We start from the raw sequence: 284874 nt of genomic DNA on the forward strand, positions 1-284874 counted from the left end.
ACGATTGCAAAAATTGAGAAGTCATATTTTATACGATGATTTCTTTTGTCTGACAAATACATTTGGGTGGCTGAAACACACCTGGGATTTCATTTTGATGCAGCTTTGTGGCCACCAGAGTGAGTCATGACGTTGTGTCTTTATCTCTCTCTCTCACACACGCGCGCACACGCACACGCACACACACAGGCACAGGTGTGTCCACATCAGGTGTCCGGATGTCTTTTAGCTGTTCAAAGATCAAAGTTCAGTGAGCAAAGAAAACCCTTGCTGTCACCGCAGACCAGAAAAAAAAAAGGAAAATAAACATTTCTCCTTAACTTGGACCTCGGAAACAAATCAGACTTGTGTTGAGGTCGTGAGTCTCCATCCACCTCTACTCATGGATTGTACCTGACTGGGCTTCGGGGAGGACAAACAAGATTGACCACAGACTGACTGGCAACCATCTTGGAGAGACAGACGGGTGTGTTTGACTGTCATGTGTTAAGCCAGTTTGATATGTATAAATAGATCAGTTCTGATTTATCCTCTCAAATTCTTCTTCTTCTACTGAAATTGTTGAAGCTTTTTAATTTATGCTGTGGAACAAGTCACACCTCTCTTGATCCTGCTCTGGATTCATGCGTGTGCCGCAATACGGTGTACCTGAAGAGGACACTGTAAAAGTCTTTTTCTTTTTCAACCATTATCCAATAATTCTTCAGAATTTCAATGACAGCTGAAAATGATTGAAATATATTCTGAGGCAGAAAAAGGTTTTTGGAAACCCCATACATTCTACTATGTAATAATGGCAGGACTACTAAATGTTATAAATCTATCTTTTGTTCAGTTTTTCAACATGTGTTGACTTTGATATTGACATATTTCAATTTAGTTCCGCTAGTTGTTCTTAAAGAATGTGTCATTTTTAAATTATCTTTTCTCTGCTAGTTGTTTTTGTTTTTCTTTTGCTGGTTTGGTGGTTAGCATGCTCTGCTGATGCTGAGGTTTTGTTGGCTCCCCTCCCGGCAGGTCTGTGTTGTCACCTGAGAGCAGCACCAACATCTGGACAGAATGGAGCCTGGGGTTGGACGTCTGCCTCTTCAGGTTGTGGGGGAAAACGAGGCCCTGCAGCAGTTCTTCAGTGGTAAATCAAACTTCCTCTCAGTATGTGAAATGGTATAGCGGTGTGGTATGGCGGATGGTATACTTTAAAATAAAGCAGTGTGCTGATCAAATATTTATTGCTTTGAATCAGAATATTAGGGACCTATTACAATTTTCCCCTAAACACCAGTAATCTTTTTGATCATTTCATTGACAATTTTTAGACGATATTTTAGGGGATGTTCTGTTTAGATTGTGTTTCTAAATAGATGCACTCATCCATAAGTGTCTTTTCTATCATGTGTAATCTGGTTTCCATTACTTAACCTCAGTGAACACACAGAAAATAACCAAAATACTGTTGGAAGGACAAAGACTCAACAACACTGCATTCATAGAATTCAAGCCTAAAACTGAATCCTTAAATCCAGTGGATGGCTGATGGAGATGTGTTGTAACAAGTGATTCATCGTCATCCAAGAATCGATAAAAAGAGTCAAGATAAAGTGAAAATTGGTGACAAGTCCATTATGATGATAACAACCACATTTGACAGTGATGTTGCTTGACAGTATTGCAGTACGTAATCCAGTAGTTTCAACTGAGCAATAAAGGCTTAAGCCTTTGTGAAACTCTTGATCAAGTGGCCAGCAAAGCATGCAGTCATGGTGGTATGTGCTTTGGTGGTTTAGGTGTTGGTTTATGATCAGGTAAAAGTCAGTGAAGTTTATGACTCCACTTACTGATTAAACCTGGATCTTACTGTTCACAAATGTTTCGGCATGGTCTTATTGATGGCACTGTGTCCAGTACACCATGACCACAGTTTTGGTTCTTGCTGTTCTGGGTTTGGACCGCTGTGTTCCACTGCTCTTATATCATATATATTGCTTGTTTCACAAACAATTGAGGGCACATTTGTAGCTCTATTGAGTTGTGTTGTGCTTGCAGGTCAGGATGTGAGTGGGGTGCTGGACAGTTCGGTTGCCGTGGATACCAGCATCCTGGAGCAATACCTCAGCACTGACATGGACCCTAATAACTTGTAAGAGTTGTCCTCAAAATGCAATTAATGAACAGTTGTGTTGAGAAACCTGGACATGTTGACCTAGTTAACTATCTGGGTACGTGTTTCACTTGCGTAATAACGTGGTTGTATCTGGGGCAGAAAGTGGAGCCAAAGTGCAGAGTTATATTTTCTTTCAAAATGAGCTTGTTGAACGGCCGACCACTTTTCTTACAGATATCCATATGTCAGATTCATGATGTGTTAAAAACATCGGAGTGATTAGTGACCCTGATATTTGTAGTAGAGATACAATAATGTCCAGCAACCTTTTTAAGTGCATTTACATTTGGACTGTTTTCGTTGCAGATCTCTGTTTAACTGTGTTCAAAACCTCCCCAGCATGCTGCCTGACTCGCCTCCTGACTCCTGCTCAGAGGCCTGTTCACCTGCGCAGATTCCCGGTATCAAATATTCAGCCGTTCAATTGAATTAGGAAGCAACACACTCATCAGAGAGTAAAACTTTCCTTGTACCTTATCAGATCTACAACAGGAGCACCGCTACTGGCTCGGCCAGAGGTCTCTTCAGGAACAGTACCCAAGACAGCCAGCTCCTTCGTCCTCATGTCGCTTCAGGGATCAAGGCTCCACTTACGTCCACCCTGACCTGCTCCCTCACAATCCACACCACGCCCTGGACAACACTGGCATCAAGTCTGGGACTTCGCCTTCCCCACCTGCCTGCATCCCTCAACACGGTCATCACTCATCTGAACACTTATTTTACCCAAATCCCAACCACTGCTATCAGACCTACACCCCACCCACACCCCCCTCTCCAACCAAACCTTCCTCCAACAGCTACTCTGTACCCTGCACAAGTCAAGGTCAGTGTTCGGGAGTAGGATCACAGACAGCTCAACCTCAGAGCACCACACAGCAAACATGGTAAGATAAACTCAATGGTGAACACAATGTAGCTCAGGGCTGTTTTGACATTCAATTTATACTGTGAGTCGCCAAACCTTTACAACCCTATTGCGCTACTGTCCTCAGATTCTTCTTTGGCAAAGTTGAATCCACTAGAAATGCATGTTAGATATTCTTCAACAAATATATTGAGAAAATGAACTATGAAAAACATCAACAATCTCGGATCAGTCAATACCGTGCTACAGAAACAAACATTTATACGTCAATAATAAAGGATTTGTTTTCAGCTCTTCAGAGAGCAATAAGAGAAGAAGAACTGAATCAGAAAACACTTCGGCAACAGTCCACTGTGAGGGTGATAGCAACGATCCTTCCTGCGCCCTGGGATCATTCCAAATGCTGAGCTGGGAACAGTACAGACCAGAACAGTGGAGTTGTCTGTTAGACAGCTGCTACCAGACTCTGTAAGAACAGCATCCACATGCTTTTGTGTCCCTGGAGGCCCAGCGGGTGCTATCAGGTTTTGTTCTTCTCCCTCTCCAGATCAACTCCTGCTTATCATGTTGAGACAGACAAAGGTTTCAACTACTCGCCTTTTGATGAGTCTTTTATCTGCCAAAAGAAGAACCACTTCCAGGTCACAGTTCATATTGGAGTTGTGGCAGAGGCGCCGTACATCCGCACACCTAGAGGACCTCAAGCTGTGGACCATTTCCTCATAAAAGTTTTTGGAGTTAAGGTCATTATTTTTCGCCAGCACAACTAAATTATTTTATTTATACGTCTTTGGAGTGTACTATTTCAAGTTCATCTTTAATGTTCGCCTCTGCCTCTGCCACAGCGTGAAGCTCCCAGTTACCAGGTGACTATTGAGCAGTCTCAACCTGACCGCAGCAAGAAGCCTTTTCATCCAGTCAGGTAGGAATCTTTTCCATTCTAATCCATTGGATGAGGGGGGCGGAGCTTACAAGCTCATCCCGTCACAAGAGTGGTGGAATTCCTGTGGAATTCGGCTATAATAGAGACAAAAGTATACTGTACAAGGCACTGATTCACAGTAGAAACCCAAGGTTGTCAGCAATGGCAGCTGGTCAATAGGGGTCTCTGGGGCTGCATACCTCTTATTTTTAAAAGGAACAACGTGTGTTTTTAGATTCACTTTTATTAATCATGAATGTATTGTGTAAGTGAGTGTTCAGACTGCATTAAAGCATGTCACCATCCTCCTCATTACATGCTGCTTGTGGAAAAAAGTGAGCTTTTCAGTTCAACAGCCTCATTTGAACCTAAAAGTCTCGGTGTGTGTAACTTTATGACACATCAAAGATTTTAGACCGCCAGCTGGAGTGATACTTTTTAACCTTCCGAGGTAAAGTTCACACTGTCATGCTTATGTCATGGAATTGTTAAAAATAAAGCCATTTTAATAGTTGAAGATGATAATGTAAGTCTGGTTTAAACTCAGAGTCAGTCTGCCCGGGGGTAAAATAACCAAGGTAACGCTCGGCCGCCTGCACTTCAGCGAAACAACTGCCAACAACATGAGGAAGAAAGGCAAGCCCAACCCGGACCAGAGGTGTGTGTGAGTTGTTTGAAGTGAGTTTTAAAAAATGCATGTGGTGCTGAATTTATATGTCCTTCTTAAGATATTTCCAGATGGTGGTGGCTCTGTATGCATCAGTGAAAGAAGAATGTTTTCTTCTGACTGCGCTGATGTCTGAGAAAATCATTGTCAGGGTATGAACGTATCAATACAGCAACATCAGAATTAGTGGTCCTGTGTTTTGTCTCATTTATGAATGTGGCTCCAATGATCACGGCAAATGAATAACCACATTGACTGAGATTCCATGTTGTGCTTTTCAGGCTTCAAACCCGGGTCAGTTTGAGATAGATGGGGATCCCTTATGGCAGCGTGGAGCACAGCAAGACACTCTGGTCTGTCAAGGTAGAGTCGGCATCAACACCGACAGTCCTGATGAGGCCCTTGTCGTGTGTGGAAATGCCAAAGTGATGGGCACCGTAATGCAGCCGTCAGACAGCAGAGCCAAGGAGAACATACATGAGGTGAGGTGTTTGTTATTTCAAGCTTGGTTTAAATACCACCTTTCATTCAAAGGTGTAGCTTATTGTGCTTCTTATGATAAAATGAACATTAGAAAATGTCAAAGAAAAAAAACATTTCAAACACAAACACACAGAAACCAGCCTTATATTCGTGGTCATGCATGGATTTGAGAGGACATGGGGTTGTACCCCTCGGAGGAAGCAAAGATGGATGGTGTCACCTATTCACCTGAGACACATTGTGACAAACATTATTCAAAGACACTACCTCAAAAAGAAGGAGGTCACTCCGGCTGCTGGAACTGTGCTGGAAGTTGGCTGGAACTGTGCTGGAACTGTGTTGTGAGTTGGCTGGAACTGTGCTGGAAGTTGGCTGGAACTGTGCTGGAACTGTGTTGTGAGTTGGCTGGAACTGTGCTGGGAGGGGAACTATTGAACTGCTAAACACACCAGGACTAGATTTCAGTCCAAATGCTCAACAGATGATTAAGTGGAAATACGCAACATGTGGGGAAAAAATGACATCTTTCTGAATATATGCACAAACATTTTGTTGTTGTTATTTTAGGTGGACTCTGAGCAGCAGCTGAAGCGAATCAACCAAATGAGACTTGTTGAATTTGATTACCGACCAGAGTTTGCCTCCACAATGGGCATAGATCACAGCCACCAGACAGGTACAGAAAGAGTCAGCTGTGTGATTTTCAAGAACTTTGGATGTATAGTAATTCACCTGTAGGTCAAATGTTTAGTGAAATTAAACGCTGTTGTTTCCTTGTAATTTTAAGTACCATCTGCAGATAAATAAACAAACGAAATAGGATAAATTTAAAATAGAACAATGGGTTTGCCATTACACCTGGCATCACAAGAGTGCTGTAGTACCCTGCTGTAGTTACAGAATAACTCTAATAATTCCTTCATTCCCATTTACTGCCCCCTAATGTGCTTATGTAGGAATACTGGCCCAGGAAGTGAAGGAGCTGTTGCCGTCAGCAGTAAAAGAAGTGGGGGATGTCACCTGTGCTGATGGAGAGACGATCCCTAACTTCCTCATGGTCGATAAGGTGCACGCTTCATCATGTCATGTTTATAAACTATCTATCATTTCATTTGGTCTGCTTCATCATGATATTTTGGTTCTAATATCACATTTTATGATGTGGTGTGGATGGAATTGGTGCAATGAAAGATGTTCCCTGTGAAAGAAGATTCATATGTGTTAATCTCTGACAGTCTCAGCCCTAATTTTTGCAGAAAATAAAAGAATTCATGTGGAACCACTCTCATTCAATACTTTCTCTTGCAGGATCAGATTTTCATGGAGAATGTCGGAGCGGTGCAGCAGCTTACCAAACTGACAGACAACCTTGAGACGCGAATAAAAGAGCTGGAGGGTTGGAACCGACGACTGGCGAAGCTCAAGAGCATGAGTGGCAGCCTGCGCTCTACTGGGTAATCACCGCCACACATTTGTGTCTCGAATGAGTGGAAGGATTGAGATAAATAAAAACGTATTTGCTCAAGTCTTTTGCAGTCAGATGTCCTTCAAGAAGTGAATAACTGAATGTAACACTGCAGAGACAGCAAGGGTGAGGGAGAAGTTTTAATCTGGCAGTTGAAATACACTGAAGGACTCAAACATGGATTCTCAGTTCAGGAGATGGACTGAGAGTTTATGCAACTGGACGCTAGATTTTGTGTCTGTGAAGCAATCACTCATCGGAAGAAAGAGATTTTCATCAGTGGCCTCTGTGATTGTGAGGTGATTAGTTTTGTTGCTGTTGTAAACTGTGCCCTAGTTTGCATTTAAAATATCTACATTAGAGCCTCGTGTTAACTGCAGGTGGGGTGAGGAACTGGCTTTACAATGAAAAGCTCACTAGATATATTCCAGTGTATTGAAAAGCCAGTAAACAGGTTCAGCAAACACAGCTCATTAATTATATAAAAGCAATGAATGTGTGTGACAAAGCGGTTCAAAGGTCAAGGACAGTCAAGCCACTGAAGGCTACTGTTTGATTTATTGGATTGTGAAACTCAGTATTTCACTCTGCTGCAGTAGTTTGCTTTTTATTTCACTTAGCATTAAAATGGTACATTTTTTTCTCTCTTCCAGGTAAAAAAAACAGAAATTAAAATGTTATGATCAAGTGACATACATTTTCTTTTTGGTCCTAGGAAATTCAGGAAACAAAGCTGTACATCTGTAGCTCCAAGTCCTGACCCCGGTAAGCCAGGGAAGGAACAGAAGGAAGGCTGGAGTCACAAGTACCATGACTGCATGCAGCACAAGGTCTTTAAGGCCAGCGTCTTCACCCTGTTAGCTACCATGGCCTTCTGGTGAGCGACGAAGCCACGTGCAGTCGTGAAAGACATAGTTATAGTTTTGTCCTTCATGTCGATTTCGTGCAGCGTCATCTCCATCACCACGCTCTACCTGGTGACACTGAAGGAGGACAACTCAGTCACCTTCCCTGGCTACAGGTGATGTTCTTGAGCGGGCGATGAATTTTTACTCTGCACTTTGAGTTGCAACGTTTCACAAGTAGGTTACAAACAATAGTCTCAATCATGTTAGAGCAGTGTCACTGGTCTAGTGCCATCACGGTGGTCCGTTATCAATGAACTCATTGTCAACAACCTTCCCTATATTGATGGTTCTGTTCTTGTGAGCTAGTGATGACTCTTTATAACATATATCTTATTAATGGTGCCAATGTTACTGAGATGCATTTGTCTTTGCTGCTTTTCTTCAGTAACTGCACTGTGGCTCCGATGTTGCCCACAGATTCACAGACAGGTACTGTAAAGCTCGCAGCTCAATACTCTGCTTAACAATAGTAAATCATTTAAAATATGATATCTTTTTATAGCCTCACCAACAACGCCTTCAGGGCCTTGGCCCCCTGATGTGGACTTCTGTGACCTGCTCTACTGCCAGCAGGTGTACTGTTGTCCGTCGCCAGAGAGCAGCACAGGCTCCAACATCAGCACCACATATTCACCAGAGGAAATTCCCCCAGAAGGTTAGATCCTCGAGTTGTTGCAGTATGTTTATGTCCTTCTTGTTTTTATTTTGGATCTCTCCCTTCAGGGCCTGGAAATGACATATTCTTCGAGAAGCTCAAAAAGTCCCAGGACTGTAAGTTCAGAGTGCAGAATGTCACTGTGTGAGCGAAGCACTGATGGACACTTGTGTTGCGTGTCAGGGAGGAACACAACTATCCACACCATCATGATTAAAGAGAGTCAGCAGGTGATTGACAGCAAGTACTGCGTGAGGGATGAATGCAGGTGAGAGGCGTGTATTACATGATGCTGCATGAGAGAAACCGTAGCCCCAATGTGAACATGCTTTGTATCTTGTGATTTTCTTCCAGTGCATGCACTTTGGTAACATCTTTGTTTACCTCTTTCAGACCAGGAAGATTTATCTTCCGAGTTCCCATCAGCCAGTTTGTGCCGGAAAACATGAAAGTCACCCTGCTGATGAAGTATGAAGGAATGAATGAATGATGATGGAGTCTCATTTTTTTATTAAATGAAGAAGTCTAGTCCTGTTGGTCATTGTTTGACATTGTAAATGCCGAATTATTGTGAGCATGAAAAGTGACATTATGAATGAAGCTTATTGACTTGCCTTGTTGTCTGTGTTGTAGCTCAACAGAGGTGTTGGTCGTCCATCTTTGTAGTTTTGTGGAGTCGGAGGTTTGTTCTTCACTTTTGGATATAAACACTGTCAATGGGATCAGATATCCAGGAAACACACAGGTATGATGATGCATTTCTATTTAAGTTTTTTTTGTTTGTTTTTTTTAATAAATCACATTTATTTATTCATTTGGTAAATAAAAAAGAAGTACACCCTGGTGGACTGTAAAGCCAATGAGGGGCAATATAGAAGAAGGCAGTTTGTTTGTATTGAAGAATGTCTGTTTTGTTCGCCACCTCAGTGACTGCGGGAGTCAATAACGCAGAACAAGTGGTGGATGAATAATGAACGAGTGTCATCGAGATGACAACATGCTAATCACAGTTGGGCTGCCAGTGAGGCCGTCAATCACCATGTCAGCCGAAGCCAAAATACCAGATGCACAGCGTCCACAACTGACTCAAACGTCTTTAGTTTGGACTCTAAATGTTGCGACTTTGAATTGAATTCTGAAATAAGTGAATTTGTTCATAGTAAACACTTGGAGCAACAAGGTTTTTTGCACAATATGGAATTGATTCACTCAGTGTCTATTTATTTCTTGAATATTAAACACACCAGTGAAACACTTTTTTGATCATATGTGGTCTGACTAATCCTGAAAGTTTATTTGTTTGTAATAGAATATGAACTAACGTGTTGTTGGTGTGTATGTTTGCAGGGTGAGCATGAATGGCCCCTCCACGTTGCTCGACTTTACCGGAGCTCTTATCATTTTCGTGCCACTGTTGCTGTAAGTAAAGCATCATTTTTGAATTTATTCTGAATCATTTTATTTCACCTTGCAATATTTTTTAGGAGTTTGTTTAAATTTTCCGTTTTTTTTGTGCGCCTGTTTGACCTATTCTCATTCTCATGCCACGACAGGGCTTGGCAGACTGCAGTACCGATCATCACTTTGGGGGGGCGCTCTTCACAGACTACCACTTCCACTTCTACAGACGCTGCAATGACTGAGATAAAAACTTGAACCATGCAACTGCTGTTTTTAAACCAGTTTTGAACCATCATTTTGGTTTCGAAAGGGAGACCATCCAGCCAAGTAGTAGGACGTCTTTCATGTCACATTTGAACATTTAAATTTTTGTAATGAAATCTATGTTTCCCACCTTTTGTTTGTGGATTGTTGTTTTGTTCTCGATGCACTTGTATGTAAGAGATTTTAATTGAAGACTGGTGTCTGCTAAGTATGAATAAAGCTGACTTTTTATCCAAACATTTCAAAGTAAATCTTGCTCATTTGTTGTAATAGATTCTGTGTATCATGACTGCTGTGCAAACCCTGTCAAAACCAAACATTCACTGTGATCTACATAATAGTGAGTGGTTGTGTCCCCCAGTGCACTCTGCTTGGCACCTGGCTACACTGCTCCCTGACCGGCTGGGAAAAGCAGTTGGAAATAAATACAGTGTTCATGGTACGTCAAACACATTCTTTTATTTGAAGAAAGTGAGTTTCCTGGAGCGTCTGCAGGGAAGACACACAGTCACACCAACTGATGACTAATTCAGGTGGAGGAGGGCCACACACAAAACTAATTAGGTGTCGGACTGACGGGTCAGCGGCAGAAGCTAAAGTTGCAGGAGAGAAGCGCTCGCAGGACGGAAGGGTCAAGATGGACACCTCGCTCATGGTGAGTCTATGCATCACATTTGTAGCATCTGCTCAGAATACGGCAAAAGAAATGTCCTGAGGGGCCACATTACATATTACTGTACTGAGGGGCCGACAAAGCGACAGAAGAAAAAGTATTCTAAAACAAAGAAAATGGGAAAAAAGTGACATTTCTCTGTAATTTTATGTGCTTAAACAATAATATATTGTTTCATGTTATATAAAGATTCTCAGGATAAATCATAGACGCACATTTTTAACTTTACTTAAAGTATGTTATTTTACTGTAACTATAAAAATGGGGTAGGATAACAGATAAAATGGGAAGATAAAATAGTATTTTTATTATTGAAATAGTCGTAATTAAAAGAATAATAATAATATATAACGTGCCCTGGACCGCACTGTGCAGATCATCTGATTTTTATGAGGACAAGTGGAGCTTCTTCTTTGTAAAGAAGCTTGTCAGCACGAGTGCAACATGACAAACATGAGTCACCCATGGTGTCCCCTGTCCGTCTGGAGACGGATGGACAAATGTTTCCTGTCACCACGGAAACTCGTGTCAGGGGTGAAACTGTCTCTCCTCTCCTTCTCAACTTCTGTCTCTGCTGAGAATGTGTAATTAAGTGACACCTGATCACGGTGTGTGTCTTCTGCAGAGCATGATGGGAGCCCGCCATCTTTCTCTGATTAAGGAAGAGAGCGACAGCAGAGAACACAGGTGAGAAGGTTCACAGCAAGTGACCAATAATTATGTTGCAGGAAGCTGTAATTATGATGAGCTAGAAATAAAACTCATTTAGATGTGGTTTGTTGGTCGACAGAATAATCCCTTTCAATGAGGTGAAGCTATGATGCCCTGGCCGTAGACAACTGAAGGAAAGAATGCAACAGATTTTTACATAAATGACTTATGTGTGTTCTGTCTGCAAGAGAAGTGAGTGGGGTTTGTTTTTCCAAGGTAGAGTTCAAGTGAGTCTGTAACACTACTGCATGTGTTCAGTGTTTGAGATTGATACTCTCCACTGAAGCCTGATCTTAACTGAAGGATAGTGGTTACACTGATCAGATTCAGTTCAGAATTTTAATTTGCAACAATATCTGTGTCTTAAAAAATACAAATGATAAAGAAAACAGACATTTGCTCAAAATATTTAAAATATATAGAAATATTAAAGATACTCAATTATAACTGCAGCGTGGTAAATACAATGTTTAATAGGGAAATATACAATTAAAGAGAATATCGGTTCATCTGTTTATTTATATACAACACATTAAGTGTCATTGAGAGCAGCGAACAGTTGGAACTCCTCCATGGCCAAATGACAAAAATAAATCAATTCATAAAAGAAAATAAATGTTAATCGAAAAATAAGTGGATAAAACAATGATGATAAAAGTTGTGGTGGTGAAAAATGAACTGTTTTCCTCTTTTCCCCCAGCACTTGCTTCCTCCCGCCAATCGTCCCAAATCAAAGTGTGGGCTCCAAAAATCCTGCGAGCAGACAGGATGAGCACAGAGAAGTGAGGACACGACCAACATCCCTGGACCGTCCAGATCAGCAGAGGATCGTGGATGAAAACAGAAGCCTGCTGGAGGAGGTAGATGTTCCTGCAAAGAATCATCCAACGATCCAAAACTTTCTGCAAACGTTTCGGCATCAATTTTTTTAATCTAACCCAGAAACATGACTAATAATGACTTGCAAATCGAAAGAGTTTTGTCAATTCGTTTTTTGTGACCAGCTCGGATGTATTGAAGCTGAGCTCAGAGAGTCTCTGCGTCTGGACATGGAACGGCGACAGGAAGACGAGTTTCTATGGAGACAAGAGAACAAACTCCTCTGGCAGGATCTCCGCTACTTGACCCTGAGTCAACGGGTGGCTAAGTAAGTAACACTATTAGAACAATGGAAAGACTAGACGTGCTTTGATTGTAGATTAAATAAGTATTCATCGATCGATGGAGCACTGACTGTCATGTTGACCCCCTGCAGACCCTGGGTCAGCAGCTACTTCAAGATGTTCCCCATGCATATCTACTGTCTACCTGTACAGCCGGCCAATCACAGAAGACAAAGGCGGGGCCTGAAGAAAAAGCAAGGATGAAAGGGCCAAACTAACATTTCAGCGGCTCTCGGCTTGGCCTCAACATAGGAGAAGAACAGAGTAAAACTGATGTCAGAGGATGCCGGTCACCTGCCTACCTGAAACTCCAGAGACCATGCTTCCCCAAATAATATTGCAATACATGAAACACTGTTTTGTTGCATCACTGAGGGCACTTTCATTGTGCTTCAAGTCATTTGTCATTCGATGCGGAAATAGTGTACAAAACCACTGTGAAATTTCCTGCATGGTAACACTTGGCTTTCATTCAAATTCTTGGCGGCATCGATAATAAATCAATGAATTATACAACGTCTCCTTCCACCCTTGAACGTGAACGTATTTCCAAAACGACTATTTCCGTGATCTCTTTGAAGAGGCTTTGCGTCCTTTACGTATTACGTCACCGCCGTGGTCCAGCCCTTCTACGTTGAGTGCCCAGCACCACAGACATCATGGTGAGTTTCATGCCTCTTATTCCAGTTTGTTTTGTGTCCTAGCAATGTCGCATCCTTATGAATTCGTTCTTCGTTGTGTGTAGACCATATGGATTCATGTAAACAGTTAATAGGCTATTGTTAGTCGTGTATTCAAAGCGGCGTTAGCATGCGATGCTACCCGGCGACCACATGGGCATTGTGAATGCTTTAGCTGCTCCGCCAACTACGTGGGGTTTCCTCTCGGTGGTGCCATGTATTAGTTAGCGGCGTTTTCAGTCGACTGCTAACACCATGGTAGAGTTGTCTCATTGGTAAGTGGTCAAACGTTGTATAACATTGTCTGTAGTGGCAGTAGTTAGCATGCTAGTGTAGCTTGTCTTTGTTGCTGTCAATGCACCCATGTCCATATATAGGCGATCGAAACCTTCATTTTTAATAACAAACACGTGTTTTCTTTTGAGACGGCAAGAAATTACACTGCCATGTTGTTTTTAAACGGGCGCGTTTATGGTTATTGATGTCTCGGTGATTGCTGTGTAATAGTTCCTAAAGCTTCTAGCGGTTTCCAGGATGACTGCCGGTGCGTTTATGGTTCCTCGGAATAAATGGTTGCGTCCACGCCTACGTCAAGAACCCTTGATGGGCTATATATATATATATATATATATATATATATATCTTTTTCTTCTTTATATTACCAATCCTTGATTGGTAATGGCTGAGCTGAATCCAATGATTTTTCACTCCTTAAATGCTTAAACGATGCAATGACATGTGTGATAACTGACTATAATATGTGGTTCCATATTTTGCTAGTATATATGTTATAATATATTTCACCTGCAATTGTCTTTTTTATTCTAACAAAGGCGCTTTAAACAAAATCTGTTTAATTTACCCATCCAAAATAATTAACCTGAGTTCCATTGTGATTAAAATGTATTTTATAATGGATATGAAAATGCAGGTGTGTGCTCTCACTGATTTATTTATTTCTTGCTAAATTGTGTGTCAATGTCTTGTCACCTCAGGCGTCCTTATCAATGGCCCCCGTCAACATCTTCAAACATGGAGCTGATGAAGAGAAAGCAGAAACTGCTCGATTGGTGGGTTTCTTCATTTGGTTTTATCCTGTGTAATCGCCCATCTCTTGAGCCCACAATGATCTCTGCTCGTGTCTTTCTCAAGTCGTCCTTTGTGGGAGCCATTGCCATTGGGGATTTGGTAAAAAGCACTCTGGGACCAAAGGGAATGGTAAGTAGCTTTATTCTTACCACGATCATCTTTTTCTATTAAGTGGCTTGTTGACTGTTTCACTGAGTTAGAGCTTTATGTTTCATTATGATGCAATGTTGGACATTAAAACAAATGTTTTAGGAAAATAATTGTAAAAAACATTTAACAACGTTGATGATGTTCAGCTCTGATAAATATGTTTTTGCGTCCCCTGTTGTTCACTGTGGTATAGTAAATGTCTGTTTTGTTTGCAGGATAAGATTCTGCTTAGTGGAGGAAAAGGTGCAACCGTCACAGTAACTAATGATGGCGCAACCATCCTGAAGGCCATTGGTGTCGATAACCCTGCCGCCAAGGTTCTGGTTGGTAAGTTAAAAATGTTTTAATTAAAATAGCATCCGATTTTTTTTATTTTATTTATTTTTTATTTTATTTTATTTTTTTTAAATGTGAACTGTGTTTCTTTTCAGACATGTCAAAGGTTCAAGATGATGAAGTTGGAGACGGAACTACATCTGTGACTGTTTTGGCTGCTGAGTTGCTCCGGGTAAGTTGAGTCTTCTTCGTTTGTGAAGGATCATAATAGCTGTTGAAATGTATTGATTTTCCTTTTGGACAACTGCTTGAGGGCTGTTTCTCCCCTCTTCCTTCTGGCACGAGGTTGCGGCTTTTTCCCCTGCACCGTCAGACTGTTGAATTCTTGAACAGCCCTTGTTGTTTGTGGGTTATTTATTAACTAGTTATTTCTATTATTATTAATGTTAATTTTTATTCCTTTTTTACGTTTATCAGATTTTTTGTTTTATTTATTAGATATTTTGTTTATTATTATTATTATTATTATTGCATATTGTTCCAAAGCACTTTCGTAGTTGGTGAGATCAACACTGACCTTAGCAGTAAAGCTGATTCTGAAGTTGAGCCTTATATTTGGTCCTGAAATCAACATGTGATCTGAATCTTGACTATGCTATTTTAACAAGACATTTTTCAACATTACCCCTTATATAATTCTGCTTTATTCTGTCATGACAGGAGGCAGAGCTTCTCATTGCTAAGAAAATCCATCCTCAGACCATCATCTCTGGCTGGAGGAAGGCCACACAGGTGGCCAGAGAGGCTCTGAAGGAAGTGGCTGTTGACCACAGGTGATTGTTCCCCATATGTTAAGTGGTTTTATAGGATCAAATATACTTAAATACATTTTTTGTTTTCATACTGATGCCCTCTTAAGACAAGCTGTTTGTATCTTGTAGCAATGATGACGCTCGGTTCCAAGAAGATCTGCTGAACATCTCTCGTACGACGCTGTCCTCTAAACTCCTGACTCACCATAAAGACCATTTCGCCAAGCTGGCTGTCAATGCGGTCCTGAGGCTCAAGGGTTCTGGAAACCTGGAGGCCATCCATGTCATTAAGAAGCTGGGCGGCAGTCTCACAGACTCCTACCTGGATGAAGGTTGGATCATGTGACCTCACCTGCTCCTTCAGTGTTGTATTGCTTCAATGTAATGCATGACTGATTTTATTTAGGTTTCCTGCTGGACAAGAAGATTGGCGTCAACCAACCAAAAAGGCTGGAGAATGCTAACATCCTGATTGCTAACACCGGCATGGACACAGACAAGATCAAGGTGGGAGTGAGAGCTGCTCATCTACCAGCCCAGACGATAGTGGAACACCACATTTGGCCTGCAACATGCGCTCACTGTTGGGACGGATTTCTGTATTAAGTTGGATGGTTTCCCTGACAGATCTTTGGCTCGAGGGTTCGTGTTGACTCCACTGCTAAGGTTGCAGAGATTGAACTGGCCGAGAAAGAGAAGATGAAGGAGAAGGTTGATCGAATCCTCAAACACGGAATTAACTGCTTCATCAACAGGTACAGACATTTGGTCCCATCAGTTATGGCGACTGGTCTATGTAGTCATAAGGAGGTCATGAAGTAGACACTGAACAACACAGTCTCCTGTGTAGAACGGATTATATACGATTATTGCTTATGGTTCTTCTGTGAATTCTTTCTCCACACAGACAGTTGATCTACAACTATCCAGAGCAGTTGTTTGCACAGGCAGGAGTCATGGCAATTGAGCACGCTGACTTTGCTGGAGTTGAACGTCTTGCGCTGGTCACAGGTACTGAACAACGTTGTCCCTATAGACCTGTGCAGTTTTTTTGCGTTTTTCTCTATGTATCTTTAAATAAGGACTTAAACTGCCCGTGGTGATCTGCAACAGAGATCCACGAGATTGGCAATAATAATTCTGAACTTTAGAGTTAAAAATTCTTTGGCTTCAGGTGGTGAGATCACATCTACCTTTGACCATCCTGAGATGGTGAAGCTCGGCCACTGCAAGCTCATTGAAGAGGTGATGATCGGCGAGGACATGCTGATCCACTTCTCTGGAGTGGAAATGGGTATGACGTGATACACTTGCTTCTACCGTACTTGCATCAAGGGTCCTGATGATCATTCTCTCCCCACTGACGCTTCCAGGTGAGGCTTGCACCATTGTACTGAGAGGAGCCACTCAGCAGATCCTGGATGAGGCTGAGCGCTCGCTGCACGACGCTCTCTGTGTGCTGGCTCAGACGGTGAAGGAGCCACGGACAGTCTTCGGAGGAGGTAAAGCTTTGCTGAGGGAAAGACCTGTGGAACATAAACAACCACGTGTCTGAGAAGTTTTGTCCCTCTCATAAAGGATGCTCTGAGATGCTAATGGCAAAGGTGGTGAGCGATTTGGCCAGCAGGACCCCAGGAAAGGAAGCTGTTGCTATGGACTCATTTGCCAAAGCTCTGAGAATGGTAAACAAACATCCACAAACTCTAATGTGCCTTCGCTCAGATTGGAATTGTTGAAAGCATGAGAGGATTGTTTCTGTTTCTTTCCGTGCCCGATTCCTTTTACAGGCCAATGAAAAGATTCAGGCGCACTATTGTTCTTTTTGAGATGGGTCTGGTTTTGGTAATGGCTTTTTACCTTAGGGGCCAGCATGAGAAGTTGGATTACCCACTAAGAGTACAATCTTTTATCTGGCTGGGAAATATCTAGTGATTCTGCTGTCAGTGGGGAAGGGAACCGTCACAGCTTGCTGCGTGTCAGCTCAAGAGAGTTTCTGTTTTACTGACTTGGCTTGGTGTCGTGTCTGTTCCTAGATTCCAACCATCATTGCTGACAACGCTGGCTACGACAGCGCCCAACTGGTGGCCCAACTGAGAGCCGCTCACCAGGAGAACAAGAACACTTTTGGCCTGAGTGAGTTGTTGTTCAGGAAACCGACATTATTCAGAAGTTCATATTGCTGCAGTCAGTGTGAGCAGATGTGCGACGGGCATTTATTTATTTCTTCTCTCCAGACATGACTGAAGGCACTGTGGGCGACATGGCTGAGCTGGGGATCACGGAGTCCTTCCAGGTGAAGCGTCAGGTTCTGCTGAGTGCATCTGAGGCAGCTGAGATGATCCTGAGAGTCGACAACATCATCAAAGCTGCACCTAGGTCAGTTCATCACGTGGCTTTTTCATCTGGCTCCTTGACCACACAGTGCCTACTAAGGTGGAGCAGTGAAAATCCTATCGAAGCTTCCTGAGGTTTTGTGCTTGTGTTTGCAGGAAGAGGGTTCCTGACCATCACCCCTGCTAAAGTGAGACAGGCGTGAGGAAGATGACCATGGGAGGGACTTTGGCTATTTATCACACCAGTGTAGATCCACTCAAGAAACGCTCCATCCTTTTCTTTCCAGTTAAACCACCACCGTGAGTCCTGGTGCAGCCCGAATGGTTGGCTAACAGCCAGACATCTTCTGTGGCAAAGCTAGCGCAAAGTAACATGAACGCGGAAAGTGTGTTTTTGTTTGTTATCATTAGCGGAGATTGCTACGTTAGCTGTAGGCTGGATAACATGCGTCACCATTGGGCAGAGCTATTTCACTGTTTGTTTTTGGTTACTGAAATAAATGAACCTGTTCCGATCAGTGCTGGCTGTGTGGCTCTGTTTTCATTATCTGGTGGCTTTATTTTCACTTAGTCGTGGATTCACCTGTGATCACAAAGTACCAGACGAGTTAGATTATGAGTTAGATAGTAAATATTATTGCATAAATAATGAGTCAGTTTGTGAATTATGAAATAATCTGCAGCGTGAAGCAAAGAAAAACTGTTACCATGTTTTCTCTTGTATACATTAAACAGGATGTTTTACTCCAGATAAAAAAAATGAAATCATTTTAATGTGCTGTTTAACATGCATATCATTTTTCAGTAAGTAATCAATGAATATAAATTCATTACACTGAACTTGTTTTCACCCTACTCCAATTATTGCCGCATTTTAGAGTTAAATTCAAGCCTTTGCAATGATTGGGGTCAATGTAGCTGCAAGACCAGACTGCTAAACATTTTATCACAGTTTTCTAGACATACACTGGAGGAGGGACTGGATTTTAAAAAAAGTCACCTAAATAATAAGAGGTTTTATAATCAAATTGAAGTTGACTCTGAGCATGGAATCATCAGAGTGAACGTGCTCTTGAGATGAGTGAGGTGCACAGAACTGCATTTGTTCTAAACCCATCATTTCCATCCAGCAGTGTTATCTCTTGTGAAATCACATTGTATAATGTGATGCAAAAATCTTTCCTGCGAAAGAAAGTTTATATGCTTCTGTTTAATCTATGTTATTAGCATTAATTCATTTTATTCTGAAAGAAAAACTGTAAAAGTTCTTTGAATTACATTTTTTTATGTGGCATGAAGCTGAAAAGATGTCAAGCATGCACAGAGGAGTAGAATAATCCTCAACCTCTTAAAAGCTGTTCACTTACACGATGGGAAACAAACCCATCCTCTACCTTTGTTCACATTCACATGTGATTCAGTTTGATCCAATCAGGACAAAAGTGGGGCTTCATAAGGCCCTTGACTTCTGCCAGCCTGACCAGCAGCATGAAGTCACTCGTCCTGCTTCTCCTGTGGGCATGGAGCAGCTCTGCACTGCTCAGGTAGGACGACACACTCAATACATTTCACTTCACTTTAGTGGGAAAGCTGTCAGGAATGTATTCTATATTCTGTTAACTTGCATGCACTTGAAAAGAGCGTGTCGCTTTCCAGGGTTCCTCTCAGGAGGGGACCCTCCATCCGCTCTCGACTGCGGGCTGATGGACTGCTTGAAGAATTCCTGAAGGAACACCGACCTGACACTTTCAAAAAGCGGTACTCACAGTGCTTCCCGCCAGGGACTCCATCTCTGAGAATAGGTCAGACAAGCGAGAAGATTTACAACTTCATGGATGTGAGTCGGCAATGTCCAACAGCTTCTTCTGTTTTTCATGGTTCAAAGAAAAATCTCATATTTTTAACTGCGAAAACCAAAGCAAATTCACATTTATTTAGAGGATATTTGTCACATCTGTCAGGCCCAGTATTATGGCGAGATCAGCCTGGGGACACCAGCACAGAACTTCTCGGTGGTGTTTGACACTGGGTCATCGGACCTCTGGGTGCCTTCATCCTACTGTGTCACGCAGGCCTGCGGTAACAGCACACACATCTATCTATCTTTACTCTATCTATCTATCTATCTATCTGTATACTTTTAACTGCTCAAATGAGAGTGGTATTTATAGTTCTTGATCTGTGTATCAGTATTTACTGAGTCAGAGCAGCTCGACCCTGACTTGATAAGAAGTGTGTTTGTGTTTGTGTGCCTGTGTGCAGCGTTGCACAGGAGGTTCAGGGCGTTCGCGTCCACTTCATTTCGGCACGATGGTCGGATTTTTGGGATCCACTATGGCTCAGGACACCTGCTGGGAGTGATGGGCAGAGACATTCTCAAGGTTGTTTACACAGTTGTCACAAGTTTTGTGAAGCTGAAGTGAAAACCAAGCCTGGACGTAAATCGGTCAGTTAATATTTAAACTAACCAGTAATTTATGGAGTGGAGGGTCAAAGAACCACCACTCGGGGACAGCAGAAAGCACCTGCCTCAGACGGAAGCATTCTTGAGTGTGTAATAAAAATATTGACATGTCACCCCTCTTCACTTTTGGCATGCTCTTTGTTTGCGCCACATTGTCTCATGTGCGCTCCATTGTCTTTGGTTTAATTCTAATCAATTTCTACCAGGTGGGTGGATTGACTGCCCTAAATCAGGAATTTGGGGAGTCAGTGTATGAACCAGGCGCTGCATTCGTGATGGCGAGGTTCGACGGGGTTCTGGGACTGGGGTACCCTGCTCTGGCTGAGATCCTGGGAAACCCTGTATTTGACAACATGGTCGCTCAGAAGGCGGTGGAGAAATCTGTCTTCTCCTTCTACCTCAGCAGGTGAGTCAGTTCAGGTCACACTCTCACTGCGGTTTTACCTGTCTCTCTGTGAGCTGAATGACTCGGGAAGCCATGAACGGCTCTGAGTGAAAATGCTGAACGTGGGACAACAGGCCGATGGTTACGTTTGGTGTTCTGGGTCACCATCTGTAGACTGTGGTCTCACCTGCGCTGAAGCGTGAGCTCGACTGTCTAGCCTGGCTTCTACTGGGTTGTAAAGCCATGCAGCAACATTACTGCAACCTGCTGTCCCTCATTTGAAGTTGACTTTTAATGACATCAGTGATACTTGAAATTATAAACATATATCTAGTTATATCCTTAGAATAAATGTAGGACTGTAACGTAAAACACAGACACAGGACAGAGTGAGCAGCCTGGCACAACATATTCACCAAGCCAAATTTGTGTGTTGAAAAAAACCTGTAAATATGAAAACAATTCGGTGTTAAATTTCAAGAGCGCAATGTTGCAAAAACAGCCTGTTCTATCATTTTAATAAGGCTAGTAGGATGCTGTCATCCCAAAGAAAGTCTGTTATTGCCTAAAAAGACCATAGCTGGGTTATTGTTGTCACATTGTCGCGAGTGATTTAGGATTAGGGAACATGAGCACCCTGGGTACGACTAACTTCAAGAGTAATTTTGTTTTGACTCACACTTTTTTTTTAGTCTGAAATATTGTGCTTACAGACACAAGCAGACAGTAGACAGTGTAGACAGTAGAGAGGTTTCTGGGGTAAACAACATGCGTAGCAGGGCTAAAATGTTCCTTGTGCCTACTGCTTGGATTCATTTTCTGTGAGTGATGTCACTGAGTAAACTGTTGCAAGCCAAACATAGAATCCCATTGTTTTGAATTGCAAAAACTGGCATCCGAGGATGCTGCAGGGTTTTTAAAGAAATGTTCTTTGCAGTGCAGATGGCTTCCTTCAACATTATGTCATTTACCAAAACTGAGCTCTGGCGTATGGTGGATGAATCAATGACCAGGACCGCCATCGCTGGAGCAGATATTGAAGTCTGACGCCAAGCCAACTCCAGCTTTGTTTCTATAATGAAAATCTTGCAGGAAGTCAATCGATGGAACTCCAGAGGGAGAGCTCCTGCTGGGTGGAACAGATGAAGCTTTGTACACCGGACCAGTCAACTGGATCCCAGTCACTACCAAAGCTTACTGGCAGATCAAGTTGGACAGGTGCGTGGAATCGGTTTTCCTCTAAATTCTTTCTTGATAGAGGCATTTCAGAGGTGCCTGCTGTTCAGCCTGGATGCTGCTCCAGTAAGAAGCAATTTTTTGAAGGTGTTTAATTTCAGTGTGGCCGTGCAGGGAGTGAATTCGTTCTGTCCCCACACCTGCCAGGCCATTGTTGATACTGGGACCTCCCTCATCACGGGGCCAACCAACGACATCCTCGTGCTTCAGCAACTGATCGGAGCAACACCAACCAACATCGGCGAGGTAAAAATGCCACTGGTTCTCTTGGAATTAAGGGCATGTATGTACTCAAATATCCAGCGTAAGTTTCGTTTTTGACTGATCCGCTGACATCATTCGGATTTTTGTGCCAGTATCTGATTGACTGCGCCAGGTTGTCCAGTCTGCCTCACGTGACATTTGTCCTGGGACATGTTGAGTACACGTTGACGGCGAAACAGTACGTCAGAAAGGTGCGTACCTAGACAAAAAGGGAATCTTTTCTTTTCTTGAAATTACCTTTTGGCTTCTCTCTCAGGAGATGCTGGGCGACAGGGAGTTGTGTTTCAGTGGCTTCCAGGCCGTGGACATCATCTCCCCCGATGGCCCGCTGTGGATTCTGGGTGACATATTCTTGACAGAGTACTACAGCATCTTCGACAGGGGACGGAACCAGATAGGTTTTGCTGATGCTGTACACCCAGTAACTCATCATTAACTACAGGATGGCCAATAAATATATGCACCGTTACCCGTCAACACGATTGCTATTTGTACTCACTGCAGAAAAACAAATAAATAAAGGACGCTTCATATATCTCAGACTAATGTGGACTTTGATTTAATAGCAGAGAAGAAACAGCTATATTAAATGTATGTATTTACAAATTATGTTTTTGGTAATGCTCCTAGTAAAAGTGACACAATTTGACCATAAACTTCAAGTAAAAACCAACCTTTCTGATCGCATGCACATTCTTTGTGGAGTTTCCTCAGGTTTCCTCCCACAGTCCAAGTGATGACTGAATATATGACGCACTATACAGCCACTGAAGAGTCTGTCACTCTGGGTAGTCGACACAGGCACAAGATAATAAATAAATGTGGCAATGAATTCTTCTTGTCACTCTGAATCCATAGTGTGTGTCTGACTTATCAAGAAGACGTTCAATGATCAGTGTCCTAGTTTGCCTTTATTGAGCTGTAATAACACAGGATCGTCTTTGGTGTACATGTTTTTTTTTTGTTTTCTTTTTTCAAATCCTGCTCTGTTTTGCACTCAGACGAATTCAATTAAAAGGTGAAACTTTATTTCTGCTTCCAGTTTCCAATTCTTTAAGAATTCATGTCAGAGCTCTGTGATGCTTCGCTGTCTTCAATCCCCTCAGTGCCCTGGAAGTCCTGCTCATAGCTGAAGCCCGGCAGTTGAAGAGCATCAGTAGTCACATCACAGTCCCGAATTTGGAATCGAGCCAGACCTCGTCTTCGCTTTCCCAAACCTTTGGGGCTCGGCAGGCTGCGGACCGACGTTTTGGAGGACTGGCGGTGCACCTGAAAGGAGAACTGGCGACGCCTATGCCGGATTCTGGGCCGGCTGAGGTTCGTCCATCGAAACTCTTTAGGACCCAGCTGGGTCGGCGAGGTGCATACAGATGGGCTGACAGAGAAAGAAACAATTAGATCACTTACACCTGACAACTTCTGTGTTCTTCCCTTGTTAGGAAATGTGAAGACCAATCTGGGATGAAGTGCCTTCCTCATGACCTCAACAGGCATCCAGGAAAACCCAGCGCAATTTTGATCTCCAGATTCCAGGGGGTTCTCCCCATGATTTATGATCAGATGTTGTCATTTCTAAGACACTCAGTGAGGCCTTGTTTGTAATCCAACTACAAAACCACAAAAACAACCCTGAACATCTTGCTAAATGGTGAGGTACCTTTTGAGAACATTCAATTCTCCCATCATTGTGGTCCCATTGGGTCTCTGATGGCCCTCAGGTTCAGGTAACACAGCCAAATGCAACAGTACAAAATGATCGCTAGGGATCGCTACTAAACTGTCAGTTACCTGCTGTTGTCCAAAACAGGGGTCTTCTCAGCTGGCAACAGATCAACACCATTGCTGTTTTGGGGTTGTTCTGCCACTTCAGTAGAATCCTGATTGTTGCCGGTATTCTTAGTCACAGGTGGGATGACTACGAGGACCGGGAAGTCGGTGAAGTGGTCCGGCGATGAAGGGGTGCTGGTCACTTCCCTTAGAGTGGTGAGGGACTCCACGAAAGGTGGAGTCGTGATCACAGATGTGGGTGGAACAGTGACCTCTGACTTTCTACATGGAACAGAGTAGAACAATTGACCATGAGTGTCTTCTTGAGAAGCTCTACCAAAGATAGGAGGGGTCAAACTCAAGGAAGTTCTGTGGAGGACAATCCTTTCACAGAAAATCTCAACAAGAGGTGATATTTGTGTGTCAAAATGCCACCATCAGCGATAACACAGGAGACATTTCGTCTGCATCGGCTTCTGCATTCGTTCTTTCTTTGTTAACACTAGCCTTGAAAGTAGTACTAAAAACTATCCTTCAAGATGATCTTCATGTGTCACCATATGATCATCAATATTGAGTTCAGTCTAAAGATTTGTGGCCCACATAAATCATCTAGGAGGGCCGGATTTGGGCCCCGGGTGTTGAGTTTGACACCCGATCAAGTGCTTCTGGATTTCCAATCGTCCTGAGTGTATTCTGCACCTGGACTCAGGGAAGAAGCTGCCTGCTGCATCGCTGCTGTGCCGCTTTAAAATGTGGCGTTTGAGTGGAAGGTCGGGTGGATCCTGCACGCTTAGAAGTCTCCGGACTCGTCCCAGAACCTTGAGATATGATATAAACAGAAGCGTGCTGTTCAGAATTCTGATGACCAACATCAGCAGTCTTGTAATGGCCACCAGTGTGTGTGCTGGCCACTTTAATCACTGACCGCTGTGAACATAAAGCCTGAGACAGATGCAGTTGAAAGAAATATCACATTACCGATTCTTGTCTGTGAGTAAAAGCAGGCTCTTGTTGACGCTGAGGAGCTTCGCTGTCATCAAACTGCAGGATGTTGGAGAGTCTGCAGAAGCAGAAAATTGAGTTAAGACTCAAGTTGAAAACAGCCCCACCCGTCTAATGGCGATGGTGAAGATAAGCTGTCCCTTGTGATGGAGCAGACACGCGCAGCAGTGTGCTCAGTGCAGGAGTGGTACCCCATATCTGTGGTGGAGCCAAGAAAGGACGGGATGCAGTAGTCTGCCGCCGCCAGCGTGTACGGTGGACGCGCCTCGCTGTCATTCCAGTACATGTCTTTGGTCAAGAGGGGCAGGCTCATGTGCATCTCATCCACAGCCAGGAGAGAAACCTAGCAAAGGTAATGATACCACAGGTGAAGGAAGATAAATGAAAACGCTGAAACTGTGTTTCATTTCAAAATTGAATTTGATGCCTGATGTGATTCGTCGAGGGGAGGGGAAATTGTATTGTTTGGAGGGTGTTTGATGGTGGCAGAGAACGGAAACCGTGAGTTGGAAAACTAATTGTGAGCTGTTTGTTTTTCTGTTTTTGGAAAGCGGTTGTTTTTGTGGAACTTTTCCCTGTACATTTTGTAAGCAGCCTCTTTGCTGCATTTCTTCCACTTTTTGTAAATAGCCACAGAGATCAGTGCACTTTTGGGAGAAGACCACAATACATCATTTTTTTGTGTGTGGACAAGAACCCCTTGACAATCTTATTCTTATCTCAGCGACTACACTGCGTAGCCTGAGAATGATGGAAGTCATCAAGCCCATTCCTGACTGCATCACACTCCGTCATCTAGTATATAAAATCAGATCATATTGCTTTTCAAATGATTATTTCTATCCTTATGAGATGATCTCAATCTGTGCTTATGTTGTATGTCCCATTCCCTGAGGATTAGAGCATGTGCATGATATTGGATATATATGCACCTGTAGACCCAAACTACAAGCACATGTGACTATTTTGTAGGTGTTGAGTAAAAGTAGTAAACTACCTTCCTATCAGGGATAAACGTGGTTCACTCCGAGTGCTGTTAGCTGCAACTAGTTTTCCATGCTACACTTGCAAAGCGGTAGAAATTTACGACCATAAAATAAATGGAGGCCAATGATATTGGGTGCGAACACGGTGAAAATAAGCGGCTTGGCTGAGGTCAATGTACTGTTGAGTGCTTTTCGAGTTCTGCTTCCATCCGTCACTAAGGAACGCCATCTCATCACTGGCAACAGTAAAGCATGTATTATACTACGTGATTAAAACATTGGTACTGATTTCATTAAAAGCTTCCGAGCAACAAGCAGCTGCTGACCTGAAGGTTCCTGTCAATGATCCAGTTTGCTTCGAAGTCGTCATCATCTTCTCCAAATGGGTTGATCAGCTGTTCTGCTACCTAGCGACCAGAAGAAAAGATCTCAGAGAAGTCGCAGTCTTGAAAACAACGTGCCGCACCTTGAGCCAGCCGGAGTAGAAGAAGAACTGAAGCAGAGTGAAAACTGGCACGTAAATGTCAAGGTCATGGCCTTGGTGACCCCGAGCAGGGTCCAGGAACTGCCGACCGATGAGACAAGCGAAGAAGAAAGTGTAGACGGCTAAAGTGACCACCTGCAGACAGACTGGCGGTAAAGCCCTTCGCTGTGTGGGAGATGAGGAGGCTGATCCGGTTAAGCTAACAAGGAAACCCGATTAAAAGGAGCTGACCTGAGTGTAGACCAGAGGGATGCCCACCCAGTCGTAACCGAAAAGGGTGGCACACCAGGTCCGGAACAAATTCATCTCCTGAAAAATAGAATAAAATACAGTCAATGTTAGCATGACAGAACAGTGATCCTGAATTTGATAGGTTTACATTCAGGATATTCTGCAAAGTGATGTTGTCCTCGATCCGTCCTTCCTGCCGAGCCTTAGATGCCAGATTTGAGAACCAGACGACCGGGATCCAGTATTTCAGGTGAGGGGAGCTGATTTCCTCAAACACCTTCCTCTCCTCTGGGGTCATGAAGCCTGGATTGGGTAATGAAATGAGAACAACAATGTATAATGGAACCGTGACGACGCACAGAGGCGAGGATGATCCTGATATCTTTCCTCATAACTTCAATCTAATAAATGCAGCAGAGTTTGATGTACATCTCATCATGTTGTACGGCTTCGGTGTAAGTGACTAATAATGTTACAGCTCCAGCCTGCTTTGATTGTTCTGCGATAAGTCTTTGTTCAGTAAATTTCAAAAAGACTGAAAGTCAGACAGATTTTCGATCAGAGATCCAAACAGCAGCAGCTCACCTGCTTCCACTACATGGTCCATCGTCGGGAAACGTTTACACACTGCAGTGCTGACCGAGCGGAATATGAGCAGCGAGGTCAGGTTGACATATCGTACAAGTGTTCGTCGTAGAAGCCGACCGTATTCGTCTTTGCCATGAACGCAACTGGGGGAGCAAACATACATAGTCATGTGCGCCCCAGGTCCGTCATATTTTCGATGTAAACATTGCATCCATTTTGTACAGCATGAAGGGTCAGACAAAAATCAAACCTACAAATTCCACCACTGTGGAGGCGTTAGGCTGACCAGATAAAATAGTATTTGAGGACGAGTTGAAGAAACATTCACTGAGCGCTCAAATGAAATTGATTATTTAATGTCATTTAGTCAATATGAGCCATTTAATCCTTACATATTCAGAAATATTCATCAGAATATTGAGTCTTATGTGAGGCAAGTCTTTTGTCCTTCTGAGGCCACCATAGTTTTCTGCTACTGGAGGCACAAAGAGGAGTTCACTTCATTACATAATATGTAACTGTAGAGTATGTAGCTTGATTTTATGGATTAGACTCTTCAATAAACATGATTTAAATAACTATTATTTTATTAGTTTCTTTTTATGGTTATGAAAATGTGATGATAAAATAGTGGGCAAAACTTTAGTTGATGAAAATGAACCGAAAAAGTGGTTGGGCCACTTGGAATACGAACAAGTAACAGCAGTTTGTAGTTAAGAAATTCTGCTATTTTATGTATTTGAAGTCTCCCCACCACTGACCACAGTACAGAAACAATTACATTATATGCTGATCATTGCAATACAAAAGTACAACCCTACTAAGTTAGTAGGATGTCTAAAAACAGATTTGTGAGTAATAATAAAAATAGTTTCATTATAAACGTAGCAAAACAGAAGAAACCAAAATATATAAATGAATTAAACAAACGTGTGAAAAACAGTAATTGTGCCATCACGTATCTGTATAGACACAAAACAAGGCTTCAGGTCAAATTCAGCTCTGTGTCATCTCTATATATCCAGAGACACTTCCTCTTGATGGGGATGAAATAAGTGATCTATATGTGCAACGCTGAAGCTAAACAGTGTGAAACAGTGGACCAGTCTGCGAGAGTTCAGATGTACCTGGATATGAGGAACATGAGTCTGTCGGTCCAGGGCAGGTTGACAAACTGATTCCACCATCGATTCACCACCAGAGTCACATAAAATCCTTCGGTGGGAGGAAGTAAAGAATTTGTCAGAGTGTGTCAAGTGTGTGTTTCTTACACAGCAGAGGGCGAATGGAACTCACAGAACCCGCCGTGTGAAACCGCCCTGAGAGCAAATCTAACCAGCACACTCCAGAGATGCTTCCCATCTTCTCCTGAATTCCCAGTCCTCCAGGTCCTGGTGTCTATAACCATTAAATACGTAAGGTGGACTTGACTCTTGCAAGTGTGTCACCTTTTCCCTGCGAGGCTCTGTCTGCCGTATATTTTCAGCGGTGCTGTTGGAACCTGTTGGCAGGTGATTGGTTCTGATCCAGGTAGACATGATGAGAGGTGAGTGACGCACACGTCCATCTGGTGTTAAAGAGAATCTAACAATGGAGCGACAACCCATATAGTTTAACCTTCACACTCCTCCTTTCTTTTCCAGAGAGCAAAAGCTCCGTTTTCACTTCCTCTGACCCATTTGGCTAATTATCACAAATTGTTTCCTTTTAGAGTGGAATTCTGACGGGAAAATAGTGAGCCCAGATGTGACAAAGAGAGCCAGATGAACGGTCATGTCAGGGGTCTTGATGCTGGCTGATGGCTGTATATTGTCCTCTGTTGACGTATGCGACTCAACACATCACTCAGCACTTGTCCTGCTTTTAGCTCTTTAATGATCTCCATCCATTAGCAGCCAGCGACAGTCAAACAGCCGCCAGACTGAATCTCTGCTCCCTCCCCACTTTTCATCCGCTCTTCTGGCATGATGTGGCATTTTTATGTGTTTTTCTTACTTAGTTTCACCTGCTGCTGACTTACAAACCCACCTCCCAGAGGACTGTGACTGTGGCGCTTATCGGTTTTCAAATGAGTCTGACAGAAGCAGATGATTCAGCTATATCTCTGCAACATGTTGACACAGATATCACCAGTGTAAACAATCAGTATAAACACCAACACAGCAGATTTGGGCGCCTGGTGGCAGCTGATATGAATTTAGTGCTCCCCTCTTGCTACAGATATCGTCTCACCAGTCCATTCAGTTCTCTTTTCCTTTCTTGTCAACTGTTTATTTTCACAAAATGTCTTTGTTTTAGATTAATTTATAGTTTATTGAAACATACAGTTATTTTTCACTGTGCTACTTTGTATTATATCACATTTTGATGTTTTGCTTCATCATCTGTAAGTTCACTTCAAGGACTGATCACATTTTCTTGTCCGCAAACCATTTTTTTTCCCGTCTGTTAACAGAATAAAAACTGATTTCATTTTGTTCAGGAAATAAAGAACAGATGCATTTTAGTGTTCTGCATCACCATTTGGCCATCTGGATCCAGCGGTCTTTTGAAGGATTGTTCAACATTTCTGGTTGTTACAGGTTTGGTCGGATGAAAGCTCCGTAAACTAAATAATACTAAACAATAGAGTAAAGTAGAACACTCCTTGCGTCGTGTTCTTGTGTCGGTTTCCTCCTAACATAGCTTGACAAGGAACTGAGAAGACAGCAGATGACGATGCCATTCATGTGTCGTCATCTTCTGTAAACTCTGATTGATTCTGTAAAACAACTACCATGTGGCTGTGGTGCCAAAGAAGAAAACTGCCGACTGAAGTACTTGCAGGAGCAGCTTTCGGAGTAGCGCGATATCAACGTGAGAAGCACATAATGGTAGGAAATGAGTTGCTCTGCAGAAGCCTTTCTCTGAGTGCTTATGGTCATTAAGGGTTCCATCACCATCGTTTTGTGGAGTTCCTTTTCCGATTTATTTATCTACTTTTGTTTGGTGTGCTTTAAATGCAACAGCTGGTCTTTGTAAGCGATGATCTTGCAATCACTTGACTTGACTTGAAGTCAAACTATTCCTCCGGTTGGTCCGGAAGCACCAGACTTACCAAGAACAAAGGTGACAGGGATCTGTTCGGCATACTTGTCGCAGTACATGGAGAGTTTCTCAAACAGTCTCTTCTGTTCATCGGAGAGAGCGACTCTACAAGACAAGAGCAGAATAACCACTGAGTTGTGCTCACTTTCTTTCCTGCTGACACATGTAAGACTGAAGGACTCGACCTCTGACAATTCCACCGAGCTCCACTACATGCTCTACTGCCTGACACTCATATACACATCTGATATCCCCTGAAATAGTTCATTGGTGACGCTGTCTCCTGCTGTCCATTGTGACCATCTTGCAGATCAATGTCAAAAGTATGTGCATTACCTGTACACAAGGCTCAGGATGGTGTAGAGTCCAGCGAACACAGCAAACTCTCGATACAGCAACTTGTAGATGCTTCCTCTCCAGCGCAGCAGTAGCCGGTGGAAACTGAAGAAGCTGGCGTTTGCCACTTTACTGGAGTAAGTGACTGTCATCCTGAAAGTCTGTGATCTGCACAACAGACAACTGATCATTTCACCGCCTCGGAACATCAGGACAACTCATTGCAATGATCATTTACTCACAATTGTTTCTTTCATCAGCCGTCATCGGACTTCTCCATCTTCCTCCCTGCCTGTTTATGCCAAACAGACCACTGCCCTCTGGCTTGATCCTCCGCCCTTTCACACACACGCTCACACACACACACCATACTATATCGATGAGGCACTGAGCTCAACCTAACGATTCAGTATTCTCCCTCACCGTGTGTGTGTGCGCGTGTGTGAGATGTAAAAGTAGAAACTCTCTCATTGACCCCATGATGTCATAAAAAAACTGGCACCCACACAGAAATATTTGAATATGAACTCAGGTCAAATAAAGATAGAGGTTCAATGAGAGCAGCAGGTGACATGTTTTCCAGATGGGTCACGATGGCCAAATAAACCTGGGTCAAAAATATTCATGCTGGGGTCAATTTAACCTAGAAATGAAAAAGTACTGACCTGGTTCTGAATGGTTATTAGTTTATTCTAATAAATGCAGCATCGGATCATCTCTATGGAACTAAATCATATTTCATGACAATTACTATAGTTACCCAATTTGTTCTGGGTCTACCTGAGGTGTGGCATATACCGTACTTGATATTAAAGAAAATATCCATCCCATACTAAACCATATCACATGAATGGCAACAACAGTCTTTATTTCACTGTCACAGTCTCTAAACAAACCAAACACGCCTCTTTAGAGTTTAATAATGCTCCCGAGTGCTCAGAATTGAAACCGCTGTGAAGTAGAATATATTCTAAAACCTTTAAGATACCTGTAGCAGCACATACGGTGCAATAAATTATTCATATTCAGCATGACAAAAATTATCATTATACATTAGTGTGGGTCAACATGCAATGTATGTCATAGGAAATATAATTTATTTGAGCTAAGGCAGAAAATACATTTTTAATCATAAAACTATTAACGTTTCGGTATTTTACAAACTGAAATCTGTATTATTTTAATGTTATTTAGTGTTATACCATGTCTGATCTGCAAATAAAGAACAGAGTGAAGCGCTTGTTTTGGTTCTGGAAAATATCTCAGAGTGAAGCACTTGTTGATTGTCTACGACAGCATGGCGATGTTGTGACGCTTGTACGCGCTCTGGCTGCTGCTCTGAGATCAGTTTGTCATCTGCTCGCTCGCCATGCTTCAGCGTCCGTGGCTGCTCTCAGGTCTGCTTTGTGTGTCCTGCGCTTTCCCGGTAAAATCAAGCGTTGACATCAGGCGCCAGAGAAGCTCACGACACAGACAGGTGACACCGTTCCATTTCTAGTTTTAAGGGTCGTTTTTGCGTTGTGTCTACTCGGGGCTGGAAGGTGATGCAGGTAGCGGGCTAGCTAGCTGCACGGCTAAGCCGCTGCTAGGACATCATATAGGGCAGTTTGCACACAGCTCAACGCCTCCAGAACTTCTAAACCTTCCCGGTGTCCAACTAGAACTATATATATATGGATATATATACTGTATACCCAAAGTGTACAGGCGACGTCAGCACTTAAATACGTTGGTATCTCAGTGTGACGCTCAAAGTTACTCAATTATTGTTTACTCAGTGTCATTCTTGTTCAAAGTAAATACTTTTAAATACGGAGGAAAATGTGAATAATATTTTTTCCCCCCGTGTACTATTGTTTGATACAGTCCAGTACACCAGGCGTCTCTTTGTCCCGCACATGCTCAGTAGAGTCATGCCATCGAACGTTGAGATAAAAGCCCAAGTAGCGGACCCGGTCCAATTTGCCAAGACAGCAGCGCAACTGAGCCAGTCCGAGGGCACCATCATCCAGCAGCACGACACCTTCTTCAACTGCAGTAAAGGGCGGCTGAAGCTCAGAGACTTCATGGTGCGGAACCCCCACACTCGCATTGCACATGAACTCTTTGTGTCTTTATAATTCTATGTTCTTCGAATGCTCAGAATGGCTCTGGTCAGCTGATCTTCTACGAACGACCGGACACCGATGGGCCCAAACTTTCCCGCTACTCCATCAGCCCCACCAGCGACCCTCCGAGTCTTCACGTATGAAACTGACCATAGCGAGTCCTGTCCGTTAAAGTTGCTCATAGTGTTTTCACGTGCCCAGACTGTACTCTCTGATGCCCTCGGGGTCAAAGGTGAGGTGAAGAAACAGCGTCGGCTCTTCCTGATCGGTCAAACCAGGGTGCACCTGGACACGGTGGAGGGTCTAGGAACCTACATGGAGCTGGAGGTGAGAGCGCCATAACTGGGGTGGCTCAGTACCACTTTTGCCCATCCATGCTGCAGCCTTGAGCATCGGTCAATACCCTTACAATACTACACACACACTGAAGGTGTGTACAACTGCTTTGGCTTTATTAAAACCTACCTTTTAATGGCAGGAATATTGAAATACTAAAAAAAAACTATGTGAGGCTTGTTTGGCTTGCCATCATAATTCACGATGGCATTACGGCATATTATGCCAAGTGATATTTGGAATATTCAAGCTTAATTTTGAGTCATTTTGGCCTACATTAGACTCAGTCCCATTCTGATCACCATCCTTGATAATAACAAACACTTCAGATGCAGTTTTGGGTCTGTATTGTCTTATCCTTGTATTTGACATAGAGAGGAGCTCGTACACCATGAGTGTATTTTTAGCTGCAAAGGTTTTATCCATCCATTCACTTTGATCTATAAAATTAAGCAATTTTATATTACATTATATTTTATCACCCATCCCTACTATCTGGGAAAGGTCCCAGATAGTAGGGATGGGTGATAACAATTCTGCGTTTTGATAAACACGCAGCTCATTTGCTGCATTGGACTTGCACACGTGAACATGACGTAGTTTTACTACTAGCTTATTTTGAATACAAGGAACCTTTGATAATGACGCTGGTCGACTCTGAGTCTCTGGATCCGTGTTTATTTTATCAGATGGAGTGGTCCTCATAGGTTTCCTGATTTGGTCGTCTGCCTTGGTTCATATCGTATCACATGCAGAGTCTCCCGTGGCGCTGGTGCCTCGGCGAAACACTTGTGAAAATAGTTGGATATTGGACGGACATCTGCTCCGGTATTGACAGTGGGGTCCTCTTCTCCATCCCCGATTAGGGTTCACGGATCACACACTCTCTCAGGGAGCACAAATGTTACGACCCGGCATCAGTTAGGGACCATCAACAAATTCTAAAGCGGTAAAAGTATTAGTGAAATCTTCAATAAAGCAATGGAAAACAACCATTATAGGTGAGAGAATTGTGCTAAGACAAAGGACAGTTTGTGTAATAATTTGAAGAATAGAATATGTGTAAATGATCATTTATTCACCTTCCAAGTAACATCCGATTTAGGACCTGCTCAACTTACCTCCACCCGTACTTACGACTACGGCCAGCAGATTTATTTTTAGTTTTAGTTTTTATTCAATGTCTGGCACGGAGTAGCCTGGCAACGCATACAACATTTATGGCAGCCAGCCTGCATCACGTACGACAGTTGAGGATGTAAACAGCTTGGTGCATATAATAGTATTCAATAGAAAAAAATGCTTAAAAAAGCAACAGATTGACATTGTGTATCCTATACAGTACCTTTAACCCTCGCGTCGGCTATTTTGAATGGCATTCGACTTGCGTCCAATCTGACTTACAACCGGTTGGTCGGAACCGATCCCAGTCATAAGACGGATGTTACTTGTATTTCTAATATTTCTTCAATAGCATCTTGGAAATGTGTCCAGACGGGTTAAAGTCAACTGTTAAGAGACATGAGATACAGCAGACAGATGGCTCAATTTGAGCCCTAAATAAAGCTGGCAGAGCAGTCTGTCAGACACCAGCCAGTTCTACCAGAGACGTGAAACATTGAATTTCTCATCTCTGGACTTAGTTAACTATTACATTTAAACAAAAACAAATAATGACGTTGGAGACAAACTCCACTAATAAGTTTCATCATAAAACAGTTCCAAGAGAGACTGTAGTGTCCAAACATGGAATAGAATGAAAATGTATTTATCTTGATAATTATCGTTATCGCAATAACTTTTTTTTGTCCATGTCGCCCATCCCTAGCAGATAGTTATGCTTAGAAACTAGTCTTAGTCCGAGGAGAAACACATTTGCCATAAATTCTGGACTATAGAGCGCAGTGGAGTATTCGCCGCACCACAAAATTTAAGACGGAAAATAGGTCTTGTTCACACATAGGAAGGACAGTGGTGCCTAAAAATACACAAGTATCACTGATAAACTACTTTGGAAAACGGGCTCCAGCATCGAGAGTGACTCGTGAAACAAACTCGGCAATGTTCAGGACTGAATCATGAACTCCTCACATCTTTTATTTACATTTAAGCACTCAAAATACACTGTTTTTACCTGCGTGTCCCAAGTTCCAACATCACAATTGGTCGGAGATCGGCTCTGTTGGCGGAGCTGCGAACACACAGGTGCATTTTGAGCGCTTTAAGGTCAATGAAATGCCTGTGATTTTATGGGTTTCATGTTCCGAGGCTCAATATTTTGACAATATGACGCTCTTTAGCCAGTAAAAAGCCATATATTAGCCATGTCGTAGTATAAGCCGCAGGGTTCAGACTGCGAGAAAAAAATTGCGACTTTTAGTCCAGAAATTATGGTATATTGTTCTGGTTGGAAATACGTATCGTGTTTAAACAAAAGAAAAAAAAGAAAATAAGATAATATATTCATCACCTGACTCATTCTTAGATCACAGTGTTTTAAGATTAAATAAATTCTGCACAGATTAAAATAATTAATAATAAATAATTACAAAAAAACAAGAGAATCATATTTCACTGCAAAACAAATAACCCAAGTATCTGTGTATTGTGTAAGGTTAAGGATCATATTTCCACTGTTCACTTCAGACTGCACCGACAGATTTTTCTCAGCGGGTCGACTTCTCTCCGCTTCAGTCTTTAATAGAAGCAAACACCTTTGAGTTGGTGAGTTGAGACCTGCTGGTAGCGGCTAGTGGCTGATAACAAAACAACCTGGGGTCTCCCCAGCAGTGTGGCAGCATAAGGCCTTCCTACGCTGGGATTTCAACTGTTTTTCTCAACATGTAGTGAAGTGTAAGTCACGATGTCAGAGCCCCCCTACTGCCTGTCAAGCAGGCCTTTTACGGTTGACATTACAGTGGGCCATTGAAGAGGCACAACCCACTCTTTATTGATATTTCTCACAACCTTACTAGATATTCATGTCACTGCGCATCATGCTAGAAAAGCAGCTGCAAGGCTTTGTGTGTGTTTCAGGTGGTGATGCGTCCAGACCAGAGCGTGGAGGAGGGACAGCAGGTGAGAGAGAGCCCCTCCTGGAGGACCTCAGCAAGTGTTATCTGTGCTCTCATGGTTTTGTGTGCAGGTTGCAGAGCAGCTGATGGAGCAGCTGGGGGTGTCTCAGGAAAGTCTGGTGACGGGGGCTTACGTGGACCTGCTACTGAACGGCCACACCAACGTGTGAAACATACTTACTGTAGTTATAAGAGTCTTAGCTTTTGCTTCCCTAGGTAGCTTGATTGTCAATCTGTCAACAGATGTCGGAGAAGCAGCAACGTTTGAAGGTTTTTGGAAATAAATATAGTTTGAATAAGCATCAGATTCATATTTGTGTTTCTTCAAACAGGTGACAATGTTTGTTTTCTTCATCTTGAGGAACCGGGTTGGTATTGACATGTAGAACCGCGATAATCTTTGCGCATGAGTGTCAACATTATGAGGCACCCCATTTAAGACACGATTCACACTGCGTGGACAGAAATAACACTGCAGTAGTGACTAGTGTCGTCTTCTCGTAGACGACTTCACAGAAAATAAGATGATTATTGGAGGCTCATTTGATCCTGAAGCGTCTCTGTGGTTCACCATTCACCCCACCTTATAACACAAGAGCTTTCTTTGTGACCAAAAACACGTCCCCTTTTCCCATCTTTCACTGAATTCCCATTCCTCTGAATCAATTGTTTGGTTTTTGGAAGATTCCAGATTTGTTGTTGACATTTATGATTGCTTCTTACGGTAAAGCTTGAACACCATAATCTTCATTGAACACCTACATAGGTATTGGCTTTACAACACTTTTGGAAAGTGTTTTGTGGGCCACATTAAATTAGTTGGTGTGCTGGATTTGGCCCGACAGGCACAGTGTGACACGTGCCTGAATCAGAAAAGAGCTCGAACATGACTAAGTTGAAATTTAAAAATATTATGAGTGAATTGAGAGGTGACAATAAAACGTCAGGGGAGAACAGCCGCTCAAGTCCGGACATCCATTCGACACACCACATTCACACTGCAAGTAGGTTATAATTCCCCATAGGTGGGCGGTCACCATGGTAACGACGCAGTCAGAAGACGTTTATGCTGAAATTAAAATGCAAATCACCAAATTCTGAATTGTCCACTACAAAACGATGTATTTGCAGTTAGCGTAACAGTTAAATTCAATGATAAACTTAAAAAATAGAGTTGAACTAAAGCAATATTTGACTGTAAAGGGGGACGTCAGAATTGAACTTTGAACTTTGTAGGGAACAAAATGTTTCGTAAAGAAGTCGCCCATTTTGATGTGATGCACCATGTTTGTCTACTGTAAAAACACATCCTCGAGAGATGTGAGGTGCATATCAAACAGACCTGGAATTCACCACTCTGTGAGCTCAAATGTTACTCAACACCAAACCGTCACCACAATAGTCTGTCGCTGACGGATATGTGTAATCGACTGATAAGTGTTTAATAATGCAGAAAATTGCCGCTTTTACAGCCGTTAATTAGCAGAGCGGCTCTTGCGTCAATTATTATTCCACACTTGACATATTTTGCAGTGCGGCGGTTTGAATTTACATTCATGTCAAAAGAGCCGCTCATCATTTTTGAAAATCTTTGGTCCCTTGTCAGAGTTTTGGTTATGAAGCTGCGGCTATCGCCGTACTACTTTTAATGCAATAACCTTGTGTTTGAACATCAAGTTATCAGTTATGTTCATGAGCAGTCGTAGCAAAGTGCACTCGGAGTGATGGAGCACAACATCCGGTAAGTGATGGTTTGTAGTTGTGGTTCAGCTGTTTGATCCAAAGCAAAGGAGTGTATAAATATTTCCCATCATGCAGCAGGTTGAACGAGCCCTCCACCTCCCTTCCTGGTATTGCAACGTCGCCATGGATACGGGGCCGCTCCTCCACACCCACGCTGCGTACCCCTTCTCTCTCTCCCCGTGGATGTGAGTGACTGAGGCAGCGAGATATCGGGAGGTGTGTTTTCTAACCCACGCATTAGAGTGGGAGAGAAGGCACGCACGCACGCACACACACACACAGCAGCCGAGTGTGTCATGCCTGAAGTGAGTGGGCTGAAGCGGCCAGCCTTCCACTCATCCTGCCTCTCCTACTCTCGCTCCCTCTCCTCGTCTACAGGAACACCTCCTCTTCGTCCTTTTCTTCCCATCTTCACCCTCTCTCCTTCTTTTCTCTTCTTTTCCTCCATCCCTCTCGTCTCTTCATTACCTCCTCTTCTCACTTCCTTAAGATGGAGAACGAGTCGGAGATCTTCTGGGTGAGTCGCTGCCTTCCAGCCTGCATGTGTGTTGATGTTTGTGTGTGTGTGTGTGTGTGCTTGAAAGTGTTTGACAGTCTTCCCTGCATGCTACTTTAAAGCTCTTCTGTGCATCTCCCACCTCATCGTCCTCATCGCTTTGGTGTGTCTTCATCGCCTTTTGCTTCTCTCCATCCAACTTCCTTTACTTCTTTGCATTTTTTGTTCCCTCAACACTCTTTTCCAACTCATTCTTTGCAGTTTTAGTCTATTTCCAACCTGTGTCCACCTCCAGTCCTGACTTTTTTCCATGCATTTCAACAGCTCCCCTGTCACCCAACTCTTTTTTTTTTCTTCTCCACTGCTCCTCCTGGTTCTTCTTCGTCTTACCTCCTCATTTGGCTGCTGCCTCTGCTCCCCCAGCATCCCTTCATCCAGTGCGTGCGAGTGTGTTACGTAACTGGAGCAGCGAGTGTGTAGGCCGTCGTCTCAGACCGTCTATCTGAAGAGATGATCTGCTCACTCTTAAAAAAAAGTCCCCCTCTTCAAACAGGAAGTAGATCTTTTACCTGCTTTTGGCTCAATTCCGGTTGCCGTGGCAACACACCGAAGCCATGCTTTCAGTGAGTTCGCCTGGAAAACATCATTTCTCTGTAATGAACCGTCTTCAGTCTCAAATGAAGTGAGTTTGGAAAATGAATTTTCTCTTTTTTCGCTCGTAGCCCTCTGAGGATGCAGCTGGCAGCAGTGGAAGGAGTGATGAGTGTGAAAGTTGACAAGGGAAAGTGTCAGTGTTGAGAATACAGTGTGCATTATCAGCTCCTGCCATCCGTTACCATGGCGATGGCCGAGCGAGCGACGTGTCCAGGACACACTCATATTCATAGATAACGACACAAAAAAACTAATTGCTGGACACAAGAGACCTGCGGCTGCTGTGCTCTGAACAATGATCTTCACTTTTGATGGTTGTTTTGCTGCAGTCGCTGGTGCTCGCTCTCAGGGGGTTTAACAGCTGTGTCTGTGACTCGCTCCTGTCGCTGCTGAGGGGCTTGACTACTAGTACTGTGAAACAAAAACCTGTCCAAGGAGTTGAGTTTTGAAAGTCAAGTCAAGAGTTCTTACTGTATTATTGCTTTCTCATGAAAGTGGCAGCTCTGAACTCAATGCTAGAAGTGCAGTGATATATACAGTATATATATATATATATATATAGTTATATATATATATAATATATATATATAATATATATAACAATGATTCTGTGTATTTTTTGTTCTTTTAAGTATTTTATCTCAAATGACTTCTTTTATTCCAAGATATCATTTGCAGTTACATGCATACTAATGTCAATTCATATCACAGAGTGTCTTGAAGTCTCTTTCACGTCACTAGGTTAACAAGGCAAAGATTGGCCTAAGGCGTGTTTGGTGAGGATGGTTGACTTAAATCAATATCTGTCTTCCCCGCTGCGTCGCCGGAGGACTAAGTGTAATCTGTATGTTACTATTGTGCGAGCGTGCGTTATCAGTGTCGTCCAGCCTCTCAGCTTTTTCCTGCCAAATTTCCTCGCCACCACCGACAGGAAAAAGGAAGTGTGAGTCACGGGAAGTAGTTTTAATCTTTGTCAAGTGTTTTGTCAAGCGTCTCCGTGGAAACAAACTGGTTACCCACATAGACCAGCTGGCTAACATGCTGCATTCACCACTCACCACCTTCCCGCTGCTCGTCAGTTTGATGCTGGCAGATCACCAGCATCAGTCACAGGTTATTTGGACGCCGAATTCTAATAGCTTTGTTTGCAGATTATGACTAAACTCTGTCAAGATGTTCGTTTGTATTCCGGTGACAAACAAAGGTCTGTCAGCGACGGTTCTATTTGCACGACCACAGGAACAAAAAGAAAAAAGCGACACCAAAAGTGGGCCACTTTTGACTTAATATCAACGCTGTGATGAGCAGCCGCCGATGAAACGTGCTTTGTAATTTCATAGCTCATACTCTTTATGATTTAAGGCACTGTTTAAGTTCTTCATCCATTCAAGGTGTGCTTGTAGCAGTCCGACCGAGGATGCCTCAGCTTTCCTCCTCTCAGACACCACTTTTAGGAGGATGATGATGGCATGTCCCGGGTACATTTTTTGGCTCCTCCTCCAGTCAGGAGGAGTCCAGGAGGCTCTTTGACTGGGTGACCAAACCACTTGGATTGACTTTTCACTAAACACAGGTACACATTTTCTATCGTGAGAGGACTATGGCAAAACCGTGGCATCCTGGGAGGACAACTTGATTCAGACCTTTGTGTCCATCATCTTGTTTTTTTGGTCACCACCAAAGTTCAGGTCAAGATCACCCAGTATTTGCAACGTACAGTACATGGATGCTGAACCCACAGATCCTAATCCCAATTAAGTTTGTAACTTTGCCTGCGATATGCACATCAAAAACACTGTGTACTGATCGAGTCAGTCTTGCTCCGTCACTGATGAGTCAGATGGACCCAGGTAAAGACTTGTTGGGGAGACACTCACTTTGGGTATGAGCAGAAAAAAATGTGTACACAGATGAAATGAAGCATGGCATCATCATGACTTAACCTCACCACCTCTTAATGCATGAGCTCCCATCTCACCCGCGAGCGTCACCATGGGAACTTGGAGGTGCTGATCCTCATCTCTGCCATATTGAGCTCTGATGTGAGGCTGATGCTTGAAGAGATCAAAGTCACTGCTCCTGTAAATCTTGTCCATGACATCAGTGACAACTTATTATGAGTAACACTTACTACCACTTCACTGCGCTAGTGAACCCCTGTCTCATCATCCTTGGCGTGTCTGAACTACTACTTAAAGGTCACAGATTCAATATCAGTTTAAGACGCAGGTACAAATCGGTAATGTCTGCCGTAGGAGCGTCTTCACATCCTGTCTCCCCTCACACCGTGTCCTCAAAGCTTTGCGGTTACTCTTGAGGAACCTCATCCAATCGCTGGGAAGTGCACTTCAGTTTGCTCTTGTGTTTTTCTTCAACAGTGTTAAGATACGAAATGCCATAAATCCTTAAGTGTGCTGCTATTTTTAATCCCCCTCATGAGATCACGTTGATACAGCAGCCTCATATTGTGTAACGGCGTGAAAGTGCTGAAATGGCCTCCACAAACTGACCCAGTTGTGATTCAAAACTGCAAGGCAGCAAAGCCGGGCAGACCCCAGACACCTTCCTCTGGTCTGGTGTTTTTGTTTTGCTCGCCCGCTGCCTCCATCACGCCCCGGCCTCCCTCTGCTTTTTACCTCTAACTCACCTCCTCCCCCGTCTTCCTCCCACTCTTCCACCCCCCTTTTCCTCTCTTCCTACAGGATGGGCAGGGCAGCTCGCAGAAGACAATCTGAAACTCAGCAGCAGGCCTCAAATCTAGCCTAAAGTAGACCGCTCAATCGACTCAGGATTTAAAAACCTCACATCTTCAGGAGTCTCAGGCTGGACCCCAATCTGCACTTGACCACCGCTGGACCAGGAACACGCGCGGGACCGGCCCGGACAGACGAGAAGACATCTGTCAAGGCTGTCGGAAAAGTTGGATGGGACTGCTGCCGATAGGTGAGTCTGACTCACTACCTCACCCGCCTGAAGCTGAATTCAAATGGTGGCCCTGGCTTGTGCTTCTAAGGTCCCTCCTAACTTATCTGCGTCAGTAAGCCCACTCAGATTCAGGCCTGACCTTCTGCACCTACGTCAATTTTGTCCCTCAGTGATCTCACAAACCAAGAAGAAGCAGAAACCATGGCTACACAACTGTGCTCACTATATATGCTGCTGTAATGAAGGTACAATAAACCTAAAAGGTACTGTCTAATCATCCCAGTCCAAGGTTGCTAGCTGAGTACCTCCTAGTTCAGGGGTGACCAACCAGTCAGGGGCTAAGAGCCACATTGTTTTACTGAGTTGCTGAAAAGAGCCACATCCTACAACTATGTTAGGTTGTAACGCTCAACCTGAACAGCTGGTCATGTGACTTAGCGGCAGTATAGTGGTTAAAGCACATCCCTGTGTGTTACAGGTTCACGTCTCTTGTGCATGTATTTGTAAAATTCATACGTTTCACTGTGATCCTCCTCGAAATATCAAGTGGTGTAGATAGACATGTGTGCGCCATTTTTATATATACACACTGTATGTATATATATATACACTATTCATATATATATATATTTACCAATTCACCAATAACGTGTGTGAGCAATGCTGCAGACTGGAGCGTCTCATCCTCACTCCACTGGATTAAACAGACTTCAACAGTGAATAATAGGTGGAGCACATGCCATACGTTTAGCTTAGGGAATGACATAGTGAAACGTGGAACTAAGTCATGTGTTGTTCATGTTGTCCAAATCTTAGGACCGCGACTCACATCGGCATTGAACGTGCTCCTAACTGAAACTGGGGAAAGAAACTGTAAAGGCCTGTGCTAGCACATCACATTGAGCGGTGGAAAGTGTGCCAGCCTCTTTGGTTGGGTTGGTACACTGCGCTCTCAAACCTGTTCAGTGTTCGAATGGGTCGGTGAGCTCTTAAAACTACTTTTCTCAGACAAGCCAGATAGTTTTATAAAACTGTAGCATGGAAATTAGTCTCAAATGACTGTGCTTTCCTTTCTCTTTCTCCTTCCAAGGTTTACGTGTGGTTTGGTGTTGTTGGCGTGATGCATTTTCTGTAAAAGAAGGCTGAGTCTGAACTTGGGTTGAGATACGTGGGGTAGGTGGGGAGGAGGTGGGTTGTGAGTTCCCGGATCATTCGTGAGCTTGTGTAGATCAACCTCAGGACATCTCATTGTCCTGCAGCTGTTTGAGTTGACTGTAGCTTTAACCAAAGACACTTTCTTTTCCTTCTTCCTAGTGACACAGTCTTTCTGCGTTAAACCACTGAAACAACATTCCACCATAGTTATCTTGACCTGCAGCTGTCGTCCTGTCACTAGCATTGAGAATCTGGCATGACTGAGTCGCTGGCAAGGTTTGTCTACTTCACTGGTTTCGATAAGCAGTATCTTTTATCTGGTGCGTGAAAAAATGTTAGTCCTCACAGTGTGAAGAGAGAGATCACTGTGGAGGACAGTTTAGCTGACTAAACAGATGATGAGGTGGCCTGTCAGCAGAAAAGTTCGCAGGACTTGTCTCTTGTTTTAGGGAAAAAAGAGGGGCTGGGGAGGTCGACAGGTGGTGGTGTGTAATCACCTTCCTCGTGTAGGTGGAATCACTCTGAAACAGCAGGCAAATCCAGTTTTAGTGTCTAGCTAGACTTGTATTTTTGCTGGATGCCTTGCCTTAAGTGTAGCTATAACTTGATAGCCAGGGCCGAGGAGAGACAGAGAAACTTTCTCACCAGGAAGAAACATCTTTCCTCAGCCTCTCACACCCTGCTCTGTCAGTGTACTTAAGGACAAAGTGGAGCTGGTTGCATCTTCTTCCCGAGCTCTGGGGATGAACTCCTTTTCATATCTCAGTCTGGCAGACGTGCTAATGTTTACTCTTCACAACATAGAAATGCTTGAATCAGTAATGCTTCTCAGCCTCCTCTGGAACTTATGGACCAGAACCCAAATGATCACTGCTGAGGGCTGCCAGTGAAAAAAATGAAAAATATCTTCTTCTTTCTTTTGGCTGTTGAGAATGTTATTTGAAAAGAGTACCTACTGAAGTTTGACTCTCAGTTTGGAACAATTTATGTTACACCGCGTGTAAATAAAGGTAGAGTGAACCACTATGAAGTTTTCACTATTTCTTTTTCATGACATGGGTAAAATATGGATTATATTTGTTGAAGAGCTCAGTAAGGATCCGCAAATGAACACAATATTTCTTTTAAAATATGGTGAAAATTGAATTGGGTTGGACAGGGGGGTTTAAATCATATGACATTTTCCATGATTTAATTTCTAGGTTTTGTTTTTTTTTTTATATTCAAATTTTTGTATCAAAGCATAGAAGACACGGTGATCCTCAAATTATTATTTTTATTATTATTTTATTATTATTATTATTGTCATTTCTGCATCAAATATCTTTATCTACGTGCACATAAATGCACATAAATGTCGACAGTAAAACTGGGTCTGACAGAGGTAGTGAGTGGAGTTTGGATGAGGATAAGATGCCGCTTATGTAACGACAATGTCCAAAAACAGAGTGGTGATATAATAACTTCAGGAGGTGCAAATGAAAGAGAGATCGCTCACTTTCCGAATGAAAAGCGCTGGAGTATCTGGAGCACAGAGACTAATTGACTGAAGCAAATCTGGGATCCTCATTAAAGTTTCATTTGAGAAGTGCCACGGAATTGAGAATTTAGTGCGAGGATGTCGCTGGTCGCGTGGAGTCGGTTATGAGGCCGCGCAACATTCATGACCCAGCGAGAGTGACAAGTCAGGAGGCGAACTTCTTCCTGCATAATTCAGACAGACTGGATGTTCCATTACCGTGAGAGGAGCCGCGGACTGTCGCCAGCTGACAATGATCACAGTCTCGCCGCCGCCGCCGTCCTTGTGATCAGATCAGAAAGAAAATCAGCTCAGATATCCAAAAATGCAAATGTGGAGCAGGAAGAGCGAGCGCGATGACAGCAGGAACAAAAGTATGAGGGAGGAATGTCTTCAGTCTGAATCAGTAGCGAGAGAAGAACATGTCATTATTTACTGACACGGACTCGCAGGACAAAGACGGAAGAGCCAGCTTTAAAACAAGTCTGTTCGAGGACTGTGGCGCAGATGAAAGCACAATGCTCACCATTGCTATCAATGAATGAATCACTGACAATAAATTAAGACGCAACTATGTTTAAGCAATGATAGACGGTGAGCGGAACACAAAGGAGGGTGCTGTGACAGGCCTGAGGAACAATGAAAGCATCATAGCCGGGCTGGAATATAACAAGTTTTCAGACGGTTTTCACCGTCGTAGGCGGTTTACCAATTACTATTCTCAATGATGTGTGTCTGCTGAGGTTTGGACCAAGGCCCCTGAGTTGGTGATGAAGCAGCACTAGCCAAAGCTCACGCAGGTGAGTGAGGGAATGAAGAATGAGTGGCGGCTTCATCTGTCGATACTGCGCTGATCAGTTATTTTAAAAAAACAATTACAGTCGTGCTCTTTAATTCCTGTAAACTGAATTTGAGAATTATTTATTAAGTTATTGAGCCATATCTTTTCATACTATAAAGCAATACAAAAATAAAATATAAAATTTAGATGAAAATTGTACATAAAACAAGTCATATATCGACTTTTCACAAACTGTTGAAACTGAGCAGGAAATGTTTTGGGCTATAAGAGTATTACTAATGACAATACTGCATCCTTCACAATAAACCTGTGAGGAACTGTGCTGTAACTCCATGGCTCTGAAGGGGATACACAAGCTCAAACCAACTCTTCAATATCCTCAGTACAGGTAACTCCATTGCCTTTTTACCAGATAATAGTCAGAGTTGGATCGGTTATTCTGCCCCTTTTGTAAGGGAGAAATACCCTTGAATGGGCGCCAACCCGATCCGTACCAAGCCAGACCGCTGAGTGGTCCCCGGGCCGCATCTTGTCTGGTGAGAGAGCGAACCATGTAAACATGATTTCTACATTATGGAAGACGGCGTGTCTTCGCAGGACAAAACATGGAAATGTTCAAACCCATGACCCTGAGTTATTTTGGTAGGAAGTGTGCGACCCAGGCGGACAAAAGCTCAACACAAGACAATGATGTATATGATCACAGGGTTCAAACCGGACGCTGAACATTCCAGATCGCCAGATGACCTCGTCTCAGGGGTATTAAGACACCACAAGTGGAAATATGTCCTCCGTTTTCTCTACACTCCTTCAATGTACATCTAAAATGATCACTTAGAAGCACAGCTTTTTTAGAACCAAATCATTCCACTCATTTTCAGTGGCATGAGTAAAGGCTTTGTGTTCAGCAGCGGAGATATTTGCCTGCTGACAGCGAGAGTAGTGTTGGCAGACAGTTTAAAGAGGAGTTTGAAGAGATGATGTGAGAAACGGAGAAAGAAAGAAGCTCAATCTGCGACTTGTCATTTTATCAGAGGGGAATTCTGCCCAGGGTTCCGGTAGACAACAGGTGCTCTTGGCAAACACGCTTCCAGATTCTCTGAGATTTGTGGCTTTATCATTGAGAGAAATGAAAACATTACAAAACGATACCTTAGGTACTATTTCAAATGCCTCCAGTGCCAGCCTGAGTAAGGAAGAGGCCATGCCCCAATGTGAGGTGGCCCTGGGGCAGATCCAGGACAGGCAGGTTTTTCAGGGAGAAGGAAGTTCAAGCCTCTTAAGTCAAGGGAAGACGAATAAACGCAACATGTATATGAGTCTGCCTCACAGGGAAATGATGATCACAGTTTAATCTCCCTCACTTAGCTACTAACAATGAATGCCTTGCTGGCGGCAGGTCATTCAGAAAATGACATGGAGGTCTGGTTAACACTGGTCTGGTCGGTCGTCAGCTCAGCTGTCAGACTCTGTTTGTGGCTTTAGGACCTGATGACCAGTGATGCCAGTAATCGTTATTTTGTATATCACAGCCTTTTTCAGTAACGCGTGAATATTTCAAACAAAGTAATCAAATGAAAGTTACTTATCTAAGTCACCGGGCGTTACTATTGTTGCCATTGTCGGGAAGCAAAATATTACCATTCGCTTTCTACAACTGCGTCTTTGGGCATGGCGTCATGTGCGGGACACGGCAGACACGTTTTCAACACGCGGGCAGCTCACGTGTCAAGCTGCCGGCTACACGGCAGTAAATAACAGGCGTGAGGAGAGAGCTGCATGTTACCTTGAGTAACTTGAGAGTCTGCTATAGATGACAGTATTAACCCTGCAGGGTCCATCTATGCACAGAAATCACCGGTTAAAGAGAGCGAAATAAAGTCGCCTCGCAAATGTGTCGAATGTGCGGACTCAAAAAAACAGTACCAGTGTACCAGTTTTTTAAAATCCTGATGATCGATACATTTTTATAGATTTTTTTTTTTAGTGCAGGAAGAAACGGTACTGATGTGATGAACTGATATACTACATTTTATTATACAAATGGCAATATATCACTTTGTTTTGTTTTCATACTTGTTGCTCTTTGTATGTGGTTTTCGCTTCAATGGGTCAGAATGTGTCAAAGCAAAACATCGATTGAACATTCATATAACTGAGATTGTGCTAAAAAAATTGACCCCAAACATAGAAAAACACTGGACCCCGAAGAACTCCCACCTCAAAATTGACATATTGCAATGAGAGCTGCAGTTGGCTGCCAAATGCAACTTGATAAGTAACTTGTAATCTAACCCAGTTACTTTTGAATTGAAGTAATCAGTAAAGTAACTACGTTACTTTTTGAGGGAGTAATAAGTAATCAGTAGTCAGATTACTTTTTCAAAGTAACTGTGGCAACACTGCGGATGACACATTCAAGTCCAAGACCACAGTCACATTGACTCTTCAAATAAACAAGTGATGTCCCGTGATTTGCAAACATTTTCAAGTTACATTTCTTCATAAGTTGTAGTAAAATCCAAGCTAAAATGGAGCCGTTGCCACAGCGATGCTATCTTGCTAGAAGGACCGTTAGCTAACCGCAGTTCACTTCACAAAAAGAAAAGACCAGACTGCAATCGAGGTTGTTATATACATGCACAGCACTTCTCCAGACTGGTGGAAGGATTCAAACACGCAAAAACACCTTTCAGTGCGGGAGTTTAGCAGATGAAGCGAGAACGTTCCTTCACTTGAACTTGACACCACTCAGCAGTTTCAGATCAACTATACACTAAACGTACTAAAATTCAATAGAATGTGCCAGGTTTTTGTCTCCATCCTCCCCTCAACACATCAAAAAAAAATTCTAGCAGCCTTCAGGGACAACGAGTGATAAACCTGAGAAATATTGCGCAGGGAACAATCTGTCCCTGAATCTCAAAAAGACAAGGCTTTTCCTTACAGATTGTCATGGTATTTGTCTATTCAGTACCTGACCACCAGCAGCTCAAAAAGACGTGGACGATATGCAAAACCTGGAGGAGAGGAGAAGTTAAGAGCGAGCACCTGTGTGTCGTCGATCCAGTGAACGCGTCTGGGGTTATTTCATTTGTCACAGCTCTTCGCCTCCACATCATGTACCTGAAATACTTTAATGCACACCTACCAATTTAACCCTGACACTCGTGTGTAACCATCTCTCTGAGTGCTCTGCTGGTTTTTGTTGTCGCCACACTTTTGGACAACAATAGAGGTTGTTGTGCGGAGCTCACCCCGTGGAGCGTCGCAGTACCTGCACGTGCTTTGACTCACCGCCTTTGTTTTAGTGTTTAAGCTGAAGAGCGGCAGAAGTTATGATGCACACATTTGAACTGTGTCACACAGTTCACTTGAAAGCAGGTCGTACCTTTCATGGTACCCAGTCGCTCCTGTGTTCATTCTACAGAACTGCTGCCTGGTCGGTGGGGTCCATCTTCTAGGCTCTCAAAAAGGTTTCACCTGTTTCAATGCTAATGTGAATGTAGTCCCTATAGTCCACTGTTCAGTCACATTTAGTGCCTAAAGTACTTATTTCAACAAATATTCAATATTAATTTCATTGTTAAAATTTCCCCCTCAGACAATACTTTGTTTTTTCAGTGTAATTTCTGAGGTCATTTCTAGTATCAAATCAAGGATAGTTTTATGGCCTGAATTTATTTATTAACGTTATTTCTTTTTTAATAAATGCAAATGGTGGGTTTTCTGTGTGTTTTGAAGCCAAAAAAACATCAGAAAACTTCACGTTTTATTGTCTCCATTTTAGAATTTACTGCTCATTCCAGTTGAGGTAGAATTGTGCACGGGTGAATGAGCTCTTGGCTGTCAAGTGTGCAATCGGTTGAAACCCCAAAAAGTTCATCCAACCTTCCTACCTGACAGTGTTTAGTAATGAGTAACTATGAAATACTTGACACATGACAGATCAGTGTTATTTCTGATCAGGATGTAAACATGACACTGGGTCCTACGGAAAGTCTTCTTTAACTCCGATAGCAGTGAAACAGTAGTACAGACAGTGAAGGTCATTATTATTCAGACTTCCAGTGTGTTTAAATTTTTGTGTCTGAAAATAGCCACTCTAAAAATATTTTACAGTGAAAACTTGTTTTGATGCGTTGAAATGATCTTTTTTTATTTTCTTTTTTTTTTTTAATGATTGCTACAAATCCTCAAAGATCTCAAATCCTATTTAGGCGCAGTCACAAATGGTTCGAAAATAACTGTATGTCCTTTGTTTTGGCATTTTAAATCATTATTGTGGCAATTGCCCCCAAACACACCCAACTGTGTTTCTGTGCATGTTGCGTGGGTCACAGCTGATGCAACATAAAAAACTTTTTTGTGGTTGTAGTTCATGAGCAGTGTCGGACCTGCAGTGAAAACTTGCTGGGGGCACTGCAGGCAGCTCACGGGCCCAGCCTGAGCTCCCAGCTCCTGCGAGCTGTTGGATTGTAGTGAGAGGAGACGATGATGAAAAGGAGGCGGCTGCGATCAGCGGCAACCTGTAATAACGCTGTGTTGGTTTTCTCCTGAAAAGAACAAACAAATGAGGTTCGTCTAAGCGGCTGAGAATATTAAACCAAACCCCCAGCAAATGGTTCCGCTGTGTCATGTTGTGAAGTCACCAGTGCCAGCATGAGTCAGTCCTGTCAGTGACATGCAGCAGTCATGTAAAAACACAACCTTTTCCTTCAGACTCGAAATGCATTCAATCCTTGAATAAGAAACACTTGAAGAAAATGCAGGGACTTGATTCACGGATGAAAGCAGCAGGTGTTTTTGGAAAAATGTTAGAGCCTAATTACCCAAAACGGCGAGGGACCTTTGAACATTAAAATCCACTTAAAATCTGCTGCTGCACTCACAGACATAACGATGGCTGTCATTACCGATTCGCAACTTGTAGACTTGTCATGTTCTGTCCACTGTAATGAGCTCACCAGGCCAAAACTCACTCGGGTTTAGAGTTTACATCCAGCACATATTCCTTACACCCAGGGCTTCTGCCACATGTTCACCGTCACAGCAGTGCACCACGGCGAGAATGAGCGCCACCACGTGCTCAGAAAAGTGGTCTCTTTTTAAAGATGAATGCTCACGTGATCAAACATTAAGAGGAAGCAGAAACATCAAAGCAGAGGGATAACACATGACACATCATGGAGGTGGACTTGAACATGATCACGACATCCTGAAAAACACCTCATAATGACCGTTGCTCATGGCAGTCACTCATTCCAGCCGGACATATGAGGAGACAGACTGTTTGGATTGGAGGCAGATTTACTTCTCATGATCTCCGATTCAGAAAATGACAAAACATTCTCCTCTGTTTCTCTGTCGTCTCCTATCGCTTCTTGACTGGCTGTGTTCCGTTGTTTTTTTGAAACTCATTTCACATTTTCCAAAAATCTTGGAAGAAACTCTGCACATAGATACATGGATGATGATGTCATGGGTTGAACCCAGCGACGACAGTATTGTTGTTCATAAATGGAAAGCTAAAGTGACGGCAGTCTGATTCTACCTGTTCCATTACCAGATGGAGAGTTCTCTCCTCTACCAAGTCTCTGACAATGACTGAGCTACCACATTTCACGTTCTGGTCGATGCCACTCACCCACCGAAGGAAACTACAGTAATTTCCTGAGAAAATAGAGAGCACCGCTGCGCAAGAGAAGGAAAATAGAACTTGTTCATACATAAGCCGCAGCGGTCTATAAGCTGTGGGTGCAGTGGTGCTGTCTTCGCCGTAGGAAAGGTGAGTGGTGCAGCCGGCTTAAAAGAGCTTTTCAAAAGTAGTTTTGAAAATGGGCTTCGGACTGACTCATGAAACAAACTGTGCAATGTTCTGACCTTGAAACTCCTTGCATCTTTTATTAACATTAAAGCCATCCAAATGCGCTGTTTTCGCCCGCGTGCGCAAAGTTCCGACACCACAGCCGGTCTCAGCAGCTGCTTCTCAACTCCAGACCTCCAAGAGATCAACTCTGTTGCCAGAGCTGCGGACACGAGGGCGAAAACAGCGCATTTTGAGCACTCTATGGGTCAATAAAAAGCCTCTGAGTTTCATTGCCTCCGATTTAATCTGATTTCAGCCTGTAAATATCCACATATTAGCCACGCAGTTACGGTAATTTTAGTCTGCAAATCAGACTTCTTGTCCTTTATGACCCAGAGTTCGTAGCCAAGCAAAGTTAGCATGGGAGTCCTTTGTGAAATTGTTGCCTTGGCAACCCAGCACACGATGCTAATGGTGTGTGTGTTTGTGTGTGGCTTGATTTTAAGTTGTCAGTAGAATGTTCCTTGCAGCAGTTCAACTCGTTCTCTGGCTTTCAGTTCTGCCACATGCCGTCATTAAAACTCCCGATTCACAGTCACAATGTTCTCATTATCCCTTCCTCTTGGTCTAATTCTAGCAGCGCAAGGGTTCAGGTGTTTCACAGTGGAAAACACTTGGCAACATCTTCAGTCAAACCTGTGGAGATCCACTTGAATGTTAAGTTTCCCCACTCCCAGGTGTTAGAAGTGTCGCAGCTCGCGCCGACAGAGATCGGTAATCGACTGATCGCGCCTCCCAGTTCATCATGGACGTCCCAGATGTGTCAGAGGACTTGACAGTGGAAGAGTCAGCAGGTAGGATGGCTGCTTCAGATGGGGGGACGGCGAGAATTGCCTGACCGCGTCGCCATGGCAACAACCAGCATGTAGATCAGGGGGGCTTTTTTTAAACACCAAAAGTGACACAGAGAGGTTAGCACAGGATTCCCTGCTATAGCAGTTTCTATGACGACGCACCACTCGGCTTCCTCCCCCCTCGCCCAGTTATCTCCTCGGATGGAGCGGAAACAGCGCTTTGATTTTGACTTCCACTCATTCACTCATTGACAATCAGAGGACAGCACAGACGTAGGAGGATGTAGGAGGAGCCCACAAATTTGCTTCTTCAACTTGTTGCTGCACTTTCGGCGAGGGCCCATCCATCGCCGGCCATTGCTACATAAAAGCAGCCACGCTCTTATAAGTTGCCAGGATCCCCTCTCTGTCACTGACAAACCCAGAATTGAAAAAGTCAGAGTTGGACCTGATCCACAGTTGGGGTGACTGTTGTCCGTAAAATGCCTCTGGTGTGTTTCAGATGCCATGCTAAGGTCCCCACATTGGTGGACAAAGCCATTACACTGAAGTCATAAATCTACATGTGATAATGGTTCTCAACACCAGCAAAGAAATACACAGAGAGGTTCCTTTCAGTTATTAGGGCCCTGGTCCGTAGCACCAGCCCATTCAGTTCTTCTTAGCCTCAAAGGCACTTTTTGTTCCATGTTATACGGATGAAAGGCGTTATCTACAAGAAGATCGAAGGGTTAGTGCCGTGAAACGATTCTCACTTTTAGGATGAGACTTTTATGCCATGACATGCTCCCGTAGGGAGACCTTCTGTTGGTCCCTGCCTTCAAGTTCTGCGTACTAGTGTATTGACAGCCAGGCAGAGGGAGAGGAGGGTGGCCAGTCTCTTCAACCCTGCCTAGATAGTTACACCCAAAGTCAAAGCTGCACGTCAACCATGACGGTTCCGTGACTCTCAGAGATTTCAGCATTGTTCATTGTCCGCCCGCAAGTCATCCACCTACATGTAAACCTGTCATCCTCCCTGGACACGCACATGTCTGTCGTATTAAAGGACGAGTGCTTCCAGAAATACAGGAACAAATGTATCAACCACTTTTATTGCAGTCATTTATTTCAGAAGATTGTGGTTGGATGATAATGATATCACTTAGCAACACTTAAAACGACTTAACATTTCTATAAAAAAAAGTAATTGTCTTATTTAATGTCTTCAATTTAGGGAGTGACAGCTCACCAGCTGTGATGATCCATTGGTGAAACGACTAACTTGCTTGCCATTTTTGTATCAACTCGAATTTCAAGGGCACTAGTCAGTGACCAAAGTGATGAAGCTTTACTTTATTTTAACCAGAACATTGAACTTGATGAGCTTTTGTGAGCCTTAAAGGAGCATCTTTCAATGGATCCTATTGTGTTTTGTTTTCAATTCAGTTATCAAATCTCACACACTGTAACACATTACATTTTGCAACAAACGACATGTCTTAGACTGAAGAAGCAGTAAGAACTAGAAAGGACGATAAACATGACTCCTTTCAAGTCTCAACAGATCAAAAACATATAACGCATTAACCGTCTGCAAAGAATGAATGTAAGTGACGCTACACCCTCATTTTTATTTCACCTAGATAAACGCGGCGCCTGTGGAGCAGGGCTGACTTTTCTGCTCATCTATTAGATTAGAATAAAGGCCATATAATATAGTCTAATAGATTGGTAGAAAAATCAACCCTGCTCCACAGGCGCCGCGTTTATCTAAATATTTATTTTTTATTTTATTTTACTGTTGTACAAAACTAAACTAAAGCATCATTTTGACTACAGTTCCCACAAAAGCATGTTATCACACTGGAAAATACATACATACATAAGTACATTGTCAGTTAACCAGTCCAGTACAGGGTTGCGAGAGGTGCTGGGGCATATCCCAGTGCAACACTGGAAAATTCTGTCTGACCAATCACTGGAAAGACTGCAGCGTGAGGAGACCCTGGAGCAGTGAGACGCAGCAGGAGAAGAGTTAGTTCTTGTTTTGAATGTTGGAAACAGCGAGTGCTCTCTTAAATGACCTTGTAGAGGAGGACGCACCCTATTTTGACATGTCAATGGAGCGAGAGGGGAAGGAGGGGAATGACGACGATGGAGATCCTTCTTTTGTACTCGTTGCAAGGTACGATGATGTTTTTCCTTGTTAATAAATCTTTATCTCCAATATGTTTATATAAATCTACATACCACTATAAATATATCCAATTCATTGCAAGATAAATCAGAAGTATAGAACTTGGTAAACTACAATGGTGTTATAATTACTGTTGTTATTATTGTTATGAAGTTACCGTACTTGTGTTTTTTTCATGTTCTTGTCCCGTGCTGACTGGACTCCCTGATGCCCAGCAGGAGAGAAGGCAGAGGAGTCCAACAGCAGATCCAGGCACCTGGATGCTGACGTTTAAGTGGCCTCATGTATATACTATTGCATTTGATTGGGTTTATATATATATATATATATATATATATATATATATATATATATATATAGTTTATAACTTTTTCACAAGGTTTTCACAGAAACAAAGGCAAAAACATCAAAGACAAAAAGAGTAAATTGTTATTGTCTTGATGGTTGCAATAATCAGAATATCAGAATCAGAAAAACTAAGTACAATGTTTTACAAAAAAGTACAAATGCCAGGCTTACGATTACTAGTCTTTGTAAATACTTGTTTCTATTGATATTCATTCTAGTTTTATTGTTGAATGTTCATTACAACAAGTTGTATTAAAGTTTTAAAATGTCAAAACAGTTTGTTGAGACAGTTTGTTGTCATTTCTATTTTAAAAAATGTTACATTTTGAACAATGCATTGGTGATTTTTGTGTATCTTTTAGTTTAAACATGGTGGGGAAGGTGTGCCAACAAAAGGTACTAAAGTGAAGCATGCACAACACTAAAAGGACTTGGACCTGGAAGGGTTAAAGGCCGCTTAAACAAGCCTGTTTGTTGATTAAAAAATAATAATAATAAATAATAAATCTAATGTCATGTCATCTTAGCACATCAAGTTCAAAACCATATGACGTCACACAAGCTCCCGACTGAGACTCTGAGTAGAGGAGCCCTGTCACTGTTGATGTGTTGGAATGTTCTGCAAAGTTAATGCATGCTCTCATTTTTGTCATGAGCATAGAGTTTTGTGGGCACCACCACAATTTTATTCATCTAAGAGGAGTCTGTCTGCATGTCCCTCTTCTTCACAGCCAATGACACACTTTTTCATCTTTCAGGACACGAGCTAGCCACGGTTAACAGGACGATCTGTGCGGTTACTGGTACTGGTGCGTCAGGGATCCTATAATCTGTTGCAGGTTATGTGAAAGGGATTTGTTATTGTTTTTAACACTTCATTTCTGGGAAAGTATTGTTCTTTCAACTTTAGCATATATTAAGGTGATGTATGCTAAAACTATAAATAACGCGTAATGCATGGAAAAGTTTTCTCGGGCCCCTTTAAAGGCGGTTTGGGTTTCTCTGGAGTATGAAACATCTCTCCTTCGCTTCTCTCAAATACATCTATCAGATCAATAAAAAAAAAACTGGTGACCATAATGAGTCAGATATATCTAGAGGGCGCAGGAAAAAATGAGGTATATAAGGATCAACACTCAAAAGGACCAAAATTGCCAAGAGAAATTCATAACAGTCGAGAATAACCAGAATATGTAAATATGTGAAAATATTAAATAGATCACAGCGCATTTTCAGTGCCTCATGTTCGATGTTATGCCATTTTTTTTTCTTAACTACTGTAAAAGAGATTCCATCGTAGCGTAGAGAAGCAGTCAGGAATTTGAGTGGTAACTTCAAGACCTTCTGTGTGTGAGGAAAGAACTCATCTGAATAAACAGGAGTGATAAGCTGTTGAAACCGCCATCTGAACTGAAAAATAACTGAGATTCCCAACGTGCCCAGATCTTGCTCCAGGTTGCAAACAGGATATGATGCAACATCCCGAGGCCATTATTAGCAGCGGAGAAGGTGGAAGTCTGGTGAAGGCAATGGTGGCTTGATGGAGTGAATCCAGCAATCATGTGTTAAAAACCTAAAGCAAGGTTTTGCTATGATTCATCTGTGCTGACTCTGAAATGGAACGTGGCCATCGTTACCCTTTATTCTCGCACCTGGATGTGAAAATACAAAATGTCCGCTGTAGGGAAAGGCACAAGTGGGCGGCTGATTCATGTCAGCTCTGGAATAGTCCCAAAGTTCTGAATCTTTTCATTACAATACACACCAAATACGCCACTTCGTATCAACAACTTTAGCATTTGCAAGCTCAGTATTCATTCAGGTGCAATATCAGTGACGTAGAGATTGTTCACTACTCAGTGTGAAGCCTTTAGTAACACATGTCAGACATTCTTTTTGGGGACATGATGGACTCCCAGTAACTGGTCCAGCTCCAGTCCCACATTCACCCATGGTCACCAGCTCTCCCTATGAGCTGGAGCACAGTCATCAGGGAGAGACTCAGAGAATGTGCTCCTCAGCTTTGGGTGAAGCTTGTTGGGTGTGTGCCTACAGGACCTGCTTCCTTGTTGCTGGTGTGGTAGGGAGATGGTGGTCAAGTCAAGAGGCTGCTGATGAGTCAAGCAGGGTGAGACAGTAGATCCGATGTCATGGCGTTCGGACGTCACTGAATGAGCTTTGCGTCTGTGGCATGGCAGACATGTGGACCTGCACCTTTAATTTCGAGGTCACTGTCCTTTGTAAGAAAAGTCGGGGCAAGAATCAGAGCAGAGGTGCTGAGTTTGTTTGCATCTCTGCCAAATGTCAAAACATCTTCTGATCAGCATTCATTACTCCGTCGGCAGCCATCTGCAGCTGTTTGTCATCTCATAACCGCGCCGACATCCACCTGGGAAGGTCCAGGTGTGATGCACAGGAGTAATGCAGCGCTGACACTGATGTGAAAATCCTGGGATCTAATGTCTCCCCTGGGCCCACCGGCATGGAGAAGGAATAGGATGGAACAAAGACAAAAACTTTAACAGACTTTGTTATCTTGCATCGTTTTTCTCCCATGTTCTTTACACTTGATTTTGATTTCTTTCTATTATAAAGGGTTACACTGGGAAGGGTTTTGTGTTGGATCAGTGCACAGGATGTTTGATATAGATGTTTCATACTTTTAGGCCCGGTTTTATGGTCACAATGTATCATGAAAGTCCAGAATTATAGACTTGCTTTTCATGTATGCATTTTCTTTTCCTCCATTTCTATAACATGTATTTTTTTGTGTGTGTGTTTACCTTATTTTGCAGGTTTTAAAAGTCCTGAATATATGATCTAATATGTAAATTGCGCCATTTAATGTATTAGTCATGCAAATTGAAAATTGGAGGAACAAATTTTAAATCTGATATATATTACCAGTTTTCTGTATTATTGTTTATCATTATTGTGGAGATTCTTTTCAGTCCTTCTTCTCTTTTTATTTCCTGGAATACAACCTTATATTTTCCTCCTAATGTTATTTGGAGTCATTATTTCACTGGTGGCTGACAAAAGGTTGATTTGACCCATTTGAAGCTCTAAATCTTTGTTTTGCTTTTGTGTGTGTGTGTGTTTACAGCCACATGCCTCTGAGTCCGGCTGCTGACACCAAACATGATCGCCCACGGCAACAGGCGGTTACTAACGGCAACCCGACAGGTTCTGCTGTTGCCAGGGACGACGACCCGGACGACTCTCCCTCTGGAAACAGCATCGTCGTCCGAATCGGAATCCCTGACCTGCAGCAGACGGTAACACACACCGGCTCACGCGTGCTCTCACACACTCACTGAATGTATATATATGTGTGTGTATGTCTGCTTCAGAAGTGTTTGCGGTTGGACCCAGAGTTACCGGTCTGGACCAGCAAACAGAGGGTTCTGGTGACGCTCACTCAGTCTCTGTCAGATGTGTTGAACTACGGTCTCTTCCAGCCGGCGTTCAACGGCCGAGCTGGAAAGTTTCTGGACGAGGAGCGGCTGCTGAAGGAGTATCCCCTCCCCCCTATCACTCCCATCCCATACCTGGAGGTACCCATCTCCAGACTAGTCGCAGAAGCGCTCCTGTAGATAAGACGAGTGAAGGTGTTGGGCCAGCGGAAAAACACAGCACTGACTCTCGTGTTTTCCTGCAGTTTCGTTACAAGAGGAGAGTTTACACGCAGAGTTATGTGGACGACAAACAGCTGGCCAAGCTGCACACCAAGGTCAGTCTCCCTTGTGGCCTCACAAAAACAGGTTCAGCTGTGATGCCTTCTTTAAATAAATGTACTGTATCTGACAAAAGAAAAGAATATTTAAGTCACTGCTGCTGCTACTATGAGCACCACAACAGCAATTCCAACTACATCTTCCAACTTTAGCTTCCCCCAAAACTACCATTTACTCCTGCTACTGTGTTCCGGTGAGTGAGTAGGATGTTGAGCCTTTAGGACAGAGGTGGGCATTAGATTTGCTGAGGGGCCTGGTTATATATTGTGACCGTTGAGAAGAGTCGTCAAACCCAAGAAAGGAGGGTAAGAGAAAATTCAAAATAAAAATCAAGTGATGACATCATGTGTGATTATGAAATTACACTTTAAAAATGCACAGAAAATGTTGGTTTGTTGTGTTTTATTTAATTTAAACCGCATTCCATTTAAAGATTCTCATTGTCTCTCATACATCTCAACATCTACTTCCCATTCTGATGTATTTGAAGGGAGAAGAAATACTCCTGAAATAGTCAACGGAAAAGAGGAACAATTAAGTTATGTTTCAGTTGCATCATAATGAACAAAAAACAACAAGACAAAAATGTCAGAGAAAATGTCAGTTTTATAGTTTTACTCTGACGACATAAATACAGTGAAAAGGCCGCATTTGGCCCCCAGGCCGTACTTTGCCGTGGTCTCCTTTAGGAGTAATTGTCAGTTGGTGAGTGACGCTATGGTTTGGCAGAGGTGCTTATGTTCACATTCATGTTGTTTTGTTTTTGTTTTCCCTCATCATATCAAGGTTTTTTAACTAATAACTGTATATTCTGGAACAACGTCTGCAGGCCAACCTGAAGCGCTTCATGGAGCATGTCCACCAGAAGAATGTGGAGAAGGTGTCCAAGTGGTTGGAGAAAGGCCTGGACCCAAACTTCCATGACTCTGACAGCGGGGGTGAGAGCTTACCGCCGACCTTCTTTCAGTGGAATATAGGCTGTTTTTACAGGACAAACTTAAGTTTGTCTGATTTTTGCTCAAAAAAACCAAAAGCATCAAGCCAGGAGAGAGTACGAATGAATCATCTGCAGAGACATGATAAATGTTCGTCTATGAAGACTGTGTTGGTCTTTTGTCGTGTCTACCTCTACAGAGTGTCCCCTCACGCTGGCCGTCCAGTTAGAAGAAAGCTGTGATCTGATTAAAGTTCTGCGCAGTGGCGGTGCTCACCTGGACTTCCGCACCAGAGATGGGATCACGGCACTGCACCGGGCCGTCCTCTGTAGGAACAGCTCATCGCTCACTGTGAGAGTCCCACTTCTCTTGCACAACAGTTGCTCACAGCAGAAAGTTGGTCTCACTGTGTCCGCAGTAGCTCCAGCCAAGCTGACCTGGCTAGTCGGAGCACTGGTCGCTGGCCGCGATATTTGATGGGATACGCTTGATGTTACGATGGTTCTGGTTTCGTTCTAGACCCTGCTGGACCTCGGAGCATCACCTGACTATAAGGACAGCCGAGGTCTAACCCCCCTCTATCACTCTGCCATGGTAGGTGGCGCCCCCTACTGCTGCGAGCTGCTCTTACAGGATCACGCCACCATAGGTATGCAGGATGAATGTCGCTGTTCTCACAGGATGTGCGTGTGTGTGTGGGTGTTTTAGCTTATCGATCCCTGGGAGGACCTGTTTTGGGAAAACACCTCCTTGTGGGGTCCTTTCGCCAGAAAGATTAAGCCTCTATTTGAAGATGAAGACTTCAAAATAAGTGGTTCATTAAGTTGGGTCCTGGTTAAGGTTAGCCATTTGTTTTAGATGGTTAGTTTAGGGTTGGAGGCTGGGGAAAGGGTTATGGCAATGAGAGGTCCCCACAAAGAGCCTGTGCACATGTGTGTGTGGGTGCATGTTGTTGATGACATAAAATCTAAAAAAAAAACAGTGTGATTACTTCTTCATTGAATTATTGTTGGGCAAAAACAAGACTGTGAGAATTCTTGTTGTCATGGTTGCAGGAATGACTGATGAGAATGGGTGGCACGAAATACACCAGGTGACACACACACACACACACACACAGGCACAATAAAATATGCGTTCACTTCGGTTTCACAGAGAGTTCCACACCAGCACAGTCACAGTCGTGCATGCAAAACTGGCTATTACATGTTGTCACCCACACAACATACTGTACATGGTTCAATCTCACAACTGCACTGGCCGTACACAAACACAGACACACACCCTTTATACACAAAACTTAAAACACTGTTAAACTCACACAAGAAGGCAATTGCAATCGTACAGAAATACCATCAAACACCGACAGACACGACATGCACACAGTAAAAGATAAACTCATACACAAATACACAATTCCTCACAGTGACAACTCAATCGCAAAACACACAGACACACAAACACTATTACACAAATGTCAACATGATAACACAAAGTGTCCAGTGGCCACACACGCACCATTTCCGAGCAATAACAGGCTCTTGATGATGTATCGATGTGTGTGTGTGTACGCCTGTGTGTGTGATTTCAGGCATGTCGCTATGGCAACGTGCAGCACTTGGAGCACCTGCTGTTCTACGGGGCTGACATGGGGGCCCTGAATGCATCAGGCAACACTGCCCTGCATCTGTGCGCTCTCTACAACCAGGTAGTGCTCGCAAGTCACCTCAGGCTGGCTGTGTGCATGCGCTAGAAAACACTAACTGGGAGCTTCTGTGAGTCCTGCAGGACAGCTGTGCGCGAGTGCTGCTCTTCAGAGGAGCTAACAAGGACATCAAGAACTACAACAACCAGACAGCCTTCCAGGTGAACTGCACCTTTGACAAAGACACACACTCAGCAGACACTGAACATCAGGAAGGACCTGACAGATGCACAAACACACTGTTCCGCAACCTCATACTCGCTGACCTATGTGATGAGCTCATTCATCCCTTAGACATTTGGAGTAGAGCTGCTGCTTCATCACACAGTGGTGAGTCAAAACGGGGAATCCCACTGGGGTTCTACCAGCAGTAGGGCTGTCAACAGAACAGAAGGTTAACTGCACTGAAGCAGACTTGCTGGTGTTGATAAAATCTTGCTTTAAGTTGCATTTAGAACAGTTAAACAAGTGTGAATAACTTGCGAATGATCATAAGATAACACTGCTTTGCCATGAAACAAGATTAAAAAATAGATATTGACAGCCCAAATGAGAAGACGTTCCCTTCTCTGAGGCGAGCAGTTGCTCCACTCCAAGTCTTTGGGTGTCACTGACCTCTTAACACCGGCTATGGAGTCACCTTTTTGCCTTTGAGCACAGCTGTGTCCTCATCCCAGCAAACTCACTTCCACTCTCTCAGACTCCCGTCTTTGAAAACCAGAAGCTGAAAAAACAACAAGATGCACTCACTCACGCTTTCATTCATTAGGTGGCGATCATCGCCGGGAACTTTGACCTTGCAGAAATCATAAAGATCCACAAGACCTCCGATGTTGGTGAGTTGATTCTTTCGTCTCGACTCTTTCTTTCAGTCACATAATGGCGATCTAAAAACACAGCCTGCTTGTGGGCACTAATTCGGAATGTGCGTGTGTGTCCAAGTAGTTCCCTTCAGAGAAGCACCGTCCTACACCAAGCGTCGCCGCATGGGTTTGATCCGATCCTCGCCAGGAAACGGCCTGGCCTCGCCCCGTTCTCTGATCCGGTCGATCAGCGACAACACTCTGGACAGCCCCGCCTCCTCACCTGGACCCTCCCTGCAGAGCCTGGAGGCCCACCTTGATACACACACACACTCCCTTCGCAGACACACGCGGCGACTCAGGTATACACACCACAGAATGCTTCTTATCGAAACACTTGTTGATCAAATGGTCGGTCTTCAGCCCGGGTGGTCATGTAGAGACCAGCCCCCCGCCCTCCCCTCCCCACACCCCACAGATGAGGAAGAGGAGGCTGTATAGTGCAGTGCCAGGTCGAACCTTCATCGCCACCCGGTCGCACGTCCCTCAAGGGGCAGGAGAAATCCAGCTTCACCGTGGAGAGCGAGTGAAAGGTTGGAATTTGTTTAGCATTACTGTCCAGCAGGGTGGCGCTCTTACCACTGTACCTATATATTGCATTTTTGTTAGTGAAATAAATAGTTATTTTCCCCTTCCAAATACAACAACATTCTGCTCTGTTACGGTGCCGTGACCTTGTGTTTGTATCCGCAGTTTTGTCCATCGGTGAAGGAGGATTCTGGGAGGGAACTGTGAAAGGGAGGACTGGCTGGTTTCCTGCTGACTGTGTGGAAGAAGTCCAGATGAGACAGTATGACCCGAGAACCGGTAAAGAGTGACAGGAAACCAAACTGTTTGTTTGACACAGCAAACGCAGTTAACTTACTCAACTGTTCCAAGAGGTCAGCACTGACATGTGAACTGTGTTGTTGGTTCAGAGACGAGGGAGGACCGCACCAAGAGACTGTTCAGACATTACACTGTTGGATCTTACGACAACTACACCTCATACAGGTAAAACACTCACATCACATCCTGCTGACTGAAGAGCGATAACAAAGATATTTTGTACCCTGAACTTCCAGAGAGCCGCCAAACACCGTAGTTGAGGACTATATTAATGGCTGAAGCCCTGAGCCAACTAGCGTGACATTATAATAATGACATTATTTCTATTTCACTCTCCATAATCCTCCATGATGTTTATTTATAGTTATTATTCATGTGAAAGAGTGGGAGGGGCTGCGGTGCAGGGCAGGAAATGATGGCTCAAACAAATAAATTTGGGTGGGACTGACAAGAAAGTAACTTTATTTCCTCGAGAATTTAAGAATAAAAAAATGTATTGATGCTTCAAGGACAGAAACCAGAGGAGACGACAACACAGACCACAAAGATGCTTAGCCTCAGCAATTGCTTGAAAGACTAAAATGGAGGTCAGACTTCCCTGTTAAAGAGTCTAATAAATATGAGGATTGTTTGACCCACTGCTTGGACTGTCTTGAGAGAGGTGAGGGAGTATGAGATGCGGCCCACTGAATGAAGAGCGGTTCCATTGCTGCTTCTGCGTCTAGAAAAATCTGCTTCGTTCAAAAACGCTCACTAGGAAAAGTCAATTTTCTCTGCCTCTCTCCGATGTTTTAAATAATTGACTGCGTGTGTTGTGTTCAGTGACTATGTGATCGAGGAGAAGACGGCTGTGCTGCAGAAGAGAGAGAGCGAGGGATTCGGCTTCGTCCTCAGAGGAGCTAAAGGTAGAAATGGGAAAGCGGACGATGGAAGAGTGGTGGGTGTTTGGAGGTGTTGGATGGAGAAAATACGCAGTTTAACAGAAGCCAAAAGCTCAGATGAAGCCTCCATTCCTCACAGTCTTTTTACATCATCTTGCGCTTTCGTAACACAGAGGTGCAGAATGAGGTCTAGAATTGAGGATAAATCATTAACCGCCATTTGTACTCGCTTTAGTAGTCAGCCTCCGGCTGGTCAGGTGAATTTATTTCAGCCATTCTAACCATTCTAAAATCCTAGCTGAGACACCAATCGAGGAGTTTGCGCCTACACCAGCATTTCCCGCTCTTCAGTACCTGGAGTCTGTTGACCAGGGGGGAGTGGCCTGGAGGGCGGGGCTTCGGACAGGAGACTTCCTCATAGAGGTAGTGCTTACTTGAGACACACTGGTTAGGTGTGTACGCTTCTCACGTTTTCGCTTCTCCAGGTGAACGGCACTGACGTTGTGAAGGTGGGGCACCGACAGGTGGTCTCTCTCATCCGTCAGGGAGGAAGTCGCCTGCTAATGAAAGTAGTTTCCGTCTCTCGGAAGTCTGACGCAAACTTGATCAGGAAGAAAGGTGACGTTCTGTTTTTGGTTCACAAATGAAGTTTGACTCTGACTCGGCTCTGACTGGTCGCAGCTCCGCCCCCTCCCAAGAGAGCTCCCAGCACCTCGCTGACCCTCCGATCCAAGTCCATGACCGCGGACTTAGAGGACATTGGTAAAACACACGCTGACACAAACACACACCTCAAATAGACTAAGTGCTGACCTTTCCTCTGTCTGCAGCCAGGAGGAGGCGCTATGGTGAGTCACATGACCATGGTGGTGTTGTGGTCGTCATGTGCACTGGTTTTAGCTTGTGCCAGCCGTGGAAATCGATCAGATTTCCGGTCACAGTATGAAAATGAAGCCAGAAATCACTGCCGACCGACAGGGAGATGCTCTGTCCCTGCACTTTGAGCAGTCACTTTGCCTCCTGTTAACTGTTCTGTCCTGACACTGTCACGTTGAGGCCCTACTTTTTAAATCCTAAACAACAGCATAACAATCCACAAATGTGATACCATACAGGACTCAGCCACAAGGAGGCAGATGCGTTGGCTTTGTTTTTCATAAAAAGCAACATTAAAGCATTAATGTTGCGACACGGAACTGTTGAAATGTGAGGCCATCTGTTTCTGTTTAACTCTAAATCTGCATTTAGAGTAGATTTACAGAACAAAATAAAACAGCCATTCAGTTCACCTTTCAAGTTCTTGTTATACCACAGGCTTGTTGTGGTTCTGTAGCGTGGGATATTTCACTAGCTCAAAGGATATGATAAGGTATTACTATGATGATTTTCCACCTTAAAATTGGCTGTCATGTAAAATAAGGTACAGGAGAAGACGCCAGTAGTTGATTCGACTAGATGAGATTGCCTTTGTTTTTTGCACAATGATGATGAGTTATATAGTTATTAGACACTAGATATTAATCTAAGGAAGCCAGGTTGCCCGTCATCTGCAGTGGTGAATGTGCAAGGGGGAGCCTTAAAGGGGGCATATGATGCTTCCCATGTTTCATAGGTGATAGCAGTGTTATCGAGATGAAAGTGAGATAACGCATCTCTTAATGCACCTGTTGATGTCGTGTGACATTCGAAATTCTCTCGCAGCCACACACTGGAGTATTGCAACACCTGCTGGTGCCTTTCAGGTCTAGAATCCTCTTCCACATTGCTGATAATAGAAAGGTTGGATTTAAGGTATACAAGCAGATGGTCTGCAGATCATTTGGTTGGAAAGCATTTTCCACCGTTTTCCATAATTTGAAATTTATGAAACATCAAATTATATTTTTTGGTCTTTAGACGGTGCTTTAATTGTAAATAAAAGATTGAGAACATAAAGCACGGAAATGAATTCTAATCTGGGAGACATTCTCAATTAAAACAAATGTTACAGGTTTTGGCTTTTCTAATTTGATATAGACTCTCAGGTTTGAACAGAACACTTACAGAAACTGGTATGTGCCAGGTGCTGGCAAATGTCGGCCTCCCTTCGTGTGACGATGGTAAAAATAAACAGTGAGAAAATGGCATGAATCATTTGTTGGATATAGTATGTGTTGCATGATTCACAATTGTGCCTTCCTCCTTTTGTGGTACATTAGCTGTTCTATACATTTCCTTTGATATTCTAGAGCTAAAAGGAAGCGTTTCAGACAATGTTCGGTTTCATTTCAGAAAAATTAGATGAAATGCTGGCAGGGCACACGCACGAGGTCATTCTACGCTCCAGACCACCAGATGACTTCAGAGCCGCGACTGTGAAGCAACGTCCAACAAGCCGGAGGATCACACAGGCGGAGATCAATGTGAGACTTCAGATGCTGAGCTTGGCGGAACTGTTTGTGCTTTACATTTGGAAATGTTGAACAGCTGAGCACAGCAGGGAAGCTAGAGACCTGGTTGGACGGTGTGAATATCCGGCTCCTCTCCCTGCAACATCCAAATCTAAGCAGTTTGAAGTCGAATGATTCTCTAACTCAACCTATTCACTCAATTGTTGGCAATAAAAAGTGAATTAGCTTCCAGGTACTGGACGTGTTCATACTAAAACAATTTTGTGTCTGTCAATGTAGTCCCTGTTTGAGCGCCAAGGTCTGGTGCCTCCCACAGCTCCAGAGAAAAGCACCATGGCTTTACCCAGAGGAATGTCTAGAACCAAAAGCTTTGGTAAGAGATGGCAGCTGATTCATTTCACTTGGATTTGAGCGTTGTTTTGACAGCTTGATCTCTGTGAAGGCACACCAGAAGACGACAGGATAACTGCTCTGATCAATGAAAGTCGCTTTCCAAGGAGCTCATCCCTCACAGACAGCTTCATACCACCGCCCCCTCAGACTGCCCCGCCACCTCCGCCATCCGCCTCCTCCACATCTTCCCACTTTCTTCTTGACTCTGGACCTCCTCCCTCATTTCTGCCTCCACCTCCTCCAGCTAGAGGGGAGGGGCTCACACGTTCCAGCTTCAAACCAGGGGCGGAGCCTAGGCTACAGGAGCTCTCAGATTCCCCTGCCAGAAGTCATGCCCATGCTGAGCGGCAGAGGAAGGCAAGGTCCATGATAATCTTACAGGACACGCCACCTCTACAGCCAGAGGCACATGCTGCTGCCTCGCACACGCATCACACTTCCACACTCACACTGCACACTGCCACACACACCGCCACACACACATCAACACTGACTCTTCACAACACCAACTCCCCACTTGGTCACTCACCTGTATCCCGTCGGAGAGGACGGGCAATCGAAAATCCATATGCTAACGTGGGCCAACAGTTGCCACCTACCAAACCTCAGAGGAGAAAGTCACCACTACTAAAACAACTTCCTGTGGAAGAGCAGGGTAAGTATTTAGCACATTTTGCTCTCTTGGAACTAAATTAGCCTTGCAGCTGCATATTTTTGCTTCTAGGACTTGGGATCAAAGACCATGATGGAAAGCAGGACGGTGGATTGGGCAGTCCAAGTCGGGCTGAGCTATACCAGCAACAGGTACTATCGGAGCGGGCGCGTGTTCAGGGCCGTCGGTCTTCCCTTTTCCTGTCAGTGGAAGGGGCTGGGTCTGAAAACCAGGTCCCGCCCCTTCTCACTCAAAGCCACTCTATGGATGACCTTGGGGAGCTTCCACCGCCTGCGCCAGTACTGTCCCCATCGCCAACACCTCACACCTTCCTGCATCCTTTGACAGGAAAACCTCTCGGTCAGTATTGTCTCCTATCCATTTATTCTATCCAAATTCCATTTAAGATCTGTTGATGTCAGTGATAAAATGACTATTTGTAAAACATTACATAGTAGTAGCTATCTGGGATTATATTTTTCACAGCATCTGTGGATGCCTAAAGATGTATCATCAAAACATGTGGCCTAATGTTAATATTGGGAATTAAAAATGTATTTTTGTTACGCTAATAACATGCCTACTTTGTCTTGTTCTGGAGCAGTGTCAGCAAAGTTCATCTAGTTACGACTGAATGTTTTCTTTTTTTGTGAATTTCCTCCTTAGATCCTTCATCTCCACTCGCCCTGGCTCTTGCTGCAAGAGAACGAGCCCTCACCGCTCGAACTCCAAGTCCTGAACCGAGATCTAAACACGCCTCGGCGTCAACCACCCCTATCCCAACACCTGCTGCTAGCCCGGAAGGCAGACACAAGCGCACCCCTATCTCCACCCCTCAGAGTAGCCCAGAACCACGGTCCAAACGTACCACCCCCCAAACCAGCCCAGAGCAAAGAACCAAACGCACCACTCCTCAGACTAGCCCAGAGTTGAGACACAAGCGCATAACCCCGCCTCTGTTTCCTGACGGACAGGTGGAGCGCCCAGAGACAGAGGGTGGAGTGACGTCACCTGCCGCTCCGTCCCCTGAGCGTTGGAGGCCCGTGCCCCTGGCAGCACTGGGCAACGAGAGTCATTCTGCTCTCATTGACAGACGCAGAAGCCTCACAGTAGGTAGCTCGGAGGAGGAAGGCGGAGCTTACACAGTCACTCTTCCCCCAGCATTGTTGTCGTCCAGCGACGAGGAAACAAGGGAGGAGTTGCGCAGAATTGGTCTTGTGACTCCCCCACCAGCATTCGCTAGTTCTCCCGCCCATCCTCCGCCATCCTCCCTTACCTTGTTGCCACGGCGTGTAGGAGAAGGCGGCGGCGATAGTGGTCCTGACTCATTAGGTCGACGAGGAGATGAGGAAGAAGGAGCTGAGGAACGGCTCCATGATAGCTCCCCTTCCCCTAGTTCGCTGCCCCCCTCCATTACACTTGCTTCCCCTCCGGCCCCAACTTCCCCTTCCTCTCCTCCCGCTGTACATCCAGGCCAGTCGTCTTCCTCCACCTCTCCATCAGGCTTCAAACCCCGCCTTCGATCACCAATCGGAAGAGGACGCACAGCTCTTAGAGACCCACTGCTGAAGCAATCCTCCGACAGCGAGCTCTTACCGTCCGCTGCATCCGCCTCCTCGCCGACTTCCCCTCTCTCTACTTCCCCCACGGGCAGTGGACGGCAGCCACGCTATCTCTTTCAAAGGCGATCCAAGCTTTGGGGCGGCGGTGATGACCGTGGGGATGAGCGGAGGGGTTTCAGCCCAGAAGATGCAAGTAGTCGTCCAGCTGCACTGGGAGGTCAAAGTTCAGGATCTGCTGTTGATCTGACCAATCGATCTGCATCAGCATTGGAGCTCAGCGGAAGGGCAGGTTCTGGGCTGGATCTAGCAAACAGGCTGCAGTTACTGAACAAAGACAGTCACTCTTTGGGAGAAGAACCAAGCCCCCTAGACCCAGGGCGGAGGTCTCCAGTAGGAGGAGCCAGGTATGTTGGGAGCGCACTTGCTGAGCCAGCGTGTGTGGCACTAGTGTGTGTGTAAGTGTGGTAATAGAATCTGTCTGTATTGTTCCAGATGTGTGGAGAGTGGCGAGAGTAAATCGTAGGTTTTAACCTCTGGTAATCATCTCTTGTGACTTCTGGAAGAAGTTTGTTAGCTAACCACAAACTAATACCCTTCATCCGCTCTACAACTAACAGACTAAATAAGCGAAGCAATGATTTCAGAGCTACAGAGGTTGGACAAAATAATGGAAACACCTTAAAGCTTTTTTAGCTTTAAGGTGTTTCCATTATTTTGTCCAACCCCTGTATTTCTGCCTCAGCGTCAAGCCAATAGTCTAAAATGAGTTTGATATGCAGAATATCATAATAGCTGTCACATAGCAAAAACAATGACAGTTTAACTTTTATTCTTTCAACTTATAGCCATGGGAAAAGAATAATGACTGAATGCAGAAGGAATACGTACAGCGGTGGTCAAAAGTTAACATACACTTGTAAAGAACATAATGTCATGACTGAGTTGAGTTTGCAGCTATTTCTACAACTCTGATTTTTCTCTGATATAGATCCTTATTTGTCACAAAGAAAAAGATTCATGAAGGCCTCTTAACTGCTTGTGAGTGATCATGAGTGACTACAGCTGGTGACTTCTGTGAGGCCATTTAAAAAGGGCTCATTGGATAAAAAAAAGAGCTCAGCACAGATCTGAAAAAGAGAATCACTGACTTGAACAAGTCAGGAAAGTCACTTGGAGCCATTTCAAAGCAGCTGCAGCTTCCAAGAGCAACAGTGCAAACAACTGTTTGTAAGTATCAAGTGCATGGTACTGTTTTGTCACTGCCACGATCAGGAAGAAAACGCAAGCTGTCACCTGCTGCTGAGAGAAAACTGGTCAGGAGGGTGAAGAGTCAACCCAGGAGCACCAAAAAGCAGATCTGCCAAAACTTAGAAGCTGCTGGAACACAGGTGTCAGTGTCCACAGTCAAGCGTGTTTTGCATCTCCATGGACTGAGAGGCTGCCGTGCAAGAAGGAAGCGGCACCTTAAGGCTCGACTAAAGTTTGCTGCTGATCACATGGACAAAGGCCTTCTGGAGGAAAGTTCTGTGCTCAGATGAAAGAAAAATTTAGCTGTTTGGCCACAATGCCCAGCAATATGTTTGAAGGAGAACCCCAAGAACACCATGCCTAGCATCAAGCATGGTGGTGGTAGTATTATGCTGTGGGCCTGTTTTGCTGCCAATGGAACTGGTGCTTTACAGAGAGTCAAAGGGACAATGAAGAAGGAGGATTACCTTCAAATTCTTCAAGAAAACCTAAAGTCATCAGCCCGAAGGTTGGGACTTGGGCGCAGTTGGGTGTTCCAACAGGACAATGAACCCAAACACACATCAAAAGTGGTAATGGAATGGCTAAATCAGGCTAGAATGAAGGTTAGGCCTTCCCAAAGTCCTGACTTAAACCCCATTGAGAACATGTGGACAATGCTGAAGAAACAAGTCCATGTCAGAAAGCCAACAAATCTAACTGAACTGCACCAATTCTGTCAAGAGGAGTGGTCAAAGATTCAACCAGAAACTTGCCAGAAGCTTGTGGATGGCTACCAAAAGCCCCCAATTGAAGTGAAAATGGCCAAGGGACATGTAACCAAATATTAGCATTGCTGTATGTACATTTTTTGACCCAGCTGATTTGGTCACATTTTCTGTTTACCCATAATAAAGTCATAAAAGAACCAAACTTCATGAATGTTTTTTGTGACAAATAAGGATCTGTTCCATTCACTATATCAGAGAAAAATCAGAGTTGTAGAAATAACTGGAACCTCAAGACAGCCATGACATTATGTTCTTTACAAGTGTATGTTAACTTTTGACCACCACTGTATTTTGGGAAAATTTTTACACTTTTGCACTTTTTTATTTACACTTTCCGAGTCATTAGGTCACACTGGGAACGCTTATTTTTATTTTCCTGAACAATATTCCAGGAGAGAAGATAAAATGGGGATGACTTTGATGAACAAACTACGCATGAGATAGGTGTTAATAACCTGAGCATGTTTGTTTTATTACTCAATATTTTCTAACTATATGCAAATGCAAAGTTCCAACTCCAACTCTCCCCGATGATTTGTCTGTGTTCCAGGTTGTTCTCCAGTCTCGGTGAGCTGCACACAATCTCCCAGCGAGGTTACGGTGCCAGCTACACCGTACGACCAGGGAGCCGCTATCCTGTCACTCGCCGAAGCCCCTCGCCTTCCCCTTCCCCCTCAGATAGATCGATGGGCCTTCCCTCGCCCTCTGCTCCCTGCTCTGAAAGGCCAGATCTGAGCTCCGGTCGAGGCCTGACCATCCTAAAGTCGTCCAGTCTCAGTCTCCCCTCGGAACCAAAAGAAGTTAGGTTTGTGATGCGAAGTGCCAGCGCACGAACAAGGTCTCGCTCCCCCTCGCCATCGCCCCACGCCTCTCCGTGCCCCTCTCCTGTGCTCAGTGGGCCTCTGCTTGCCCTCCGGCCATGGAGACAACGTCCTCTTAACCTGTGGAATAAGTATGATGTTGGCGATTGGCTGGAGAGTGTGGGTCTTGCTGAACATCGCCAGCGCTTCCAGGAACATGAGATTGAGGGATCCCATCTCCCCGCCCTGACCAAGGAGGACTACGTGGAACTGGGGGTCACCAGACTCGGACACCGGATCAACATCGAACGAGCACTTAGACAACTACTGGATGGTTCCACTTGACCTCTTCCTTCTGACACCCAGAACTGTGACCTCATTACACCTGACCTCGGGTCAGACTCTAGGCCATCTCTCATCGAGTAGGAAATCTAAATGGTGACAAAATGCTTTAGACTTCACAAAAATGAACCAGCGATTGAAATAATCTCTCTCATATCAGCTCTTTGATAGATTTTTGTTGCTATCTGTTTCGTGTACAAATCAGTTTTGATCATCATTCATTTTGTGGACCAGACTTAGGACCAACAATAATGCAGGGTTCCATAGTTAAGCTCACTGACTCTATTTCCGGCCGTAGGTCTTCATAATAACTTTGAATTTAACAAAAACATCCAACAATTACTATGTCGAAAAAAGTGAAAGCGTTGGTTATTCTACTGAAAACAGCTTCAATCCTGCAAATATGTCCAGCAGTGTGGTCGTATGGATGCAGCAGGGAAATACTCACGTGTGGCAGTGCAAACTCAACTCTGCTGAAAAAGGCGAGGTCCCTAATATCAAAGCAATTCCAAGTAAAAGCAATGAAATAAGTTGCAGTCCGTTGTTTTTATTAAAATAGGGTTAAAACAGTGGGCCTGTCGGGTGATGAATATTGGAGAAGGAAGTCTCAGGTAGACAGAAAGGAGCGTATGACAACCAGTGAGGTTCTAGGATGAGGATGTGAAGACGATTAAAAGGTTTGAAAATCCAAATTGCTGACCTCTAAAAATATTGGCGATGACCGAGAAGCCCCAAAAGATCAAGAGTAGCTAGAATTGGCCCAAAGCTGAGCCATATGGACAAAATTTTAAAGTCCACTGTGTAACAATTTCAGTTGTTTAAAGTCCAAATCTGTGTTAACCGTTCACAAGCGCATCCTTTTTTATCAATATTTACCACCACCATCAATTCCTAGTTGCCTAATATTGGCTTGAAATCTTACTGTTTTCTAAACACGAACAAGGGAAGATGCTTTGCGCCATCTTGAAATATGATGGCCGGTAAAGGGACATGAAATTGCGTGGCCTTTCGCCAAGGTTATGTGTTAGTACCTAACACTTGAAGGCTACCGTCGCTGTTATATACCTACTTGGAACTGCGTGACGCAAGAGAGCAATACGCAGTCTCAACACTAGATGGGAGACCTTCTTACACAGTGGACCTTTAATATCTCTATATTCAGTCCAGATATCTCAATATCAATACAATACAATATGACTTTGGGTCCAGTGAAAGTATATTTCAGTAGAAGCATATTTTTCCAGGATTTTTTCAGGATGCAGTAAGTCATTGGCTGGCTCCAGTTGAGGACCAAGGGCCACCAGTTCACAACATGTAACCTTCAGTTCAGCTGAACCTTGTCAAGAGATTAGCCACAGATCTCTGGCCATATCGTACACATAGCTTATTCATTCACTATCACAGCGTAAGACTTTTTGAGTTGATGCATCCGAGGAAAATTATGATGAGTGAAGAGTAAAATTCCCTGCTGCTACTGTGAGGCATCGGGACGACAATCCGGAATCTACGACAACGGCATTGGGGTAGTTGTTTGCATTAATAGTTTATACGACTAAACAGGGTCTTTGTTGCTGCTAGCTAAACAAAGGGCTATTCAACGATAAGCACAAACCTCTCATCAGTCGCTGCACATTCAGTATTTCAGCCTGCTGGAGCCTGCAGAGGTCCTAAAATGATAATGACAAGCTCTACAGAGACTGACATAGTATTTAATCCAAGCATAAAATACTCCATCCATGAGAGAAAGATACAGTGTGTACACATGCAAAATGATCTGACGTTGCCTCGATTGGTTTTTGCCCGTGTCTACTTTTTTGAAAAACGGAATATTGTGATTGCGAATGAAAGGATTTTCAGGATTTCAAAGCGACTGTGTCAGAAATTGCTTTAAAATGTATAAAAGCACAAACCACAGCGAAATGCAAAAAAAAAAAAGAAATGGCTGTTCCATAATGTGCCACCAACACTTTTTGTACGTTCACAAAAATATATATATTTACAGTAAAATAGCAAATGATACAACGATTTAGGCCGTTATGATCCTCATTGTGCTGCTAGTTTGCTCATCATCATCTCCGCTGTGGACGACCAAAAACGTAACTTGCTTGATGAAAGAGCTGATATGATGAAAAGAGATTGTTTGGTCCTCCGCTGGGCCACGAGCAATGGGAGTCTGTCTCAAATAAGAAAACGTGACGACAGCTACGGGATTCCTCTCCGTCCTTTTGGGGAAGTCATTCTGCCTGAGCTATTATTTTCCTTCAATCCTCATGTAAACTTTGTGTTCATTTTCAGTTCTTTCCTTTCTTGAGCTCATTTATGAATAAGTAATAATGACGTGCTGGTGATGACTTAAAGTTTGTGACCGTTTGGAAAATGACTCTGAGTTCTTTATGATTTGACAATGAGTTGAATTCAAAGTCGTTTCGATGACGCCCTGGAGTTCATGATGATTTGTCAATGAGTGTGATGTCGTGCTGATGTGCCGTGCGTTTCTCAGAGACTGTAAACCTCTCCGGTTTCTAACCGGCGTATTGAGGGCTTACTGTACATGGTGCTATATTTGAAGCCATCTGTACAGACAACACCTTTCTCCTTTCATTGACTCATCTTCCTCCCCTCTTTTCTATCCAAGCCCCTTAATTCTTAATGGATCAGGCCATTACCAAAACGCCATATTTGGACAAGCAACCTGCCATATTGAGGTTGTAATCAGAGCCATCTATCTGTTGAGGGTCCTTCTGGCCATGTTGCCTAAAATCTTGCCATTTATTTTCCACTTATACAACAAGGATAACCGGCCCGACTTGCCAGCTCACGCACTTTAAACTCCGCACAAGCTTTTTACTAACAGTCACAGAATCAAGATTGTAGAACGCCATCTTGAATGTATCCGAAAAGACATGTCTACACCTCCAACTAATATTTTTATGTGTGAAATGCGGTTGAGCGAACCATTCCAGTTAGTGCTTTAGCAACGCAAGGAGAAAGGCTTCAGTGCCACATAAGCAGTTGTTTGCATTGTACTGGATATGCTTGGATTTAGGTGGAAGATATGTGCAAGTGACATATACAAAAAAAAGAGGGAAAAAGTATTTATTTTTAAGAACATGACTTTTTTGACGGTAGATTTGATGAAACCACATGATTTGTAATGGTTACATCTTATATTTTGGCAGCCAGGCCACTGCCTTTGTGTGTGCACTGACGTGTTTAATACAGGTTAATACAAATGTGTAAAACGAGTCTGAAAAAATACAGATCAATGAAAAACAGTGGAACCACTTTTACCACTTGGTTATATATATATGAGCAAAACTACATCTAGATATCACTATTATAATTCATATCCCGAGACAATAAAATAACTTTTCACTGACATCTCTGACTTGAGTGTGGCATCACACACACAGTTGCCACAAGCCTCTGAGAAGATCTTCATCAACCGAACATTTGAAGTTCATCCAGTTTAGGATGGGTGTAGTGTGCATTAAGGTTCAAAAATAGACTGAAAATAAGTCATATGTCTTGGATGGAAGGACCAGACTTGGTCAGGCCACCAATTGTGAGAGTGATTTGGGGGACACACCACAGGGAAGGGCCTTTATCAGCAGAAGGTAGTTGTCATGGCCAAAAAAACCTGGATGCGTTCACCTATATAATACCGGATCCCTCTTCAAATGACCTCCACAAGGTCAGTGTTTTCTATAGCTATGTGGCCACACTTGAGGACTTTTGACTTTCATCCTGTTTCATATTTGTCAAGCATGCAATACTGAACATCATAAATGGGATTTTGGACAACACCGATTTCTCAAATGGGTTCTGGACTTTGGAAACGCAAAGTCTTGAGAACAGCCATGGCTTCGATGAATCAGGAGCACACGTGAGAGCGTGAGTGCAGGTGAATTAGCGAGTAATGAAGATAGAAAATAACGTACTCCCAGTGGTCCTGTTCTTGACAATACCAACTGAAAACAGGTGGGGCGACCCGGCTACCTTTGCTGTCCTACAACTACTTTTTAGTAATTAGATTCACTTGTTTTATAGCACTGGTTGCCATGTGATAAAGTGGATGTTCCCACAGAATTCAACTCAAATTGATATACATTCATAACACTTACATGCAGCAGCCTGACGGAGCTCCATGCCACCTTTGCTCCACACAGAACTTGTTTCAATATAAGCAGCTGGGAGACGTGTGCTGCACAGCTGGGCAATTTCTTTTTTTTTTTTTTTTTTAATGGACACCATTTTACATTGTGCTGCTGTTGTGCTGCTCAGTGGAACAAATGGGCGTCATGTTGACAAGTGACAATGCGGGGCTAACAATAAGGTAGTCATCCATTTCCAGGCAGTTCAAAATAGCCAAGACTTAATTTCCGATCACGATTCCAAATCATCCTAAGTCATCCTGATGACAACACCAGGGGGTTGCTACGCAAAGCACATCTTGGGTTACCATGCCAACCATTCAGCTTCCACTTACTGAGTCACCCAAGAATTAGCTTCTTTCAACTTCCTGGCTTCCTCTTTTTACACTCTATAGCTCCTTTAGAGTGAGTGGTGTGCGAGTGTGTGGTGTACTTTCCCGTCTTTTTTTCTAAAACCTTAAGAGCACACGTTGACAACCTGAGAGCTCTGCCGTGCAACAGATTGTAACCTTTATAATAAACTGTCATTTATTACAAACTTGACCCAAGCTGTCTGTGTTGTTCTTTCAGTGTGTTACTGGCAGGAGACTTTTGACCTCGGCTGTGCAATGTTGGGGTTAATGACTGACAACAGGCCTCTCATCAGAGGGTCAATACAAACAACTCGCCTTGGCAGTGAACTTGGTCACATGCGTCAGCCTCTGTGCTGAACTCACAATTTATCATTGTCAAGACAACGAAAGGTCCAAAGAAGAGAGAACTGACAGTGTTGAGGAAGTCGACATGTTCTACCCGCTGATGCTTTAATATGCAGGAATGGATTGTCAGTATTCCGAGCACGTCAAACTCTCTCCAGATAATTCTTCAATGCCGATGTTCCACAAATGTCTATATTAAAATGTCAGGCAAATGGCCAGGAAACAACCAAATTCTGCCGGAGAATTCTCCACATTACCTCTGAGGAATGAGTAATATGCACAAGGCAAGAACTCCACAAAAATTGAGTTGCACAACATTTACACGTATTTTCTGCATCAAACTTTTTTTCATTCTAACAAACTAGTAGTCAAAAAGATGCTATTAAGTACTTAATAATGATTAATAAGCGGCTAACATGTGGCTAAGGCTAATATCAGTCAGTAGTTTATATGTAGGTTCCCTTAACTGAGGTGTGACTGAGGAGAAAAATAAAATTAAAATTGTGTGAGTCATAACGGGGTGGAGGTGCAGTCAGACTTGAAATGAGAGACTTTCCGTTCCTGGTTTGGTGGTTTGATAGTCTTGGGTTCATGATGACGAATGGGGGAGGAATGCATTGGCGATCAGGATATGTACCTATGACAAATGATGAAGATGAAAATGCCTTTTAGAGGTGGTGTTTAACAATGAGGCAAAGCTCTCCATTAACCAGTCCATCCACATTTGTACCTTTGTACCTTTTAATAAATGGGCAATTGCCATACTTGCTTTGCCATACAGGAAACTATCCATCAGATAGTTACAGAATTAGGCAAAGATTTGCAATACATACAGAAAAGAAAATTGTACCAGGATACTGCTCAAGCACGAGTGCATTTAGTGTTAATTCTGGTAGGGTGGGTAGGTAAGGTAAGTTAGGGTCACAGGGGCAGCAGGCTGTGGTGCCGACTCTCATCATCATACAGGTCAACACGCCATTTGTGCGCTGCCCTTCAGCTATTGTATCGATACATTTTGTGCAATAAGTTGAATTAGCTAAGAGCAAAACCCATCAACTTTAAAAGACGGGTAGCTTAAGACGAAGACGCACAATAAAAAAAGTTTTTTTCTTTTTTTTTTTTTTTTACCACGGTTGTAAATGTGAGACATTTTATGGTGATACACAATTGAATATGCAATAAAATGGCAGTCTTTTGCAGTAAGCTGCAAATATGTGAGGCAGCAGCCTTGTGAGGAGCACATGGGGTGATAGAACTTGACAAAGGAAATGTAGAGTTCATTCCAGGCTTCAGGCGAGCTCAACAGGTTTTACTTTAACTGTGAGGATCAGAGTTGTCTCCTCCTCCTGCTCTCATGAACCTTCCATGTTTGAACAGGAGGATATTTCACCATTAGCAGGATCGACAGCTCATTGGCAAGACGGGAAACACCTCATTAGGTAAGTTGCCACCGTTCTCTGACACTTGATGATGAATTTCATAAAGTAGGAATCATCATGAAGTGCAATGTAAGGTTATAAATGTTATTTCAATAGGTTCTTTATGAGCTGTTATAGTTTACAAACAAACACGACCATTATTATGTAGCTGTTGCTTGATGTCACAGAGAGAGTGCTACCAATTTCCATAAGGGGAAGCAAAATGTTTGACAGTAATGAGAGAAATTATTTCCACCTTTTTCCAAGAGGATTAAGACTTTAATGTTGCACATTAGATTTGGGAGTACACAGAAATCGTTTAATAAACAAATGATTTCCTATAATAAGTATGACAGTGTATTGTATTTCATTCTAACAAACTACTGAGTAGTCAAGCTTAACAAGATGCTGATAAGTACTTAATAATGATTAATAAGCGGCTAACATGTGGCTAAGGCTAATATCAGTAAGTAGTTTTTATATGGTTATGTAGGTTCCCTTAACTGAGGTGTGACTGAGGAAAAAATACATATATAAGGAAAACGCTTTGGAATCAGGACAGGAAACACGCTAAAAATGAAAATGAAAATGAAAATGAAAATTGTGTGAGTCATAATGGGTGGAGGGGCAGTCACTTGTGATCAGGATATGTACCGATGACAAATGATGAAGATGAAAATGCCTTTTCGAGGTGGTGTTTAACAATGAGGCAAAGCTCTCCATTAACCAGTCCATCCACATTTGTACCTTGACCAACCTCGCTGGCACAAGCAGCTAGCCATGCCTCACTTAAAGAAGGGCCAGGACACAGTGACCTGGCAACACTTCTGCATACCACCCCACGACACAGAGACTGTGGGGAGAAGGAAGTCTCTACTAATTTACTGAGACTGCTTCAGCCACCACCCATCCATTTATGAGTGGATGGACTTGTTGGTACAGGCTGTAGGTCTGCAGCTGTTGCATCTAAAGCCAGTAAGCACCACCTGACTCTCGTCAATTAATATAAGAAGATAATCGTTTTCAGCTAGCCATGACATCAATACCAGATCTGATAAGGAAGAAGCGCGACGGGGAGGAGCTGAGCAATGAGGAGATCAAAACTTTCATTCAAGCCGTTTCCACCAAAAACATCCAGGGATGTCAGACAGGTGAGTACGAGACTCTTTTCTTTCAAGGTTGTACTTCTGACTCTTGTCTGCGTCAGGTGCCATGTTGATGGCTATTTGGCAAAAGGGAATGGTGGACTCCGAAATCCAAAGCCTCACCAAAGAGATGATGTTATCTGGGGAAGTCATGTCTTGGCCAGAAGACTGGATTGTGGTGGATAAACACTCGACTGGTGGTGTTGGTGACAAAGTCAGCTTGGTGCTGGCGCCAGCACTTGCCGCCTGTGGCTGTAAGGTACACGCATCGCAACTGTAGACAAAACATCTCTCAGCATCCTTCTTTCTTGAAATCATCAACCATGAGGAACAATCCAACCCTTCAGTCAAACGTCACTGACAATCTCCAAGCGATGACATCAATCGTGTGCTTGGCAGGTGCCCATGATCAGTGGCCGTGGCCTGGCACATACTGGAGGAACTCTGGACAAACTGGAATCAATACCTGGATACAGCATCCAGCAGTCAGCTCAGCAGGTAGAACCTGAACACAGCAGTGAAAGACTAAGACAAGAGGCTAAAGCACACGTGCTTCCTACAGGTCCGTGACATTCTCAGTACTGTGGGCTGCTGCATCATCGGGCAGACAGAGACCCTGGTTCCAGCAGACAGAGTTCTGTACGCCCTGAGGGATGCCACCAGTACTGTGGACAGTTTGCCACTCATAGCGGGTACTGACACCACAAATGGATAGTTGCATGTCCTTTCATAGATATGCACCAGTTTTTATATGTCAAATTTGGTTTCAAGACTAATGTTTGCAATTGACATGTTTTTTAGGATCGATTATCTCCAAAAAAGGGGCGGAGTCTCTCTCAGCGCTTGTCCTGGACGTTAAGTTTGGACGAGCCGCTCTCTACAAAGACATAGACAGCGCCAGAGAACTGGCACAGAAGTTGGTAAGTGATTTTTGTTTTGAAATGATGGATAAGGAGGCAGTTCTGACAGTTGATCCCAGGCTTTTACGGCTGGTGAATGGGCTTAGAATTAAGACGCATTCTGCAACTCTTTCACGATTTGCTGACGAGAAAGACCACCTTTGCAGACCTAAATGACATCAACTTTCATACTTGGTTCATATGAGCCAGTCCTACTTCCTCTGCAGGGTGCCGTTATGATAAGTATTTCTGATCTCTGCTTGGAATAGCAAACAAGCCTCTGGAGCTGGAGCTCTGTGTAAACATACGCCCAGAGGCATCTGCAACTTAAAATATCTGCCAGCAACCAAACTGCCCAAATTCTGTTGCAGGTGACAACAGGAAACGCACTCGGCATACGCACCGCAGCGGCCCTCACCACGATGGACGCAACTATTGGTCGATGCGTTGGAAACAGCGTGGAGGTGATCGAATCTCTGGAGACTCTCAAAGGGAGGGGACCAGAGGACTTGCTGCAGCTGGTCAAGCGCCTCGGTACAGTTGTCATGCAAACACATTAAGATATTGACAGAATGATAGCAAAAAGGATGTTGGGGCCAACTTATATTGCAAACAGCGTGAGGATTGTTTTGGATCAAAGTCACGATTGAGCGATCATGGTTTGCTTAACAGTGTTGAATCCGATTAGGAGTCTGTGATCAAGCTCATCAGCTTGTGTTTCAGATTGTTGAACAAAAAAATGCATCACATGCCGTCACTTCAAAGCCACTGATTCATAAAAGGGCCGCAGTTCCAACCAGACATTAGTTAACCCATCGGGTGTCAGCTTAAAGAAGCAGCACCGAAGTCTTCAGATTGGTGAAAAAGATCGACACCGGCCCTTCGTGGACCAGCTTGAGAGATGAGAGAGATGAGATTTCTGCTGCCTCTACAGGTGGCGTGTTGCTAAAGATGACCCAAGTGGCCACTGACCAATCCGACGGTGAGAGGCGGATTCTTGAAGCAGTTGCTAATGGAACAGCTCTGACCAAATTCCAGCAGATGATGGAGGCGCAAGGTGTGGCCACTAAGACAGCTCAGTTGCTTTGCTCTGCCAACACCAACTATTACAACATCTTCAGAAAAGCCAGGCATCAGCAGGAACTAACAACAACCGAGAGCGGTGAGCGGTGACTCAGAAATGGAGATTTTATTGTGCTTCTAATTATTCATGTTTTACCTTCCGGCAGGGATTGTTGTGGACTTCGATGGGATGGTTTTAGCTGAGGTTCTTCACAGACTGGGTGCCGGTCGATCACGTGCTGGGCAGGCTATTAATCACAGTGTGGGGGCAGAGCTACTGGTATCATTGGGTCAAGAGGTCACCAGAGGTGAGAGACTGGAACACCACACACAATGTTTTTTTTTAACTACATACCTAGTAGAATAGACTGGGAGAGATTATTAGTACATTTGTACATCATCTCATGACTACCTAACATCCTCCCACTACCGTTTTCTTTATATATCTGGCTTCAACATGCATTCAAGTTCACATTTGTTGTTAATATCTGCTATAGCGCAAGGTCTACCTTTGCACTTCAGCTAATAGAGTAGTTGCCCAGTCATTCATGGGGCATCATCAGCAACAATATCACAACGTCAACTTGGTTACATCAGAAGCCATGCAGGGAGACACTCATTTTATTCTCGCATCCTCAGGTGCTCCCTGGTTGCGTCTGCATTATGATGAAGATCCAACACCAGACCAGATTAATCGATTGCAGAACGCTCTCACGGTGGTGGGATCACAGGGATTTCAGCAAGAGTCTTTGGTGAAAGAATTGCTGCTTCCCAAATGAATGCCTGTAACCATGAATCACTTTATCAATACTTGTAAGAAAAGTATAACCAGGTCAAATAAATAAGTCCACCAAGGTTTGCAGTTTTAAGTTTGTTGAGTGCATCATTACTAGGACTTGTACGGAGGCTGTACTGAGGAAGTTGCTTTCCTTGCTTGAACGAGGATTTACTGAACTGTAACTACGCCCTCTGTTGGGTCAATGGGCAAATATGTCACTCACAACTTGACCTCCTACCACACCAACACATGAATACTTCACATGAATCACTTGTAGCACAGCGGCACGGTAAGTTTGGAATTTAAATTTAAAAAGAACATTTAAGTGAAAAGGAGTCTTCAAATTAGATCATTAAAAACCTTTATTAACTATCAGAAATAAACAAAAAAAGATTTAAAAAGTTTCTCAACGAACAAGAACTTTATTTATAAAAATACAAACAAAATGAATGTGGTTCTGTGCAAGCTGAATTAGCACAAAAACATTTACAAATGTGGCTGTCTGCTGCGTTTGCCATTGAAATAACCATCCGGCGGTGGGTAGTCGCAGACATCAGTGGACAACAGAATTGAGTGGCTCGGCTCTGATGTTCCCTAAATCTAGTGTGGAGTCCGTTTCCTCATCAATCTCTCCAATGACAGCGCTGAAACAACAACAAAGGCTTACACTTAATCACAAATAGAAGAAAAACAGTACTAAAAGTACAAGTATTAAAATATAAATATTAACTACTCACATCATTTCAAACAAAATTATAAACGTTTCCATTTTTATCCAAAGATTGCTACAGGTAAACACATAGCTCATAGACTTGAGCCCCTTGCCCTAATCCTGTTGGAAGCTTTAAATGATTCTGCATCGGACGTCAGAACATGAACACGACAACAGACAATAACAAAACTTAAACTTCAATAACATAATGCGGCTTTAAATAACTCAAGGTTACTCACACGTTGTCTCCCCTGACGATGTAGAGTCCGAGCACCACCTGCTCCACCCCCTGACTGGAGCTAAACACTCGCTCGTGGCTTTCATCCAGGATCAGGTTGATGGTCTGATCAAAGCCCTTCAGAGTTCCCTGTGTCCCCACACGTGTGCATGCGCAGAGGGATGAGATTATATTTTTAATAAACATGTGGCATTTTGTTTCTGTCTTCTTAGTTTATGTCCTTTGTCAATGTCTGCTTTCAAACTGGTGAACCTTTATAGTTCATTGAACCTTTTTTAAGGAACCATTTTGTTCTTAGAACTGTCCTCCCTTCAGAGTACATTGGTGAGGTCACAGCCACTTTGCAGAACCACAGAGACACTCAACAAATGTATGATTACGACTACCGGTAAGCGTGGAGGCAGCAGTGCTTCGGTTCTCTGCATTACACGAATCCCTCTCCAAAACCTCTGAAGAACGCATGAGTTAAAATCCTGGTTAAATAATTACACGTCACACAGTGCTGTGTGTGTGTGACAAAAAAAAATCAAACCACATTTTCAATTAAAATAGTAAATTTTAAAGCAGCACTTAACATTGTACAAGAGCCAGCGTATCTGCAACAATGAATCAAGCCTGGCGCACCGCCACAGCTTAACTGAGAGCCACGACACCATCAGAAAAAATCTCTTTTTAAAGATTAAATCTCATGTGATCAAATGCAATAAAACAAAGTGGAAGCATTGAAACAAACTGATAAATCATAGTTCATCATGGAAGTGGAATTGAACCTGAGGGTATTCAGTGTGTTTTTCATGGGAAAAGAAACATCATAATGACTGAAGTCTGTTGCTCACGGAACTCAAGTCGCACATTCCGGCCGAATATACGAAGAGGTGGAATGCTGCTGATTGGTGGGAGATTTACTTCTCATGATTAAAAAGTAGGGTTTTTATTTTCACCAATTCCGTAAATGTCAAAACTTTCCCCTGATCCATTGTCTCTCGTTCTGTGTTACAGTCTGAATAAATGGTGGAGTGGGCTACTCCGCCACTGAAAGGCGGAAACCCTTGTGTGTAAACTAACACTAAAGTCCTACATACTCTCTCCATGCTGCTTTGTTTTGGTGTCAGCTTTCACACACTGCGTACACACATACTGTGTGATGATAGTTTCAATAGGAGCTTTCGAAAAGGAACAAAATAGGTTCTTGGTTTGGTTCATGCTGTGCGAAAGCATACTGGAATCATTGAGTCCACTAAACTGTTTCACCAGTTCCTACAGCTCTTATTAATCCCAGCCAGTCCTATTGCTTCAAGATTCACATGACACTTTGACACAAAATTGGCTTATTCCCAATTGTTTCAATGACCATGTTATGGATGTGCTTCGTAAACACAACTATATATATATATATATATATATATATATATATAAATTCCAAAATGTAATAGTTTAAAAACAGATAAAACACTCACCACAATCATCCTGCCATCTGATGTGACGATGGCCACAGTTCCTGAGACAAAAGAGTTAAGGAAACACGTAACTTTTGTTTGTATGAAGACTTTTTGTTTGTTTGTTTTACTTTTTGGCATTGGCATTACAAAAAACCACACTCACTGCTTTTTGCATATGCAACTATTGATCATTAGACGACAAGCAACACTATATAATTTTTGTAAACAATTTCTGCACACAACTCGTCATTCATTGAAGATAGGCGTAGCATATATTATCCAAACAGTATACGAAATATAGCTTACATATGAGCTATATTTATCCCACATCATTTATGTTCAGTAAGATAATTGGACGAAATTCGATATAAGAGACTGCTAGCAACATGCTAAATGGTTAGCATCCATTCATTGAACATTCAGGTTAGCGCTCGTGTTCGCAAGGAAGGATACGGTTAATGTAGCTTTCCAAGGCGGTGGACATGTTTCCTCAAATTCTTCTTCTCCAGTGGTAGCTATTGGTTTCAATGAAAGGAACTTAACAAGCAAATGTGAATAACTCGACGGTAACAAAACACACGCCGGACAGAGATGAACGTAGACAGAAGCAATCGACTGTCGAGCAGGCAGCGCTCGCCTTGTGGTGACGTCAATGTCGCGCGTCATAACCTGGAAAAACAAGTGTTTGAGTCCAAATAATTCATAAAATGTATTTTATGAACAATTTTGCGCGTGCAAAACCGTAGTAGGGACAAACATAATCCATCTTTTCGTTTATTCACTCAATACAGCATGGTATTCAGTAGTCGCCCCTCAATATGTAGAACTCTTTTTCTACTAACTAAAAAACATTGACAAATAGAAAACCATTATTAATCTATTAAAAAGGCCAATAAAAAAATAACTGCAGCATGAAGGTACTCCCTCAATTTTGAACATATGTCGATGTAGGGTGAGAATAAGACCAAAATCCCAAAGCTTCAGGATAAACAAATCTGAAAAAAAGTTAACTTAAAGTTCTTCTTTATTATTTTCTGTAATTTGCGTTGTTTAACAATACTGATGTTAGCAACACCTTTATTTTGAAGCATACCTATTGTTAATTGTTGCATTTTTTAATGTCAAATTCTAAAAAGGTATTGTATGGAATTTCCTGTAAGATACACCTTTAATAACTGTGAGCTTAACCAATCCATGCTATAGTGAGCGTGACTGTGTCCTCCAAACAATGCTGGCCATGAACCATTGCTCACCAGATGAAGAGTCATGTATGAGCTAGTGACAGCGTGACGGTCCATCATCAACCTGTGATTCGGAGTGACAGCCATCGCTTCTACTTCACCAGCAGCCAGTTCTAGCGGGAGAGGTCCTTCACTAGCAACGCAGCACGAAAAGTCAGTGAACAAATGACACATGAGCCTCAGCAGGTCATTGACTTTATTGATACTCAGTAGTCGTTGATACAAAGAGGGTGGAGGAGGGAAGTAGAGGACAAACACCAGGAACGTCATGCTACCAAAGTATTAAATTTGTACAAAAATACTTTACAACATCCCTGTTCCTTAAAGAAAAATACAGTTTGGTTGGTGGAGCTACATGGAAACTAATCTGACCCACTATTTCAAATGGCAGTGCAATGCATGTGTGTGTGTGTGTGTCTCTGTGTGTTTGTCCTCCCATACTTGGACCTCATACCATGTAGCAAAAAACCAGTGTGTGCGTGGGCTGAGGTGAATCAGTGCAAATCCCTGCAATGTAACACACACAAGCACGCACAGGCGCACACACATGCAGATAACAGAAACACAGTGTGTGTGTATGGCTTTGTCTCGCTCATTCAGCCCCCCAGCTGCCACTTTTTTAAGCTTCATGGCTCAAGAATAAACTGCTCTTCTCTTGTATAACTTCAAATATCACACTACAAATCCAAGCTGTGTTGTAGGTGTGGTTTGTGCAGATTTGATTCACGTTCCGTCCAACCATTTGTGACTTCACTCATTTAGGTCAATTGTTTTTTTGCAGGTTTTGAGCAAACGTTACACACAATGTGCTTTTGGGATGACACAAATCTTTACCATATGAATTCATCATTCATTATCTGCATAAGAGCAAGATTTCAAACCACAATTAGTGAAGCAACCGTGAAGCGGTGAGCTTTACATTTTGCTTTACTTCCCAAATTAAAAACAGTTATGTATTGTCAAGGCCAAATCGATTCAAAAGTGATCAGAAATATTGCACAAAATTGACAAAGCTAGCATTAGACATTTGTGCCAAATAGCCAATAGTTAGCCAAGTTTCGTAGTCATATACTAGCAATGTGCCAGAACTGCGCTCAAAAATTCACAGTTCAAGACAGCAGTTTTTATTATGAGTGCGTTTTTGTGCAGTAGTTTGTTCCATTATTGCCACAATGAATTCATAGTCAATTGTGCTCACACGTAGTAAATGCAATAGGCGGTAATCTACTGTTGCCTCGCAAGCACGAGGGTGGTTTTCACCATAAGCCTCACCCAGCTCTTCTGGCAGAACACTGAGGTGTTCAGAACATCTCCAAACCACCTCAACTGATTTTCGCAATGTCAAGGAACAGCTGTTTCTCATTGATCGGGAGCCTCGACACTTCATTTCTAAATAATCTTAATAATGAAATGCTCATCGCTGACAAAAGTGAGCAAAACAGAATTTAAAGGGAAGAATCTCCTTTAAAAAAATGTAAGAAGCACATAAACGCACCATAATAAGTCAGTAACAGCCAATCACAGCTTCCATTTCAGAACTATTCTCAGAGCAGACTTGTTATTGTTTTGTTCACTGTCAAAAAAGTCAGTTTTAAGATTGGGGTGATCGCAGGAGTTGACGTCACTGCATGACACACAAAAACACACGCAGGCACGCACTTGTTTTTTTTTTTGTGTTTGTAACATCATGTCTTTCAAGGTTATGAAGTGAATGTTTCCAGGGTGTCATGTGAACAGCAACAAACTGAGCCATTTTCAAAATCTATTTTACAACTTTTTAGGCTCAGTCAACTTGAAACAAACAGAGAAACTGACAACAGTCAATCAAAAACACCAATCATTTAGCATAATAGAGCACTGTGGAGGGGTGTGGAGGGGCTTGGGGGCAGGGCATGCTTGGTTGCTTCCTCTTGGCAGATTGGTTGGTTCGTGCGAAGGGACCAACCATTTGCAGAGGAAAAGATAGTTTTCTAATCCGCTCCGATTGGGTCCAGCCAATCATCAGAATTGCTCAGAGTCTCTTCTTGTTGAAAGGAGTAGATTTGCGGGACAAGCCAAGACAAGAACGTACAGTGAGTGGGTTTTACTGGCCAAACACACACGCGCGCACACACACACGCACACACTCACACACACACAGTGTGGCCAGTCGAACAGGTGTAAACAGTAGAAAAAAAGAATCTTATTGAACTGCTCAGTGTTTCATCATCATCATCATCATCACTCCTCTTTGTGCAGCTCCATCATGGCACAACTAAACGATAAACCCTTTGAGGGATGCTCCGATCATATCAATATCAATATAAACGACACATACTTACTGCTATTAAATAAAAACAGTCAAGGAAAAGTCCTCACAGTGTTATTTGTTTTGTTGTTTTTTTGTTCCGCTGCCAACGTCTTCATGGCCACACAAACTTTACCCGTACCCATGAAAAGAGCTTGACAACTCCTACTGAGCAACCCCATAACAAAAGATTCTGATGTATAAAATCATTAAATATTCACTAAAGGTTGACACATATGTGTTTTTCTTTTTATGTGTAACTTGTATGATTATGTAAATAGTCTTTCCTCAAATATAAAGCTTTCAGAAATGACACGACAAACCATCATAGAGGGGAATAATTTAAAGTACGAAGGCCTGTATTTATCAAATCACAGCGTATGTTGATCTAAACTACGATAAAAAAAAAAAAAAAAAAACAGAACAGGAAACAAACAATAAAAGCAGCAGGGCAAATTGAAACTACAACACTTAGCAATAGTCTTGGATTCAGTCCTGGACTCAACGATACTGGATGATAATAGAGTGAATAGGAGGCCTCTTGTGATGTGTATTGCTTCACCGAAAACATACAAAACATAGATCATCAAGTGCAGCCTGTCTAGATAAAATGCCCTTAAGATGTAGAACAATAAAAGCACTTCATAATGTTACAGACCAAGGCGGCTAACAACAAAAAAATGTTTTAAAATCATTATAACCTCCAGATCAGACAGCATTCCCACACTGCCCTGTTGAAGCAACAGAATCATCTTAGAATTTAGAAGAACTAACATGAATATCCCACAATAATATTGCCTTTCAGATCTTAGGGGTCCCTGTCCTTAGCCTATGCACGCCCCACTCTTATATCTGTCTCAGTCACGTTCTAGTTTTCCCGCTCTTTCGCACCTGGACCATCAGCGCATTAGGCCTCAGTGAATATTTGATAAAGCAACTCTGGCCCAACTCAAACACAACCTGAATAATCACAAAGCAATTCCTTTCTGTGAATAAAACACCAACCTTGCAGTACATAGCATACCATCGACTATACCATTAGCTTGATAAATACAGGCCTTGATCAACGAGATGTTAGGAACTTTTTCATAAATAATCCTCGTTCTCTAACCATATCAACAACATATTTACACTCGCAATCATTTCCGCCGCAGCGTTTTCATCTGCATCTAATTCTAGACTTAAAATTCACTTTCTATACAGGAGAAGGGGAATCTGCGTGGATTCCAGATGGAACAAATAGAACCCACTGGGTGCGGTTTCTTTTTCTTCGGGAGGCTGTAGGTACTAGAGGAGACATATGAAAACAGTATTGGCAATAAACACTCTGATCGGAGCATCCCCTGTCTCCATGGCAACCTGTCTGTCCAGCTGTGGACTGAAGCTCCATTGTACTTTGTGCTGCAGTGGTCAATGTCTTGGTTCTTCAAGGACTTCAAATCAGAACAACATGTCAGACCACAAGGAGGTGCTTTTTAGAAGTAACGTGATCAGTACCACCAACGGTTAGACTACGGGTTCTGGCCCAATGAACATCAATCGATAACAATGGACTTGATTTCTGTCGTTCAAGCAGCTTTAGGTCTGAGCATAGAACCAATAGCAGCACTACTTGAGCCAGTAACCATTAATCTGGACCGGTAAACCCACCAGTGCTCAGGCTGGACCAGTAACCCCGCAGGATCTAGATGGCATCGTTCTTGTTGCAGGGATACCAGATGATCCAGTGTGCATGGTCTCAGGAGGGTCTGTCATGTGCTTTCGGGCTGCGTCAGCAGTTCATGGGTCAAAGGTCAGCGGACAAGGGTGAAAGTTTGTCCACTGGAGGCGTGTAGCACCATGGGACTGTCACCAGTTGGGTAGAAACCAGTTTACGCTCATCCTTGACCCCCTGGATGAGCCTGGTTAGAATATACTGGCTTTGCCGTGGCTTTGTCTGCTATAAGGAACTGTTGTTAACTTGTGCCATGCCGATACTAATGCCGAGCCCGTCTCCCGGTTTGCTCCACTTGATGGGGCAGACGTCACCCCCCTGCTCCATAGAGAGCTCCGATGGTCCTGACTCACTGCTGACTGGCTGAGATGAGTGGTTAGTGCTGTTGGTTTCGTCCATGTGATTGACAAGCACGTTGGCCGAGGAGGAGGGGTTCCGACTGATGACCAGCTCCAACCGGTTTGAAGAGTCTGCAATCAGGGGAACCACCAGGCAGCAGTCAAAGTCTCGTGTCCGAACGTGGTTAATCTGAAATGGAAAACAGGCACGTTGAACGCCGGTCAAGTATTTTATGTACTGAAATACTGGACCTAAGGAAACAAACATTTTGTTATTAATGAATTGACCCAAATAAAACAGATTATTCAATTAAAAAATGATCTTGTGACGGGAACATATTTCAGTGTGCCACACTATACACTGTGATGTCATGGCCAAAACATCCATGATGAAGGAGACTGCTACGAGCCACATCCCTACGACTAGTGTTAAATAATGTGCTGAAGCAACATTATATTCAAATTAATGTACAAACTAGAGAGACCAAAGGTTGAGATATATTAATGGGACACATAAAAAAACAATACACTCAATTAAACGTGTAACTTGTATCATAGAGCACTCGAGTCCAAGATTCTACGTATTTTCCACTAGCCTGCAGAATTCTGTCGAAGGCTTGAAGGCCACCACGCTCTGCTGGGCCTCCCAGTCGAATGTTGTTGACGTAAACTCCTCGGTCCAGCATTCCATCCGACACACTGAATCCAAAATCCTCCACATCAGTGGCCTTCTCCAGAGTCAGCTACATAAAGAAAACATATAAGTTCACCACTGACACTGGAGGAACTGAGATGAATTTAATTGTGATGAGATGAGCAACTGCTGTGCACGTGTGAGGTTGATTTAAAAGTTTCTGGGCCACATAAGAGAGTGACAAAGAGCCTTAAGCTTTGAAGGTGCATTTCATGAGGTCACGAGAAACGTTGCTGTGGTCTGTATTTACCTTGTGAAGTTCCACAGGATTCTGGTTCAGGATTTCATTGACCTCCTGCCTCATCTTCCTCATAGCAAAGGCTCTGCGCTGCGGGTCAGAGGGCAGCGTGTTGGACCGGGCCGTCACCTGGGGAGGAGGACTGTGTGAACTCAACAGCCGTACGACCTCAAACCAGGTACCGGCATTCAGTGATGACAGACGGATCACCTGAGGTCTGGAACTGCTACGTTCCTGGAAACTGGCCTGGCGTCCCAGGGTGCTGCGCAGAGGGGTGGGGTCGTGATTCAGGCTGAGGCTGGAGCCTGACATGATGGTTGCCTGGAAGCAGAACATCGTAACACAATCATTAATGTAATCCAAACCGACGCTGGTCCGATAGCTCAATGAAAACCTTAAACATCCTTGGACGCCATCACACCGTGCTAGGCTCTTACCAAGGAGCTCTGCTGATATAATCCACCACGACCCAGGAGAATCAGTCACCCTAACTAATGATGCGCCTGTTTTTAATGAAGACGCATGTCATGAACAGCGTGGTCTCACCACTAATTGTCTCTCCACTGTCGTTTCATCCAAATGATCTTATGTTGCCTCATTAGTGCATTTAGTCCTCCTTGTTGTCAGAACAACAGAAGGCTATTGTCGCAGTGTTTTTGAATGACAAGTGTGTTGCAAATTCATATTGCAAATGACGTTGAAATATAAGCATAGTTTTTGTTTCAGTCATCTGTTGATTCTGTTAACCATGTCTTCAACCCCATCCTTAAGAGCAGACACCTAACCTATGTTTGCAAAACCCTGCATCGCTCTGGCCCTTTGAGAAAGAGTTGAAGACATTCGAACATGGCCTTTGCTTGACTGACAAGAACTCTAGTTTGCTCAAACTTCCGACTGCATACATTATTAAGAAGAAAATGCATAAATAACAATAACAGAGGATTTGCCACACTCCAGGCCACTTTCCAGCCAGTCAGAATTATGAAGACTACAGACACATGCATGACTCCACCACCACACATCAGGCCTTGCACAAACATTGCCAACATGCCTCCTTTAATCTGCCATGCCTGATGCTACATGGCTCAGGCAAACCATTTGGTTTAAGAAGCTGCATCTTCCATATCTTTTTGTTTTTATAAGGCAAGGCACAAGACTCTCCTAAAACAGAAACGGTTCGTATCAGGGAAGATACCATTGGGAGGACCTGTGTCTCCTCTTCAGACTCCTGGAAGAGATGGAGCCATGTCTCACATCAAGAACTTGAAACAATCGCAACACATTCAGGACGGCAACAAAGCTTGGAATTAATCGATTGACTGTTCATAAAAACAAGAATCCAGCATCTAATGGGAGTCAAAAGGAAGTGAATGACCAAAAAAATCCTCCTTTGACTGAAGAGAAAACAATAAGAACACTCAGTCTACTACATTGTCACTTGTAAAATTCATCAAAGCAATAACATCATTCAGTAGTTGCCCCAGTAATAATTCAGAGTTCTACGTTTGCAGTTACCGACAGGATCCTTCTGCCGACCATTTTTACATCCACAATGTTACAACACAATTCTTCTGTGCAAAGATAAGGTGATCACTGACATCATAGTGAGTGGCTGCAGTAGAAACAGATCACTCTTCTTCCAGTTCCACCAATTTGCAGTAATACCAAGGATCAGCAATAACACATTAGATGCAGCAGAGAGCATGGGGAACTCCATGCTGATGTGACACATCAACTATGAACACAAGTGAAATATTCTAAAACAGACATTTCATAACATGGTGTATGTGATGCAGCTATGAGCAGAGGGCTGAATGGCTGAACAGAAATTGGACGGACTCATTTGAAGTTCAAATGCTGCACTAAATCTGTTCACTGATTTTTTTATTTCATATTTTATCCAAGCATTGTCAGTACTACACTCTGGACCAACTATCCCTGCAAGAAATGACATTAATGATTCCAAACAGCTGTTTATCATTATTATTATTATTATTATTATTATCATTATTATCTGTGCAGCAGCACAGCAATTTTTCACTCCAAATGATACATCGATGCCGAAACCATATGGGAAACCATACTAGGGTCCCTTTAACCTGTAATGCCTGTTTTCAACAGTGTTACTTGTGTCTTTTAGCAGTCCCCCTCACCTCTAGCTCTCTGAGGATCCCACTCTGGCCACAGGTCTCCAGGTCTTCTAGCGCCTGAGACCAGAAGTTCTCCTCTTGGTCTGGTTCAGTCCCATCATGACCAACAGTGAACCTGGAAGAAGGGTCACAGGTCAGTCAGAGTGAAGACAGGGATTCACAGAGGAGAGGCTAGTGCTTGACGACAAACAAGGGGAGCCAGATGTGCACCAATAACATGCACACAGGTGTCTATGTTGCTGGGGTCACATGTGAGGTTGTCTGTTGGAGGTCATTGGGTGAGAGAGGTTTTTTTTCCGGTTAGATGGGGACTGAACGTATCAACATGATACCTGCTGTCTGTGATAAGACCGCTGGGCAGATTGCAGGCTCTGCAGGTGGAGAAGTTACTGTTGTTAGCTCAGAGCTCGTTCAGCGGTCCCAGAACGTCATGAGGCTCAAGCTGGATTTTGTAAAGGGATGTTCAGTGTTCAGGTTAAGTGTACGCTCACCCTCCAAGTGTTGCATGGTCCCAGTCGTCGTTGTTCAGGCCCAAATCTGAAAGCGGGTTAACTCTCTGGCGAACGGAGGACGACGAGTGGTTGTTGCTTTTGGTATTGCGCCACTCGTGGAAGCTGTAGGGTGACGACTGAAATGTAGGCGCTAGACACACACAGAACAAATAATCATTGTGATTGGTGACTTTTTGAAACCATAAATGACCTCACATTTTTGTCACAAAAAAGCTTGATGTGTTCACACCTGGACTAGTGAAGGTGCTATCAATGTTGGATCCATCCCAGGACTCCACAGCACTATCGACGGAGGGCAGAGTACTAAAAAGCCTCTGACTGGATGGTGGCGCGACCACGATGACAGGCTCATCCTCCCCATCCTGATGCTCCTGGCTAAGTCCTAGTCCCAGTCCGGTGCCGATGACACAAGACTTTGGACTTGACACTGCAGAAAGAGGACGACCACATCAACGTGAAATCAGTCTGTCTTAGTCCACATGTTGGCGGAGAGGAAAAGTATGACTTGAATATTTCAGATTCTAGAAGCTCCCTACTCACACTCGCCCTGCTTCTTGATCTTCAGAGTCACAGTCTCTCCGGCCTGCTGCAGCAGACTGATGGCTTCACTCAGAGGTTTCCCCTTTAGACTGCTGCTGTTAATGGCCAGGATGCGATCGCCGACGTGGATGGCTCCAGTCCTGCACCACATGCAAAACATTTCCCCCAAAAAAGTCAACAACTCTGTGTGTAAACACATGAGAGATAAGTGCAAAAATGTTTGACTAAATTCTATACTTATCACATATTTTTGGATTCTGTAACATCCTTGACCAACTGAGACTAAATATCGAACACAAGGAATTGTGTTTCACAAGTGATGATGCAATCAGGAGAAATACAGTTGTGAGGACAATCCAACTGACTAGTTATTGAAACAATATTCACACATCTGTCTTCACATGAAAAGTTCGATGTAAATAATATAATATATAATCATGTAAAATTCTATAGTAATTATTGTAGATAATAATAGGGAAAATGAAACCAGAGCACTACAGTGGTTCAGAATCGAAAAGGGAAATTAAATATAACATTCACAAATAAAGGGGAGTAGTTGGTTCTAGTACTCATTTCAAGCAGCAGAGGGCGACCATCGTCAGGTTTTTCAAACGGCACCCCGTTTAAACAGGCGTTCATATTCATTAGTTAGTTTTCTTTCCCTTTTGTTTGTAACTCAACCTACAGATTGATCAAAAGAGCAATATCCACTGTCACTCATCACATGAAGGAGTCATCCGGTCACTTCAGAATAACTGTTTTGAGTTGTAAACCAAGCATTCACCTGGAGCTCTTCAAGTGCAGCTGCAAAGATGATTTAAAGGCTGACATTAACAACGCACCTCTCTGCCAGGCCTCCTTTGCTCAGTGAGGAGATAATGATGGGATCAAAGGGTTCCTCTGTGCCGGAGATGGTGATTCCCAGCGGGCCGCCATAGCGCTGCAGCTCTACTGTGTAAATGATGCTTCCAGAAACTTCCTGCTCGTCTGAAACATCCAACATTCACAATATTTCATTACTTAAGCCAGCATCCAAAGTCATGGAGGAGTGAAGTAAGGAGGCTGGACAAAAGCACCTGGTCAAATGGCACATTTTTAACACTGTAATGAGCATTGGAGATGATTCCTGATAATTCCTGATGTGTTTTTGAGGCAAAATGAAAGCACTTGGCAGCCATGTTTGGCCTCCCGGCTCGATTTTGAAATGAGATTGAAATTACTACTTAATTGGAATGAAAACATGTTCCATCAATACACCAAGTGCACGCAATCTGAAAACAGCAGACATGTCATTTAGTGTTCCAGAGCAAATGTAATGGATTATTTAACCCCTAAACGGTGACGCATTAGATTCATACTAATCAGGGATAACAGCCAGCAAAGCTAATATTGACTTGTTGCAGAGAGCGTGATGGATTAAAGGTATTACACTGTTAATTCTTCTTATTATGGATATTGTTCATTCAATTTGATAAATTATGAGGCTGATGCACAAGAGGAGAAGTTGGGAATTCATGTTTTCACTATGAATGCACCTTGTCTGGGTGATCAAATCATGTTTCATCAGATATAGCCACTTTAACGTACCAAAGCATATATAAGCTATTATGTATTTACAAAGTTAGTGGTCATGTGATATAATGGAGCGTGCAAACCTAACGGCATGAACAATAACAGCAGTGGCGCATCAAGTTTATGAAGACGTAACTAAAATAAATGATGAGTTGGTGCCACTACTTAAACTTCCAAGAATATAATCTAGCAAGAAGCACTTTCATTAAATGGTCCGGTACCTGAATTGTCTTCATCTTTGCGGATCTTCAGTTTCACAAGTTCCTCACACTGCTGGAGGATCTGGACGGCCTCCTCCATGGAGCAGTTCTCCACTCGGATATTGTCGATGGCCAGCAGCTTGTCTCCCAGCTCTAGCGTCCCCGTCCTGACAGGGTGTACACAACGTTTCGCAAATGAAATACTGTAAGAACCAGATGAGACCCACAGACTGCCTCCTATTTCTGCTTCATGCGGAAGAACTGTGACCTACAAACACACATCCGCACACGCAGTAGGGCTAATTAACTGCCACGCAGCTGAGTTTGGTCACAGCTGGATGTTTTCTGCGCGCACACTTCAGGGTGTTGGTGGTGTTTAGGACATACAAATGAGTTGTGTACCTAGAAATTCAGTTGATATTAAATTTTGCATGGAACTGAAAAAGCCTTTTACAGATTCTCTCAAATTGACTTGAGCCACTTGAGTCACAAAAAAAGCAAGCCATTAAGAAAAACACACCTCCCGGCAATGACGGCATCACTCTAGTAAAAAACAAACAGTATTAATGCTCAAGTGTGTCTGATAAAGGTAATTTGAGTTTTAACATTTTCCTACACCTACAGCAATGGATGCAGTTATAAAGTACTCACACGTTGTACCACACGTACCTGTGAGCGACACTGCCTTTCTTGATGTCAGAGATGATCAGAGGATCGCCTGGTTTCCTGTTGGACGGAGCTGCACAAACAGACCGTAAATAATTCAACCTCTGGATGTAGATGTCATTCAGGGGGATCCAAACTGAAAATCACTCACAGCTGATGGTGATTCCCAATTCTACACCGGGTTTCTTTGGAAGCTTCACATGGAAGGTTCCAGAAGATGGAATAACAGACTCTGAAAGCACAAAAACAATTATACTCTGTTCAACTAACCGTCACAAACATTTAAAGACTTCACATGGCAGGACACAATAATTACGTGAAGTAAGGATAGGAAAAAACTGGGGCACAGTTTTTCACGCTAATTTATTAATTTGTGCTCAAAACAAATTTCAGTGTCGCACTTGATAAATAAATTAGCAATCTGTTGACAGAAGGGATTAGACTTGGCGAGGAAAAACTGTTTGTTATGTTTGACATTGCCATGTTAATTTTTCCAGTTACTCCAGCAGGTCTTTTCTGAATAAGCTCAACTTGTGGAACCTGTCTTGCTGCAAAAGTGGAATGACTTAGGACATTATTCATATCCATCCAATAAGCTAGTAGTACTGCTAATGGTGGTCATACACACAACTGATGTTCCTTTTAGACCACATCATTCTTTCACGGGTAGCATTCAACTTTCACTGTTTTTATTTGTTGTCTTCAAACATTGGTCAACGTAAGTAGTGAAATCCACACTGATTGCTTATTTTTGCTGGAATTATTGTGCGTGATGATCCAAATATAAAGAAGAAATGTGAAATAAAAGAATTACTAGCAAATTCTAACCTGACAACACATCACACTGAGCCAAAGATGCCCTCCTCATATACATTACAGTACCTATATACAGAAGCAGTGCAGAGCGCTAATGTCCACTCCCTGCTGATCTAAGATGATAGAATGAGTCAGCAAGTACATATTTTTGTTTTATTCAGTTCAGATGTGGGCGTTTATAGATGCTGACTCTGTGTCATTGACAGAGAGTTGAACAAAGAGCTTCTGTGTGATGCTGGCCGAGATGCAGGGAGGAGCAGGCGTGAGTGTTTTCTAAAAGATAAACTGAAATAAATTTGTGCGCGCGTGTGTGTGTGTGTGTATGTATGTGTGTACCTGCCACGTCGAACTCAATCTCCAGCGTGAGCTGAGCTGTGATGGAGGAGTCTCTGAGCAGCTGATTGGTTTCCTCCAGTGTGGAGTCTTCTGTAGGAACTCCATTTATGGATAAAATCCTGTCACCGATCTGCAGGATACCACATCTAAACATGCACAAAAGCACACATACACAGAACGTTTAAAGAACAATACTTGGAATTACTTTTAAAACACAAACTGGCACACTAAATTTAAGAAAATGTTTAGGTTAAAATCTGTGATAACATTTCAACAGGCATTGACAGAGCTACAAAGGTTGATACTTCAATTTTGAACAGTTATGGCAGCAATAACGGCAGTAAAGCTACGACAGTCACACAGCTGAGAAGGGAATTTCTAAAAGCTACATCACAGTAGCAACAAGCGTGTTATGTCTCTTGACTAGTGGAATAAGTTTCTGGTGTTGGCTGCATTCATCCAGCACAGGGCTGTCAAACTCAATCATCTTTTAAGCTAACCGTTCAGTAATGTGAAGTCCCAAACTGACAATGTTATAAAGACACATTTCAATACATCAGAATAAACAAATGTAACAGACTCACGTGTAATTAAACATCTTTTAAGTGTTGTGATTGGGTGCCTGGGCTACAAGGTGTGATACACTACCAACATTGTTGTTACATTGTAATCTACCATCAAAATCAGAAACAGTCGATTACTGAAGTAGACATAAGGGGCAATCATTCCACAATTAATACGTGGCTAAACATGCTTTTCTTTTTTGAACCGTCATCTCTCCAGTCCGCTCAGTGTCAAATGTAAATGCACAGACACAATTGAGTTTTCATGACGATACTTTGCAAGTCTGACTGATATCATCGGCCTGATGTCAGCATAATTAAACATGTGCACAGGTCATTCTTGTTTTTCTCAAATAATGAAAAACCCAACAGGCAGACAAAGCAATGGCAGCAACTGTGTGTTTTCATTGTTTCACCTCAATATCAGGACTCTGGTAATGTCCTCTTTTTTACACACATGAATCTCAGGTTTCATTCTTCTTCTCTTTTTACCCGGAATATCTATCTCTAACACCCTTAATCCAACATATGGTCACATATGAAGTTCACATGATCAATTGATATAATACATTAACATAATGAAATGTTGACATTTGAACATTCCATCACCATGAATCTATTTGCACGGCATTGTCCTCTCTTTCTTTCACCTTGTCAGCCCTTTTTGTCCTCTCAGCGCTTTTCGCCTCCTGTCTATAAACTTTGTACACCCACCCCATCCTGCCCACGATGAATGTTTAGTCAATATTTGTACATACTATAAATAATGCTGGTCCAGATTTCTAACTATAAATTCTCTGACATCTAGATTTAAGTTTAGATTTTTCAGTTATTGAACATTGTGGGCATATTTCTATCCAAGAGACAAGACAGACAACATTGTGCATGTAGAGGAGTATATTATACACTACATACACTAACAATAACAGTTAAAATGACAAAGGTGGGTTATTGTGTCATGTCATCCATTGCTAGAGGTGAGATTTTACATTAATAATTTCTGAAGACAAAAGCAGTAAAAAATGGCTACAATAAAAGTGGCTTTTCATAGGGGTGTGTTACGACATTCGTCAACATTGTTTTAAATTACAACTGCAACTGTTCAGAGACATAAACAGACCTTTAGAGCTGTAGACAAACATCATCATATAGTTACTTTGTGACAGCCCTGGTTTATTGCGGCACCAATAGTTTGGTTTTATCGTGTGTCAGCGTGAAGCGTTGAATGATAATTGAGACAGACAGTTTTCTTTTATACATCAAAGGTTGCAAGACAATCCCTTTCATGTTTTTTTAATAAGATGAGCGTGACCCAAAATAATCCTGAACTTATCTACATTTTCAATCGTTCTCAGATAGCACTTATAATGGGATAGATTCTGTGGTGTGGTTGCTTCTGAGAATGTTGTCGCAAATTTTGACGAGACATTTACGTTGTTAAGGGGCTTTTTTCTTTTTTTTGAGGCAGCCTCCGCCACAAACCAGATTGTCATTTTGATACAAACTTTTCAGAGTGAGTGCTCACCTCTCTGCTGGGCTGTCAGGGTCAATGTAGGCGATTAGTGGAGGTGAAGACAAAGTTTCTGTGGCAAAGACACCACCCTGCAGCTGCAGGCCAAACCCCATGATGCCGTCGCCTAGCAACATCACTTCAGTGGTTTCCGTGTGAACGACCTGACCCGCGAGGCCTACAGTGCTTGACGCCAGAGACACTGATGGAGAATGACAAAGTGTCGTCAAGTTACCACTAAAAAATAAATAACACTAGTAGTTTATGGTTGGGTTCACACCCCACTCACAGGAGCTCTTGAAGTCCTTCTTTTTGCCCTTCCTCCTCATCAGGGTTCCCCGAGGACTTGTGGGGTACATGTTCCTGGGCACAGTGTTCATGTTCAAGGAGGAAAGACTATAGGCTGACATGGAGCCAGGCGAGAAGGAGTGGCTGAGCGCTGTACGAAGAGGCAGACAGTGATTATCTTGACCTTAAGTTATCACACCACAAGTTAAGGGGGGAGAGAGAGAGGTGGACATACGAGGGTTGGTTGCATGACGGTTGTGCGACCTGGCACCTGATTGGTCAGGGTGGTACGTGTTGTAGTGGTAAGGGGGGAGGATGGGGGTGGAGCCGCTGGTCTCCCAGGGAAGGGGACGGGGACTACGCTGCACCTTGACTGCACACAGACAGGGAAGGGTATTCAGGTAAAGACAGAAGGATGGGTCAAGTGAAAAGATCACGTGAAATCTTTTCATACACTGGTGCACCATGACATTCCCTCGTGAAAAAAAAACTTTTACACACTATATCTTCATTTTCATCTTTTTCATGATGAATCATTTTCACACAAGACGACGCTGAACTTGAACGTCACAGCTTTGCAGTCAAAATAAATATGCACATTTCTACTCCCTCGCTGTTCAGACAGCTGTGGTAAAGTGTGCAGTGCAGTGGTGCCTTCAGAGGCGGTCAACCCTGGTGGCTGTTTTTGGGTTGTTTGAGATCAGTCAAGCTTTAAGCAAGTATTTCCACTGAGCTTGTGTCTGTCTGTGTGTGTGTGTGTGTTGCTTGATTTGACCCAGTGAAGCTTAATGTGAGAGTTTCTACCATGCTGTGGTGCGTTCAGGGCTGGTCGGGCCTGGTGCTGAGGCAGGATCTCGAGACGCACAGTCTGACAAGAATTAGCAAGCAGCTGAGTGGCGTCCGCCAGAGAACAAAACTCCATGGACTTTCCATCGACAGACAGGATGTGATCTCCTGCATGAAGAGCGCCACACCTACACAAACGCACACACTTATGAAGCCAATACAACACATCACCAACAATACAGTAATTGCCATTTCAACATTACCTGTCAGCAATACTTGCTGGTTTGACTTTGTCAATGATGATAACCTGCTTGCTGCAGAACATGGACGTGGACAAAGCCACACCTAGGCTCGAGCCCGTCGCCTTGGCAACTTCCACCAGCAGTGGGCCAGACGCCGTGGCAACCGAGTCTGATGAATGAAAGTGACGTATATCAATGGTTCAATTTTGATGCTTCAAATCAAGCCTCATTACAAAATTGAGTGATTTTCTTTGATTCTGTCGTGTCACAGCAGACGTGTGCATTGAGAACAGGTCCGTTCACAGTGCTTGTTTGGGATTAAATGTGCGACAAATGAAGATCTGATCTTACTTATGTGTTTGGTACTTAATAAATAATAGTGTCTATAGATTTAAATGGCACTACAGCCAATGTAAACGCGATGGATTACACTGTTTGTATCCACTCTAAATGTAACTTCAAGGAAGATTTTATCTACACAAAGGTTGCCATTAATCCTTTCCTCATGCAAACGTGTTTACGAGAGTAATCTTTAGAATAACCTATGAGGCACTTAATATTTAAAAAAGCATTTTAAATGCACGCTCTAAAGAACAGCACGTCAACCATGGAGAATGCACACAAAAAGAGTGCTTATGTTTGGATTAACAAGGAAGTGAAGCTTTTAATTTACAAGAGTGTAATTACAAGACTTTATAAAACCTTGGATGAGTGAAAAAGAGCCCTAAATAACTGAGGTGGAGAAGGAAAGGACAAACTCAGAACAGAACTGAACTTCAGCACATGATGAATGTCTAGTTGATGTGATCTCTGTGTGGACTGCTGTGTAAGAACCAGCACCGTTTCACAGAGACAGAGATACAGTCAACCTAAGTTCAGTGTCACCTTTGGCAACGATGCTGGTTTTGTCACGGTGTAAATACTCCACAAGACTTGGCGGACTCTGGTGGTAACTGAGCACACGTCAACTGCAAATAACTTGATCATTGTCGAAAACCATCTGGCATGACTTTAAAACTAAACTTGCAATTGAAGACTGTCTCCCGTTCATCCCTACTCACGTCACTAATGCTCTGTTTCCTGATCCATGTAATACATGCAGGGCGGAGTCATTCAAAACGCGCACGTGAAGAAACAGACAGCCAAACATGCGTGTTTATCACACGTCAAAAATATTAATGGAATTAAGATTCACTATAGCTGACTGCCCTATTGATCATTCAGGCAGAGTAAATATAAAACAATGTAAAACAAAATGAGACAAATACTATGCACAAATAATTTGGAAATAAGTTCCAAAGATTAAGGAAAGCACTGAGCTTAAAATGAGATTTATGGAAATTGACATTTAATGATGTGTGTTTTACAAACAATAGCAAAAAGTTTGGCATAAAAATATGGAAATAAGGACAATGGTTTCTATCATGTATGTAGAAACATACTATGGAAATTTAAAAAACAAAACAAATGATGAAAATGCACAAATGTTTTTTATTTAAATTCTATGCTCGGGGCCAACTAAGGGCAGTCGAAGGCTTGCATGTGGACCCCAGGTTGTTATCCAGCAGGTTCTGACTCACCCATAACAGAAACGTCATACTCGATCAGCAGCGTGGCCTCCTGTCCACACTGCTTCAGGATGCTCATGGCTTCTGACAGAGTGCTACCATGAAGTCGAATCCCATCGATGCTGAGTAACCGATCGCCAGGTTTGATGGTTCCCTCCCTAATAGAGAGAGAGAGGGGGGCATTCTTACACCAACACTATGGATTGAAACAGTTGGTTGGACAGGTCACGGTATCTTGTACCTGTCAGCCGGCCCACCTGGCCGAATGGTTGTTATGACGACAGGACGAGACTTGTTCCTGTCTTCATACGCTCCACCTATACGCAGAGTGAGGTGTTTTATACACACACATTTGTGACTCACATACGCACACACTCTCAGCATACCTCTGATGACAAAGCCGAAACTGTTTCCCTCCTTGTGAAGTGTGACTTCCACGTTCTTGAACATGACCCCTGACCCCTGCACGGCTGCAACACACCAGAGATTTGACACCATAAACCTCACAGTACAGCACAGGTCACAATTCTCCTGATACCAGACAGCTTCACTTACAGACAGGCGGCAGTTCATACTCCACTTCCAGGACGACCCGCTCGCCGACGTTTTTCAGCAAACTGATGATCTCGTCGTGCCTGAATTTGGCCAAGTTGATACCATTGACTGAGCGGATATAGTCGCCGACGTTCAGCTGATCACTTCTGAAACAATAATTGTATTTTGTCATTCAATGATTGAAATCATTTCGGGAGACACAAAGAAAATAAAATGTATTAAGTATAATTTGAATTAAGTGAATAAAGAAAGACGTCATGAAACATTGTGGACGTCGCAAAAAAACAAGTTCACTAATTCTAAGTTCTAAGTGCACAGAAATTTATGTTTAAAAAATGCTAGAAGAAAGGTTACGTGTATTGATTCACACCTGTCACTTTACTAAAATGTGTTAAATAAATTTGCCAAACATTGACATGCAATTAAAAATGCAATCGTGATTTATTACAATTGATGATGTAACCTGCAAATAAATTATTTTAAAAAATGACTTGTTTTATACCAAGCAGTGCATATAGTAATATTAGTACAGGTAGCAGTTGGTGTCGTGATAGTATTGCAGCACCAGAACTAGTCACACAAAATGGTGTTTGTAGATATCGCAGTAGAAGTAGTGGCACATTCAGTAGTTATTGTCGTAATATTAGTTGCCACTTTATGTCTGATATAAACGGCCTTCAGGCCAAACCGGAGTCAGCAGTGTCGTGAACAGCACACACACAAAAAAGAAAATAGAAAAGAATCAATAAAAACCCAACAGGCTGTGGAAATATCTCAATGTGGCGCCCATCACCGTGCAGTGGACAAAAAAGGTGAAATAAGCAGACGAGTCACCTGGCGGCGATGCCTCCTTGTCGCAGATTTGAAACCCGTGGTTTCCCATCCTTGTCGATGCCACCAGACACTGTCAGTCCGAGGGTGGTACCCTCCTTTTTCATCAGCTCCACCACTGAACATCCCCGAAACTCATCTGTATCAGGGCCAAGACACAGCAGCTGTGTTCACCAACACGTTTGTCCATGTCTGCAGTCCTTCCTTTTACTCTGACAACACTGATTCTTCGGCTCATCCCTCTAAAGCTCCAGACTAGGAAGAAAAGGCCTTGACCAAGACCAAGTGTCTTCTTCCATTCTGCTGCTCATCTATTTTTTATAAAAGCATGCAATATTTAACAGAAGCTATGACGGACAGAAGAAAATATCAGTGCACACACTTCCTGGTGTGAATAATTCGGTGCGTGGTGATGAAACAAAAAGCTTCATTAAAACAGTTCTCTGATCTTCGGCAGAACATTCACCTTCCTTTTTTCTTTAATATAGAAAAGTCTTGACAAAGAGTGCCTGTCATGGCTAAGCACTGACTAGCACTAGCGGTAGTCTGAAAGTATTTCTCCAGCTCTCACTCTCACTCTCAAACAATCACCTTCACCTTCTGACATGAAGGAAGCGGCAGCCTTAAGACGTATTCTGCGTATTCTATTCTCAATAAGCCGTGAGCCGATAGATTGAAAAACTCAAATGTTTTGAGTTATCGCTACATCTCAAGGTTACTCTGAAGAACATCGATCATTTAATAAACCAAACACAAATGTGTCGAACACCTGTTGGAACTGTTGAAAACTTTTCTAATAATGACAAACTGCTTTGTAAGTGCTTGATTTAGTATTCCTACTTTGGCTACCTGGTATGCTTTGCCGCCTGATGGCCAGCGCTCCATCTGGGGGCCTTGATCCAGCCGAGTGTTTGGTGTATGGCCCCTCATCTAGAAGAGGAAACACACAAAGATAATTAACACTTGTGGCACAGCAGAATCAGATGCTGGCATTAACAACACTACACAGTCCAAGAAATGCACCCATCCTTCATGATACTGTGCAACGAAGAAACAGAGGGTTGTAAAAACAAATCAAGTTCAAGTCTCTGGCATTGTTAATACAATGTAATTACTTGTGATTTATGCTTTTGTCTTAAACGCTCAAACATCCAACAATTCTTGTGCCAATATCCCACATGACTCACTGCAATACAGTTTCTCTTTTCAACACAAAGAAGGTGTTTTGGTGCAAGTATGATACTACAATAGGAATGTTAGAGCATGCATGGCTTTCTCTCAATCAGTAGGGAGGTGAGAACAACAAGAGAGTGGGAAGTGGACAAACAAATATGAGAGCGGAAGTGTGTCCTTGTGAGGTTCAGTGGACCACAAAGGTGGGTTGAAAATAGACAAGTCACATGTCAGATGTTGTTTGTGCTCTATCACTTGCCACAAAACACATATAAAAAATAAACAAAAGTTGAATTTGGAAAGTGAATTGTATTAAACGATTAATAACACATGACTATTATACCTTTTGGCCATTCTATCACTGGGAATATATACACAGAGGACCACACGAACACACACACCGACATGCAATTTTAAGTCTTCAATTAACACAATGTTAGGTGAAGAGCCAACCCACCAAAACAGGGTTGCAGCAGACATGACAGAAAGACGTGGTTTAAAATGAAAATCAGTGGTGTGTGTGTGACCGCCATCAGAAGCAACTACAAGTTCCACGATTAAGTCTCTGTATAATGTCCTGACATACAGCCATGGCCTATTGCTGTAAGGAAGTTTCCAGGTCCCCAAGGTTGTTGATCTGCGGGTGACCTTGAGAATATCTGGCCAAGATGAGCACACAAGTGTTAAAAGGGTGGCCAATCTGTTGACAATACAGGTGACGGATATAGAGCGATTCACCTGATCTGCAGTCACACACGTGCACCAGTAAGCATATAGAGTTGCAGCTTTTGTATTGTGAGTTAATACGGTAAACAAACACATGGGACTCAGAGCAAATATATCCTCTGGTGAGACTGACAAAGTTGAGCAACATTACAGATTTCAGAGAGACCGACTACTTAACAATCAGGTGCGTCATGCTGCAGTACAACTAATCCGATAACTCTGTGCCTAAAAAAAGTGTTATGGCTCTCCTCTGCACCTTCTAGGGCAACAGTCGCGGCAAACTGCATTGACAAAGTGTTTAAAAAAAAATACTCTGTCCAACGAGGCTCACATAGAGAATAACATAAACACACATCCATTGCATAGAAATAGGTCATACACTGTATTGTGATATGGGTCTTAATCATGTCGCATCACACAGAAAAATTCCACATATAAATGTAATATATTGGTTGGATACATTGTGTCGTGATACATATTGTATCTCTCTTATATATAAGTTGCCCAACCCTAAGAGATGCTGCTGTTTGCCAGGTACTAAATGTAAAGAGTACGGTAACAAATCACTGACCTGGACGCTGGCAAGCTTAAGTTGCTACAAACAGTAACATGCAAAAGTGAAGTGAAAATGAGAACTGTTTTGTGCAGACCATCATTTATAGCCCTCAGCCCATTTTCAGTATGGAATCTGTATATTCTTCGAGTAGTGTCTATCTATATTTTGTTATTTTCATGCAACAAGTTCCATGATGTCTGATTAATCCTTTTGTGTTCCAGCCTCAGCATTCCAGCTTAAAATAGATTTGATTACCATATTTTACATTTACAGGAGGTGCGAGACAAAGATATAAGAACGTGTGGATGTAAAACGACAAGTAGATATAAAAAGCTTTGGTTTATTCAGAGATTAAATCTGCTTTTCATCAAGGTCTGTGGGAAATGCAAATAAAATCAGTTCACCAGTGATTAACGTCTTGAAATTGATGAACACGCATACAACAGGAACCACAAAGAAAGGTCCGTTGGGGCTATTTGCCACATTGCTAGTTGTATTGAATTAAAATGTCAAGTTACTGTTACCCATAGAAATGCAGTCTGTCACCCAGCATAAGCAGAATCATCCATGCACTTCATCACACATAACTGCCGCTGTCTTGTTTTTGCAAGGAACAATGCACACGCTGATCATCAGCCGTGCTTCAATCCACTGTTCTGCTCTACAAGATATGACTGATTGCAAACAAAGGTTAGAAAGCGGTGATAAAACAGAATCCCTGTGTTCAGTCATCAGCATTTGAGGAAACACAGTCAAAGGCAACATCAGAAAGAAACACAATTGTCTATCATTAAATCACATTCCTGTTTTTTAACACCAGGTCATTGTTGGACATCTTGCTTCAGTGTTTTTAACAGTTTCCACTCTGATCGGCTACACATCTATTATGTCCCATTTCTCTTTTGTCTGGTTCCGGCGGCAGCGCTCTGAAGCACAAAACGCGCACCACAGCTAACGAAAGATAAAAGCCCAGCTTCTTCCTCCTCCTCCTCCTCCTCCTCCCCCGGATGTAGGGCAGCCTGATCAGTGCGTTCCTCCATCTACAGCACACACATTATACAAGGAACACGACACATGGTCCATTAGGACATGATATTGCGACCAGTTTTTCCCAGCGTGCCGATCTGGAGTAAATGAAACAAGCAGGTTGTGAGTCTTTAGGGATGAATATTTAATCTGAATATTAACAAGATTGCATGTGCCTGGGTGGTTGCTTAAAAATATGTTGCAGTGGTGGCACTTAGCCTGCAGCGAATGCTGCTCACAGAAGAGAAGAAAAACTGAAAGAATGACCGTCATCTTACAACTGGACCCACTGATCCGTCTTTGTGATAAAGTGACTGGTCATGAAACACTTAATACACACTAATAATGTAGTAAGGAAAGAAATTTTGCTGCCTCACGGTTGATGAAGATGGAAACCTGTCACCAGACAGACGCTGAAAAGTGAAGCAACTCTTCTCAAACATAGTGTGCTAAATGAGATGACTTCATCCTTCAAGTTCAGTTCAGTTTGTTTTATACTGTATCAAAAATAAAACTCCCTCCCAGTATAACACTTCCATTTTCCAGGCAAGTACGCTACAGACACACTCTTTCCTTCCATCCATATGTCAAGACAAATAAATCTCAAACTCTTATTCCAGGCTACCGATTTAATAGTTTTTAATTCTCATCTTCCCTCCATCTTTCTTCCATAAACAAAGCCCAAAGAGCCCATCTCCATCCCTGAAAATCTCCATAACTGCGCTCCTCAGACACAACCCCCATCTTTACTCCAACAGACCAAGAACCTCAGTGTAAAGGGTGTTTTACATTACATATATAGAAATGATCTTCACGTGCTTGTTGTTCATGCCACTCAACACGTACTCACTGCCAAGGTGTCAACTGAATCACCTGTTTCACCTTTCATGGCATTTTCAGACGTCATGGTCAGCATATTGCATCAAAGAGAGACGGAGGATGAAGATCCGAAGATAGGAGATAGACAGAAGACAGAAGATAGGGAGCGACGCTCACCCCAACCAGAGAGGTGCAAAGTAGAACAGCTGCTTCTCCACAACGAGGAAGGCTAGTTGAGGTGGCTCAGACATATTGCTGGGTCAGATGGGTCCTACAGAGTTATTCTGGGCATGTTCAAGTGGGAGGAGGCCAGGGAGAACCAAGACCCGCTGTAGAGATTGTGTCACTTGGTCATGTGGTCCCCTCTGTATGTTCCCAGAGCAACTAGAGGGGAGTCTAGGCCTCTTTAGAAAAGAAGAAAGAATGGATGGGCAATAAAAAAATGTGGCTTTATCTCTGTAAAAAAACGTCTGATGATGTTTCTATTTCAATTTTCATTTGAGCTTATGAATACTGGCACATTGTGATAATTAAACCCAATTGGAGGCTTGAGCTTGGTTTAAGCCAGGTGGCCACTTCTTAGTTGAAAGAGGCAGCAACTGTCAACCTTGCACCAATAACTTGTAGATGTCACCAAATGAGGCCTGCAAATACAAATACTTGAATGTTTTCTGAAATGACTGCACTGAGATCGAGAGATAAAGAGAAGTGGGTCAAGGGAGAACAAACAAGATGCTGACTTGCTATAGCAACCCATGATGGGAAACATTGAAGAGGAAGTAGAAACTGACCAACTCAAAATACTTTACATTGGTACAAGGCTGTCAATATGGTGAATTAAAAAATACATTTTCTAAGTGAGATCCATGTCTCATGGTATGATTTTAGTGGGCAAGGTGCAGTGACTCAAGTTTATTGAAGGTGATGTGTATAATCAGCATCAATGCAGCATAGTGCAGCATTGATTCAACTGCTGTAGATTTAAAGCGCCAAAGTAGCCAGACAAGAGCATGTCAGTACCACTTCTTCAGTTTCCCTTTCTAACACTGTTTGACTACTCTAATGGTCAGTGTAAATAATTGATGGCATCTGTATCCATATAATGTTCCATTCTTCATGTCTTATTGATGCTTTGTGTTGGTTAATTAACTCAGATTATTTTATGTGTTGCTGCTCCCATTACATTAATAACTGAAATTAACTCGCTTTAGACGAAGTGTATAAAAGAAAGCACTCAGATCTGCTCGTGTAAGGCAATAAATGTCCATTTTCAGATGCTGTAATGAGTTTTTAAATACTATTGTTTTGTTTGTGAGTATCAGAGCTGCTGTGCCAAATTTACGTTAATTTATGTGCCAGTGATGATACTGACATTACAAATCCTTGGCCGCCAAAATCATACCATTTCAAAACAGTGTTTCTTGTGGGTTTTTAGAGCAGCTTTATTTACTTTGGTGAATGACTCGAATGGCAAACAAATCATGTTTATTCATAAAAGGCCCCAGAGCCAACAGTCGAGTTACTCAGCCGCCAGCTGAGTGTCTTTTTTTATGTATCTTCTCTATCCGCAGACAGCAACTGTGACACGCTTCTTTAATTTCCTTGTAAAAGAGCTACAAGGGGGCCGTTTGTAAACTGAGCAGGAGACACAACCAAGAAACATAAAGGTAGACAGATGATATCTGATTTATCATTTGTTTGAACACACATTTCTTGACTGAGTTACAATAGCAAAGATTCCATGTAGTCACACTAGACACAGATTCACATTTCAGGTTTGAGTTGTTTGATGATTGCTGTACTGATAAGAAATTTGAAGTAAAAGTTACATTTAGGCTCACAATGTAATTCATCATTTAGCAACTCAATGACAAATCAAAAATTACAGAAAGCAAATTAAAGTTGGCAACAACACCTGAATATGCAGAATAAAATGATCGCGTATAATCTGCGAAGTTGGTTCTGTTGAATTACGACGCTAAGCGAGTAAATATCTACTACGTCATACGTGCCCTGCCCTCTAATGGGTTCGCTATTGGTTACTCCGCCTTATTCACTCAGCCTGAGAGTGTATCAGGGAATAAAATTGGAAGCAGTGTTGCACAAAGCGAGAACCAGAAACATGCCTTTGTGACGTCACAGGAGGTAGATCCTATCTTAGAATGCATCCAAAAAGGTTTTCAGAGGAAAAGTGACAGCTGGATGTGCTACTGTGGCCAGGTCAGTGGGTACATAAGGCTGTTCTTCTAACCAAGAAGTAGGTGAAGCAAGTTTAAAGAATGAGGCACCAGTGACAATCATAGGCATTTTGCTGCTTTGCAGGATTATGAGGTTTGCCACAAATGAAATGAATTTGCCACAAGTGGGTTTTGAAAAGGACTGCAAATGCCCAGGGTTTTCAAACATAAACAAACACCAAGTGATGATACCAACGCTATCCAAGAGAGAACCTCTCAAAATGTCAATACTCGCTGATAAAAGGCTAACTTCCACTGTTTACTCAAGCGCATTATATGTTTTGTACTGCTGACCCCCCTTAAGAGAGTTTTACATTACATTTACATTACCGTTCCATGTTGCCGCTGTCTCTGGTCATTCACAACACTTCATCCTCACAACAGCCGGAGTGGTCACTTTTGTGACTTGGTCCTAATAAAATTAAGTCCTTTGTTTTTGCACAAATGTTCTGTTATTTAATGCTACACTGGTTACCACGACTGCTTTGGAAAAATACTGGTTTGCGATTGTTGGTGGAAGACTCGGAAGTAGCACAGATGTGCCTCCCGTTCTTGAAATGTGGAATTCAAATATTTGTGGTCCTCCATGTTTCATTCTCAAACTTGCCAGATCCAGTGTAGCAACAATATCCAGCAGGTCCTGAGTTTAGATTAGCGTGACTATGGAGCGTCTATCCCAGTTCACGCATAAACAAAAGTAAGATTTCAAGCTAATGGGAATACTAGGAATTGATGGTTGTAGTAAATATTCATTAAAAAAGGATACGCTTGTGAAAGGGAAACAATTAAAACAATTAAAAAACAATCAATTTCAGGATCTACTTGGACAAGGGTTATTTGCACTTGCTTAAGCTTACTGGTTGATTACTGAGTTAAGATTGAAGTTGTGATCTGATAACTAGAATAACTGATTTTATATTTACATTACAAATTACAGTGCAATGCTCAAAGATTTACAATCACAATAAAATATCCCTGTTTTACTAGCTTTAGCATTAGCTTGCAGACACAAAAACTTCCATGTTTTTCAAAAATTTCAATGCAGAACTGAATTATTCATTTAGCCTCAAGAATACTATTTTGTAATTTAAAAACATGAGACTGAATGAATATTTTTCACCAATATTTTTAAAAAAATGAGTCTCCATTTATACTTTTGAGGATGAAATTTCTGACTTTGCGACGACTGTGTAAAAAAAAGGTAACCACACAACAGTGCACACAAATTGGGATTAACATGATCTTAAAGAAACTCAACGCTACACACGCAGTACATTTCAGATACATCACCTTCATATTAAAAACATACAGTCTATGAGAACATATAATAAAAGACAAATGCCTAGCTGTAATTTCACTGTCTTCTTGCCACAAATGCAGTTGAAGGAGAGACATAAATCCACCAACACCCTCTGTCAGGAGCCTTAATTGGTGTCTATGCCTGTGTAAATCTTCAGTTCCTTTTTCAGCTGCTTTCATGTGTCATTAGACTTCGGTGTTGTTAAAGCTCCTTTTTTTATCTCTGCAGTCTTAGCATATAATCTGGGTGGAGGTATTATCTATCCAAAAATAGTCATCCAAACGGGGCACAGAAGTTCTCCATGTTTAAAATGTATCGGCTCGGGAAATGTTAAAACTACAATGACTTCCTCCCAATGTCGAGCATATTTTTTCAGCGTTGAGGAGCTGAGATAATTCAGAATTCTAAAAATAGACTTATTAACACACTTCTAAAATGCGGCATTCATAAGCCGAGGTGATGCAGACGGGCCAAGTAAGGCCAAATTCATCACATTTTGACATGATACTTGACATGACTACACACTAGATATGCCAAGGCTTAATCATCAATGTACTAACTCCTCAATTACACAAATGACACCATCAAAAGAAAAGGCTGTATCTAGTTTGGAGCTGAGTCAAACAGAGGCAAGGCTTTGGGGCAGACCCCGGGGCAAACTGGAGTAGTGTTTCTGACCAGGGCTTCTCTGTTTTCCTCAACAAAAGGTTTGAGAGGGAAAGTGAATGGCTAGACGATTCCACCCACCTGATCCCTGCCATTCCAAGAAATTCTCTGACAGCAAAACTTGTTTGAAAGAAACTCAAAAATTCAATGTTTTCAGTTTGGTACGCCGCGGCTGTATCAGCATGTCACACCAGTCGTTGAACAATGTCTCTTGAGAGTGAGGAAAACCAAGCAGAGAAAACAGGGCGATGACTGAATGGATTTAAAAATGACAGACAAAAATAAATTATGCTGGTATTCTTTACAGTCAATGATGCAAATACGTACACAAAACATCTGACTTACACGTTTTATTGGTTTAAACACACAAACTATTTTTACTGTGGCTGTGTGCCAATCTTTTAGCAGAGATTACATCAGACATTCTCCCTTATCCTGTTTACCAGCAATTTACTTTCAACATTTCCTCTATTTGTGGAATGAATTTATGAGATACTACTGTCCATATTGCTGTGAATTCAGCAGATGCAGTGATCTGCAGACTGGATTCTAATTGACTGTACTAATCTCAGACACTGGCACAGCTTGGGAGAAAAAAAAATCCCAAACTGTTTGCACAATGTCCATCATGCTCCCCCCAAAATAATACCCCAGTTAGACAGTTGACAGGAGGCTTTGAGTTTTAAACAGAAGTATCCGGATTAAAAATGACATATTTCCATAACGATGATGAAGGAGGCAACAATCTGACAATTGTGAGTCACAGTCAGTAAAATTGCAGGCTTTTGGCAACCAACATTCAATCCACTTTCAATTAATTATCTCACACAAACCGACATAGTAAAAACATACAATTTGTCCGCCTGCTACGATTTACTTCACCTTGATCCAAGATTATTTTTTTTATTTGTATCATTGCCTTTCATTTATTTTATCTCTATATATGACACAACAAACAGCAAGTGGCAGTAGCATTCCACTACACTCAGTAAGAAGGAAATAGAGGATCTTGAATACTTAAAAAGCATAAAAAAATGAAACAACAAAAACAAATGTAATTACCTGTTCCTTGTCCTATTATTATTTCTAGCTTTCTTGAATTTTATTGAGATCCATTCACAGACAATACTAACACTAGACTGTCACAAACCCTCCATCAATTGTGCTCTTTGCAGTGCACAGAGAAAATACACTGAAGTGTGATTCTTCAAAATAAAGAATATATATTGTGCATATAAAGTATATTAAAATACCAGCTATTGACAACCTTCTCAGAAAATGAAGATTGTAAATGTTTCGTGGTAAATAAATGACTTTAAGAAGCTCATCATTAAACATCCTCTGCATTAAAGGTGCAGTTTGCAGCGCCTTGCAAAGCCACATAGTTTGATACTTATCAATTGTCAAAGTGAAACTCAAGTTAATAATTTTCAAGATACTGCACAAAGCTTCCTTCACTGGCCTAGTGAGTGATGAGATGTCAGTGCTCTGAGAAATTCTTGTCAGTTGTCGGTGTGAATGTTGTCTGAATAATAACATTTCAGTGGCTTAATAGTTTGCGACGACAATTCGATTTGTGCAGTCTCAGTATTGTTTCAAATAATTTTGTCATCCTACCGTCTAGATTCTCTGTCACTTAAGATGCTTAACATTTTCTCAAGACGTCCTTGTCTTAATTATTTAGTGACTCTTAAAGCAATTACGTAAAATGATCTGTGAATAGCGTTGCATTTCTTTTACTTCTGTACTTTAATGTTTAATGTTAATTTTTGTCTGAATTTCGTTATATCAAGCATAAAAATGTTATCACTGTTTATTCACCACTCGTGTATGCGTAGAACATAACAATTAAGAAGTGTCTTTCACTTCATTTTCCCTCATTAATAAAGTTGACCTGTAGACGTTAAACTCCAGTAAACTGTAAAATAACGGAGCTCAACTTTTATATTAGGCCTGCTGCTCCTTCTGCTCTTACTGGCGTACTGAGGACAAAATTATCATCAAGTACATCTTAACCAAGATAAAAGATCAAATCTAAAAAAGGACACTCGAACGAGTCCCCTGTCAACACACAGCATGAATATTACATTCAGGGAAATAAAGATGCCATCTCTCTCACTGGTGCTCACACTCACGCTGAGGGTCTGGCATCCTGCGAGACCTGCAGTCATGGACTGAATGAATCCAGATTACGCCGCACATGTTCTCACACACACACAGACACACATCTGAATTTTGTCATAAACAACTTGCTCGCCGTCTTTTCAATGTCAGCAATTCCCACTAATGACACTGACCAACGTGCAGGCACCAAGCGTGCATCCTCCATCACTCTCTCCTGCTTCCACTCTACCTTTGTTCACCCTGCGTAGGATCTGGCAGCGGCATTTAAACGACACGGCGATCATGGTGAAGCCGAGCTGAGCGCCGTCTCCCCCTGCAGCGCCATGCAGATGCAACCTCCACAAGCTACCCCTTCCTCGTCCTCCTCCTCCTCCTCCTCTCTGAACGACTGACGAACCTCCTCGTCAAAGAGACACCGTCACACAGACACCCGGTGATGCTCGAATGATGAGGGAGGGAGGGAGGGAAGGAAGGAGTGCGGGGGGTGGGGTGGGGGGTGCTGCAGATGTTAGGCACCGCCATAAAATGAAGCAGGGAAGAGAGGGAGTCTGCGCAGAGGGTAGAATGAAGGAGAGCAGTGGGAGGAGGGGGGAGAAGGAGGGAGGAGGAGGATGAGAGGCTGCTTGTAATATGATCCCAGCAGCTGGATGGATGAATGTGAACAGAAGGATGAGGGAAACAGTTAAAATAAATGGAAGGTTAATGTCTGGAGATCAAAAGACGCCGATGGAAGGAGGATAAGAGAGGGGGGAAAAAAGCAATGCAATCCAAGATTGACAAGGTACTTCAGTGAACAAATGATGAATGAAACGAACCCACTGGTGTGTATGGAGGAATCATATGTGTTAAACAGTTTGATACAGAATTTAATGGACCATCCATCGCCTATATAGTGCTAGCTATTGTTCCTAAATGTACCAATAGAAAGCACCTGTGATTCAATGGACTTAAAATGAAGCCGAGTTCCACTCTTACAACATCTCCTGGGGTTTTTCCAGAAATATTTTTCAAAAAGCAATACAACAATCTCTTTTTTTTTACACACACACACACACACACACACACACACACACACACACACACACACACACACACACACACACACACACACACACATACATATATATATATATATATATGAAAAAACTGGTAAAGGGCCTCCTTAAAGCCAGCAAGTGTCAACTTGCGTCCGTGAGTAAAGAATCTAGCTGTTTGACAAAGCAACAGACATCCATCATTTCAACAGACTGAAGTTTCTGAATGAATTTTATTCCGATTAAATAGGTAGACCTGGAGTGGAACAAATCCCAGCTAGACAGCTTGGAGCCTGGAAGTTGTGACAATGTGGTGACAATGAGGCAGTGTGAACCTCAGAACCAGGAGAACACTCCAAACATGGATCAAATGAAGCCAGACTTGGTCCTTGTCCACACATGAATCTCTTCCTGTCAGTCTGTTTTCCCTGCTGTTGTTCATAAGTATAAACAGGCGTTTCAGGAAAATCCTTGAGCAAAAAAAATCACACAAAACAAAGTACACTTGCTAGGCCTACATGTAATGCCCGGTAATGCACAAAGAAACGGCACGGCATGTGTGTATGAAAGCTTCTGAACTAAAAACAAAGCACAGTAAAACACCAAAGATGATGAGCAAGAAGAAGAAGAGTTTTGTGTTTCCACTAAGATCAGCAGCAGTTACAGAACAATGGCTACTCGTAAGTTCACCATTGATATTGTGATGCCACTACTTTCATGGCACAATAATGATGCTAGAGAGGCTATGACATAAATTGTTTCCAAAAAGCTGTGGTTTGGTTGTATTGACAAAGACGCAGAACCAGAGAAAAAACACTGACATCTTTCTCAAGTAGAGCATCTTTTTGAAATGCACAACACACCTCCTCCACTGCTCCTCCAGGGTGCTGGCCCAATTAGTGTCACTGATGTAGTCTTTTAACGTCCACTACAGTTTGATCCCCTTTCAGTGATCCCTACCAATCATAGTCAGGGATTTTAATCATCACATTGGATGTACTTGATGACTGACTTACTTACTGAGAACACAGCGACTGCACCTCAAACACAGTTTGACTAAATCCTTAACTAATGGCTGCCTTTAAATTGAGATTATAGTTACTTAGGTAAACAGGTGATGGGCTGCTGATCCAGCTTTATTGCAACATTCCATAAAATTACATGAAAGTACAAAGGCAAATGTTGTGTGGACAACATTGATCCTTGGTCGCCACATCACTTGGCTCATGGCCTCTGTAGATGGGAACGGTGAACAACACCAATTGTAGCGATGACATGACCCAGTGGTCCCCTCCTCACCGTGCTGTCCTCACCAGACTCTAGGGTCCCTCAAATCCTTTCACATTTGTCCTGCCTTTCCAACAAATTAACGTTGAGTCCAAAGTGCATCCCCAGAGCCGTGATAACCAGGTGGTTTCCATATCAGTAGTGGCTGATCAGAGTGTTTGCTTTGGTCCGTTTTTGTGTGGAGGTGTGGCCTCACCCAGCAGGTAATCATGTGTTCTCGGAGTACTCACATGTAGGTCAGTGTTTCACTGGCAGATTATTCTGGATTAGTGTCAGTGGATGTGTGCTGATGGTATTAACAGTGATATTATGACCATACGCCCGTACTGCATGCATCTCTGTGTCTGCCCCTCACTGGAACTAACATGGAATCATGTGATTTGTGCTCCACAACAGTCTGTCCTACAAGGTGATCTGGTCTGCCCCCTATTGGGTAAACTAGTTGTCAGCTCCAATCTTGGTCTGTATGGACCCCTGCTGGACACTCGTGGCTAGTACACAGTGATGATGCGATCATACTGTACTAAAATCATTGAAACTCAAGTTACAAATTGCTTATTGTGTTAGATTTAGCAAGCAGTAAATGACATATCTGTGTGCGTTATTTACATGGCTGGAATGAAACTCGACAACTCTTCCTCCCTCATATTTGACAACAGAGGTGTTACCTCCTCTCTAATGCAGAGAGAACGGTTGTCTCTGACAGTTTTGATGATTGATTTCACAAAGCTCCTCCTTTTGTGCTCTGTAAATCTCTCTTCATGGGTTGTCTCACTGGAATACTAAAAATGTTTTCAGATCATATCTTGTAACTTCCAGTCTCACAAATGTCTGCAATGTGAATCAGTGGTGTCGACATGATATGTCAGAGCAAGTTAGCAAACCTGCTTCTTCATGAGTCAGACGCCCCTATGACAATGATGACCTGAGAACTGGCAACCTAAAGATGCGTTGGATCAAATTTCTGACTTTAAAGACAGATGGAGCATGTTTTTGAATATCTTACCTGTCAATTTTAACATGCATGTGCGCCGACAAAGGTGTCTCCGCCCACAGGGTGCTCAGAGGTACTTAAAAATCTGGGCATGAGTTGACAAGACTTTCTCACACTACAAGAGAAAGTTTTCATTCCTCATGAGTCTCAGCGAACATGTGGACTGGGCCGATCACTGATATCAAGGATGTGGAATTTAAAACGGCTTTCAACACACACACACACACACACAGCTGCAGCTGTTACCATGGAAACATGCTGATGAATAATTGAGGGGAGCGAGCGACCCTCCACCACAAAGAGTGATTCTCAGAGGCGGAGGAAGTGCGCGCACAAAGGTTTCTGCCTGTATCCCAGAGAGGACATGATTTTCACGTTTAACATCCCACGACCCGGGAGCATGACCCCCGAAACCACACCCAAACCCACCTGCTCTTCATGCATTAGCATGCATAACAAGAGCTGCTAGCGCAGTCTTCCAGAAATAAAATCCACCGGTGATGGGCTGTTAACAACCGTCTCCAGACGTTAAACATGTGGGTTTGAGTCATCATGATACGTCCGCACACAAGCACTTGGGCGCGCACACACACACGAAATGACTGAGTGCTAATACTGCAGGCACTGGCGGAGGAGAAAGTGCAAACCTTTAATTAGTGCTAACGTTCACAGTCAGACTGATGAGTCAACAGATGGAGGAAATATCAGCTGCCTCGTGGAAGAGACGGCAACACACATTCACTCAGTATCCTCAAGTCAGCCAGGACTCAGGTGGGCTTTGAACTTGAATTGGCCTCATCTGTTCTTTCAGCTCAGTGTGAGCAGCAAATTAAACCTGGACATGGGTGGTGTGGTCTGGTCCATCCCAGTGATCCCATGGCCTATAACATGTTTACGACGGACTCAGGTGGCACTTGCTCAATTAGCCCACTAAAAGTATCCGAGTGGTCTTTTATTGCTCTTGGGCAAACTCAATTTGGATTTTGGTTTTGGCCATGTGTAAGCTCTCAGATGACATGCAGGACCTCAGCAACTGGTGAGGTATTTCATTTCAGTGGGAGTTGTTGGGTTGTCTGGTGTTTAGAAGGACTAATAAAGCAATGCATAGGAAGACATGGGCAAATCATGAGCAAAATGCAAAACATGTTTTACTGCATGTGAATAGCATGCAGTGAATATAATTTTATACATTACATTTTTGGGGGGCAAGAAGAAACAGTACAAGAAATTACAGGGTGGATTGCATGTACAAAAAGATCTATTTGCTGAGCAAAAGAAACAAGCAAACAGATTTCTTAAGATGCCAAAAAATAACATCTGTGATATCTAGTCATTGCATATTGACGTTGCACCATCATAATTGCATCTATATCGAGATATAAACATTCTAACTTTATTGTAATATTGCTCAGAGGCCAACGTCACTTGACAGCTGAAACCAGCTATTGGCAGACTACATCAGTTCGTATTGTAAAGATATTACTTCTCAAACAAATACTTGGCTTTCGCTAAACCATCAGTAATATTGGAACAATATCAAGATATCTGTTACGACCAGTGAGATTTTAGATTATGTCCAATTCTGTGTATGTGGAACACTGAACTGTCAGGATTGTGCAGGCAGTAAGGAGTTCTTAGACGTCTTCTTCCACTTGTGTTTGCTCCAAACTTGCCCTGCTGCAAACATCGACACCCTTAATCTATGATTACTCTAAAAACGTCTTCCCTTTGCCCCTGTTTTTTAACCGTACATTTGATCTTAGCAAGTCTCCTGTTGTCCACCCTCGCAGGCAAATCTCTCAATAACATGCGTTTTTTAGAGCAAAAGGGAATCTTTATCAGGAAATGTACCTATAGGTACAGTATCTTTGGCTCAAACTGACCTCAACCTTGTTTATCACATTAAAGCAATTCACACGCATAACCTTCCAAAACAACACTCACTTACGGAGTTAAATTCAATTCACACGGTTTAATAAAAGCTGCTGCAGCCACAGCTTGATTTGCTATTGAGGAGTGGAATAAGGCGATGATGGAAATAAGGTAGTAAAAACACAGATAAAAAACTCCTCTACACTCTGAAGGCATTTTATATGTTATGTACACGTTTGATCTGGACAAAATAAAATTTTTGAAGCTCCTCTAGTCTATGGTCACAGACATGGAACTTCATGTACTGTTTAATGCGGATGATATAATACACGTAATAGAGGAGGTCCAAGTAGTCAAGGTATAATGAAAGTTCACTGCATCTGACCTGTAATTTTAGTTTTCATGCACAAGCAATCGCAAACAGAAAGGGGTGAAAGAAGCTCATTCTTGTGTAGCCAGTTGACCGGCTTTTTTCAGCAAGGATCTTTGGAGGTATGCAGAGTGGTCTCCGTATAATATTTGTTCTTCGGAAAGGACGGAAATGGCTAAGGAATATAGGGAGTAATGTCCTCATGGCATTGCAACCTGGTGCGACACACATTATCCCATTATAGTCAGCCAATGTGTTAATCCTCACCCTTGTTGCCCACGCCAGTAGGATGGTGCTAACACATTTTGCAAAAAGAAGAAAGCAAAAAAGACAGTCGGTTACTCAATTTATGATTTCTCAAAGCTTCAGCTCTCATATGTTATCACACTTTTTCTTTCAATGACTGAAAGAGAAATATATATATATATATATATATATATATATATATATATATATATATATATATATATACATACATACATATATATATATTGTTTCTGCAATTTCCGAAGTGAGCTTTTCAACTCCAGGATTATTTTGAGTCAGAGAAAACCTCGAGGTTTTCCCTTGTGGCACATGGCGGCAATTGTAGTTAAATTATGAAAACTAATTAAACATCTTTTTTGAATAATGAGGGGAAAGGGCTCTGGAGCTCAAGGGGCCTCCAGATTAATTAATGTGAAGCGCTGCAGATTGTGGCAGAATGTGTGTTACCATTGACTTCATCAATTAGATGTTTTTGCCAGGTTTGCTTGCCAGATTAGACAAAAACCATCCAGTCATTTTCGATTCAATGGGTCAATGGAGGCGGACGTTTAAACCCAGATGCATTAGAAGAGCAGCAGTGAGGAACAACGCCTCCACTGAAACCGTCATTCTTGGATCAATTCACAGCTCAAAGAGACGGCAGTCTGGCTCACTCATACACGGTGAAGGTTTTGGAAAAAAAAAAAAAACGTGGGCGTGGCATCTGCTTGATGACTAGACTTGTCAGATTGTAGCCAAATGCTCCGAAAATAAAGCTGTTTTTTTCCTCAGAACATCTTGTGTTTTTATTGATTTTTTTAATATGACCATTATCAGACGACGTCTGACCCGTCACAGATTATTTGTCAATTTGACAATAATAAAAAAAAACACACACACAGAAAATTATTTCTATGATCACATTTTAAGAGGGTTGACTAGGTGAGTTTTTCATTAGTGAACATGAAGTAAATGAAACTAGAAAACTAATCAGAAAAGAAAAATGTCCATTAAACAAAACACAATATTCAAGAAAGGCACAAGATACAAACAAAAATAACCGTTTAAATGCGTTATGGTAGTCAAGAGGTCGATAGTCTCTTCACACACTGAGTCACCTATTTTTCATGCTTCTGCCTCAGTGGTTGCTAAATTCACCAAAAACTGCAGCTGTTTCTGACCCAACATCTGTCCCAATAGGAAATGCCATTCACTGACACTCAATATTTCAAGGATATAAGTCAATCTAACGCTTCTTTCTTTTGAATCAAATGAAGACTTTCATTCATTTGATGTCCAGTGAATCAATGTTAGCTTGATGCAAATTTTCACAAGACACAAAACAAATAAGCAATTTAAAACGAAAAATGTATTTGTGTATTATATTATATAGATGTGTGTATTTACATAAACATTGCCTATTTAGAAAACTCTATTCTTTACTGCAGAGTTTTCTTTTCATCACAGAGAAATTGAGGTTATTTAGGACTTAAAATACTTAACCTAATTTATTACTTGGACCACATCCACACCGTACAGTATCGAGTCTTGAAAATTCTAAAATGATTGCTGACAATTCCTTCCAATTTTTTTTTTAAATAGGTTAGGTTAATTTAGGCTAAAAGGCTTTTGTGTGAGTGTGTGTGTGGGTGTGTTTAGCACAGCGTGTGATCCTATACGAAGGCAATTTGATGTTGGTTGACTGGCTAACCCATGAACACACTCACGTGACGCACACAAGCACACAAAATGAGCTGGTTGCTGGAAGGGATGTTTCTTGACAGCGTTTAGCCACAGAAACAATTTGGAGTGACTTGTAATTTAAACATTAACACATGCTATAGTTGATAAGGACTGACCTAAATTCATGTAGGAGGGGTGCTGCACCTGCATCAAAAGAAATGGATTGTTGTTCATCCTTACTGAAGAGACATTTTCGTTTGCTTATGGCTCCATATGCTCCCAGTAGGAGAGAGAAGGGAAGAGCTCGTAGACTTTTCTCCGGGGTGAGCTACAGTTATTTAATATGTTTCAGTTCACAAGAGATTTGAGCGTAGCAGCGAATAAAGCACACAGCGAGGAATCAGGGTCAGTCTGGTTTCAAGGCAGGATGAGGAAATACAGTCACAATAGCAATTTTTGAGCAACTGTTGTGACTGTGACATCATCTGTCTCATTAAAGGATCCCATGCTTTATACACGTGTTAGCAAGATGAAATGCTACCTTATGTTAACATATATGGAAATGTGAAAGAACAGGGTTAATCTATTAAGATTTAAAAATAAGCCAAGTTCAGTACAATTTGTTTGGTGAGTGACGTCAGGAGAAAGGACAGGACCATGATGCACCACAGACTTAAACCATGGAGAACTATTGTCTGGAAAAGTATGTTTTTGGCTGCTTCAATTTGTATGTGACATTTGATCACTGAGGAAAAAAATGCAGCATAGAGCACCTTTAAAGGTTTCCCAACATATCTTTTTGGTCGTAGGCTGACTGACTGTCGGAGAATTTCCAACACATGACAAAACAGGAAGCTCATCAGAACAAACAAGACGGATGTACAAGACACAACATGCCAAGGGGCGCTAGGGCTCAAAGCCGCTCTGTGGTTTGGATGACAAACAGAGCAAGAGCTTTGCATTCCCTCCATTAATGATCCCTGTGACTCCCTCCAGGATCACCTCAGTTGTTTGAGTCCATTTACAAAGGAATTCCCGCACACAGAGCACTGACTTACCACACACTTTCTTCTGGTTAGTGTGTAAGTAATGGCCAGCAAATCCAAAGTCACCCTGACCAGCACTCAATGTAGCCATATATTTTTCAACATTTACAACATTTCGCAATAATTAAAAAAGTACGACTTTCATATTACATACGGATGGTATTTGCGACAACAAATTATAGGTTAAGCATCACCCAAAAGAGGTTCACTCTTGAAGGTGACGTAACAAGAGGTCTCAATTTTGATCTCTAATTGGCCTAAAATCGATGTCCCTTATAGGTTTTGCCAAAGACAAGAAACAAAAATTGCATCTCAATTGCACCAGCCAAATGTTGGCAGCATCAGATCAACACGAGGGGTATGGCAGAGAGAAGTGCTTCAACCTCATTATCTCAAAAGAGGTCGAATGTTTGATATACAGTATTTCCACACTCTTAGATACAGCAGTGTGTGGCGTGATTTGATGAAAATGAAAGTGACTGTAAAACACCCTAGATTTCAAGGAGGCAATTATTGTTTTTGGCACAGCTCTTCAGTTTTTATTTATTGATCATGACCCAGAGTTCATGGCCCAAGGCAAACTCTGAAAATTGTTCTGGTAATGTGGCCACTTCTGCAGATTTTCAGATAAAGTCTCAGTTACAATATTGCAAAAACAGTCTCAGCTTAAGCTTTGGCTGCAATTTAAATGCAGAGGGTTGTAGCAAACTACGATAAGAAGCAACAATATCGCAACCACCTTGAAGCGTTTTACATAACAGAATGCAAAGTCAATTGATGTTTCTGTATATTTCTGAAGTTCCTGGACCTGTGAGAGCTCCACACAACTGGAATCATTCAATCATCGCAGAAAACATTCTCTTAATGTTCACGTTTGAATGTCAAAACCCACACAGATGTCGAGGATTATTCATCGTTCACGTTTAACATCCAGACAAGCATTTGTTGTGGGTGGCTGAACTGTCACGGAATCTTTTGCGTTTTTTAATGCAGTTTTAAAAACCTATTCCACGGAAAGTTTGAGGCTGTATCTTGTATGACAAACAAGCAAAAATGGTTGACATTAATATTTGGTGTCACGATGATTCATAGAGGCTGAGCAGCTACATCATAATATTCATGATCTTCTGTCTCTTTCTGAATCATGCCTTCAAAAAAAATGAGCATTTTCCATGCAGCGGGCTCTGATTAGGGCGACATTTAAGAAATAATATTGAGCTTTTTACATAATTACACAAAATGGAGGTGATGACGAATACACCCGTAAGTTCAAAAGCATCGCAGCCAAACTAATCTGGGTCAAATGAATCAAATATGGAGCTTACTTACAACTACAAAGAATACATCTTAGCATACTTTTGCCTCATGTGTCCCTGTAGCTGCACATGCTTCTCAATTATACCCCCGAGAGCATGAGATGGTGACATATTCTCTTTGTTGACATGAATATATGGGCTTTTAACTGCGGTTATGAAAGAAGGAGATAACATAGCTTCCTGCAGTGAAGCCCAAGACTTCAACCAACTGTCAAACATGAAGTGAGCAGGACCAAAAGCACAACTTTGAAGACATAATCTCTGTTATTCTGGAGGTTTGTCCAAATTACAGTGAAGTCACAGACATCAACCCCTGCATTACTGTGTTCTCTCCCCACATTCTTTCCCTTCCTTGTTATTACCCACAAACCACCTGGTTCTCGTCACCTGGAAACCACCTGAGTACACAGTCTTGCATTATAAATGAAGGCAGTACGACTCGCGGACGTATAATCCTGTGATAATCTCCAACAATATTCTCACTCTGTCAGCAAATGTTTCTGAATGAAACTCACTCAGTAGGTGTGTGTTGTACTTGCTGGTGTAGTAGTAAACATCTTCATAGCCTTCCTGGTAATCGTCGTCTGCCCGGTATCTCCTCCCTCTCCTCCTCCTGCTCAGCAGGCGCAGCAGGGCCAAGAACCGCTCCATCCTCACCTCCAGGCAGACTCCGGACCGGGCCAAACTGGGCCGGGGCTAAACTGCAGGCTAACGGCTAATAAGTGGGTGTCATTTCCCCACAAGGAAGGCAATGATACCAGGTCTCTTCTAAGCTTGCAACTGCACACACATCCAGACGAACACACACATGTCAGGTCGCAGCGTACACACTCTCACTAACTCACACCCACATTCACACTCTCTTTGTATTCTCGCCTCTATCTGCAGCCTCTCTCTCCTCCTCTGTTCTCAGCTTCCTTTGGCTGTTGGTGCATCTAGAAACGTTCCACCAATCACAGAGCTGGCAGCACACACGCGCTGAACATACACACACCACTCCTCCGTTTTGCTTTGTGTGTCTGTGAGCACTTGAAGAGTCAGCAGAGATGAGTTACCTCCCATTTTCCCTTTGTTCATTTACTTTACCACTTTGTCCTTCTTTCCATACTTAACCTTTTCATTTTTATTTTTCTATCCTTCCTTCTTCATATTCACTTGATCACATCAGGCGGGGGGAGGGGATAGTCTATTCAGGCATGAAATCAGGGTGTATGAATTCCACAGGGGCATGTAACTAAATCCTGACTGGAAAGGAGGTGAGGAGATAAGGTGTGGAAATGAGGAGTGGGTGAGGAAACACGGTCTCCTGTGGTTCAGGTTGGTGTTGATCGCTTCAACATGTATTGGGCTTCTCTATATTATCAATAAACCATGGATTATGGACATGGTTAAACACAACATTATTAAGACTTAGATACATATTTTCAACTATACAAATACCTAGTCAGTAGCAGAGCATTGTACAGAATTGTTTAATTAGAAAAAACACATAACTCTAGAGCTATAATTATAGTTATTGGCATATAGAAGGTGTTCTATCAGCAATAAAGAACACTTGTATAATGAAATGTCCACCTGTTCAAGCACACAGCAGCATTGTTTGCGTTTCCCACCAGAGCTGGAGTGGGAGTAAACAAGTTTCCGCACACGAATAGCTCAGCAGAAACGCATTTGCATTTATTTCCCTGAGACGAACACTAATGTTAGCCTCGCACAAACAATAAATTAACATGAGACAGCTTTCTCAGGGAGTCACGGAATAAAGTTCCTGTTCAATTACCAAAGGGAGAAATTGTGTAACAGAAGCAAAAGTCCGGAAGGAGACAGGAAACATACCAACCGAAAATGCGTCAACTCTGACCTCTAACCTCTGGGCAACGCTGGGATTGACAGCTGGTCTTCAGGGTGTACAGTGACGGTCGGAAGACTGTGTGTGAATGTGTGTACATCTGAACCCTGACCCTTGTCACACACTGACAGCTCAGATTGCTCCAATGACAAAAAAGAAGTGACAGAAGCAGCACGTACAAAACTAACAGTTGTTAAGACCACATTCTTTCAATGAATGTCAAATGTATAATTCACTAGAAAAATACACAAAAAAGATACAGATTTGAGACGAGTCACTCTTTTTGATATATACTGTGATTTCCCCTCCTTCCCAATATTATCTCCCAGCATTTATTTTATCTACATAAATCAAAATCCTTTCCATTGAAAAACCATAGGTTGCAAAAAGCTTGATCAGCATGGGATGGCAGTGATGGTGTAAAGCTCATTTCAAACACACAAAGTATGTGTGAAAAGATGTATTTGCTCAATAAAACACAGCTAAAACCTCCATAACCATGTTCACCTCCATGTTGTACGTCGTGTTTTCTGTGTGTCTTGATGTGCCGCCGCCCCTCTTGAGTGAATTCTGAAGGCCTGGCAGCGTTTATTTTGCTTTGGCAGTACGCCACAATATTTATATGGGGCAGAAACACTGCCACTATCATTGTGCCCACCAGAGGGCTCCCAATGGCGACGGTTCAGAACCATTCCAGGGGATGATTGTCTATATAGGACCACAGTTGAAACAAGTAATCCAGTACGTATCAGATGTCAGTCAAGAATGATGGAGAAAATGTAAATGACATTACAGTTACCTGGACACAGCTGTATTTTACACAAGTTGTGTTCAGACAGGGATTCTAAAAAGCGATGTAAAGTCAGTGAAAGTCAGCAAATACTTTCAGCACATAAGGAAATGATAAGCAATCATTCAATATTACTGTGATGTATTGTCCAGCTGTCTTTCAGCCCCATTAGCTACAAAAGGCTCCAGCAACCAGTCAACCCAGCCTAGCAGGACTAAGTGGAGGAAAATGAATGAACGATGGCGACGTCAAAAGTAGTCGAATTTAACTGAGGACTCTAATCTAATTGGGACTCAGTGTTTTCTTTGTGTCGACACTTCTTTCATCCATTTTGAGATCTAATTAGTTTATCTGCTCTGGAGTACGATGCTGCTGGTGTCAATGTTTGTTAATTTTGATCCACAACAGACGTTTCTAACACAACACCTTGAAACGAGAGAATTGAGATAGTTTCAAGGAGCTCACAGCTCGCAGATTAGAAGAAACACTGACTTTTTCATTACGTCTGACTTTCTCAGTCGTTTGAAATTCTGATTCAACACATCATTATAATGTAGCCTCAAAACAGCTGACATGCTTCTCTGATATCTCTTCCCCCCGTTTTCTATTCGAGCAAATGTTGTCCTTTATCCCCACTGCAGTACAATCAAACAGTCATCATGCTGCACGCTCATCTGTTACTGCGGTTATTATTGTTTTCATGTATGAGATTGGACGTGTCCCGTGTGTCAAACGCGTTGTAGCATATTGTTGCAGGCATTTCAAAGAGAGAGTTCTGTCACTGACTGGGACAGACAGCCAAGTGTATCATGATTAGAGGTTGTGTAATGTACAAGCCATTGAGAGTGAGCGCAAGAGATATTTGTTGTTTGACTCAGAGTGATACACTTGAACATGTGTCCAACCAGACACTCGTGTTTGTCCTGTCATCTCAGAGAGCTGCCTGGTACATGTACATGCTATGAAAGACTCTTTTACACATGTTTAGCGCTCCTCTCTCTCATTTCTATGCAAAGGAAGTCTCAGATGACCAAGCAACGTTCTCATCATCATTCAAACCATAAAAGAAATTAAGAAGAAAATAAATTAACGTGCATTTCATTTCTTTCATATCATTACTTTCACCCAACTTTGCCAGATAAATGTATTTTCAAAAGACTGTTGGGAGTTCTTCTTCATGGAAAAATTCCCCCCAAAATTCTAAATGTCATGTTCATCTTTTCATGCCCACACCTCATAACTGCAAACTTAAAAGAGCAACCACATGGTCGGCTATTACTATGATAAGATGCAAAATCAGTACAAAATAGATGATTTACATGATGTTCATATTGATGCGGAATGAACGTAGAATGCATTCAATTCAATACCGTCTTTGGCATTTTCAATATGGAAATCCAGAATAGAGCAGAACACCACCAAAATCAAATGCCTCATCACAGTATGTGCATGCCATGCTCCTTGGCGACACTCTAGTAGTAACTAATGCCACTTTCCCTGCCTCTGAAGTCGGGTTAAAAAGCTAGGCAAACCTATGGGGGTTGAAAGTTAGAGAAAGTCTCCCTTGACATGGAAGTGTATTTCATGCAAAAGACACCGCCATTTCGTTGTCCATCAGATCCCTCAAAGGCATCGCCATCTATTTCACTTGTTGATGATTGCATCCCCCCCCCAATTCCCCTTGGCATACGCCACCATAAAATCAGAATTTCGATTTTACAACTTCTGAATTTCAATCCTTCTCGCACCAAACGTGTTGCATCTAGTCGCACATAATCATGGCTGGGTTTTGCGGATACACACAGTAAACAGACAGTCAACTTCCAATCAGTCATGAAAGTGTCATTGAATTACATTCACCAACATTTAAGCTATTCTGTTCACAAACGAACCAATGCAGTCAATCGCATCTCAATCGCTATTGCTCCTTGATTGACATGGGATACAAAGGCATACAAAGTCCACATACGATAACAGAAAGTTGAACCCGAGTCGATGACATGACAGCCTATTTCACACATTAAATCTGTGCTGGTGCTCCTGGCTTTCGATGTGTACAGCACCGTTACCACATCCACAACTCTTGTGATCGTGTCAGTTTGGTGATGATGGATCAGCAGCAAAAATAACTGCCAGCTGGTAACCGTCCATCAACTCCAGTCCCATCAGAGAGTTACAACAAAGAAAAAGTTGTGATCTTGATACAACAACTGTGTCAAACATGTCAGTCAGGCAAATGTACTACACAGTATTTTAAGATGCTGAATGGATGGTTGGATATTCACAATGGCAAACTTCTAAATTATGAGGTCAGCATAACCATGGTTTGCGTTACACCTTTCAATCAGGAGAACACATGTTGAAAACAGAGTCCATAAATACAAAAGCTCTTTTTGCATTCCTTGAACTGACATATTTTTAATTCTGAATTACATCAAACGGACATTTGTGTTTCTATCAAGAATGACTTTATGTACCGTTTCACACTTCAATCTCAGGTTCTGTTTTCAGAGGCTTTCACCAGAATCAGTCACAGCCGCTCAGGCACACGACAGGAAACAGGATTGGCAAGAAAACAAAGCTGACTAAATAAGAGCCTGCAGGGAACACTCTTCTAACCATGAGGCAGAGACTGGCATGTTTATTTAAGATGTCCAGGCCACTTTTATGCTACAAGTTCCTAGCACTACTTGTTAATATACAGTCAGTTTGCATGTCAATTCGACGCCTTTGAGAAGAAACAGATTGACATTTGATTTGATAAACAAAGCGGAAACTCTCGAATGTCAAATTGTTTTTGTTAAAATTGGCATTTGTCTTTTTGATGAGGGCCTTTCATTCTTGTCCATGTTTTATAAGAGCTGGTTTCAGTGATGGCAAGGGAAAATGTCACCTACATCAACTCAACATACACAGCAATCAGGGGAAAAAATACAACATGGATGTAGTTAGAAGTAATTCAGCTTTAAATAACCTAACCCTATCCACATCAAGAATACAGTTCAACTGACTACCAAGCATGTTCGTGTAAGTCAGGAAAAGCACCATGGGGTCGACAATGCTCCGTGCTTTGCTGATGGTTTAAGGGGAAGACTTACATACATTTAAACAACTACATTTATACTCAGTACTTTTATTTTTTGGGTTCTGGGGAAATACATGTTTTAGTCATTAATCAAGACCATACTATGAAGACTTGTTTTTCAAGACAGGCAGCTTCTACCACACTCAAAACAAAACAAACTCTTTTTTTCAACATTTGTCTTGAGTCTATGACGTTTCAAATTAATATCATGATTCCTGATTCGTGAAAAGTCAATGTAACAATAAATGGGGTTATTCTTACTCTGTACCCCAAAGTGTAGACGACTCCAATTGTTTTGCATGTGGCTGTTTGTATTCATTTAAATGAATGTGCTGGTTTCAAATACATACACAATCTACAAGGTAAATGCCTTGGCAACTAACATGTTTAATTGAAAAATTATCATTGATTGGGGAGTCGCGATAAATATTACCAAGCTCTAGCAGCAATGGACATTTTTGTAATCCCCATTTCACTTTATCTATTTTAAAATTACTTCTCAAAACCAAAAGAAAACATACCCTGTTCCATAGGCTCTCTTTGTGTGCCAAAAAGCCATGATATATGACTTAATTTTATAATGTATAAAACTAATGGCAAGCCAGCCAAAAGCACAGCAAAAGTGTACAGCAAGGTCGGCACAGTCCCCACCCATATAGCACTGTAACACTGATGGCTGGCTTGATACCGTACGTACAGTTGGACAAATTTTAATATGTGAATGAACGGCTTAACTTTCATTGTTGTGAGATAGATGGGACGCAAAATACAAGTAAATTTAGTATTTCTGTGGGGTGTTGTTACCCGCTAACAGCGCAGGTTTTGGCTTGTGTGTTCTCTTGTTTACATGTGTTGATTAAACTGTCAGCACTTCGGCTGATCGGCGCAGCAAGCAATTTTCGTTTCATTGGCATGTGCCAGCATCTTTTGATCGTCTCCTATCGCTGACAGTTCAATGTGAACACATTTCCAACCTGATTACGGTGCATGAATCAGACTTTTCTATTGTTTTGGAATCATTAACTCATTATTTTCTGAGACCGGGTCAGTCAAGCAGCGTGTCAGCAGGTGGTGCAAATTAGCTATTAAATTAGATTAAATCCTGTTTGAAAATGAAAGGGTCATATTATTCATACCAGAGTAATGTGATTTAGTTTGTACCGCAATATGAATTTGAGATCATACCGAGCAGCCCAAACAATTCCCTAAACCAACATGGAGATCCAAGGTCTGGTGCCTCATAGACACCAAGACAAGTGTGTTCAAGTGGGTCATTTCTCTAAATTGATTTTCCACTATCCGAGATTTAAAAAATAATAATAATAGCATAAATGAAGGCAACAATCTCATGGATGAGCAGTTATTACAGGCACTACACTGTGGAAGTATTTGTGTCTCACCTGAATTCTGACCTGCATAAAGTAGGTGAGTCTTTGAACAAAATACAAAAAAAGCTGTCACACAGATCTAAATGTGATTTGTACTATAAATAACACAAAGTGAGTTAAAATGAGGGTTAAAAAAAACTATAAAGGGTTTAACTGCACAGTTTCGTCACAAAATCATTTGCACACTGAAACTGTGCTCCGACTTCTAACTGCCTCATGGGAGGATCTCATTCAGCTGTCTGCAGCCTGAAAAGATAAAGCCCTATCTTTTGAATTGGCAATAAAGAAAGGTAATTATTCTCTTTATATGCAGGTTTCAGGTCAGTTCGATTGCCCGAGACATTAATCACATCTCAGTCTGCTTCACCTGTCAGACACACCTGAGGGCTTCAGTGTCCCGCAAGCTGCCGCCTCACCACAGATTACGTGACATGTAGGTGGAACGGTGAAGCTGTGGAAACACAGATGTGTGAAAAGTGTGTGTTGCTGCTGAAAATGACAAATGCGGGCTCATTTGCATATCGCTCTCAGGCCTCTGCTGCTCTGCAACAGGATTGGATGCCTCTGCGCTCCAAAGATGTGTGTACATAATCATATTCTCCACGCTTTCACACACACACATGCACATGACCGATCCAATTGCTCCCTCTGCTGGCGACTATCAGAGTCGCTATCTTCTGAAAGGCCACTCGCTTGACCCGATTGAGAACACTGGAGGAACAAACTGACCTCTGTTGATGTTTTGTCGCCGGTGCCGGTTACTGTCTGAATGCAGGAGCATCCTGGTGTGTTGTTGTGTGTTTCATCAGCCTCGTTTTTCAGCTTCTCTTCCTGTGTTTTTCTTATTTTTACGGGCTTGTTTCCATTATTTATTTATTTGCATCATGAATAAAGACTGATCGGTTTTGTTGTGGACCATATTAGAAGGGGAAGCCAAGAATTACACGTGTTTCCACACATAGCCACTCATACAGTACTAAACCAAATATTCACTAGAAGGTTGTTAAGAAGTCGGAATATGCAAAGGACAAGGGAAAACACGAAGCAATTGATGAAGCTTGAGGCAAACAGATGGGAAGACCTCGAAAAAAAAACGATTAAAGACAAAAAAGATGAGTGAATCTGTGTTCTTAATGGACTGCTGAGTGACTGACCCTGATTCCTAATGGACAAACACTCATTGACAGCCATTCACTTCCTGAAGGCACGGCAGACATGCAGTGAGTGAGGAGAAAAAAAGAACACGCTGACCACTTTTCCAGGAGAAATTGGGCATACCAGGCTTCATAGTGTGAAAAAAAGATGAGACATTATTGTGGTCATCCCGTTACAAAATGATTCACATTTGATGAAGCATTTTATGGGAGATTAATTTCGATGCACTTTCCTGCAACAATTAATTTGTTTATTTCAAGAATTGTTTTATCTTCAGGGTTGGACGCCAGGCTTGACTTTTTGGCATAAAAACAAGAAACAATGAAGAATCTGACCTGCTGGAATGGAAGGGAGTTCATGTATGGCAGAGGTGACAAACTCAGTCCCACAGGAAAAAAGACCTTCAAAATCTCGAGGCAAACAGAATCAACATATATTGTGATTCATGGATTTAAAAAGAAATTGACAGTTGATTTAAACTTCTGCCTACAATCCACTGCAACGGTTCATGCTCTTCAGAAGCTAAACCATTGCAGTGCATTATGGGCTTTGACAAGTGAGTGGTTGGAGTGCAGGTATTTAAAGAATAAAACAATTGCAGCCCAGAATAAAGGGCTATCTTATGTAATAATCAGGTGAACCATTAAGGCTTTAACATCTTGTCAATATGTAAATTACTATTTTAAAAGTGAGGATGGTATCGGAGCAGAGATGCTGAGGCAACACGCATTCTCATTATAATTCTATAAAATAATGCAACATAAGGAGCGAATGTACTCTCCACAGGTTCAACTGGAGGACTGCTTCACACTGTTTGACACATGCTGAGAGACTGTCTGAGTGTGAGGAAGTGAGAGAGAGTATAAAGAAGGCATATTAATATGTGTGTCCACGCTGGGCTTATCCATGTAGAAAATGACTGCGTATCAGCTGCCAGCAGCTCAACGGTCCACCTGGAAGCCGCCCAGGGCTGTGTGTGTGTGTGTGTTCTACTGTGCATGAGTGGACATATGTGCGAGGGAAAGAGACATCTTCAAAGAGCAGTCGTGATAGTCCAGCTTGCGGTAAACGCATGATGTCACTGCATGTCCTCACAACTACAGGAAGACGAGTGTGAGTCAACAGTGCGACGATCAAAGCAGCTTCCCGGCCTGTCCCTGATTTGAACGCACAAGCCAGTGGCCACTTTCACACATCGCTTATGAAGACATTCCACTCAGCAGGGTTGTTGATGAGATTATGCCAGAGCCAAATGGTTTGTTCACCAATTAATATTAATCAAACAGCACCCTGTAGACAGTGTCTTTCAAGGCTAAACTCTGATCCGGGTCTATGCCAGCCGTCTGCTGTATTCTGACACAGTCATGAACAAGTAACAAACCAAGCCAAACATTTAAAGCAAAGAAAAGCAATAAAAGACAGCCATCAACCAATGAATCAAAACCGGTAACTACACTCTTTCATTTAGCATACTGCAGTGTTTCACAGATCTAAGTCGATGATGACACGGAACATTCTTGCGACACCATGTGTTGCCTGCTTTGTCAATAATTTTCATACTTCATACGAAGCCCTGAATTCAGCTGCTTGTACACACCTGAAACAGGTGCTGAATATTTGTTGATGCTCCTGAATAAAAGATTGTCGCGACTCAAATGGATGCTGTTGGAATCATAAAAGGAGCTCCGAGGTCGTCTATAATCAATTGACAAGGCAACCTGCGATGCTGACTGGAATGGAAAACTCGCGGCGGAAAAAGCGGCGGTAACTAATGTAGTGCTACTCAAAAATATACTTAAAAAACACTGTCTATAAAAGGATAGATTCAGGGTCACACACACAGTGTGATGCACACATCCAGTGACACACACGAACACACACAGTCAGCATTTTATCCCAGAGTCACAGTGAACGGGAGACAACGCTGCAGACAGAGAGAGAGAGTCCCTCGGTGAAATGTGTCGGAGACGATAGGGATAATACATTAAGCTCAGGAAAATGGATGCACGCACACACACAGACTCACACAGAGATGAGAAGAGTTCTGACATCAGCACCTCTTTTAGAACACAAGTGTGTGTGCTCATACTCTTATCGTTGTGAGGCACAGGTTTGAACCTACTGCAGCACAGGTTTAAAGGAACACAGTCAAAAGACCATTTAAGAGCAAAAAACTAATTTCTGTTGAGTTGGATGGAAGAAATGGAGATTATTTTTCCATTAAAACACACACTCTCTGGAGGGGAAGAAAACAATTAAAGTAAGACAATGCAACATTTTAGCATTTATGGAGATAAAGGGTTTATATAGTTCAGTTTGGATGGCATGTAATGGTCCATTCAGGGAAAGACCAAGCCTAGTAAAAAACAAGACTAGTTTCATATAGACAGCACCTTGGTATACCGCAACGCATAGTATCAGTTAAAGGAGGGGACTGAAATTACCAGGAAACTCAAGCAGCACCTGGTCTCTCCTGTGCCCTAGATATAGCTGCAGTTTTCAAGCACGAAAACATTGTTTTGGTACTGCTGTTCAGGTTCAGCCTCACCAGGAGGCTTGTGGATTTTTTTTTAATCCAACATATTTATAGCAGTATGTAATTATTAGGGGTGTGAGTCGATTACAATTTGTGATTAATCAATCTCAATGGATCGCAGTTTAATGGTATAAGAATATTTGTCACAAGAAATCACATTTTTCAAAATTTTCTTGAATGAATTTAGTATATTATTGAATCAAATAATGGACCTATTCTTGTGTAAGAAAGAATTGCTTTGACTTTTTCTTTTTTTGAGTTTTATTAGTCAAAAGTATTATAGTGGTTTATGATGTCATGTTGACTCACACCTCCAATGCCCTCGCTGTTACTTTTTTATTAAACACACACACACAGTCTGAGACATTAAATTAAGATTCACCTCGCAGCTGGGCTTGCTTATCTTTGACTGGACAAGTTAGTGGTGATGACAGAAATTGGAAAAATGGAGAAATTGATTCATTTTGTTCATATTAACTATCTTTTATTTTCCAAAAAGAAAGCCAAATGACGATTTAACATTTAAAGACAAACACTGAAGTATATTCAGCGACCTCACAAGCAGTTAGCAACGCCAATTTTACAAAGTGGCATTCATTTCCCCAAAAATCCATTCCATTGCTACACACTTTTGGTTTGGAAATATAACTTTGTTGAAAGATGCTCTTTGACCAGCATGGAGAAAGCACTGAGTGCTTCTGACTGTGGAATGAGTAACACTAAATGCATTTGATCTGTTGTGTGAGACACAAGACGAAAAAAATGTCTGACACAGTTGCTGTCAAAACTCAGTGTTAAATGAGGCGATACACTATTTTCTCTTTTTTTTTTTTTTTTTTACAGTGACTCATGCAAAGCTACTCCAGCAGAGGCGCAAAGAAAAAACAGCAGGAAATGAGCACAGGATGCTCTGAGGTTAAATGCGTCTAAAGTGAACTGGGATTGGAACCAAAAATGTGCAATGTCTTCTTTTTTCACTCAGAGAATACTAAGAATAGGTTCATGCTTTAAATATTTAATCCAGATAGTTTGATAAATGGCGGTGCTAAATTTAAATGGAAAAATCACATTCTGGTTGTCCGGTTCTGGCAAACCGATGAAGTTACATCTGAATTCCATGTACAAATGAAAAAAGCATGATGTTGGACACACCACCATTCATTAACACTGCCAAATAAAATTATATAAACTATAATAATCTACGATAAGATAATAACAAGATTATGATAAATAATTCTTAAGCAAATCACACATACGTGAAAATGTACTCAATAAACCGTGGTAGTTGGTGCATCTTGGTTTGCATCAAATTATTATAATTAATTTTCACTTCAAAATATAGTTTTGTATAATTCATGTAAACACCAATCAACACTTCTACTTAAAAGCTCTGGCATCTAGGGAGTTTACTCATCTGAACATATGTGTGGGCAATCAACCTCTTTCTCCGGTCGATTTCTATTTGTAAAAAAAAAACACCTCTAATAAACCAGTCATGAAGCCACAAAACACCCTACAGTCAATATCTAAAGTTGATCAACCACATTTTCCACAAAACAAAATCCATATTTTGAGAACAAAGCAGGTGAGAGTGTCCCACGCTCCAATGTTTTCGACCAGCATCTTAAATCTTTGGGTGTGGTTATTGAATGGCACCAAAATTATTGCGAAAGAGAAGGTAGATAAATGATGAAAAGAGCTTGAGCTTGTACCTTCAAGGAAACCACCAACTGTGAATACTTGTCAGCTATTAAACATCTTAAGCAGAACACGATGTTTCACTGTGCGTCTAAATTCTCATTTCTGGGACTTTCAAAGCACCTTCAAGGAAAATCACATCCATTGTGTGTGATAGTCAAAACACAGCATTTCCTTCCTTTTAAGGTGGTTACACAATTGACACAGCAATTTAGCAGTCATTATTTTCTCCCCTTCATTAGACTGTATTAACACAACAGCTACGTTTTACATGTACACAAGATCCAGAGCTCCCTTTAATTCGTTGGTTCTTACTTGCGGGCTCTAATCAACTTGCCTACGTCTGTAATTGAGTTTGCTGGTATTTAACGGACCACCAATGCATGAATCCAGACCACAACAGAGGCTGCAACAGATTAACATAATAACAAAAAAAAAACATTTTGCCACATGTTTTTATTCATATATTCAAAAATAATCTTTCTCATAAGAGTTGAAATACAAATTCCTCGAACATTTAACCGTCATGTGAACACTGCATCTTGCATAGTGAAACTAACAAATAAAAACATACTGCCATCCTTAGCTGTTGGAATATGTACATACATTTTAGTGTAATTAAACTATGCTCAAACTACATCAAAGCCAGGTGCCACCCATCACTGCACTAGATTAGGGATTTAGTTCAGCTAAACTCTTTACTGAACTATGTTATAATCCATAACACGACAGGAAGCAGGTCCACAGATGTACAGTGGCCTAGTTTTAATTACCATGATATATGTTAGCACTATACGAGTTGGGAAAAATGGGGGGCAATGATCACAAGCAATAGATCATTCGAGAGTAACACAAATCTGACACAATCCGGTCCACAGGCAATCATTTCTTCCCTGTGAGCCAGGCCTACGTTATTATGATGAAATAGGATGCATTAACTATTGAACTGAAAAAAAAAAATCACTGTAGAATATTGACTTCATGTTTTGTAAATATGCATCATTTATTTAAATAAAATCAACAAGAAAAACAATGCAAGGTACACAGAAAATATGAACCCAGCCCTGGTCAGTGTTGAGGGGCACACCCACGCCCCAAAACTGGATTGCCAGCTTTCCTACAATGGTCTTGGGGAGCTTGCTCTGGGAAATTGGGGCCTTTGTGAATAGAATACCACATTCTATTACATCATGATGTATTTATTTCTTCTGGCATTCAACTGGTTCACACATCACAGTGATACATGCCCTTAAATAAGTGACTGTGTCATCATAATCCACGTTGAACATTGTAACCCCTGGGGAGAAATTTGTGAATGTAGAACACAGTGAGGACCCGACATGAAGACTGTGGTTCAAACACCTGAAAGGAAAACAGGTGCTGGTCCCTTCTGGACTCTTGGAGATAGAGGTCACAAAGCTACAAGACTGTAAAACAGCCTTTTTACGTGTGCCATTCAGGGGCATTGTTCAATTGTGGTATGCTGCTAGATTCTCATAATGAAGAACTGGGTCAAACACTGATAGAGGTTTCAAACCGAACCATCTGTCAGGATATTTTTGAGGGTTAACTTGAAAGAAAATTCACATCAAAGTAGCTTGAAGATAAAGCCAATTTAGTTTAGTGTAAGGCTGTTTCAGTCTTACATTTGCCTTGCTTCACAGCCAGCTTTATCAAAAGAGTGTCTTGCCTGCGCTCATGTCTTGTGATTCCCTTGTTCTTAAAAGCTTTGACATTATAAATCACTTGATCGCCAGTTTCCATGAGAGGTTTAGGACAGCCACCAGTGAAGATAACCCAACAAGTCCACAATTATAATATGAAAAACACATTAGAGATCCTTTACTGCTTGACTTTCAACAGTCTCAGAATTGAAACCTTCATGAGTGTCTGAGGCAAAGGTCATAGATGCCAATTGAATGGACGACTGAATAAAAATTTTAAAAACACGTCACTGAGTCACTGATGATTAATACCAGGACACATGTTGAATGTGTTGCGAGTTGAATAAAGTTATTGGATTATTACTGCAACGATAGCATCGTCAGTAGCTGGTGTGACGTTGCAAAAGGAAATGACAATTATTAAAGAGATAAAATCTGGCAGACGGAAGAATAAGACAAGGTCGAATGTGTTGATTAAATGCATTCCAACCATGTTTCTGTGAAGAGCGATCGGATTCCCCAGATCAGTGGGACAATTCTCACAGCGAACCATTCACCGTTTCAGATCACGGCAAACAATAACAGTTCTTTTCGCTTTGTCATTATTTATTTTATTTTTTTGTTGCAGGGAAGTAGACCAAATATTTAAGACAGACATGCTAACCTGCTGGCACACTTCACCATAAGATTCTCAGTCACTGTGGTTGTATTATTTGAAAAGTATTTGAAAACAAAATAGCTTTCTGAGATGATTCTGAGATGGTATCTAGCTACAAAGACATTTCTCATATGCTGGAAGGTCCTGGGGCCGACGGTCTGCAGTTGACTTGAAAACAATATTTACCATTGAAATACTTGAATGTATTGTACACATCAATGTAAGTGGAGCGTGAATTTAAAGTATAATGTATCCACCTTAATTATATTTCTAGGTGTGTGCATTTACGGGGCTTTTTTAGTTTGTGTTTATTTTTATGTAGTGCTTTATCTGTTTTTGGATTACATTTAACTTTCATATCTTAATTGCTGGTTGGTGAATGAGTGTTCTATTTGTGGCAAGAGAAAATTGTGTTTGTACGTATGTCAATATTTTGAAAATTCCAAAACTATTGAACTATAATAATCCAGGGTTCTCCCCAGATTTTTTTTCTTAGCGTAGTCCCTCTCGTGGGACTAGGTGCACGGCAGAGCGCATGCATCTTTAAAGGTCCTCTTTAACAGTCTACCTAACAAGGCGGAGTCCTCCAGTGAAGTGCTGACATTGGAAGTCACACTTCACCACATGTTGACAAAAACCACAAAATAGTCCCCCAACCTTGGGAAAAATACCTAAAGCGCTGAGGAGAACCGTGTATTCTAAAATGATATTGGTTTTAAAATTGTCTTTATATAGAGCACTGACAGAATACCTTGAATGTGTCATCACAAGGATGAAGAATATTAACTACAGATTATAATCTCTCCATCTCTCCATTTATTTTACCAAAACAGAAAACTGAATCGTCTGTCATTCTGTTTGTACAAGAAAAATGATGGCCTTTGTCTTTCGGCATTTCCCAACAGGGGTCCACAGCAACTCAGCCTATATAACCTGATCATGGTGCATCCTCCCAGCCCACACCTATCCATTTCATGGCTTCCCTTGTGAGAACCAAGAAGCTGAATACATAATCCACCTGACGTACACCTGACATTTCATCGTTTTTTAGCTTAAAAAATGTATTAGTCTACAATGTTTCTTGGCCACCTCAGGAAGAAAGGTCACCACTTGTCATGGTGAGCAACCATGGGTGGTGTCACTGAAGTATATTGATTTTTAACAGAAATGACCTGGCTGTTTTTAGTGACAGAGCCAAGACCAACAATGTATTGAATGTCCCACTTGATGTGTCATACAAATGTCCTGATTTATTTTTACCATTCAGTCATTGGTGCGTTACTGACTTACAGTGATGACGTGCCCTGTGTCAATGTCGAGCTGTGGTTAAATGTGCGCTCTTGGGAGAGCAGCAGGTAAACATTGACTTTTGTTTTGTTTGCCCGCTGGTGTCGCTAATTTATTCTCCTCCAAATTAATTCAACGTTTTGTTTTATAAATGTTGAAGCCCTACTGAGATGACTCAATTAGCTAAAAAAAAAAATATTCTAGTCGATAAGATGATGAATCTTCACAATGTGATATGAAACTGCTATTAAAACAGTCACAGCTTGTACTTCACTCAAAGGAAACAATTATGTGTTGTGGTTTGATGGCTTGCTGACTTAACTGGCTGCATTTAAACATTAATGGGCATTTGTCAAAACTACTTCAGTTGGAGCAGTGCCAAACGCATAACAACAGCCGAGGTGCAAAAAAAACATTTGAAGAAGAAAGGCTTCATATACCAATTCCTCCCAACTGTTCTTAACATCAAATATCCCACAAACTGATTCCGTCAGAAGAAAATAGCCGGAGCTGTCGCCACACAGCTAATGTGAGAGTCAAACCTCACACTTAACCAGAGCGATAGCCGAGAATCTCAAAGGTGGCATCATGGAATGACTGCTCTTCAGGGTCCAAAGATGATCTTAAAATTCATCATTTACTTTGTTTTACACTGAATCCCAATGTCGGGGAGAACAAAATCAGTGTGGAATTAAAACACAGCTACTTGATATTGTATGGGAACACTCAGTTCAAACACTGGTTGATCTATTATTTAGCGTTAATCTATTTTCACCCTTGTCTGCCCCTACTGCGTTTTCTCATCACGTTTCACCGGATGGTCATCCGTTTTAATATTAGAGTGGCTTGCTGTATCTCTGGAATCCCACTGCGACCGCACCTTCATATTACACAGGAACATCTTTGACCCTGGAATGAAGGCCGAATGTTGTTGAAGACTCACAGTGTTCCACCCCTCTCAGCGGAGGGCACCTGGAGCGGTGAGTAAGTGCTGCTACCTGCTGCTATATTCTCAATATGGGCGAATGAAACCAATTACATTTTATCTCGGGGAAATAACCATTTATTGGTCATAAACTGGAAACACTTAATCAGGAGCAACACTCAAAGAAAATACTTGCCCGGGTAAGTAAACAGAACCAGTGGCAGTGAGGGGGGAAATTAACTACAGATTAACCAAACACTAGAAGGAATCCGCTGAGGAGATGCTTGGCTGATCAACCTTAAAGGGAAAGAAACTTAGAGAGACAGAGATGTGAATCATTAAATTCTCACAGCCAGAATTGGGACGTGAGAGTATGGAAGCAAGCCAAGTTCACCTCATTCTGCTCCAGCGCTCGTGTACAGTTCAGAGTTCAAACCGTTTAAATGTGAGCTAAAAATGGTCGGCTGAATCTGACACCTCATGTAAATGGAGAATTACAAGTTCAGTTGAGCAACACCTCATGTTTTTTTCCTTTATGAACCTGGAAGTCGAAGCGTTCCAAGGTTATTTAATTAATCGCAATTGTTATTACTGTCACCTGTGAATAAGGGTGAAAATTATGAGTCAGGTAGTGCAGGAAAAACTTTATCGTTCCAAAGAAGGATTACGTATAACCATAACAAGAGCCAATTGAATGAATAATTCATAATAGTTTTTAACTAAATGCTTTAATTTGAATGAAAACATTAATTTAAAAATTGCATTCACAACTAATTTGTTTGGGATGAAATTCTCAAAAAACACAAAGTTCAATTGATTAATAGATTTTTTTTAATAAGTGTAAAAAGTGTACGTTTTTAATTTAATTTTTAATTTAAAAAAATACTGAGGAAGAAGTGGCCTCAGATGTCCCTATGGGATTGTAATGGTATGAAAATTTAATGGCACAGTGATTATTTAAAATATATATATTTAAATACACTGAAGCCATTGAGCAGTGTTTTTATTCAGTAAAAACAATGATATGGGTATGTACAGTTTTACAGGTGTTTGCTTATTTTTACTTTTGGATGGTAGAATCTTTCTGTTATTTTCAAAAGGGTTGAAAAAAAAGCATTTTTTCTGAATATGTGACTCTTTTTACCTCTCTTCAATTTGACAGACATCAAATATGTATTCATTGATTTAAGGTATTTTTAAAGATCTTTCCAGCATAAAAAGCCTTTTCTAGATAACTAGAATTATTTTTGAGACGACACAAGAGTCATTGCTGTATTCACTATTTTATTATTTTTTGTTAAAATGAACTTCTGAGTTGATTTTAATTCATTTCACTAGGTTTGCCAGTCATATAATTGAAAAAGAATCCAAGATGACTGTTTCCGAATAATCCAGTTTCATCTATTGGTCCCTCTAATCCTCCGCCAGGTCACAAAACAAAACCAAAACATTTATTTAATGAGATAGAGAAGGATTAGCAATACAGGACAATAAGATAGAGGACAAATCTGGCAGTTTTGACAATTCCAGAAAATACGTTTGTCATGTTTTTCATAAAATAAAAGAGACTTCTGACCTTAACTTCCACAGTGGTTCAGGTGTTAACACTAGGGCTGCAACAACTAGTCAACATAGTCGACAACAAACGACGATGAAACAGCCAACTACTTGTGATGTCATCAGTGCAGAAAGAGGAGATATGGCAGAGGCTATGTCATCATCGCATCCCAAAAGTCAAAAGCTTGGGAGTATTTCACAAAGGACCCATCACAGGACACGTACCTTTTACACCAGTTTAAAAAGTTACAATTCACATATGGAGTTTCTAAACAATATACACATCAAAGGTCACTATGAAGTCTTCACACCTCAAAACAACACTACATATTTTTTTAACATTAATTTAGATTGTATTTACGATGCTACAACTAGTTTTGCCGTACACCTCACATGCCAACTAGGTTGTTGGCGATTAGACTACAAAATAATTGCTAGTGTATGTATATGTATGGATGTATGTATACCTGGCGCATGTACAACTCAGCTAAATCTCTGAACACCTCCTAAACCACAGAAATCAGGGGAAAGCCATCAGGAAACGAGGAGAAAAGGAATGATCTCCTTGCAGTAGAGTTTTTGAAATCCTCTTGTTCTGATGAACAGATTTTTCCCCTGTCAATATCGATCTATCTGGCTCACCTTGTTTCAATCACGAAGCAAAGAAAACATGAGGCCATGTACCATTTGAACTGTATCAGAGAGAAGGTTTGGCAGAGGAATGGTGGTGGAAAATGATTAGAAGAAAGGACCAAAGAAGGTTTCTCTGGGAGTGTTCCATTTTAAGGGCATAATGTCAATTATAGACAGCACAACTTCACCTATTGAGGGTTCAAAGTTTTCCTCAAGAGAAACAAAAAACGAAAGCCCTCAAGGAAGAGGATTCACGCCAGCTCGTTGCAGTTTAATCTCTCCGTTTAGCGAAACAGCCGTATACTGAGTTGTGCACTTGAGTTGTGCATCTTAAATATTCTGAATGCTGCATACTGGTGACACATCTAGGACATTTCAGGATCATATTGAATTTACTGATTTCTTAATTCGCCTTTCTCATACATTTCAACTACTCACTTGTATTATAACATCAACGTCATTAGCATCCAAAGGACTTCTAAGTAACACTATTGTGGAACATTATGTGTCCTTTTAATTTCGTTTTGAAGGACATCACAAGTGAGGCGAAAGCACGCGCTTACACTCAGTAGCACCACATGAGCTGGTGAGTTCTGGCAATTCAATTAAACGACTGAACGCAAATGGTGATGTAAACTGTGAGAACAGAGAGCATCAATTTAATTTGTCTATATAGTCAAACACTATTGACCCTGCGTCGACAGAAGCCGAGAGGGTCACCCATTTTGCAGTGATACCTGCGAGTCACCGTCACTCCGGTGGCAGTTAAACAGTCATCCATGCACTTCTGCGGTATGAACGCACGCTCACGCACAGAGACACAAGGGCAGATCCGTGACTGACCATCATCAGACACACGGTTCGAGCCCACCGTTACAGAGCGATCAAACCTGCTGACTCGGCCAGCAAACACATTAGCAGCCAAGTTAACGTCAAAATCACCGTAACGTCAGAGCAACCTCACCCGTTGCGTCAGATTTACACGCGATTCAACACGGTATCAACTTTCACTCATTCCCCGCGAGCGCCACCGGAACCACGCTGCACGGAAGATAGCACCGGAGATAACGATTAGTACACGCGCTCACACACGCGCGTGCACGCTCAAACACACACACACGCTTGGAGACATCAGCCGGTCGGTTTGAACCTGAAAGGTTCGGTCCTACCTCCTTCCTGGTCCGGTTGGAGACAGGCTGGGATGTTTTTCTTCCAGCCGGGCATGATGCACCTCAAGGCGGATAGGGAGTCCAGGGCGGCCCGCTAACAGACACACACCACAGGCAGCGGGAGGAGCAGCGACAGAAACATGGCTAGTTAGCATTAGCTTGGGCTCCAACACTTGAGCGGGACCCACCTCCCCTCGCTCTCCCGGTCTACCTCGCTCTACCTCCCCCTCTCTCTCCCCTACCTCACATCGACACGCAGGTCTCTCTCCCCTTCTCGCTCCTCTCTCTCTTGCTTACGCTTTCTTTGTCTATGTCTCTCGACCCCCTCCCCCTCATGTAACTCTACCCCTCGAGCAGTCGTGGACTGTGGTGGAGTGGGAGACGGTGACGTGATGGTCGGAGATAAGTCCTCGAGGGTGGCAGGTAGCGTCTCAGCACGCCTCTGAAATAGCTGGTACGAAATGGAAACGATTCCAGTCAAATTATGAACATGGCTATTATTATTTACACGCAGTTCTAGGCATCAGTGTGAGGCTTTCATCCTCATTCATTCATATCCAGAAGAGAGATGAAGGGAGGGCGGGAGAGAGGAGGAGGAGGGGGGTAGGGGGGCAGGGAGTAGAGCCTCAACTCTGCTCATCTTCCTCTTGATCTGATGAGGTCAGTCGGTTGGTTTAGTCACTAGTTTTGCACTCATTTATTCATCTTCATTTGCGTGTCTGTTGAATTTAAAAACAAACCAAAATGAAGTAAGTTTGTGAACGACCAGCAAGTCAGTTCTGTAGGAAGATTTTTTTCTTTGGAATACTAATATCCTGTAATATCCTGCAAATATGTGATATTGCTGTGCACATGTTCCATCCATTTTGATCACAAAATTATTTAAAATGCAATTCGAATTTCTGCCAATTCTTTTGCATCATTTCTGTCTCAGGCAATTGTTGAAATATCATCTCATTTTTTAACATTATTTTGTGTTTTTTTCATATGTGAAAATGTTTCTCATTCATGCATTTATTAAAACATAATGATAATTAAAAAGGCAACATGTTCGTATCTATATCATGCAAAAATTGCAATCAGGTAATCATATACTTGTTAAATTTTTTTAGTGAGATTGAATTCCAAATGTTGCTTGTCTAACTCAAAACTTTGTGTACATAGGTTTTCCAAAGGAACTGTTGACTGTATTATATATTATTCATCACCATTTAGTTGTGATACTGTGATTTAACTCTTGCAGCACCAAAAAAAAAAAATCCGGAACACCATATCCTTAACCCATATTCAAGTGACGTGGTTGTAATAGCAGGTACATGTGATGATGCCAGACACAACATTATTGAATGCAACATACATATGGACAGGGTGTGCACCAACATGTTCAATTAGTAATATAAGCATTAATTTCTGTCAATATAAAATATAATGGTGCGTTGGATCATGCAGCCACAGGCACATACAAATATGTAGCAAGTGTCATTCCAGTTCAGGCTTGTTTCAGAGGAATTCCTTGTTGCATCTAAAAGCTCTCTAGGAGTTTCAAATAATAGTAATGATTTTAAATATTTTCTGTATCTCTCTTTAAATAAAGACCTTGAACTATTTCAACAATTGAAAACAATTAAGTCCACTGGTAAGTAAAAAGTCTTCTGAAATATTGACAAATAAGACGACAAGTAAAGAACTACCTGATAGTTTTCATATGCCCTAAACCTTGCACGTCATAACACGAGGACACCACATTATATTGTATACTGCATGGGGATAAAACAACCCCATTTTTGCATCTCCTCAGACGGATACATTTCCTAACCAACAAGCATGTTAAAGTGTTTGGCCTCCAGGGATTAAACATAGTTAATTGGCAGCTGTCAGCATCACAAGCATCCATCTTTGATCCTGGAGGAGTTTGTTGTTGTGAGGATGTGGGGGGGGGGAGTGCAGGAAGAAGTGCAGTCAAGTGGAAGAATGAGTCTCTGCGGCTTTCGAGACAAAAAGCAGAGTCTGACCTCAATGTGGGCTGAGAGACAACAGATACAATCTGACAGAGATGCTGTCATTATATAGACAAAGAATGAATTGAATCACCGACAGTGAACTCTTTATACACTTGGACGAAGGATGTGGCCTTGAGAGACATTTTTTTTTTTTTTTAATTTGAAGAGCGTTATACAAAAATCTATGGAAAGTACAGATAGCAGACATTTCTGTTGGACAATAAAATCAGTAAGAAATATTCACAGAATGCCCATTTTTTTTAATTTCAAACTGTTTCTGTCTAATGACTGCTGACATTTATACTGAATCTGATTATAAGAGCCTCACCTGTGGCTATAACCTCTGGAGCACGGCGGAAAGAATGTTGTGTAGCAGGGAGATTTTGTTTTAATGTTATTGTTTTGTCTACTATTAATGACAGTCAGTGATATCACTGAAATTCTGAGTGGTTCTCGTGTTTCTTTGTATGAATAAAGCAGGCTTTTTTTTTTTTTTTAAATGTCATTAGAATGTCACAATATCCGTGTTGTAGAAGAACAGATACATCCTCACAGTTCCGGCTCACAACCACAGATTTATTAGGCATCCTCACATTCTTTGAAGGGGATAAAGTTTGCAAGCCAATAATGAAAAGCAGCAATACATTCTGCGGGATGCTAAAATGATACCCTCATTCCCATGATGGAACCGACATCTCCCCAAGAGAAGATGCCTTCCACTCTCTGGACGCCCCCTTGTGCTCTCAGTCGATTATTGGATCTTGAAATTGAATATTCCATTGTGCCAGCCTACAATTTTCCTCCATGAATACCGGGAGACCAGCAAAATGCACAAACCACCTGAGCTGCTTTAGCTCAAGGAGTAGATGAGGAGCAACTAACTGTCCCTCTTTGAGTGCACTCCTCACACATACTTTTGGCCCAGAAATCCATTAGTGGAAATGCATTTTGTTTGTTGGATTTGGGAACTTGATCTTTCACTGCTGCTCCCATCTCTTGATGACAGTGTTATATCAACCCTCTTTGATATCGAAGCGTCACAACACCCTCATCACAAGACCATTAGGTCAATGGGTTCTTGCTCCTGTTCAGGGCCCCTAAAAACTTATGTGAGGTTGCCACTGTGTTCTGTAACTGCGGTCTCTATATGAGCTCATCTCCATCCTGAAAAGAAAATATAGAAGAATTGTATTTTTCACATTTATGAAGTAACTCCAAGTCTTCTTGAAAAGTTGTTTTTGTTTTGAGCAGCTTCTCCCTGGGTACGGGTGGGTGGTGAGATAAGGTCGTGTCCTCGATCAGCATGACACATCAGGAGTTGCAGAGGGATGCCCTTGATGTGAATCATTATTTTGACAGTGTGTTCCTGAACTATGTCCTCCTTAGGGCCTTCAGCGCACTAAAAGATTCTCTCCATTTATGACACCGTCAGAGGTAATTAATGTAATGTTGAAAAAAAAATGGAATACTGATGGGTGTACTGCCATTACATCAGAATAAAATAACCCTGATTTATTAGCACCACAACACATATTTTTTTTGTAATCTGGAGAGGATTTCACGCAGAATTAGCAGTGCTAATCAGGAAAGGGATGTTTCTTGATCATAACACAGGAATATATGCATTTTAATGTACTTGTCAGTTTCAGTGAAAAGAAAATATATCATATATGATCAGATTTTAGAGTGGATGTAACTGGGGTGACTGTTAATCTCGCCATAAAAAGAAGACTATTCAACTAAATATACTTTAATTTGGATTTACTGATGGTACTTGTTCAAAGATTTAACTCACGCATTATTGATGCTGTTAATCCTAAAATGTGTTGTTTATATTTTCATCATAAACTTTTTTTCAACCAATTTGACATATCGTTTTCTTAATTACTAAAACTCTTGCGGTCTGCACCGCGTATTAATACAAAGCTGTGCTTTTGTCTTGATAAAATGTCACTTTTTAAATAAAATGAGAATGTTATTTTCATGACAGGCTTGTTTCATTGTTTAATTAAAAGAAAACGTATCTTAAACTTCAGTAAGATACTCAAGAACCAGAGAAAAGAGGCAGGATATCATGTAAAATATTTATTGATTAATGTAGTTTCAACTGTGTAGTAGCTTTCAACTTTGAGACACAAACTAACCTCTCTATTTATATGGTCTGCAGAAGGGAATTGAGGTGTATGAAGGAAAAGTCTATTGTGACTCACCATCACGAACCAAATGATGGGGAGAAATTACAATTGCATTATGGTACCTTAAGATTTATATATTTGTGAAATGTGTTTTGCAGGACAGCCGACAGACGGATAGAAAGAAAATCGCACCAATCACCATTTTTTTTTACATCTCAGAAAGGATGCAGCTGGGGACTCGTTTCATTGATTACTGTCAGACGCAATGAATGCATATACAGACCCACATACACACACACATCTGAATCACTGCACACATTGCATATGCCAGTAGCAGCTTTATGTGTCAACATAAGAAGAAAAAGAGAGCCTGGGGGTTTGTAAACATCCCACTCCACTGATCTGACTCATCAGTGCACACACGCAAATCGGATGCACTCGGTTGGCATGAATTAACAGCAAAATGAATACCCTGAATCTATCTGCTGAATGTATGAAATTGCTTCTGTACGTCGGAGTGCGTGTGTATGTGGGTGTGTGTGTGTACCCGTGCGTGATTCATTTTACCATTTTAGAAATGTCTTCAGTGTAGCTCCAATAGTATCCATCTCCCTCTCGACTAGTGCAAAAAATCAGGATGCTGCTTATGAAAAGAGACACCTGCAGCTGCAGCAGTGCTGCCGATGATTCATATCTGATCTATTGAAGGCACTGTTATTTAAATAGCACGTTAAACGCACCTGCCAGAGAACACAGACACATCTGAAGTTTTGCTATTAATAGACCAAGATGATCAGATAAGAGATTTGAAGCCGGAGAAAGTCAACAGTGTGAAATCAGAAGTTTTATTTGATTTTCCACCCCTTATAATGTTCTATTTGGAACTAAATGCTACTTTCTCTCTCAAATCTTTTTAGGATCACACAATGAATTCAATATACTTTCTTCAGACACAAAATACATATGAGGGATACCCATGTTTGCAAGTGCAATATGCACCTTCAAAGGTGTAACTTTACATATAACTTAGATTTATTTACATTTAGGAATGCTTTTTTCATCTTCTACTTGGTCTTCTCCATTCGATTTTACTATATGTTATAGTGTAATTAAGGCATTTTTGTCAACTGTTCGGTTTGCAATTGGAATGTTCCCCAAGAACAAATAAACTGTATGGATTTCCTTTGTGGCCTTAATTTTGAGTCAAATTTATATTTGTAATTTTGTGCACCTTGTCTCTTTGGACATTTTAGAAACACATTTGATAATATCCTCTTAATCATAATATATAAACATTGTTGAGAAATTTTATACTTTTTTAATTTAAAATCTATTAAGCAGAGAATTACCATTACTGTAGAATTTGTATTGATGCCTTTTACTTTGTTGTTAAAGGAAGAATAGCTGAGCATGGTGTCTTGATGTCTCAAGCAGGACACATATATGGAATTATTTTTCTAATACTATCATTTGTTTTGAAAGACTAATTAAGAGTGGAGTTTCAAATTGTAATATTGCACGAGGGTACACTATAGTTCAATGTTTATTTGGATTTTATCTTTTTCATATGACCCTTTTATTCATAATTAAGTTATATAGTCAACCAAGTTCATTATATATAAGCTGCATGCAATTGTATTGATTTTAATGTGAGGATAAAACCAAGTAAATTGGCTCGCTGGACGCCATTGAGAATTTCTGTCATTCTCTGCCGTTTTGAATAAGGCAGCCAATAGATAAGCTCAATATTACTTGATACAACATTGTTAAACGTAATAGATCAGAAGTGATTACAGGGGAAAATAAATATTCATGACAAGCACCTTCCTGTTTGTGAACAGAATCTCTATGACATGTCAAAGTCACTTTAATGACCGATAACTCTTAAAGCCTGACAAGGCTTTTTTGAGTCATATAGACATTCAAGGCAAACCATTACATGGATGATTCCCAGGTGAAGGCAGGTGTAGCGCTCCCTGCGCTCCTTTTGTCAGCTGATGACGATTAGAATGATGCAACTCGTTTTCCTCCTGCCATAGACTGGTTAACATGACTTGTCACCAAGTCTAAAACATTTAGGCAAATTTGTTTCAATGTGAATTTATCCTTTTCGCCCCAAACGTTGCTCGTCTGAGGCACAGTCTTTGACCTACGACCCCTCCGCAAGCAAACCCCGCCCCTCTGCAGAGAGAACGGGTGCTCCATTCAAACACACCAAACTCCTTGCCCCGGGATGCGACAGTGGCTGTAGGTACCGAGAAAGGCGGCAGCAGAACCGGAACAACGCAGTGCAGAACCTCGGCACCTGGATCCAACATTGAACAGCCTTTTCTATCAACAGCACCCCACCGCCCCCCGGAACACTCACAGCTCTGACTGCTAGCAGGAGGCTAACAGCTACAGCAACATGGCGAGCGCTTCGTACCACATCTCCAATCTGCTGGAGAAAATGACTTCCAGCGACAAAGATTTCAGGTAAGTTCAGGACCTTGCACAACAAAAGAGTTGTTTATTGAACTGTGGCCTCTTTCAATGTTATTGCAGCGCTGCTTGTAGTTAACCCTTTCATAAGGCCTCATGCTAAGTGTTAGCCTGCCACCTGTCTGATCATCGTCACACCGCTAGTTAGCCCACAAGCTAACAGGTCAGCGGGTTGTCTGTCAGCTTTCCAGACTTGTTGTCGTGCCACCGAACCGGCAACACCAACCCGCGTCACTGACACTTCGGAACCAAGCACCGGCGGTTAGCAGTTAGCTCGCATGTTAGCTGCTTTTCTCTGCAGACATCACGTCAGCGGGCGTGCGAGTTCGCAGTCACTCAAAGAGTTGCGAGAGCCTGTCCAAAAAGTTGATATTTCAGGGTGTCCCGATGATGTGCACGAAGCTACTAGATCACAGAACATCAATCTGTGTGTGCCCCGCGTCAGATACTCACCGATTTGATGTGTAATGACACGGGGCAGTAGTTCTGTTTATTACGAATGATAACTACGATTTTAGTTTGACTCATCTCCTTTCGTTCTGGATGGGAACTTGGGTTGAATGGGTTGATAGAAAATCATGTGCAACTCTTATCAGTACCTTAGTTCTAGGTCAATTGCACTTTTCTAAAAGTAGTTAGAAAAAAGGTTGAAACCATGCTCATCTAGAATTACTTAAAATGAAATTATTGCCAATTTCTCAAATGACAGTCATCTCTTTTTCTTCTTATACAACTACAAAAACACTAAGCAAGTGCAAACCTCGACTAAGCAGTTAATTACAATTAATCAGCTCACATGTGAAAATGAAACTAACTACATGTGAGTCCATCCAACTGCAGATGCCTGGGTTTGAACCAGGGTCCTTTAGACCAGTGATTCTTAACCATAGGGCCGGGGCCTATGGTTGGGCCGGGAGTGCCTCCTTGAGGGCCGCTAAAAGTTTTCTTGTTTGACGCCTTTGGGCCGTGAGGGCCGCGAGACGCTCAGTTGTAATACATTAGTAACGTATGGTAACAGCAGTGTGTCACTTAATTGACTTGACAGCTGCAAATCTGTGATGGTTAACAACTGTGGGGAGGATTGTGAAAAGAAAATATGATAAAAGTAAAAACTGTTCATGAAAGCACCTGTAGAATCAGTTTTGAAAATTAATTGCAACATTTTATTTACTTTTATTTACACTTCACTTATATCTTCTTTGGAGAATAAAATACAATATTTTTATTTCATGATATTTATACATGGTTTTATATTTATTCTATTTGGAATTTTTAAAAGTTTTTCCAATTTTCTCAACAGCTTGCATCAAGTCTATTTTATTTCTTTAGTAAATTTGATGAATATGACTTGTACCTGGTTCTACTGCTGGTTGATGTCAAGTAGCTTTGCGATGATGTCAAAATTTAGTTATTTTGTACACAAACGGAGACAAACCAAGGCAGATGAAAACATATTCTCCTTTGTGGAGTTGAAGTATTTCTCTTACAAATCAAATCTGTCGTGATAAAATATTCTCTTAATGCTTCAATGCATCACAGTATTTCAAGCCGAATGACAGTCCAAGTGCATTTTATGTCACCAACCAAAGAATGTCAATGGATGCTATGCTGCTTTAAATTGAAACTCTTACCCCTGACATATAAATGACTAGCCCTTCATACCATGCAGATTTAATTCATGGTATCATTGTCTTTCTCTGTGTCTGAGTGACATAAAGTGAGCATGTTGCTTTTGAATGATAGCAAGGCAGTGTGGGAAGTGTGTGAACGACTTGGACAGAATATTGGCATCTCTTTTGTCCCAGTTATCCTGCAGAAAATGCATCATAATAAGAAAACTGTTTCAATACTAAAGAGTCAGAAGTCCCTTTGTCTGTGACTTTTAATATGAGATGTGATATTCTTTTTGACTCTTACAAGTTTCCTCCTACGGTTTCTCTTACAGTAGCCTCTCATTCATTGTTGTTGGATTGTTGGACACGTAACTGAAGTTGCAAGTGTGCATTTTCTGAAAAATAAAAAACACCATTCTCTGCATTCAATATAATACTAATCCCATTCTCATCTTTTCCTTGACAGACTGCTAGGTCGATGTACAATTAATCAAAAATACTGTGACTATCAACTGTCTCAAAAACACATTTATTAAAAAAAAACATTGAATAATATCCAATAATTATTCTTGAACCATCAGTGGTGAGGGACAGAAACTATTTTTAGGCTCCAAGACAAGAAGTCTTGGCGCCTGTGTTTTGGTGATTTCAGATCACTCACTTTTTCCTCGAGCAATGTGAATTTGCATGAATATTGATTGAAGCTTGTGCTGTGCTGCTTACCAGCCAGCTAGTGAGAAAGAGTTAATAGAACAGTCACTTGAAGGATTTACTCTAATAGAAGCCGCCCTCCACTATAAGCTTCTGGAGGACGATCACAGCCAAAGTCGACTGCACAACTAATCACTTTCACCACTTTTGACAGGCGCCCTCTCAGAACACGAAATCCGTGAAATTGCACAACTCGACAGTATTTGTGTGCGTTGCTGTAGAATTCACAGCTGACCCTGAACAAAACAAAATAGATCAGATGTTTCCCATTTGCATTCCTTCAGAATCGGCATACTATCGTCAAGAAAAGAATTAGTCAGTCGTGTTTGACTCTGCAAGTGAGCTTGCACACAGTCTTCAATGTTGCAATGTCTGATAAAGAGAGACTGCTCTTCTAAATTTAACACCAGGCAGCAAAACGAAAACTATGAATAGAATAAAATTTGAACACTTGGTTTGAGTTATGCTGTAATTGCAATGATTATTTATCAAGGTGTTCTTTATGGCCTCAATATTGACCCAACACTGTGACAGTGGAAAAAAAAAATATTTATAAAAAAATTAATTCATTCATTACAGGTTTATGGCCACAAATGACTTGATGACAGAGCTACAAAAGGATTCCATTAAACTGGATGACGACAGTGAGAAAAAGGTTGGTTAATGATGAGCATCAAGTGTTGATGCCAACAATAAATCGGTTTCATTAAATGGTTTAATGATTTCGACAGGTTGTGAGGATGATTCTTAAGCTGCTGGAGGACAAGAATGGAGAGGTCCAGAATCTAGCTGTGAAATGGTAAACATGCCTGTTATGTTTCTGGTAGTTTCAAAATGAAATAGTGTAAAATATTTTAGACGAAATTATAGTGTTATAATTGATCCGTTAACTGTGCCCAATGCATGTCTTGGCAGCCTCGGCCCACTGGTCAGTAAGGTGAAGGAGTACCAGGTGGAGACCATAGTGGACACCCTGTGCACCAACATGCTGTCAGAAAAAGAACAGCTCAGAGACATTTCGTCTATTGGACTCAAGACTGTGATTGGAGAGTTGCCTCCTGCCTCCAGTGGTATTTATTCTTTAATTAATTCAAGTGTCTTGTTCAGGCATGTTACTGTGTTTCTTGTATTATTTTGGTGTCACTATCTGTATAAAAACGTAATGTAGTATTTTAACAATATTATTATAATATATTTGCCCTTATTTCAATATTGTCTTGTTGTATTTACATGCAATTTAATAATGTTTATGCATATTCTGTAAGAAGAATGGAAATGAGTAAACATTACTTCTATTTCTCAAGCCTTGTCATGGCCCTGTTAGTCAACCATTTGGATTCTAATACTCAAACTTCTCAGGTTCTGCACTGGCTGCCAGCGTCTGTAAGAAGATAACTGGTCGGCTCACCAGCGCCATCGCCAAACAAGAAGACGTCTCGGTCCAGCTGGAAGCGCTGGACATCATGGCTGACATGCTGTGCAGGTAGTTGTGTCGCTAGCTCTTCTCATTGTATGTAACAGGTGTCGGTGTCTTTTTTGTGTCTTAAAACCTAAATGTTTTGTACATAGACAAGGAGGCCTGCTGGTTAACTTTCATCCCTCCATCTTGAGCTGCCTGCTGCCACAGCTCACCTCACCCAGACTGGCTGTTAGAAAGGTACTTGTAACTTAACAAATGAAACTGCTCATATTGGGAGACGATGTAGGGAATTCAAAAAATCTGTAGCATCTTGTGAAAGGCTTGACTTCCGAGGGTAATGATAGAGTTTGTTATTCTGTGTGGTGATGAAAGGAACAGGCCGTCAGTACAAGCGTAGACTGTGGTGGATCATGTCTAATTGTCATGTCTGCTGTGTCTGGCAAAATATTAGGTCAGCTCCATGTGAAAGATGCATCAAAAGTTATTTCTAAAATAACTGTAAGGGGGTGGTATTGTGACATAAGATTAGATTCACAAGAATGAGATGAGAATTTAATTAAATTATATTTTACTGAAACAGTTATGACTGTACAATTTGACTGAGTCCCCAAACAAATCAATTTCAAATGTTTAATAACATTCATACAAGAGCACCTTTGACGAATGAGGTAAAATGATTTATTATTTTCCTGTCATCGTGGACTTGAGAAAATGTTACTGTTGGTGAATTTAAATATTTACATGAGTTATTTCATTATGCATAAGCAGTGACCCACAACAATTAAGAGCTTCCAAATGACCGCGTATTTTTACTTCATTACTTGTCTTTTTGCGTGTTGGGCTGATAAAACCAATGACCATCAGCATCATCAAAGAGAACAATGTTTTGCATTCTAAGTTAAATGGGCATGATGACCACGCATCTCAAACTTGCAGAGTCCCAGGTGCACCTTAATATTTCCCACCTTAGATCATTGTCACTGAGTGTCTGTCTTTCAGCCCCTCATGGTTGAATTATTTTCCCCAAATTTCCCCACATGTACTGCCACTCATCTCGGTGTCACTCGGCGGCCCTGAAGGGCTGCAGTGGTAAGTACGGGTGGACGTAAGTCGAGTAGGTCGTAAGTCGGATGTTCCTTGTATCTTAAATTCGCATTTCCAGTCCAGAATAGCTAAAGTATTAAGTGAAAGGAAGAAGCGTATGTATTTGTGCTGTGGATGTAACTGTGTTTTTGTTTTGACATCACTTCCAGAGGACCATCATGGCTTTGGGTCACCTCGTCATGTCCTGTGGCAATCTGGTATTCATTGACCTCATTGAGCACCTTCTGACTGAGCTAGGCCGAAACGACAACATGTCCACCACCAGAACATACATCCAGTGCACGGCAGCCATCAGCAGACAAGCTGGACACAGGATCGGTAAATGAAAGATGGACAAATGCTGTAGCCCTGCATTTTAATATCCTTACTACTTTTTTTTCTGCAGCACTTTCTTGTTTTCATTACTATTTCTGCAAAAGACTCTTGAACAAGAGTGTGGTTTAGCAGTTGACTGCTCTCATATTATAAACTATTTGCTGGATGAATGAATATAATTATTACTCGTTCAATATTCAATCTAGCAGAATACGCCACTGCTTGGTTTGCCAGAGAAGTTCGAGCTCTTGCTCTCTGTGGAGGTTGCATTGAATTTAACCCACATAAACTTCCACACGTCATAATTCCCCTCTTCGAAAACAAGAATACTTGACTGTCTTTCCCCTTTGTTAACCATCAAGTGACTCAATGTGTCGTGATATGTGAATGTCACTGTAACGATACGTTGTGTTCAGTGTTATCAAGTACTGCTATAGGAATACACAGATAAAACAATCAGCACATTTTAGCGGATATGGTCAAATTTTCTAGTTCTGCATGAAGCTTGTTTTCTTTTTATCTATATTGCTCTCTTTTTAAAATATCTTCTTTTTTGCGACATCATCTGTGTCCCTTTTTTTCCCCTAGGAGAGTACCTTGAGAAGATCATCCCACTGGTTGTAAAATTTTGTAATGTTGACGATGATGAGCTGCGAGAGTATTGCATCCAGGCTTTTGAATCCTTTGTCAGGAGGTAAGGAGCAAAAGGCAGAAAGACGTATCCGTATCTCTACTTTGTTCTTCATGTGTTGCCCTTCGATGCAGGTGTCCTAAAGAAGTTTATGCCCATGTCCCCACTGTCATCTCCATCTGCCTGCGGTATCTGACCTATGACCCCAATTACAACTTTGATGATGAAGACGAGGACGACAATGCCATGGATTCAGAACAGAATGATGAAGACTATCAAGGTATTCAAACTGTGCATAAGATTATTTCTTTTTACAAAGAAATGTTCAGTGACTTTTCAGCATCAGTGGCAGATACCGATGGAGCAGACAAAAACATTTAGAACATGCAGTCATCACGCCTCAGGCTGAACATAAATAATTCACCTGTTTATGCGTTGAAGCGCCCCCAGGCGGCCGTAATATATAACTTGAATCAACTTTGTTTCTCGATCAAGCTGCATAACGCCAATAAAATGCAACATGCTTCTGATACTTATATACCCCTATTGTTGATGTATAATGATTCATATATTGACATGTAACTACAACAACTAACAATGAATGACCCTTTTGATTAAACCCTAATCAATGAATTACCAGTCATTTAATTTCTGTTTAACAGCTCAGAAACGAATGAATAAGGAACAATTGTTTTTGTTCATTTATGTTCATATATATTAACTTAGATTTTTTGTGTATAATATTGTGGGGATAACTTAAAACTTCTGTTGTAGTATTAGTTTTTTTCCCAATTACAATACAACATTGAGACAATATACAACCAACAATGCAATTAAATCTGAGATTTAAAAGATTTAGAATTAAGTTGTAATTAGTAATGAAGTAAGTAATGAATTAACTTATTATAAAACACTTTTTCATTGCCCAGACAGGTTTTTTGCTTCGGATTATTCTCAGTTATGAACCATCTATTATTCCGATGTCTTGTATAGTAGTTAACATCAAGAATGTGTGATACGCTTAATGCATATAATTGTCTTCTAAAATATGAATAAATTATCGCATAATTCATGTCTGGAATCAATCGTTAATCATCATTACATGATTATGATGTTGCGCACTTCTTTCTGGTTGGTTACCAGGCAGTGACGATGAGTACAGCGATGATGACGACATGAGTTGGAAAGTGCGGCGAGCAGCTGCAAAGTGTTTGGATGCCGTCGTCTCCACACGTCACGAAATGCTGCCAGAATTTTATCGCTCAGTTTCACCCGCGCTTGTATCTCGTTTCAAGGTACAGTGAGTCTTTCGTCTTTTTCTGTTAACATTTTGAATCATCGACCGTGTTGCAATGTTTGGCTGACTAAACCACTAATTGATTAAGTTTTAATCACCGGCTGCTTCTTCAGGAGAGAGAGGAAAATGTGAAAGCAGATGTTTTCCATGCATACCTGTCACTTCTGAAGCAAACGAGACCTGCTCAGAGTTGGTTGGCCGATCCAGATGCTATGGAGCAGGGAGAGACGCCGCTGACTATGCTGCAGAGCCAGGTGATATAATGTTTATATATGCTGACACTAACTACTTTTTAACTGTCATCGAGCTTTACATACTATATGGTCTTAATGAGTATATTGCTTTCACCTGAATTGCTCCTCGATATGACAGCTGTATTTTGTCAAGAACCTGCATTAGTCAAAACTCCGCCTGTGTGTTTTTCTCTATTGACATTGTTCATCTGCTACAGGTCCCCATGATTGTTAAAGCTCTACACAAGCAGCTGAAGGAGAAAAGCGTGAAAACTCGCCAGTGCTGTTTCAACATGTTAACAGAGCTAGTGAACGTCCTGCCAGGAGCACTGACGCAGCATATCCCTGTTCTTATACCAGGTGCCGTGAGCCTGCTCTAACAAGAGTTCCACTTGTTCTTACATGTGTGGTTGCCTTTCAGGAAAATCATATCAGGTGTATTGCCATAATCTGTACTTTTGGCTCTGTCTATGAATTTATGGATTGGATGGGGGACTGTCTATAAAATCTGTCCCTACTGTTTGCCCAAATAATGTCTTCATCCACATATATATATATTTTTAATCTTTGAGAAAGAAGAACATTGAACACACTATTTTAAAAATGAAATGCAATCATTACAACATCACATTTGTGCTATTATAAATGTTACTGCAGCTTTATATCCAAAATGAAATATAAAATATGACGGGTGGAAAATAATTGATGTTGTAGTATAAAATGAAAGTGTGAAAAATATCTTACAAAAGCATTTTTTTCTTTTTGTAATTATTTTTTGGGTATTTCTCGTGAAATTAAGTTTATTCAGTTGTGATTTATTTGGGCTTTTAGTTTTTATTTGTTCCCTTTGTTTGGTGCCGTTTGGAAAATATTCCAAACGGCACCATGATATACTGTCTTATTTTGTATGTTTCAGGTATCATCTTCTCTCTGAATGACAAGTCGAGCAGCTCTAACCTGAAGATCGATGCCCTGGCTTGCCTCCATGTCATTATGGTTACTCACCCGGCGCATGCTTTCCACGCTCACGTCCCTGCGCTGGTGCCACCTGTCGTTGCGTGTGTTGGGGATCCCTTCTACAAGATCACCTCTGAGGCTCTGCTTGTCACCCAACAACTTGTCAAAGTAAAGTAACATTTTTTTTAACCTACACAAATATGGACAAGTGCGGGTTGATGATGTTTTTCTTATTATTGTGCATTGTAACTATTGTATTCGGAACAAAAGGACATCTGAGGACAGATTTGGATTCAGTTTATGTTGATATGGTCTCATGAAAATAATCACATCCCTCATTTGTTTCTTAGGCTTCGGTTCTGAAATTCCTTTGAATACATCTGCCTTTCTTTTTCAGGTGATCCGACCCCTGGACAACCTATCAGAAGGCCCAGACAGCTTCGACCCCTCCCCTTACATCAACGACTTGTTCACTTGTACAATCAAACGTCTGAAAGCTGCTGACATTGACCAAGAGGTCAAAGAACGAGCCATCTCTTGTATGGGGCAGATAATCTGTAACCTAGGTAACATCAATCATCCCAAAGAGTTGCGTTTTTACTTTGACCTTTCTCCTGTTGCTCCTGAGCTTTGTCGTCTGCTTTTCCAGGTGACCGTCTCCCCAATGAGCTTCCTGGAACCTTGTTGATCTTCCTTGAACGCCTCAAAAATGAAATCACACGACTTACAACAGTAAAAGGTGAACGCACTCACTTGCAGTGACTGGTCATCAGCTAGATCCCAGTCAACTCGGGAAGTGTGTGGTTCTTGATTAGTATAACATAGATACTAGTTTCTACTTCAACGAACATTCATCTTTCTGTTGTCTTCTAGCGCTGACGTTGATCGCTGGCTCCCCATTAAAAATTGACCTGCGGCCTGTCCTCCCTGATGCTATTCCCATCCTTGCCTCCTTCCTGCGCAAAAACCAGAGGGCTTTGAAGCTTTGTACGCTGGCAGCTCTCGATATCCTGCTCAGAAACTACAGGTACAAACCCGACCACAACCTATAGCCTGTCTCTCATTCCCACATCTAACACTGTTTCGGTTCCTCAGCTCTGCAGTGACGCCTGTCATGGTCGACGCCGTCCTGGCAGAGCTGCCTCCTCTCATCTCAGAAAGTGACATGCACGTGTCTCAGATGGCACTGAGTTTTCTGTCCACGCTTGCTGTGACACACCCGTCCTCATTGGGTCAGCTGAGTGATGGAGACATTCTCCAGCAGCTGATTATGCTTGTTCGTTCCCCACTGTTGCAGGGTGGTGCTCTTGCCGCCATGCTAGACTTTTACCAGGTAAAACATTTGTCTTTGTTGATCCAGGAGAATGCGTGGGATTTTGAGATCCCTGTCAAGGCCTGTCCCTGCCTTCACAGTTCATCTGTCTGTTCAGGCTCTGGTGACCACGGAAACGGCTGGCCTGGGCTACATGGACCTGTTGAGGATGCTGACCGGTCCAGTTTACTCCCAGAGTGCTGCCCTGCCTCACAAACAGGCATATTGCTCCATTGCCAAATGTGTCGCAGCTCTGACCAGAGCCTGCCCTACTGAAGGGCCAGCAGTGGTCGGCCAGTTCATCCAGGTAAGTTATTTGTGTTTCTGCCATCATAAGTGTCTCATAATGATTCATTTTTTTAATGCAAGTAGAAGTTTAAGGTTTTCATAAAAATTAAAATGGTCCTAAATGACATATTACAATTACAGTGGAACCTTGGTTTTCAAACGTCCCAGACTTCGAACAAAAAATTAGAGAATTTTTTGCTTCTGATTTCGAACGGAAATCCAGAACACGAACGCCTCCGAAAGGGGCCTAAAAAACGGAAACGTGTGCGGACCGATCAGCTGACTCACAGGCCTTGTTATTGTGTATAACGCAGCATCTTTATGCAGACGTGTCACGTTAGCTACATTTACTGGCTGTTTTTTCTTCATATTGAGGTGTAAAACCTTTCCTGTCTCCGCACTGGACCGTGGTAGAGTGTCACAGGGGAGGTGCTCGCTCTCCACACCTCCAAGGCTGGAGCGCGCACTCCAGGGTTTGATGTCCTGTTGTGGGCTGGAGCTGGGACAGGGATGAGGCGAGTCTGGGACAGAGCGTTACTTGGTTTATGACTTTGTCACAGCCAAACTGCACAGAAGCGCACATTCAGAGCTGGACACGCACCGGGCACCTCTTCACTTCTGGAGAGACGTCACTCACTCGGCAACCCCTCCCACATGCAGCGGCCACACACATAGAGGAACAGCGCACCTGCAGCAGACACTCTACATTCACTCCTACAAAAGACTATTTTAAGGCTTGGAATGCATTATTTCTTTTTCCATTCATTGTAATGGGAAAAATTGATTCAGCTTTCGAACAAATCTCTTCTGGAACCGCCTTCTGGAACGGATTGTGGTCGAGAACCGAGGTTTCACTGTAATTGCCAAAATAGCAATAGATTTTTCTCACTGTCCTGTGTCAAATCTTTTTGTGAACAACTACAATGCATGACAAGGGCTGTTAAAAACTGGGATGGCTCTTGGCAAAGGAGATCGACTAGAATGCCATCTGCTGGAGAGGCACTGCTTGTCACCCTTGGCTTCGATTCTGGGGCAAGCTAAAAAAATTAAGATTAAAATTTTAAAAAATCTAAAATGAAATAATATTTATGATGCCTGTTAAAACCTTCAACTCCTGTGTTAAGTTATGAAAATAAGAAAACGAATAAGATGTTCCTAATGTGTGGTGTTGCTGGGCCAACTAATTTCATAGAGCTCAGCCTGGTTTGAAATATACACACAATAAAATCTATGTATAACAATATTTAATACATACAAATTAAACTGTTTTTCAAACTGTATCATGGTTGATTTTATTTGGTTTGCAAAATTATTTTTTTCATTATAGCCAGTACAGAGTGTGGTTCGGTTTCTTCTCAGGATGTGAAGAACAGCCGCTCTACAGACTCCATCCGACTGCTCGCCCTGCTGTCATTAGGTGAGGTGGGTCATCATGTGGACCTCAGCAGCCAACCGGAGCTCAAGACCGTCATCCTAGATGCTTTCTCATCCTCTAGTGAAGAGGTAAACATGAAAAGTAGCTTGCTGGTATTGACTTCATTTTCACTTTGTACTCTGTCACGTTTATTGATAACAGGAATATTTGAAAGGGTCTTTGACATTCTTATATTCTCTTATATATTCTCATGTAAGGTAATACTTGTCTTTGTGTCTCAGGTGAAGTCAGCCGCGTCCTATGCGTTGGGCAGCATTGCCGTAGGAAATCTCCCGGAGTATTTGCCTTTCGTCCTGCAGGAAATCTCCTCATCAAAGAGGCAGTATCTGCTGCTGCACTCGCTCAAGGAAATCATCAGTAAGACCTAACTTACATGAACGTGTTAGTCTGCCTGCTGTCACGTTTTTTAAAATGAATTCTTCTATTTGTTTTGAGGTTCGGCATCTGTGTCCGGGCTAAAGCCTTACGTTGAGTCAGTCTGGACTCTACTGCTCAAACACTGCGAGTGCCAAGAGGAAGGAACCAGGAACGTCGTGGCAGAGTGTCTGGGAAAGCTGACACTGATAGATCCTGAAACACTGCTGCCACGTCTTAAAGGCTATCTGCTGTCAGGTAAAGGCTGCCTTTCCTCTGCATCACCATCAGTGATTGCCATACCAGTCTGAATCTGCCTCTTGTGCAGGGTCCTCTTATGCCAGGAGCTCTGTGGTGACGGCAGTCAAGTTCACCATATCTGACCAACCACAACCCATTGATACTTTGCTGAAGAACTGCATAGGTAATCCACATATTGATTCGAGTTCACTTCCATTATACCAATGCAAAAAAAAAACAGATGCATTTCTTTCAGACATTCATATTCATTTAATTAAATCATGTCAACATTTTTGTGTACCAACTCTGATTCTAGGTGACTTCTTAAAGACTCTAGAGGACCCAGATCTAAACGTGCGCAGAGTTGCACTTGTAACATTTAACTCGGCTGCCCATAACAAACCAAGTCTGATCCGAGAGCTGCTGGACTCAGTTCTGCCACAACTTTACAACGAGACCAAAGTGAGGAAAGAGCTGATCCGAGAGGTGAGATCACATCCTGCCAGATCCAGATGTAGTTAATAGATGAAGTGGTGATGACACCAAGTGTTAACCCGAAGGTGGAGATGGGCCCATTCAAACACACAGTGGACGATGGTCTGGACCTGCGGAAGGCTGCGTTCGAGTGCATGTACACTCTACTGGACAGCTGCCTTGACCGCATAGACATCTTCACCTTCCTAAATCATGTTGAGGATGGTCTGAAGGATCACTATGACATCAAGGTTAGTCCAGATGACCGCGTTTGTTGACTGACTAACCTTCACTGTGTCTCGAGCAAGCAGATTGTACGTCAAACGTAACACAAAACGCTAATCTGCTGTTTTCATGTCTGATGTGGTGTGGTCATTTTGATAGATGCTGACCTTCCTGATGTTGGCCAGACTCTCCTCACTCTGTCCCAGTGCTGTTCTCCAGAGACTGGACCGACTGGTGGAACCACTCAGAGCCACCTGCACCACCAAGGTACATAAACCATGTTAAGTTTGCACTGTCATTGTTAGTACACACAAACACAAAGTGTGCTGCTCCAGACAGAAATTGCTTTTCTTTAACTAGACACACAGACCTTTGTGTGCACGCCTTGATTGTTCACTGGCAAACCACTGATACACTTAAACACACACATGCAATGAATGAAGAGGCACTTCTGATTTTTCTTTTTTCGGTGGACTGTACTGTCGACTAACTATTTACCAAAACATATAGTACATGCCTGAACCAGGGGTTCAGATTTTTGTCATTTGGTTCAGTAGTTGATTTGCTAACCTGGAATGTATGTTTGTTTGTAGGTGAAAGCAAACTCAGTGAAGCAGGAATTTGAGAAGCAGGACGAGCTGAAGCGGTCAGCAATGCGGGCTGTGGTGGCGCTGCTAACTATTCCTGAAGCTGAAAAGTCACCACTCATGTCGGAGTTCCAGTCGCAGATCTCATCCAATCAGGAGCTGGCTGCCATCTTCGACTCAATCCAAAGGGACTCCAGCTCAGCCAACATGGAGTCCATGGACACCAGCTAAACACACAGATGAACAAAACTCCCTAGATGCAACATGGCAACACCAACCCCACCCCCTGCTGCCGGATTGCTAACCCTGCAGCATGCCATCTGAACACACAGACACACAAACAAGAACACACACACATTCACACACGTAGTGACACATCCTCTCCTAGCAATTGAGCGTTCCATGATGCATTGCACTGAAGTCAGCAGATGGAACAGAAGACGGATCTTACTGCTCTCTCCGGCGGATGAACAAAGAGAAGGAAACTCCAGAAAATCTTTTCATGCAGAGGCTTGGAAGTCCTGCTTGCTTCCTGTTTGTTTCTACGAAGGTCATTTATTGGGTTGATGATCGTCGTGGTTCTTATTTTAATAACCTAGAATGAATTTCAGGTACTTCTACCTGATTGTCCGCCGCTGAGTGACTGACAGTTATCAAAACTGACCAATGGGAAAACTGCCTTTCTCCTGGAGCCGGTGTAACCGGCAGGAGACAGGCTTGCTCTTTTTTGATTTTGTTTACTCAGATGGATTTCACCAACTTGTTAGGATGCTTTGGGCATGGTGATAGGTAGGCGGGTATTGCTGTTTGTGGACCAATTGGCTTCTTTGTTGTGTCTGTTTCAATAAACTTCTCGCCGCTGTCACCTTGAGAGAGCTTATTGAACCAGGTCTGGCCAGACGTGACTGGACAGTACTGATGTCGCCATGGTATTGCAGCGTGAAATACGCCGGGTCAATCTGGTCAGAAGCAGCTATAACCATATAGAGGTTTGAGCTGATTCAGCCATGTTGAGTCCAGTCTGGTTGGGACAATCCACTGTTTATCACCTGAGGAAAATAAAAGGTCCATTTCTGCCTGCCTTTGCAAATGTGTCTTTAATTGTCTGTGTTCGTGTTTTAGTGAGTACTGAATAAATGAACAGATCCCAGGGACTGTAGTATGCCTGGCACCTCTGCTAATCCGTTATTCCAAATATGTTCTTTTAATTGATAATTATAGTCTTAAGGTGATCTTTGGGCAAGCTTTTGAAAGGGTAATAACTCAAATATACCGTCCATCAATATTGTAGCTTGTAGTCATTTTTGCTGCCACATTGATTTCCTTTGTACATTGATGCATTTGCGTCCAGAATTTTTGGAGGACGAAGTAAGATTCACAGAAATAAGTCGCCATCCATATTATCCACCTGTGAAACATAGGATTTGGAGCATGTTCAATTTCGTCACTGTGAGACAGACAAAGGCCATCTAATCTAATTGGATTTTTATTAAGTTCTAAACCTGTTTCAAATAATTAAATTCCTATTTGCGCATAAGGCCAGGCAGTGTTTTCCAAATTTAGGTCTGTGGGCCGCTGCAGTTAAACTAAGCACCTGTTATCTTGATCATGTTGTGGCTGAACTTGAATCTAACTGGCCGTACCACTCGCTCACTTAAAGAAGTGTTAGTGCAAACAAAATCGTTGACGCGTGTTCATCTGGTCTCCTAGCAACAAGTGAATTGATGAGTATGTGTGTGCCGGCTGATCATTGACATGTTGATGATTTTCTTTGAAGCTCAGTAATGAATTCAACTGCCCAGGGCGAGACTGTAACCTGAACAGTCCACTGATGATGGAACTAAAACTAGTGTGCTGTGGGGAAAGTCCATTTTAAACAGTGGATATGGAACCAAGGCGAGAAACTTTTGACCATTGGTGGTTTGGAACCACGTGTCTTCATAGTCCTTAAATCGTTGTCACCAGTGTCATGTGTCATGTCAGAGGTTTGTTTTATGAGCACTTTTTACATGAATTACTTTAAATTATTTAGACTAAAAATTATAATGGAGACACTGTACCATGCAAGTTTGTCCTTAGTGTCCTGAAGAGGTTTAATCTCTTCATACTCTTTCAAACATATTTAAATGACTCAAACCAGGACTACTGTCTTGCTGTAGTCCCTGAAACATATATGTGTGTCTTTTGATAAAACTTCTGTCACTTTGGTCCAACTGCTACATACACATTGATCACTAAGGTAGTGGGGCTTTTGAAGTCCACAAGTTTAGACTATTATCGCACTATAAGTTGTGTGTCAGGACTCAGAGGAATAAGTTACACTCAGAGGAAGTGTGTGTGAGCTGAGGGGAAGCTGCTTGGGTGGAGGGGGGTCTCTATTCTTGGTGACTCTTTCCTGCCTGGGTGTGGCTTCTCAACATTATATCTGACTGTAGTAAACACTGTGTGTGTGTAGCAAGGCACATTCATCCCAGCATGCTCTGACACGCAGAGCTGCTCTCTGAAAAACACTTGGCGGATGTGTTTGGCGCAGGTTAACTCTGGAAGTGTCTGACACAACAATTTGACCTATTCCATCAAGTTTGGTCAGCGGGAAGTTTGCTGTGCTGTGAATGGCATCAATCAGCCCTGTCGGTCTGACTGCCTCAAAGCTGATACACATTCATTTTCACATGGCAGGGATTCTACTGTGCATAATAGATCCTGTCTATGAAGTTTGTGAAAGGCAAACTCTGGTCCAGGGTAGGACCGGCTTGTCCCCCTGCAGCTACTTGGAATGAGTGTACAGAAGTCGGGTGGGCGGCCTTTTTTTCCTTGGTTCTGCATCATACTGCAGGAATCTCAGGTTGACACAACACATTACACTGCAACACACAGAGAAAAAGGAAGGAAGTCTCGGGGAACTTCTCTGAAGCCTTTAGCATCAGCATGTGGTGGCATGTAGGGGTCAAGTTTACGAAAACCTGGTCAAAAGAATATGATTTACATTGTTTATTATAAAGCAAATTATATTATTTTTGTTATTTGGATTCACTTAATCAAACTCTTTAAAGAAAAAAAACAACAACTTTCTTTGTATTTCTGAATCAGCAATTATATTATTAATTCACTGACGGTATTTCCCCCGCATTTTTACGAGTGATAAATGAACAGGATAAAGCGTCAAGATCGTAGTGAAGTTGGCCACAGCAAACACTCGGAAACGGACTTATAATGGAATCTTTGTGGAGTAGAAGTTTGTTTTGCAGGAAGCGGGAAGCTGTTCACAGACGCACACGCTAAAAACGGAAGTTGTTCAACTAAGCCTTCAAAGTACAAATTTTTTTAGACACGATCAGTTCCCGTTCTGGAAAGTATGCCTTATTGCAACCTTGTCTAATTTGTATGGAGCAGTAAACACAAATGACAGCAGTTGCTTTCCTTTTTCTTTGTTTTGAATCACTTGATGTCAAGACAAATTACATTGGCACGTCATGTCTGTGATGCTCATAAGTGCTCAATCGTGCCAGTAAAGCATTTGAAATTTCTATAAAATAATTGAATTTTATTCAAATTGCCTCAGATTGAAATTGTGAAAGGCTCACACCGGAAGCGAGTGTGACTGGTAAGCTTGACGTCAGTTCGGCGACGGCAGGAGGGAGCGGCTCTGGTAAAGCGACATTAAAAGACAGCGCGAGAGAGAGAGAGAGCGCAGAGGAGCGGACGGGTGGATGACGGTGAGTTCTGATTCCATTGACTCTCTCTCTAATTTCTTCTAGTTCTGTTATCACTCATGTGTATGAAAGCCCTGAACGAAGCAGAATACATCCCGGTACCGGGTAGCGAGTCAGAGCGAGGGTGGAGGCAGGCCGGTGCCAGGCTGGGTTGGGTTTGCGGAAGCGACCGGCGGACAGACGGACCGAGACAGACAGACAGTGGCAGATAGACCTGATGTTCATGGCAATGTTGATATTTGACGCAAAGCGACGATATGTCGGTGGCTGTCTGACTGTAGCCGAGGTTCCGGGGTACGCTAGCTAGCACTTAGTCTCTCCAGTTCCGCTAACACCCATGGCAGCGGGGCCTTCTGGCGGAGGAAGCCGGGAAAAGTGATCCAAGTCGGCTTGTGAGCACCCGCCACTGGGGGACAGAGCGGAAGTAAGTTTTCAGAGCAGCAGAAGAGTTTCTGAAAAACAAAATCTGTCCGTTTCTTTCGTTCTCACCGCCAGTCTGTGTGTCGTTGGAGGTTGGCTTTTACTTTTGTGGAGCACACAAACTCTGACACGCTGTATTGACAGGCCCCACCTAGGTCTGCTGGAGTTGGGTCTCTGTCAGTGGTGTTCGTCCTCCTACTTCAAGTACTGGACCTGGGTTCGGCAACGTCGTGTGGATTTCGTTTCATGAAAACTTGTTTTTGATAAGGACACGTGACACACCGTCCTTGTTATTCTTTTAACGATTTGGATTATGCTTTATGGTGCTTCAGGTGACATCTTTTTGTGTATCACATAATGGCTGAACGTGTTTCCTTATGACCCCCTCATGATTTCTGCTGGCACTTTTCACATAGCATGTTTAATGTGAAAAATAACAGACAATATGGAACCAAAGTAAAACTTGTGAGTAAAAAAAATCGACATTTTTTTTCGACCCTATTGCATTGTCAGTCACTGCTATATGAGCTATCATTGTTTGTGCAAGGGCTTTACCTTTAGATAATATAAGAGGATTTAAATGAGGCATCACACTGGCTTAAATAGTTTTCCTCTTGCTTGTGCATGGCCTCACCCTTTAACATAGCCTGAGGAGCTCAGTTGCCAACGAAAAGGTTCAGATAAGAGCCACCAGTGCTCTGCGTGGATTAGCTAATTGAAGTTGGTTCTGGCATCTTGTAAAAGCCACTCACCTTCCTGTCCAGCTGGGAGAAGACCACGGGCCATGGCCTCTCTGAACCAGGATGGTTTGGGATCACTCAGTTTGAGCTGGAAGGGAAATTTCAAAATCCTTGCTGAACTACCTCCGGACCCATCCATTTGAACATTGACTGAAGAAGCAAAGTCTAATAAATATGATTTCCTAAACTACAGGAATAAATCACAATATTACTATCACAACTGTGCTTGGATATATTGAAAAAGAAACTTCTAAAATGGATTCTTACTGATCCTAAAGAGCCACACGTTATTAAGCATCTCTCTCTGAGCAAAAAAAACAAGAATGTAAGACCAACGGTGCCTGAAGAGCCTCCTGCAGATCTTTCTTCTCCACAAATTAATAATTGCTCCTCACTCATGCCCATACCTGGAGGGTCTGTGGACTGACTGAACCTCCTCCATCTCTTCATACAGGGAATCAATTGTTTTGCATGAAAAATAATTGTGCCCTCTAAAGACTGAAATCCTGTATCTGAATTTGTTGTAGCACATTTCCAGGTAGTAATTCTGTTTGAAGTCGCATGAATAATGTCAATACATTTTTTTAAAGAGCCGTTGACTGTCTATTGGCAGCCTAAGCCAAGTACAACTTTTGTGTCACTAAAATCTTCCTTTTAAGTTACATTTTGAAGACATTAAAAAAAACGTGATTTATTTGCCTGAGTGAGATTAAAATGTATTGATGTCCCTATTTTATTTAATTTTTTTAACACAGTTGCATGAAAAAAGTTACTATACTCCCCAGTTTAAAAATCTAATATCAAACCAGGTATTAAAAGGAAAAAAAATCCTTGTTTTAGATTATAACAATAAAGATGCACACAGAGTAACTGCAAGCATAAAACACTAAGCTGTCCCACATTGCATATTTACAGATCTTCTATGAAACATCATGGCAAGGTGGTCAGCACAATGTGAATCTTTTTTGTGTAGATTCGTGAGGAAACCTTGACAGACCTTTTCCTTTCTTATAGAAAGCTTAAGTAAGATGGCATTTATGGTGCTAAATGTATCAGTTGTCCCCCGAGGAATACTTTGGTAGTCATGTTTGTGTGTTGTAGGGATAGAACATAAGCTGCCTGATTGTTCCTAGCAAACAGCTGTACTGTGTTTATGGTAGTCATGATAAATGAATGATTGGTTCCCTGTAAAGACTCAATGAACAAGTAATGTAAATTCTCAAGTTACTTGTACATAATTTTATGGACGAAACCCCAGAGCTCTGTGAAAAGTAGTTGTCAGTGTTAATGACTACAAGCTCTCTCAAACCCAGCATCTTATTCCTCTAAATAGTGGTCTGTCAGGGTTACCATAGTGACAAGATAAGCGCATGTGTTGTCATGTTGCATCTTGTTGCGGCAAACACCACATTAGGCATGACTGGTATGTACGCACGCACGCACGCACGCACGCACACACACACACACTGTTAATATAACCAGAAGGCATTCCACACATGTGACATCAGCACCAGCTGTGTGACCACGTGACCTTTCTGTTTGTATTAACTCTGCCAGATGCACGCTGGGTACTGATTATCTCCCAGTTGGAGCAGGAAATCGCCGCTGTTTGTAATTGATAGTTTTACATCACCAGGTGCGTTGTGGAGTGGGTGGAGCTTAACGTGACGCTGTCGCTAGTCAGGTCACTGGGAACTGAGTAACCCTCTAACCTTTGTGTTCCACTCTGCAGACAGACTGCCAGGATGCGTGAATACAAACTGGTTGTTTTGGGATCAGGAGGAGTCGGCAAGTCTGCACTGGTAAGAAGCTACGAGCACAATTTTTGAGATACTCAGTATCTGGAAAGGCAACATGTTGCGTTCACTCTTTCATGTGTGTACACACACACACACACACACACACACACCTTCATGTGTGTGCACAAACTTACAGTAGTGCATGCATACAACAAATTATTAATTCTAAATAAAAATAAGAATCAGTATATAAGATCAATCCACCAAGATGTTGAATATCCCGTAAGTCAACATCAAAGCTGTTCTATTTTCCAGACATTTGTGTACTCACGAAAATTTCACAAGAGAAAACAAATATTTCACTGTTTGCAATTTGCCTCTGCAAACATGCTCAGCGCTTTATCTGTCTTATAAGAACACTTGCAAATTGTACAGCTCTCATTGTATTTATTGGTGCATTTTCCAAAAACCTCTGGTTACAACTGGTGAGGTGAGTTTTGAATCTGGTGTATTGAACTTTGGGTTTTAATCATTCTGTGAATTGAACTTATCTCATTAATGTGACACCTGACAACTTCGCCCATTACCATACCTTTGCCATTCTGGTCATCCATTACGATTGCGTGGGCAGAGTACCATCATGCGCTGCATAACCCTGGAGTATATTGTCCTGTCCAAGGGTGTGTGCCCGCTGAGAGAGAGAACAATACAGAGTACTCTTGGCTGTGGATAGATGCACTCAATATGGTGCGTGTATTTCATGTTTGGATGCACTTTTATGTGACAGTCGTGCCTGGGTTAGGACCTATCGCACCTTTAACACGAATTGTCCGGCTAGTGTGAGTGCTCAGCAGCCCCATAAGCACTGCCTGTTTGCCCCACAACCCCCGAGCAGGACAGTCCACTCTCTTCTTGCATGCATTTCACTCATGGTCACGCAGCAGAGGTTGAGGACCCAGAATCTTCATGACTAAACAAGTGCTGGGACATTAAAAGGTTTATTAATTAATCTCTTCAAAAATGTATCCATTTGTATTTCACACTGTCCATTAACATTTGGTCTCTGCAGTCTCTTTTTTTTAACTACTTAAGTGTTCTGTTTAATTACTTGTGTGATACAGTTTGTCTCACTTACTTGTTTCTCCAAAGTTACACTACGACTTGTTGCTAAAAGAAGCCTGAAACCTACTTCCTGCTGACAGTTCATTTGGATTGTTATTGAGTTTTGGAAGGGCCAATTGTGGAATTGCAGAATGACTAGATGGCCCAACTGGTGTACCCCGATCATCAGCAGTCCCTTCTTCTGCTGCTCAATGGAAGCAACTATGTTTTTGGGTGCTCTGCAGTTCTGCTTCATGACTTCTAATCAGAGAACGCACCTTAATTTGGATTTGACACGTTCAGATAATGTCTTTCGTTTTTGATTAGAGGTAGCTGACGCATTTTTCTGTTTTGTGACAAACTGTCTATTTTGACCTACCTGGAACCTTTGCTTCCAAAATAAACCATTGCAGGAAGTTCTGCTATATTTGGCCTGAAAGTGAAACCATATTTAGAACAACTGTACATTCTTATCTTGATGAAATAGTCAGGAAATGCAGAGGAAGCCGAGTGTCACTGAAAATAAAACTAGACATGCACTGACCCAGCATATACTTCTGTTATGGAGCTCATTTCACATGCCACTGCATACTATCTAGTCAATAAAATGACTATGCCTCAAGAGTTGAGTTGTCCTGTGGAAAAAGAATTAACCTGACTGGGAGTTGGAACCTAGGTTGCTGGGGTGAAAGCTGCAAAATCCTTCTCTCTGTGATTTTAACTCTACTGCAGTTCAAAGGAGTCAAGGCGTGAACAGTGTCATCTAAGAACCCTGACACGATGCTGAACGAACAACAATAATTACATATTTGTGACGCCACCAAAATCTGAGCTCATTTTACATGGAGTGGGAGTTTCTTTTTTTAATGTTTGCTTTAAAAGACGCAACATTTTGCCCTAAAATGTGCAGTCAGGGAATCTTTACCTTACCATTTAAGTCCATATCCAAGTGTCTTATTGCTGAACTTGTCAATGACAGCAACATAGTTTTTCATACGTTACACTTATTTTGAGTCCATAAATGTATCATTTTTGTTCATTTAGTTTGCTGGAGTATTAGTTTGCAGTCTTGTGCCATTATAGTTTTGAATTCAAGGTTGGCAATTATATTGACCCCAACAGCTTGTTTATAAGGTGGTCCGTAATTCGTGCCACAATAGGGAAATTTAGATTGTCACAGTAGCAATGTACAGTGAGCTATAAATATACTTATGTAAAATATTACTTTGAATGCGAGATTATGTACTACTATGCCGTTGTAGCCTAGCATTATATTAATTTCTGCACATTTTCATATTTAATGGCGCCATTGATGTGAAAAGTCGATCTCACTTGAAGCTCACCAGTGAAGTGACAGGTGAGAGGGATATGAAACCTGCCATCATGCTCATTTGGAGAAGGAACAAATTAAATACAGTGGAACAATTCAACCTTTGTGTTGCATTTAAACTTCCAAGTTGTGAAAACAGGTTGTCTGGTAGAAGAAGATAAGAAGTATAAATGTTGCAAATGCGGAACGAAGGTTGGGTATGATAAGCGATGTTTCTCTTTCGTTGATCTGGTTTTAGCTTGTTTTCTCTCTTGTTTTCACTGTAGTACAAGCTTGGCTAACAATAATTTATTCAGCATTTTACACTTTTTTTTTTTCATTTGAACAGAACCTTTCTGTTGAGCACACAGACAAGTGCAAGTGAAACTATAGACATGTCATTTCCAAATTATAATTATCTTGATTATTACAATTTACTCTTCTCACTTCTCACAATTTTCTGATAATAATAATTGTAATAATATTTGAGTTCACAGGCCTAAAAATAACTCCCATCAGGCTGACCTTCCTGTGTGTGAAGTTTTGGGTGTGTTGTTGTTTTTTTGTTTTTTTTGTTTTTTTTTTAAGAGGCGTTTCAACAGAAAACTATCGCTTCTGTCCTCCATGAATCATCTTCTCTTCCTGTGTGACACAAACAAACATGACTGTGAGTCTCACTACAATGCTGAGCTTCACTCCACATGATAGAATGGAGACGTGTCAGTGTGTCACATTAATTCCATCCTAACGACTTCCAATAGGGAACAGAACAGAGCGCCATTAACACTGCTGCCCTACTTCCCGTCATCTGTCTGTCTCCCCTGTGCTGTCTCACTTTCTCTTTGTCTGTCTGTCTGTCTTCAGACTGTCCAGTTTGTTCAGGGAATCTTTGTGGAGAAATATGATCCAACGATAGAGGACTCCTACAGGAAGGTAGGGTTTCAAACTCCATGTGAAATTGAACTTTGAATTGCCTTTTCTAATGGCGAAGAAAATGTTAAATCATGAACATTGTCTTTCACAGCAAGTGGAGGTGGATGGACAACAGTGTATGTTGGAGATCCTAGACACAGCAGGAACAGTAAGCGCTATAGTTCTCCATTTTTGTAAGCTGTGCTTTTTCTGGTATATAGAGTGAGGAAAGAAATGGTGTGGTTCAGTATCATTATACCGAGATTCAGTTTTGGTTTCAACAGAATGCTGCTTGTCTGGTCAGAATCTTTGTTAAGTTGGTACATTGACAGATTTCAACTGTGCTTGTCAGTGACTGCTGAAACGAAAGATTTAAAAAATCTTAAAACAGAAGCCTTTGTATTCAAATCTCTGTCACCCTGATTTGAGCTATACCCTAATTTAAATTTTAGTTTTTATTCTGCCAACCTCAAGACTCAACACATAATTTTAAGTTGGCTAATGTAGTCTTTCTTTCACGTAGCCCAATCCAAACTAAACAGTATTTTGTTCGAAAAGGTAAACTCTATCTGCCCTTGTGTTCCTTAGACCTCATGACACGCACTTTCTAACACATTAAAGTAGAGGTGGACAAATGAATTTAGTGTAAACCATGACTGTGAGGGGCCATCATGCCAAAAGAAAGACGGCAATGACTATGAAACATAATGAATAAAAACAAGTGACAAGGGCAATATGGACCTGAAAAGATAAAATGCAAGTAAGGATAACCAAAGAACAAGTGTAAATATACCATGAAACCTATAAAAAGGATGTGATTTTACATGCATTTCATTAGAATATAAATCAAAATAAAATGACAAATATAGATAAAATGGCAATTTATTATCAAAATATATTTTCAATTTTCTCGCAATGTATTTTGAGGAAATGTGCAAAAAATGCCAAATGAAAATAATGGTGCAAATATATACAGGCAAAGAGCAGCATTTGGCCCCCAGGATACACTTAGGGTTAGGTTTACCTACACTCTAGGTTTGCACTAGAATGACCCTGAAACCCTGACCATTCACATCAGAGAAGAAATGGTTCAGGGTTAAGCATCCACAAGTTTGTTGGGCTGGTGAATATTTTTTTACTGTACATAATGTGAGATTTATGGTTATTGAATGGAATCCAACATGATTTTTTTTTTTTTTTTTTTTTTAGTCCCTGAAATAACCATTAACATGATCCCTTTCAGATATCATTCATATTTTTTTCCTCCAGATTAAGGCAATAGTTCTATACTGCAAAAATAAATTTCTTTGTCTCTGTCTGCAACTGAACTTCATTTATTTTAACGACCCAGTGATATTCAAAGATATCTGGCCTTAAGATATGAAACATTTGTCAAACCTTATTACAAATGTGGAAATATAACTCTCTAGATTAGTGTTAATGTTGTCTCCTATTTTTTAATTTGGTTTTCGTTTTAATCTATTGCCAAAGTTGATTCTTAATCACATTTAATCATTCACATAACATTTTTTGTTAGTCATGTTTTAGTCAACTAGAAGTCCCTTTCATTTCCACTTCAACCTTCTTGGTTAGTTGTTGGTCATATTTCCGTTGTTTGTGGTCTTATGGCAGGTCTACCAGGCTGCTCCTGGATCATGACTGTGCGCTGGTTACTAATTCATGTTCTTCTGTGCGTTTATAGGAACAGTTCACTGCCATGCGTGACCTCTACATGAAGAATGGGCAGGGCTTCGCGCTGGTTTACTCCATCACCGCTCAGTCCACCTTCAATGACCTTCAGGACCTTAGAGAGCAGATCTTGAGAGTGAAGGATACAGAGGATGTAGGTTTCTGTTGCAGACATGCAGGATTCTTTAAAATGCTTGTTTCATTTAGATGTTGTAGAAATTGGGCCTGAATTGATTGATTTGGGTTTCTAAGTTTTGAAGCTACAATGTGCTGAATTGGTTGTAACTTTTTCTCTGGGGGCGTCGCTGAAGGTTCCAATGATCCTGGTGGGAAACAAATGTGATTTGGAGGTGGAACGTGTGGTGGCCAAAGAGTCTGGTACAGGCCTCGCTCGCCAATGGAACTCCTGTGCCTTCCTGGAGACTTCCGCAAAGAGCAAGATCAACGTCAATGAGGTAACATCTGTCGGTGGAAGTGAAATTCAGCAACTGTGTGTTGGGAGTTCAAACACAATGACAAAACTGCAATGCTACATCTCAATAATCAAGTGCTTAAGTGACCCCAGTACTGTATTTCCATTCATTTGTTAGGCTGGAGATGAGTTGGCTGACTTCTTGTGCTGTTAATCTCTGTACTTATTTTTATCCTTTTCATTCTCAACTGTCGACCGTAGTGCTTTTCTTTTTTACCGTAGTATTTTACTCTTGTGCATTTGATCATTTCACAGTCGTTGTGTATGATCCCATTGCTATTGTCTTTTGGCAGATTTTCTACGACCTGGTGCGACAGATTAACAGGAAGAGTCCAGTTCCAGGAAAACCCCGTAAAAAGTCCACCTGTCAGCTTCTGTAATGATGGTGAGTCGGGTGCCATGAAGCTAATCTGGACCACCGTGTTGATGACCTTTTCGTTCAACAGTTCTCTGCTCACCTGACCAACAACCAACTAATCACAGGACATCTTCCAACCTGCCATGTCCCTTTAACACGTGTCGTCCTCAGCATTGTCCAACCCGCACCACACTGTCTGACGGAGACTGTTGCCTTGGAGACAAACATCAAAATACCGTGGTGGCGAGGATGATGAAGATGTCAATGAAGAGGTTAAAGGAATGGCAGCTGCCCAATCAACTGCGCAACTAGTCGTGGTCAACGCTCGGCCATCTCTGCTTTTATTTTAAGATGTTTCTTTCCTTTTCTTTTACTAATTTTTAGCTGCGCCGAGCCGGTCACGCCTCTATACTGTACGCCAGCTAATATGGTGTGTGGCTCTGGTCGAACCTGTGGATCCATACAGTGATTATTATTATTACAGTGATAATTATTATGTGAAAAAATATAAAATCATTTAATACTTCGATTTTTTTTTTTTTTTTTTTTTTTTTTTTTTTTTTTTCTCCCCCCATTTTGTTTTTCTGTGGGGCATTGGAGAGGGTAGTCAAAGGGGTTTCGGAAATGCAGCAGACCCTTGGGTCAACTCACTGTGACACAAGCGAGCTTAAGTTCTAACAGTTTCTTGTCAATGTGCTCTGTGTGAGGTGAATGGAGACATTTCTGTTCTCACCTGGTTGCTCAAGCTGCTACTTAACCATCAAGAGTTTTTTTTTTTTTTTTTTTTTTTTTTTAATCCACAAATGAACTCCACCATTGAATTCAGTCACTCTATACTATACTCCAAGACTTGGTATCACTCCAGGTTTTCCTTGCTTGTCTGAAGCATCTACAAGTGAACAATAATACTTGATGCTGATGCCAAACATTTTAAGCCGGAATGTCCTTACATTTGTACTGTAGAAAAAAGCGCTGCTCTTGCTTGTCTTCACATCGCTTGCTCATGTTGTGAGCAGGTTGTCTTCTTGAAAAGACATTGAAGCAACTGTATTTGTGCTTTCTCAGTCAGTGAGTTCAAACATAGGTGATAAACTAGTCCTCTGTGTGAGTATAATCAGCTGAAGATTCACTGGAAAAGACAACTTTTACGTCTGAACAGGATACTTTGCTTTTCGCTTGTCCCGGTGAGCTGACCCCAGATTCGCTGCTCAGAACGTACGTTGCCTTTAAACAGCCGACTCACACTGGTTCAATATTTTCTGTGTGTGTGCGCGCGCTTTTCTGTGCGTGTGTGAGCTGCGAAGCCTCAGTAAATTTTTGGTCATAGTTTGTGGTCTGACCTCTTTATGTATTAACACACCTGAGAGGCGAACCTTTTCCTTATTAAACCACATGCCTGTTGAAAGTTAAAGGTATCCCTGCTAAAGTATTGAGAAGCAAACTCACAAGTGCCAGTGGTTATTTCTGATCATTTAAAACATGGTATAGAAAGGGTCGTCATCACATCAGTACAGTGGTCTGATTTGAATGTCAGTGATCAGTCTGTCAGTGTAGCATGATTCAGATGTGACTCTGACGCCCTTCCATGTCTCACACACACCCCCACCCTCCACTAAGAGCCTTTTAATATTTGTCATCGGTGAGTTTCAAGTACAGTGTTTGACTGGTGACCTCTGTGAGAGCTGCTGTTGTCATCTACTTGTTCCTCCAGAACTTTCAGTCATGTAGCATGTTTATCTGTCTGGCCTGTAGGAGAGGCTGCCACAGTTTTGCATGACAGAAGCTTCTAAAAAAGCCAGTGACTGAAAGTGTTGCAACATCTGTACACTTGCATTAAAAAAAAGTAAAGTTTTCCCCATTATTGCTGCCAGAAACGGTGCATTCTTGGGCCCCCTCAGTTTTACTTTGTAACCCAATATTCTGTTGTGCCAGTTATTGTGAACTCCTTTTAAGATTTTTCTTCATCTTAACTATACAGTTGATAGTGAAGCAGAGATACTTTGGAGCAATTTACTCCTCTCTACTTTTCTGTTGGAACTTATGGGACCAGACAGGAAACATATGACCAACTAACAAAAAAGCTTTATAAACATGTACATGCGACGTCCATTGGTGATGACATTGATCGAAAAGCATTCAAATGGTTGTAACTAAAGTAAAAGTTCACTGCAGCTGCGCAACCTTCTGGAGTGGTGGTCCAGTACTGAGGCCTTAATTGTTATGGTTGAACAGGCTTCGCTTATTTGTGATGATTGGAAGTTGCTAGTTTTCTGCTGCCTTTGACATCGTAACTGGACAGTTTCCTTCAGAAGAAGATAGAAGTCAGACACAGCCACACTGGAAAGATTCATTTGTGTTGAGATTTTTACTTAAACTTGCTTTCGTTTCTCTGTATGGCATGATGACCAGTGAAATGTAAAAGAACCCAGTTCAGTCATATCTGGCCGTTTTGTCGCTGATCCGGATGTCAGAGGGCCAAAGTGGAACTGAACTGGTTTCTTCCAAAATAGGAACTTGTGGAGGAAAGAGGGAGGAGGGTGGGGTGGGGAGGGAGAAGCCAAATGTAAAATAAAACTAAAAAGCCTTAAATGAATAAAAGTGGTGCAATTTTGTAACAGCAAACTGTGATTAGATGTTTTTATTTCACTTGTGTAGGAGATGGGTTAAATCGGTAGAGCACAAAAGGGCAGAGGAAGATGGGTGTGATGACTGAGGCTGATCATCTTATGTGGAGGAGGCTGGCTTGCTTATGCAATGACCATTGATAAAAGTGACCTAAGCAAGAGTTTAATGTGAAAGGATGAAAAAAAAATGTGTGTGTGTATATATATATATATATATATATATATATATATATATATATATATATATAATATATATATATATATATATATATATATATATATATATATATATATATATATATATATATATATAGAGAGAGAGAGAGAGAGAGAGAGAGAGAGAGAGAGAGAGAGAGAGAGAGAGAGAGAGAGAGAGAGAGAGAGAGAGAGAGAGAGAGAGAGAGAGAGAGAGAGAGAGAGAGAGAGAGAGAGAGAGAGAGAGAGAGAGAGAGAGAGAGAGAGAGAGAGAGAGAGAGAGAGAGAGAGAGAGAGAGAGAGAGAGAGAGAGAGAGAGAGAGAGAGAGATTAATTAAAAACGACAGCCTCAGTTTCTAGTGTGCAACTTCACTTAGATCTGCATAAAGATAATGAACCGGTAAAGTAGTCTGTAGGAGACTTGTTATAAACTTCTTTGTCTGCGTCATTTAATTCTCGACATACTCTGAATTCTCGATATACCTGCTTGGCACCTGTTCTAAAACCGCCACCGACTCATTGCTATCTTCAAAACCGACTTGGATGAACGAATTCAGTGAGAGTCCGGTGAGTCGCCGAGGTTATGCGCATGCGCGAGACGCCGTCGCAGCCATGACAACGGTGACAACTTGTTCCTGGAACTGAAGTGCAGAAGCGGCGCAACAGGTCAGCAGCCAGGTCGGCAGCCAGGTCAGCCTGGTGTCGTTTTGTGCTTTCGGCCAACAAGCTTGAAACTCACAGTTCTTCTGCTCGTCATGAGACAAGCCTAACTTACTCGGCGTTCGGCTTCCGGTCCGCCATGACGGTGCGCTTCAAGGTAAGCGGCAGGTGTTAGCTTGTTAGCTTCTGCAAATAACTGCAAATGAACGCTTGGAGACTCAATTTAACGACATTAGCAACTACCCACTTATAAGTGAATAAAGTTAAGAATGTTATGTCTACTTTAAATACACGGTGCACCAATGCTTACATCTTGATTAGCGAGTTAATCCGACTCTTGTTAAGAATGAAATCTGTGCTAATCACTCGTCTTTGCTTACGTCATCGAGAACCAACTGTCAATCATAAATATGACGGTAGTGTTTTTAAGTTTTGCAGTACATGTCCAAAAAGAGCAACACGTTTGTAAGTTATACTCCACTGTTACACTGCCACGAATGTGATCATAGTTTCTATTGGTCTCGCTATCTGTTAGATGAAATGTCCACCTTTTCCTGACGGATTTGTGTTTCAGTGTCAGAGCGAATACCAGAGGAGTTTCAGGGTCCATCGCTCCAGAAGTGCTTCTCCTCACCGTTGCACACCACTTGCTGGTCTGCGGTCTGACCAGATGGGTTGGTTCTGTCATTGATTCAATACAGTAGTTGCAGTTGTTTTTCTATGTTGTATATTGTAATACCACAGTTATTGAGGTAGTGCTGAGTTGGCATGTCGCATGGTGTCAAGTGAATTAATTTCTTTATTTTACTAAACCCATGATGACATTTGCCAAGTTAAACTCCTGGAGGTGTCTTGATGAGTAACTGTCATCTGGATCTCATACATCGGTCCTTAGTGATCCTCGGTACCTGTACCAGAGTGTTTCTATGACAGTTGAGGACTCAGTGATGCAGTTGTCTTAGTGTCAGTCCCTCAGCCGACCTGAACGCATATTATTGTTCCTTCATAATTTGACTTATGTGTCCCAGGAATGAGCAGAGAACCAAGACTGCAAAGACGGAGAAGGTTGGTTCCCCGTGGTCCTCCTCGGTCTGTCAGCTTTCTGCACTGTCAAACAGGCCCACAGAGTTCGCTGGCTGAGCGCATGACACCTCAAACAGCGCCCCCTGCTGGTAGACATGCCAAATTGTAATTCTTATCCAATGGCATAAAGTCATTAACTTTCAGCTTTTATGTTTTTATTCAAAATATTTTTTTTGCCTTTTTGGATTGGGAATGCGTATTAAAAGAAAGTGACATTAATGCGCTTGTAAAGAACTGAACTGTATACAAGTTTATTGACGGTAAATGTATGTTCTGCTCTGTTTCAGCTGCCTCTAAGAGCCACACAATGCCTATAAAAGGGTCTGAATGTACATCCAAATCGGACGTAGACGCCGCTGCCAAACCAGATTTGGCGATAAAAGCTGTAGCAGATGTTAAAGCACAATCTGTACCAGAGGTGCAACTCGAACCTGACATGGGATCACAGCCGGCTACAGACATTGAAATAGAGAAAACAAGCCTTGGAATAGCATGTGAGTATTCTCAATTCATATGTTGAAGTAGAATGCCATTGGCTTCTTCAAATTTTCTACTGTCCACCATGGAAAGGTCCTGATCACATTTTGATTATTTATTTACATAGATGTTTAGATATTTGTCAAGACTACGCAATTGTTTGGGTGGCACTGTCAGCTAGCTAAGTCTTATGCTTGAGTGTTGCTATTGCCCAAAACAAAACTGACCCCATTCTCCAATTTGGTTACCCCTCTCTGAAAAGTGGATCAAGAAAAATCCCGGAGTCCAGCTAAACATGACACACTGCAGCCATCTGTGAATGCTGTAAGTACAAAAGAACACAATTACATGAACCTAGTGAAGGTCTCCATGAATCAAATTGCAAATAATCTTTCACCTCAAAACTGAAGTTCCATCAGGATGCATGGCGGACGGGTGAAGGCAGGCCGGCAGGGCGAAAGTCGGGACAGAAGACGAAGTATAACACACAGTTCAGTTGGATGAGACCTACAACAGCTGCTTCACCTTTACTCACTGCTGAGCAGGTACATTTTAATCTTCATTATCATTTGATGCTAACATTAAAAAAAAACTGTTTCGTTCAGTTAAAACAAAACATGCTGTGAGATACTGACTTCACTTTACCAATGACTTCTATATTTTATTGACATCTTTTAAAGGCTGACTTTGAGGCAACCAGCAAGGACACACCTCATTGTTTTATTTTTTTATTTTAATTTTTAAGTGCATTTCCATGATACCATCATGTTTTCTTGCCTTACTTCTATTTACATGGAGATGTTTTTCAACCACATTCACATAGATGTGTATACAGTGCATGTGCCCGTGTAGATACTCTTTTCTTGGCATTCGAAATGGACAATATCTTATTGTACCCGATTTACCACAGAAAACAATTCCTGTTACCATTAAATTTTCATTTAACAATCACGACAAAAAGTCTATAAAATAAAGCATGAGATGTATTTGCTGCATTGAACTTGCATGTTAAGCACGGTTTCCCAAGTCACATACATAAATATGATGAGACAAGTGTTGTGCTCTCCAGCTCCACTACGTGTGTCAGTTGATTCAGGCGTGTGACAGTCGTGGAGAGTCTGAGGACTTTGATTCACAATCTTAGTTGTCAACCACATGACATTATTAGTAGATACTATTAGAGTTACTTAGTAGTCTTTGGGTCAGTGCTGGTTTTGTTGATTCCAAATACATTTTTGATACAGTTATCTGACTTGGATAGTATCATCACATGCAGGGTTTGGGGTCGCACTGCCGTCGCAGTAAGAGACATTTCTACATTCTCCCAAAAAAATTACGTCACAATAACAGCAACAGACGATCTGACTGGAGCTATTATTATTATTATTATTATTATTATATCTCTGCCACATCTTTCGATAGCCACAGCGCAGCTACAAACATCTGGAGAGCACTCACCGTCTCACGCAGCCACAATTTAACCCCAAAATGAAGCTGGAAGAACACAGTCTGTTACAACTTCAACAAGAGACGTGAAAGATTGAATTGCCAATTTCTACCCCTATTTAATTATGTTTAAACAGAGACACATTCTTCGTTGGTGTTGGTGACAAACTGAATCGTTACTAACTGGTAAGTGCCATCATAAAACAGTTGGGCTTTGAAGACAAAATGTATTGTGTCAAACACATGATAGATTGAAAATGTGTCAATTGTGATTTTTATTATTGGCAGAATATTTATTTCTCATAGTAATTGTTTTTGCTCTTGTTGTCCATCCCTAGTTGGCAATCAGGTTATTTACAAATATGTACACACATATTCTGATATTTCATAATTAATGTATGAAATCACTTTGATATTAAAAGCAAAACAGAACAGTGGATGACATGAATGATGAAAGACACATTTTCATGAAAAAGTGGTCGTATTATTTTCTGAAATGTAAGGAACGTTGGGGTGGTCACCAAAGATTAATTCCACTTCCAAGACTTATTGTCTGACAGGAACCAATTACCAGCCTTTGTTATTTGTACTCGTCACCAAAATGTAAAATCAGAACATGCCGTCATGAAGACACTGAGTGTAGAGCTCAGCAATTCACCTTTGACCCAGGGTTGAGCGACTTCTCGGAGGGAAAGTTCCTCCTCAACTTGAGTCGGATGTATTGACAGTCCCTACAGTGTCCACCAGATGACACCATACCTGCTGTTCATACGCTGTACATTGATTTGATCGATTCTCTCTACATTGCTCAGGTTCTGTTCTCCACCAGCCACGCTGTCGTGCCACACAAACTGGACACTGAGTACCGGCGCAGCTTCCAGGTTGCAGTCCCACCCACCGTCCCTCACGCCCGAAAACATCCGGAGCATGAACGTATACCCCTGTTCCACATTCAAGCGGTACATACGCCACTTTTCACTACACATTTAAATCAATACAGTTTCATTCAATATATTTTTCGTCTTTCATCTTTGACTGTCTTTGGAAAAAAAATGTTACAGAAATTTCTATTTTAATCAACAGTGTAATTCACTGGTGATTTGCATTTAAAGACGTGCAACATTCTGCAGTAACTATATGTACGTTATGACCGCTTCCATATTTCTGTTTTGTTGGGAGATTCATGTCTATTTTTTCACTTAATTTACATTCACATACACCAATCTCTGGTTTCCTCTGTCTGCAGAGGTGGCTGACTCAAACTACATCTAAGGCAAGATCTGGGCTTAGTTTTTCTGCAGAGTTGCCAGGACTCGTTATGATGGTCAAAATAGAAAACAAATGAGGTGCCTTTGTGGCTTATATGAGAACCTCAAGACTTGGAACTCATTTCCACATCTGCAGTGGAAAACAATGGAGCTTTGACGTTGTTTCAGAAGGAAGCCCATATATGGCCATATCCTCCACTTATACAGTTCCTACTGTGTCTGACATGTCTTCATATGGAATCAATCACTTTTTTTCAATTTTACTTTCTGCTGTAGTTTGAGCTTCGTATCTTGACGATGCTAGATAACAAGGTCTTGGCCCAGTCTAACGTCAGCAGATGTGTTCAGTTCACCACTGAATTCTGGTCCGGGGGCTGCTCTTGCTATACATCTTGGTGTTGTTTTTTGTTTTATAGGAATTCATTACCTAGGTTGGACACAGAGAGCTGTTTGTCAATAAATGTTGATAGAATGGAACCATGATGAATTTCTAGACTTACCAAGATTTTATTTGGCAGAGCCACAAGAAAAGAAAAGAGGAGTTGGTGAAGAGGCTGCAGCCAAAAGAGGTCCAGCCCTCTGCTCATCAAGAAAATGCCTCGCCTGTAGCTCCTCCTCAGAGAAAACACAGGTGTGAGTTTGTGTGTATTTGATCCATTTTAACTGTCTGTCTGTCTCACAGGATGCTGACTGAATATTGGTCCTGCTTTATGTTCTCCTCTCAATAGGATCCCTGGACTAGGAGAGGCCTCACACAAGGACACTCCTCAGATGAGGTCTCAGGTGGGAATCCAAGATTGATAGAACAGTCTCAAATTAGAATCCAGATTACAATGGTTAATGACTACCACTTCATATAGCAAATGGAAAATTTCCTTTTGAAAAAAAGTCCTACCCATTAGTGAAGTTTGCATATGTGACAGCTTTTTAATCGCACCACCTGGATGTTTGAAACAGTGGAAATGTTGCTATCACCATAAAAGACAGTAAATAATGCTGCTCAGAAAAGAGCTGAAATAATGCAACAACAAATCTCATGCACATGAATAGTCCTTTATTTGTCATTGTACAACAAGTAATAACAACAAAATTACATGACTCGTGGGGAAGAGGGTATAAATGACGGTCTGTGCAATGCAGAGGTGTCTGTTTCACTGTACTTGTGTTGGCAATGGTGTTTATTAATGCCAAGAATGTCATCAGAAAAATACATACAGGCTTTGACCTGTTTTTAGTCGGCTAATCAAGCAGGATTATTGCCAGACAATTTAGGTGTCATCATCCTACCATCCTGAGACTTGTCAACATCAAACAGGAGCCACCAGAGACAGCCAACGTCCAGGCCCATCCAAGGCTGGACTGTTTTGATCAGTGCTTACTCCATTGTCTCCATGATGCTGGATTTCGCCTTTGTGTTGGACCCTGATAACATCGCAATGAATGACAGCGATGGGCTGCACCAGGCTTTTAGGTAGTATTTTGAAACTGGGTGTCCGAAGCTCTGCCCTCAGGCCATAGCCCCGCCCCCAGCCCATTCCCCGACTGACCCGCCATGTACTTCAACAACTGTAAACATCTATTTGTTCAAAAATAACTTTCTATACAAACAAATATCTGAGTCAAATAACAATGATTGATTAAAGAAAATACTACTTTTTCAAATTATCCTTTATCGTACTTCTATCTATCGCATGCTTCTTTTCTATATTTATGTAAAATAAGTCTACAGTTGTATCAGCTGTGTACCTGTGATGGTTTTCTAAACTCTCACACCTTTAAACATGAATTCATTCATTCATTTATTTATTCAAGTGGCAAGCCTTTATAAATACATTGCTTTATTTACAAAGGCTTGCCACTTGAATAGATAAATAAATAGAACCACTTGAATTTGGATCCCTGTTAAGCTACTTCGCTCGAAAGCGCTGAGTGACCTGCCCGCCACCCAGTGCAGTTCTCTGCATGGCACTGGCACTGGAGCAGGGGAACAAGGTTTTTGCCAAAAAAACAAAAAAACAAAACCCCAATATAGTCCTCTGATTAAAAAGCTATGATATAGTTTTGCAAACGATTGTTTAAAGTTTGGAACTTACCTGCAGTTTCCTCCTGTCACCAGCATCAGACATCCCAGTGTTGCTAGTTGCAAGATGTCGAGTAAACTAATATGGCGGCCAAGCTATGGCTGCAAAATGGCCGACAATGGCGAATTTGATCATATTCAGCGAAATCAATGTTCACAGTTAGAAATTTAATGATTGACGATTGTCTTATGTGGTGCAAACTTTGGCGAAATCCACTTATTTCAGTGACTTGTTAAGACGGATGTGATAAATATGGATCAAATCTCATTTGAATCTTAAATATTACTTGTCAGTTGTTTTTCGAGGACGACTGACTTCTGGCAGATGTGCGTGACTGTGTGTGTTACCGATGGAAACCAAAGCGTTGATTGCCGGCAGAGAAACCACAAAGCTTGACTTCAGGGAAACCAGTCACATGGGGAGGTTCCCAATAGTGATGCAGAAAGTTTCAGCGAAGGAGGTGGTGGCTTGTGCTACATTTGACAAATGGGGAGTCAAATCCGCAGCCGTCAGCTTATAACAGTTCACCTGAAAACATCATACAGCAGCGGACAAACATCCAGGTGACAGGAAAACCGTGGAACCAAAATGTCTGCTGAATAATGAAATAAAGTTGCATCAGATGATGTTGGTCAGCAACTTCAGTACCCAACACGTTTTTCAGAACCTTTTTATGGCGACTTTTATGGAGATCAATTGAATGTGAACATGTTTAAATGCGTGATATTTAACATCATAACATGAGACAAAAACACTAAAGCACACAAACAAGAAACTGCTCTACTCCAAGTCTCTGATGAATACCATGACACGTCATGGCAACATTTGAGGCCACAAAGGCAACATTGCTGCCCTCTTTCTTTGGTTGAAGAGAAATGATGTTGCATCCCACAGCCTCCTCTTTTGAGACCACTTGTTCCTCACATGGAGTCAATGCTCGATTATTTCATGTTTTATTAGTGACTAGGCAATAAAAGTCTCTGCCGATAGTCTAGGAACTCTCTGCTCGTGCCGTTTCTATTTTGACCTAAAAACACAAAACCTTGAAGATCAGCACGAGATCTAACAAAATTGGGACAATTTGAACCGTATCACATATAGGTCATAAAACGCAGACGCAATCAAGGAACATGAAACTTAACACGCTCAAAAGCTGCACAGAAGAAAAAAATGCAATGAACTCAGAAGTACGTGATGGCTGGAAGACATTTACGTTACTGCTCAGTACATAACAGCATCAAAATAATACTAATAAATTGTACGATGTAAAAATGACAAGATATTAAAATACCAGACGTCCAAGAATAAAAGTCAAAGTATGCAACGGTCTTTAGCGGAAAGGTCATGAGATATTTAGATAAAGTGAATTAGGATTACACTAGTAATTAATGATCATTTGAAAACAATGAGAATTATTTAAAATTATTATTATTATTGAAAAACCGGAGTCCAGAAGAAGGACAAATGATTAAGACAACTCTTGAGCAAATGGAGACATTAGTCCATTAATGTTCTGTCACCACAGTTCTGGCTAAATCTCTTCCAAATAATCAGATTCACTGAATCACTCAGTTTCCAGACCACTGCAGCTCTGAGAATCATCATCTGACTCCTCTGTCTGCTGAGGTTTAGCTTTCAACTCTCTGAGGTTAAGGTGTCAAAACTGGATCGCGGTTATCCAGGGTTTGGGCCGAGTTAGAAATCGGGTCACTTTGTTACCAGAAGTACCACAGTAACTGACGGAGGGCAGACTTGCCTGTTCTAGTCCAAAGTGCAGCAAGTAGATACCAAATTTTGGGTGTTAGATATATAACATGTACGACAAGGGAATATATGAATTTAGTCATTTTGATTTAAGCCTTTAGCGACCTTTCCTTCCCTCTCCCTTCCTTGAACATGACTTGGTGTTGTGTCGGTTACTTTTAAAAGGTACAGTATTGCACTACAGATAACAGAATACATGCCTCAAAAAGTGTTTTGTAATGAATTCTGTTTCATTACTCAGTGTCAGCAGTTTATTGCAAATACTTGGATTACGTTGCGTATCGTTTTTACGACTGGTTTCAAGTATTGAATAGACAATATATTGGCCAGAGAGCAGCAAAGACAAGGATATATTAAAAAAAAATCCTGTTGCTTCCCTTTGAATTTCACTAAGTTGATAAATGTAATATGGCTTCAGTATTTGCTGTTTTGGTTACCAACGCTGACCACCTCTTAAAACAAAAAGTAGAAGCAGAAAATAACAGATAACATGTGTCAATACATTGACAGAGCTGTGCGTGCTGCTTCTACAGGGTGCTGCAGTTCAGTCAGACTGAGTCATGGTTTGTAAAAATGTGGGGCATCCAGATAATCTCAACACACCACATACATGATCAAACGTGTATGTGAACGCACAACATGAAAGTGAACAGGGTGATGGCGGTTTCAAGTCTCTTCTCAGCAGAAGAATCACAATTGACAGGAACACGCCCACTGCTCGCGGAACTAAATTTGGTGCAGTGTGAATGTCGCCCGGACATATTAAGGGATGGACCGGGTGAGGATTGGAGTGAGGTTGTTTTCCTTTGATTAAAAACTAGAATTTTTATTGTCATCAATTCAATAACTGCCAAAAGTCCCTCTTTGGTTGTTTCTCTGTCACATCGCGATAAACTCATTTTCAACACACCTCAGACATAAAGAAAGTTCGGTCAACAGCACATGCATATCAGTCTGCGTGTATCTGCATCTGCAGTATGTCCTTGAGGTTTGCAGGGGGCAAAGTGTGAATTGGACTGTAGCACATCCAAAGGCCCGACTGTCAAGTCACAAACCATTCAACTTTAAATCCTGTTTCACTGCTGCAGGTGACTGAGCTGAGACAAAAGGCCATGTCGTACCGCCGGCGGGCCTGGGGCACTAACTTCTCGCGGGACCACTTGAGCCAGCTGTTGTCAGAGCACAATGCTCTGTGGGAGCCCGCTGACACTGGCACTCCAGTCACCCAACCGTCCACTCCAGGCCTGCCATCCAACTCCTCTGTTCACAGCCGCAACTCCTACAGTGTAGAGGCACTGGACCTGGCCAGGTGAACAAAACAAGCAAACAAACTGAAGAGACAAACTGACTAACAACTTGCTCCGTGTTGTCTGCAGCCTCTGCACTGCCTCCAGTCCTCGGCCCTCTGTGGTGGGGTCTGCTGAAGAGGGTCCGAAGAACGTACCAGCACATGAACCCCAGACGCCGCCATCTGAAATAGTCCAAGCTTGGGGAGGAGAAGACGAAGAGGAGAATACAGATGAGTATGTTTTTTTTTTTTTTTTTTTTTTTAAACTTCAAACATCACTGACCACAATTCCATGCAGAGAACAGTCAGACGAAGGCGGTAGCTCTGTTTAGCCCAGACTATTGCTTTCATCAGTTATGTCACTACTCTGTGACCTAAAGTTGCTAAACTCGATGTTTTGCAGGGAAGAAGGAAGGTTGCCAACTCCGAAGCTGAAGATGCGACCTGTCCAGAGAACCCACCATGACATCACCACGCCTGCTACTGGTACCCTAGTACTCCCATGTGTCGTGACCTGAAAACTGATGGCTCTTATTGTCCATTTACTGGGTTCAACTTTTCTTAAATGAGGCTGGAAATCTTAAAAATATCAGGCACTAGACGTCTTGATGGAGTAATACTGAAATATTTGGTCTTGTTACATCATCATCACCAACATCATCCTTCTTATCAAACAATGTATGTGCTGTAAGTGTTAAAGCAAACATCTGCAAACATCGTCCTCATAATCAGATCTTTGCTTTAACTAGCTTCTGCGAGAAACATGTGCTAAAACTTTTCCTTCTCCCTTGTTGCTAATGTAAGGTCTGAGCAAACATGGAACTTGCTGCCTCTACCAAACCCTCCAGCACTACACAGCTCAAACATACACAATCAAATTTTTTATGGTTTGATGCAGTGCTTTCTTCTTTTCTAAAGTTTTTCTTCCTAGTTTTGTGCTTCTGATCCTGTTGCTGTTGTTCCCCTCCCCTCTGTGCCATGTGGGTCAAAGAGAGCCTGCAGCATTAGGCTGGCGCTACTTATGCAAATCTTCTGCTTCTGTCCAACAGGAGGCGCTATTCTCGTTGGAACGCAGAAAGATCCTGATGATGGTTTTCCACGAGAAGCTGCAGCACTGAAGGAGGCTTGGCTGGAAAGAGACTCCTGCAGTCCTTCACAAAGCCTCCGGAAACCTGCCAAACCTCCCCGAAACAAATCCCCTTCTCCTGTAGCCCAGCCCACTCTGACCTCTCCACCACAGCACGGCATTCGAGGAGGACTGAGACACGCAGACTTCCAGCACAACGGTGAGCTGTCACCAGTCTTGACACTCTCACCAATGTTCACGCCATTACTAACCTTTGGTCCACAGGTGACTTGGGTCTGCGGTTCAGAGAACAGCACTGCTCTGGAGGAGGATGTGCGTTTGAAGAAGGTAAAGGTCCAAATCCAATTCAGTATACTGATAAAATCACTCATCCTATTGATCTGCAGACAAGGGATGCACAGATGCACATAGTTTCTCTTCCATTCCAATCCTTGGATATCTGCTGATGCTGAGTTGATTCTGATCTGATACCAGAACCTTGTTAGCTTATGAATCATTTCATCAAATCTGTTGATTTAGTATTTAGATGAGGCAACTTGAGATCAGCATAAGCCCAGAAAAATAAGTCAGAACAAGAAATCCTGTCACCGGGAAAATCCTATTCTGAAAACAAATGTTGCAGCTCAGTTGTCAAATAGATCGCTAAGATTTATTAGACCCAGGAGAGATATATGTGGAAGGTCAGTCAAATGCATGGACATGAAGTGAAATGGCACGCACCAGTCGAGGTGACGTAATTCCACGCAACCACCATGGTTTCATCTCTTGGTGCTAATAAATGTTTGTATACTAAAAAGCTGCAGCAGTGGAATGGATTCCCTGGATGGAAGTGAGTCTCATTGCTTATTCATTACTTCTGCACAGTTTGCAGAGTTCCAGCAGAGCTGGTTGGATCGGCTATTTCCAGTCTGTCAAAAATGTCGGTATCGGAGCCTGGTGGCGACGCTGGGTCAGATTGGTCTCAGCCCTACTACAGACGTGCGAGCTGACAGCTACATGGTTCTATTTTTAACCAGCTTCAGCAAGTTGGAAACTCGCAGTAAAAGTCTGCTGCCTGTTGGATTGACGTCAGGACAAACATGGAAATCTCCTCCACCGTCGTCATCACTGTTCAAACAGCCAATAGCTGCACATCCGACCTGATAGCCTCTGTGTAATTTTAAAAGAAGAATAAACACTTGTGTTTTTCCTGCCTCCAGACGACCACGTGTCTGTGATGTCGTGGCGCTCCGCTGCTTCCTGCTCGATAGCGTCTGCAGTCCTGGAGCGCGCTCAGAAACGCAGGCACAACTTCTGGGGGAAGAGCTGAGTTTTCTTGAGGACAATCGTCATAAAGACCGGCATGTTGTTTATGGAGTAGTTGCTTAGTTTAATAAGCAGTGTCTTAGTGTTTTAGAAGAAATGGAGTGACTGTTCAGCGACATGACACCTCAGCAGTTTATTGGCGATGACTTGAACGATCTGTGACAAAGCCCCAGTCACAGAGAGAAGGAGGTCATGTGTGAGCTGAAAACAAGAATAAAGGATGTGATGGAGGTCAGCAGCGCTGAGCTGAGTCATGTCAGATACTTCCTGCATGCGCAGTGTATTTACCACCTGAAGAAACAACACGTGTCACCGGAGACTCCACTTCAGCTCACGGACACGTGCTTCCTCTCACAAAACATCACCTTCAGCATCCATCCATCCATCCAGCATTCGATTCACCAGCTCCTGAATGCGTCTGGCCACTGATCCACCCTCCCAGCCATCAAATCCCTAAGTGGCCTCTGGTTGTCCATCTATGGCTTCTTCAATTGAACTTTTATTTTTCATCTTGGCTTCCTTGTGTCCTAACACACCCATCTGTCATTGCCATGATCTTCTTAAAGAGGTGTGGAGAGATTGACGTGGCATTGGCTGTGGAGACAGTGTGGCAACAGTGATGCCTTCTTGGGCCGGACCATGCAGAGACTGTAGCGCCTTGAAGTCGAAGTTAGTTGCAGCATCAAAACAGAATTATGTGTTCAAGATGCTTTTTTCAAAATGCCTGTTTTACACCCATATGTGTAATGTTCTCAGCTGACAACTGACCCAACTAAAGAAGATGCCTGGTGTTACCACACTACTCTGCTGCTTATGCTACTGTGAGCAACACCTTTGAAACAGATCCTGTGGAGTCATGTTTCTGCTGTTGTTCCATACAGTGGCTCTTCCCTGCACCAATCTGAGATGTCTTTTAATCATCAGAATGTTCTGTTTGCATGATACAAGTGAAGGTCAAGCCACAATCACTCGGAGCTCCTCTTGAACTCCCTCCTCTACCACTGTAGCTCCAGGTTTAACAGTCTTTAAAACAACCGTCTCAGCCCTCATATGTGACCACAGATATCCTGCCATGCTTTGGTTGTCATGAGGAGAATGCACTGGTGCACACAGCAGGATTCGTTGCTCAGGTGCTGATATCTGCTGTGCCAGCCTGGTCACAGAAGCCGTACCACTCTCATCTGGTGCCACCTTCTTGCGCCGATGAACAATGGCAGGCTGACGGATCCATCGGATGGCACAGTGAAGGTGGTCACCGCAGCAGAGCGAGGGATTAGCCAGGACCCATCAGGACGAGCTCTGGATGTTGATGTGAAGAGTTAGAAGAAGCTGAGCAGAACAGATGGTTCTCTGGGGCTTTAGCTCCCTCAGGACGGATGATGATCGGAGTATCGATAGGCATATTAAAATACATCTATAATATAGCTATGATAATAATCTGAGTGATGAATAATAATGCCATTACTAGTGAAATAGGAATGATGATGTTTAAATAAAGTTAAGAATATTGATTGTCATTGCATTAAAACAATTTAGCAATAACGGATGTAATGCTAAAATAATTACAATTATGAGGTTCATGTAAGTTCTAAATTGTAATGCCAATGCGTACAATTACAATATTAATAATCAAATGGCAACGTATACCTCCCAATCAATTGTCAAAATAAAGGCATGGGTTCCTTTCTTGTAAATATGTTGTTTATTGTGATCCCTGCCTGGTGTTTGTTCTCTGTTTCTCACAACTTCAATATATGTTGATATTAGAGCTTCCTACTTTAGTAGCACCCAAAGTCCGGTAATAGCAGCCATCTTTTTCACGTGTGTCGATTGTCCACTGACAACATTATGTATTTGGGGAGTAGAACCCGCATTTGAAAATCTTCTTGTATCTTGTAAGATACAAGATCCAAAGGGAGACAGTGCTCAATGCAGCAACTATCAATACATGCTTTATCCTGCTTCATCATCTTACCAGCCAAATATACAGTATATTACACTGAAGTGAGGGATGTGTGAAATTATGAATCATTTCAATTTTTATATAAAAAAGAACCGTCATTCATCCTGGTCGTCATACAACCCATGCGGCTGCTCCGTTTCTCTTTCCAAGGGACGTTTGAGTACAGCAACACAGCAGCAACAGTTCTCTTTTGGGAAGTTGGCATGTTGAGAAGTAATAACAAATCCTTTTCCTCCTTTGATCTTACCTCACTGTTGATCACGAGACGTCAGAGCAAACATGAAAATCTCTTCCTCTGTTGAACTCACCACTGCTGCATTGTAGACACACGTGGAAGGGTGGAGTCACAACTGGAAGTTTGACAAAAATTCAGGCAACGCAGCCTATATCTCATCTGTCAGTGTGACATCATGCCGTCATGCAGGTAGAGACAGGAAAAAGTGTGAATGTCATGCAAATTTAAATGAAAGAAGCCATGACAGTTGACATGAGGGGAAAAAAACAAAGGGGTGAAAGATGCATCATAGTGAAGCGGACTTTTGCCTCCCGGCGTGACAGTACAAGATGTTCGGCATCAACGTTGAACACAAAAGTGGACTTGATGATATTCAATACGTGACACCTGCGGGAGTGTGAATGTGTTGGATTCATACAACACATTATTGATATACATCGACCCATGTTGTTTAAGTGCTCATCTGTAACAGTTTAGGGTTTAGGAGACCAAGTATGCAAAGAATTTAGTCTTAATAATTCAGATTTTCCTTCCCCTTAATTCACCTTGTGGCTAAAATTTTTGCCTCAAGGTTTATTCATTTATGACAGCATTCACCAAACGCACAAATATCATTTAAAAAAAGACGCGTCATTTAGCTCTATACTAACACAAATGTAGTTTTAACCTATGAAATGGAAAGCAAGGATCCTCCTGGATTTATAATTATACTTTGTTTTCATGATTTTTTTTTTTCATGATTCTGTCCACTCTGGAATCTCACGGTGATTTTAAGGTTTTTGAATGAAAATCGATTCTGCTTCTACGGTTGGACAAGTTGACGGCACACGAAGACTCGTCCAGAGCATGTTCAAACTGCTGCATGTGTTTAAGTTGAGCGAGCAAATAGTGAATTTTCATTTTCCGTTTCCTCTCGAACAGTTCCAAATCAGACAGAATACCTCCACGAACTGTCAGCACAAGTCGCCGCATGGTTACTACCCCCACACCTTCCTGACTAATTTCTCTTTCTGTGCCACTTGAGTGACGTCAGGCTGAAGGTAATGGGTTTGTGGAACTGACAGAAAAGTCGTTTTCTGGAGCAGTTTTATAATGCCATGACTCACAGTGTGCTGTAGTTACTGACAATGACCCCTTGACTTGATGTTACAAATATTTTTTGAATTCCTTAAAAAAAAAAACAAAAAAAAAAACTCCTTTGGCGACAAATGAAAGTGTCACTTCAGCGACACTTTCTGAATTATCTCATTCATATCCAGTTACCGAATCAGCCTTGACACATTGTCATCTCATTGAGATACACTTCATTAGGGAAAAACCTTTTTTTTTCTTTTTTGCAGTAGAGCATCAGAAGTCCTGATCCTTCAGTACATTTGTTTAACATTTGGCTATTGTTTTCTCTGTGTTTACTTTGTACAAACTACTTTCTACAAAATACTTTCTACAACTGTTTTTCCTCAAGTGAATGTTGTTTATCTCAAATATTCTGAGGTGAAGATTAAAGATAAGAGCAGCCGCCCGACTCGACCGCAAATGAACTGCAGAAGTGTGTAGAGGTGGATGTGATTCATCTGAAGAACGATGGTAATCTTTCTCACTGAAAACCTGCTGGACTGGTTTTGTCGCCTGTACGTTTGAGGGAAGTTTATCCAGCGCTGGACTTTCAGTGGAGGAAGAGGAAGTGACTTAACAAGCACAATTAAAAAGCAAATAAGTCGTCATCATTCTTATGACGCTTAATTTCCTTTGTGCTTTGAGTGACAGTAAACACAAGTCTATCGACTCAGCAGTGACCTGTGTGCGTGTGTGTGTGTCGTGGGGATTTTTTGACTGGCCTATATTTCTGCAGAGGGGGCGGAGGGTGGCTGCATATAAACCAGAGCCTCCACACCATCACCATCATCATCAGCAGCAGCAGCATCATCTCCTGACAAGTGTTGACTTGTGACTGCAGCGCCAATCGTCTGACTTCCATCTACCTGAACCATGAAGGTCTCCGCCGCCACGCTCGCCTCCCTCCTCCGCTCCGGAGCCATGGCTCTTCTTCTGCTGCTTCTGATTGGCTGGCACGCTCCGGCGGCGGCAAGCTCGGTGAACAAGCCGCTCAGCAAAGTGCTGCATAGCCCGGAGACGTACAAGGCGGTCAGGAACGTGTCGCTGGAGGTGAGTCCAGCACCTCATTCATATCCTTGCATCTAAAAATCGTCTGTAACAAACTTTTTCCATCATCATTAAATACTTATAAGCAAGTATGATTCTATTTAATGTTTTCGTAAACACACTCTGCGGTTGTCCATCTCTTAGTTATCGTCTGTTTTTTGTTTCTTTTCGCGCTTTCAGGGTCAAAAAGCTCAGCAACATGACGACACCGGTTCACGACTGTATCCCAAAACACCGACAAACAGGGTGAGACAGCCTTCCGAAGTCGGCGGCTTGGATTATCTGAGGAGTCGCTGACCTCTGACCTTTCACCTCCTCCAGGACCACTTCCAGATCTGCTGCCTCCACGCCAACATCCTGGACTTCTACCAGCACAACATCCTGCGTCACCGTGACGACAAGCAGCAGCACATCCAGCGGCTGAAAATCGACTTTGAAGCGATCAGCCAGGACCTGCAGGCGCACGGATGTGTACGCATTTTCAATCCTTTACAGAACTAAGTGGTGTGTGAGTGTGTGTGAAGTGAAATCAGACAGATTTCATTTCAGACGCATGAGTGGTTTGTCAGTCTGAGGCGCTGCCAGATAAGAGACTTTGTGGTCAGAGTGACAGGGAGTGAAAAGATTGAAGCGATAAGCAGCTCACCAAGAGTTTCTCTCCTTCAGAATGTGACTCGCTATCATGACCATCATCACGCTGTGGAGTTTCGCAAGAAGCTTGACAAGGTACCCAATCTTCAGACCAGATGTTTTTACAGACGTGACATAACGCATGTGAACTAACTTTTAACTCATATTAACTTGAATAGCAAAGTGACGCTACGCATATTGGCAATGTAGAATTCAAAGTGACTGCTTCTCTCAACACCTCTTGCTGCATCGAGCTCCACTCAAGGAGCCATTTCCAGATATAGTGGATAGTCTGAATGCGAACGTGTGTGTTTTCCAGCTCCCAGGTGAAGCGGGAATAAACAAGGCCCTGGGCGAGATCGACATCCTGTTCTCCTACCTGCAGGACTTCTGCGTCCACCCGAAAAACTCTACTGCCATCGCCGCCGCCAAGTGACATGTCTCTGACCCCTTCTGTTTTTGAACGACATTTTATACTCTTATTTATTTGTCTATTTAATCTAAGAAGATATTTATGGTTTTTCTATTTAAAGTAAGAATATTACTGTTGACTATTGATCTATTTATTGATCACAATGTTTAACACTGAAAGACTCTGATGTTATTGCAGTTGCCGGGTATTTTGGCGGATTATTTATAAATTTCTATCAGTATTTGAATGTCGTCATATTTTTTTTTTCATTGAGGCTGTCGATGTAACAGGACTTTTATTGGAAAATAATAAATGTCTGAAACGTTATTCTTTATGTTGTTTTGAGAAGAAATGCTCATCCTCGATGCTCATTCTCTTTGTGATGAATGCAACACATTCTCCCACCGAAGGGAGTCGTCATGCAACCCAAGGGAAGTTTGCGTACAGCTACACAGCAGCAACAGTTCTATTTTTAACCTTCCGCATGTTGGGAAGTAATAACAAAACCTTTTCCTCCTTTGATCTTACCTCACTGTTGATCATGTGACGTCAGAGCAAACATGAAACTCTCTTCCTCTGTCAAACTCACCACTGCTGCATTGTAGACACACGTGGAAGGGTGGAGTTCCTCTAACACAACACAAGGGAGAGATCAACTGGAAGTTTGACAAAAATCTTTATCTGCTCATCTGTCAGTGTGGCATCATGGCGTCATGCAGGTGGAGTCAGGTCATCTACTATTTTCATCAGTTCATTCCTGCGGGAAAAAAGTCTGAATGTCAAGCAAATTTACAGTAAATGAAAGAAGCCATGACACGAGGGAAAAACGAAGGGGTGAAAGATGCACCATAGCGAAGCGGACTTTTGCCTCCCAGAGTGACAGTACATGATGTTCGGCATCAACGTTGAACACAAAAGTGGACTTGATGATATTCAATACGTGACACCTGCGGGAGTGTGAATGTGTTGGATTCATACATCAAGACATTATTCATATACATCGACCCATGTTGTTTAAGTGTTAACAACAGTTGGTTAATAAAGTTGTAATAATTACCGTACCACATAAAAATACATTTCATTTTGATGGCAATCAAAGAAGGTAAGAAACATTTACCGTCAACACTAGACTGTTGAAAGGTTTTGTGACATGGCTGCAGAGGTAAAGTAATGTAAAATGTGAAAGTAAAAGTGCCCCTCAAGTGTTTGTGCATGAATCTAAGTTGGAAAAGAGAAATGTGACTTTTTTTTTTTAATCACACAATATTACAGTGATGAAATTAGACCCAGTGAGCACACATGTACTTGAGTTAAAGAAATGAAAACACCAAACGCTTTTTGCCTGGACTGGTGCAGTGTCTCCCTCAGCTGGACTAGGTGAAGGCACACACCAGGTCCCACACAGCAATCACGCCTCCCACCTGCTGCTGAAAAGCCTGCTGAGTCCCGTGCTGTGAGCCCCAACTGGAAACTTGGCCTCTCATTTGTCTTCTCTCTGCGTTCTATCTGCGTACCATCCGTTTTCACCTGCTAGTTTGGTTGCTCTGATTATTCATTGTGTTTTATTGTGCAAACGATGGTGCTAGGACGGTGGTGAGAGCAGGGAGCAAGTGGAAGATCAGCTAGAGAGGTGGAGGTTTGCCTTAGAAAGGAGAGGAATGAAGGTTAGTCGCAGTAAGACGGAATACGTGTGTGTGAATGAGAGGGACCCAAGTGGTGTGAGGAAGAGGTGAAGAAGCGGGTGCAGGCAGGATGGAATAACTGGAGAAAAGTGTCAGGTATGATGTGTGACAAAAGGGTGTCTGCAAGGATGAAAGGGAAGGTGTACAAAACTGTGGTGAGGCCAGCAAGCAGTGGCACTGAGGAAAAGACAGGAGGCAGAGCTGGAGGTAGCAGAGATGAAGATGCTGAGCTTCTCTCTGGGAGTGCACAGGATGGATAGGATCAGGAAGCAGTAGATCAGAGGGACAACACATGTGCTCAGGTGTTTAGGAGACAAAGTCAGAGAGGCTAGATGGAGATGGTTTGGACATGTACAGAGTATAGCCAGTACATTGGTAGGAAGATGTTGAGGTTGGAACTGCCAGGCAGAAGGTGGAGAGGAAGGCCAAAGAGGAGGTTTATGGAGGTGGTGAAGGAGGACATGAGGTTTGTAGGTTTGAGAGAAGAGGAAGCAGAGGACAGGGTGAGATGGAGGAGGATAGGAGAAGCTGAAAGAAAAAGAAAAAGAAGAAGAAGAACCCACAAATCTCTCCAGAGGAGAGGCGGGTGTACAATGGTCTGACGCATCATGCTTTTTCATCCATTTTAAACACATCAGGGCCTTGTAGGTACAGGACAGACAGAAGTGCATGCCCATGAGGCTCCAGAGATCGCCGGTAACAGGTATCACTTGTTCCACCATGTTTTCATGGCGACCAGACATGGACCAGTTACCACTTCAGATTGCAGCGTTCACACCTGTTGTACGGTCCTTTTCCACTTGTGCATCGCTTTGGACATTCACTTCATCACTGAGACCTGTCTGCTAACAGAGTAGAAAAGGTCATGGCAGCTACATGGACTCTGAGGTCAAGCAGACCCCCAGAAATGACGGACTAATATCAGAGTCTCAGCAGCGCCTTGTCAGTGTGTGTTGTTGTAGACCGGAGCATCTCAGGTTCTGGGCCATCAGAGAGGAATAACAGACAAAACACATTACGTACATTTAGTTTAGATAAAGGAAATCCTGAACTCACTACTTTTAATTATATAATAAATAAATACAAATGATGTAAGTACTGTATACTATACTTTCATCGCTATTGAGAGTTTCACGAATTGGAAATCATTCTGAAAAGTCACTCATGTAACGTTCGTTCCATCAGCCGGTGAGGAAGCGCCAACATGCTCACATGTGAATACTGGGCGCTTGGAGACTTAACTTTGGTCTTTTAGAATTGCCATGAAAACATGGCAGTACACGCCAGGCCAGTACACATGTGCATGCTCATCCTGTAAAACATATACCAATAGGACGCGCCAGTGTATGACAGCCCCGCCAAACCAGTCCAGTCAGCTGATTCACTCTGAATGAAGCAGTGAAGTTCTTCAAACGTCATCAGTCACATGGTTTTTCCATATCTGAAGCAAGCTCCAGCGCAGTGGTGCTTTACAAAAAAAAAACACGACTGAGTTTGGGGGTTGGTTCGAAGACACTGGGCCTCCTTTCTCTCTTTTTCAGAGCATTTATTGTATTAATAAATTGTTGAATCTTCATCTCGAGTGAAGGTCTCCTTGCACACCCGATATTACACCTGTGGGTTCAGCCCTGCTTGGTTCCTAACAAAAGGGGCCATGTTGAGGGAAGCTTTGCATAAAAAACATAAAAAACTTCCATGTGTTTATTTTCCAAGTAATGTCAAGTTAAAGCTTATGAAATAGCCGCCCAGCTCTAAATGCTCAGCTAAAAAAAAAAAAAACAACTACAAAAATGGCCGACACCATGTGTCAGCTGGAAATCCATCAGAAATGGCTGAACATGATTTTTTCATACTTCATGTCACGGTGACGGTTCATCATGCTAACACTGTAGATAACTCTTAGATGACATGAACAAACTCAGCATATTTCTATCCACACCAGGAGAAATAAGTATATTTATGACTACAAAACCTAATGGGAAGAATCAAAAATAAACACTTAGTAACCAGGACAAAAAGGACCTAAAAAGATTAAATGTCAGTAATGTAACACTAAGTAGTGGTAAATAAGCTGTGAAACCTATATAAAAACTTAAGATGCACTTTATTTCAATATCATACTGGACAGATGAAGAGATGATTTTTTAAAATATATTTTCAACTTTTTTTACAATGCATTTTGAGGAACAAGAAATATTCACGAAAATGGCAAATGAAAAGAAAAAAAAAATAGTCACAAATGTGAACTAGTGATGGCTAAAACAGAAAACCGAGATGAATTAATCCAGATCAGTTTCATAGTCTGACCTCACGAGGGTCGCGAAAATACAGGCACACGACTGCTTATGGCCCCCATGCCGCACTTTGCACAGGTCTGGTTTGAACAGACCACCATGCAGCATGTGAACTTGGCATTGCCACTAACATGTTAAGAATATTCTAGTCGAGTTACTTTCAACAAAGCGTGTTTTTGTGCTCCCAATTTGAGTCACATAAAATAATATCCAAACTCTTCATATTACAGATTCAGAGAGTAGAACTGTCATCATTATTTTAGGTTTCATCGTATTAAGAAATCAAACAAACACACTTTTTCACTTCACTAGTTTCACTAGTGTGAGTCGACAGGAGCTTGGATAGGAGTGTTTTTTTTGTCAGGATAAGTACCAGTGCAGCAATATTTCATGAACTGAGAATGATTGAATCATGATTCAGAAACAGTAAAGTTCCCGCAAAACAACGACAGTAAAGCACAAATCCTCCAAAAGTATTGAATCAATGTATTTGTACTTTGTCACTTGTTTATCTTCTCTGTATCAAATGAGCTCAAATGCATTTTCAAAACGTCAGTCAAATGTGGACAGATTCACAAGAAATCTCAGGTGGAGCTTGACATACTTTCACATAAAATTTCCCTCCCGAAAACGTGACGCTTTGCTCATATGTCCTCACCGAGAAAAAAACCTGATGATTGAATCTGGTAGGGAGAAAGGTCACGAGACCTCCTTACCTACTTTCAAAATCCAGATGATATGAAAACAAACAGTTTGTAGACTCTCAACATGAGTCACAATAGTTGAGCTGCAACATGGACCGACGACAATTAGTCAGCACATAGGCTCATTGGCAGCAACAGAACACCGCAGCAGTGTCCTTGTTTATAAGGCAGCTAACTCAGCTGGTGGGATGAAAAGGTCTCTCAGGTATGAAAGTGATGATCAGGCATCATGCTCTGATCATCATTTAAAATGGATCACTACAGAAGAATCTCTCGCTGAATGTGAAACAATCAAAAGCCGGTTACATTTCCACCAGTTCAACAAGCACCTCGAAGCTGTCGAGCGCCGTAATGGCAGCAAGAGAAATACAGGCTGAAGGTTTAAGAAGTGAAACTCACGTGGCCTCGATGCTAATAAAAATGACGACAATAGACGTATATATATAGATATATATATATATATATGACCATCGCAACTATCTGTGTCCGTTCCTCTGAGGGCACCTTCACCTGCATGTGTATATATATATATATATATATATATATATAATGTAATTCACTTTTGCCATAAATATGCTCATGATTTCTGGTTATGTTAGGGCAGCAGAGAAGGCCTTGCTGGCCCTGATGTAAATACAGGTTTGAAATGAAACTGTCTTTGGCGTTGCCAGTCAGAGGAGGAACAGTCCATCATTCTGCAGTTGTAGTCAAGTTACAGGCACATCAGGTTTAAAAACACAAGTTGTGCTCTGGACCACCTCGGGAGGATGAGTGCACATATGCCGTGTGAGAGTCAGCAAAAAATGGTTCAACTACAACAAGATGATTCATATGTTCCCCTCACTTTGGTTGATCACCATCACCTTCTGACCCTTCATGACCTATTACTGTCACATCGCACAGCCCAACCCTACATTTGTTTCATCTATATGGCGATTTTCTTTTCTTTTCTAGTGTTCAGAATGTTGTTGATAGTCACAAGTTCAAAGGGAGAACAGGTGGCACTAGTCCCCCAGAACACACACAGTCGTGCTGCAGCTGCTCCTGCTCCAGAGAGCGGTGAATCAGGAATGGACTTGTGGATCTAGATATAACTCATGGACACTCAGCATCACCGTATCTGAATTGCCATGCTAAACAAACAGATCAAAGCCAGTGATCACACCATCTCCATACACAATCTCTCTACTTATTACTGTATTTATTTTTCGATGCGCACAGTAATGGCTTACAGCAGCTCTTATAGATTATCGATCAGATGAGCTGGCTGCACCTGCAGGTGGTGCAAGAGGGCTCTGCAGAGATGGGAGGTTTGATTCATTGAAGGGATCTTGAGGAGCGATCAATATCAGAGAGAGAATTCAAAAGTCATGCCCAGTCAGCATACATGCCATTATATTATCTATCCATGTGGCTTTGATTTTAGAAGTACATTTTCACTGACAGAAACAGGAGTGGACGGTTTTCTTAATGTGGGGATCACATTGCAGTACGGTTTATGTATTTGGACAAGGAGGGTTGCGTGATGGAAGGAACTTTTTTTAAGGCCTGCAATTAAGATATTTTTTCAAGAAAAAAAACGTTAAAAATATTGCATAGAGCACATTTATTTTAAATATAGAATCCAAAACAATGGAAAACAAACCAAAAAATAACATATGACTTTTTTGGAATTTTTTTTTTCGTCCCGGAATTCGAACAAATCGGAGTTCGAACAAAAATTTTGAGATTTTTTTGCTTCGGATTTCAAATGAAAATCCAGAACTCGAACGCCCGCGAAAAAAGCCAGAAAAACCATAACGTGTGCGGACTGATCAGCTGACCCACAACGCGCTTTGTTATTGTGTATAACGCAGCCTCTGTATGCAGACGTGTCCCGTTAGCTACATGTACTGACTGTTTTTTCTTCATATTGAGGTGTAAAACCTTTCCTGTCTCCACACTGGACCGTGGTAGAGTGTCACAGGGGAGGTGCTCGCTCTCCACACCTCCGAGGCTGGAGCGCGCACTCCAGGGTTTGATGTCCTGTTGTGGGCTGGAGCTCAGACAGGGATGAGGCGAGTCTGGGGCAGAGCGTTACTTGGTTTATGACTTTGTCACAGCCAAACTGCACAGAAGCGCACATTCAGAGCTGGACACGCACCGGGCACCTCTTCACTTCTGGAGAGACGTCACTCACTCGGCAACCCCTCCCACATGCAGCGGCCACACACATAGAGGAACAGCGCACCTGCAGCAGACACTCTACATTCACTCCTACAAAAGCCTATTTTAAGGCTTGGAACGCATTATTTCTTTTTCCATTCATTGTAATGGGAAAAACTGATTCAGATTTCAAACAAATCGCTTCTCGAACGGCCATCTAGAACGGATTGTGGTGGAGAACCGAGGTAGCACTGTATTACTTAATCTGCCTTGTCATGGATAAGTCTGTGTGTTTGCACTCACAGTGGGCTTGGTCACTGCAAACCAAAGGTGCGTGTCATTGTGTGAAGTCAAGTCTTTGCAACCCGAGCGTCTCGCCAAACGCACACAGCCGCACCTGCACTCAGGTTGTTTCACAAAGTGGGTTTACCTGTGTGATGTCACGAAAGGGGATTTCCATCTCCAGGAAGTGCAGAAACAACGGCAAACTTCCCAGTCAGGGGTTTTATGTTTAACTGCATTCTTTGTACTGCGCGCACAGCCCAGGTCACATGACCACTTAATGCCACAGATGACAAGGCCTCGGAGATAGCTTTCTTACCTCACCGTTCGCTGAGAAATTCCACCAAACTTCCAGTTTTAGCAGGCCCACCTGTGACTGTCATCTGATTCTGAGTACAGAAATAATCCACTCCCGCTCCCTTATCAGGACCATCACATGCAGAACAAGCTCAGTGGCAGATCTCGCACGCTTTCCAATTTCATCTTTTTACAGTTCTAGTTAGCACATAAAACCTTATGACTGAGTCTATATTTGGAAACTGTACTGTCATAAGTAGGTCACCTGTCTTCTGGATTCTGTTCCATCCTCATGATCACGCTAGTTCCTGGTTAGTAAATGAGTGGTCATGGCGCCTGACTAACTGTCTGCACTATCTCTTTTGGTTCATTTCAGGCTGATGACGAGGTTACCAGATAGCTCCCTCAGGAAGGTGTGGATTTTCCCCACTATCACTATCGTTGATCGCTTCTGTCGCATATCCAGCACCAGAGTGGACCTGCTTCATTATAGCACGTGCCACATAAAAGTCCCTAAAAAAAAGAAAAAAAGCTGTCAAGAATAGAAGAGACTCCTTTACAAATCATTACCAGAACAGAAAATCCTTGTGTCTGGATTCTCTCTGAGGAGCTCTCTCAAAATGCCTATATAAAAAGGGCATCTACAGTGTAAAAAATCATTAGCATCAACTCGAACGCCCGCGAAAAAAGCCAGAAAAAACATAACGTGCGCTGACTGATCAGCTGACCCACTACGCGCTTTGTTATTGTGTGTAACGCAGCCTCTGTATGCAGACGTGTCCCGTTAGCTACATTTACTGACTGTTTTTTCTTCATATTGAGGTGTAAAACCTTTCCTGTCTCTGCACTGGACCGTGGTAGAGTGTCACAGGGGAGGTGCTCGCTCTCCACACCTCCGAGGCTGGAGCTCACTCCAGGGTTTGATGTCCTGTTGTGGGCTGGAGCTGGGACAGGGGTGAGGTGAGTCTGGGACAGAGCGTTACTTGGTTTATGACTTTGTCACAGCCAAACTGCACAGAAGCGCACATTCAGAGCTGGACACGCACCGGGCACCTCTTCACTTCTGGAGAGACGTCACTCACTCGGCAACCCCTCCCGCATGCAGCGGCCACACACATAGAGGAACAGCCAGACAGTGAGTCTGAGCCAGACAGTGAGTCATCCCTAAACAGACAAGCTGTTATCTACTGTGCTGTAACAAAGACAAAGACAAAATCGATGCATAAAACAGACAAAGAAATTAGAAGACAAACTTGCAAAGAGTAGCGTCTTCACTCCACTTGTATAAACATGCATGTGGTGCGGTCAGTGGGAAATCAAGTAGAAAATGTGAGTCTATAAAAAATTACGTTAAACGGTGTAGGTGCTTGTTTAAGACAGTTCCACATAATGGAGCCATGACAGTTTAAGTCTTCTCTTTGGGACACCAAGCAGGGACCCACCTGAGGATGTGAGAGTCCTGGATGGCTCGTACATTGTGTTCAGAAGCCAGTCCAGGCGTTAGCAAAGAATCTTACAGTGGATCCTTCAGTGAACAGGAAGAGAATGTTGGAGGCGTGATGAATACCAGCGCGTGACAATGCATGAATGTTTTTTAAAAGTCGACCAGTGAGCGCATGCATGCTACATACAGTATTCTACCCATCACTGTTTGATTTTAGACATACATTTCCACAGGAAACAGGACTAGAACGTTTTTTAATGACAAATAGGTTGCCGAGATTCCTGAATGTTTTTGGACAAGGAGAGTTAGATGAGGACTAAAGCTTGTTTCAGCTGAAGGACATTTCGTGCCATCCAGCAGGTTATATCATCGAGACCTACTATATCACGTCACGTGGTGACGCTGGATAACTTCCCCAAAAGGAAGCGTGTAGATGGAAAATAGATTGGGACCTAAAATAGAAGCCAGGGGAACACCAGAGGTAGAGCTGGCTGAGAAGCTCCTGGCTGAAGGTGTCTTGTCTCTGGCAGACGTCATAAGTTGTTTTTATGAAGTAAATAGAGAAATATGAATACTGTGAAAATCTCCAGTGACCAATTGACCAGCACTCTTCGCCTCAGTCTGGGAGCAATTGAACAAAGAAAATTAATGAATCATGGACGTTTTTTTTTTTTTTTTTGTAGGTAGATTTTACTGGTGCCAGTATGATAAATAGAATTGTTTGAATGGCACTCAGAGATGTAGAGTTATGATGTCACACCGAGGAGTTGGCCTACATTTCCTAGGTAACTGTGTGTCAAAATGACATGTTTCCTCATCACATTTTTGATGCAGTGAAAATATCTGGCAGCCACAGATCATGTTGAACTTGGGGTTGCCAGTGTGACAATAGACAAAAAGGAATCTGCAACTAGTAATTCCAGCTATGTCAGAGGAGCCCGACTTCGAAGTGAACGCGACACCCGGAGCGGGAAAACACCACACATGAGCTCGACTTTGTATTTTTCTAAGACCATGTCATAATGGCGCCTGTCAAGGCGTTTGCCCATGACAGACTTCAGCATGTCACCACGATGGCTGACCGCCACTCTGAAGTGATTCCACTTGGCTTCACGGCATCTCTATAAGGGTTTAACACAGTTATCAACATGAACAAGATTCAGAGTGGAGGTCTTCCCATGCACATGTACTGTTTGAACCAAGCGCAGCCTGTGCTGAGACATGTCGCGATTACACGTAGGTGTGTGGATGGAGCAGCGGAGGTGTCGCTGTGGTGACCTGACCTGCTTCTGCTACTTCCTGTGACAGCTGACAGCGAGCTCCTGTCTCAATGACTCATCAGAGACACCTCACTTTCGGAAAAAAAAAAAAAAAAAGAAAGACGCAGAGTCACCGTTTTCCTCTGAGGAGCCTGAATAACCTGCAACCTACTTTTATCTGACGACTCATCAGAACTCCATGAAGTGATGTCATGATGCTTCAAGTGACTTGGGGATCATAACGTTCATATTCAATAATAATAAATTCTACAGACTTGCCTTCTTGTTAACCACGAATGACCAAGCCGGAGTGTCTGGCAAGAATATGTGGACAATCGTCGAATTGTATTTACTTAGAAAAGGAACATGACATTCTCCATTCAGAGGTGGTGTCGTTGCAGACTCACTTTTTAAAAGCCTCCCGAGCAAAGACGAGACAATAACAGACAATAACAGACAATAACAATTCCATGAGACATTTCACCCAACAAAAAACATTCCAACTGAATGTTTCCTCTTCAGACTTCCCTGAACTTGCAATGCTTGACCATCACAAAGACATTTGTTGGCATTCATTCATTTAAACAAGATGATTCGCTGCAGTGTCGATGCATGACGTCACTGTGAGAAGCAAGATGACCTGCAACAGAACAATTATTGATGAAACAGGAAAAGAGATCAGAGATAAGCTAGTTATTGGTGTCAGGAAAGTTTGAGGAAATTTGCCGCCGCATTTCCTGAATAGTCTGAAAATGGAGAAGGGGGGAATGGAGGAGTGTCTGGAGGAGGAGGAGGAGGAGGAGGAGGTATAAATGAATCAGACCAGACAACCTACAGCTCTAGAAGATGCTTCAGCTCTGGGCCAGGATGTCGACTCTTGCTATGCTCCTCCTTCTCGGCCTCCTCCATGCTGGGGATGTTGCCACGGCGACAAATCAGGAAGGGCTTTCCTGCAGGCGGGAGGTCCCAGTTGCACTGATCCGAGACCTGTGGAGTAAGAACCGGCAGCTAAGTTATAAACTCCCGGTGAGACTTTTGCTCTTTCATCAAAATGAACAGTCAATGATGACGAAATGAATGATTTTTAAATGGATGCGCAAAATTGATTTCAATGAATTCAATCATATTGAAGGCAATAAATAATACAGAAACAATGCTTCAGTCAGAACCATCAGCATTATTAGCTTTGACATTATTAAACAGATATAACAGCAGACTTTGTAAAAATGTCTCAACTTTAATGCGTTTTTTTTTTTTTAAGATCAAGTTGTATTTTGTAAAATGAGTCAGTATGTCATTTTCATTTAGTAAGTCACTGAAAAGCAATGATACAGGTAAAAATAAATAAACAAATAAAAAATACCAGCATATAAGAGACGGCTTAACTGTGCCAAAATAATTCAGTGATGCACTGATGCAACTCAGTATCATGTAAAGTTGGTGGATTAAAATGTCGTGTTGGGCAGACATTCTTTCTAAAACTTCCTCCAGACTGACCTCAAAACAAAATAGGTGTGCAAATCCCCTTGAAGTGTTATTGTCTTGCCATAAAAAAATAGACAGATTTCGTCAATGACGAACAAAAAACTGCGATTTACAATCTTAAAAAGCCGTCTAAAAACAAGTTTTAACACATCTCACACATGATTTCAACCGATCATCCTTTCTTAACCAACATCCTAGATGTTCGTCCTGAATTACACAAATGTTGCTTTTGTAACTAATTGAATTTATTTGGTGTCTGCAGAGAGAAAAGACTCCATACCTGACAATGCGACTGCTTCCCAAGTTTTGCATTACTTGTGGCAACGTGAGTATCTACACCATCTAACACACATAAAAAAAAACTCTTTTTGTACTTTTGTACATGACGATGTTATCAGTCCTTTGAACAGTCATTATTTCATAGCAAATACCACAACTCATGCCATGTCAGTCTGCTGTCTATGTCTACTGGGCTAGACAACAGTCTATGGGCACATAGGATCCTACTGTGCGTTTGATTCGGCCATTGATAAACTCATATCATCCATGTCTAACATCCCTCAGAACGTCAATTTAAATGACTATTCTAAATACATGAAGGTCTTTGCCTTAGTTATATTTTCATTTCACCTGGATTTGTGGAAATGAAAAAAAAAAAAAAAAAAAAAAAAAAAAAAAATATATATATATATATATATATATATATATATATGGCTACATAGCCATTTTTTCCCCTAACAAACTGCTAAAAATTCATCCTGCCCAAGAAATACTGCTGACAATTTAACTTTTAAATGAAATGACATTTGCATGAAATTATATACCAACTAATAGGTAAGATGGGTTAAGGTCGTCTCTAAATGTAAATCCTGTTGTCTCAGCCTCAGCATGCCATCAGCTGGCCAGAAGTGCGACAGATGATCGATATCTACCAGAGGAGTGTATTCAGTGAGGTGGCTCTTCAAGAGCTCTTCCCTCTGCACTACAGTGAGCTGATCTACCAACTGCAGGTCATACTGCATGAATGCGTGAGTCAGGATCTTGCAGCGTGACTGTTATTTCCAAGAAGAAGGATCAACACCTTTCCTTCTTTATCAGGTTTCAGACTTTCCAACAGCACGGTCCAGAAAGCTGAAAAAACTGGAGAAGAAAATCAAGAAGGTAGATATTCCTACTCGAACACGCCGTGGGCAAAATAATATTGAGAAAATAGAGAAATAAAATAATTAAAACAACACAGGGTGCAGGTAGCAAGGCAAGAAATGTATCATACGCGCACATTTATTGCACACAGAGAATGTGATCGGCATTCACAGAACAGAGAAAGTGCCATGTCGACTCAATGCGGCGGCCGCACCAGTCCAGACAGCACCCGCACTGAGGGTGGTTTAATATAACGCAAGACCGGAGGACATGTGCGACAAGGAGAGTTCGGGGAGTTCTGGAAAGTAAAAGTAAATAATATATGATTGGCCTACATCAATGACATAACAATAATAATAACAATAACAATAATGATCACCATCTACCATGCTTCCCATGAAAGGGTGAGCTAGTTCCTACGTTGGAAACTATGAACAAACCGATGTGGTCTTTGCATCTCTAATTCTATCAAGAGATTTGTAAATGAAAAAAGTACCTCTAAATTTATAGAACATTATAGCTCAGTCATCTGGCGAGTTTATATTTCATCAAAGCACAAAAAAAAAAAAACACTTCTACACTTAATTGTTCACGAGCGAGTTCTGGGGTAGGACAGCTACACCTAGAGGAAGCAATGGGAACTGCAAGAACACTTTACAAAAATAAAAAAATAGAAACCGCATGAAAAAGAAGAGAAAAGAATAATCTGGTCTCTTCATTTGAACGGCCAAAACACGTATTATGAGACAGGAATTGGTAAAAGATGTAGTAGTGGTATTCAGACGTAGGGCTGGTGGTAATAGTACGGTACCAAACGGAGAGAGTAATGACGTTACTTACATGAGTTTTTCTGTTTGAGTGCAGATGAAGAATAAAAGCGGAGTGATGAAAGCTGCGTCGGAATTCACAATTGTCCTGAAGTGGATTCATGACTTGATGCATCAACGCATCCATTAAAACCACCGCCGCTGTCAACACCTTCATCAATGCCCTTGTGACGACCAATCCTCCACTGTTGCCGCAACATTTTTATTTTTATTTTTTTATGTTTTTAGGGGGTGGAGTTGGAGGGCAGGTTTTGGGGCAAAGTTTGCTTGAATTTGTCTTACAGTAAGATATCTGTTTACCTTGTAAAGGTTAACCTGGACATTTTAATCTGTTGCTGTTGTTATATATATATATAAAACATATTTAAAAACGTATATTTATATATTTTTGAACAAATAGGGAAGAAAAAAAGGTTTTATATTGCAGTCTGCTCTTTTGTTAATGAAGGATATTTATTTAATCTGGCTAGAGCTGATTTTAATGAAAGTTAATACTGTGACAATAGGAAAGAAATATATGTATATATGTCAACAGATTCCGTATTGTATCGTCTCTAAAAGTTTCAATATTTAAGTTAAATAAAAATGCACTTGTTTTCATTTTTCTTAAACGTCTGGTCGTGCCGATTTCCTATTTCTGATTTTTGTCTCCCTCTGCTGTTCAATCGGCTGTACTACATCATGAGCAGCAACTTTTTTTTTTCCCTCAATGTAGACTTCAGCGTTGGATTCAGCAAACGCATCTGTCTGTTGACTGAACTCTCCAGGGCTGAGGCTTTTGACTTTCAATGGAAAATGTGATTCTGTATGAAGGCCTCTTCACTCTCCCCGACCTGACTTCACATGAGGCACAAACTTAACCACAGTTCAGGGTTTTTAATAGATCGAAGGAAAAACGACATGCACTCCCGCAGGTGTTTTATAGAGCTTAAACGCCTCATATTACCTTTGGTGTAAGTGTGGCTACGGATGAGTAGCACCTGAGACTGAGAGTCAGAATGCACAGGAAAAGTGCACAGATGATTATAGCAAGAAAAAAAACAACAACAAAATAAAAAAACATACAAGATGTCAAAGAAATACAACATAAAATTTAAGGATGTATAATTACAAAATAGACAAATGAAAGAGCTGCGAAAGTACTCGAACTCAGCTAAATTCAGACATCAATAGATGGAATAAAATGGCACGACACAGATGAATTAAACAGTAAACAGACACCTCAGTACTACTATTGTGATTTCACTAGCGATGAAAATGACACTTCAAATGTCAACCGATTTTGGCATACAGCAAGAATAGAAGTCTGTGGACAATTAAAAAAGTATTTAAAGTTCATAGCGGAACTGAGTCATGATGGAAAGTATCTTGCTGTCAGGGGAGAAAAAGAAAACAGCGCTGACTTTCGCATCTGTTACTCAGAACTGAACCAGCACTGACGACTGCTGAGTCAGCCTCAAACCTATACAATTACCATACTGCAAATAAACCCTTAACATGCATGCTTGCAACTCAAATCCATTTTATTTTGGAGTCCGTCAGGAACATTCTAATGTATTCTATATTATCTATGCCTTTCTTTTCTCGTAAAAACTGATGAGCTCACTGAAAATACTTAAAAACGAAATCTCACAGATGTTACAGGTGGTGAACGATGCAAAACTCAATTGGAAGTTTTGTGACTATTTTTAATACCCAGTTCAGGTATCCACTACATACACAGCAACTTTAGTTAAAGCCAATGTTTTGCATGAAAATGTCAACAGACACTGACATTTCAGACCTACAAGGTCAGTGAATTCACCAGTGGTGCCAGCTAGACAGAAATCAAATGAAAATAAATCAATAAATACATACAAGACAAACAAATTGATTGTTGAGGCGGGAGGCCAGTTTAACTGTGACAAGGCCAGCCACGCTTGATCTGTAGGGCAGGTGGGCCATTGAAGCTTGGTATAGTGCTCAAGAGGATGTGGTGAGTGTGTGTTTGGTGCAAAGAAAAAAATATTCTCGCTGAGACTTCAAAGAACCAGTGACAGATATTGTTTATTTCCAGTGAATCAACGTATTCCTAGAAAGCTCCAGTCGGTGGGCATTTTTTTTCTTTTCCACGCATGGGTCATATAAAAAGAGACGCCTATATTTTAATTTTAAAAAATCTATATTTTTAATACATTCAATAACCACAGAACGATCTCAGTTTGGTCCTTCTTTGTAAATCATAGCAGTATTCGACATTAACATTTTATTTTGAGTGGACCTGAATCGTGTTTAATGGGTTTAAAAGGAGAATTACTTTTCAAACGACGTACACGCCTGGTGACGGCTATTGGTTAGCTTTTTCAGTGAGGCGCCACTGGGAGCAGTATTGAGCCCAGGAGATTGTCTTGAACGTCATTGGTGTCTGAGTAGAATTAGTAAATACATTATAAATTAAAAAAAAAAAGTGACTTCGAATCTAAAGAGATCTTAACTCAAGGAGATGATGTTGTCATCCATTACAAGTGTCAGAGCAATGCCTTTATTGCGTAATAAAAAATACTATAAAGCTGCTTTATGAAAACAAACCAAATCTGTGTTGTTTCACAACTATGTAAAACTACTCATTCTGCTACATACAGGCTTGTAGTGGATTCGTGTTTACCGCATAATGAACGTCATTAGCATATTAACATTACAAAAAAAAAAAATTAAATTAAAAAAAAAAGGAAAGAAATTCTGCCATGAGTAAAATGACATTGTATTAAACCAACCTCAGGTACTAGGTACAGAGGTAAATACAATGTTATGAAAAATTACCCCAACATGGGTCTCACAGATGATATGTTTTATCATACATGAAACACTAATAATTCACCAATAAGCGGGAAGAAAACAGACCAAATAATATAACAAAACAAAAGTAATAATTCTCAAGCGTATATTTTTTGTTTCAAATATGTATATACACTCGCTAATGTAAAAAAAAAAAAAAAAAAAAAAAACACCCCAAAATGCTATACTCTTGTATAATACAATTATTTTACTCTAATAATAAAATATTAGTCAAAAGGCTAATTAAAAATAGATAAGCAGATGATGTGGTGACTCTCAAGTCATTGACAAAAAGAAAAACAACATGATGTTAGTGTAGCAATAACGACGACTTCTTACATGTTCATAATTTTCAGTTTTTAGTGTATTATATCTTATATTATACATAGTTTTTATTTATGTTTTACTAATTATTTTACTTTATGGTTACAGCTGAATCAGAAGATAAAAAACGAAAAAGCACAAAAGAAAAAAAGTGTACCTTTTTAATAAATGAATGACAAACAAAACAAAAAACAAAAAAACTTCAGTTAGATATGTACGCGTGTCTTCATGCTTCCGCCTAAAGTCTCTTGCATGCACACAATGCATGCAGGGTGGAAGGCCCCATGATGCTTGCTATCACAAAGGAAGAGGTGGAGTGGGTCTCCTAGCTTTACATTAAGCCTTGAAGCAGACGGTATTTGTGATGTATGACACATCACATGAGTTATGCAGATGATACACAGATATGACATTCTTAAGAGCTCTTAAACTTTAGACAAATAAATCGGTGTTCAGAATATATATATTTTAATTCTGACCAGTGCAGTTGGGACATACAGTATAGTAGAGTCATACGCTCCAGATGTCACAGCCGATCTCCCAGCTTGGCTACAATCTGTCATGTGAATCTAGTGAGCACAAACCCACATGGTTGGATTGATTTTAATGTAAGTGTCCCTCTGATCCCGACATTTGAGTCAAAAACTCTCTCATGATGACCAGCACATAGTCTTTCAGTCTGTGACAGACTGGCGTCAAAAGCACCATTAACGTGGAAATCTCGGACGCACTTGTAGTAGATGTGAAGACGGTCTAGTAACACTATATACAGTACTTTTGTTTCAAGCTTAATCCAGAAATCTGCCAGAGGAAGGGCGTTGATGATGATGCTGCCTCAATGATGGTGACAGCGCCGATTCTGAACCTCCGAACTAGTTCACAGTACAATACTGAAGCAACTCCTTGCTACTTGTCAGCTTTGCATGACTGACTGTCAGTGGAACCGGAAGAACTGAAGAGCTCACGGTGCATGTAACCAGCTCTTTTCTAACTGGACCACCACCATCGCTTCCCATCCTACAGTGCAGGGGTGACTAGGTTACACATATTTGGAGAATGTGGTGGTTCAAATTGTAATTTGTTTTCTACATTTCCACTCCAATTTGAAAGACTTCAGGAAGCCTTTTGAGTCATAGCAGGAGCAGGGTCCATCATCAAATGAAAGTACCATTATGTGTGTCTTGTGGCATTTTCCTTTAAGGTGTCAGCCTCCTCCACCTCTACCAGTCTTCATCATCCTGACAAGTCACACCTATACACCACATTTGCCATCCACGAACGTCAATGGTAGTTTTATTTTCCTTATACCCATATCATCCTAAATATCCTTCCTTATACCCAACGTTCCACGCCTAACAATGGCGCTACTCTCCACATGCCCATCTCACCTCCCTAACTTTGTCTTTAGAAAATATCCGTTAAAGTGTCTTCTCCAAAATGTTTGGAATGAAAAATAGAAAAAAAAAAAAAAAAAAAAAGCGTCACTGGGGAATTCCCTGCCCCGGACCCTTTCTAGTCAAAGTCTTGTCTTTTTGAGTCAGAGTTCCGTTTCTGTTTAGTGTGAGGGTCTTTCCACCTACAACACTGACATATCTGCCTGAAGGATGGTGCTACTTCCTGTCAAGAAGTCTGCTTTCAGCGGAAACACATTTCTACCTGTATATTCTTCCCGTTTAAATGCAGTGACGCAAGCACTTCACATCAGGTTTTGTTTCAGTATAACTACTGGAGAATAAGTTGCAGACCTCTAAGACTGTGCAACAAATTAAAAAAGAGTAAATAAGCCTTCAAAGACAAGAGGAAAAAAAAGAGCATTGCTGCTCTATATACACTTTTGTACGATCCAAAGAAGCTTTCTTCTAAGTTAAAGTCTGTCCATTTCTTGGAACCTAAACATTCTGACCTCGTCAGAACACTTAAATAGGTCAACTGGAAACTGGTTCAGATTTTTCCTTTCCCGAAACTATCATGTGATGGTTGGCATTTGTCCGTCAAAACCGATTTGAACATCTTCAGGAAATGATAATGGGACCATGGACACGGCAGCTGGCGGTCAGCAATCTATATTAATGAACAGTGTAGCACACGAACAACGTGCGTCGTGCAGAACATATGTGGTGCGTAAAAACAACTGACCAACACCGCGAAACACGATTCGTTCATACTGAGTAACAGCGTAGTTGGGAGAAGAGTATAAGTTGGTCTTGTGTATGATGGGTGGCAACTTGGTTTCTTCCTCAGGTAAAGAGCTAATATCAATGAGCATGACTCCGACGTCTGAGTTCAGTTCCACATCAGTTGTCATGTACAAAGGAAAATGCGAATGGTTTCGTACACCCAGATATTTTAGGGTGTTTTCTGGATTTTAGAGCAAGCCACGCTGCGATCCTGTTGGTGTTTCCATCCGGATCCAGTCTACCAGATTTGTTGCTTTCCGTGGTGCTGAAGGAGCTACAGCTCATATGTGTGCTGTGGAAATGAGACGCTGCAGTCACCTGCTGCCCCATTGAAATCACTGCTGTCAACAATATATCAGGTGGTAAAAAATAAATAAACGAAGGGCAGAAATATGGGGTACATGCAATAATGGCCTTCAGGGGCGCTTATTTTGAAATTAAAAATTTAAATTGTAATATTAAAAAACAACAACTTTTGCTCTCATTTATCTCACTACCATGTGTATTGAATCAACTGCCATCCAGAATCAGCAATAGCTGACCTTGTTCTGACAGATGGGCAGAAACATTCAGAGACACATCACTGAAGGCAACATACGAATACAGAGAAAAACCTCGACGTGAGAGGAACTTTGACGTCTCTACCTTTACCTACACAGCCACAGGTCAGGTAAAGAGACCACTGTGACCAGGGAGTCTCCTGGAACTGTGATCAGTGGATGGAAATGAAACCTGACCAGGGAGTCTCCTGTATGTGTGAAGTAAGAGGCAGCGCGGAGCATTTTAGAGGAAAACTAGTCCATTGAGTCGTCTCTGGTTCTTCTGAAAGCCCACAGACCACACAGGCGCACAACCACAATCAACGTACAGTGAAACAAGCGAGGATAGAGACAGCTATAAATACAGACCTAGGGTCATGAGAGCATCAAGCAGCACTTCGACAAGCCCTTTTTCAAGTTTTGGCTCGGAGGACCCTAATAAGACCATGTCATCTGTACATCTGCTCTGCATGCTGGCTTTATTTGGAGTCTGGACGGCACATGGTCACAATATGATCCCTATGAGAATGAGGAACGCTCACAAAAACATCTCTATTACGCTGGTAAGTTCACACAAGGCTTAACATCTAGGTACTTTTATAACCGTTGTTACTATTACTATTTTCATTTCCAACAGTCAGTCTGCCATGAGGTGAAACAATGTGATTTTTACCATGTCTGATATCTGTTTTGATTAGAAGAGGTACAGGACTTCACACCTTCACGCTCCTTGAGGCGACGTATTTAAATCACAGATATTCGCTGCCTTAACACATGCTTTCACTTTCACTGAAAGTACAGTAGTTACTGACTGTAACGAACCATATTGAACCGTGCTCACCAAGTTGACATGACCCTTCAAAAAATCGAGGTGACACAGAGACAACCACAGTACATTTTCATTCACTGTACTGAAGTAGACCAGAAACTACAGCAATGAAACCACTGTACTTTGTCTTGCAGCACATATACATACGGTCTATTTTCTTAAAAAATGTAAAATATTGAAACGTTCTAGCTGATTCATTCTGCTTCACTCAAAGTCCACTAAAGCAAATTCACTCACAATAGCAGTACAGGGACACAAGAAGACTCGTGATCACCATGTGTGACAATTTGCGACAGCTTTAACTGTTGAACATTTAACATTAAACAATTGTTTTTGAATGTGCAGACTTTAATAAACATTCATTGTCCAATAAAAGATAGTAGTAGTAGTAGTATTAGTATACTATATATATATATATATATATATATATATATATGATTATATATATATTATATATGATTATATATATATATATATTTTATTTTTTTTTTATTTTATTTTTTTTTAATTATAGAATTTTTTAGAATTCATCTAAATACATCTGACAAATACCATGTACCCATGGCTCTTTTACAGAATTTAACACAGCCGGAGATCATCAGCAAACCCTTATTCAAACACGCCAAGAGCGACGAATCCTGCCAGGTAAGCAGTCGAACAAACAAACAAAAAAATCAACATCAGCAACGAAAGTCATGCATCCATGAACTGAATGGTTGAGACCAGATCCCATCAAATATGGAGTACATTTGTAAATTGCCTTTTTCATTAAATATTGTCCCTATCAGGACAAATAATGTAATGCAGCGATTATTAACGTATAATAATCGGATCTAAAAATAGGTTGTGGAGCTGCTGTCAGTGGGTCGGGGTCTTTTTTTTTTTTTTTTTAAATCAGCTTTTAATTTAAACCTTTTGTATTGTGATGGTTGAAACTGCAGAATTATCTGTGCTAATTTTTAAGAAGCAGCGGCGCATGCCAAAGTCAGACCAGTTGGAAAGTAATCCGAATACTAAACATTCACTGCCAAATGTTTAATCGCTTATTCTCACATCAGCATTGGTGTAGTGTAAGCAACATAGAAGGACTAGCCAGCACACAGCGTAAAAGACCATCCACAGGCTACTTCCACCACCTGGCTAACTTAGAAATAGGCTCTTCTAAGCATTAAACTTGCATCTCCCATATTTGTTTTTCTCAACAGAGAAATGTGCAGCTGATGAATGCCACTCTGGGTGTCTACAAGTGCATCATTTCCAACATGCTACAGCGCTGGCACAAGTTGGAGGGGGAATTCAAATATCTCCACGGCAAGACGGATTTGCTGATGACTAAACTAGACCAGATCGTCTTTGACAAAAAAGACAACCTAAGCTGGCACAACAAGATTAAGGTACAAAACTATCCCAAAAAGAGGGGGTGACTCATTCATTTTCAACAATGGATATGCTTTTAAACACAAGGCATAAAACAAACACGGCAAACATGAATGGAATGAAACCAAATATATATAGACATCAGATATGTTGTAACATTTACTGTATATGTGGCTAAAGAAAAAGCGGTATTAAGTTTTTAGATTAAAAACAAAACAAAACAATACAATAATGAAAACGTTTTTAATTATAAAATATTATAAATGGAATTCTGTTAAAAATATATCATTTTTAGTTATGAAAAATGAATAAATAAAACAACTTGCAGCATGACAAAATGGATTGAGGGAAAATGGAAACTCTTGTCAGCTATTGTGTCAGCCACCAGAGGGCAAACAGTAATCTAGTTATGGCAGATACAGAATTACTTTTGATCCATATCTGTGGAAGAAGATGACTAACTTTCAGATTTGTCCATTCTGTGCAGGTGGATGACCTCACCCATCAGAAAAGAGCCCTGGCTCAGTTTCTGGAGATGTACCAGGAGGCAGCGGTGGTGCGAGAGCACTGTAGCAAAAAAGCTCACTGACCTGCCCATACGATGCCATCAAAATCCACTGGAAAAGAAGCTGACAGAATGAGACTGCTACATGTCTGTCGACATTATTTATTCTTCTCATCAACAAATATTATTTATGGTTATTTAAAGAGTAGTTCATTTTGTGTGTCACACGACTGCATCTTTATTTATTTATCTTCTTATTTAAGGATTATTACTAAAGGGAAATAATTAATTAAGCTAAAGCTCCAAAGTGATATCGCTGTGCTTTGCAAGTTGAATAAATTGCTTGGGGAATGCACGGGTGGATTGGGTAACTTGCTTTGGGAAAGTGTTGTTTATCCCCAGGGAACTGGACGGGGCAAGATGACCGCGCCACACAAGGCAACACCCAGGGAGGAAACAGGTGGCTGAGGAGGAGAGCCGCGCTTAATACGAATATCAAAGACTGACTTTTGATGTGGGAAAATACCAGAGGAAGCTGCCCAGAAGAAACACCGCCTCAACAAGAAGTATAAAGAAGAAATGTAGTCATCTGGATGTGTGCTTCTGTCAGTGTCTGGCCTGTAAGTCACAACTCTGGTTGTGCAGCAGACTCTACCTGGAGAAGAGCCCGGATCGATCTGTATAGGCCTGGAGAGATTGTCTTAGGTCCTGGCGAGGACATTTGGTGATTGTGAATAAACGCAGTTTGTGGAAACGTGGACTCCTGATCATTGACAACTACCTGGAACAACGAACACGATTGGTAGGATTAGATATTCTCGGTTAATGTTAGGATCAACTGAAGGATGAGAATATTTTCCTACACTACACAGGGTTATTAACTTACTGATCATGACTCTATTGATGGCTTCAATAAAGGAGAGTGAAATGCTGAGAACAATTGTGAAATTTCTGACTGGAATCCTTTTTTGAAACTAAGAATCTTTAAGCACGTGTTTAAAATATCCCATTAAAATGGTTGTTTTAACAGCATGCAACATTCTAGCCTATTCTTCTTCAGTCCACTCAACAGGTTGGTTAGTGAAGCAAAGTTATTTAATGACTCAGCCAGAGCCAAAGATTCCACCTTGAGTCTTAAAATAGAAGCAAAAAAGTGAAAACGAATGACATCAAGTCAACTGTGTGTTTTACTCATCACGGGCCTGTATTTCCCCTTTCATTTCCACAAATGATACCACAAAATGGATGCACACGCGGCTCATTATAATAAGTCATAAATGCCATGGCATCATCATCATCATCATCATCGAAAGGCTTTCTTGTCTTGCTAAATGTTCCCTTGCTTTTCTGCTGTCGACATCATGAGAGAAATACAAGAAAAGGCCTTTTGTTTGCCAGCAATACAGACGAGAATGAAAGCAAGACTTCCCCTCACACAGTTTCTCAGACATTGCTCTATGACATCACCCTCTCGGCCCTATAGTTGAAAACCACCAAGTCACCAACTTCCCTCATGACGTGATGATACCACCAAGTTTTCAGAGAAAAACTCGAACCCTAACCCGATAATCAAGTCATCGACATGCAGTGCCAAACAGCTAATTCACTTTTCATTCAAATTTAAAATGTGTAATTCTGATTCTATCACCAGGCCCAGACTCATTTGTTGTGGTTACTCTGTGACTGAGCTTGATTTCCTTAGAAATAATAACTTATTCCAAATGACACAAACTACATGACGCTGTATTTTATAGTTTAATAATCTGCTTCTCCAAAGTTGGACATGACAATTCTTTTGCAAGCCATTAAAGCAGTGCTTCTCAATTATTTTCTGTTGCGCCCCTCCAGGAAGAAGTAAACCTTTTGCAACCGGCAACTCTCTGCCGCCTCTGTAAATAGTATCATTTGACTAAAAAATTACAAATAGTACGCCTCTGCATAACATTGTATCCTTGTTAGCATTAAAGAAAAGAAAAAAGAAAGTAATATGGATCAACTTACAATGAAGAATAACTTTATAAACATTGTATCTCTAACAGAACAGACTTACAGTGAAGTCAATTTGCTGAAATTAAAAATAAATATCATTCTAGCGCAGCAAAAAAGCATGTTCTCCAACGTCACACCTGCCGCCCTGGTGTCACTATCTGAGATGCTCACTATTTGAGAAGGACTGCATTGAAGGCAAGGGAAGGGACTCTTCATGTCGTCCACAGACACGCGAAAAGCACAACTCACTGCATGGACAGCCACATTCAGACAATGTACAGGATTCATCAGGGAAGTTTGTGCAACTTTTAAGTTGCACAAACTTAAGTTTAGTTGTGTGATACAGTGCAGTGCCTCAGCACTTCACGATTAAAACATTAAGCGGGTGGATCTCCACTTATTTGAGTGGTTTGACCTGCATTGCATTTTCTTTCATTCTTCTTGTAATCATACAGCAAATCTGTACACTGAGGACTGACTTCAGATGTAAAAATAATAAGAATAATATTTTTCAATGTTGAGCTGGTAGGCTTTTGTACTCCAGGACACTAAAAATAATTTGGTCGGAGTTGTCAGGTCAGGTCAGGTTTCTCATAGAAGTCATGACAATGAGTTTTCTCCTCTCATGACTTAACTCAATACTTGGTTACTATTTCAGGGGCTGTTTTAAGGGAGATATAAAGGGGTTTCCCTAACATTGAAAATAAAGGAAAGCCATTCTCACTTCCCTATCTCAAGAGCGAAACAGAATAAATGTCAACAAGTTTCACCAAAGACAGTCAGTAGTACCTCATTGTAGAATTATTCTAATTGCAAAATGGATGTTTCCATCATAGTCTCGGTTTGCCAGGCAATTTTCTGTTACCTGTGAATGTATTCATAAACAAATCTACCAAAACAGTCATATATATATAATATCCAATACAGTAGACCCAACTATATAACCTAGTGTGCTACTTTCAACAGATAAATGGCATAAGCTAAAAATTCTTAAAATAATAATATCCCCCATAAAACAAACAAACAAAAAAAAACCAGCACGTCAGACTCACACAGTCACAACAACAACAGTTGCAATGTTTTAACTTGAATAAGCCGCATTGTTTATTGGATTGTGTACTTCACTTACTATATTTCAAATGACAATTAATGAGCATAAAAAATAATTTGAGATGACTCTGTATATTGTTATAGGTTATCACATATAGGCGTGTGCACAACAGGATTTTTAATTTAAGTGTCACAAGCCGAACTACGAGGCAAAACTCTCTGCTTAACTTTTTCTGAAATACCTCATTCCACCACCAGTCAAAGGTTTATACACACCGTCTCATTGATTTCATGAATGTTTACCTTCCATATTTTCACTAAAGGTATCAAGGCTATGGATACACACATTATGCAGTAAACAAAAAAAGTTATTCAAAACAGGTTTTATATTTTAGATCCCTTAAAATAAGCCCCTGTGCTTTGGCACACTGCTGGCATCATCACAATGAGCTTCAAGATGTTGTCACATGAACTGGTTCCCAACAGGTGACTACATCACGAGGTCTGTTAAGTCAGTGTAGGGTTTGCAGCGCTGTCCATACATATACAAAACATAGAGCTATTTAACCGTTTTTTTCTCTGCTACATAATTCCATCCATTCTGCTTCATATATCTGAATTCTTCCGTTGCGTATCTACAATGTAGGAAGCAAAAAAATGAAGAAAAAACATGGAACGTGTCCAAACCTTTGAAAGCAGTGTATTTTGCAATGCTGAGTATCTAGTAGTATTCTAGCTGTATTTGAGGGTGGCCTGGGTTATAAGTCCAAACTGTCCTTTTGAGATCTCCCTCGACATGACACAGATTCAACTAAAAGTGCACCATTACAACAAAGGCATCATTTAAAGGCTGCGCATATAAAACTATGTAACAGATGATGGACACCAGAAACCTAGGATGAGCGCACACAGTTACGTCCAGTGTGTACACACATCCTACTGCTGTGTCAGTATATAAATCACCACCTAGCCTAAAGTCGGCATAATCCCTCTCTGCCTCCTATGTCATTTTTGTGCATCGCATCAATGCCAGACGCTGGTGCACAGCAGCAGACATGGTGCAACCATGCTGGGAGGAGCATCGCCAACAGAACCCAACACCAAAGTCAGGTGGTGGGGTAATGTTGGTGCTGCGGGGTGCAGCACAGGACACTTTGAGGGCACTCTGTTGAGCATGTGAGGGATCAATTCATGGTCACGCTCCAACAACCAGTCTGAGATTATTAGAGCTTAGGGCCACAGTGCATCGTCCAGCTAGAAGAAGCCACTGGAAGATGGCAGACATTTGTCATAAAGGGAAGGATATGGTGGGCAAATACAGCCTCTGATCAATGCTGAACTGATCCTATAGGGCCAAGGCAAAGACACGACAGGATCCATGTGAAAACTCTGACTCAACCATCTAAATGTTTAAACGCATCAGACCTGGCATCGCTTTTGGAATCTTGTACTGCATATGGTCTCGTGCAGAAGTAGCACCTCTGCTTCAGTCATCGATGAACGTTAAAAGATGGTTTCTCTTATGAGCTTTTTTTCAGCAACTGTGGCAATAGTATGATCTTGAACCAGTCTGCACATTCTGCTCTGACCTTCTCCATCAACAGGGTCCACATCGCTGATATGTACATAATAAAATTGGCCAGTGGGAGTATGTCACCAAACCAATTGAACAGGGAGGAAAGTGTAACTGAATACATGTAGTTATTCGGTTAAGAAAGTGTAAGAAAGTGGGAGACGCCCACGCTTGAAAGTGAGTATAGTAATGTATAATAGTCGCTGTTACAAAGGTTCATGGTGACTTTACCTCATTCATATCCATTGATGACACTTATCCAATAAAACAGATACAATACTATTAAACATCAATGTGCTGCAACCTTTTGTCTCAAACAGACCCCCAAGCCACTTCTATGAAATATGGTGATTTAAAGGAAACAACACGACCACAAATTTGACACCTAGGCGATGACACTCTCTCTCCCTCTCTTTTGAACTATAAATATGAGCTTCCACTACATGTAAAACAGTTCTCTACAACTTGGGTTGAGACCAAGACAGAGAGAAGTTTTAGGGCTGCTCCTTCAGACTTGAACAGGAACCGGGCGTTAGAGAAACTACGAGGATAGAGAAAGGGTTTCAGTTTGAAGTAAACAGACGTCATGGCGAAGAGGATGCTGTGCTTGTGTCTCTGTCTGACAATCTGCCAGGTCAGAGGTGTTCCTGTAAAGATGAACAAAACCATTCAGAGCCTCCTGCAGTTCTACGGGCATGATGTGAGTACACAACATACTGAACTACTGCTCAGAACAACAGCTGTGCGCTCACTTTTTTTTTAATGTATTTGTTTTGCTGTTAAACATTGATCTTAATGTCACTTGACAATAGTGTCTGAAAATCAGCTGATGGTCTTATGTGATTTTTACCAGGGTTTTGACAATTAAGCCTCTTGAGAACATTTCTGTCACTGCAGACAGGATATGACATGCGCGCGTCAAATTACCATATTCCCTCGATAGCTCGCGTCTAGAACGTTCAATGACTATAGGAAAGCAGGGGTTTTGCACACTGGGTCAGCCAAACACAGGTGAGACTGACTGGACTTGTTTGAGCTAAGCCGCACACGTAATGAAACAAAGGCATCATGTTATTGATATGCACAAATATTACAGCACTATTTCTGCATTATCAAGAGTTTAATTGGTTTTTAAAGGGAAAATATTTAGCATCGTGACCAGATGTGTCAGATATGATATTACTCTATTTTTTCTTTAACTATATTTCTTCAGACACAATTTCCAGGTAGTTACTGAAGGTGCCGTTAAACGATTAAATATAAAAGAAGCATACAAGACGGCATGCCTCATGCGTTCAATGAACCCAGTCCATCTGAGGTCAATAGTGAAGCGCTTTTTATGAATGTTAATTGTTATACTAATGTCTTCTCTTGCATTCTCCTCTTACAGAAGCTTCCATTGCGTGTGAGGTTTAGCGGGGAGACTGTGTTCCCCAGAGAATTTGCACCCGGCAGAATTGAGGTAAACCAACCGTCATGAGATTATCAACAGAATTAGGAATAGGCATATCAAGAACAAACTTTTGAATATAGAGAACACTTTTTTTAGGGATTAATAAAAAAATGGAGAATACACAAGAACCAAGGACAAATTGTCGAAAAGATTTGAATGCCTTATGTGTAAGACATATTGTAACATTTTACATTGGAGTACATATATTAACTATAAATGGAATGGTATAGCCTTAATTGTCACGGTACCACATGTAGTAACAACAAAAAAAAGCTTATTAGAAGCTTATTAAAAGAGCTTATTTAGCGTTTATAGTCACAGTAATTATGCTGCGGGTTTGAGTACATTTTAGGTGACTATCCCTGGGTAAAATACAGTCAGACTTGAAGGACGATAACCACTACTTTATAATAAAATCGTACACAATGTCAGATATTATCATATTATCATGCAAATAAAAAACGAAAAAGCACATTCGCTTTCTAGATTCACCCTAAATATGGCCAAAAGGCTGCATCTGGTCCCTGGAGTCCACTTTGCAGAGGACCACTTGGGAGGAATGCACAGTACAAGTTGAACGTACAATACAAACTCAAAAATACATTATATCACTGTGATCTATTTAGTCTTCAACATGTCACACAGAATGCTTGTTATTGTAGGTATATGTATATAGCTGCGTTAAGGTTGCCAGAAGGCCAACAGTATTTTGTTCTACCTGCACCAAAATGATGACTTGGCAAGGAATACAAAAACTTGAATTGGCACCTGTATTTTAGCGCGCTGATTTAAGCGTGTGTTTATTGCTGTGTTGTTGACATAAAACAGTTCTAAAAAAGTTCTAAAAAAAGTTCTACTCTTATCTTTCCTCATTATTCGATGCAGACAGGTGTCAAACACAGTGACAGCAGCGGGGAAATCTGCGATGGCCTCTTCAAAAATAGACTGTACAACATGGAACGAATAGTTAACAAAAATCTCTTCAGATGTTTCATGAATTCAAAATAGAAAACCAAGTACTGTTTACTGATAAGAATCTGTTAACAGTTGAATCTGACACGCTAGCCCATCACCGTTTGTGAGTCAGCACGGAAGTCTGAGGTGAATGTTCAGTCTTTGGTTTCATTTCTTCATTGCCATCAGTGCAAACAATTCAGCATTGTGCAAACTCATCATACCAAGGTCATGTAGTTGTTGCTGTCATGGAACATTCTGTCGCATTGCTTGGATTAAATGACCTCCTTGGTGTGACCAAAGTGTAACTCTGGTTAGCCCCCAGTTATCTAGCTAGCTAGAGGAGTAACATTTGCTGACTTTTTTGGGTTAAAAAAAAAAAGCACTTTCTATGTACTTTATTTCTTTAAGTGTCACAAAAAAATCTGAAACAATTTACCCAGTGATTATAAGTGACTTTCGAGCTGTCTTTCATGTGTGGGTGCACAACAGACAATGTGGCTGTTGTGCATGGAGGAAAACCACAGCGTTGTTTCCACAGTATCGAGTGTTTGTCGTTCTTCTTAAGAAAGATGAGAGGACAACCCACCTGCAAACATTTAAACCAACTGATAAAACCAAAAAATCTTGAGCATTTTTCAGGACTGATATTATAACCGGGTGAATCTGGAGTCTGAAAACTGTGTCTTTCCCAGGTGAACCGCCTGTTGTTGGGAGGAATTATGGAGACCTATGAAGAACTGATTAGTCTAATGATAAAGCAGCTACCAACCACAGGTCCCAAAACAGACGATAACAGTAGCCCTCCCCCCTCGAGTGCTCCTGTCCCCCAGGCCCAAGTGGCAAAGTCTGATACGGATAACATACGAGGGCAACTGCACTACATACTAACAAAGATCCAAGACCTGAGGAAGAACGTATTTGCAGAACAAGACAAGATACTCCACAAAGTTTACACCATCAAGCCCATCCAGGTACCAACTTTGAAAAGTGAATTATGTTTCCCTCTGAATACAACGTTCAACCACAGTGCTAAAATGCATCCCTGTTTCCTCACCCCCAGATGGACGACAAGGTGATCCAGAGCAAGGCGTTGTGGGAGCTGCAATACCTCTACGAGGAGGCGAGAGCTCTCAATGACGTCAGGCGTCGGCGGCGCAGGCATGCACACAAGTTCAAAACCCCCTAACGTCTTCAAAGGGTATCAGGAAAGGAGTTGTCATCCACAAATGACCTGTTTATTAATGGGGGAAATGAGGGATGACAAAGCAATGAATATTTGAACTGTGGATTCTATCAAAGGAATTTAAAAAGCAAGACCAAAAAAGAGAAACAATATATGCTTTAGATTAACAATAGCTTGATAAAGGTGGAGTTGACAGGCTGAAAAACTACAAGTCATTTTGGCTGCATAGAAGAATGCGCTTTGACAACATCAAAGTAAAGAATGATGACCAAATAGCAATTGCAGCAACAATTGATCATCTTAGTATGTGAGTAATAACTCCATAATAATGAGTTACTGAACGATGTATTTTCAATGATTCACTCCATAGAGGCTCTTCTTTGTCTTCCTCCGTCTGTGGACAGGAGAAAATGTGTGCTGAGCAGCAGAACTGTCCGCAAGAAACATGATTTTCTTTCCTCCCTATAAATATGACTTAAAGCAACAAAAGGGAATTATGAATTGGCAATTGGCGATCGGTTGCAGCCATGCCTATATTATCCACTTTTTGTGCATTATTAGCATAATATGGTATTAATAGTACATATTTCTAGATTGACTCCTTAAATTGTAACTGTTTTTTCTTCCTGAAATCACATTTACACTGACAAGACAGGATTTTCCAGGTTTTTCTGTAAACACATTTTCCTTTCCTTGACTGCAAAAAATGTGTCTTTTATATAATTCATTGTAATATTTATTTTTCTATTTAAGATGTTAATTTAACTGGAATATTTATTGTTAATATTAATTATTTATTGATTGGCACCTATGACTTGTAACAATAAAACTGAATAAAACTTTTCTATGTATATAACTTTCATCCATGATTCCCACACCATCAGAAGGATTAAAGATGATCTATAAAACTGCTGGCCTTCAACCGCAGTCCACCAAAAGCAGACTATCATGTGAACTCTCTGCACCATTTTTTACAGGGTGATGCACAAAGAACACATGTGGGTGATAAGGAAGCGGTTGACACCCTTTTTTTTCTTTTCAAATCACACTAAATATGCATAACTAAATGCCCTCCGGTGGGAACAATCACAAAAGTGGAATAAACTGTTCCCAAAGACACATCAGTAAATACAGGTATTTAAAAACAGAAGAAGAAACACACCTGTCAGTTTTTTTACTGACATCTGGTGGCCAGGTTTGCACTGAGAATACAGATAAAAGCAAGTTGGACTTTTCTTAAAACAGTGTTTTGTCAGTCAACCTGTCAGTGAACGCTGTTTGAGTTTCACTTTGGCAATGAAGAGACCAGTGCGATGCGCCTGCATTTGCAGCGTGGAAATACAGCGGGGTTTCTACACCTTCAAGATGCACAACTTTCAGTTGCATGTGGCTGCATTTACTGTAAAGAAAGACCACCTGCAAGAAGTCGTGTCATAGTAATTAGCATACAGGCTTTCTAACCATGAAACGAAGGTGAAAATTATGGAAAAGTGTTTCCAATTTCCCGTTGTAATAACAATAAGATATGTATTGTGAATAGCATGTTAAACAACATGTTACTCATGTTAAATACAGCTCTTGGTGAGAGGATTAATGTCTTTAAATGGCACATATGTATATATATATATATATATATATATATATATATATATATATATATATATATATATATATATATATATATATATATATATATATATATATACTGATGCACAAGACACGTGGCAGCTAGGATGGTTACAACAACAACAAATATGGAAGAATCCCTGAACAAAAGCAAACAAAAGCATCTGTTTGTTTTTGTTCAGGGATTCTTGAAAAGAGCTTTAGTTTCAATAAGGTGATATAAAAACTTGAATACAGCCACCATCGTGAGTTATTGTGCTCTTGTCAAACTGATGAAAATAAACAATATTTTGTTGTTTAAATGTATATATGGGTCCATCATTTGATTCAGTAATATATCAAATTCATTCAAATTGAAAAATGTGGCTTCTTGTGGCAAATATTCTTATACCATTAAACTGCGATTAATTCACTTAATTTTTTAAAAATCAAATCCCACCCCACTATATATATATATATATATATATATATATATATATAGTCACTAATACTCATCCTCTTTCAGGTAGTAGTTTATACCCACACAGTTGTTTCGAGCATGAAAAATCCAAAAATAGTACTTTAATGGAAGTACTTTGACAGCACACACACACACACTGGAGTTTCTGCGGTCAGTCTAGCCTATGAACTTGATGTTAGTCAGCAAGCCGGAACTTTCATCAAGAGAAAAAGGAAATGAGCCTTCTGCAAGACGTTTCATGACCACCATGCAATTTACTGTTTTATCTGCACACATGAAGGATCACATACAACATCAGGTATGCTATCATGACTCTTCCTATCCCCATTCTGCATCCAGTGAAACAGCACCACTTCAGTACAGCAGACTAGCATTACAATATTGACACATGCCTACAGAGTATGCTAAAGCCTCTCAAGCGTTCTTTCCAGGATGCCGTCACTTCCTGCTTAAGCAGTGGTTCTACAAGGGCTCAGTGCAACATCGCTCATACTGCAAACACAGTCATGGTTTCCAGTAGTCACAGATACATTTCAAATATCCTTTTGATTACTTTAATTTTAATGACACCAAATCATCTTACACAAGTAGTTTGATGACATGACCTACAATGAAGTCATTGGGGGACAGAAAAAGAAGCGATAGCAGTTCCACGCCACCAGGTGGCGCTTGAAACAGGTGAATGCAAAGACATGCCTTGGTACATAGCCATTCACATACAAATGATTCGTTGATCGTTGTGGAGGTTAGAACCGCCAACCCTAGATCTGAACAGTACAACTAAAAAAAGCAAGGTTATTATTCTACACAGACGTCCTGACTTGACTTCCCAGATGACCATCCTCCTGCTTAGTTCGTCCTCCCTCGTCGCACCTGCTCCTTCATGGAGCTTGTGAAAGAAATGAAACCGCTGGTTTAGTAAATGCCCAGCAATGATTTTCATTCTGGTAGAAGGCAACAGGGCCCTGGCCTACAGGTAAGCAGCGAAACGACGTCACATGTGACGCCAATAAATAAGTCTGATGCACAAAATATATATACATTTAAAAAGAATCTCGGTGGATTTCTGACTAATTCCATATTTAAGGTTTCACCTCAGAACCAATTGCCTTTCAGCGCTAGACTATGGCGCCTTCTGCTGGACAAAATCTGAGCTGCTACTATGACATTTCTACATTCATAACTAACCTAAACAGGCCTTCTTAACTTAGCACTCAGATTTCAGAAGACTGCACCTACCCCCTTGCGATTGGTGTGTTCTGCTGTCTGTGTGTGCGAATGCATGTCTGTCATTTCTGTGTGGACCATCCCTTGGCAAAAAAAGGGACACTAGCTACATTTAGGGATACACACCACCCCCTCTTGTAGTGATACAACAACATTAAAGGCATTTCATTGAGGGAAAAAAGAAGGAAGGAACGCAAGCACAGACACAAGACTCGTACATCATCAACTACTGAATGAAAACAGAACAGGACAGAACATTCTGTTCAGGTTCGAAGAAGGAACCTAGTGCTCATGCTATATGTACAATAAAGTCTCCAGCTTCATATGACACAGAAATCTGACATATTAGTCATGATAGAATTATTATGCATAACAGGATAGTGAATAATGGTTATCCACAAACAAGGTCAAAATAAATTTCCTTTCAAGATAAAGTTAAATTATTGGTCAATCTAGGTAATTCCTATCTGAAATTGCAAAAGTGAAACTCAAAAAAGCTCATGTTTTCAGAGGTTAAAGCATATTTTAGTGCGCCATTGAATTGAATGATGCCAATAGAATGAAAAATACAAGACACAAAGTTCCTTCAGACCAGATTAGATTAGAAGAGTAAAGAAAAAAATTCATTAAACGTATCATTATCATGGCTGCAGAGAGTGAGCCATTTTCGCTCCTCAAGATTGTCATTTCTGATAATGCACATGACTGTGTGTGTGCACCTGTGGGCCTGCAGGCTTATGATTCCTTCCTTTTATCTTTTTAACTCTGATAATATACTTCTTTTACAATGGTGACCTGCTTTATCGTTTTGTTTGACATTTTACCTGATTTCACTTTGTGGTCGGACCAGGTAAGGGTTAGGTTTAGGTTAGGACGGTTAGCCAAACCTGTTGTTTTGTTCTGGATGGAAAAGTCTGTTATTAGTGGTAATGTTTTAACCTGCATATGTTTTGAACACATCATTTAAATCTCTGGTGCTTTACTCATGCTTCTATAGTGTACTGTGGATTCATTGGCATAATTTCGCCCAACCAAAATTTTTTCTTTCCAACAAAAATTTCAACATGTATCTGACATTAAAAAATTGAAAACATTATGGTAAATGGCCATATGGTTTCTTAATTAGAAAGTATAATTGTTAAGCATGCGCAGGGGTAGAAATTATGTCAGAGGCATTAAAGTCTACGCCAGCCCATCATCAGTGCCAGGCCTCCTGGAGTTTCAAAAATAAAAATAAACAGGAATGATGAAGTCGCACCACTCATTTGAAGCAAAAAAAAAACATTTATAGGGCTGATTTGATCTGACTTAAGTTTTGCTTATGGACATGACTCACCCACTTAATCCAACTTATTAGCTCGAATTAAATTGAAATCTCGAGTAGTTCCTAACTTAGACAATTACACTCACCAGTGGCCTCGAAGGAAATCCTTGCGGTGTATTTCTGTACTAGAGTGTCAATGTCGTTCGACTTTTCCCGAGGAGGTCGGCTACATGATATCGCAGCACCTATGTGTGGCAAAGGAAGTGCAGTCAGTGTCAATGAAAATCTGGTTTCAGAAATACTGAGAGTAGAAGTGATGTCAGTCAAAGTCTTTTTTAACAAGCGAAAGAAGCGTGACAATAATATATAAGATGTGATGAAAAAGAAAAGAGGGTTTGAAGTAAGCGATAGATCAGTCAGCATGTGTCGGAGTTCGAGAGAGAGAGGGAGGCAGGGTTGAATGATGAAGAGAGGTGCTGGAAATAAACTGACCCCTGGCCTCACAAATCTGACACCATCTGAACACACACTTTTCCATTGGTCCTGAACCCAGAGACCCTGCGAGCAAACCCCCCTTGCTGGTGGCGACTTGCAATTACAGGCAGGTAGAGAGACAAGTTTCCATGTCTGGTTTTATATTTAGAGTTTGGAAGTGTCCAAATGTTTGACTGAGCCCCAAATTACAATGAGACGACACAAACGTGGCCGGCTGGCTTCTCCGAATCCAGAATAGAAGCGGTCTGAATGAAAGTAAAGAAAACATCACGCTATTTAAAACGGCAGACGTCTGTACCCGCCGTGCTATTCGGGTTCAAAGGAGAGATGCTAAAGCCTCCCCAATGTGAATTTAAGAGCCTCAATTACGTCTGTCGACACGGAACTGTCAAAGGTAGCAGCAAGCAGAACGTGACGTTTTGCTCAACTACAGCAGAAAGGCCCTCAGTTCCCCTAAAATACACACGAACACATTCACTATATAACGTGTTCCAGAATATAAATGCCCACTAATAAACAGGAGGTACGCGTTGGCTAACACTTAGCTTTGTCCTTGTTTCTTTACCACACAAACACAATCGATGCACAAGAATTTCAAAACGTAAGTACTGAGTAAGACAACGTCAGCAAATACAACGGAATGAAACCGTGCGTTATATATACTTACGAATCTTTCCCAGCCTTGCCGTTCTGTTTGTTTGTATTGCATCAAACATTATTAACGCTACCTTTGACAGAAGTTAGTCACCTGCGCCACGCGGCCCCCAAAACATGTCATGGCAGTGTTTGTTTATCCCACCCCTTGTGAAATGAGTAAGATCACAGTAGCTCTGTTTATAACATCATACGTCTTAATTTCAGGGTGTTTTTTTTTTACTGTTTAAAACGTAATACAGGCATTTCACTCTTCACTCTTTACGTCGACCTAGCTTCACTATGACTTCTGTCATTTACAGACTGCAAATGTCACTCATACTTCTCTCACTTGTGAAGAAAACCGAGAGCCTTTAACTCAACCCTGAACCAACTAATAAACGTGTATCACTGAGAAGTGGTCCACTATTTTTAGCATTAGCTCCTTTATGAATGATCGTGCTGCGGAGATATGCAAACCAAGTCTACATTTTTGAGAGAGTAATTGTGCCAGAAAATGATTTAGATAAGAGATCAAACCGGCACCAGCACGTAACGTAGGTCCCTTTAGTGTCTGGGTCAACATATGTCACTCAGCCCATCAACTTAAGCAACTAAATCATAGACAGAATGAGGATCCACAAATAATTCAAAACAAAACTTAATAGAATCGAAACATTTTCAGCAACATATGCTGTCATGGCAACATGCAGAAAAACAGAGCATGCGTGGCTGAGCAGAAGGTCACCTGCTGTTAATCCATCTTTCTCCTCATTATCTGGGTCTGTAGGTCATCTTGCTCCTGCCAACCTGCTCAGGTGACAGCAGCGGGCATGATGGGACACTAGGTGGTGGTGAGGGGGGGAGGGTCTTCACTCAACATGTCAGGCTGCCAGCTGATGACCCTGTTACACTTTCCCTCAGTCAGTAGTTTTTACCAAGTATATAAAAGGGTGTGAATCATTGAACATCAGCTGTAGGGTTACATTATCAAGAAACTTTGAACTATCATATTGTTTGTTCAAAATAGTGAATAAACATGAAAGAGTAAGTCCCTTTGTGGTTGCCATGTTTACATCTCATTGAACACAAACCAGGAGCTGTTGTTCTTCACTTCTGCACAAGCTCCCACTTCGCTCCCGTCTCACCAGCCTAGTCAATTCAACATTTGTACAGTTAGTGGATATTCATTTGGACCCATGATCCCTTGCAGCAGGCCACACTCTATCAGGTTACTGGTGTCTGTGTGTGGGTGGGTGGGCGTGTTGTGTGTCCTTGGTGATCCCTGCTGAGCCATGAGCTATAACCAATTTAAAATAGTCACAGTCATGTCTGCGTCACTTAGAGGACATTAATTTCAATTATGCTTTAATCCTCAACCTTGTCCTTTTGTTTCTGAGAACAGTCACCAGGTTCACACAGCTCACTCGTATTGCACTGCTTCTATTATATTGGAACACAAACCATCTGAATTTGTCTGAGATATGTCATCGATACGACACGTTACTGTCGCCTAGCATTTTTGGAGACTGGGAAATAAAGTCAGTTGCACGAGACCACATTTTGAAAAGGTCTGCACTGCTTAAGTCAAGAGCAGCAAATGGTCTGAAGTTAGGCCGATCAATCCTGTTTGACGTCAGGGAGTCAGGATAACCTGCAGTGGAAACTACCCAAACAACAATCCAGCTTAACCTACATAGTCACATTACCACTCAGGCAGCTTTGGACTGAAAGCAGATGGAGCACTACTAAGACAATTTTTGTACAGAAGAATACAATATTATATCTAGCTATATAATTCAAGGAGATACAGAGCTTCAGAGTTAGGATTTAATGCAGCAGTCTGGTCTTGAGCTTGGCAGCAGACTTCCATTGACTGCTGGCATCTAAATTTAGCAGCCATGTGCTTTTCCTGTTGGTCGCCCCGCGGCCCAAATAAGGTACAAGTCGCTCCGATCAGGTGGATGCTGATCGTTGCCATAGCAAACTAATTATCGCATCATAAGGAGTGTGAGAAAGGAAGAGCGTGCAAGGCTGACACTCAGTTCTATCTTGAGGAGGAGGGGTGGACTTGATCCAGTCATGTCTTAAGACATGGTTCGTTGCAAAAAAGGCTGGTGCACCGCTTACGTAATGGGCCCAGACTTGTGAGTCCCGTGGATGAATATGAAAGGCAACTTTATTTCATCACATTAAAATGAGGTTGGAGCTCCATAACCTCAATATGTACTTCTGTTGGCCACCAGATCACAAAGGCCTGGATAACATTATCATGACTATATCTTGTTTCTGATGAAGCAGAACTCCTCAGGCGACCAGAGGTTTGCTACACCTGAAAGAGAAAGAACGGTGAAAGGAGCACACCCCGCAGCTCTGCCATATGTCCAGGGAAATCCTGGTGCACAAAACCTACGTGGGCCAACAGGATTTCATTACTCCCAGACGATGCCAAGTAGTCTACAAGAAAGGATTACACCTGAAGTGACGATAGATAAAACCAATCCAACACAAGGATGGAAGGGAAACTCAACTCTGAGTCACTCAGGCAACACTCCACATGACTAATCGGCAGTCTGTCCACTCCCACTTACTCAGTTCAAATATTCCTCACTCAGACATTTTCACATCCTGTCGGAACTCATCGCCTTCTGGTGTACGCAGTGGGCGGCCTGAGAGAGATACTGAAATCGTAATATCTGTTAGTCTTAAATCTGTAAAGAATATGATGAACACAATTTGAAAACAGGTCGGTTATATTAGTGTTGTCAACATCACCCCCCCCATCCCACAAAGTGTACGACAAAATGATCAATAAAACATTTTATTAATAATAGTAATTTTCCACCACAATAAAATTTAACAAAGGCTCACTAGAAAAGTGTCGACTTCTGTGTTCTGTACAGTAGATACAGTACATTGTAAAACTCGCTGCACAATGGCACAGCAGCGCTTTCAACCCTCTCCAAAAAAGATTCAACATTTTCACGTGACGTACAGGTAAAATCCACAATAAAAACCCAGATGGCAAACTTGATAGAAATCCAGCGCCAATTCATGCTAGCTATTCGTAATCTGCACAAAACTTTAAAGAGAGCATAAACCAGCGAGCGGTCGAACTCGCTACCGAGGCAATGCGCTGAGGGTAGCTACTGTTTGTCATTGCTCTTCCATTAATCCTAACAGTCGGTCGGTTCAATTTTTCAAACAGCAACGCATTTTAACACCTTTTATTCTTTTTTTTTTACAATTTCTAAAGGAGAGTGTTTCTTCGTTTTCCTTGCTTTGTACTTCCTGTCCATAATTTTGAGCTATCCGTGTGCAAGCGTTGTAAAGGAATGCACTTTGGTAAGATAAACCAAATGCCCTGTGTTAGTCACAAAAATAGTAACAGCAATACTAGAGAACTGAGCAGTTTGAGGTACCAACTTAAAGAGAGAGAGAGTAGAAGGGAGAGAGTGACAGCGAGAGAGAGAGAGAGAGAGAGAGAGAGAGAGAAGGGGGGAGACAGATGCTAGGAGCAACTTGCTAAAAGCCCTGCACTGGGGAAAATTGTTCCGCAGTGCTAGTTAGTGTGTCTGTAGAAAGCTAACATCAGTGCTAACAGTTGATAGGCTAGTGTTAGCTTGGCCCTGTCGTTGGCGTCAGCTAGCTGATATGTGTCTGTATATTGTGCAGCCATGTCATTCGACCCAAACACAGATGTCAGTGCTCGTCAATTTAAAGCTACCATCTGTTGTTGGCGAAGGTCTCCTGTTCTGTAAACATTATCTCTGACCAATGAGGACAAGATGACTGCATATTGTTTCCTAAAACCATCAGGTTTTAAAACCAAAAGGATAATGATTGAGACATAATGATGGGGTGGACAATGAGTGGTCCACAAAACGCGAATCGACATGGAAATAAAATTGGTAGAAGCATTTACACTCATCATTTGGCAACACCTGTTGGCTGCTAAACAACTAATAATCATTGACATTGTATTTGTAATTGACATTCTATATCTAAATGCTCCAATGTCCAAGTCCACCTGGATGAGATTATTCCACAGTCACGTCGGTTCATCTCTTTTACAAAAATACTGCTTCATTGACAAGATTAGAATTTAAGCAGAGAAGGTTAAAAGATGTACGTATGTCTGTACGTTAGCATCAACTATGTCTAACTCAAAACACAGAAGGGTGGATGAAGCAGCCCTTATAAAATATTGCCGATACATACTGTAACACACCCAATGACTGTGGAATAACCACAACAAAACTGCACTCTAATCATGCTTAAAATTTTGGGCAAATGAATGAGAAATTCCAGGGCAAAGGAAAGGGCTGTAACTTTCTCCAGTGCTGCTCAGGTTTTCAAGTGATGGCCAGAGATCATGTGGGTCTTTGGATACTGCTAAATAAAAAAACAGGAGCTGATCAGCTCTCTGATTTTGGCAGCTAAACTGTCTTAAAATTAAAATAGCCATGTGGGTCTATATTTTAGTGTTTCTCTGTAACTGTTAAAAAAAAAACGTGAGTGTGTAACATGGCGATGAGATACTGAAGGCACAAAGTTACGACTCTCAGCAATCCCGTCTCACAAAACAATATTTAAAAAACACAATCAAATCTTTAGAAAAACAATAACATTTTAGAGGCGGCCCCCACGTCCCGCCTCCTCCGTTTCTTGTCTCTGGGTCCAGGAGAAGGCGGGACTTCCCCTGAGATGAGAGGAGTAGGTAGTGTCCTTATCAGTTCCTTCGGTGCACTGTCGCTGCTGTTATCCAACAGTGTGCTACTTTTCGTCACAGTAACAACCAGCTCCATCGTCATCCTCCTCTTCATCATTGTCCAATAGTGACTTAAAAACAGCGTGCTTGCAGACAATTTTTTGGGTTTGTGTGCATGTGTGTGTGCATGTGTGTGAGGGAACAAGCTTTTGGGAAAAAAAAAACAAAATTGCACATACACGCTGCTACACACAAACCGACACACACACATTCAAGTATAAACTGCACATTGTAGTAATTATGTATTAATAAATACTAAAGATAGGAAATAAATAAGAGACAATTTGTCATCAGCATAACATTGATGTGACAACCAATACTGACCCCTTTGACTGCCACATGGCGACACAGGCCTGACCACTGTTACACATTAGCTGATATAACAGTCTACTTCATTGTATTGCTAATATTTATGACCACACATGTGCAGAGACGAAAATGACTCAAGCCCAGTCACACCAGACGCAACTATCAGTTCTATCCAAAAAAATACCAAAAGAGTCAAAATATATGAAGTTACAATGGAAAACAACCATAATTTAATATACGTTAATTTAGTTTGAAATGCCTGAAAAGATATTTAAGAGTTGAAACTGTTCGATTCAACCAGACTGATTACCACATTTTCATCGTTGTTGTCAATACATCTGCCTAAAATATTGATATTTTTAAGCAATATATTTAGAAAATATTTTAAATATGGAAACTACATACTGGTGTGACTGGCTTCTCATTCAATCCAATTGTACTTGTGTGGAGCAGTTGTTATGCCTCAACCTGAAAAGCTCTGCAATCGTCCTCTGCCTACACCATCATTAGCTACATGGTTGTTCTTCCAACCAGAAGAGCTCAGCTTGTCCTTTACGCCTCTGCCATAACACACGTTTACTTTCAGCTTAAGACGCTACTTCATTCATTTAATTTGGGTCACTTCAGTTTTGTCACACATTTGTTTATGAAAAGCTTTGACATTTTCCAAAGCAGTTCCTATGTCAGTGATTTTTTTTTTAATCCACAATTTCCAAAACTATCCTTTTAAGGTTTGCACAGACCAGTCTGTGACAAAAACGTTCATTTTCTTTACAACAGGACCATCAACTAATCAACTTTCTGGCTCTCATTAAATGTTGTTTTCTTCAACCGACTTGCTCTATTCTTTCACATCCCCGTTTCACTTGTGGAACACAAACAATGATTGGTCAAACTAAACCCTGGATAAAGAATCACTTTTTACTGGGATGTCTGTGTTTTTTTTTTAACACAACCATCAATTCACATCTTGAGGCTCATTTAGGTGACAATCATTCCCTCTCTACATTTCTCTCCACGCTGTTCAAATCCTGCGATTCTGTCTGTGCTTTTAAGGCCTGGCAGTGGAGAGCTTGCATGATATGGTCAAAAACTAAGGCTCGTAAGCAGACGCCTGACAAAGGCAAATATTAAGCCAACTATTGCTAGCTTCATTACTCAAAGTTTGCTTGCTGCTGGTCTTGTAAGAGAGTTTTAAAAAAAAGGCGACATTTGTCAGTAGCAAGTCAGTTCACAGGCCAAAGGCTAACGTGGTGGTCAAAGCTAGATCTGAAAAAAACCCAGTACCAATGATGGCAATGTGTTCTCAAAGCCATTAACTGATACTTGCAAGGATTCACCTGACTTGTTATCAACAAAGAGCCCCATGACACCGTGAATATTAAGATAGTAAAAAGTATTTGGTGTCTAATCATCAGATTTTCTTTAAGATACAAATTATGTGCTAAAAAACTGTTTTAAAAAGCCTTGTTCCCTCTGTCAGCACCATGGAGATTTTGAGTGTGTGTGGAGCTACAAAGTGTAGTGTGATTGTCTGTGCAGCCGAACATTTTATCTTCGAATGATCACAGCTGTCAGGTTCAGACAGGGCTGCTGGAGTGAGGTGTGTGAACACACTTACAAATCCTTTCTGCTCCTTTGCATGACCACATTCCGGCTGGTCAGTAGCATTACCATGTCTTAGTCCTAAACGCACCCCAGTGCTGTGACAGCCCCTGAAACAAATAAAAAAACTTAAACTGGACTGACCAGTTTCATCGGCTCCAGCTGGAAGCTTTTACTCGTCCCGCCACAGCAGTGGAGTGCGCTCACTCTCAACTGACCAGCTTTGGTAGAACTGTCCGAGGCTGGATATTTCCATTAGCATCTGTGATGGCTGCCAAGTTAGTCCTGGTTTTGGTGGAGGATGACGTGGTGGAGGAGCTGGTAGCCAGTTTGGAGATTGAGGTGATGGTACCCTCTCGTTTGGATGAGGCACTCTTGTCCCCAGTGGTGGTTCCTGTAGGTGGTTTAGGGAGACGCCGCCTAAGCCAGGGATGCCGTAGCGCCTGGCTAGGTGTCATCCTGAGTGCTGGGTCCCACTCCAGACACTGTTTCAGGAAGTCCAGAAACAGTGGGTCGTCACAGCCCTTCAGAGCAGCGCTCCAGTCTTTGCTGCATGGGGGGCCTCGTACCTTCCCCCGACGAGAGCGTCCACCGTTCAGCACCGTGGTGCCGTCAGGCAAGGTGGTAACAGTGCAGTACCTGGGGTAGCCTTTGGATGACACAAAGTTCTTTGCACGTTTGGAGGCGTCGAGTAACTTCTGAGTGGGCATGCCCAGTAGCTCGATGATGCAGGCCAGCTGGTCGGCTTCATCTTCACCCGGGAGCAACGGACAGCCGGTTAGCAGCTCAGCGAGGATACAACCCAGTGACCACATGTCAATAGGCATCCCATACCTGGAACCTGAGAACAGATGACAAAATGAAATGTTTTTGCCATTAACTCAATTTGAGGGAAAACCTTTTAAGGCTCATGCTTCTACTCTACTAAAGAGGACATGTACAGACGCAACTGCGCACAATCCAATTTATTTTTGTTTCTGAGCCATTTGGACAGCCACCACCCGAAAACAGACTCCATGACCAAGTCTCAATAACATAATTTCATATTTCCCTCTCCCGAGATAAAAATGTGACTTGCCGAGTATGACCTCTGGTGCCCGGTAAAACCTGGACTGGATGTACGTGTAAACTCTCTGGTGCTCGTAACAACTGGAACCAAAATCAATGACCTGCAGGCAAACAGAGAGAAAAGAGTGTCACAAACTCCTATCAGAATATAATGAGTGATTTGGTGGTGTGAGCATCTCGACCTTAATGCCACTGCGCCCCTGCTGTTTGAGCAGAATGTTCTCAGGCTTCAGGTCGCAGTGGATGATGCGGCTCTTGTGGAGAGAGTCCAGGCACTGGAGGATGGAGTGGGCAAACTTCCTGACCAGCGGGAGGCTGAAGCCCTGGAACTTGTTCTTCTTGATGAGCTCATAGAGATTCATGCTGAGAAGCTCGAAGGTCATACAGATGTGGTTACGGAAGGTGAAGTTCTCCAACATGTGGATCACATTCATGCTGGAGTCCTTGTCCTGCTTCCTCAGGTGTTCTAAGATCCGGATCTCCTCTGCTGCCTGCCGGTGGAATCTCTTCTCATTGCGGACCATTTTTAGAGCAACATGGGTCTGTGTCTTGTGGTCAAAAGCTTTCACAACCTTTTAATGGGAAAATACCACATGTCAATCACGACAGTTCCAATAACAGTGCATCTGTGCCTAACTACAGTGTGTGAGTGTGTTAAGCACACTAGAAGACGACACAACAAAAGGTCTCATTACCTGCCCAAAGCTCCCTTTGCCGATGACTTTAAGAACTTCAAAGCGATATGCGATGTGGTCATGGGGAACATGAATGTAAGAACCCTGATCGTCGTCATAGCCGCCGTTGTTTGCTCCACCCATGACGCCAGGCCTCTTCTTGGCATTTGGACCAACAAAATATACTGAAGCACAAAGAGATGGAGGTCAATGTCAGTCACCAACTGATATAACACCAGTCCTGATTGGGGGACCACATTGCTCACCCTCAGGATAGCTAAAAATCTCATGGTGCTCAAACGATGACATCTTGGGCATGAACTGCTTCATGGCCTGCTCTGGTGCCAGGGACGTGGGTTTTGGTTTGCCATCTACAGACTTATTAGAGGTGGCACTGCCCTGTCGCCCATGGTGCTGTGGGTCCGAGGCGGTTGTGTGGCGGTCTGGCAGGGGCAGGCCCGGGCGCGTTGAACTGAGTGGCGCCAGGCCGTTCGGCTGGGAGGTCAGTACCGGACGCCGGTTGGTGTTGTCTTCGTACAGCTGTGCAACATGGACCTGCGACTGGGATGACAGCTGGACGGCGTCCGACATGGCGACTTTGGAGCCTCCCTGCAGGGAAATGTTTGTCAATAATGTAACCAGCACAGATTTGGATGTTTAACAGAGCATGTGTCTGCATTTTAAGTGTTGTAGCTTAATTTAAACAAAGAAAATCTGGAACATATAAATCAAATAAAGAGACAATCCCATAAGATTGTTAAGATGATTCATTGTCATAAAAAAAAAAAAAAAAGAAAATTATATATGATCTGTTTCTTAGTCCACCTCTTGCCTTATTAAAAATAACGCAACACAATTCTGTACTACTACGTTGACTAAGAAGCACTTTCATATATTTAAGTCCAAAAGTAAAATTCATCATCTCAAGAAAGTAAACCACTAGATCAGTGACAATCTGGAGACACGACAGGCATATTGGAAAAAAGCGAACAGAGGAATCAATGGTGATACCTCGGACTGAGGTCAGCGACTAAAACAAGATAGCATCATGTTGTGTTTACTCAACAAGCTTCAGATATCAGTGTCCCCAAATGCATGTTGATGACGACATCAAGCAGCCACATCTAGATAATTTATGCTTGTGAGTCAGCATGTCTACTGGAGCGCGAATGAGGTTCAGATCAGAATTCATTATGTTGTTGTGGAGACAAACACACCTGCACCCTTTCACATAGCAGAACTGAATTTTGTTTAATTTCTTTCACCCACAGTTCTTTATGATGATCAGATGGAACAAACACACTAGGCTTGGCTTGATGCTAAACATTCCCAAAACAAGGTTGAACACCAGGCTAAAGCCAAGTGTCACATTTCGTTGACAAATTGTTAAATATTTTGGATTAGAAGACCAAATTCAGGTTCAACCAGGGCTTGTTTGCATAAACATTTGACTGTCTAGAGTATTAAATCGTTATGTTGCAGAGGCACAAATCAACAAAGGTGTGTCCTGATGATTTAACCTCGCAGAAGCAACATGCGAGTCATCACCCAATTCTCTGAAAGTCAATCCTAGTTTCTTCTCATTCCTTGAACTAATTCAGGAAAGAAGCAAGGGTGTGCATTTTGGTCAACATATCACTGCCTGGTCAATGTTTTAGAAAATATTTCATACATTACATTTATGTACTTGATATACATTGTTTATTCAAACGACCCTAATGTGAGAAGGTTCATCTGGTGGTGCATAATATTTAAAATTGCTATTTACCTTTTTCCCCCACTCACTGATTGACATAAAATTGAATTTCATATTAATTTGGCATTCATTATACATGTCATAAAACTGCATAGAGGATAAGCCATTTCCACAGACAAAACACAAAACGGAGACTAAAAATCCTTCTGAAAGAAGGACTACACATATGGAATATCAAGTTGATACTTCCTTTTTGGGTGTCACATAAATAAAGGTTTTCAAAAAACACTACCTTGACAACACTGTAAGAGTGAAGAGTATTTTTGTTTAATTCTAGAAATAATGGACACATTATTTCTAGAATTAAACTCTGAATGTGACACATCACATTCAGAGCAGACTCACATGAGGCATTCAGGGACAAATTGCATTTCACCCCCAAAACAAGACACCTATTGTGGACTTTAAATGGTCATCAGATCAAGCAACACAGCTGCTCTTCGTCGATTTTGAGAAGCAGGAAATTTTGAATTTTACCACTTTATAAATAAATAAAATCGTGATCGTAATTGTGATGTAACCAGAACAACAACATCATTCATGAGAGGAGCAATGAAGCGTGTATGCCTCAGTAACTTTGTAACATCTTAGTCTGAGTGTGTTTTACTCCCAACTATAAACCAAACAGCTGCTTCTAGTAGCTGCTATTAATAGTCATGAGAAGTGCTGTTCAGACAGATGGCCTGCTATTAGCTCTCAGAAGCTAACACTCTCAGATTATGAACAAATTTGCAATTGGAAATATTACCAAAGTACTCTTGAACAATTATTCGTCGTGTGTACTGTCATTGGTGCTAAATTCATAGAGAATTAAAGGCTTAAGACAAGGCTTAACTTCTATCAGATAGAAGTTTATATTGACATTTTAGAAGGCTAATCGTATGAAACAACTCTTAACCCTAAACATGCCACAATGCCCAAAAGGTGAGCTATAATAATTAACTTTAATGCTACTTAATACTAGTTTGTAATCAAAGCAATACTATCTGAAGCCACGTGAACTCAAATGACACCTTCCAAATGTGATTTATTTGCCAATGATGAGCAAAAAGAGGTAGGAAGATTAAAAGCAGTGGCAATAAATTGCCATGACAACAATCCTTACAGCCATTAAGCTCAACATTTCAGTGAATTTCTCCAAATATCACAACTCTTAGTATACGGTCAAGATGAGAGTGAAACAAAGTGGCGCAGTGTTGTTGTGCGTGTCTCATTTACCGCCAGGGGGTTGAGGTTGTTGTTGCGAAGCGGTGGCAGAGCTACAGGCGATGTTGTCTGAGAGCCGCTGTGACCAGGAGAGTAGACCGGCTCGCCCACTTTGCCTGCAAGACAAAACCAGTGTCAGTAAACAGACAGGGCAAATATCAGAGTGTCCAACTGAAGACAGATCCACAACAAAGTAACATCCAGAGACATGAGACGCTATAAATATTGTGCCTCATAATGCTACAACGACTTCAAAATGAAATGGAACGTTGTTTCAGAAAAGCTCTGTCCCAAGTACTTGCCCGCATGATCACTTCCATTGGCTACTACCAAGTCATTGTTTTATCAAAACCTGTTACACAAAGCCTTACGGTGCGAAATCAGTCAGCTGTAGCCATTCAGTAGAGTTGAGTGGCTATCACGACCAGACGACGGACTACAGCCGCTATTGATCGACTGATACAGCAAAACAAAATGAAAAACACAATTTCCTCATTTCCTCAAATAGGTTGGCCTAAAATAGCAAACAATTGAAGTTGAGGGAAAGAAAATATGTCAACCAGGAAGAATAACAAAGACAACTACGTGTCCGGAACATTAATGTGCCTGCCTGTTCAGTTTGGTATGTTTACGACTTATGCAATGATGAATTCCCCAGATTTCCGGCATGCCCATTTATCTCTGGTAAAAAAAAAAAAAAAAAAGCAAAGCAACAATTATCAACACTTGACAAACATTAAGTGACAAAGATTCCAACTCGTGTAGAAAAGAAAACAGATAAAACAGTTGATTATTGTGTACTAAAGACTTAAAAAAAAGCCCAGTATGACCTAAATAGTGCGAGCTAGTGTATACTGTATTTAGTTTGAAGTGACTGCATTGTTTACATCAGGCACACTGCACCCAGAATTTTTCAGGTTAGGTTGGCTCACTTTACGGTGAATGAAGGTTTAAAAATAGTCAGATAATCCTTGACACACTGCCTGCATCTCTCTCTTGCTCCCACCACCCCGAGCAGCCAACGCTCCTTTAAACCACAACCTACCGAGGTCAAAGTTTGGATGTCCCTGCAGAACTCTTAATACAGACGCCGGTCAGTTACTGCACGGTAAACTGGACAGACTTAGCCATTTTCTCCACAGGGCATTTGACAATATCCTTCAAACTTGATTAAAAAAAAGAAACAAAAGACACTAAAAGTCCTTTTGAAATCTTGCACAAGTGTTGATTAGATAAGCTTGGGGCGAGACAGCTGACACCAGCAGCCACGTGACCAAACAGTGAGGGAAAACAAAGACTAGAAGACATTCAGGAAACACAACATGTCTGTCACCGTCAGCTTAGACATTAACAAACAGGTGGGTATGAGAGGATTGCTCACTTCTCAGAATGAATCAGGAAATCCCTGTACCCCCCATAGTAAAGGAAGAAAATATATTTCTATATGACATTAAAGAGAAACAAATAGTAAACATCTATACTTCCAAGTATTTGCATGATGCGAATTTTCTAAGAAAGTTATTTCAGGAGCAAATGTAATTAACAATGTGTCAACACCACATGTATCCAATGCAAACATAAAAGTACTTGCACTTGACATCAAATGACCATCATGCTGGACAACTGAAGTACTAACCAGTGCAACCAGGTTGCTGTACTTTTCCACTTGTTAAAACTGAGGTCAGGATAATAATTTGTGGAAATGTTTGTTTAGACAAAAGACTACTTTAACAACACAGGTTGTCCTTTTACTTGGAATATATTTCTGATCTCCACCATTAACTCTAGTGTGTTGAAGGCATTTGAAGACAAATCGAGTCTTTTCAGTGGCAAATGCATCAGGGTAATCAAGTAGATTATTCTCAGACTGACCTCTCATTTTGCAATAGCTGCATGTTACACACCAATATTGAAAGTACCTTATAACCAAGTAATGACAAAGTAAAAAAAAAAGGGGGGGTGGAATGTGTTCCTTAAAAAGCCTCTTCTCAAAAAAGGCCACTTTTTGGTCAACCATAAAAACACTTAATAGATTACGAGACACAGTAATAGTCTGAAAACTGACATCAATGTCTAACTTTCTTGGGCAGTAACTGGAAATACCTACTCTCGCAACTCCAAAAACCATCTTAGTTCAGCTTGTCCTGGTGTTGCATGTTGCCCTTTGAAGTCTGATAGTTAATACTTTCATCGATAAACTTAAGAGCTCCTCTGTCAGTAAACTCTTGGATATGCATGGCATTATGAGCCTGCACATCTGCCCCGCCAAACCCAGAAACACTGAATATTATAAACAACTAAGATATTTTAAATAAAAATACATTAACGGTGAGCATTATGACACCACAAATCCATAAAATGTTACTAAACCTATATTCATGACAGAGAACGCAAAGCATTCACATTTCTGATCGAGCAGCTGCTAAAAATATCTACACGTGACCAACTGCATCTGCCATCGTTCTCACAGCTACGAGACGGCCGGGTGTACAGTGGCACGAGTCCTGACGACTCCTCGGCAGCTTCCTGCATCCGTGCAGTGGCGAGCAGGTTCAAGCAAACAGATGGCCACTGCTGCTTTCCGCCTCTAATCTGAACCTTTGCCGTAATCCAGCTAATAAGGACATCTCAGGAAGATGCGCACCTCATTTAACAAGCTATCAAACAAAACACTGGAACTACAACCTGAATCCTTAGGGCACCTTTCTGTATCCAACATCCAAGTCAAATAACAAATGAACCCTGTAGCTGTAACACTTCAGATGCAGGGGTGGTCTGGGAAATTCTTTTACTTGAACGGCCCTGATTAATTAAAAACAAGAGAAAAAAATGTCATTATGATTCTTTCCCTGACAACATGCCAAGTGTCAACAGTTCATATATTTATGCAAGATAAGCATACAGTCTTATCAGGTGTGTATCTATGTTTGGTTTTGCGACTCGTGAGATGTGGATAACTGCGAGATTTTGCCAGTAAACAAAATATGGCCAACTGCGATGGCCAAGCTACGGCAGCAAAAGGGCTGAGAATTGGCAAATTTCAATCACATTCAGCGAAATTACTGAGCGGAAATACCCATTTTAGGGAAACCAGTGCATTATAAATCGGAATTAGAACCAGGCGTCCATTTTTCCATGTTTTGCAGTTCAGGGTGTCCCAGGACGCTCAGGGGCCCGGCAGCTAACTGGATGGCCAAGTGTGTCCTTGACTAACATGCAAAAGAAAGTGAGATCAGTACGTAAGACGTTCTCTTCCTTTACTTTTTTCTGCAATAGCAACAAATCACACTGTTATAAATTAAATACATTCAACCTGATTAGGAAACTGACACCTTGGACTTGGACAGGCACACACGTCTGTCTGCCTGAGAGTGACATTTAGCAGAATCTTTCTGAATCAACGCAACAGCAGTTTCTTACATACTTCATGGAAGTAAGTATTTTGTTCAGCGGAACAGTTAATGTTGAGATCCAATGGAACATTTGTGGTTCGCCCCATGAGTAATAAAACAAACCTAACCAAGAAACTATCGAGGTCTACGGGTAGACTTAAGTAAAATCAAGACATTTAATAAGAGTTTTCTTCATATTTAGGATGTTGTGCTAACGTACAGATAGAACTTGACTTCCAAAAGATTGTTCAAATTGCTCCTTTAAAATAACGTGAATGCAGATGACTGTCGAGAAGTCTCACGAAGTCATTCCACTTCAACAGCACCCGTTGGTAAAGTATCTGAGGCCAAGAGCAGCTACAGCGTTCCATGCTGTTAGATTCACAAATAACATGCTAACAGAGTGGAATAGCAGCAAGCTGACTATGAACACGACACCGCGCTAGAAATGCCAGAGAAAAGGCGAGCACGCTCGGCATGTCGCTAGACAGGACGGGTGGGAAAAGGCCCAGCAGGATGACTGCACACCCGCAACGATCCGACCTCCATCATAGTAAGAAATACCACACATCCTCAAAGCGATGTATGAAAATCAGGCAATAAATGGTCAAAACCTTTGATTTCACTTTTTTTAATCGCAATGGGTCGCTGCGCTGTACAGCGGGTTCAGGGGTATCTTCATGTTGACACTCAACGTTCTGCTCCCATTTAAAGTGATGAGTCTGAAAAGGAATCCTTATACTTGAGCGATATTTTGGTTGAGCGGGCATTTAAACAGAAACTTGATCCAGTATCAGTCACCTCACTCACATAAATCATTCATAAAGAGTGCTATTAATTCTAGATCATGGTCTGGTATATACCTCTGAGAAATTGCGTACTGCATGTTACACTCAAATACTCAACATTCTCAAATGGCAAATACTGCTAGTATATAAGATTTATTCAACAGATAGTGGTGCATTACAATGAAAATCCAATTTTCAAAGGATTTATTAGGACTTCCTTAACATCTATCAATGTTGTTTACCGTCTTTCTCCAAACATTCTCACAGAACAGGAATAAATAAACTCAAAAGCTAATGCGCTATAGCAGATAAAAATTTAGGCTATTTTTTGTCATTTTTGTCTGGTATATTTTTCTTGATAAATTGACAAACTAATCATCACACTGTTGGTCATTGAAAACCAATTTTGTAAATATCTGATGCATATTCATCAAATATGTTCCATTCACAAAAATCACAAAACTTACCAACAGTGATATTTTGGTCACCAATGAACAGGGCTCAGTGAACACTTGACAAAGAATGTTGAGCTTTTATACCGTGTTTACAAACATTGACATGGTGTGTCTTGGCATTGCTTTGAGTACTCCACTTAAAAGGAACATTCAAGTCGTTAAATATCAAGGACAACTATGACAAAGTAACTACACAAAAGACAAGACGTAAAAACACATCATGGCATTGATTTGATTCGTCTGCCACAAAATTAAACCGATTCTTTTTTTTTTTTTAAACAAACTGCGAGCAAATTACTGGCTTCAGTTGGACGAATCTTACGTGAGCATCAAGTACTCAAAAACAAAATGCCTCAACCTCACAAGTTGTGGTCAGGCTTCCTTAAATTATGAGCATTCACATCAACAGTGGTACAGAAATGTCTTCTCCTGTGCTCACCAACTAACAACACCGTCACAGCCATCACACGCGGCAAGGAGTGGTGAATGGAGTTGTATCTAGCTGCTATTGGTAAACAGTAGACATTAAAAACAGTAAGGCATTACTTTCACAAATACATTTAAAATAAAGCCCATCACTTGAATATACTTGTTATACTAGACAAGATTTGTTTTCACATTTCTTTTTATCAGCCTTTTAAACATTTCCAAAATAATTCAACTTCATCCTGATCCTAAAATGTGGCTAATTCATTTCAATTCTAATTCTGCTGACACACATTGACACAGTGATTTACTCTGCAACTTTTCATTTCCATGATGTCATGTCGTCTCCTGTGATACTTTGAGTACAGATTTTTAGATTACATTAAGTTACCTTTATTACACTGGCCATTTTTTTTTTGCTAGAATCAGATTTACGAACCAACTGTAGACATCACAGTGAAACACCCCTGGTCTCATTTGATCACATGGAAGCAACAGTGTTGTCTTTTCTGTTATATTTGCCGTTGTGTTGAGGAACATGCTGAACCAACACCTACATCAAAACAAAATTGACATACAGCCGTTTAAAAAGCCCGAAGGGGCTTGTGGGTAATCTTGTCAGCACTGTTAGGACACGTCTATGGCAGATTGTCTGATTTTTGTAAAGCCTTGTTGCTTTCAACCATCCGTCTGAATAAAGTGAGTCAAACGAACAAGCGGATGACTTGCACTGAACATAAGTGGAACTGAGACACGTGATCAGCACATGTACCAAATGCCAAGGTTTTGCAGGAATGGGTGACAGAGATGGATATGGGACAAAAGAAATGTTGAGAATGTGGGGGAAATATACTAACATTTTTAAATAAAACCAGTTTATTTCTCCAGTTTCTGCACTTTTTTTAACATCAGCAAGAATTAATTTGAAAAATGCCAAAGCAACCAGTGGCATTATTTTAGTGAGACATGTTAACTCTTGACTTATATTCTGTAACAACAACAGACAATGGTATTAAGGCAGGTTTCATTAAACAAGACATTATTAAATGAAAGCTGCAACATATTCCATTATGCTTCATAATAATTTAAGATATCATCTCACCTATCTGCGAACACTTGAAATTAACTATCGATAAAGGTTACTGTTTGCATCGAAATCTGCACTCAGGGGTTTGCACTGCATTACATCTCAATTAGAAAAGCACTCAGAGAGCACAGACTTCCTCCAAGCAAGTAGACGGCTGATCTTTGCTGATTCGCCAGAACAACTACGACCAGGAAGGCCTGTTCTCCACGAGCCGTAAATCCTTGAAAGACAAATGTTATCATCTGTTCCTTGTCCCACAATTAGTGTTTCTGACAAATTTACTAGAAATCTGCCTATAGCTTTGAATTATTTTGCTCACAGAAATCAGACACACATCACCTCCATGACAGAGATTATAAATAAACATGTTTGTCAGGTCCATTTTACATCAACAGTTTCAATAAAATTACTGACATAATATGAAGGCTGTATTATCATGGTGTATTTGGAGTAACTTATTCAGATTTAAGTTTTGGTAAAACCTTACTCGTTCAAGGAGTTTGTTTTTGTCAAGTACAACTAGGTCAAATAAATATTTGAGGCTACTTTGCTACAGACAAATGCACCATCATTGTTACAGTTAATACACATGGACGACTCGAGCCTACCATTATCAGTACAATAATTAGGTTACAGAGTGAATGTAAACAAGAATGGGAGGCCTGTTTCACAAACTGAAAACAGAATAAGCAAACGTTTGGGATAGAGGTATAAAAACATTAAAAGTCAACTGTGGTGTCCACAAAAAGCCGATCCCCGTATCACACAACAATTTCATTCCATTTGAAACTTGTGAGACCAGTACGTCTTCGCAGAGGGTACACTGCTTATTTGACAACGACGTTTTTAAAACCTATAAATACTGACTTTTCAATTCCAAAATAGAAACCAAGTGACCTCTGACTGAACCGAAGCTTCATTTCTGTCTGTCGAGTCGAGGCCTAAAATTACCCAGCAACCCAAGAAAAACAAACCAAACGACACCAAATACCGTGTTGCTACCATCACACGCGGTTTTGATAGAAAGAACGAAAAACCCACGCAACGGGTATGGGAGTTATATTGATTGAAAAGGCCAGTGAAGAGAGAAAGAAAGGCTCAAAACACGAATGCTAACATTAGCTTCCACCTATCTGCTGTTTATGGGATTAAAGCACTTAATGATAAGTACATCTCAATCTTCAAGTGATCCAGCATTGGGCAGTCGCTACTTTCACCATTTACTTGAGAGTATTTTTAGGATATCAATAAACCGTACATGACGGCTAGTCAGCGGAGTGTCTTTGCTACACTGGCCGGTTGAGGTGCGCTCTAGTCGGCTAGAAAGTCATAACTCACCCGTCTGGAGGACCGAGGCTCCGGGCTTCTTGGTTAACATGGCGGCCGCTCCTCTCCTTTGGACACAGAAGAGCAGGGCGCCTCCTCTTCCTCTACCTGTGGCTCCTCCCCTTCCTGCTCAAGCTCCTCCTCCCATTCCTCTTTCTAATCTGATCAGGCTGCAACGAGGCGAGATTAAAGTTTGGATCTTAGATATTGCCATTAATCCAGCCACCGGCTGCCGTAACAAAGACTCGATTGGCTGTTGTAGTTCAATAGTGATTTGATAATATTGTACATGTTAATGCTGATTTATTTCAAACCATAACACAAGGCCAAATTAAACACCAATTTTGACACATATTTTCTTAAATTATTTTCAGGAAATCCATTGCCGTTCACTAGGGCAGATATAAATAGGGCGATAGAAATCTGCCATTCTTGTTGTATCATGTTATTATTATTTTTATTATTGTAGTTGTTCATAAATTCTGAACAAAATATGTTTACTATTTGTATTTGATTAATCAGACGACCAGAAAAGACAAATATGAAAAAAAACAAACATTTTCTTCCATTTCGAAGGGACAAGAAGCCAGTCCCAGCTGCCTGTCAATTATTTAATGAGCCAAGCTTTTAAGTGCTAATTAATGTGGTTAAAAAAGCTGTCTTATTCAATATTCAAATCAATGCCTATTTTTTTTTAATTAGAAACAATATTTTCTACTTGTACTTTCTGCCTGTGCAGTATGTTCCCATCGCGCAATCTCTTCTCATCTCTGCACTAAAAATGAATTGTCATGCTATGAAATGCATGTTTTTCCATCATGATTTATACCAGAACTTTGACATATGGTGACATTGTGAAATCACATTTTGTTCTCAATCATTTGCATCAAGTATCAGGGGGATAAATGAATCAACAAACAAGCACTATGAGAACATAAATCACAATGTGAGTCTATGTCAGATATTCATTCTCATCCTGGCATCAGCCACATCTGTAAACCCTGTTGTCTCAATTCAACGATTTTCACAATAAAATTGTAAACTACACTTGAATTTTCAGTGATAAATTCTTGGTACTCTGCTAAAATATTGTATTTAATTCTCTTAAGAGCTTTACTGATAATGAAATGACTACGTCATTATAAGTCAGATTAAACTACAATAGCCTTTGACAAACAGTTAAAGGAGGATTAAACGAAATATTATTGACATTCTTCAGAGGAAGCTTGAATAATTCAGTAGGTTCCTAGGAGACACACTGTTTACATCGCAGACAGAGAGCCCTCTCTGCTTTGACTCAGCCATCAACAACTAAGTTGGGTCAGTTGACGTGAGTGTGCATGTGTAGTCTCGAGTTTCGGTGCTTTTAGTTAAATTACACAACTTGTTGTGTAACACTGTGCATCCCTCACCAAAGCCAGCAGCTCAACATTATCCTAGGAGGCCGCCGTGCAGGTAAATTACCGCCACCACAGTCATGTTTGCATCTGCTTTGTTTGGATCTCTTGACTCACTTTAACTACGAGGCGAATCCCTGTACAGCAAAATGCGCAAATAAGCAGATCAATTTGAAGCGGTGTGAAACAACAGCGCACAACACTGCTGCCATCTAGCGGTCAAACTTGCGAAGCGCTATAGTCTCGTGTTTAGAAAAGCTCAATAAATGCAATTTGTTTGTTTGTTTATTTATATATTTTTGCTTGTCATTACTTTTCAGTCGCTCAAACGAAACGTAAGTGGGAAAGTTGTGACTTTTTAAACCCATGCACTGATTGAAGCGTGAGCCACCAGGCGTGGTGTGAACTGGTCGAAGTATGGCGGCAGGACGAGGAGAGTTCTTTCGGAGTTTGATGGCGGCTCTGGAGCGAATTCCTTCCCAGCCGTGTCCAGGGAGGCTCCGTGAGTGTGGTGACCTTGAAAAACTAACGGGACAACGTGGAGCAGTGATGAAAACGAGGAGAGAGCAGTTGAAGAAGTCACGTGGACCTCTCGTCAAGTAGGAGCTGCTAACATCCAGTTTGTTACTGCCGTTTGCTCATAGTATGCACGTTGTTTACAGGATTCAAGGATCAAAAACCGAGGGCTGTGGAAAGATCCATATCGAAAGGTAAAAGAGGGAACGTTTGATTGACGTGTGGGGACTCACTACTCCGATATATATAATGTATAATATGCACCTCGTCATATGGAGGAACAGTGTATCTGTTCCGAGTTTCTCGTCGACAGCTGTGGTTCCCACAGTACTCCAGCAAAAGATTACAGCAACATGATGTCCATTTTCTTCCTCTTTCTGTGCAGTTTGCCAACAGAGGCCTTATTGAAGATTGTGTCCTACCTGGATGCTTCCTCCTTGTTCTGCGTCAGCATGGTCAACAAGCTCTTCTACCGACTTGCAACAGATAAGTAGGTCACATGGTATTATTAAAATAAACAAACAAACAAATAAATAAACCCCCCAAACAATTCATCTAACAAGCAGGAATTCTGAAGAGGCTTTAGCATTCATAGTATTGATTATAATAGCCATGAAAAGGTGTTGAACAGGATGCCTTTTGGTGATGGAGTTCACATTAAAGCAACAATGTGTAACATTCAGACAGAAATGGATAATTTTCATATTTCCTGAGATGCTGAGATGACAGGTGTCCTTTTGAACAGTCCAAAATCCCTCTTCAGCTCTCTGTTATATGCTCCCTTGGACTAACTAACTAACTTTCTGTGGGTGAGCCACCTGTAGGGAGTGGCATCACAGCCCCAACTCCCCCCGCAACACTTTGCGAGAGAAGGGCAGAGCGACCTCGACAGCGAGCTGCGTTCCTTTGTTTGCATCATGGCAGAAGAATGGAATGACAGAGCAATATCTCGGACAAGAGTCAATATTGGAGATGCATTTACAGCCTGGCAATGACTGAGAGCTACAAAAGAATTTTCATCTGATCCTGAAGTGATGTTTCTACTCGACTTGTAAGTCAATTTTGTGTTCACTGCTGTCTCTGTTGTGTTGCCAAATCATTAAACAAATGTCTGTATGCTTGTTGTTTGTATATAAGTGTAGTATATATGTTTGTTTGCTGTGAAACAGATGAACTGTGGTGCTAAAACGGGACAGATATACTAAGTGTATGGTGAAAATAGGTTTTCAGTGAATTGATTGCCTGCGAAAATGACTTGCTGTTTGTCGTATTGCACTGTCGAAGCTTCAGTGAACATATAGCTGGCCAAACCGATTAGCCACAATGTTAATAACTGTGCTAGTCATGGTAGTCAATATATTGTGGTGAAAAACAGTGTTTGTACCAGACTTGTAAGGCATCCTTTGTGCTTACCGCGGGTCTTCGGTGTGTTAACAAATGTGAGGAACCTATTTTTGCGATAACGTGTAAGTGCCGTTACCCATTTTATTGCGTTTATCTCAGTAGATATAGCCAGCAAAACAGATTAGCTCCGACATTAGCTGTTAGCGGCTAACGTCTGTGGCTAACGTCCACAAGCATTTGGACATGTAACATGTTATATCTCATGTTCTATCTGTAGCTGCTGCCGGTGAGTCCTCTGATCTGCACACCTGCTTGGATCTGGTGAGAGACGCGACCAGCGGTACACATTTCATCATCCCTGACTGTTGTTCTGGTACTGATTGAAGAAGAATGGTTTCCAACTCTGACGTCTGTGTCCACAGTCAACTCGAAATAAACGTGCGAACGGACGCTTTGCTCACGCTCTGATCGCTGTTTGTCTGCTCCTTATTGAAACACATGACAGTCATGATGTAATACAGCCAGAGGAAAAAGGCCGCTCCTTCACCTGTTCTACAGCGCTGTAAACGCCACTGCATAAATGAGAGCCGATGAGATGAACATGAAGGTTTTCAGCATGTTTTTCATGGAACAATCCCGTAAGGAACATCACAATGAATGAGGTCCGTTGCTCGCGGAACTTGTGCATTCCAGTCGGACATGTGAAGGAGACAGACCCTGACGAATGCTGCGTCTATCAGATTTATAACCCAAAGATAGCGGTTTGTTGTCACCTAATCAATAAATGTTCAAACTTCACCCTGTGCTTCATTCTGTAACGTGCGGTGAAAATAAAGTTTTATAATCTGGGTCCGTCGGTCTTGCAGCTGCTTCCGCCTCTCGCTGGATCCTGCCTCTCCTCACTGGCTGCATGACGGAGCTACATCTCTGATGTTGAATGATAGATGCTTCTAGAGTTGCCTTTGCAAGTATAAGCTGCACAGTGTTGTGGATATTGTCATCTGTGGTCACTTTTTCTCGCTTTTTCGCCACTGTCTTTCCTCATAAACAAACGTGGGATGGGGGCGGGACCAGAGACCCAGCTTTAAAACAGCTTGCAATTACACTCATTTCCCTGTGGCACTGCCAAATGCAAACTTACTTACAGCTGGTTTCATCCACCTTTGAATTATTGATCTTGGTCATTTATGAGAGGTAGATTTCAAGCCAGGAGCATGTGGCCTCCCCTGATGGGGGGTTTAGAAGTCAGTGAAGGCCATGACGTTTTGAGTATTTCATATACAAATAAAGAGTTGACCAGCAATTACATCATGTGCTCTTGAAATAAAGATAGTTTTTCCTCGACAGCCTCATCTGGAAAAAGATATATATGGCTGAATTTGGGTTTCAAACTTGGACTCCAAAGTTGGGGAATGAAACAGTGGAGGTGAGGGAGGAGCCAGAAGTGATGCCTGATGGCCACTGGAAGAAGATCTACTTCAGAGGGATAACAGGTCAAGGACTGATACAATGGAGAAGAGAGCTAAAGGACATCTGCCCACATTTGGGCCTACCAGTTCAAACCAAAAGAGTTCTGAGGTTGGTGACTTTTCAGGTACTGTTGAGGAAGTGGGCTGAAGCATTGATTCTTTTCATGCAGAACTCTAGTGAACTGGGAGTTGAGCGTGAGTGATTGCTTTGGGCAGACGATGACAGTGGAGCTGAGCCAAACCTTCCTCCTCAGTTCCTCGATGACCATTTGCTGGAACGACTGTGATTTTCTCAAATATCACAACATCAGAAACATCCAGCTCTACGGCGTGAAGAAACCTCCAGTAATGGGCTGTCAAGTCATGAAGTGAAGTTCTTCCTCGACTCCCTGTTCACTCAAAGGTAGAGCCTCATGCATTTTCCCTTCTCTCCTAGGTCCAAGTGGCGTTCTCTGATCACGGCCCAGGATGTGACGTCTCATCCGCGTCATATATTAGGGAAAGACAGATTCGTCAAACTGATATTTCTGGCCCCAGCTTTTATTGTTGGGGTCTGGAGGGTAAGAGAGACTCTACCAGACCAATTGTCCTCACTTATAAGATGGCTTTGTAGATGATTTACAGACAAAATATAGAAAATGCGTGAATAACTAATGAATGGTTGTTTGCCCTGGTGGATGTCGTTTGACTGAGGGACCAAAAATGAAAAATATTGGAGCATATTCATCCCATATCTGTCCCAGGGCTCACCTTGGCAGTAGACCTTCTAATGGTGAAAAATGTAGTGCCGTGAGTGAGTGGAACTTTATTTAAACATCATGTTAGGAAGTGAAACTCTACTTCTGTTGTTGCGCCTACACTGTAACAGGGTTGTCTTGTAAAGACAGAAATGAAAATCATTGCACTCCTGGGCCAGTCCAGTAGCGCACGCCTGCCATACTGAGTACCAGAGTTGTGCGTAGGTCTCAGCATGACGGAGCCAATAGGACTTCAACAGAAGCAAAGAAGAGATTCTTAGGTCACGAACTAAAACTCCTCTTTCCTCTGGCTTCATTCTTTTTTTTTTTTTTTTTATAAACAGAAAAACTCTACAGTATTGTGAGTCGGCGTGGACTTGGTATTCTTGAACAGTATGATGTGCATAACCTTTCACGATTGTGTGTTTGTCTGTAGGGTCATGACGTTGTTGCTTTCATCATGGTTGCTCTGCACTTTCACAGGCTGGTAGAGAGGAGTTTGCTGGGATCTCCAGTCTGGTTGGTGTTTCTTGTTTGCAACAATCAAGCTGAAACAATAATAAATAAATGACATCTACATGTAGTCAAAGTGCATTATGTTCCACTGAACGTCGACCTATTGTTTTTTTGTCGCAGCGCGTATGTGGAGCTGCCTAGCGAAGCTTATGTGGGCATGTCTGACCCTAACTTTGGTCTACATGGCTACACTCTTCACTTTGCTCTCCACAACACAGTCACAGAAGTCATGTTCGCCCAGTTCAACCAGCTTTCCTGTCGCAAATGTAACTGCCCTGCTTAGAGGTCATCTTCATTCCATTACACAACACACATTTTTTTAACCAGTGGGAATTCCTTTGTTTGCGCTCAGATCAGATCCGGAGAGGACTGGTAGAATTGATGGCCATTAGTGAGCGCAAACCCTCCCAGCAGAGGCCACTGTCTGGAGACTTACGGTTGTGCTGGAGAACCAAGACACTGGAGGGATCAGTGAAGGTGATTTCACACTTTTTCTTCCCATGTTGAAGACTGGTCTTTCGACTGTTGCTTTCTGCTCTCTCATTGTCTCGAAGAAGTGCTGCTGGATGACCCTAACCCTGCTGGATGAGTTCCAGAAACCAGTCTGGTGCGTGAGCGCCCCCAGTGGCATCAGAATGGTGCATCAAAATTCATCCTTGGTTGGCTGTGACGAAAACTTCCTGATGGACTACAGGGACAGGGAGGGTGCAGTTAAGATGAAGCTTATTTGGCTGAAGCAGCAACAGCAGTTTTTTGTTGTCAGTCTGGCTGTCTACGTTGCAGTCTTCAAGGTCAACCGGCACTTCGGTACCCAGTACTGAAACCTGTTTGAAGGTCTTTCTTTTTGTTTAGTCGAATTATGCTGTTCAGTTCAGTCTTTTTTTTTGTATTGAGAGACTGAGTTGTAAAGTTTACGCAGGCCCATTGAAATAAATGCAGACATGGTGCTGAATGTATTAAAGAACTTCCTTCTTTGGTATCTTGTGACCTGAGGACAAATAAAACAGTTTCAGTTGTGATACTAAAACCATGCTGGTGTTAATGATACCTGATGTTCTCTATTGCATTGTTATTGAATTTGATTTTTTATGCATCTATTGACTGTTACAACTTCAAAGCCTTTTCATTTTGTGTGAAAATAAAAATATGCTTGGGTTCCATTAAAAAAAAGAAAGAATGTGTTTAAAATCACATATTTAACCCTTGACTTCTTATGATTTCATATACTTCTTCTTGCCGGACACATTCCTTCAATTTTGTGTATAATACTGTGCCCATTTTTTTGTAATCATGTTAAATATAATTTCCTCCCCCCCTTTGTAACATTTTTTAAATGATTTGTTTTCTTAAGTAGTTTACATATTGATTTATACTGAAAATCCTCACACTGTGCAACATTTTTTAAAAATAATTATGTTGACTATGTTGCATTCACACAGTCTGACGCCAGCAGCCAGATGAACCGTCCAGACTTCAGTCTTGCTCAGGGACACAAGCAGGAGCTGTGATCAAACTGGTGACTGTCTGAGCTATGTCAGAAAAAGGAAATCAAGATTGGTAGATAAAATCTAAGGAAGGACAGGGTAGACTATAGCAACTAAAATAATGAGTTGTATTTTGCATGGCATTTTTTTAAAGGTTAAAACTGATTGTGAAATAACCGGTTAGTAAGTGAGAGAGGAAATAAAAGAAAATTTAAAAAAGCACAGACGCCTAAAACAGATCATCCCGAGTGCCACAGTGAGTGCAGGTTTTATTCCGACCAAAATAATGGAAACACCATAAAGCTTTTTTTTTTTTTAGCTTTAAGGTGTTCTGCCAATCAAGAGTTATTGTCGCTGCAATAGGTGCTTCTTTCAAATGCAATAAAAACAGTCTAAAAAAAAAAGGAAAGTCAGAAGATTAAAAGTCATAAAAAGAGATTTTCGTTGAAGAGGTGCATCCTGCTGATCATATGTTAATCCTGTGCTGTTGTGAGTGAAAGTGTGAGTGTGTGTTGTGTCTTCCTGTATGAAATCTGAGCCCCCATTTTGTAGTAATTTGGCCATAGTTGTTTACACCTGAGCACAAACACCTGCAGCTGTTTGGTGTGTCCCATTTGTGTTTGTACAAATCCTTTCAAGGAGCCAAGGAAGGCGGTAACAGTTGGAAATGAGAGGAGGAGGAGCCTCGGCAGTGAAGCAAGCCAAGAAAAGGGAACACTACACCGCTGAGTCAGGTAGAGCAGGTCATTCTGGTTTGAGGGAGTGTCACTCAATTTGTCTGCACCGAGCTGAGAGCAGGGACGAGCTGCTGAGCCACAAAATCCAAAGAAAAAAATGGCTGTTAATAAATGCCTCAAGTATCTTCTCTTCTTCTTCAACCTTCTCTTCTGGGTGAGTTTGACATTCATTTTTGGGCTTGTGTTAAGGTTTATAATCTGAGAAAGTTTTAGTTTCATGTGACCTTTGCTTCTGATTCACGCTGCTTGTATTGCGGGGGACTTGTGTTATTCTGCCACATTTATTTCTTTACAACAAAAAGGCATTTGATTTTACACCTGGCAAACATGGAGTTTGCTTTGTAGTATGCTGCTTTGTTTCCTAGCTATTATCACTGTGTATTCTGGCAGTATTTAAGTTGGCCAACATAAAAAAAGTGTTGTATTTAGCAGCAGACTATTTTCTATTGATGTTCAGCTTCAGCTAGAAGGTTACTCCGCTTTGTTGTGCCATCATACCTGAGGGGCAGAACTGGTTTCGCGGGCTTCTGAGTTTCTCTCGCTGCCTCTCCCTTCTCAAACACCCCGTGGTTTCAGGGAGTGTTCCATTTCTGTCCCCAAACTCGTCCAACAAAAGTCAACCCCCGGGTACTGTGTATTCATGAACCTTTTAGCCCACTAATCTAATTATGCTCCCCTTGATCCCTAATCCCATTACTTATATTACTTTGTGTAAACATGATAATGCATGTTTTGGGGTTTCTGTCTGTTTGTGCAAACAACTGCAACACAACTGTCGCACAGATGCTTATCGGAGCAGCTCACACAAAAAACCTCTACCTTAAAATTCTTGTTGAACAAGTTGGTTATGCAACCAGTACTTTGACTAGTACCACAACTAGTATTTCATGTTATCAAACTCATGCACGAGCAACAGACAAATGGTTTTGACTGATGTGCACGCTTGCAAATACTGTGTATCTGAATTGTGTACACAGATGCAGCACTGGTGTCTGCAAATTTGATTTGTTTTATCAATATTATTGTGTGAAAAACTCAGCACTTGGAAGTGGATTTAATGTGTATGAAGGCAACGCTCTGCGAAAACAGGCTATTGCGTCAAGAAAATTTAGCGAAATCTCCAGAACAGAACCAGAGTTCAAGGCAGTTTGAGGTGAACCAGAGTACAAGACTTACAGATTGTAAACAGAGGGAGCGAAATTATAGTGAGACATTCTGTGCCTTGGATTTGAAACAACCCAAAACATTGCTATGGAAGGAGCAGCATACATTTATTTAGCTCATCTGAAGTGGGGTCAAGGAGGCAGCAGATGGTGCAAAGAGACCAAGACTTCCCTCTCCTCACAAGCAACCACCAGCTCTTCTGTTTGGGCCAATCCAGGCACATTATGGCTCCAAAATGTTCTGGTGTTCCTCCCCTTTGGACATACCTGCAGTAATACCGTATTCTCAGTGGAATCGTCTTACACCATCACCTTGCCAGATAAATGCAGTCATTTGAACTCATTTCGCCATTTCGCTCACCTCTAAAGGTCAGTCTGGCTCTTGTGTTTCAAAAAATTGAAACTGGATCAATGTCAACACAATTTAAGCCACTATGGTTTATGTGCTAACACAATAACAGTGGAGATGTTTTCGGCAAAGCCAATTTTACCTGAAGGCTTCCTTGTTTTAAGGATGGTGGAAAAAAAACCACAATGTCGTGGCTGACTCGTCCGAGGTCAAACATAGTGGCCTGAAATGACCATGTGAACATGGCACAAGCTCTGGATGATCTCTAACATTACATACGATGAAATATGGACTGTTTGAGATTTTGAGGCGATTGAAACTAAACAAAAACAAATCTTACATACCAGGCATTGAGAGTATGTCTTCGTAATCAATATTGAATTTAGCTTGTTCCTTTAACTTGAACAGGTTTTTATGACTTGTTTGTATATGCTCGCTGCGGGAGCGACGGCTAGTGACTCACACCGTACACCTGCTTATTAGCGTGTTGTCATCTCCCCATTCAGATGAGAGCACACACACAGAGCTGCTTTTGTTCAAGGGCACCGTTTATTCACGCAGCCTGTAACTTTGCTCATCTTAATCCAGACAAGTTTGCAGAGTAACAACTCAACATTCTTTTGTTCCATGGCAACAGGCTGCCCTCCTCACCAACACTCATGGGGAAATATCACTGAGTCATGGCTGCGTGTGAATGTGATAAACAACCACTCATCACCTGTGATCTTCTATAGTCACAGTGGAAGAGACAGAAACAGTCCTCTTAAAGGAGCTGTATGCAGTTTCCCTCTGACACAACATGGCAGCTGACTAGTGTGTTAGCACATAAAACGGAAACTTTTATTTGGTGCTGTTAGTAGATTACAGTGGCATGTTTTATGAAAAATATTTTACATTTTGGATAACCAACACAGTTACTATATAATGGGGATTATATTCAATTTCTGTAAAGAATGAAACTTGAACCATCAGTCCAAACATCAAAGGACTTGCAGCATTCATGGAAATACTGTATGTTAAAAAATGTATTGTCTAAAAACACAAAAAGATTCTTCCAAAAGGACGGGTCAACCACAAATTATTTTATATTAATGTTCAACATGATACGTTCTACTTTGCAGTATTTTTATTTTTTTGTCTCATTTCGTGGATGCTGTCACAGATCAAAGCTCCCTGGGAAATCTAAGCTTCAAATGATTCAAATTCATAATTATTGGAACAATTTTAGTGCTTTGTCCATCAACATCTGAGAGAGTTTCTTCTCTCATGGCTGCTGAAACTTTCCTCTCCTCAGTTGAGCGGCTGCATCATCCTGGGCGTCTCCATTTACCTGAAAGTCAACAAAGAGAACAACTCGGTAAGACATTGTTCATTTCACCTGTTTAATTCAAACCCATGTCAGATCTAAATGTTTGATTCTAATGAGTGTGGCTATTTGCCAGATCACAAATGAATCGATACCGGGCATCGACCTGTTGATTGCCATTGGGGTTATCATCATGGTCATTGGCTTCCTGGGCTGCTGCGGCGCCATCAAAGAAAACCGCTGCATGCTCCTACTGGTCTGTCTTACATCCCTGTGATTCCATTCTGGGGACTAAGACACCTTTTATTGACGTCCAGTTTCTTTGCAGTTCTTCATCAGCCTTCTTGTCATCTTCATCCTTCTGGTGGCGGCAGGCATCCTTGGAGCAGTCAGTGAGAATAAGGTGAGGATTTCATTGTCGGCTTTGTCCTATTGAATTGTTGTCGTTTCACTGAATGTGGTGTGTCTGTTGCACAGGTGCAGGATTGGGTGAAGGAGCGCATTGAAAAGTACCTACCTTTGTCCAACCAGCCGGAAAATGTGAAGCAGGACCTTGAGAAACTGCAGAGGGAGGTAAAGATAAACTTGATAAAGGTTCCTTCACATTGTTTAAAGCTGCTGAACAACCGAAATGGCCACAGTGGGTGTATAGGAACAAGGTTAAGTTGACCAGCAGAGGTTTCTTTCGATCACCCGATGACATGTCATTTCAGTGCTTGTTGGGGTCACTCTTATACAATAAACAACTGGAGGACATATATTTTTACCGCAGGAAACCATGAAAAGCCTGCTGCATTTACTTTACAACAGAAAAACGTAGCAGAAAAAAACAGAAAAAAAGAAACTTCTTCATACAGATTAGAATGGGATAAAATATGTAAACTATTAACAGCTAATCTGTTAAATATTATAACAGATACTGTGAGATCACACAATGTTTCAGTGTTATTTTGACCGATTGAATAAACAGGTTGCATGCTGCCCGACTTTGCCCAAGTCCGGTTTAGAAAAACGAGTGATTCAGATCATATGGGTGACATGTTGAAAGACTGTTTTGATTTAAGGTTCCAGAAAGTGGATTAATGATCTGGGTTCTTCTTCACTTAAGTGTTAAAAATGAACTATGTCCAGTAGCTTAGTTGCACCGGGTTAAAATGGTCTTCTATAAAATGGTCTTCTACCAATATCTTGATCATTTAAAGTTTAGTTAATTTAATTTAGTGTTCTGTCATCTAACTTATTTCTACTTGGTGGATAATAGTAGCTAAAACCTGGTGTTCTCTGGGTTTATTCTTTTCATTTTATTACTGTTCAAACATTGACAAATTTTCTTTTTCTGTTTTCAACATTTTCTCCATCAATGTGTGTCCTGGGGCCATAAAAGAAAGCAAACATTGAAATTCATAAATATAATCCTTTTTATTTGCCTGTTTTGCTAAAGTCAATCTTAACTCAATAATCCCATTTTCGTATCTTTGTGCATTTACTTGGAGGATTGTTTAATATCTTATTTAAACATTAGCAATTGTATTTTAACCAAACATTCCGGGGATTTAGATCCAGCCCAACTTGATACTCGTACTAAAAAAGGATTTGTGTCAACCCATAATCACATTTATACATAACATAACAAAAAAAGTACCTGGATTGATTTCTTTTTTTTTTGCCCCAAATACACCAACTCCCATGTCTCCAGATAAGTGAATCATTTCATAAGTCCAAACGGTGGAAAAAAAAATCTAATAAATAAAATAAAATCTTTTTAAAAATCGAATTTTATTCAGACATGGCTCTTGAAGAGGAGTCTGAAGAAATTTGTCTATTTGTGGAGGTCAGGTTTTTTTTTTTTCTTCATTATTTCATACTTGTGTATTTGTCACCAGCTCAAGTGTTGTGGACTTGTAAATGGACCATCAGACTGGACCAAGGTTCCTGAGTCCTGCCGCTGCAATGCCACCGACACAGAGTGCAAGCCTGGAACTATCTTTGACACTGTGAGTTACTTTTGACATGATGACCTGGGTTCATTGTTTTCCCGGGCCCTTTACTAGTGATGTCAATTGGAGCTTCGATAAAAACAGTCTGTGATGGTCACGGAACATAGTAGCTGTCAGAATTTAAGAATGTAGGGTCATAAAAAAAAAAAAAAAAAATCTAATTTCAGCTCAGGGTTTTACATTGATCACTACTGTTTGTTGGACTGAATCTTGACTGAAAAGGTGTTGTTTCACAGCCATGCTCCACCAAAATCATCGAGTTGATGGAGAAACACATGGAAGTTGTCATCGGAATTGCCTTTGCTATCGCCATCCTGATGGTAAGCATGTGTCCAGACTTGGCTTCTAATTGTTGATGACTTATTGGGGCATGGATATCTTGCATGTATAGGCAGGTTTTTCATGACTGTTTTTCTCTGAACAGATTGCTGGCATGGTCTTTGCCATGGTTCTGTACTGTCAGATTGGCAGAAAGGACACTGGAAACACTGCTTGAACGCCTATGTCACCACGTCTCCTCGCTGCCTGGCAACAGTCAATAAGCTGTGACTGCTACGGGTACCACTGTAACAACACATGGATTTTTATACGGGATAAACTTCTGCTTCGTTTGTCAATTTCTTCCCCATATGTGACTTGTTATTAAAAGCACTGTGCTATTGCTGAATGAAGATCGCTGCAAATAATTATCAAAACTGTGTAATGGAATCTGTTTTGTGGACAATGATGGAGAACGGTTTTAATGCTAATTTAATTTGATCAAGACGCAGAAGTAGTTTTTACACTCAGACAGATGAAGTTGATTATCTGGAGCAATACTGAAGTGCTATTATTAACGCTGCAGCTTTGAGGACACTATTTGCTGTTGAAATCCCTGAAGAATCCAAATAAAAAAAGTCAAATGTAAAGTGAAATCTGCAAATAAAATGTTTAAAATTGAAATGACTGTCAGCTTTTATTTGAAAAAAATTCTTTGATCTGAATGGATTTTTTTCTTTTTGTTCTCTATATTGCTTAATTTTGTTTGAGATGTGAAATAAGGAAACAGCTGAGACGTTTCAAGGCAAAAACAATTCCCGGAGAAGTGCAACAGTGGTCTTTCACTCTGTCGCTGTACCAAACTTGAAATAAACTAGGAGAAAATTCTGATACTCGGATTCAGTGCCCAAATTTTGACTCCCTTAGCCACAACACTACTCTCAGGTTCTACAGAAATGTGCCACACAGTGATCATCTGCATCTGCTGGGGAAACAATCGTTCTTCCCAGGGGCATGGGTGCTATTTTTAGACAGTACAACCTTCAAATCGGAGAAAAATCCACACCCATTCTACATTACAGGCGGGGGAGAGTCTACTTGGTGTCACAATACCTGACGAGTAAGTAACCTTTATTTCAATCCACTTTATATGTAGTTGAAACAAACATGGCCACCCCAGGAATGGAAAAAGGAGCGGAATGAAGATAAACTCTGACAGTATCTGCCCTTTTTCTTGCTCTTTCTCTTTCTGTCATCATTGATAACGCCTCCAGAAACTCACTTTTATTATGTAGTCGAAGCACAAACATTGATTGAAGTCTCCTCCAAAACATTCTGCTTGCATTTCAAATTGCTTCATTTGCAATACGTAACATTGCTTCCAATCTAAGATGAAAATATTCACACGTTTTCTCATCAAATTCCCTTCCAACTGCATCTACTGCAAAATGGAACATAACATAAGGCATAACAGGCGACTCCTCAAAACTGTCAGTGGTGATATCTGTCTACTACATTTTTGATTGTGAGATACAGTATGTCTGTGCATGTATGCTTTATATATATATATATATATATATATATATATATATATATATAGAGAGAGAGAGAGAGAGAGAGAGAGAGAGAGAGAGAGAGAGAGAGAGAGAGATTGATTGATTCTCGATATATATATATATATATATATATATATATATATATATACACACACTGCCTGGCCATCTTGGAATATGACCATGCCATCAGGGAAGAAAAAATCCATTGATGGAATAACCTGGTCAGTCAGTATATTCAGGTAGTCAGCTGAACCTAGACCTCAGATCCAGGATTCAGGTGGCTACTTCTTTTTTTGGCCAGGCAGTGTGTATATATATATATATATATATATATATGAGGCATGCCTTCACTTAGAAATTGTTTTACATTTACTAAGAGTTTCACTTTCAATAGAACCAGCTTTAGGACTGATGTAAGATCATTTCATGCCACGTATTAATGTGTAGTCCCAGAAGTGCGTCACAGGCCCTTTAAAGAAAATGTGTTCTGAGGAAAATGCGTATTATAAAAGACAGGAGGATCAAAGCTGTAATAAGATAATACATGCCGTTTCGTTGATGCTTTTAGCCAAAGGAGTCAGGTTGTAGTGCTGGGAGCCTTGCCTTCTGGTCACTCTGGTTACCTCCCTGGGATTTGAACCCATGCGGCAGGCTTTTGAAAGCAGGCATGCAAGTGAATCCTGGCACAATATACTGCACATACCATACGGTAACATGTCCAAATTAAGAAACGTCTGCCAATTCAACAGCAGTCGTGGTGTATTTGAGCAAGAAAGGTCAAACAAGGGGCCTGCTGAGGCCAGGTAGAGGCACTTGTTTGACGAGGCTCCAGTGGAGCAGCTGTCGTGGCTGCACATCATCATGTGCTGGATATTTTAGCGACATGAGGAGGACCTTGGCCAGAGCAGGAGCTCTGTTTACATGTGACACGCACTCGGAGGGTAAAACTCTACAGTAGTTATCAGTCTTGTATCAACATTGTGGTGTGTTTTTATTACCACTGGATTCTCTCTACCTGATTTCACTCTACAGTTCTGTCTAGAAGTGACATTCAGACGCCTCTCTCCCTCCTCTCCACTGTTATTTTCCTCACCTAACATTCTACTACTTGTTCTCTGGAGCTCCAGTTTCCTTCATCCATTCAATCCAGATTGGAGCAAAAGATATTTGCTCCAATTGGGATTAAATTCCATGGCTGTAATTCACTCCAATCCTTGCAATTGGTGTGTCACTCCTTTCCTCTCCTCTTTGCCGACTCCCTCAGTGGTGGTTTTCTCCCGCATCCTTTATCCAATCCACTCTGGTTTACTGGTTCACTCCATCAAATGCCTCCCACTTGTCTGTTCATATTTAGTTCCTTCCTCCTTTTTTCTCTTTATCTGTGGTTTACTTGTCTCTTATCTTCTTCTCCTCCTCTTATCTTCTCCAACCTACCGTATTTTGCTTTTGGTTGTCTGAGACTCACCTGTGCTTTGCTTGTTCTTTTTTTCTTGTTAACTTCCGTCTTCTTGTCATTCTGTCTCACACTGGGGTCAGTTTCTGCATTTGTAGGGGTTTGGTTTATCCCTGCCTGAACACTTTTATTCATTCATGGTTGTCTCAGTCCTTTATTTTTTCTTGTAGTTTTTTTTCCCTTGCTTCTCTCTGGTCTCACTCAACTTCATGCTCCTTCATATTTATTCCCACGTCTTACTTCCTTCTTCCTCTCACTTCTTCCTCTGGTAATCATTTTCTGGTTTACTTCCTTTAATGGTGTCTCCTTCCTTTTTTATCCACCCTTTGGTCATTATCCATGTTTACTCATTCCTTTCAAACCCCAAAACATCAACGTCGCCTCATTTCCTCCACTTCTTCAACCCTTGTACCCTCATCTCCTCTCCATTCCCACTCCCTCTGGTACAGCTGATCTTCCTAACTTGGTCATGCTCTTCATTGTGCAGCCTTTAAACAACATCCATCAAATACACACACACATAATCACGCACGCCCATACGTGCACGCGCATCTGCTGTTGACCATGTTTCTATTTTAGCCCCGCACTCAGACCCCCGTCATGGCTCGCTGCAGGAGTTACTTGCAAGGACTGGATGTTTGTGTCACTGTGCTACTGCTGGTAAGATAACAGCTAATTTATCGCCACCATATTTATCAGGAAGAAACACATGCTTTTGTTTGTGACTGGCGGACTATGTAAAGATAAAAACTACTAACCCTTAAAAAATAAACACAAAAATCTTTTTGGGATAGAAAAAAGAATTGAAATGTATTCACACATAAAGTAAGGTAAATCGACAATGGCTGTTTATGAAAACACCTCTGTTACATAACTGAAGCTCACTGTAATCTTTATTTTTACTCTCATTGACTGGTTTCTGGGAAACTCTTCTGGAACTGCTTGAGATGTTGGGATGAAATCTCTGTGGAGAAGAGAGACTGATGAGATCTGTGACTCTGAGCAGTCAGCTGATCCTCGTCTCTCTGGGGAAGCTGAGTAGTTAGAGAGGAATGTTGACTTTTCTTAGCTTGATGTGTATTTCTTTTGGTCACCCAGGTGTCTGGCATGGTGATGATTGGCTGTGGTTTCTCTGCCATGGATGAAAACGTACCAGTGTCTGAGGTAGCGCTCTGTGACCCCAGAGTGGATTCATTCCTCTATTAAAATGGCTAAAATAGACGGTTCATTTAGCATTTTACTGACATATGCTCTGCTTTTCATATACTTTATTAATGTGACTCAATGCAACGATAATTCAAAAGACAAATAACCTGCACATTTTTTATTTATTTTTATCATTTCAAGGAAAGAACGAGATATATTATTTAACTAAAAAGATAATCAATCAGTCAATAGGCTCTTTTAAATAACTTGAAATAAATATAGTGGCCAAACACACATTTTTCAACGACATATTGTCTTCAAAATATTTGGGTACAGATATCTTTTACGTTTACACATGCATTTCCATTTTGCCTTTTTGGTTCAACATAACTAACTAACCAAATGTATTGTATATATTAATTTCTTTCTCTGTTCAAAGACAAGAACCAAAATTGAATAAATATCGCTTTGTATTTACAGCTGTTTGAGGCACTGTCTGTTAGTGATGGATCAGTGATCTTGCAAGTGTTTGGACCGATCACAGTTCTACTGTCTGTAGTGGGGATCTGTGCTGCCTCATTGGATGTCAAAATTCTCCTGATTTTGGTGGGTGTCATTTTCTTTTTTTTACATCACAGTTTTACATTATTTCTAAACTCAAGCAGGTGGCGCTAACTGATGTCACCTCCAGTTTTCAGCTCTGATTTTTGTGGAGTTCCTGGCGCTGCTGATAGTGGCTTCTTCGCTTGTCAGTGCTCAAGCTCAGGTAGCTCTTTACCCAGTGGCACCTTTTGAATCAATGAATGAACGTTTATTTCAGTCTCCTCCAATATTCCCATTTACGTGTTCTCAATTAATGTTTTTAGACCCTCTCCACTGTTGATAAAATTTGTGTCATCTGAAAACCATACATGCTTAACAGATAACCTTAATGTATAGTATGAACAATTTGGCTCCTAGAACGGAGCATTGAGGCACTCCACATTCCATCTGGCTCTTTCTTGTGTTGACTTTATCTACCGCCACGTACTGTTGCCTCCTGTTTAGGTAGCTTTTTATCCAGCTTCTTGCTGGGCCTCCGATCCCGTCTCTTTCCACTTTTGAGACCAGTATATTATGGTCAATGCTTTCTAGAAATATTCATGAATGCCATGATAGTCGATCCCTGCTCCTGTACCCAAATTTAAGTCCGTTTATTTTCACATTTTTTTCTAAATTTATAGCTACCGTTCACAGATTAAAAAGATTCTTCATGTATTATGCGTCACTGTAATCAAGAAAATTCAGAGCACAGTGTTTCATTGCTGCTTTGAAGTTCAATCACTTTTTGTTCAAGATGGATGCACTGTGGCTCTGCCTTAATGGTCACAAAAGCAAGAAATTAAACAGGTGTTCAGTTGCTTGTCATCTAAACCACCACTGTCTGTGTGTAATTCTCAAATCATTTGACATCTTAGAATATGACATGATTCACACCTGTTTACATATATTAATTTCAATTTCAAAAGTGTCATTTTTGATTTTGGCATCACAATCTTATGAAAAAAATAAATCAATGTTGTATTAAAAATGTAAACAAAAACAATTCAAAAATAAACCAGAAGATGAAGTGCTTATATTCTTAACAGACTCTTATAATATTTGCTGCATTGTAGCATTAGTATCACCTTAAGAGCTACCTTTGTGTCATTTTGCTTTATCTAGTTGTCAGCACTAGCACATCAGAAATGACATGTTTTATGGCAGAAGCTGCTGCCTGTGTGAAGTTTGATCAAGAAAATCAAATATGGCCCTGTGTTGATGTCATTTCATACTTGTATAAATGTATTTATGAGAGAAACTTCAAAATGGACTCCCAGATGCGTCTCTGTTAAATGTATTTCTGTTGTTCTCAGCTAGATGGTGCTGTGGACAAGGTGTTTATGAACGTGACGCCTCTTTACCAAGCAGACTTCGAAATCCAGCGGGAACTCAATAAACTACAAGCCTCGGTAGGAGAAGGCCATTGCTAAGAGCGAAAGCCATTGCTTTCCATTACCAGGGGTTTTAGGGATTTGTGATGGATCGTGGTAGAGATGAATGCATGCGTGCTGCAGCACTCAAAGTATTTAAAAAAAAAATAAAGTCATGCATGTGGCATCCAAAAAAATAAACACATGCATGTCACTTCGGAGCCCTGGAAGTGACATGCATGTGTTTATTTTTTTTTTGCCCGAGATAACAATTATCTTGAGATAATTTTTGTCTCGTGATAATGCCTATCTCGAGATAACTCTGATCTCAAGATACAATCGTAAATGCACAGATCCCTGGAAGTGACATGCATGTGTTTATTTTTTTTGGATGCCACATGCATGACTTTATTTTTTTTTTGCCCGAGATAACAATTATCTTGAGATAATTTTTGTCTCGTGATAATGCCTATCTCGAGATAACTCTGATCTCAAGATACAATCGTAAATGCACAGATCCCTGGAAATGACATGCATGTTTTTTTTTTTTTTTTGGAGGTGACATGCATGACTTGATTTTTTTTTAGCCCGAGATAACAGTTATCTTGAGACAATTTTTTATCTCAAGAAACGATTATTTCCTGTAACCACTATGTGTCGCAGAGCTTCGTAACTGTTCGTCAACGTTGTCAGTCACTGTCTGCAAGTCACAATATTGCCGACGGCAAAGTCTGTGCAACACTCTGATCAAGTGCCTTCTACTCAAAATAATACCACATGTGGCATGCATCACTTCATTTTTTTTCTCCCGAGATAACAGTTATCTCGAGATAATTTGTATCCTGAGATACAAACTATAACAATTATCTTGCGATAATTGTTATCTCGGGCAAAAAAAATAAATAAATAAAGTCATGCATGCCACATAAAAAAAAAACTTCCAGGGCTCCGTATAAATATCAGCGCATGTGTAACTGCCTCTCTGGCAAAGTGTGTTGTATACGTCCTCCTGGAATCAGTACGTCTCCCATGGCTTCGTAACTGTTCGCCAATATTGTCAGTCACTGTCTGCATGGCTGTGCACTTTCAATCAAGTGCCTTTTACTCAAAATAATACCATATGTGGGTAAGATATACGCATTACGCGTCCCTGGAAGCGACATGCATGACTTTATTTTTTTATCCCGAGATAAAAATTATCTCGAGATATAAATTATCTCGAGATAACTGTTATCTCAGGAGAAAAAAAGAATAAAGTCATGCATGCCACATGTGGTATTATTTTGAGTAGAAGGCACTTGATCAGAGTATTAAAAGTGCACAGACTTTGCCGTCTGCGATATTGTGACTTGCAGACAGTGACTGACAACGTTGACGAACAGTTACGAAGCCATGCGACACATAGTGGTTACAGGTGGATGTATACAAAATGCTGGAAGCGACATGCATGGCTTTATTTTTTTACGCTTCCAGGGACGCGCAATACATATAGCTTAGCCACATGTGGTTTTATTTTGAGTAGACGGCACTTGATCAGAGTGTTAGAAATGCACTGACTTGCAGACAGTGACTGACAACGTTGACGAACAGTTACGAAGTCATGGGAGACATAGTGGTTCCAGGATACAACACTCTTTGCCAGAGAGGCAGTTTCACATGCGCCGATATTTATGATCGTATCTTGAGCGATTATCTCGAGATACTGATTATCCCGAGATAACAGTTATCTCGACATAAAAACGATCTCGAGATAACTGTATCTCGGGATAAAAAAATGAAGTCATGCATGTCACAGTCAAAAAAATAAACACATGCATGTCACTTCCAGGGCTCCGTAGTAAACTATACGTACGCATGACCTTATTTATTTTTTTATCCCGAGATAAAACATATCTCGAGATACAAATTATCATGAGATAAAAATTATCTTGAGATAAAAAACAAATAAAGTCATGCATGTCACATCCAAATAAATAAATAAACACATGCATGTCACTTCCAGGCTTCACTTTCTTACTATGGATCGTAACTGAGAACTAAATCTGTTTTCGAAGCAGGTTCACCAACATTCATGATAAGAAAACGAAAACAAAACTGTGGATTGTTCTGAGCTTTCATACTCAAAAGTTTCTGTGTTTCATAGCTGGTGTTTGTGGTTAGCTGGAGGAACAGGGAGTCTGAAATTGAAATTGTGTGTGGTGCGTGAGTGCACTCTGCAGGTGCAGTCAGTTACAAATACAGTCAAACATATATATATATATATATATATATATATATATATATATATATATATATAATAAAAAAAAAGTGGCCAACCAAACGTTAAGAGCTATCTACAGCGTAAGCATGAGAAAACATCATCTCGCCATGCACTGCAATGACAGCCACGCTCACCTATTTCCATGTATGGAAAGTGCAGACTCACAACATGTTATGCTCTACCAGATATGTGTTCATTGAACCTGCAAAGGACCATGGGAGTTAATGACGCAGCACACTGTATAAATACCCCCCACTGCTCAGAGGGACTTCATAGGGTGAATTTTTAAATTACTGTCGCTACATATTTACCTGAGAAATGAGGAAGTGTGTTGTTATCCGAGCAGGAGGGACATGTATCTGTCTTTCCTTATGAAGCAAACATTTCACAGTGAGTTGAGTAGACATGACCTTCACTGTGGCTTTTGCAGAAAACCACTCATGCTCACTAAAGAATCTTATTACAGACTGGTACTGGACCTGAACTTTTATACCCCCCTCAGGATCTGTGAACCCATCCCTTTAAAAGCACTGTTTAAGTCAGGCAGCCCGGAAATTTTAACTACATGTTACTCTAAATACAAACATATCAAATTGTATTTTGATGTGAAAAATAATCCACAGCAGGGACTCCTTAAAACATTTTCTACAAGACAAAATAAGGGAAATCCTCCTATCATTCCATCCTGTCCGAATGGAGTATCAGTGCATAAACAGGAGAAGTACAGATACCACTCTGGAACGGGCCCCAGATGACTATTTTTTGTTGTTTTCAGGACTCGTGCTGTGGCTTGAAGAGTTTTGAGGACTGGGACCATCACTTCCCCGTCTCCTGCTTCTGCATGTCCCCTACTCCTCCACCCCTAAATACAGTTCAGAATCCGAGGTAAGTACGTGGACGAGATTGTTGACAGAAACCCAGAGCATATACCTGTGCCAAGTAGCTCATATAACATCAATAAGTAACATAAATCAGAGACAAATACTTCCTCGGTGGATTGAGATGGCGTCTAATCCCCCCTAAACTGTAGTAACTATCATGTTCCAGGATCTATGATGTGTTGAAACCCGTTCAGCGTTCTTCTAATACCTTTCCACTGACCACGGTTACATGCAGAGAGGACCCAGACAAAAGGCAATGGCTTGGTTAAGCTGGCGAGTTGTCATTGCAGTGCGTTGCCCTGGCTTACATGAAATAGAGAAGCAACCAAATTGCTGCCCCCTGTCAACCGCTGACACTTCAGGAGGAGACGATTTAAGACCACTATGTTGTACTTGAAACACAGCCATCGTGGTGAATGATTTAACTGAAGATGTCCAGAATCTGGACAACACTATATTATTATTATAATATTCTCACACACAGTGCATGGTGTTGTAATTACCATCCTCACTTCTTCCTGAGGAGATTTCACTTCAGGTTTGTCTTCTGTGGCACAACAGAAGCCCGTGCAAGCAGTAAGCTCAGCGAAACAGAACAGGCCCTGCTGGGTGAACATGCACATATTCATAGAACTGAAGTTACATTCATGCAACTGACATTAATATGTCACACATGCCCAGGCTCCACTAGCTGTTACATACCCAGGCAAAGATGGTAGGGACTAGTTTCCTCCAACTAAGAGAAATTAAAATTTCTTTTTAGATGAATTTAAAAGGCTGATCTTTGCCAGACTATGGTAATAATTCGGTTTCTGGGTCGTGTTAAGAGGACTTTCGGTTTTAAAAAGGAGCCAACAAATGTTATGGCTGTCAGTCAATACTTTTATAACAATACTTAATTTCACACTCCTCTAATTGTAATGACTGTAACATGTCTTTCTGTCCAATAAAATCCTTTTTTTTTATAAGCCTTTTGTATGTGTCATGTGCGCAGAAACCTCAGTACAGATCCAGCTTGTGTGTTTGTGGAACCCTCGGACAGTCACTCAGTCTGGGTTCACTCTGTGGTAAAAATTTAATTCTCTTTTCTGTTTCTTTTTCTTTTTTTAAACACAACAAGAACTGGTTGCATGTCTGTTTACCTTTGTCTTGCACTCACCGCAAGCGTGGTCGATTTACTGTGCAGACTAGCTAACTAATTCCTCTTTCTATCCCTTTGAAAAGGTTCTCTGTAAAGATTTGCTCCCATGTCTTCTGGATCAGAAAATGTCATGTTATTCTTTACTCTAACCTTAGCTTCCAATGTGCATGCCTAACATTGTGCATGAATCTGGAACATAGTATGCTGGGGCTGCCACTTGCTTGGCGGTTTCCTCCTGGCATTTTTAAGTAACGCAAAACTTATTTTGAATGTTATGAAAGCAACCATTAAAATGAAGCTCCTGGAGGAATATGACCTGAAAAGTTGAACAGCTCTTTCAAGTCAATTTATAAAAAATGCCAGGCCAACACATCTGCTAAAGCCGCCATCCTACAGTTGCACACGAATGTTATCTTTTTTATAGTGAATATTGTGTAGTATGGTGGATGTTGCACCTTGAGACTCATCTGATCTTGACTATTGTGATAAACCTGTCATATTTTTTGCCACCAAAAATCAAAATTTGACATACCAGTAACCAAGGAGTCTTACAGTTTTACTTTCCACTCAAAAAGATTGATCAGAAGATGGTGTACCACAGGAATAAATCTGGGGTGAACTGTTGTGCTTGAGCAAAGAGGGAGACAGGGATTGAGAAAGAGAGTCTTTTTTGCACAATAAGCTATAAGTAATCTACAAGTCATCTACCCTCTCTTTCAAAAGCAATGAATTTTGAAGTACTTGAGTATTAAAACAAAGCAATACAATGTGCAGTACTAACACACACAAAAAGGACAATGCATTATATTGTTCTAATACTGTCGCTTTTCTTTCTTGACAGCCCTGTGGTCCGATCCTGAAGAGTTATTTAAGTTTTCCCATTAAAGTCCGCATCGGAATCATTTCAGCATTTGCCACCTTATCGGTACGTCAGCAGTCACCACCTATATTTAGGTATATACTTAAGCCTTACTTAAAGCAACATAGTTTTGTAGACAACTGGTACAAAATAATACTTTTTAATGTCTTGCATGCCAAATCATGGCTGTATGTTACAGCTGGCAGCCATTGCTCTCTCTGTGGCTTTGGGTTTGGAGCAATACTGGAAGAAGCCGGTGAAAACCTCCGAGGACAGTTACACCCGGGTCAACTACGAGCCCCAAACTCTTCATGACCTGACCTTTGACCGTTGAACCATGCAACCTTCAAGATGTTGTTATTTATGTGTAAATAAGTTGATTATGTTCCAAGGTGGTGGAGTGATCGGACGGATGGACTCTTGAATAAAATTCATTTTCAAGGCTAGAATCAAGTTCAAATGCTTCCCATGCATGTCATTGTTTAGTGTGGTAAACCACAAAAAAAGTTCAACTTAAATTCAACAAAAAAAAATGTTGATTTCTTTTGAGACACAGGGCACAAAGGCGTGTTTAAGACCCTCCCCTCCCCACATCTCCTCATCTCCTTTTTTTTTTTTACATTTCTTTTTAACAATATCAGTGTGACCCTCATCCTGCCTCTGCTGCAACATTGCACTGGTGAGTTCACTTTTCACTCTTCTACACTTGGACTACTGTCAGAAATGAGATGTGATTTAATTTTGATTTCGTTCAGGACTAATATTTTCTTTGCACAGCAAAAAAAAAAAAAAAGAAATGTACTTAATACAATGTAAGTATGCAATTTGTGGAATAAATGAAACTTTAATTATAAAGCATGTTTGCTGCTACCCAGGTTTATTGGGAAACACATCGCACATAACCAACATCTGCTGGATCCAAGAAGCTGAAGATGGAAAAAATCAATCGATGCCTGAAACTCTGCTTTCTCATCTATAATGCTGTGATTGTGGTAAGTGGACCAAATATATTGAAACCTCCCCCTCCCCAAAATAAGATATATCAAATGCTCCACATTGTGAGAATGCTAAGAGCAGAATGTCATTAATAAAAGAAAAAAAAAACAACAACTAATATGTAGCAAATAATGAAGTCAAACAACAGCGAAAAATATCGTAGAAATGAAAAAATACGGAAAAGAAATGAGAATGGTCTTGTAAAGACCAACCGTTCAATATATTCATATTAATATATTCCCATATTCTCAACAACTCAATATTATTGCAGAAAGGCCAATAAATAACATGAGTAATCGTTATTATTTTGACATTACATAGTATACAGTAGTATTACATTTGGTTATTTTATCATGCATTTATTTCGGGAGTGTTTCTCCTCCATTCAAGTAATGCACCTATTGTTTAGATAAAATGTAATATCATGCTGGATATGTCTCCTTGACTTGCTTCCGTGTCTGTGCTAAATCAAATAGTTGCTCAAGTTGTATTTGACACTTTGATTCAAAGTAAGATACAAAACTGGACCCATTTCCACCCTCTTATCTTATTTTGCAAATGTGACTGCAACCATTTTGTTCGTAATATTTACTTGTGATTTTTAGACTTCAACACTTATCAATAAAGAGAAGAAAATGCTGTTGTAATTGTTACACTTTTTTTCTTCTCAGTCCATTGGATTGGGGATGACTGTGATATTGATCATCATTGCTATAGTAACAGTAAGTGCTCTGCGGAATCGCTGTGTCTTGACGGTACTGTAGAAGCTGAAAATAATAAAAAGCATGGTTTTCTCATATGTACTTCTTTGATAGAAAATCAACCAGTCAGTCGACTTCGAATGAAATGACTTGCCCACGGCAGTGCTGTGTGATGTCATGACTCTCTGTGCTGTGCTTGAGCGAGTGAAAACAATACGGAGATGTGACTGACGCTCCGGGACCATTGTGTCCCAAAACGTCCAAAGTATGGGAACATTGGATTGGAATGGAATTTGTTTCACAATATACACATCAAACCCTAAAGTACCTTTTCGTGCCATGAACATTTGAAACGGATGCGCTCCGCCTTAAGCGTGTTCATCCACAATAAAGCTCACACTGAAAAGCCTCTGCACATCTATTTCTGCCTTTACCATAAAGACATCTGCATCTGCCATGAGAGTGAGACAGTCATTTGAATGTCAGGTTTAGTTTGATTTTTTTTTGTACTTTTACTGTGAACTATTACTCCAGAGTATGCATGTGGAGTGTTGAATCTGTTCTCAATGTAACTTAAAGGATGAGTTTATCCAAACAAGTGTGGCCATTGATGCTTTCCAACGTGCAAACGTGTTCACTACAACAACACAAGAAACACTATCAAGATCATTCTTTACAATAACCTCAGAGGCACTGAAGGGGCTCAACGACATGCTACAAGCACAACATTGTAAGCATCACTGGCCAACTCTTGTGTTGACCTTTAAGTTACAGAGAGAACAAGTACAAAATGTGTGAGTAATTTGACACTAGTCGCGACTCTTAAAACACCCCGAAGAGAAGGGATGATTTACAGAAACCATTCAGCCTAAATAGTATACAGGGGTTGAACAAAATAATGCATGCATGCAAAAAAACACCTTAAAGCTAAAGAAGCTGTCAGGTGTTTCCATTATTTTGTCCAACCCCTGTAGATGTTTAAATTACACCTATAACAAATGTACAGGGTGTCCATACAGTACGGGTACATGGAAAATAACAATTTTATTCAATTGTAATGTTGATATATAATATTATAAATAATAGCTAATTATATATTTTCTATATTTAGACAGTCGTCTTCATTCTGAGGAGGAAAAACAATATAAATAAATACAATAGATAGTAAAATCCCCTATGTACCCAGACTTTTTGGGCACCTTGAATACCTAAATAATGAAAAGCACATTCATTTCGTATATTTATTTCATACATGTTATTTATGATCAACCTTTCAGTAGTCAGAGTAAAGACTTTCCCTTTGCGAGCAAATCAACCAAAGTCAGGTGGGTGTTGATGAGGAAGTGGCTCATCTGTGGTGATGATGTGGAAAATGGTGGTATTGAAAGCGTGACGAATATGAAACTTGTGGTGTAAACGTTCCACTCCCTCTGTCAGTACTGGCAAGTTTGGAAATCACCTCTTTACTGCTCTCACTTGTCTAAGCTTTGCTGCCACGCTGCTTTCACTATCTAAAGTGTGAAAAGATGATGTTCGGTTCTTTAATTTTAGAGTCTCATATTATTTAGATCCTCCTCACTAATATGAGTCTGTTCTTTTCTAGCAATTACCGGTGGGAGTCTCTGTGTTGCTCTGGATATATGTCATCAGTGTTTTGGCTATTAGCATTCTGGGTCTACGTGCAGGACGCAAGGAGAAAGGACTCTTGCTGAAAATAGTATGTGGACCAGACAGACTCACCAAAGCCATTGCTGATGTGTTTTATACCACAATGTGAACATTTAGTTTGCAGGCGTAATAATGGCGGCGCTGGTGGCCAATCTTGTTTTGGGCTTCATCGTTGTAGCCAGACAAGCTCAGGTAATTCTGTTTCTGTCACAAAACGTACATGAGTTACGCCTCCTTCCTTTGCTCAGCTTTCTTTCTCTGTCAATCTGCTGCAGGACGTTTTAGGAACTTTCATTTAATTTTGAGTTCTGAATGTTTTTTTTTTTCAATAATTACCCCAAAATACTGGACACACTTTCTCACTGGATCACTAAGGCATGAAGGCATGGAAACTATCAATGAACACATGTAGAATTATCTAGGGAAAAACAATGTGCGAAACTATATTAGATCATATATTTCAAACATAATTTGCATTTTAAAGGGGGTGATGAGGGGGAGATTGTGCTGGAGTGGGCAGAGGGGACAGTGAGGTGGGTGACCTGAGGAAGTGGGACAGATATGGAGGGGTGAGGCTGTGAATGGCCTTGTGGGTGTAGAGGATGCAAAACCCATTTAGAGTTATTTACAAACATTTTGGTTTGTCACATGCATGCATTCAATGTCTTCAGTATGTATCTACAATTTTATTCAAATTATTTTTGCCTGTTTTAAGTTGTTTTCCTTTCCATCTTGTCAGGTTTATGGTCCAAAATCCCAACTGTGGGACTCCTGGATGCAGGAAGAGCTTATATGGCGCCAGGAATATGTAAAATGAAGCTTTCATCACTCACAAAGCAACATTTGAACATATATTCCAACAGTGTAAACAAGTCTAAATAAAAGTTAATAAGACAAACAACCATAACAAAAACATTATATATATATATATATATATATATATATATATATATATATATATATATATATATATATATATATATATATATATATATATATATATATAATCACATTTAATCATTTTAATTAAATTTAATCTAATTTAATGTAACAGTTTGCTCTCCAGACAACAGGGAACCTCTGTAAGTGCAGTAGTTCCTGGTCCACTGATCACACTGATGCCCAAGACACGTGGCAGCTAGGATGATAACAACAACAACAAACATGGAGGAATCCCTGAACAAAAGCAAACACAAGCATCTGTTTGCTTTTGTTCAGGGAGGTTGTCCGCTACACAATGGCCAGGGTTTCCACTACTCTGAGTGTACTTGAAGTTCTCATACAAATATTTTCAGGACATGAAAAGAGATTTAGTTTAAATAAGGTGATATAAAAACTTGAATATAGCCACCATCGTGATTTATGGTGCCATTGTCAAACTGATGCAAAATAACCTCCCCATTATAATGACCCAGTTATTTTGAAGTCTTCAACATCAAATTGAGACTTAACCTCGTGGGGTCCAGCTAGATGTCCACACTATGTCATACAGTCCTCACAAGGACAGTATTTTCTCAAGAATTGGTCCCCACAAAGTAGAATAAACAAAGTGCAGACACACACACGCACACCACACACTTGTATTTCTATCCTTGTGGGGACATGTCATGTTGTCTTCTCTGGGTAATTTTCTTGCACACAGAATACATGTAACAGCAAAGAGTTGAGCAGTTAGTAAGTAGAGTAGATCCACTGTGTATAGTGCAGACAAATCAAATGCAAACCATGAAACTTTTGAAAATGAATGTAACGCTCACATCTGTTGCAGGAGAAATGCTGTGGAATTCTGGGTGCCAGTGACTGGGGCTCACAGATCCCTGAGAGCTGTGATTGCAGCTACAACTACTACTATGACTATGGATCTGATTGCATAGATGCACCAGTGGTCTGTATTTAAACTACAATAATTCAATATCAAACCATTTTCTTGATTTGCATTTGTAGTTAAAGTGGCCCAAATGAGTTTAAGATTGCAGTTTAATAACCTTGGAGATTGGATTTGCTTTATAAAAGGATAAAGAGCTTCCGCTCGAGAGAGAGGTGAACAGGACAGAGGTCTACAATTCAATAAAATCCAAACAAATGTCAAATATACTGTTTACATCTACACAATTACAAACAAACAGAGATTCAACACTATGATATAAACAAAATGATGTATTGTTGTTGTACTATATATCATAGTTGCATGGATAATGCAGAATATCTGCCCAAATCTTATTTTGCAGGGAAGTTACGGTCCAAGACGAGTCTACAGGGAGGTAAGGTAATTGTTGACTTAACCACAACTTTATTGTAACAATCACTCCATTTTCTCAGGGGTGCGGCTTTCACTCTGCACACGCACGCATGTTTGAAGCAGCCATGGGAGTCTGCTTTGGCACGGCAGCCATCTTTGTAAGTTTGTGACCAGCTGTCAACAGTCTGCTCCTGTTGTGAAGGTTTCTGAATTTCATACAGCACACTGGACAGGCGTGGATTTAGATTCATTTGGAAATGAATGCATTTCATACCGTGTATAAATGAAAGGTGGGCAGCAAAAGACAACAAAATAACAAAAATAACTAGCATGCATCTTGAAATTTATATAATTTTATTTGGAAATACTGAATAATACATGAATTTTTATTTCAGTATGAAGTGCAGAGAAGCAACATCCTTTAAATTACCCTCATGATGTAACTGACCTAACCAACCCAGGCTCTTTCCACAGCACGACTGCGTGCGAATGTTGGATTTGGACCCTCAAAGTTATTGAATCGTTCAAGGTTTATTTGTGTGAATAGGTATAGATATTGAAACTGCGGCTATGTTAACGTTAAGTGGGGACAAAATACAGTGGTACCTCGGTTCTCGACCACAATCCGTTCCAGGCGGCCGTTCGAGAAGCGATTTGTTCGACATCTGAATCTATTTTTCCCATTACAATTAGTGGAAAAAGAAATAATGTGTTCCAAGCCTTAAAATAGTCTTTTGTAGGAGTGAATGTAGAGTGTCTGCTGCAGGTGCGCTGTTCCTCTATGTGTGTGGCCGCTGCATGTGGGAGGGGTTGCCGAGTGAGTGACGTCTCTCCAGAAGTGAAGAGGTGCCCGGTGCGTGTCCAGCTCTGAATGTGCGCTTCTGTGCAGTTTGGCTGTGACAAAGTCATAAACCAAGTCACGCTCTGTCCCAGACTCGCCTCATCCCTGTCCCAGCTCCAGCCCACAACAGGACATCAAACCCTGGAGTGTGCACTCGCGCCTCCCCTGTGACACTCTACCACGGTCCAGTGTGGAGACAGGAAAGGTTTTACACCTCAGTATGAAGAAAAAACAGTCAGTAAATGTAGCTAACGCGACACGTCTGCATACAGAGGCTGCGTTATACACAATGACAATAAGCGCGTCGTGGGTCAGCTGATCGGTCCGCGCACGTCATGGTTTTTCCGGCTTTTTTCGAGGGCGTTCGATACTAAAAAAATCTCTGTAACTGTAATGAATGGCAACTAATGCCTGTACATGTGAAACCTCTTAAAAAAGGGGAACCAACCTTCTGTCCAGCAGCAGTCTTCTGAAGAGCTTTTGCTCATGTCTGTCAGCGCACTGTCCAGATACCTGCATTTTGCCTTAATCTGATAAATACAATGTGCATTCGCTTTCGACTCAACTTCTCGTCAGCCAAAAGAACCTGTTTTTGTCCTACATGGAAAACATTGACCAGTTACATTGACAACAAGTAGCTCAAAGAAAGGATGCCTGTTGCTGTCAAAAGACCACATAGAGGCATTAGTTTCACCATGTTTCTATCACTGACATCCATGAACGCCACTCAATAACTGACTGGAAACATGCTTTTACTGGTGTATTGGACCTGACTCGCAGTAGAGACGATGTGTGTAGGAATTTTGTCTCCATGGAGTCACTGCACAATATGATTTCTGCATGGTTTTTAACTCTATTTTTCCTCCTCCTTCTTCATGTTCCTCCAGCTGTTGGATTTTATAATGGCCCTTGTCATGATAAAGCAAGTGAAGCATGCGGACGTCACTGCTCCAGTCCTTGACGAGAGCGCCGAACCCCTACCCTCAAGCAGCGGCACGTGTCCTGGAGTCTCTGTGGTCCACATATAAATCACTGTCTTGCTTCAGCCAATCTGAGGGCCAAATATTGTTTTCCTCAGCTGCTGTTCTTGCCTGGAATTTTAGATGAATTGTACGGTTTAAGGCTTTGTAGCTATAGAGGGTAAACTCTGCATTATATGGCATTTTACAGATGATACATATTATAAACAATCAGGAAACTTTTATCAAAAGTATTCAATGTGAATTATATGAATATGAAAACACTCTTCTTTTGTAATTCCTTGATGATTTCTGAGTAAATGCATATGGTTGTTTTTTTTCTAATGAATTGTAATAAAAGGATGTTCATCGTGTTACGCCAGTCATGACATGTCGCAAATACCATGACATCTTGCCCCCCCATT

General features: G+C 41.4%; 17 protein-coding genes across 40 annotated transcripts; 13 read left to right on the forward strand and 4 right to left on the reverse strand.

Annotated features, from left to right (window-relative positions):
- Nucleotides 1–329: 329 nt before the first annotated feature.
- On the forward strand, nt 330–9772 carry LOC128757210 (myelin regulatory factor-like protein). The gene is made up of 24 exons (XM_053862315.1): nt 330–466; nt 1018–1132; nt 2044–2137; nt 2468–2562; nt 2643–3048; nt 3321–3497; nt 3577–3772; nt 3875–3951; nt 4499–4609; nt 4680–4770; nt 4900–5100; nt 5669–5777; nt 6058–6167; nt 6410–6555; nt 7282–7443; nt 7516–7587; nt 7860–7903; nt 7977–8129; nt 8198–8245; nt 8313–8397; nt 8523–8597; nt 8763–8874; nt 9477–9548; nt 9683–9772. Exons 2-24 carry the CDS (start codon nt 1060–1062, stop codon nt 9770–9772), a joined length of 2799 nt encoding a protein of 932 aa, XP_053718290.1. The 5' UTR covers nt 330–466; nt 1018–1059.
- A 3147-nt stretch (nt 9773–12919) lies between these two features.
- Nucleotides 12920–18201, forward strand: cct2 (chaperonin containing TCP1, subunit 2 (beta)). The gene is made up of 16 exons (XM_053864079.1): nt 12920–13003; nt 14017–14091; nt 14174–14239; nt 14476–14587; nt 14692–14768; nt 15257–15369; nt 15478–15680; nt 15755–15855; nt 15976–16103; nt 16256–16359; nt 16523–16642; nt 16722–16850; nt 16927–17030; nt 17382–17481; nt 17583–17724; nt 17838–18201. Exons 1-16 carry the CDS (start codon nt 13001–13003, stop codon nt 17866–17868), a joined length of 1608 nt encoding a protein of 535 aa, XP_053720054.1. The 5' UTR covers nt 12920–13000; the 3' UTR covers nt 17869–18201.
- An 886-nt stretch (nt 18202–19087) lies between these two features.
- On the forward strand, nt 19088–22664 carry nots (nothepsin). The gene is made up of 9 exons (XM_053864080.1): nt 19088–19225; nt 19338–19518; nt 19643–19760; nt 19944–20062; nt 20352–20551; nt 21623–21748; nt 21868–22012; nt 22123–22221; nt 22287–22664. The coding sequence occupies exons 1-9, from the start codon at nt 19170–19172 to the stop codon at nt 22464–22466; spliced, it is 1224 nt and encodes a 407-aa protein (XP_053720055.1). The 5' UTR covers nt 19088–19169; the 3' UTR covers nt 22467–22664.
- A 271-nt stretch (nt 22665–22935) lies between these two features.
- Nucleotides 22936–31722, reverse strand: LOC128758181 (bestrophin-3-like). The gene is made up of 14 exons (XM_053864078.1): nt 30757–31722; nt 30515–30697; nt 30189–30283; nt 28219–28306; nt 27089–27234; nt 26652–26806; nt 26504–26581; nt 26255–26407; nt 26115–26195; nt 24994–25145; nt 24779–24860; nt 24500–24618; nt 23819–24079; nt 22936–23405 (listed from the first exon to the last, which is right to left on the reverse strand). The coding sequence occupies exons 2-14, from the start codon at nt 30664–30666 to the stop codon at nt 23084–23086; spliced, it is 1884 nt and encodes a 627-aa protein (XP_053720053.1). The 5' UTR covers nt 30667–30697; nt 30757–31722; the 3' UTR covers nt 22936–23083.
- A 6330-nt stretch (nt 31723–38052) lies between these two features.
- shank3b (SH3 and multiple ankyrin repeat domains 3b) lies at nt 38053–76319 on the forward strand. 6 transcript variants are annotated; one of them, XM_053864141.1, is made up of 27 exons: nt 38053–38292; nt 41628–41868; nt 57623–57794; nt 57870–58073; nt 58178–58249; nt 59083–59191; nt 59388–59539; nt 59708–59837; nt 60244–60281; nt 60780–60896; nt 60977–61054; nt 61663–61729; nt 61836–62058; nt 62120–62289; nt 62450–62563; nt 62674–62749; nt 63407–63489; nt 63764–63888; nt 63951–64083; nt 64147–64227; nt 64296–64313; nt 65737–65867; nt 66135–66228; nt 66298–66903; nt 66973–67260; nt 67567–68866; nt 71031–76319. In XM_053864141.1, the coding sequence occupies exons 3-27, from the start codon at nt 57627–57629 to the stop codon at nt 71623–71625; spliced, it is 5172 nt and encodes a 1723-aa protein (XP_053720116.1). In that variant the 5' UTR covers nt 38053–38292; nt 41628–41868; nt 57623–57626; the 3' UTR covers nt 71626–76319. The 6 variants fall into 6 exon arrangements, with proteins under 6 accessions (XP_053720116.1, XP_053720117.1, XP_053720119.1 ...); XM_053864142.1 differs by having other exon boundaries at nt 61839–62058; XM_053864144.1 differs by having other exon boundaries at nt 57978–58073.
- Nucleotides 76320–77768: 1449 nt separating this feature from the next.
- On the forward strand, nt 77769–81853 carry tymp (thymidine phosphorylase). 2 transcript variants are annotated; one of them, XM_053864147.1, is made up of 10 exons: nt 77769–77913; nt 78920–79043; nt 79100–79296; nt 79437–79535; nt 79600–79729; nt 79839–79957; nt 80308–80470; nt 80871–81098; nt 81166–81306; nt 81638–81853. In XM_053864147.1, the coding sequence occupies exons 2-10, from the start codon at nt 78926–78928 to the stop codon at nt 81775–81777; spliced, it is 1335 nt and encodes a 444-aa protein (XP_053720122.1). In that variant the 5' UTR covers nt 77769–77913; nt 78920–78925; the 3' UTR covers nt 81778–81853. The 2 variants fall into 2 exon arrangements, with proteins under 2 accessions (XP_053720122.1, XP_053720123.1); XM_053864148.1 differs by having other exon boundaries at nt 77879–77913; nt 78924–79043.
- lsm8 (LSM8 homolog, U6 small nuclear RNA associated) lies at nt 79258–84786 on the reverse strand. The gene is made up of 4 exons (XM_053864149.1): nt 84619–84786; nt 84184–84224; nt 82728–82855; nt 79258–82420 (listed from the first exon to the last, which is right to left on the reverse strand). Exons 1-4 carry the CDS (start codon nt 84647–84649, stop codon nt 82330–82332), a joined length of 291 nt encoding a protein of 96 aa, XP_053720124.1. The 5' UTR covers nt 84650–84786; the 3' UTR covers nt 79258–82329.
- Nucleotides 84787–85588: 802 nt separating this feature from the next.
- Nucleotides 85589–145144, reverse strand: grip1 (glutamate receptor interacting protein 1). 7 transcript variants are annotated; one of them, XM_053861625.1, is made up of 26 exons: nt 144682–145144; nt 104662–104742; nt 103816–103951; nt 102982–103127; nt 102813–102896; nt 102668–102743; nt 102439–102584; nt 100880–101027; nt 100635–100804; nt 100066–100203; nt 99832–99981; nt 99558–99744; nt 97470–97615; nt 96469–96549; nt 96321–96390; nt 95673–95818; nt 94722–94866; nt 93880–94019; nt 93569–93766; nt 93319–93469; nt 93160–93198; nt 92831–92942; nt 90888–90998; nt 90690–90806; nt 90342–90488; nt 85589–89935 (listed from the first exon to the last, which is right to left on the reverse strand). In XM_053861625.1, the coding sequence occupies exons 1-26, from the start codon at nt 144734–144736 to the stop codon at nt 89633–89635; spliced, it is 3423 nt and encodes a 1140-aa protein (XP_053717600.1). In that variant the 5' UTR covers nt 144737–145144; the 3' UTR covers nt 85589–89632. The 7 variants fall into 7 exon arrangements, with proteins under 7 accessions (XP_053717600.1, XP_053717597.1, XP_053717599.1 ...); XM_053861622.1 differs by lacking the exon at nt 144682–145144 and adding an exon at nt 124803–125488; XM_053861624.1 differs by lacking the exon at nt 144682–145144 and adding an exon at nt 114669–114871.
- Nucleotides 145145–150776: 5632 nt separating this feature from the next.
- cand1 (cullin-associated and neddylation-dissociated 1) lies at nt 150777–165565 on the forward strand. 2 transcript variants are annotated; one of them, XM_053863646.1, is made up of 27 exons: nt 150777–151063; nt 151158–151291; nt 154201–154276; nt 154353–154420; nt 154537–154691; nt 154981–155104; nt 155191–155278; nt 156295–156463; nt 157049–157154; nt 157226–157371; nt 158235–158386; nt 158502–158642; nt 158840–158981; nt 159538–159746; nt 159976–160144; nt 160228–160317; nt 160452–160605; nt 160674–160911; nt 161009–161197; nt 162538–162681; nt 162835–162970; nt 163049–163225; nt 163296–163391; nt 163524–163693; nt 163768–163932; nt 164066–164173; nt 164500–165565. In XM_053863646.1, the coding sequence occupies exons 2-27, from the start codon at nt 151224–151226 to the stop codon at nt 164722–164724; spliced, it is 3705 nt and encodes a 1234-aa protein (XP_053719621.1). In that variant the 5' UTR covers nt 150777–151063; nt 151158–151223; the 3' UTR covers nt 164725–165565. The 2 variants fall into 2 exon arrangements, with proteins under 2 accessions (XP_053719621.1, XP_053719620.1); XM_053863645.1 differs by having other exon boundaries at nt 150778–151291.
- Nucleotides 165566–168106: 2541 nt separating this feature from the next.
- On the forward strand, nt 168107–177742 carry LOC128757100 (ras-related protein Rap-1b). 2 transcript variants are annotated; one of them, XM_053862150.1, is made up of 8 exons: nt 168107–168209; nt 171099–171168; nt 174380–174448; nt 174540–174596; nt 176130–176270; nt 176428–176571; nt 176882–176973; nt 177035–177742. In XM_053862150.1, the coding sequence occupies exons 2-7, from the start codon at nt 171112–171114 to the stop codon at nt 176966–176968; spliced, it is 555 nt and encodes a 184-aa protein (XP_053718125.1). In that variant the 5' UTR covers nt 168107–168209; nt 171099–171111; the 3' UTR covers nt 176969–176973; nt 177035–177742. The 2 variants fall into 2 exon arrangements, with proteins under 2 accessions (XP_053718125.1, XP_053718126.1); XM_053862151.1 differs by lacking the exon at nt 168107–168209 and adding an exon at nt 168240–168630.
- A 2623-nt stretch (nt 177743–180365) lies between these two features.
- mdm1 (Mdm1 nuclear protein) lies at nt 180366–195709 on the forward strand. 5 transcript variants are annotated; one of them, XM_053864068.1, is made up of 15 exons: nt 180366–180582; nt 181000–181099; nt 181454–181597; nt 181796–182002; nt 182248–182309; nt 182396–182530; nt 184244–184390; nt 185218–185330; nt 185428–185482; nt 189633–189853; nt 189921–190067; nt 190236–190318; nt 190882–191118; nt 191184–191246; nt 192119–195708. In XM_053864068.1, exons 1-15 carry the CDS (start codon nt 180565–180567, stop codon nt 192226–192228), a joined length of 1842 nt encoding a protein of 613 aa, XP_053720043.1. In that variant the 5' UTR covers nt 180366–180564; the 3' UTR covers nt 192229–195708. The 5 variants fall into 5 exon arrangements, with proteins under 5 accessions (XP_053720043.1, XP_053720044.1, XP_053720045.1 ...); XM_053864069.1 differs by lacking the exon at nt 191184–191246 and having other exon boundaries at nt 192119–195709; XM_053864070.1 differs by lacking the exon at nt 181454–181597.
- A 29136-nt stretch (nt 195710–224845) lies between these two features.
- Nucleotides 224846–228713, forward strand: LOC128757463 (interferon gamma-like). The gene is made up of 4 exons (XM_053862774.1): nt 224846–225063; nt 225754–225825; nt 227466–227744; nt 227834–228713. Exons 1-4 carry the CDS (start codon nt 224950–224952, stop codon nt 227957–227959), a joined length of 591 nt encoding a protein of 196 aa, XP_053718749.1. The 5' UTR covers nt 224846–224949; the 3' UTR covers nt 227960–228713.
- A 7744-nt stretch (nt 228714–236457) lies between these two features.
- On the reverse strand, nt 236458–252618 carry dyrk2 (dual-specificity tyrosine-(Y)-phosphorylation regulated kinase 2). The gene is made up of 7 exons (XM_053863222.1): nt 252537–252618; nt 245063–245166; nt 242355–242697; nt 242110–242273; nt 241597–241986; nt 241425–241515; nt 236458–241187 (listed from the first exon to the last, which is right to left on the reverse strand). Exons 1-7 carry the CDS (start codon nt 252574–252576, stop codon nt 240556–240558), a joined length of 1764 nt encoding a protein of 587 aa, XP_053719197.1. The 5' UTR covers nt 252577–252618; the 3' UTR covers nt 236458–240555.
- Nucleotides 252619–254163: 1545 nt separating this feature from the next.
- On the forward strand, nt 254164–259652 carry LOC128757546 (F-box only protein 15-like). 2 transcript variants are annotated; one of them, XM_053862927.1, is made up of 11 exons: nt 254164–254256; nt 254316–254520; nt 254584–254631; nt 254823–254927; nt 257129–257359; nt 257421–257618; nt 257687–257810; nt 258424–258506; nt 258624–258769; nt 258856–258980; nt 259058–259652. In XM_053862927.1, the coding sequence occupies exons 2-11, from the start codon at nt 254339–254341 to the stop codon at nt 259322–259324; spliced, it is 1509 nt and encodes a 502-aa protein (XP_053718902.1). In that variant the 5' UTR covers nt 254164–254256; nt 254316–254338; the 3' UTR covers nt 259325–259652. The 2 variants fall into 2 exon arrangements, with proteins under 2 accessions (XP_053718902.1, XP_053718901.1); XM_053862926.1 differs by having other exon boundaries at nt 254253–254520.
- A 1079-nt stretch (nt 259653–260731) lies between these two features.
- On the forward strand, nt 260732–266475 carry LOC128757669 (tetraspanin-8-like). The gene is made up of 8 exons (XM_053863142.1): nt 260732–260878; nt 263531–263593; nt 263679–263798; nt 263871–263945; nt 264020–264115; nt 265426–265536; nt 265776–265859; nt 265964–266475. The coding sequence occupies exons 1-8, from the start codon at nt 260822–260824 to the stop codon at nt 266033–266035; spliced, it is 678 nt and encodes a 225-aa protein (XP_053719117.1). The 5' UTR covers nt 260732–260821; the 3' UTR covers nt 266036–266475.
- Nucleotides 266476–269362: 2887 nt separating this feature from the next.
- LOC128758166 (tetraspanin-14-like) lies at nt 269363–277842 on the forward strand. 4 transcript variants are annotated; one of them, XM_053864058.1, is made up of 9 exons: nt 269407–269466; nt 269905–269970; nt 270433–270558; nt 270644–270718; nt 271848–271943; nt 274940–275049; nt 276040–276112; nt 277028–277140; nt 277245–277842. In XM_053864058.1, exons 1-9 carry the CDS (start codon nt 269407–269409, stop codon nt 277303–277305), a joined length of 780 nt encoding a protein of 259 aa, XP_053720033.1. In that variant the 3' UTR covers nt 277306–277842. The 4 variants fall into 4 exon arrangements, with proteins under 4 accessions (XP_053720030.1, XP_053720033.1, XP_053720031.1 ...); XM_053864056.1 differs by having other exon boundaries at nt 277028–277111; XM_053864054.1 differs by having other exon boundaries at nt 277028–277842.
- Nucleotides 277439–284866, forward strand: LOC128758167 (23 kDa integral membrane protein-like). 2 transcript variants are annotated; one of them, XM_053864060.1, is made up of 10 exons: nt 277439–277857; nt 277921–278037; nt 278713–278763; nt 280346–280459; nt 280528–280602; nt 281150–281218; nt 282179–282295; nt 282639–282671; nt 282730–282807; nt 284378–284866. In XM_053864060.1, the coding sequence occupies exons 2-10, from the start codon at nt 277978–277980 to the stop codon at nt 284516–284518; spliced, it is 738 nt and encodes a 245-aa protein (XP_053720035.1). In that variant the 5' UTR covers nt 277439–277857; nt 277921–277977; the 3' UTR covers nt 284519–284866. The 2 variants fall into 2 exon arrangements, with proteins under 2 accessions (XP_053720035.1, XP_053720034.1); XM_053864059.1 differs by having other exon boundaries at nt 277440–277724.
- The last annotated feature ends 8 nt before the right edge of the window (nt 284867–284874 follow it).

The sequence above is a fragment of the Synchiropus splendidus genome, chromosome 4, assembly GCF_027744825.2.
Source record: "Synchiropus splendidus isolate RoL2022-P1 chromosome 4, RoL_Sspl_1.0, whole genome shotgun sequence".
Taxonomy (NCBI): Eukaryota; Metazoa; Chordata; class Actinopteri; order Syngnathiformes; family Callionymidae; genus Synchiropus; species Synchiropus splendidus.

What these genes read in the sequence shown, in the direction of transcription:
- LOC128758181 (XM_053864078.1), bottom strand. Translation starts at nt 30,666, where the DNA reads ATGACAGTCACTTACTCCAGTAAAGTGGCAAACGCCAGCTTCTTCAGT. An exon ending in TTACTCACAGACAAGAATCG is followed by an intron (nt 24,619 to 24,778) that starts GTAATGTGATAT and finishes TCATATCTCAAG; the next exon opens with GTTCTGGGACGAGTCCGGAG. An exon ending in AGCTTCTTCCCTGAGTCCAG is followed by an intron (nt 24,080 to 24,499) that starts GTGCAGAATACA and finishes TGTTCCATGTAG; the next exon opens with AAAGTCAGAGGTCACTGTTC.
- cct2 (XM_053864079.1), top strand. An exon ending in AAGCAGAAACTGCTCGATTG is followed by an intron (nt 14,092 to 14,173) that starts GTGGGTTTCTTC and finishes GTCTTTCTCAAG; the next exon opens with TCGTCCTTTGTGGGAGCCAT. An exon ending in ATCATCAAAGCTGCACCTAG is followed by an intron (nt 17,725 to 17,837) that starts GTCAGTTCATCA and finishes TTGTGTTTGCAG; the next exon opens with GAAGAGGGTTCCTGACCATC.
- cand1 (XM_053863646.1), top strand. Translation starts at nt 151,224, where the DNA reads ATGGCGAGCGCTTCGTACCACATCTCCAATCTGCTGGAGAAAATGACT. An exon ending in TTTGAATCCTTTGTCAGGAG is followed by an intron (nt 157,155 to 157,225) that starts GTAAGGAGCAAA and finishes CCTTCGATGCAG; the next exon opens with GTGTCCTAAAGAAGTTTATG. An exon ending in TGGTCGGCCAGTTCATCCAG is followed by an intron (nt 161,198 to 162,537) that starts GTAAGTTATTTG and finishes GTTTCTTCTCAG; the next exon opens with GATGTGAAGAACAGCCGCTC.
- LOC128758166 (XM_053864054.1), top strand. Translation starts at nt 269,407, where the DNA reads ATGGCTCGCTGCAGGAGTTACTTGCAAGGACTGGATGTTTGTGTCACT. An exon ending in AAAACGTACCAGTGTCTGAG is followed by an intron (nt 269,971 to 270,432) that starts GTAGCGCTCTGT and finishes TTGTATTTACAG; the next exon opens with CTGTTTGAGGCACTGTCTGT. An exon ending in TCAATAAACTACAAGCCTCG is followed by an intron (nt 271,944 to 274,939) that starts GTAGGAGAAGGC and finishes TGTTGTTTTCAG; the next exon opens with GACTCGTGCTGTGGCTTGAA.
- lsm8 (XM_053864149.1), bottom strand. Translation starts at nt 84,649, where the DNA reads ATGTCCACCGCCTTGGAAAGCTACATTAACC. An exon ending in CTTGGAAAGCTACATTAACC is followed by an intron (nt 84,225 to 84,618) that starts GTATCCTTCCTT and finishes CTTTTGTCTCAG; the next exon opens with GAACTGTGGCCATCGTCACA. An exon ending in CAGATGGCAGGATGATTGTG is followed by an intron (nt 82,856 to 84,183) that starts GTGAGTGTTTTA and finishes GTGGGGACACAG; the next exon opens with GGAACTCTGAAGGGCTTTGA.
- LOC128757100 (XM_053862150.1), top strand. Translation starts at nt 171,112, where the DNA reads ATGCGTGAATACAAACTGGTTGTTTTGGGATCAGGAGGAGTCGGCAAG. An exon ending in TAGAGGACTCCTACAGGAAG is followed by an intron (nt 174,449 to 174,539) that starts GTAGGGTTTCAA and finishes TGTCTTTCACAG; the next exon opens with CAAGTGGAGGTGGATGGACA. An exon ending in GAGTGAAGGATACAGAGGAT is followed by an intron (nt 176,271 to 176,427) that starts GTAGGTTTCTGT and finishes GCGTCGCTGAAG; the next exon opens with GTTCCAATGATCCTGGTGGG.
- LOC128757669 (XM_053863142.1), top strand. Translation starts at nt 260,822, where the DNA reads ATGGCTGTTAATAAATGCCTCAAGTATCTTCTCTTCTTCTTCAACCTT. An exon ending in TCTTCAACCTTCTCTTCTGG is followed by an intron (nt 260,879 to 263,530) that starts GTGAGTTTGACA and finishes TCCTCTCCTCAG; the next exon opens with TTGAGCGGCTGCATCATCCT. An exon ending in TTGAGAAACTGCAGAGGGAG is followed by an intron (nt 264,116 to 265,425) that starts GTAAAGATAAAC and finishes ATTTGTCACCAG; the next exon opens with CTCAAGTGTTGTGGACTTGT.
- LOC128757546 (XM_053862927.1), top strand. Translation starts at nt 254,339, where the DNA reads ATGGCGGCAGGACGAGGAGAGTTCTTTCGGAGTTTGATGGCGGCTCTG. An exon ending in CAAACCAAAAGAGTTCTGAG is followed by an intron (nt 257,360 to 257,420) that starts GTTGGTGACTTT and finishes CTTTTCATGCAG; the next exon opens with AACTCTAGTGAACTGGGAGT. An exon ending in TTATTGTTGGGGTCTGGAGG is followed by an intron (nt 257,811 to 258,423) that starts GTAAGAGAGACT and finishes GTTTGTCTGTAG; the next exon opens with GGTCATGACGTTGTTGCTTT.
- LOC128757210 (XM_053862315.1), top strand. Translation starts at nt 1,060, where the DNA reads ATGGAGCCTGGGGTTGGACGTCTGCCTCTTCAGGTTGTGGGGGAAAAC. An exon ending in AAGCCCAACCCGGACCAGAG is followed by an intron (nt 4,610 to 4,679) that starts GTGTGTGTGAGT and finishes GTCCTTCTTAAG; the next exon opens with ATATTTCCAGATGGTGGTGG. An exon ending in GGCAGCCTGCGCTCTACTGG is followed by an intron (nt 6,556 to 7,281) that starts GTAATCACCGCC and finishes TTTTGGTCCTAG; the next exon opens with GAAATTCAGGAAACAAAGCT.
- dyrk2 (XM_053863222.1), bottom strand. Translation starts at nt 252,576, where the DNA reads ATGTTAACCAAGAAGCCCGGAGCCTCGGTCCTCCAGACGG. An exon ending in ACAACCTCAACCCCCTGGCG is followed by an intron (nt 242,698 to 245,062) that starts GTAAATGAGACA and finishes ATTTCCCTGCAG; the next exon opens with GGAGGCTCCAAAGTCGCCAT. An exon ending in AGGGGCGCAGTGGCATTAAG is followed by an intron (nt 241,516 to 241,596) that starts GTCGAGATGCTC and finishes GTTTGCCTGCAG; the next exon opens with GTCATTGATTTTGGTTCCAG.
- shank3b (XM_053864141.1), top strand. Translation starts at nt 57,627, where the DNA reads ATGCCTCTGAGTCCGGCTGCTGACACCAAACATGATCGCCCACGGCAA. An exon ending in ACAACCAGACAGCCTTCCAG is followed by an intron (nt 61,055 to 61,662) that starts GTGAACTGCACC and finishes TTCATTCATTAG; the next exon opens with GTGGCGATCATCGCCGGGAA. An exon ending in TCACACAGGCGGAGATCAAT is followed by an intron (nt 65,868 to 66,134) that starts GTGAGACTTCAG and finishes CTGTCAATGTAG; the next exon opens with TCCCTGTTTGAGCGCCAAGG.
- grip1 (XM_053861622.1), bottom strand. Translation starts at nt 124,938, where the DNA reads ATGGAGCGGTTCTTGGCCCTGCTGCGCCTGCTGAGCAGGAGGAGGAGA. An exon ending in CCTGAACGCACCACAGCATG is followed by an intron (nt 100,204 to 100,634) that starts GTAGAAACTCTC and finishes GTCTGTGTGCAG; the next exon opens with TCAAGGTGCAGCGTAGTCCC. An exon ending in GGTCTTATCACAGACAGCAG is followed by an intron (nt 92,943 to 93,159) that starts GTATCATGTTGA and finishes CCCTTCTTCCAG; the next exon opens with GTTCACTGTTGGTCATGATG.
- tymp (XM_053864147.1), top strand. Translation starts at nt 78,926, where the DNA reads ATGACATCAATACCAGATCTGATAAGGAAGAAGCGCGACGGGGAGGAG. An exon ending in CATCCAGGGATGTCAGACAG is followed by an intron (nt 79,044 to 79,099) that starts GTGAGTACGAGA and finishes TGTCTGCGTCAG; the next exon opens with GTGCCATGTTGATGGCTATT. An exon ending in GCAGCTGGTCAAGCGCCTCG is followed by an intron (nt 80,471 to 80,870) that starts GTACAGTTGTCA and finishes CTGCCTCTACAG; the next exon opens with GTGGCGTGTTGCTAAAGATG.
- nots (XM_053864080.1), top strand. Translation starts at nt 19,170, where the DNA reads ATGAAGTCACTCGTCCTGCTTCTCCTGTGGGCATGGAGCAGCTCTGCA. An exon ending in TGGCAGATCAAGTTGGACAG is followed by an intron (nt 21,749 to 21,867) that starts GTGCGTGGAATC and finishes GTTTAATTTCAG; the next exon opens with TGTGGCCGTGCAGGGAGTGA. An exon ending in CGAAACAGTACGTCAGAAAG is followed by an intron (nt 22,222 to 22,286) that starts GTGCGTACCTAG and finishes CTTCTCTCTCAG; the next exon opens with GAGATGCTGGGCGACAGGGA.
- LOC128757463 (XM_053862774.1), top strand. Translation starts at nt 224,950, where the DNA reads ATGGCGAAGAGGATGCTGTGCTTGTGTCTCTGTCTGACAATCTGCCAG. An exon ending in TGCAGTTCTACGGGCATGAT is followed by an intron (nt 225,064 to 225,753) that starts GTGAGTACACAA and finishes CTCCTCTTACAG; the next exon opens with AAGCTTCCATTGCGTGTGAG. An exon ending in TTGCACCCGGCAGAATTGAG is followed by an intron (nt 225,826 to 227,465) that starts GTAAACCAACCG and finishes TGTCTTTCCCAG; the next exon opens with GTGAACCGCCTGTTGTTGGG.
- mdm1 (XM_053864068.1), top strand. An exon ending in TGCAGCCATCTGTGAATGCT is followed by an intron (nt 182,310 to 182,395) that starts GTAAGTACAAAA and finishes TCAAAACTGAAG; the next exon opens with TTCCATCAGGATGCATGGCG. An exon ending in CGCAGACTTCCAGCACAACG is followed by an intron (nt 191,119 to 191,183) that starts GTGAGCTGTCAC and finishes TTTGGTCCACAG; the next exon opens with GTGACTTGGGTCTGCGGTTC.
- LOC128758167 (XM_053864060.1), top strand. Translation starts at nt 277,978, where the DNA reads ATGGAAAAAATCAATCGATGCCTGAAACTCTGCTTTCTCATCTATAAT. An exon ending in TCTATAATGCTGTGATTGTG is followed by an intron (nt 278,038 to 278,712) that starts GTAAGTGGACCA and finishes TTTTCTTCTCAG; the next exon opens with TCCATTGGATTGGGGATGAC. An exon ending in ATTGCATAGATGCACCAGTG is followed by an intron (nt 282,296 to 282,638) that starts GTCTGTATTTAA and finishes CTTATTTTGCAG; the next exon opens with GGAAGTTACGGTCCAAGACG.